The sequence below is a fragment of the Mercenaria mercenaria genome, chromosome 6, assembly GCF_021730395.1.
Source record: "Mercenaria mercenaria strain notata chromosome 6, MADL_Memer_1, whole genome shotgun sequence".
NCBI classification, from domain to species: Eukaryota; Metazoa; Mollusca; class Bivalvia; order Venerida; family Veneridae; genus Mercenaria; species Mercenaria mercenaria.
The window spans coordinates 60103291-60391648 of NC_069366.1; the positions used below are offsets into that span (position 1 = coordinate 60103291).

At 35.2% G+C, this 288358-nt stretch overlaps 9 protein-coding genes and 2 long non-coding RNA genes across 17 annotated transcripts; 3 read left to right on the top strand and 8 right to left on the bottom strand.

Annotated features, from left to right (window-relative positions):
• Positions 1-8130: 8130 nt before the first annotated feature.
• On the bottom strand, positions 8131-15230 carry LOC128557781 (uncharacterized). Its single transcript, XR_008371381.1, has 3 exons — positions 14628-15230; positions 10942-11040; positions 8131-9519 (listed from the first exon to the last, which is right to left on the bottom strand). It is a non-coding gene; the product is annotated as an uncharacterized LOC128557781 (long non-coding RNA).
• A 12350-nt stretch (positions 15231-27580) lies between these two features.
• On the bottom strand, positions 27581-196736 carry LOC123548760 (uncharacterized). Of its 3 annotated transcripts, XM_053546056.1 has the most exons (4): positions 196603-196736; positions 189739-189913; positions 35788-35985; positions 27581-29018 (listed from the first exon to the last, which is right to left on the bottom strand). In XM_053546056.1, the coding sequence occupies exons 3-4, from the start codon at positions 35815-35817 to the stop codon at positions 27984-27986; spliced, it is 1065 nt and encodes a 354-aa protein (XP_053402031.1). In that variant the 5' UTR covers positions 35818-35985; positions 189739-189913; positions 196603-196736; the 3' UTR covers positions 27581-27983. The 3 variants fall into 3 exon arrangements, with proteins under 3 accessions (XP_053402031.1, XP_045192229.2, XP_045192227.2); XM_045336294.2 differs by lacking the exons at positions 27581-29018; positions 35788-35985 and adding an exon at positions 176428-179609; XM_045336292.2 differs by lacking the exons at positions 27581-29018; positions 35788-35985; positions 196603-196736 and adding exons at positions 176428-179609; positions 196302-196596.
• On the bottom strand, positions 54173-83393 carry LOC128557548 (exosome complex exonuclease RRP44-like). Its single transcript, XM_053544915.1, has 5 exons — positions 83081-83393; positions 79363-79425; positions 75217-75311; positions 54661-54848; positions 54173-54189 (listed from the first exon to the last, which is right to left on the bottom strand). The coding sequence occupies exons 1-5, from the start codon at positions 83303-83305 to the stop codon at positions 54173-54175; spliced, it is 588 nt and encodes a 195-aa protein (XP_053400890.1). The 5' UTR covers positions 83306-83393.
• Positions 57263-62174, top strand: LOC123548766 (uncharacterized). Its single transcript, XM_045336302.2, has 2 exons — positions 57263-57371; positions 57669-62174. Exon 2 carries the CDS (start codon positions 57670-57672, stop codon positions 59806-59808), a length of 2139 nt encoding a protein of 712 aa, XP_045192237.2. The 5' UTR covers positions 57263-57371; position 57669; the 3' UTR covers positions 59809-62174.
• Positions 95763-109516, bottom strand: LOC128557780 (39S ribosomal protein L41, mitochondrial-like). The gene is made up of 3 exons (XM_053546059.1): positions 109137-109516; positions 103741-103838; positions 95763-95999 (listed from the first exon to the last, which is right to left on the bottom strand). Exons 1-3 carry the CDS (start codon positions 109420-109422, stop codon positions 95826-95828), a joined length of 558 nt encoding a protein of 185 aa, XP_053402034.1. The 5' UTR covers positions 109423-109516; the 3' UTR covers positions 95763-95825.
• On the bottom strand, positions 113981-119309 carry LOC128557782 (uncharacterized). The gene is made up of 3 exons (XR_008371382.1): positions 119215-119309; positions 116515-116608; positions 113981-116005 (listed from the first exon to the last, which is right to left on the bottom strand). It is a non-coding gene; the product is annotated as an uncharacterized LOC128557782 (long non-coding RNA).
• LOC128558056 (exosome complex exonuclease RRP44-like) lies at positions 119639-129784 on the top strand. Its single transcript, XM_053546842.1, has 8 exons — positions 119639-119739; positions 120440-120526; positions 121611-121767; positions 124425-124645; positions 126013-126181; positions 126995-127153; positions 128007-128129; positions 129707-129784. The coding sequence occupies exons 1-8, from the start codon at positions 119639-119641 to the stop codon at positions 129782-129784; spliced, it is 1095 nt and encodes a 364-aa protein (XP_053402817.1).
• LOC123548764 (uncharacterized) lies at positions 132488-137741 on the bottom strand. The gene is made up of 3 exons (XM_053546586.1): positions 137713-137741; positions 135436-136020; positions 132488-135313 (listed from the first exon to the last, which is right to left on the bottom strand). The coding sequence occupies exons 1-3, from the start codon at positions 137739-137741 to the stop codon at positions 133921-133923; spliced, it is 2007 nt and encodes a 668-aa protein (XP_053402561.1). The 3' UTR covers positions 132488-133920.
• On the bottom strand, positions 169902-172670 carry LOC128557924 (serine-aspartate repeat-containing protein F-like). The gene is made up of 3 exons (XM_053546587.1): positions 172527-172670; positions 170372-172189; positions 169902-170339 (listed from the first exon to the last, which is right to left on the bottom strand). The coding sequence occupies exons 1-3, from the start codon at positions 172668-172670 to the stop codon at positions 169902-169904; spliced, it is 2400 nt and encodes a 799-aa protein (XP_053402562.1).
• LOC123548761 (uncharacterized) lies at positions 173438-218979 on the bottom strand. Of its 4 annotated transcripts, XR_008371380.1 has the most exons (4): positions 213846-214026; positions 210562-210736; positions 206175-207870; positions 173438-175345 (listed from the first exon to the last, which is right to left on the bottom strand). XR_008371380.1 is itself a non-coding variant. In XM_053546057.1 (3 exons), the coding sequence occupies exons 2-3, from the start codon at positions 210706-210708 to the stop codon at positions 206836-206838; spliced, it is 1182 nt and encodes a 393-aa protein (XP_053402032.1). In that variant the 5' UTR covers positions 210709-210736; positions 218614-218979; the 3' UTR covers positions 204954-206835. The 4 variants fall into 4 exon arrangements, 3 of the variants coding, with proteins under 3 accessions (XP_053402032.1, XP_045192230.2, XP_053402033.1); XM_053546057.1 differs by lacking the exons at positions 173438-175345; positions 213846-214026 and adding an exon at positions 218614-218979 and having other exon boundaries at positions 204954-207870; XM_045336295.2 differs by lacking the exon at positions 173438-175345 and having other exon boundaries at positions 204954-207870.
• Positions 218980-238873: 19894 nt separating this feature from the next.
• On the top strand, positions 238874-272125 carry LOC123548759 (N-acetylgalactosamine-6-sulfatase-like). Of its 2 annotated transcripts, none has more exons than XM_053546060.1 (14): positions 238874-239005; positions 240188-240311; positions 241011-241085; positions 241647-241749; positions 243210-243353; positions 244685-244751; positions 248460-248587; positions 254068-254204; positions 254590-254693; positions 255796-255932; positions 257407-257509; positions 258029-258150; positions 264946-265063; positions 266995-272125. In XM_053546060.1, the coding sequence occupies exons 1-14, from the start codon at positions 238895-238897 to the stop codon at positions 267079-267081; spliced, it is 1560 nt and encodes a 519-aa protein (XP_053402035.1). In that variant the 5' UTR covers positions 238874-238894; the 3' UTR covers positions 267082-272125. The 2 variants fall into 2 exon arrangements, with proteins under 2 accessions (XP_053402035.1, XP_053402036.1); XM_053546061.1 differs by lacking the exon at positions 238874-239005 and adding an exon at positions 239491-239691.
• The last annotated feature ends 16233 nt before the right edge of the window (positions 272126-288358 follow it).

Here is a 288358-nt window from a genome sequence, read left to right on the forward strand (position 1 = left end):
GAGAGCTTAATCCGAGTATCTAGAACAAATTGTGGCCAAAATGGACTATAAAGATAACCAGAAATTCTGGACTGTGGTCAATTCTGTTAGAAATCAGTCCTGTAGAAGAGTAATCCAGCCCTTAATAAGAGGAGATAAGACTGTAGCTGTCACAGATGAAGAAATATTTTTTGAATTTAAGGAAAGGTATGGTAAGGAAACTTTGGATGTAGTAACCTATGACAGAGACTGGTACAGATGAAGGGACAGGAATGTTAGACTCAAGGGATGCAGTTAGAATTATGAAAGAAAAGGTTAAGCAAAAATGGAACAACAAGTATATACACTCTGATAAAGTTGACAAAATACAGAAAATATACACATCTGTAGGAACCAGGGATTTATTTGGGGAATTCAGTCGCAACACATTCAGTATATTCAACCAAATGATCAGTGAACACTGTAGATTAAACCATCATATGGCCAAGATTAATGTGGAACTGGTTCCGGAGTGTGACCACTGATGGGTTGCAGTGAAAGACACAACAGTATGAGGATTGAAATGATGGAAACTGAGGAGGAGTTGCTCCACAGAAACTATATTCAGTGTGGGACAGTTACTCTAAAAGTATTAGCTGGAGAGATTGAAGAGGCTCCTGTGTCAGTTAGAGAGGGTATAGCCGCTGCCCTTCAAAATTTCTTAGTGAAAACAAAGAGATTTAACTAAAAACAACGTCCCTCAAGCTATGTAAATTAAGTAACATGAGTAAAAGTACCAGGAGAATACAGTACCGAAAAGACAACAACAGCACACGTGTTCATTGGCGTCAGTCATCGCCATGACCTTCCGGTCAAAAACAGATCAACAACAACAGGTAGGTGCGCATGCGTGGTTTCCGGTTGTGTTTTTTTGAAAACAGAGAAGAAAATTTTAATATTGGAATATCATAGCATTTTTGAATGAGACACCATCAGAAAAACCTGGAATTCTTCATAAATAATTGTTCTCAAGAATTCTGAAACATTTTGTGTAATTTTAAACGCTTAAAAGGACGTTTTTCTCATATTTGAAATTTTGACAGTTGGTGAGACCCACCGCGACACGGTTGATTACCTCGCAGTGTAAACAAATTTTTGGCAGAGTTAAAGTATATACGGAAGTGACCACTTGGAAAACTCATTCCGAAAAGGCAGGAACACCCGTTTGCTCCTGGAAAAGTGTGCAAAAACAAGAGAAAACAACATCAAATCAGCGGTTACTAGGGAGTATAAACAACTACGATCAGCTGGTAACAACTTCCGGTAGACGACAACGACGATTTTTTTAACATTTTTTACAGCCCTGAAGTTTCACAACACCGATAACAACAAAAGAAAGTTCAAGGTCAGTCATTTATATTTCCTAAATTTCATGCAAGAAGCAAAAATATGAAATTGCAAGATGGTGAGGCGTAGTGCGCGAATCTCAACCAAGTTGAAAACGAACAGGGGTAAGTCATTTAAAGAATCAAAATTAAATGAGACTGAAGTAGATCTACAAAGCTTTGAAACAAAAAACAATATAAAACAAAAAAAGTGTAGAAAAAACCCTGAAAGTCTCTGATCAGTCAACAGATGGGACTCCAAAAAATTGCCAAAAGCAAAAAGCAGCAGTGAAAAAGTGTTGTGTGCTGGGTGTTTACAAGATACTCCACCAGTCATAAAATATTCTGAGGAGGCCTAGTTAAGTGTGATTTCTGTAATAAGTGGTGGCATCTAGATTGCGCAAAATTAGACCCTGGAAGTGCAAGAGTCCTCCAATTCATAAAATATCCTTGTGTTTTCTGCGTCCTTAAAGACTCGCCGTGGGTGAAAGATCGTATTGTCACAGAAGATCAGACTGCACAAATTATTGATAAGGAAGTTGATCCAAAAAAAGATCAAACAGAAGTTCAAGCAGATATTATTAAAATCCCGATTAAGGAAGTTGTGCATTCTAAACGCAAGGTTGTCATAGAACAAAAAGATAGTGAAAAAGTGGTCTAGTTGATCCTAAATTCAATTTAGAAGGACAAGATTCTGTCATCGTCATTGACAATATTGACGGACCAGGAAAATACAAATCCTCCAAAAGAATTGAAGAAAGAGTGAAAGAACAAGAGGGCCAAGATGGCCCTAGGTCGCTCACCTAAGAAACACACCATAACAGTGTAAAACATGTCTGACCTAGTGATTTCATGGAAACAAATATTCTGACCAATTTTCATTAAGATTGGACCAAAAAATTGGCCTCTTGGGATTAAACAAGCATTTTCTTAGATATGACCTAGTGGCCTAGTTTTTGATCCTAGATGACCCATGTTCAAATTTGACCTAAATCTTATCAAGGCAATCATTCTGACCAAAATTCATGAAGATCAATTGAAACATACAGCCTCTATCACATACAAAAGGTTTTTCTTTGATTTGACCAAATGACCTAGTTTCTGACCCAAAATGACCCATATTCAAAGTCGACCTAGATTCAATAAGGCAATCATCCTGACCAAATTTCATAAAAATCAATTGAAAACTAGAAAATGCTTTTGTAAAAAAGCGCATGTCTTCCCCAATGCAAAGTCCTATAGGCAAGAAGTCAATAGGGGTCAGGAGCGAAAGTCAAAGAGACACTGATGGTTGGCTGCAATAGGGATCATCTACTTGGCATGTCCAGTCATCCCGCTAAATTTCAACACTCTTGGCCTAGTGGTTCTCAAGTCACTGTTCAGGCTCCTGTGACCTTGACCTTTGATCAAGTGACCTCAAAATAAATAGGGATCATCTACTCTGCATGTCCAATCATCCTATTAAGTTTCAACATTGTAGGTCAAGTGGTTCTCAAGTTATTTCCAAAAAATGATTTTACATGAACAGGCCACTGTGACCGTGACCTTTAATAGACTGATCCCAAAATCAATAGGGGTCATCTACTCTGCATGTTCAATCATCCTATGAAGTTTCAACATTCTGGGTCAAGTGGTTCTCAAGTTATTGATCGGAACTGGTTATCAATGTTCAGGCCCCTGTGACCTTGACCTTTAACGGAGTGACCCTAAAAACAATAGGGGTCATTTACTCTGCATGAACAATCATCCTATGAAGTTTTAATATTCTGGGTCGAGAGGTTCTCAAGTTATTGATTGGAAATGGTTTTCCATGTTCAGGCCCCTGTGGCCTTGACCTTTAACAGAGTGACCCTTAAATCGTTAGGGGTCATCTACTCCGCATGACCAATCATCCTATGAAGATTCATCATTCTGGGTCAAGTGGTTCTCAAGTAACTGACCGGAAATGGTTTTCAATGTTCAGGCCCCTGTGACCTTGACCTTTCACAGAGTGACCCCAAAATCGTTAGGGGTCATCTACTGTGCATGACCAATCATCTTTTAAGTTTCAACATTCTGGGTCAAGTGGTTCTCAAGTTACTGACCGGAAATGGTTTTCAATGTTCAGGCCCCTGTGACCTTGACCTTTAATGGAGTGACCCCAAAATAGATACAGGTCATCTACTTTGCATGTACAATCATCCAATGAAGTTTCAACATTCTGGGTCAAGTGGTTCTCTAGTTTTTGATCAGAAATGGTTTTCCATGTTCAGGCCCCTGTGACCTTGACCTTTTATGGAGTGACTCCAAAATAAATAGGGGTCATCTACTCTTTATGACCAATCATCCAATGAAGTTTCAACATTCTGGGTCAAGTGGTTCTCTAGTTATTGATCGGAAATGGTTTTCAATGTTCAGGCCCCTGTGACCTTGACCTTTGATGGAGTGACCCCAAAATCGTTAGGGATCATCTACTCTTCATGACCAATCATCCTATGAAGTTTCAACATTCTGGGTCAAGTGGTTCTCTAGTTATTGATCGGAAATGGTTTTCAATGTTCAGGCCCCTGTGACATTGACCTTTGACGGAGTGACCCCAAAATCAATAGAGGTCATCTACTCTTCATGACCAATCATCCTATGAAGTTTCAACATTCTGGGTCAAGTGATTCTCTAGTTATTGATCGGAAATGGTTTTCAATGTTCAGGCCCCTATGACCTTGACCTTTGACGGAGTGACCCCAAAAACAATAGGGGTCATCTACTCCAGCAGCCCTACAACCCTATGAAGTTTGAAGGTTCTAGGTCAAATGGTTCTCCAGTTATTGCTCGGAAATGAAGTGTGACGTACGGACGGGCGGACGGACGGACGGACGTTCTAACGAAACGGTCTTTATGTGACTCCCCCATTGTTCTCTCTATTGTTCTAACAGTCACATAAAAAGAAAAATAGTCACATAAACAGAACGGAATGAATGACATCAAAGTGAAAGTACCGTTATGCAGTCACTTAACCATCATTTCGCGGGCACGGAAGGACGGACGGACAGGGCAAAAACAATATGTCTCCTGGGGGAGACATAAATACAGTCTCTATTGCATACTCAAGATTTTTCTTTACTTTGACCTAGTGACCTAGTTTTTTATCCTAGATGACCCATGTTCAAACTCGACCTAGATTTTATCAAGGCAATCATTCTGACCAAATTTAATGAAGATCAATTGAAAAATACAGCCTCTATCGCATACACAATGTTTTTCTTTAATTTGACCTAGTGACCTAGTTTTTGATCTCAGATAAACCTTATTCACACTCGACCTAGATTTCATCAAGGCAATCACTCTGAACAAATTTCATGAAGATCAATTGAAAAATACAGCCTCTATTGCATACACAATGTTTGTCTTCGATTTGACCTAGTGACCTAGTTTTTGACTCTAGATGACCCATTTTCAAACTCTGCCTAGATTTTATCAATGTAATCATTCTGACTAAATTTCATGAAGATCAGTTGAAAAATACAGCCTCTTTCGCATACACAAGGTTTCCTGAATTTACATCAAATACTGTTTGAGCTAGGTATATAATTAGGTGAAAAAGTGCATATTTTTACTATTTCAGGGGCCATAACTTTAAAAATAAGGGGTGGAGCCAGCCAAAAAATTAGAGGTGTGCAAGTTTATATCATGATAAAGACTTATGCGAGTTTTCAACCATTTATATTAAAAACTTTTTGAGCTAGGTGTGTCACAAGGTGAAAATGTACATTTTTGACTATTTCAGGGGCCATAACTCTAAACGTAGGGGGCGGACCCAAATGAAAATATAGAAGGTGCACAAGTTCATATCATGATTAAGACTCATGCAAGGTTTCATGAATCTATATCAAATACTTTTTGAGCTAGGCATGTCAGAAAGTGAAAATGTGCATTTTTGACTATTTCAGGGGCCATAACTCTGAAAATTGGGGGCAGACCCACATGAAAAATAGGAGGTGCGCAAGTTCATATCACGATTAAGACTCGTGCAAGGTTTCATGAATCTATATCAAATACTTTTTGAGCTAGGCGTGTCACAAGGTTAAAAAATGTGCATTTTTGACTACTTCAGGGGCCATAACTCTGAAAATTGGGGGCAGACCCAAATGAAAAATAGGAGGTGCGCAAGTTCATATCATGATTAAGACTCATGCAAGGTTTTATGAATCTATATCAAATACTTTTTGAGCTAGGCGTGTCACAAGGTGAAAATGTATATTTTTGACTATTTCAGGGGCCATAACTCTGAAAATAGGGGGTTGAGCCAGATGAAAAATAGGAGGTGCGCAAGTTCATATCATGAGTAAGACTCATGCAAGGTTTCATGAATCTATATAAAATACTTTTTGAGCTAGGCGTGTCACAAGGTCAAAAAGTGGATTTTTGACTATTTCAGGGGCCATAACTCTGAAAATAGGGGGTGGAGCCAGACGAAAAATAGGAGGTGCGTAAGTTCATATCATGATAAAGACTCATGCAAGGTTTCATCAATTTATATCAAATACTTTTCGAGCTAGGCGCGTCACGAACTTCGGACGGACGGACGAACGTTCCTACATATGGATACTTATGTGGCTACTCTTTTGTTCTCTCTATTGTTCTTTTAGCCACATAAGAGAAAAATAGCCACATAAAAGCCTTACGGAATGAATGACATCAAAGAAAAAGTACAGTTACCTATTGTTCCTATAGCCATCTAAGTATGCAAATGTGAGCTCGGACAGACGGACGGACGCACGGATGCACGGACAAGACCAAATCTATATGCCCCCACCACTCATGGGTGGGGGACACAAAAAAGCGTCAAATCAAAAAATTAAAGATCCTGAGTGATAGTCAGTCGGCAGTGGGAATACTGTCGCTTGGCTGGGAGAACAATGCATATCCCCGCCTTTGCTCCAAAATACGTCAACTATGGAGACAAGTGGAAGAAACTGGCTGCAAAATAGACCTCCAGTGGACACCAGGGCATGCTAACATACATGGGAATGACAAAGCTGACACCCTTGCTAAAGAAGCGGCCAAGGAGGCTGAAGACATGGAGGCAGAGGAGTTTGATCAGCCAACCAGTCAGACAGAAATACGTGCTGCAGCATCGCTGGCTACCTGTGACAAATGGCAACGCAGATTGGAAATTTCAGAAAGTGGGCGAACTCTCTTCCAGTATCAACAGAAAGTCAAACGTAACAAGGTAAACTTTGATGGCTTAACGCATCAAAGAAGCATATTGGCACTACAGAGTGGTTACTGCTTGAAAGACTACAATTATAAAGTTGGTTTGACTGACTGTCCATACTGCGAATGTGGAAGTCATGAGACAATAGAGCACTTCTTATATGAATGCCCTATATACAACAATGCAAGGGAAAACACGGTGAGGATGCGTACACCGGATATTGCCATTTAGTGATAAGGTATTTTCCGAAAACGTGTTTATTTTTCGCCAACAAGGTAAGTAAAACACATATTTACTATTGTATTATACTACTATGGAAGAAAAGAGCATTACTTTTAATAACTAGATGCTGTGTATATGCTCTCACAAGCGTAAAATGAGTCAATCTTATGAAGGAACGCTAAAATTTGTGATAAAATGGCAACTTTATCACCTGATAATTGCAGGTCGGGGACACATCTCTCCCGATATCGTCACTTATTGTCTTATGATAAAAATTCTGAATCGTATGATTTATTTAGTTACATACAAAGAAAACATATCCAAAATTTCAGCTTTGTAAATGTTCAAATGACAGAGAAATCGATGATAAATGAGCGTCGGTGGTGTACTGTGTATTGCAAATATATGTACTGTGTATTGACCTGTATCACATTTTACTGTACTGTGTATTGTTTACATTATCGCTGAGTTTTGAAGAATGAATCTTACAAAATGTACATTATCATTTCCTTTTCAAAGTACAAAACAGTATTTTCTTTAGTCCTGAAGATACGTGATGTTTTACATTGATATTTATAGCGTTTACTCTGTTGTAATTCATGTAATAAGCTCTAAACGTAACTCACAGTCACCATAGTGAAACAGTGGGCAATATTTTTGTTATGCTTACCAGTTTTAAATGTATAGATATATTCTGTTCTTCCATTGAGCATTGTTTAAGTTGATATTAAATGAATTATCTCAAAAACAGGTACATGTATCATTTAAAATTTTGTATTGGGACGCCACTTAGACTTACTCTCAATATCTTGCAGACAGCCCGGTCCTACTAAAAAATATTGTGATTTTATTTCGTTGCAGATTCAACTTGTGTATGTGTGTTTATGACTGGCTCGACGAACGAATTTAAGGCCATTGTATGTCACTTAGATGAACACCACCAACATGACGAGAATATTTTCATGTGCTAACGACCAAAACCGCAAAAAAGTAAATTACAGAATAGCATCAGACATATGCAGAGAAAAAAAAGCAGAAAAATTATGTCGATACATTTTTTAAAAAGGAACCCAATTACAAAAGGGACCAATTTGCAACAGAACAGAAAGAAACCTTTGATTTGGGCAAATGGTGAGGAGCCTGTTCACTGACGGTAGTGGAAATGTATGCTACCTACCACGCCATCTAGCTTAACATTTACACAATGCTACCAGTACAAAAATATAATCTAGAGACACATGCACGGCGGTTTACTTGGAACTTTCAATGTTACACAGAGTGCAATTCCATGGACAGACAAGGTTTTCGGAGAATATTGTTACACAGTCGATGAAAGAATGACAAAATAGATGAATGAATAAATAGCTTTAATTAGTTTGTTTGCCAAGAAACGTTTTCTTTAAGTGATTTTATAGTTGCCTATATTTTTTGACGTCGCAAAATGTTTTCATCGACAACTTGGTTAATATGAGGTATAGTGAAGACTGCAAGTTGTTTTGAAGAGCAGGCTTATAACTCTTCCAATGATTTTACAATTATACAACTGCTTGCATAACAGGGTCCGCATTTCTGACGCTAAATTAAGAGGAAAGAGAAAAGCAAACAGACAAATACTTATTGACATTATAAGAAGTAGCTAATTACTGCATAAATGTGATGAGTGTACATTAGAGTTCGCATAAGATGGGGCATTGCATTGATACTGAAATAGGTTCTGTTGTGACATATTTATTTTACCAAACATTATTTGACAAGCAATATTGTAAAAGCCATCTTTTACTTTGATAAAGAACAAATAGTCATGTACATTGTAATATTTATGAAACAAACTTGAAACTTAAACACAAATTCATAAAATAGCAAAGATCATGATAAGAAAGTAAAAGAACTCTATAAGATTTGTCTTTCTTTCTTATCCTTTCCATCAACTGTACTTGTAATGTTAGTATATAAATATAGTTAAGTATATTGTTGGGAATAAATATGTTAAAACCAAAAGTCATAAACATTTTACATTCAACAGTTTGAATACATGAAAAAATCGGAATGATCTTCAAGTCAGTTCCCGATCGTTTGTTATAGTTGGAAGTTGACCTTGACAACAAATATACTATTTTGGTTAACGGGGAAGTTGATCACATAATAATGATAACGAACTGTTTGCATAGAAATGACATATATCTTGCAAATGAAGTGTGCAAGATAACACATGGCACTGTTCTTCTAAAACAAATTGCTCAGTGCATATGGTGCCCATTTTGTTTTGTATGAAGAAAGTGGTGAGCTAATTACCTTTCAGAACAATGCATTTAGAACAATAAAAATAGCTTTGACAATATTATTTTAAGAAAATTTCAAGTGAAACTAGTTTGAGGGTTCTACGTCAAAATGAGTCTAAGGTTATTGAGGAGAAACCACTTTAAAAACTCAAAGCCCTTACGACCTTGACCTTTGAAGTATTGGCACCATAATCGATAAAGGTCGTTTATTGACCAAGGTTTATGTCTCTTTGTAGTATGAAGGTGAAAGGAGAACATATTTTCATGTTTGCTCTTCTTATACGAAGAGACCTTTTCCACTCTTATCATCATCATATCCTGTGTTACATTATTATATTACATCACGGCTGAACTCGTGGCTGTGCCTTTTATCTGCAATGGCTAGTCTTTAGACAGTTTCTCGGAGTGACTATTGGCATGCCGCTGTAATATCGGTGTTCAAACTGGTGCTTGTTATTTTCGCTGTGAAGTCTAATGCCTTCTGCAAACACAAAAAGAAATTCCATCATTTGGGTCAATGGAACTACATGCTTTGTCTATCTAATGACCTTAATGCTGAAAATATGCACGTTTTTCAATATCAATACTCAGTACACCAAACTGCAATACACAGTACAAATATTACTTTGAAAACTCAATACACAGTACACCACCGACGCTCATTTATCACCGATTTCTCCTGATTTGAACATGTACAAAGCTGAAATTTTGCACATTTTTTCTTTGTATGTAACTAAATAAATCGTTCGATTCAGATTTTCCCCACAATGCAAATAGGTTATGGTATCGGGACAAATGTGTTTACGGCATGCATTTATCAAATGATAAACTTTTTATCATTTTATCACAAATTTTATCATTTCTACTTAAGATTGACTCATTTTACGCTTGTAAGAGCATACACACAGTATCTAGTTATGAAAAGTAATGCTCTTTTCTTCTGTAGTAGTGTAATACAATAGTAAATCAGGGTTTTACTTACCTTGTTGACGAAAAATAATCACGTTTTCGGAAAATACCTTATCATTTAATGGCAATATCCGGTGTACGCATCCTCACCGTGGAAAAGGCAAAGAAAGAGATGTTTCTCTTGACAGGTATATCAGTCTTCCTAACCATTGAAGAAAATAACCCCTACGAAGAATGGCGACGGGCACTCAACAACGAACTGAATGATTTCATAGAAGCCACCAAGCGTTTTGGCTCCCGTGGTCCGAGAAATTTTCTCGCGTAACCACTTTAAAACATAGACATATATACATAATTCATAAACCTGAGTGTTTTACCTGAGAGATCCTACCGGAACTAGACGATACAGACGAAGCGTTCAATCGGCCAAGTTTTAGGCTGTGACTCAATTCAACTCAACATCAACAATGTGTATGTAATCAACAGAACGGAAGTGCAGATCAATAGCATAGTATTACTAAACATTCAGTTTCTATTGCTGTCTAATGTCAGAGTGATTTCATGGATCTACCCAATCAAATCTCTTGAAGATGCTGTTATAAGTTAAAAGTCCAAAACGAACATTAAAGAAACAAGATACACCGTAATGCGTTACAAGTGTACCCGTCGCACACTGCATTGAAATAATTTTTGGTTTATTATTTCATATGCCTGCAATGAAAATTCACCGATTACGAAGAAATAATTGTTGCTTGACAGTGCTGTACTTACGATTTGGTGCAAACGTGCTCAGAGGACGCTTTATACAAGATTTTACCATTTTGGATGGGAATTCTACAAAAACGGCAGTCCCTCGTCAAACTGTACAGAAATGTTTACATCAATGAAAAAGAATTGCACTGAGCAAGTGTTTGTGGCTGGAAGAGTACACATGTGGGCTCCTGTCTCACTGGTTGTTTTCAGTCAAACGTGAAAAACGTATTAGAAAACTTACCAATGACAGCATAAATGTAGTCAGCTGGCCATATTTCTCCACTGCTTCTGCGACGAATCCTCCAACGCCGCAGTGTTGGAACCACCGCTTCTGCGAAAGCTATGGCCAGTGTGTAAGAATGAAATATTTTTAAAAATACATATACATAACAGGAGCAAAATATCAGAAGTTTTCCATAAGTACTCTTTTTTTCTATACTCCAGATTTTTTTAAGTCAAAATTTGCAACTATATCGAATGAAGATATTTCCGAAACTGAAACTTCTGGTCTAGTCGCGTAATGGCTGCCAGGTATCTGAACACTAATTTTTCACTTGGCATGGTCAGCGAGGTCTAAATTAAAGCTGGTTTCCGTTTAAATTTCCATGTAGGTGTATTTGTGACATTTTGGTAGAAAATTTGGGAGAGGCTGTCGCATTTTGTGAAGTGAAACTGAATTTTAGTATGAGTAGTTCTTCCAGGTCACAGCAGTGTGATTTTAATGTGATTTTACAGTAATTTAATGTGACAAGAGAAATCTCTCTTAGAAGACACATGGCCCTTACTTTTCTCTATGTTTTACGTCAGTTTTTAGCTCACGTGAGCACAAAGTGCTCAAAGGTGAGCTTTTGTGATCGCCCTGTGTCCGTCGTCAACAATTTCACTGTTAACACTCAAAGGTCAAATCACAGGAAAAGCTTTTTAACACTCTAGAGGTCACAGTTTTAGTCCAATCTTAATGAAACTTGGTAGAATGTTACTCTCTATAAAATATTGGACGAGTTTGATATTGGGTCATATCGGGTCAAAAACTAGGTCACCAGGTCAAATCAAAGGAAAAGCTTGTTAACACTCTATATGTCACAATTTTGGCCCGATCTTAATGAAACTTGGTCAGAATATTACCCTCAATAAAATCTTGGACGAGTTCGCTATTGGATCATCTGGGGTCAAAAACTAGGTCACCAGGCAAATCGAAGGAAAAGCTTGTTAACACTCCAGAGGTCACAATTTTGGCCCAATCTTAATCACATTTGGTCAGAATGTTACCCTCAATAAAATCTTAGACGAGTTCGATATTGGTTCATCTGGGATCAAAAACTAGGTCACCGGATTAAATCAAAGGAAAATCTTGTTAAAACTGTATAGGCCACATTTCTGACTGTATCTTCATGAATCTTGGTCAGAATGTTAATCTTGATGGTCTCAAGTTCTAGTTTGAATCTGGGTTATGTTGAATTACAAATTAGGTCACCAGGTCAAATCAAAGGAAAAGCTAGTTAACACTGTAGAAGCCACATTTATGACCGTATCTAAATGAAACTTGGTCAGAATGTTGATCTTGATGATCTGTAGGTCAATTAAAATCTGGGTCAGGTGGGGTCAAAAACTAGGTCACAAGGTCAAATCAAAGGAAAAGCTTGTTAACACTCTAGAGGCCACATTTATGACTGTATCTTCATGAAACTTAGTCAGAATCTTAATCTTGATGATCTTTAGGTCAAGTTTGAATCTGGGTTATGTGGGGTCAAAAACTAGGTCACCGGGTCAAATCAAAGGAAAAGCTAGTTAACACTTTAGAGACCACATTTATGACCATATCTTAATGAAACTTGGTCAGAATGTTAATCTTGATGATATTTAGGTCAATAGGTCAGGTGAGCGATGCAGGGCCTTCATGGCCCTCTTGTATCATAATCTTTAAAATGCAGTAGTGATTTGTTCTCTAAAATTGGTCTAGCTATGTTTGGTAGCTCATTAAAAAAAGTCAGTTTTATATAGAATATATAGGGAAAACTATTTATAGTATTGTGACCTCAACAAAAATAGCGGGATAGTTCCTCTCAATATTGTCATAATTCAGGTAAAATGTTATAAAATTCTGTATTATCGGAAATGATACGTCTATATCATTTAGTATGGCGAAATGAGAACAAAATACTTACCCTAGTAATAAAATGTCAGTTTTGTTCCATAATCAAGAATAGACTCCGTCAAACTGAGTCTTCAATTGTTTTGCTTTCATTGGTTATATAATTTCAACATAAATCAAAGGCCTGAAGGGCCTGAGAGTCGGCTAATGATTGATGTACTGGTAGTATAGTCTACCAGTTTAGGTTTGTTTTTAGTTTTTTTCCCCCAACTAAACAGAGATTTTGTTACAATAAATGAAATGAACATTCAATCGATGCCTAGTAAAACTTAGATTGACATTATACAAGTATTTAAACCCAATATATTTCTCTAAAATTGAAGAGTGGTTCGCAGAAATAAAAATGTTGAAAGTACAAACTACAGTTTGACAGCTGACACTAAGATACTGCCCATGACTATATTTATTTTTCCAGTAAACATTTGCCTCCGGCATTGCCAAAAGAGGCAATTATCGGCTGGTATATATTCGCACATGATAAAATTTGAATATGACAATTTATATATTAAAATTTTACAGCGCGGATTGCCACATACAATTTTTAACGGATGGACGAAAGAACTGTTCAGATATTTTACAGATAACGGGCCTGGCAATAACCGTGTCATATATTAGGTATTGTTCAATCATATTATAAGTGATGTGAATTTAAAGTATACTTACTTTTGCGTTTAGAGATATGTAAATGTTGCTGAGTGTCAATATATAGTGTCACGAATGTTTACACTGACGGGAAAATTGCGCATTCGAAACTAAGGGAAGTTACTCAGACTAGCTACCAATTTCGGAAAAGATAACCGATATTAATAAATGCAGTTCTGTTTTAGTTAAAACCATCATTTATTCTATTTCAGACCTGTTAGCCCCTTCAAAACCATGATAATAATCCCCAAGTCCATGCACTTTCAATTATCCATTTTGAATTATGTAGACAGACAAGCCCAGACTGGGCTGAAAAATGTTTGAGCCATTTTTACGTGGTCGGTAGCAGGGTGGGTGTGGGGAGGGGTGTTCCTTCCCGCTTTGAATTGCAGTCAGATTTTGAAATGGGCATTGTGGCAGGTGGTAAAAGGGCAAATGTATCAAACTGTAAAGTGGCAATATTGGGGAGGGGGGAGAGGATACCCCCTCTTGCAAGTAGGGTTTGGGGTATCACCACAAGAAATTTTTGAATATGTAGACCCTTGATACGGCCTTTGTTGCGATTTCTAACTGAAATTTTTATGTTACAATTTCTAAATATTACCTAGATTCTTTTAAGTATTACAATATTTAAAGTATGAATGACTGTCACTTCATATTTTTACTTTCAGATCATGCCTCAGGACTAGAACATGAGTCTGATATAGATTCTATGTATGTGTTATAAAAATAAATTCTAGAATCATTTCTGTTACAATAATATCTATCATGTCTGTTACTTGAATGTTAAAATTTCACACAGCTCGATATTTACCCAAAATATTATATCCGGATACGATTACATTTTCCTAAATCTCCAGTTTCAACAATATGTTTTACAAATTGTGATGATACGAAGACAGTTTAGCAGCAATTGGCAGTATCTGACATTGAAGTTTACGGTAAAATTAGCTCTTATTTAAATCAGTTCATAAAAAAGTTGTTTCGTTTCGTCAAAGCAGTCAAACATAGACGATCTACTTTCGATTTCAAAAACTACAAGAAAATACAATTTAATGTTTCGCCGATTTGTTTATTTCTCGAAAAAAATAAGAAATAAAATCATTTTTAAAATCAATAGTAATTAAACAAACCAGTAAGAGCTTCTTCTCCAAATAATTTATCCGCTTACTGACTGCAAAATTCAACCCACGCAAAGTCGTAGAAGCGTTGTTATAAACAGGTCACGCGTGTTCGCCGACAAGTGTCCAGAATGTAATTAGGATTCATCCGCGAAGTCTCGCGGAAGAATTAACGTACTGCACATATCTTTTTCGGGTCATTTAAAATGAATTTCATCGATGTGGTAAACTCTTTGGTAAGAGACATTCCAATGCTTTCAGAAGTACCCGACAAAAGGGCATAAAATTAGTCACCATAATCATATGCGCAAATGTATTACCAAATCCCGCAGAATCGTTATGCGTGTTTATGCATAATGAGTTACCGCGGAAGAAAATGCATGGCTTTATTCGAGTATTGCACAATTACAAGTCATAAATTTGACAATTACATCGTATATTGGTCATAGCAAATGGGATTGACATAACTGAACTTCATCCGATCAATGAACTCTTTGAAATTAGAGACAATTTAATGGAACTTCATCACTTCGCTGTGTTGTGAGGCCATTGAATATGAATGAGAAATCGGGCGATAGCAAGGACTCGTCAAACGCTTTCAGCGTTTAGCCGACTCAAAAATACGTTCATATATTTCTTCAAAATAATTCATATCGCACAGTTTATAAGTAATCAGTGTCAGTCATTAATGAATAAGATTTTTTTTGTTACTTTAATATAGTACTGAAAGATTCTGAACTTCTATTTTATGTATCATATATCATTTGAGGACAGCATATACCTTAAAATCCACTAATGACTATACGTATTATAATACTATATTCTTGATCTTATCTAGTGGTGCGAAAGCGGACTCAAAACATTGATAGTCGAATCTAAAAGGGTGTATCGATACACAGTCGGAAAATAATTGAGAGGTTATTTAGGAAGAAAGACGTCCATTATTTCACTGGTTGTGTAGGTGCACATAGGAATTTCCGACCTCGAGGGTAACTGTAACGCATACCAGACGGGGAGTTCTGGTATTTTTAAGTGCTGGAAAAATCCATCTTGCCGGGGTGTAAGATGACTCTCGTGCTGTAAATGTCGTATTACGAACTACGACATGTATGTGGAAGATTTCTGTAGTAATTATATTTTATTTTGTAAAACGGAATAAAAATTCAATACATTGACAGTTCCTCTTTGTTCCTGATAGTATATTCCTCGATTAAGCAAACGTTATTTTATCAAAAGTTCATAACGTTACGCTGCAACTGATAAAACAAAATCGGCACTTGTCTTTAAAGCGTCATGACATCTTTCCTGTTTACGGTCGTTAGTTTCCCGCGCTTTGTTGAAATACGCTGCTATGAGAAATTGTTCTAAAATGAAACCGTTCAACTGATTTTATTTTTATTAATACTTATTGAATATGGTATGCAAGAAAAAGATTATATCACTGGCTGTATCTATATATGGGAATATCCGGCTCTCGGGTAAATGTTTACACGGAAACTTGGCAGAGCCTCGTTACCGCCTGACAGTTGCCATTGAGGCCGGAAATTCCCATCTACACCTACAACCAGTAAAAAAAACCTTATGAAATGATAAAGCCATCTTTCAAAGGCAAATGAAATATATGAGTACAACAAAAGGTAGCCCAATATTTTGGTCTATACAAGCATCTGCACATCTTGTAAAACTTCCTAGTTTTAAAGTATCCTTTTATTACATGGAAATGAAAGCAAGTGTATTGTTTATCATGCCAGGTCAGATAGGGGATGGTTAAAATAATAGATTTATTATCATAATGTTTTTAATATTTTTTGATACTCTTTGACCTATATTTATTCATTGTCATCTTTTAGACCATTTCAAAACGGAAACATTCAAGGCAAATGCGTGTTTCCTTATTTTAATCGGCAAAAAAATAGCCACCATAATATTCATCATCATGCGAGGGTCTTTGCAGGACCGCAAATTATCTGATACGCAGATTCAACACAAGGATCGACATTAAGAACGTGCAAATTTAGTATAATATGCACGTTTGATTTGCGTTTTTAAATTTGAATCGACCTAACGGAGCAATGCATATTTAATTGGATCCGTTCGTTTGCATATTCATAAGCATTATCAAGAATTCAGCTATTTCATAGAACATGTACTGGCTGCCCGAGATAGATTCCTCTCTAATACGTACATTCAAAACACAAACGATACGTAAAGCGAGCAGGTGATTGGAAACAACTCATGTTACAAAGGAGACATTCAATTTACGTCACAACATGAACTGTCAAACTAAAAACGTCGTGTACTTAATAACATGCAAAAAGTGCAACATACAGTATGTTTGACAAACTATGCAACCTGTTTCCAAACGTATGAACATCCACAAATTTGATATATGTAATTTCGTTGATATGCTCTGCATTCTCTTCCAATGTTGCTACACACTTCAATATAAATAATCATAGTATGAACGACTTCTCATTTATGCCGATTGATATTGTGAAGAATAATATTGACCATCACTGTAAAGAAAATTTCTGGATCCATCATCTAAAAACAAAAAGTCCAGAAGGATTAAATTCAAAACTGCTGTTTACAATAGATTAGATTTATAGGTTATTAACTTTGTATGTGGATATATGCACGAGTTCTGCAGCGGTAATATTGCGCGACTTTAGGAGCGCAATATTGTCCGCGAAAGAACGAGTGCATATATCCACATACAAAGTTGATAACCTTTTTATTACAAACCCATTATCAAATAATTAATTTATGTCTAATTTATCGTTCTGTAACGAAAGACAGGAAAAAGTACGAAAAGAATTTCTCCGAAAATGTAATAATCAAATCAAACTGACGCGCATTAATAATGTCCACGAAAATGACCTCAACATGTTGTCGCAACGTGCGCGTGGGAGCCATGGACGCCACGCGATTCTTAAAGAAAACATTTTACGTCCGATATGAAAGCATTCCACGTCAATATGGAAAATTAATACATATGTTACTATATATAGTAACAAAAATGAATGTGTTTTCAGTAGGTTATTGCTTTCACACACTCACAAACTCATAATCATAATCCGCCCGGTGAACAGGTGCGCGTGAAACCAGTAGCTACATAAAACGTCATCATGGACGTCATAATGGTCTGTCACTGGTCTACACGGTAAACCGTGGTTTATCGCAGAATTACAATTCTTGGCTTAAAATAAGTAATAAAACAGGACATGCACATATTTACTTTGGAGCCAGAGTTTAGAGTTTCAACAGTGTTCGAGTATGCGTTGTAAAACCGTATGATTCGCACCAATTTCGACGAAGTTGCGGGTTTCTTCTCAGTGATAAGGTCATGACTGCTTTTCATAAACATAGATCTAGATATCTAGCTATTGATAATCAAATTGCAGTTTTTTTTCATGAACTGGCTCAAATTATGTGTTGTCCCACATTTTAGAATGGCGAACCATTTGATGAGTTCAAATGATAGATACATTACGAATTTAGATCTAATTAGCTCCTTACCGACAAGAAATTCTGTAGATCTAGATCTAATTTGTCTAAATGTGCAAGAATAAACACAAATTTTGAGACAAAAGTACCCCAAACTATTTAGCCATTGAAGTCTAGCGACAGGAGTTGTAGTTCTACTCCCCTTGAGTAGTGCAACAAAACATATGTATTAAAGACATTAATACACGCTAGAGCCTGGCCGGGAGGTGATAATCGGCCCGGAATTCATAATGGCCCTCGGGCCATTATTCATTTTCCGGGCCGATTATCACCTCCCGGCCCGGCTCTGTCATGTATTAACCTCTAAATATTGCACGATCGCGGTCCATTGAAACTCCATGGAAAATACTTTTAGGTATATAATTATCGTGAATATTATGCATGTGCAGTTATGCATTTACACATATACTCTGGGTACTATTCCGCTTTTTTGTGCCCCCCCCCCCCCACCCCCATGAGTGGTGGGGACATACAGATTTGCTCGTGTCCGTCCGTCCGTCCTTCCGAGAATGTTGTGTCGCGCCTAGCTCCAAAAGTATTTGACGTAGAGTTACAAAACTTTACAGGAATGTTGGTCAGCATGTGTCGTTGTGCATCTGGGCTTTCTTGTCCGAATTCATTCAGTCGTGTAGGAGTTATGGCCCCTGACTTTGTAAAAAATGGTCATTTTAGTGTTGGGTCGCGCCTAGCTCCAAAAGTATTTGACGTAGAGTCACAAAACTTTACAGAAATGTTGATCAGCATGTGTAGTTGTGCACCTGGGGTTTCGCGTTCGGATTCATTTAGTCGTGTAGGAGTTATGGCCTCTGACTTAGTAAAAAATTGGTCATTTTAATGTTGTGTCGCGCATACCTCCAAAAGTATTTGACCTAGAGTCACCAAAGTTTACAGGACTGTTGGTCAGCATGTGTAGTTGTGCACCTGGGGTTTCGCGTCTGGATTCATTCAGTCGTGTAGGAGTTATGGCCCCTGTTTTGTTTTTTTTAGTTTTTTCATTACACAAGACCAGACTTCTTGTCCAGACTTACTAAAAAACGTTTCTGAAACATGTATGTTTAAATGTAATTGACCTAGACTCATAAAACATTAGAGGATTGTTTTATAGCCTTTAGGATTTTACTCAGCTAGGCCACAGATATGGCTAACTAAGTGAAAAATACACACAAGGTTCTTAAAAGTTTGTGTTGCAAACATCTTAAAAATTATTTAACCTGAGTCTTAAAACCATGTTACAGTGGCAGGAGTGGGGGCACCTGTGTCTAGTTATATATAATCTTACTATAGGAATTTTTTGGTATTTTTACATCCGGGATAGTACCTAACAGATATATATGTATTTGCATTTCTCGCCCTTTGACGTTACGTTATCAGTTTTACGTCACGTCCGTTGTTTATATTTGTACGTGAATTATCCTGACGAAGGCGTTAGCCGAAACGTTGATGAGATAAAAAAAAAAAAAACAAACAACTATTGACATTTACAACTCTGGCACAAAGGCTCCAGCATTTTCAATAGCAGCTTATTTTTTTACCAAAACAGACTGAATTGTTGTGAATTTGTAAAGAATTCTTTCATATGAGGAAGTCATCCGGCTGGCTTTCGGAACGGCTATGGACGTACCAACATAATATGAAATAATGCCAAGACGAACAAGAGCCTACCTCCACAATACTTGAAAGGCGACATATGACATAAAATTGTGTTTATGTAATGTAAAACCCATACATGTTCAATTTCTGTTGCAAGAACAATACTAGTATATATTTTACAAGTGCTTGTTCATGTTTGATATAACGTTTGTTTTTTAAAGAGAGCTTTTCAACCATTACAAGCTGGACTGCATTGCCCTATGGCATATATTTTGTTGTTATTTTGACTTAAAACCAAATAGAGATGCATATTACAGATACTCTGATAAACTTTTTGTCCACCGTCTGCTAGCTGTACACCGACTCACAAGACACTCTGTCTGTAATTAAGGTAGCAGGGTACACTTAGATGCGAAAATTTTGGGCACGGGTGGTCTTACATGTAGCGAGTCGCATTATTGCACTTACCTTATGAGCAGAATCAGGGTGGCCATTTTATAAATTGCGTGCATGTTTTGTGCTTTTAATTAATGGCAAGATCAGGATTCTCATACAAGAATAAAGGAAGTTATCAAAACGAAAGGTTTACACCATCCATGAAAAACAGTATGCCAAAATCATCATTTTGTACTTTTTGAACAGCCTGCAATGATACCGCTGCAAGAACCATGCCCAATTTTATTGCATTTCTCAATTAAGTAGTCCTTACTGAACGTCAGGATATAAACGGAATGGGGGCCCATCCAGCTCGTTTTTTCACAAAATAGCGAAAATGTTACTGAGTATCAATCAAAAAGCACAGAACCCTTCCGTGATTTGAATTTTTCCGCGAAAAGGTGTCTCATTGATCATACAAAGCTACCAGCAGTTAGTTTTCCAACTGACATCAGAATTTTACATGTATCGGCTGTATAAATTTTCTAAAGAATTAATAATCATTATCTCTCGCCTTAATTTACAGACATCCAAAATCACGAAGTTCTATTTATAACAAATATTGACGGGGGCCAAAATTCGAAGTGTACCCTGCTACCTAATCTCAACATTCTAAACGGCATATGACAAAATACGGAGTGGTGGCTGGGAGTGTGAAGTCTGGAGTGAGATCTTAGAGACTAATTTTAAAGTGAGATTTTGGAGCCAAAGTTAATACATATAGCTTTTCATTAAAAGTTGGAAGTGGCTATTCCTACGGTCCCGTACGAATAGCCTCACAGGCTATTCCTACGGCTCTCCCGTTAGAACAGTGAAATAGCCCACAGGTGGCTATTCCTACGGCTCTAAAGACAGTTTTGTATGTCCATCTTGTATTGCATTGTACTGAAATAATTCAACTGATATATTTTCGAACAAAATGTTTACTTTTCAGTATCACATTTAGAGGAAGTGAGTTCGAATATAGGAAAAGGCTAATTTATATGTCAAAGGGGCAATATTGTTGTCATCACATAGAGTGTATTAGTTACAGAAAGCACATTTTGTTATAGTTAAATAACAGCTTTCAACTCTATCCAGTTGAATAGCTGTATTAAACTACATCCAGGCCATACCTCGGGGATGCCTTATCACCGAGAAGGGAACATACAACGTGTAAAATGATATTCAAAACATGTTGTAAACTTAGAATAATGACATATTTATTACTCACACTATTATCATTACATGATTTGTTGCATATATCTTTACATATATATCATTTGATGACAACAATATTACACATAGACATAAGTTAGCCTTTTCCTATATTCTCAAGATGATAGTGTTGTTGATGATGATGATCTTGATGATGGTGGTGCTGCTAATGATGATAGTATTTGAAATGATGATAATTGTTGTTATGGTTGTGTTGATAGTAGTGATGCTGGTGATAGTAGTGGTGGTGATAAAAATAGAGATGATGATGATTCTTGTGGATATGCTGATAGTGGTGGTGGTGATGATGATGATGATGATTATTATTATTATTAAAATAATGTTTTTCAAGTCTTTGTGACACTTCAACATGTCAAAGCATAAAAAATTACATAATGAAAGGATTTTATAAGGTACACACTTAGAAACAAATTGCAGGTGTAACAACTGAAATAGATGTGAAATGACAAAACAATTGACCTTAAAACCTTCTAATGGTCCTTTTTCCATAGCAAGAGAAAAATAATATTTATCATTGCCTGTCATCTTTCAAGAACATTTCTGGTCAGAAGACATTGTAATTAGATCGGTGATAAAGGAGTACCTAAGCATGCACTAGTTGAATAATGCCGTAACTTGCATTGATAAGCCCAGTGTGTTCGATTTATAATATAAACAAGTTTAATGTTTATATTATATTTTCAAGTTCAATACTGGTAAAAATACCATTTTCTGATGTTGTTGTTAATGATGATAATGATTTTTTTAAAAACTAATATACAGTTATTACATTTAGTTGAAGCACCGCTTCAAAACAAATGTTTCAATTACACTTTCATCATCACAAACATCAATAATTTTCATCAATAACAACAATATAATTCATCATTATCATATACATGCCATTCTTATTTCCCTGACAACACTGTAATGAAAATATCTTCATCACTATCAACATCATCATCAAAAACACCCTGTCATAAAAAGCATCATCATTGTCATCATCGGCAGCAGCAGCAATAAAAAGATAAAAACAAAATCATCATACTGAAGCGGCATAACTACATGTCATTCTTTTCTCTCCCTTTCTCAATTAAAAAAAATATCATCATCGTCAGTGCGATTAACATCATCAGCTCCATTTTCATCATCAGCATTATAAAACACCGACAAAGTAATATCAGCATACTTCGCATGAACATCATCATCAAAAACACTACAAAAACTGTCATAGTCACCATCTTCATCAATCATCACCATCATCATCAGTAGCATCGCTATTTCCAACAACATTCTCGTCCCACCACTTTCCTCCTTTATGTAATCAATATATCTGATATGAAAAGAAAGACGAAACATATGATTTTGACTCCAAAATCTCACTCATATTTTTTTACTCCATTTCTTTTTACTCCATTTTATTTTACTCAAAAATCTCACTAATTTTTTTCACTCCAAAATCTCACGCCATGACTCCACTCCATGCTGTTCTTGATTTTTGGAAATCAAAGGAGGGAGGGGGGATGGGGGGCGGCTTTCGTACTATTGTTAATAACTTCGGTTTATAGAATATAATAATTAATGAGTATAATGTTGGTGGAAGGGCGTAATAAAAACGTTTTAGAGGAAAACAAAATACAATGTGTGTGATATGAAAGATAACAATAACATAAAAACTGTTGTTGTATTCATAATGATTGAGCACTGAACAATACCCGCAGATAAAGAAAAATCAATTGAAAGTTATGATTTGTTTCAAAAGTCATATCATAACTTGTAAAGATGAGCTTTTGAAACTGCCGGGTCTACCATATTATAGAAAAGATGACACTTACATTTTCAGCCGTTTCTCACCAATTCTTTCAAGCTACATGAATAAGTGATTGGGGAAAAAAATGAAGTGGAAAGATGTTAGAGGGTAGGTATTTACTATATATGGAATATTTTACCATGCTTGGCAACATTGTTTATGTATATAAAACAAAATACATAAAAGTTCGCTATTACTGAAGCTGATGTTTACAGGGTAAAATGTTTTACTGTCTTTTAATGTTTCTTGTTTATTTGATTAAAGGGAAATACCTAAACGCTTAAACAAAATCAGTTTAGAAGGAACACTTTAGAGAAACTACGACCATGTTATCAGAGCTGTGATATGCCTAACTTTAACAAGCCAACAGTTAAGAGATAGTCATATATCTAGAGTGTAAACATCTTGAATTTTTAATATTGTGTTTACTTTGTCTGTTTGTCATTCGCTTACGGGTAAATCCTGCGGTAACTTCAAAAGTACAAGAGATATATTCATGAAGCAGAGGGAAATATGGAGAATAAGTATGCCACCATTTATTCCGATTCTACAATAACTTCAAATGTTCAAGCTATTTTTTGTCATGAAACCTGGTATAAAAACAAAAGTGCAATATAGAACAAAAGCAGTGTTTATCACTTACTCTGAATATTAAATTGTAGTTCTTATGACCACATTTCATAGTTTAAAGAGGACATAACGCCATTAATTTTCCATATCAGGTATATTGATAGCATGATGAAGGTCATAAAGAGGAAAGTGGTGGAAAGAGAATGTTCGATATTGCGAAGCTAATGATGATGATGATGATGATAATAATAATAATGATGATGATGATAGTTTCTGTAGCATTATCTGATGATCATGTTTATGAGAAGTATGCTGATGTTAATTTGTCAATGGTTTTAATAATGCTGATGATGAAAATACAGCTGGTGATGTTAATATCATGATGATGATGATGTTATCATGTTTATGAACTGAGAAAGGGAGGCAAAAGAATGACATGAAGTTATGCCCTTTTTATGATGATTTTATTTTTATTTTTAATTGCTGCTGCTGTTGCTGGTGGTGGTGATGATGCTGATGGTGATTTCGGTGACAGCTAGGATGTTTTTGATGATGATTTTGATAGCGATGTTGATATTTTCATTATAATGTTGTCAGTGAAATAGGAATGTCATGTATATGATAATGATGATAAATTATATTGCTGTTATTGATGAAGGTTATTTATGTTTGTGATAATGGAAGTGCAATTAAAATATTTATTGTGAAGTGGAGCTTCAATTTATTGTTATAACTGTATATTAGGTTTTAATTTTTAAATCATCATCATCATCAGTAACATCATCATCAGTAACATCAATATTGTATTACCAATATTGAACTGGAAAGCTTATGATTAGAACTTTTTAATTTTTCAAATTATTTAAATATCAGATTTGAATTTCTCAACCCCCCCCCACCCACCAAAAAAAAAAAAACAAAAAAAAAAAAAACATGCCAGTTTGGATGCACGTGAACATGAAACTTGTTTTTTTTTTATATACATTGAACACAATGGGCTTATTAGTGCAAGTCATTGCATTTCTCCACTGCTGCATGCCTGGGTACTCCTTTAATACCAGTCTAATTACAATGTTTTCTGATCAGAAAAATTCTTGAAAGATAACATGCATTAATAAATACTATTTCCTCTTGCTGTGGAAAAAAGGACCATTAGAAGGTTTTAAAGTATATTGTTTTGTCATTTCTCACACGTTTTAGTTGTTACATCTGCAAACGGTTTCTTTTATTTAGTGGGTGCATTATAAAATCTATTCATTATCTAATCCTGACGTTGCTGTAGCAACCTATACTGCAATAGGAATTGTGATTGTTGGTACAAAAAAAATCAAATTTAATTTCACGTGAGACTGGTAGTTATACTTTTGATGATGGGGATCATGATGAATTGTTTTATTTAATCATGTTTACAACAAAAACTATTGGTTGCTGTTTGTGTCTTTAAGATGAAAATGTATATCACCAATTATGTTACCGTCATTATTATCGTCATCATTGATATCCTGAAAACCAATTTATCACCCTGACAGACAAAATCATTCAACACTCTAAAAGAAAAAAATTGTCTAAATTTCAATCATTACCCTTATCATTTACAAAAATACAAACACCTATAGTCATCATCAACACAATAATATCAACAAACCGTTCTCTTCCAACCATAACTGTTTTTCATTTTGTTCATCACCAATAACATCAGAAAAACTAACGACGATAATGGTGTAATGACAGATCATGATGATGATAATGATGATTATATTGGTAATGAAAGTGATGATTATATGGTGTTATTGTTGTTGGTGATGATGATGATGATGATGGTCGTTGTGGTGGTAGTGGTGATCAAGATGATAATGTTTATGATAATTGTGGTGATGATAATCTAAATGACGGTGGTGCTGCTGGTGATGATCGTATTTGTAATGATGATTGTCGTAATTTATGACATGCAGCTGCGCATTTTCAGTTTACTGGTTGGGAACCATTTTCCGGACACATTTTCATATTTCGGCTCCATTTTTCCCTAAAAAAATATTTTACATAAATGAAGCCCACGCTGCACAAACTTCAGCTCCTTCCACATCTGATGTTGTAATCAGCATCGCGTTGTGACGTAAAATATGGGTTCCATGGGGCCTCAAATGGGGTCACTAAAATAAGTCAATTTTCCCGTCAGGTAAACCAGTATCCGGACAAATATTTAGACGGTGTTTTGTTGTTAATTTGATATCAAAATTAAACTATTTCTACACATTTCTTGATCATTCATCTCTTCAAAATTGCACATGAAACATAACCCGTCGTTCAATAGCAGCTACGAAAGCAAACCGAGGTTGACTATAAAAAACTCGAATTGCGTCTTATACGAATTCTTGATAATTCCAATAGATATAGAATAAAATTAGTGCAGAAATCGACAGCCCTTTATCTTAACGTAACGTTTAGCGTGAAATTAAAAGTAGAACATGTTATATGCAGACAATCATTATGTAGTTTGATTATTTCTTCCCCATTTGATACCTCGGCATGTGTGAACTACTGCGCATGCGCAGTGCTATCTTCATGCCCCGTTAAGACAGAAAGTTGTTTTGTAAACGCAGGTGAGTTATCATCAAAAACCCAAACATTATACAGCCTTGTAAAATAGTCGTTTGTTGTAGACATGAACAACAAACATCTAAATGATCTAGATGAAACAATTACATGAATAACAAAGAAATAAAGCAGATTTTACATGTGTCCGGAAACTGGATCTGTCCGGAAAAAGGATCCCAACCAGTATACATTTAGCCAAGTTAAATATATTTGATAGGATTGTTCCAGTGACATTGATAAGATAATTAAGGAAAAGATAAGTAAACAGTAAAATACTAAGTTCCAAGCAGGCCGAAAACGACCGTACTCAACTCAATCAAGGTGAACATTCTGACCAATTTTCATAAGATCCATTCAAGGGTATGGCCTCTAGAGAGGTCACAAGGTTTTTTAAATATTTGTCCTACTGACCTAGTTTTTGAAGGCACATGACCCACTTTCGAACTTGACCTAGATATCATTAAGGTGAACATTCTGACCAATTTTCATGAAGATCTCATGAAAAATATGGACTCTAGAGAGGTCAAAAGGTTTTTCTATTTTTAGACCTACTGACCTAGTTTTTGACCGCATGTGTCTCAGTTTCGAACTTGACCTAGATATCATCAAGATGAACATTCAGACCAACTTTCATACAGTTCCCATGAAAAATATGGCCTTTAGAGAGGTCACAAGTTTTTTCTATTATTTAACCTACTGACCTAGTTTTTGATGGCACGTAAACCAGTTTCAACCTTGACCTAGATATCATCTAGTTGAACGTTCTGACCAATTTTCATGAAGATCTTATGAAATGTATGGCCTCTAGAGAGGTCACAAGGTTTTTCTATTTTTAGACCTACTGACCTAGTTTTTGACGGCACGTGACCCAATTTCAAACTTGACGTAGATATCATCAAAGTGAATATTCTGATTAATTTTCATGAAGATCTCATGAAATATATGGCTTCTAGAGAGGTCACAAGGTTTTTCTATTTTTAGACCTACTGACCTAGTTTTTAAAGGCACGTGACCCAGTTTCAAACTTGACCTAGATATCATCAAGATGAACATTCTTACCAACTTTCATAAAGATCCCAAGAAAAATGTGACCTCTAGAGTGGTCACAAGCAAAAGTTTACGGACGCATGCACGCACGGACGGACGACGGACGCTGCGTGATCACAAAAGCTCACCTTGTGACAGGTGAGCTAGAAATAACAGTACAACCATAACAATGGTATCAGCAACATAAAACATGGGATCGAAGTATTTAAGACTGTTTACGACCTCGTTACGTTTTCAGTTTAAAAATATACATAATTTTTTTGTATAAATTGACTGTTGTGGTAAAATGAATAAAATTCTATTCTTTTAAAATTATATTTAGGAATTTCAAAATATGTAGCATTTTTCAAGACTGACAAACAGGGTAATTTTTTGGATGCTATAACAAATATGGAAGAATTGTGTTTAGTGTATGTTATACACTTGAGGAACCTCCACAGTAGCTTTACTGATTCCTCGATTGACGAAAAAGAGCTTCATTATTATATAAAGCGAGTAGTCATATTTGTTGTCGTTCTCCGCTGGTAATTAATACATTAATAAAGTCCCCTGTAGGTGGGAGTCGCCTAATAGTTTTATCGCGTGATAGGTGAGGTTCGAACGCACATGCCCTATTATCAAACTGCGCATGATTTGTGAACTACTCTGGATTTAACAACAACATTACCATTTTCATAGACTGTATATCTCTCAACACATTCTATAACGCCAGCGTTATATTTTATACGTTTGTACATATTAACTAGTAAATTGTGATTGTAGTCTCTATTTTTATGGCCAAAACCTTCAAAATTGCCAGCTTTTGTCGTCTGGTGCACAGCAAGAAGAGTTTTTGTACTATCAATCACAGTATGTTTGGATTTTCTAGAATTATATACCAACCAGTTATCGTATGCTCTCCGCCCTATAATAACTTCCGCTATATCATTCCACGGAAATGAGCGCGGAGTTATAAAGTAGTCCTCCGCCCAACCGGTGAACAATTTACCCCGCTCCTTGGCTATTTTTGTTATATTACCCCAGGTAGATCCTTCGGATTCTGTCACATTATCGACATTGCTTCTCTGGCCAACCATCATTACAGGTCTATCTAAATCTAAAGTAGAATTTCTCAGACAAAGTAACGTATTTATGAGCGTATCAGTAAATAAAATATCCCCGTTACTATACGCGTAAAATGTAGAATTATAATTATCCATCACGTCTTTGTACATATATTTTAAAACAGGAATGCCGTCTGCTGCTGCCACACTGATGTGCCTTGCTTCCCAGCCATTTCTCGTGCATTCTTCTGCGACTGAACTCTCGTTTGTAAAAATCACCGGTATCACAAACGGGCGTAACGCCTTCCAGTTGTATAACGTTAAATTATGAACCAAATATTTTTCTGGGCTATCATTCCATGACGTAAAGAGTGTGAGTAAAGGTTCTGAATGATTTGATAGAATTTCAGACTTTAATTTCTCCAACAATGTAGTGTTTACATGAGCTGAGACGTCTTGCGTTTGTTTTGCTAAAGTGCTTGGCGGTCGAGTTGTGGCGGAAGTTGACTTTGAATAAAATGCAGAAACTTCTATTTTCAGACCCTTATCGGACTGTTCCATTAGTTTTAGATTGTATGAAATGGACCCAAACTTGTCTTTCCACACAGCCTATAAATGAAAAGCAAAATGCACTTTAGACTCTAAGTAAAACACTGCGAAAACACACTTCCTTCCTGAATTAAGGGGAAATGCCACAGTTGCCTATATGTGTATAGGGCAAAAATTTCCTACGGGCAGAATTTCTTTAAACTTTGTGTACTGACTGGGAAACATGTTTAAAACAGAAATATGTATCAAAAATCATACGTACCTAGGCTTGATCTTGAATTATCTGCCCTTGAAAATAGATTTTTTTTCAATATTCCAAAGATATTTAGCTTTCAGTAGGAAATTATGTAATTTATGTTGATTCGTATTGTTCTCATAAACAGTTTTGTGAAAAATCAAAGCTCTGTTCTATTCTGTTCTTTTCATTTTTTTTTTTTTTACTAATTAGACATACGTCAGTTGTTGGTACATGCAGTTCCGTAAATCAACACGGTTTAAGTTACTAGTACATCAGAACTTTAAGAAATCCACAAGTTTTTTATTTCTTGATACACTTTGAAGTAAAATGGAAGCAAGAAGCCATTACCCTATTATACTTACAATTATATTATTGTATTGTTTATAAAGTCAAGAATACCTACATATGTGATAATAAATTGTCATGCTTTGGAAAATATGATTTATTTGCCTCTAAAGTAAAAGAAATTGAAAAGTTTACTGTTTTTCACTATATGTTCAATATAAGCGACGGTGCAATCTGGCTAAAGTACTTGATCTTCTAAACGAAGATCTGAGAACGACCCATTCACATTCGTCTTCTGTATATTCTGTAGATTTCCATTATTGCTATTTTTATGTTATCCAATCAGACGACTTGTTCGATTGTCAAAGGATAAGAAAAATATGCGGTTATTCCAGGACTCGAACCCGGGACCCCTCGTTTACAATGCAAGTGGCCTACCGACTGAGCTAACCGGCTATCTGATACATTACGACATAAGAATGTCAATGCTACATGTAGATTTGCAAGATGTTGTAAGCTAGGCTCTGAATGGCTAGCGAAAGAGCCGTCAGAACGAGGCAATGAATAGGTCGTTTTCAGATCCTATGCGTAGCGTAATATAGGAGATGTACTTTAGTCAGATTGGCGACGGTGATACTTTTAAAACAATATTGGAAGCAAGAAGATGTTCAGTTAAAATGAATATTTTCACATGAAATTAAAGAGAAGAAGTTGAAGTTTACTGGGTTTTTTTACGTTCACCTTCAAATCTCTTTCATAGCCATTTTTTATCTTAAAAACAAGTTTTGAAAATTTCAAAATTCTTTAAAACTGCATAATATTACATTTCTTTATAATGTTTTTTCTCTGTTTCCCTACACTGATAACATGGCGTCTTTCTATATTTACATCAATACTTTTCTTGTTACATACTGCGTGTCATTACATTTATTCTATTTCCGGGTGTTGCATTTATACGTGTTGATACGTATGTAATAAAGAGGTTATTGTCTTCGCATCCGAAAATATGCATTCGTTCTTTAGCGGAAAAATATTGCCCTCCTAAAGTCGCGCAATATTTCCGCTGAAGAACTCGTACATAATTCTCGACACGAAGCTTATTGTCATTTAGGGTTTAACTAGTATAAACATCTAATCAGCAATTAGAGATTTATAATTTTACGACGAACGTGTTGATTTATTATGCAAGGTTGATTAGGCAGTACCTATTAACCCTTACCCTGCTAAATTTTAAAATGAACTTGTCCATCTTTCACTACTATTAACCAACATTGGCAACTTTTACTAACTAGGTTTTTAAGCTGTTATGATGAACAGATTGCTAGATTGATGGAACGTTACTACAATATTTCAAAGGCTAGATTAACCCTTATCCTATTAAATCTCTATTATGAACTTGCCCATCTTTCAATTTGGACAGTACCATTAACAGTTTAAAGGAGTGCTTACCAAAAAGATACTGACTAAATGGCACGTATGTGCAGGTTGATGATGATCTACATTGGTCGCAAAAACATATATTTTGAAAATAAGGGGATTATATACCTGTTAAACTTGGAATGAGTATTAATTCACTTACTGATCTTCTACTGAATTAATTTATTACTTTCACTTCGCTGCGCCCCGTTACGGCAAAACATAATTTCATTAGCTCAGTAAATCTATAATCTGTCACAGTCTGGATTCCTTAAGGTAGCAAGGTACACTTAGATGCGAACATTTTGGGCACGGACGGTCTTACATGTAGCGAGTCGCAATATTGCACTTCCCCTATGAGCAAAATTTGGGTGGCTATTTTATAAATTGCGTGCATGTTTTGTGCTTTTAATTAATGGCAAGATCAGGATTCTCATACAAGAATAAAGAAAGTTATCAAAGCGAAAGGTTTACATCATCCATGAAAAATAGCGTACCAGAATCATCAATTTTGCACCTTTTGAACAGTCTACAATGATCCCGCTGCAAGAACACTGTCCAATTTTATTGCATTTCTTAATTTAATAGTCCTTACTGAACGTCAGGACATAAACGGAATGGGGGCCCATCCAGCTCGTTTTTTCGGAAAATAACGAAAATGTTCCTGAGTATCAATCAACAAGCACAGAACCCTTCCGTGAATTGAATTTTTCCGCGAAATGGAGTCTCATTGATCATACAAAGCTACCAGCAGTTAGTTTTCCGACTGACATCAGAATTTTACATGTATCGGCTGTATAAATTTTCTAAAGAATTAATAATCATTATCTCTCACCTTAATTTACAGACATCCAAAATCACGATGTTCTCTTTATAACAAATATTGACGGGGGCCAAAATTCGAAAGTGTACCCTGCTACCTTAAAGATTATTCATCAAGGCGTTTGACCGAGTTTAACGTCTATTTTAGAAATCCCGAGATTAAAAAGCTCAAGGCGAATTATTGTAATCTCCCTTGTGCCTTTCGTCCGTCGGTGTCTCTCGTTGTCAAGTCCCAAGTGTCTGTGGTGGGATTCGAACCCAGGTCACAGGGGCGGGAGGGTCAGTGCTCTTACCACTTAGCCAAGGAGTCGACTCCCCGACGCAGTTGTCAGAGATTGGTTTTGGCTCATATGTAAAAAAGTATATTTACAGCATAGTCATGAATGTGAGAATCTCTCTGTTAACACACTTTTAAAAGTGCCTTTTCAAAACACTTTGAAAACGACAGAAAGGGCAGTTTAATCTAGAACAAGTTTAAATAACTTTTATGCTATATATTAGAAATGAATAAACCCATAATAGTCCCACAATAATATTTGTTACTTTTTTCTAATTAATGATATTTTGTTTTAAATTTAAATCTTTAGTAGTTTCCGCGCATGCTATATCTTTTAGTCTCATCTTCAGTATTTGTTGTGTTATGTTTAGAACTCGTAGTGTATACTCATATAAAGTGAACCCTTTGATTCATTGTCAGAAAACATGAAAATATAGGAAGGTCTATTTATTTCATTGTTACACTGAATGTGCCTAAGTGTTACTCTCATAAAAATTCTGAATCAATCTCTCTGCTATTTAATATATTTTCAGGTTTTAAAACATTGAATGGATAATGTTTCAGTGTAAAGATATTTACTTTATTTTCAAAATGCTATCAAGGTGTCCGGAAACCATGAGCTGGCAGATTTTAAGTTGGAAAATATGTGAAATACTGCTACTTATATATTTTTTGGTTGTAAAACATTGCAAAAGTATCAGTGTCAGGATATTTACTTTGTTTTCAAAATGCAAAGAGGACCTGTAATTTATGATGTTAAATATGTCATAAGCCTTTTGTGAGTTATTGTGTACTTCATTCCCTGTTAGTCTAGAGACATCGGCACCTTCATGCTGTAAATTATTATAACAACCGCAAAAAAGAATATATAAAAGCAAATCGTAGAAAAAAACAATACATTTTCACCAGCTCAAATCCTAAAGGTCTGTTCCGTTATGAACACGTACTGTACACCTGTATAAAGTACGGTGGCACAGAGGTGACACAGATGTTTTTTATTTTAATACGTACGCACGTACTAGTACAAAAAAGCATCAGCGCAATACTATACGTGCACACGTACTAGAATAAAAAAACTTCGTTCGCAGATGTTTTTTAAACTAGTACTTGCGCACGTATTAGCTATTACGTGCGCACGTAATCAGTTATACGTGTGTGTATGTTTTTTTGTTTTGTTTTTTAAAAACTAATACGTGCGCACGTAATAAGTTATACGTGCGCAGATGTTTTTTCTACTGATGTGTACGCTGATGTTTTTGATACCAATACGTCCGGTGAAGTTTTTTAAACTAATACGTGCACACGTATTAGCTATTACGTGCACATAGAGTAAGTTATACGTGTGTAGATGTTTTTCTACTTTATGTGCGCTGATGTTTTTTATACAATTACGTGCGCACGTATTAGTTATTACGTGCGCACGTACTAGTATAAAAAACACATATGTCACCTCTGTGCCACCGGAATAAAGTGACTAACCTTTCAGTTATTTATCAAAGCAGATCCATATTTAACCTAAACGAACGACTGTTTCTAAATTCTCTAGCAGTACTGACCTGGCCCGCAAGTAACTGCCAACTTTAGAAGTGGAGGATTATGACTTATTATCAAACACTCCTTGTTAAGCTACGCGGGCGGAGTTTCTATTCATGATAGTGGTTATTATGAGAACCTCATATCGTTATGCATAATTCATTTTCGATCGTAGTCTTCTTTCTAAAAACATACAATATTTTCCCTTACGAAACGAATCCCTTAAAAGTATATACCAAATTATTATTCTTTTTACAGTCAGTGTGAACGGTTTAAATTCAAATTATCATATTGATGCTTGAAATGCAATAAATAAATTTGAAGTGTCATTTTATGATCATATTATAAATCGGGCACACGCATACACGCACATGTCATCATTTATACGTTAGAAGTTCGTTTTCTAAAGTTCATTTTTGACCTTGGACTGGTCTGTGACCTTGAAATGACCTTGAAAGGACCCTTGGATATGACAGTACCAAAACTATTTCTGCAGTTGACCCCTACATAAAGATAAGCATATATGTTAAGCACTAATACAGTTGGCCATCGGAAGACACTATTTCTAGATAGTCAGACAATTAATGTGTAGGTTCCTATGTTTGTTTGTTTGGGGGGGGGGGGGGGGGGGGGGGGGGTTCAGAGTACAAAACTTAACATGTTGATTATAAATATTGATAAAAAATTAAAAATAAAAAAAAAATGGATGCATGATTGGGGTGATGAGCATGACTGGGTAGAGGAGTGAGGTGAGAGAATGGTACAACTTTGCATGTTAAATATCCATGGAAGGTTTGAAAAAGAAGAAATGAATAAAAAAATAGTGGGGGAGGGGGTTGGGAGAGAGAGGGGGTGTGACCAAGGCAAGGTGGCGACCAGGTGTGGGTACACAACTTCACATGTTTACAATAAATGTTCATGGAAAAGAATGAAAGAAGTTTAATGAAATTCTTCCAATTGGTTGGTTTGTTATGTACAAATCTGTGGATTTTTAAACAATTTAAGGGCAATAACTGTATGGAAAATTGACCAATAAAAAAAGAAAATGACGGGCATCATCAAAGTATGCTGGTTCATATTTATTTCAAGTTTCATGAAATTCTACAAACTTGTCACTGAGAAATGGCTGCGGACGGACATTTTTGTGCATTTTTCATTAAATCAAAGGCAATACTTCTAAGGGAAATTGACCAATCAAAACATACTTGAAGGGCATCATCGCAATATCTTGGTTCATGTCTGTTTCAAGTTTGATGAAATTCTACCTGCCAGTTACTGAGAAATGACTGCGGACGGACATTTTTCATTAAATCAAGGACAATAACTCCAAGGGAAATTGACCAATCAAAAAAAAAAACTGATGGGCATCATCGCAGTATGTTGGTTCATGTTTATTTCAAGTTTCATAAAATTCTACCAGGTAGTTACTGAGAAATGGCTGCGGACGGACGGACTGACGGACAACACCATTTCAATACCCACTCCCGATTTCATCGGCGGGAGATAATTACCATCATGGAAACAAAAAAAAATATAGTTATTTTGTGGTGCCTCTTTAAGGACCCGCTACGAACTAGTGACCTACTTTTTTCACCCACAAAATCTTCAAGGAAATCATTCTTAAAGATGTTTTTCACAACTATTTCTAGCGGACAGAATTTTCTATAACTTTGCATAGTTATAGAATGATGTATGAAAAGTTAAAATAAAAAATAAAATGATAGGTACCCGTGCTTCTTTTTTTTTAATATTCAAAATTTATTAAGAACACCAACTGGTATTTTTATCCGAAGAAACAATACATACATGTCAAAATAGAACTAGTGCGAACAATTATTTACTTAAAATTTCACTGATGTTACTGTTTTTGCATCACAATTAATGAAACCACTATAACTATGGATAAAATGTCAACATACAGATATATTAACTCAGAAAAAATACTCTTGACAGATGTCGAAAGTATCTGAAACTGAGAAAAACACAAAGTATTTCCCGATGATATGAAAAATCTAGTAGACAGAATTTTACCAAATTTTATATTATGTAATCTAGAACTAGGACAAAAAATCTAAATAAAAACAAAATAATATCAACCCGTGCTTGTATTCAGGAAAACAATTAAGAAATATTCACTCCACCCACACAAAAGTATTTTTTCATTACCCCACCCACCTAAAAATTATGAACATTTTTTTTTCTTACGCAACAAATTGCACAATGTTATAAACAGTTTCATAACTAATTTTCTTACTCACGTGCGGAATAATACTCCCGTAAGGTTTCATGCCTCTAGGTCAAATACTTTTTGAGATACGTGCTACACAAGCTTTCACATGTTTTTTACGTATATATTTGACTACGTCAACTTTGCATGCTGAATTTAATTCTTGTATGGTTTCATGACGTACATTTTGACTGTCAAGGGCCATAACTCTGGTCTTACTACGTGAAATCTGGAATGGGACACAAAAAGTATAACAATATTTTTAGCAAGTCACATTTGAACTTGAAGGAATAAATCTACGTTAAGATTTTCTGGAATTTTATGTGACTTGAAGTCGGCTGAATCATTACTGGACGAAATATTTTACTTGGATGACCACAATGAATTCGATTCGAGCACTTCCTACGACTACTCCTCCAATAAAACACCATCACTTTTAAAGGTAAAATATGCACGACCTATATTGTCATAATATAAGATATTTTTTTGCGCAAGTGCGCTGCATATCCGAAAATTATGCACTTTCGGCGGCGAATCCTGAACTTTGTTTGCAGTGGTTATCGCTTGCTGCGCGATTGAGCTGCGCCATACTATTGTGATGAACGCCTTTAAAAAAACCCGGTATAGTCCGTTCTATTTGACCTGGCGGGGCGGAGTTAATCTCTGACATATGCAAATAATGGTAATCTTAAAACACGAGCAAAATAGGTAGAGCAATATAATTGTTTCATTCCGTAATCTTCGGTAACCAACGACTAAAATTCAACGCTACATTGGTTACATGTACTACATACCCTCCACAAAAATGTTGTAGACCGTCGCGAAACCACGTCCCGCCAGGTCAAATAAAATGCATTATAAAATACAGCTATACTACAAGTTTTCAGGTAGACAATTAGGGCCTTTCCTGAATAAATGTGTTTTGACAACTTCATCTGCAAAGTTATTCAGTTAATCTCTTTTCAGCATAGTTTCAAAAATATAGATGCATAACTAACTTACACTGTAGAAACAAAATGTGATTGAAATTTAACTAAATACACTGATTTCTGTACACATTGCTACAGTAATTCAATGGAATGTAAGACATTACACACATTGTCTTGGCCTAATATACGTCACTGTCAATTTGTAACTAGATACTTTTTATTTCTCATTTTCTTCCTGCAAAGCATGTATAATTACCATCATGGAAATACAAAAGAACACAGTAATTTGGTAGCAGGGTACACTTCGAATTTTGCCCCTCCTCCCCACCCCTTCAATATTTATTATAATTAGAACCTCGTGATTTTGGATGTCTGTAAATTAAGATGAGAGATAATGATTGTTAAATAGAAAATTTATACAGCCGACACATGTATAATTCTGATGTCAGTTGTAAAACTAACTGCTGGTAGCATTGTAAGAATCAATGAGACACATTTTCGCGGAAAAATTCAAATCATGGAAGGGTTCTGTGCTTGTTGATTGATACTCGGGAACATTTTTGCTATTTTGTGGGGGGAAAAAACGAGCTGGATGGCCCCCATTCCGTTTATATCCTGAAGTTCAGTAAGGACTATTAAACTGAGAAATGCAATAAAATGGGGCATTGTTCTTGCAGCGGGATCATTGCAGGCTGTTCAAAAAGTGCAAAATTGATGATTTGGCATGCTATTTTTCATGGATGATGTAAAACTTTCGTTTTGATAACTTTCTTTAGTTTAAACAATATTTTTATTTTTTAAGCAACATACACATAACATGTACAACAAATTTTTACATGTCAAATACATGGATTGGAAAACAAGCTGATAGCTTATGTAAATTCCTTTCCAATAAACAGATTTACAACAAAAAATGTACAAGGTTACGATCAGTATGACATTTATGAACATTGTAACGAGGTAATTCAATTTATACTTGATTAATGTTTCAAGAGTTGGAGAGTTGTTTGGGGTAGAGCGTCTTGAGAAATTACCTAAGTAGACTCTTTAAAGCATGTGTATATGTCACGTTACTACAATCAAATAAAAATTTAATGTGAGAAATGAGTTAGAACGATTCTTTATTCTTGCATGAGAATCCTGATCTTGCCATTAATTAAAAGCACGAAACAGGCACGCATTTATAAAATGACCACCCTGATTCTGCTCATAAGAGAAGTGCAATATTGCGACTCGCTACATGTAAGACTGTCCGCGTGCCCAAAATTTTCGAATCTAAGTGTACCCCTTTCTTGGTTTCTCTTTAAATCGACTTTAAAACGGCCCACTGCATTATTGTGCAGGATAATATGTAGTATCCGGTAACCTGGTTTTTTATTCAGAGGCCATCTACTTTGCATTGTAACCAATACAGCGTCGAAAAAACGTACAATAAAGAATCATTAGATATGTTGACATTTCATACTTTTACACGTGCATGTACATGCAGAGAGCTACGTGCGTAATCATAACCGTCCGCTAAAGTTTGTCCGGAAAAAAGTTAAATTTGCACCTGCACTCTACATGATTTATAACTGCAAACAATACCTTCACAGCTTAATTGTGCGAACGTTGTTAAGCTCTGAATTTTGAAACATTAAATGCGGAAATAAGGTATAATATCCTGCACGTACGCGTATCCGAGCAAATATGAAATACATGACCCAGCTAAAATTTCATCCGATATTTCATGCACACAAACATTCTGACCAAGTTTCATGCACGTCCAATATTAATGAACAAGAGTGTTAACAAGCTTTTCCCTTCATTTGACCGAGTGACCTAGTTTTTGACCCCATATGACCCAGTGTCTAATTTGGCCTAGAAATCATCAAGAGAAACATTCTGACTAAGTTTCATGATGATAGGGTCATAAATGTAACCTCTAGGTTGTTAATAAGCTTTCCTTTGACACGACCCGATAACCTAGATTTTGACCCAATACGACCCAGTTTCGACCCAGGCCTATAAATCATCCAAGACAATCATTCTGTGCAAGTTTGTATCAGATCAAAGCATAAATGAAATCTCTATAAAACTAGAAAATTTTGTCTCTTTTAGGAACAGTAACTCCAAAATCCATGATGAAATCTAGCCGGTTTTCAAAAAGAACTGAGATATAATCGTGACTTAAGTTGTGTGTAAGTGTGGTTAAGATCAAATACAAGATATCACTTCTAACGTGTTCACAAGGTAAAATTAATACATTTTGGCTCTTTCAGGAGTCAATCAGGGGCAATAACTCCGGAACCTATGATTGGATCTGACAGATTCATCACGGAATCCAAGATTCACTGTTGTTTAATATATTTTGCAAGTTTGTATCAAATCAAACTATAAATGAAGTCTCCATATTGCGAATAAAAGTCAAAATAGCAAATTTTAGACGTTTAAGGGGCTATAACTCTTGAACCCATTACGGGATCTGGCTAGTTTTCGAAAGGAACTGAGAAATTATGCCAGTATAAGTTGTGTGTAAGTTTGATCAAATTTGATTGCAAAATGTGGTCTCTATCGTGTTCACAAGCCAAAAAAGGGAAATTCTGGCCCTTTAAGGGACTATAACTCTGGAACCCATTAGAGATCTAGCCAGTTTTCGAAAGAAACCGCGATAACCAATACAAGTTGTGTGCAAGTTTGATTAAAGTTGATTACAATATATGGTCTCTATTATGTTCATAAACCAAAAATAGCAAATTTTGACTCTTTAAGGGCCCATAACTCTTGAACCCATGATGGGATATGGCCAGATTTCGAAAGGATCCGAGATATTATGCCAATACAAGTTGTGTGCAAGTTTGATTAAAATTGATGGTGAAATGTGGTCTCTATCGTGTTCATGAGAAATTGTGAGCGGACAACGGATGGACAGACGGACGCTAGACGAAATGCGATCACAAAAGCTCACCCTGTCCCATTTTTATGTGGAATGTTTTAAAAAATATTTAGATAGAGGACCCTCATGTTATTCTCACATTTTTACTTCGTTTTACAGAATTCTACATTTTCGTGCTTTAAAGAAACTCGGTGAACTATCCCTCCGGCAATATTAACACATTAAAACAGGAGGGCCATGATGGCTCTATATCGCTCACCTGGGTACCATTGCTCTTAATGATAAGATCAAGTTTTGACATAGATCACATAGGCATACACATTAAATACCATCAAAATAAATATTTTCTTGTAACAATCCCTTTTGACCTATGAGTCATGTACTAGTCAGGACCAATCTCCATACCAAGTTTGAGGGTCCTAGGCTCAAATGCTGCATTTTAGTACTAGCATGACTATTTCTTACCCTGGAAGACTTCAATAACATTTAAAACCAATCTTATTACATGCTGCTGAGGTATATTTTTTTACATGAAATAAAGGGAGGTAATTTGTAATAAATTCATTCAAAAATTATCTACACTGATTGTCTGAGTCCATTTGATGGCATCAATGACATTTCAAATCAATATTTTCATTGGTTACTGAGATACTATCATTTTAATTTGAAGCGAAGGGATGTAATCTGACATTAATCAGTCCATAGTTATCTATTCTGATTGTCTCAGTCCAACTAATGACAATAACGAAATTTCAAATGTGTCCTATGAATACCTACTGAGATAAATTCATTTTAAAAAAATCAGGGGAGGTAATCAAACATTGATATGCATGTAGAAGATATAGAGTACAATCCTTTACAACAACAAATTAGTAAAGTAAGTAAAATTAGAAATTTCTTACCATCGAAGACATAAACAACGTTTCAAACTAATCTCATTAGAGGCTGCTAGGTATATTCATTTACATAAAAGATAAAGGGAGGTAATTTGTCATAAATTCAATCAATAAGTATCTTCACTGATGGTCCAAGTCCATGTGATGGCATAAATGAAATTTCAGATCTTCATTAGTTACGGAGATATATTCATTTTAATTTGAAATAAAGGGAGGTAATTTTAAATAAATCAGTCGTTGTTGTTGAGGATATTTGCAAGTTTGCATCAAATCAAACCATAAAGGAAGTTTCTTTATGGCTGCATAAGCCAAAACAGCAAATTTAAGGGGACATAACTGTGGAGCCCATTTTGGCCAAGTTGATTGCAAAATTTGGTTCTATTGTGTTCACAATTTTTGACCCTTTGAGGGTCCATAACTCTTGAACCCATGATGGGATCTAGCCAGTTTTCGAAAGGAACCAAGATATTATGCCAATACAAGTTGTGTGCAAGTATTATTAAAGTTGATTGCAAAATGTTGTCTTAATCGTGTTTACAAACCAAAAATAGCAAATTTAGACCCTTTAAGGGGCCCGAAATCGGGAGCCCATGAGGGATCTGGCCAGTTTTTGTAAGGAACCGAGATATTATGCCTATACAAGTTGAGTGCAAGTATGATTAAATTCAAATACAAAATATGGTCTCCATGGTGCTCACAAGGAAATTGTGGACAGACGGACGGACGGACACTACGTGACAGGTGAGCTAGTTAACAACAAAACAATACAATGTTATTGCATAGAAAGCGTCGTTTGAGGCCCTTTTCACACGCTCTGAAATCTACATTTTTGTTGTTTTATACGAAAACTAACTCTGGAAGGAAACTCATAACCCTCTCCCCCAACATTTTTAAAGGAGACTCTTTCTTCCCCCCCCCCCCCCACACCCCCCTCTCTCTCTCTCTCCCTCCCTTGTGCGTAATGTAAAAATGAGCACAGCCCCTGACGTAGAAAAACTGCAAACGTTCCATTCCATGATCCCTAACACATCATATGTACCCTCGCAACGCATTTTGTCACTACCAAAACTCGGCAGAATTTTGATAGTGAACACCAAAATGCATTGCTACCATTTTGAGGTGTAACAGAGCCCCATACAAAGTGCCGGTGTAATATAAAATATTGACCCCGTTGAAAAATGACCCCATTGATCAAAATTTAATGTTGAATTGTTGGCGGGGCAGGACTCTTCCGAGGGTCAAAAATGGTGGGGACACATGTCCCCTTGGTTTGAAAAATGTGGGGACATTTTCAAAATCTTTGAGAAAACAACTTTTGACCATATGTCAAAAACTTTTGACCATATATCAATGAAATAAGACAGTAACATTACTAAAACTGAAGTCTTTATTTCAGTCCAACCATTGATACTCTTTAAATCAACTTTCCTGAAATTTGGAGTCATTTTTCTTCTTGGCTTCATTTGAATTTTCTGCATCCATTGTGGTTTGAATTTGTGACATTTTCAATTTTGGAGGCAGTAAGTGTGAAATGGTTGACAGATTTTAAGCAGCCAACGGACACACTTTCAATTTCACCTGCCGAGACAGTGAGTGGAGAAAGATTAACAATCATATGCTTTATTTGTTGACTTTTCAAAGCTTTAGACTACATCAACGTGGCGGGAGAAAAATAATGATATCAATTGAACAAGTTAGATCTGAGAGGTAATGTTTAAACATTATGCAGCCTATATATCAATCAGCTAAATCAAGAGTAAATAGAGAGACGAATTTTCTTGTATGCTTATCTCCTTTCTTGTTTTCTCTTTGTATTAACGATCTTGAAGGTACCATCTATACACAGTGGGACACCTGATATAGACGTTTACATGTTCACATGTTTAAAGTATATTCATTGTTGTATCCAGTCTCACTTGGTGGCGGTTTCTACTTTTGGCGGTTTTTGCGTATTTTTATGGCATTATGAATAAATGCCCATTTTTTATTCAAAACCAATATGTGTTGTTTTCCCTCTTCCCAGAGGAGTTCGACCTAATTTTATCTTACACCCCAACCTTGTTCAATACATAAATTAAATTTTATGCACACATGAAATATTGTATGTCATTGGACAGTACTATTGTCGGGTATGAAACGGGTTTTTATCTGCCCACATAAATTATGGCGTTAACCAATGATCTTCAAGAGTTTCATCACGTGATGTCTCTGGAGCAATCGTGAGATGTACAGACCATTATTGTTGATTTAATTGGCGTGGGCAGTCCCCTCACCATTTTTACATTTTTAAAACACCGCCTCCAACTCCGCCTACCCAAAGCTTATAGTCCAAGGTCAGGGTCGTTTTAAAAACTTTGATGTATTATTCTAAGTCATTATCAATAGTCACAAAGTGTTTCTCGCTCTGTATATTTTGTTTTCAGTATTAAACCGAAAAGCCAGACCCTATTCTACAATCTTTTCTATTATTTTTTCATGTAGTTGTGTGGTGCAGTTTTTGCCCACAATTTTCCATTCTAATTTGTCAAGCGGGGAACCATTGTTTTAGGCCTTTTATGTACTCATAAACTGAAATTAATATCGAAACAAAGGAGACATTTTGGGTACATATTTCATGTCTATAAAGACCACCCCTTAGAAGAGCCAAAATGGGGTCTTTATTGGAAGTGGTCTTTAAATTCTAGGGCTGGGATGATTTCAAAATTTTGAAACCGGTTAATCGTTTGATGATTAATAAGTCATATTTTGGTATATTTTATTCTAAACATATCACGACAGGCAAGTCCGAGAATACTGACTATACTGAATGTGTTTTAGCAGAACTAATACTCAGGTCTATGTGCTTGTCAAAGAAATGTATAAAGATGAAGTACGATTCTTCATATTAATTGTTTGAGAACGATTAGCGGTTTTGTAGAATTGAAACCGGTTTCACCTAGTAATAGAATCGGATCCGATTAACTGAGTCATCGTTCAAGTCCTAATTTATTCATAAGTTAAAAATGCACTGTAAATGTTAAAATGGGAAACAAAATATGTGGTCTCTAGACTCTAGAGCCAGGTGGTCTCTATTCAGAGGTGGTTTTTAACACAGGTATGACTGTATATAATGTAGGATATGAGAAGTTTCAGTTTTAAAAATATCTTTATTTGATATAGTTGCAAATTTTGACTTAAGGTATTAGGCTCCTAATAGTAATGTTTAACAAGAGGGCCATGATGGCCCTGTATCGCTCACCTGAGTACCACTGCTTTAACCAACAAGAGCTGTCTGATGACAGCGCGCTCGACTATTCGAAGAATTGATTGAAGAATGGGGTCAAAATATTTCCACGGATATTCAGACAAAAGAAATAAATAGATTAGACAAACAATGTTCCTGTATTACTTTGATTTCGATAAGTCTTGCACTAAATGGCAATATATGAGCCAATTTCAAAGTCCAAAAAGGGCCATAATTCAGCCAAAATAGTTATGTACTCTTGCCTACAGATGGAAATCATAATGATAAACAAGTGTTCAAAGTTTAAAAGCCATATGTCAAATAGTTTTGACAAAACATGGACTTGTATGAAAACAGAACCAATTTCAAAGTCCAAAAAAGGGCCATAATTCAGCCAAAATAGATGACGGAGTTATGTTCTCTTTCCTACAGATAGAGACTATTATACTAAACAAGTGATAAAAGTTTAAAAGCCATAATTATGTCAAACACTTTACAAAAAATATGATCTGATACGAAAAACTTAAACCAAGATTTCTAAGTCAAAAGGGGCCATAATTCAGCCATAATCTTTGATGGAGTTATGTACTCTTGCCTATAACTGGATATGGTGATGGTAAACAGTGTTGAAAGTTTCAAAGCTTTATCTCAAAAGACTTTGTCAAATATGAACTGGTACGAAATATTAAACCCAGATTTCTAAGTCAAAAAGGGCCATAATTCAGCCAAAATCCTTGATGGAGTTATGTGCTCTTGCCTATAACTGGACATGGTGATGGTTAACAAGTGTTGAAAGTTCAAAGCTTTATCTCAAAAGACTTTGTCTAAATATGAACTGGTACGAAAAACTTAACCAAGATTTCTAAGTCGAAAGGGCCATAATTCAGCCAAAATTCCTGATGGAGTTACATACTCTTGCCTATAGCTGGCCAAGGTGATGGTAAACAAGTGTTGAAAGTTTCAAAGCTTTATCTTAAAAGACTTTGTCTAAATATGAACTGGTACGAAAAACGTAACCAAGATTTCTAAGTCGAAAGGGGCCATAATTCAGCCAAAATCCCTGATGGAGTTATGTACTCTTGCCTATAATTGGACATGGTGATGGTAAACAAGTGTTGAAAGTTTCAAAGCTTTATCTTAAAAGACTTTGTCAAAATATGAACTGGTACGAAAAACTTAACCATGATGTCTAAGTCAAAAGGGGCCATAATTCAGCCAAAATCCTTGATGGAGTTATGGTGCTCTTGCCTATAACTGGCCATGATGATGGTAAACAAGTGTTGAAAGTTTCAAAGCTTTATCTCAAAAGACTTTGTCAAAATGTGGACTGGTACGAAAAACTTAACCAAGGTGTGACGCCGACGCCGACACCGACGCCGACGCCGACGCCGACACCGACGCCGACGCCGTGGTGAGTAGGATAGCTCTACTTATTCTTCGAATAGTCGAGCTAAAAACAAAAAGAAAAAATTCTTACAAGGTAAAGATATGTCAAAATACACCTAAAAATTGGAGGTACCATCCATGTTGTACCACAGAAAAGCGGTCTCAGTTTTTCCCTAAGGCCAATAATAAAAAATATACTAAATAAGCTATTTATAGTAACATTATTATTATTATACCAGATTTATAATAACATAAAAGGGAAGTAATAAAAAAAAAATATTGTAAGCAAACAAAAGAAGGATCTGCCAAATAAAAGCAAGAGCACTGCAATGCAACGCAAATGCAGAGCAATATTCAATAAAACGAAGTCATATGACCTTTGACCCCTAAGTGTGATCTTGACATTGAATTTAGCCATCTGAAACATGCGCTCTGCACATCCTTTCAATGAGTGAACATTTGTGTCAGGTTTATCTGAAATCCATCAAGGGGTTCAAGAGTTACAGAGCGGAAGGGAAATTGCTAACCAACACACAGACAGACACCGAGGCGATAACATAATACGTCCCTGCGGGTGTATAAAAAAGAATCGAGATCTTATGGTGATACAAGTTGTGTGCAAGTTTGGTTAAAATCAAATCATAAATGAAGCTGCTACTGTGCAGACAAGGTCAAAATAGCCAATTTTGGCCCTTTCAGGGGCAATAACTCTGGAACCCATTATGGGATCTGGCCGTTTCAAGAATGGAACCAAGACCTTTTGGTGACACAAGTTTTGTGCAAGTTTGATTTTAATTCAAATCATAAATGAAGCTGCTATTGTGCAGACAAGGTCAAAATAGCTAATTCCGGCCCTATCAGGGGCCATAATTCTGGAACCCATTAAGGGATCTGGCCGGTTCAAGAAGGGAACCAAGATCTTATGGTGACACAAGTTTTTTTAGCAGGTTTGGTTAAAATCAAATCATAAATGAAGCTGCTATTGTGCAGACAAGGTCAAAATAGCCAATTTTGGCCTTTCAGGGGATATAACACTGGAACCCATTATGGGATCTAACCGTTTCAAGAATGGAACCAAGATCTTTTGGTGACACAAGTTTTGTGCAAGTTTGATTAAATTCAAATCATAAATGAAGCTGCTATTGTGCAGACAAGGTCAAAATAGCTAATTCCGGCCCTATAAGGGGCCGTAACTCTTGAACCCATTAAGGGATCTGGCCGGTTCAAGAATGGAACCAAGATCTTATGGTGACACAAGTTTTGTGCAAGTTTGATTAAATTCAAATCATAAATGAAGCTGCTATTGTGCAGACAAGGTCAAAATAGCCAATTTTGGCCCTTTCAGGGGACGTAACTCTAGAACCCATTAAGGGATCTGGCCGGTTCAAGAATGGAACCAAGATCTTTTGGTGACACAAGTTTTGTGCAAGTTTGATTAAATTCAAATCATAAATGAAGCTGCTATTGTGCAGACAAGGTCAAAATAGCTAATTCCGGCCCTATCAGGGGCCATAACTCTGGAACCCATTAAGGGATCTGGCCGGTTCAAGAAAGGATCCAAGATCTTATGGTGACACAAGTTTTGTGCAAGTTTGGTTAAAATCAAATCATAAATGAAGCTGCTATTGTGCAGACAAGAAATTGTTGACGGACGGACGCATGGACTGACGACGGACGAAGGGTGATCACAAAAGCTCACCTTGTCACTATGTGACAGGTGAGCTAAAAAAAAGATAAACCAAAATCATATTGCTGTTTTCGTGTTATATAATCCTGTCTTCATTACTGCACCAGTAAGCAGACATTACACACTCTATATTCTGCTGAAAATTTTAGAACAATAGACAAGAGGGCCATGATGGCACTATATCGCTCACCTGTTATCATTGCACTTGAGGACAAGAAGGTCCTCAGAAAAAATATCTAAGTCCAAAGGACAGGAACAACAACGGAAAGAAATTTAACCAAAAAGAAAAAAAAAATTCTTACAAGGTACAGATATGTCAAAATACACCTAAAAATTGGAGGTACCATCCATGTTGTACCACAGAAAAGTGGTCTCGGGTTTTTCCCTACAGCCAATAATAAAAAAGTTACTAAAAATAAGCTATTTATAGTAACGTAAAAGGGAAGTAATTAAAAAGAAAATTATTGTAAGTGAACAAAAGAAGGATCTGCCAAATAAATCTGTTGACATAAATGAAATTTCAGATCAGTATCTTCATTAGTTACAGAGATAAACCCATTCCAATTTGAAATAAAGGGAGGTAATTTGACATAAAATCAGTCCATAGTTATCTACCCTGATTGGCTCAGTCCAACTAATGACAATAATGAAATTTCAAATAAGTCCTGTAAGTACTTACTGATATAAATCCATTTTGATTACAATCAGGGGAGGTAATCAGATATAAAATAACTCTGGAACCTACGATTGGATCTGATTTGTCATGGAATCCAAGATTTATTGTTGTTGAAGACATTTTGGAAGTCTGTATCAAATAAAACCATAAATGAAGTCTCTATATGGCTGCAAAAGCCAAAATAGCCAATTTTGGACCTTTAAGGGGCCATAACTCTGGAACCCATGAAGGAATCTGGCCAGTTCAAGAACGAAACCAAGATCTTGTGGTGATACAAGTTGTGGCAAGTTTGGTTAAAATCAAATCATAAATGAAGCTGCTATTGTGCAGACAAGGTCAAAATAGCCAATTTTGGCCCTTTCAGGGGCCATAACTCTGGAACCCATTAACGGATCTGGCCGGTTCAATGAAGGAACTGAGATCTTATGGCTTCAATGAAGGAACTGAGATCTTATGGCAACACAAGTTTTGTGCAAGTTTGATTAAATTCAAATCATAAATGAAGTTGCTATTGTGCACACAAGGTCAAAATAGCTAATTCTGGCCCTTTCAGGGGCCGTAACTCTGGAACCCATAATGGAATCTAGCCAGTTCAAGAAAGGAACCAAGATCTTATAGTGATACAAGTTGTGTGCAAGTTTGGTTAAAATCAAATCATAAATGAAGCTGCTATTGTGCAGACAAGGTCAAAATAGCTAATTCTGGCCCTTTCAGGGGCCATAACTCTGGAACCCATTAACAGATCTGGCCGGTTCAAGAAAGGACCCAAGATCTTATGGTGACACAAGTTTTGTGCAAGTTTGGTTAAAATCAAATCATAAATGAAGCTGCTATTGTGCAGACAAGAAATTGTTGACGGACGGACGCATGGACTGACGACGGACGAAGGGTGATCACAAAAGCTCACCTTGTCACTATGTGACAGGTGAGCTAAAAAAAAGATAAACCAAAATCATATTGCTGTTTTCGTGTTATATAATCCTGTCTTCATTACTGCACCAGTAAGCAGACATTACACACTCTATATTCTGCTGAAAATTTTAGAACAATAGACAAGAGGGCCATGATGGCACTATATCGCTCACCTGTTATCATTGCACTTGAGGACAAGAAGGTCCTCAGAAAAAATATCTAAGTCCAAAGGACAGGAACAACAACGGAAAGAAATTTAACCAAAAAGAAAAAAAAATTCTTACAAGGTACAGATATGTCAAAATACACCTAAAAATTGGAGGTACCATCCATGTTGTACCACAGAAAAGTGGTCTCGGGTTTTTCCCTACAGCCAATAATAAAAAAGTTACTAAAAATAAGCTATTTATAGTAACGTAAAAGGGAAGTAATTAAAAAGAAAATTATTGTAAGTGAACAAAAGAAGGATTTTGCCAAATAAATCTGTTGACATAAATGAAATTTCAGATCAGTATCTTCATTAGTTACAGAGATAAACCCATTCTAATTTGAAATAAAGGGAGGTTATTTTACATAAAATCAGTCCATAGTTACTAAACCCCGATTGGCTCAGTCCAACTAATGACAATAATGAAATTTCAAATAAGTCCTGTAAGTACTTACTGATATAAATCCATTTTGATTACAATCAGGGAGTAATCAGATATAAAATAACTCTGGAACCTACGATTTGGATCTGATTTTCATGGAATCCAAGATTTTATTGTTGATGAAGACATTTTGGAAGTCTGTATCAAATAAAACCATAAATAAGTCTCTATATGGCTGCAAAAGCCAAAATAGCCATTTTGACCTTTAAGGGCCATAACTCTGGAACCCATGAAGGAATCTGGCCATTTTAAGAACGGAAACCCAAAATCTTGTGGTGAACAAGTTGTGTGCAAGTTTGGTTAAAATCAAATCATAAATGAAGCTGCTATTGTGCAGACAAGAATTGTTACGGACGCGCATGGACTTAACGACGGCGAAGGGTGATACAAAAGCTCACCCTTTTCACTATGTGACAGGTGAGCTAAAAAAAAGATAAACCAAAATCATATTGCTGGTTTTCGTGTTATATAATCCTGTCTTCATTACTGCACCAGTAAGCAGACATTTCACACTCTATATTCTGCTGAAAATTTTAGAACAATAACAAGAGGGCCATGATGGCACTATATCGCACACCTGTTATCATTGCACTTGAGGACAAGAAGGTCCTCAGAAAAAATATCTAAGTCCAAAGGACAGGAACAACAACGGAAAGAAATTTAACCAAAAAGAAAAAAAAAATTCTTACAAGGTACAGATATGTCAAAATACACCTAAAAATTGGAGGTACCATCCATGTTGTACCACAGAAAAGTGGTCTCGGGTTTTTCCCTACAGCCAATAATAAAAAAGTTACTAAAAATAAGCTATTTATAGTAACGTAAAAGGGAAGTAATTAAAAAGAAAATTATTGTAAGTGAACAAAAGAAGGATCTGCCAAATAAATCTGTTGACATAAATGAAATTTCAGATCAGTATCTTCATTAGTTACAGAGATAAACCCATTCTAATTTGAAATAAAGGGAGGTTATTTGACATAAAATCAGTCCATAGTTATCTACCCTGATTGGCTCAGTCCAACTAATGACAATAATGAAATTTCAAATAAGTCCTGTAAGTACTTACTGATATAAATCCATTTTGATTACAATCAGGGGAGGTAATCAGATATAAAATAACTCTGGAACCTACGATTGGATCTGATTTGTCATGGAATCCAAGATTTATTGTTGATGAAGACATTTTGGAAGTCTGTATCAAATAAAACCATAAATGAAGTCTCTATATGGCTGCAAAAGCCAAAATAGCCAATTTTGGACCTTTAAGGGGCCATAACTCTGGAACCCATGAAGGAATCTGGCCAGTTCAAGAACGAACCAAGATCTTGTGGTGATACAAGTTGTGTGCAAGTTTGGTTAAAATCAAATCATAAATGAAGCTGCTATTGTGCAGACAAGGTCAAAATAGCCAATTTTGGCCCTTTCAGGGGCCATAACTCTGGAACCCATTAACGGATCTGGCCGGTTCAATGAAGGAACTGAGATCTTATGGCTTCAATGAAGGAACTGAGATCTTATGGCAACACAAGTTTTGTGCAAGTTTGATTAAATTCAAATCATAAATGAAGCTGCTATTGTGCAGACAAGGTCAAAATAGCTAATTCTGGCCCTTTCAGGGGCCGTAACTCTGGAACCCATAATGGAATCTAGCCAGTTCAAGAAAGGAACCAAGATCTTATAGTGATACAAGTTGTGTGCAAGTTTGGTTAAAATCAAATCATAAATGAAGCTGCTATTGTGCAGACAAGGTCAAAATAGCTAATTCTGGCCCTTTCAGGGGCCATAACTCTGGAACCCATGATGGAATCTGGCCAGTTCAAGAAAGGAACCAAGATCTTATGGTGGTACAAGTTGTGTGCCAGTTTGGTAAAAATCAAATCATATATAAAGCTGCGTTTGTGCAGACAAGGTCAAAACAGCTGATTTTGGCCCTTTCAGGGGCCATAACTCTGGAACCCATAATGGGATCTGGCCAGTTCAAGAAAGGAACCGAGATCTTATGGTGATACAAGTTGTGTGCAAGTTTGGTTAAAACAAGCAAATTGGATGAATTGGTATCCCCCGCCGAAAGGGTTTGTGGTGAGGAATGGCAAAAAGATATATCCGGCAAAAAGTTAAGGATGTTAATAAGAAGCAAATAATTTCATTAGTCAAAATCAATTTAACAGAAAACAAACATTTAATTAAAGAGTACATAATAAATGTATGATACTTTGATCCTGACTAAAGAATTTATTTTGATTGGGATATGCTTACTGTAATAAGCTTAGCTTTTAAAATTAAATGCAGTTAATTGAAATATGAGCTTGAAGTTTAACTGGAATGAAATGTTGTCTTTGAGTGGTTTGGCACCAGGTGTTGCTGTTTTACATGTACATTTGAACTTAAAAGATCAGATGTCCTTAAGAGAACACAGGTAAGATATTTTGAACATGGCTGAGGGCAAGGTTTGTGCAGTCACAACTTAACATGTTGAAGGTTTGAACATTTAAAAAAAAAAAAAAGGGAATGGAAATATATATATCTATATATAGATATATGTATATATTTATTTTTTTAGGGGGTGGGGGTGCAGGGGAACGGGAGAGGAAACAAAATTTCACATGTTGATTATAAATATTGATTGAAAATTAAAAATGAAAAAAAAAAAAAGGTAAAAGGGTGAAGTTGGAAGGGGGAGTGGGGGGGGGGGAGACAGAGGATGCATGATCAGTGGTGGGCATGACTGGGTGGAGAAGTGAGGTGGGGGAATGGTACAACTTGGAAGGTTTGAAAAAAATCTAAAATAACAAATGAAAAAAAAAAAAAAAAAATTTTGGGATGGGGGGGGGGAGGGGGGTTGGGAGGGGGGGGGGGTTGTGACCAAGGCAAGTGGGTGACCAGGTGTGGGTGCGCAACTTCACATGTTTATAATAAATGTAAGAAAAGAATGAAAGAAATTTAATGAAATTCTGCCAAATGGTAAGTTTGTTATGTACAAATATGTGGATTTTTAGACAATTAAAGGGCAATAACTCTGAAGTTACAAAAAGAAATCCGTACAAAATTGTCTGTGCACAACCACATTATAGTGCTCTAAATTCTGTTAAAGTTTCATAGTTCTAGGTCAAATATATCAAAAGTTATGATGCAGAAATTGGCATATCTATAGATCTATAGTACCCTATATAGTTAACACTAGAAACTTCTAAGGGCCATAACTCTGGTGTTACTTGGGCAATCTGTCTGAAACTTGATGGGCCCCATAACCTCATAGTGGTGAACATGTATATGAAGTTTGTTTGGAAAAAATCTAAAATAAGGAATGAATTTTTCTTTTTTTTTTTTTTTTTTTGGGGGGGGGGGGGGGCGGGGATGGGGTGATCAAGCTAAGGGGGTGACCAGGTGTGGGTACACAACTTCACATGTTTACAATAAATGTTCATGGAACAGAATGAAAGAAATTTAATGAAATTCTACCAAATGGTAAGTTTGTTATGTACAAATATGTGGATTTTTATACAATTAAAGGGCAATAACTCTTAATTTACAAATAAATCCAAATGAAATTGTGTGTACACAACCACATTATGGTGATCTAAATTCTGTTTAAGTTTCATAGTTCTAGGTCAAATATATCAAAAGTTATGATGCAGAAATTGCCATATTTATAGTACCCTATATAGTTAACACTAGAAACTTCTAAGGGCCATAACTCTGGTGTTACTTGGGCAATCTGACTGAAACTTGACGGGCCGCAAGAACTCATTGAGGTGAACACGTATATGAAGTTTTAAATAAATATTCCCAACCATTTCCTAGATATGGCTCCGGACGGACGGACGGACGGAAAGACGGAAGGACGGAAGGACGGACGGACGGACGGACGGACGGAAAGACGGACGGACGGACGGACGGACGGACAACGCCAAAACTATATCCCTCCGACTTTCGTCGGGGGATAATAAAATCATAAATGAAACCACTATAGTGCAGACAAGAAATTGTTGACGCACGGATGCACGCACGCACGCACGCACGGACAAAGGGTGATCACAAAAGCTCACCTTGTCACTACGTGACAGGTGAGCTAAAAAATGGCATTTGCTTGGTATATTCTTACAGTTGACCGTGCTTTACATTGTGTTGCAAATTTTTAAAAACTTTTACCGTGCCGTTTTTTTATAAATTTTGTGTAATTTATGGTATATATAAAGCTGCGTTTGTGCAGACAAGGTCAAAACAGCTGATTTTGGCCCTTTCAGGGGCCATAACTCTGGAACCCATAATGGGATCTGGCCAGTTCAAGAAAGGAACCGAGATCTTATGGTGATACAAGTTGTGTGCAAGTTTGGTTAAAATAAAATCATAAATGAAACCACTATAGTGCAGACAAGAAATTGTTGACGCACGCACGCACGCACGCACGGACAAAGGGTGATCACAAAAGCTCACCTTGTCACTACGTGACAGGTGAGCTAAAAAATGGCATTTGCTTGGTATATTCTTACAGTTGACCGTGCTTTACATTGTGTTGCAAATTTTTAAAAACTTTTACCGTGCCGTTTTTTTATAAATTTTGTGTAATTTATGGTATACTTAAAATAAAACTGTCAATATCATTTTTCTTAACGTGCCTCAAGTAAACGGGTTTAATGCAACAGAGTTCTAACTCCAACATTGAAAAAATTAAGGTCGAATGCTGGGTCTGTTTAGAATTTTGCTCACTTCATTCAAAAATAACCTTGAGGCAGAAGTAAAACCTACCTACATTTCTTCCACAATATGTAGTCTAAAGTTTGAAGGCAAAACTTTTACCGTATGTAACTCAGTATTTTTATAGATGTCTAACTCTACCCCTTCTGTTTCAGAGGTAAATTCACTTTGAACAGCAAGAAACCACTTATCAACTGACTTTTTTCCATTTTTTATGCAATAAATCAATAACAAGTCTTGAAAGTAGTGAAAACTTACTAGAAAAAAAGGAGAAAAAAATGTTGGTGCCAGTGGGGTTTGAACCTACACCCCCCTGAAAATTGCAGCCAAAGTAGGTTTATAGTAGGAATTGAATAATCTTCAAAAAGAAGGTACTCTATTATGGGCCTAATACCTTAAAATAATTTTGGAGTACAGAAAAACAGTACTTAAGGAAAACATCTGATTTTTTGCTCCTGTGATGTATATGTATTTTGTAAATATTTCATTAAGATATGTCAAAATCTGAAATATACACAAGCATCATTTTAAATTTCACTAGTCTGCTAGATCAAGACAAACAAATTTTGATACAGACAAGTGATCTTTTCATTTCTTTGTATCATTCTGTTACAGTCAAAACTATAAAAAATTCAAAGAAAAGAATTTACAGAGGAAAATCATTTAATAGTTTGTTAAGTATCATCAATTTCAAACAGATACTGAACATTAAACATAATAATTTCACCTACCCTTGATAATTAAATACAAAACCATACTATTTGAACTTGCAACTTAATATTCCCTAGTAAACACACTTAGAATTCCAGCTTCCAAAGGGCATACAACAGTATTCCTAAGGATATTTATATAACTAAGCATTCTTAAGGAAAATCTAAACAAAAATTTTAGGTAAAACCAGAGTATACAAGCTCAATTAACTTATGACAGCTGTTTAAAGTATGACACACAACTCAAGTTTATTAAAGCAATTACCTGTGAAAGCTACCAGACCACTCTGTTTTGCTTTAGCTCGATTGTCAGCATCGTTAGTTATAAGAACTATTTTTACACTACAGTTCTGTTTACTGAGATGATCTCTATACCATATTGCTGCCTCACGTATTGCACGATCATTTCGATCATTTGACTTCTCACCGGGTTCCCTCTCTATGTAGGTTTCTCTGATTAATAGAAAATAAAGTATGCATTGAAAACACTTGTTGTCATACCAGTTGCGTACTGTCTAACCTGAGCTGATACATATATCAGTAAACTGATCATTTGACTTCTCACCGGGTTCCCTCTCTATGTAGGTTTCTCTGGTTAATAGAAAATAAAGTATGCATTGAAAACACTTGTTGTCATACCAGTTGCGTACTGTCTAACCTGAGCTAGTGGATACCTGTAAATAGCATGACCATGCATAAAATGGTCACCTGGTGTTACAGTTAGAATTCTCTATATGACCCTTTATATAGAGCACCGCTTTGTGGGTGCAGACACTCATCTGATATTTTTTTGTCTCTGTGTAATAGAAATATTGTCCTAGCTTTTAATGGGGATTAACTGCTGTAAGTTTTAAAGCAATAGCTTTCACAGTTAAGGAGAAAAGTTGACCTAAATGCAAAACTTAACCAAGAAATCTGATATTTTCTAAGTCAGAAAGGGGCTCAAATTCTTGCAAAATGCAGGATAGAGTTATGTTTCTTGCTATACGGTGTCAGCTTATGATGGTAAACAAATGTTGCAAGTTTCAAAGCAATAGCTTTGATAGTTTAGGAGAAAAGCTGACCTAAACACCAAACTTAACCAAGAAATCTGATTTTCTAAGTCCAAAAGGGGCCATAATTCTTGCAAAAAGCAGAAGGGAGTTATTTTTCTTCCTGTACAGAGTCAACTTATGATGGTGAACAAATGTTGCAAGTTTCAAAGCAATAGCTTTCAAAGTTTATTTGAAAAGCTGACCAAAATATAAAACTTAACCAGTCGATCAAGTGATGATATATAGGTTTAGCAGTATATCACAAAACAACAGATTTTTTTAGTAAATGAACAGCATCTTGACACATATCTTATCTGTCCAATATATGTTTTACAGTTCTGTCCCACAGAGTTGGATACTTAAAATAATCTTAATGAGTTGTCCCCCTTTAAATAAGAATGCCATTTGTAAAGAAATAAATGTAAACAATTGTCAAAAAACGATGTTTTACCTAGTTGTGTAAAGTTTAAACACTCGCAAGATGTTGCAAATGCATCAAAACCAAGACATGTAACATTTAAAAAAAAATGATGAGTTTTTAAAGCCGCTGAACTGTCTAGAAGTGTGGCCCCTTCATGCAGTCCCTTTCCAAATTCGATATATATATCAGTAAACTGACTATGGTTTTGTAGAATAATATAAATATTTTATACGCTGTTAAATTTTCATGTAAAACAATGCTTTCTTTCTATGATTTGATGACGTTCGAACTTTTTTCTCCGAAACATGGACCTATACCTTAACTCATCATTTTTTTTTCAAAAATCAGACGAGCTAACAAGAGGGTCATGATGACCCTGGATCACTCACTTGAGTAATAGGAGCTACATGTTTCAATGTCAAACTGATGATAAAATATTAAGGAAGTGAGTAGGTCACATTCATGGTCAATGAAATTCAGTTTTACGATTTGTGTGCAAAACTGTGCATCAAAATTTCAAGGCTGTATCTTAAAAAACAAGAAAGCAGGTCAGTAGGCCAAGGTCACAGTCAAGTGACATCATATTACTTGGGGTTATCAGGTAATTATAATTAAATAGTCTTGGAAATAGGATCAGAAGTTTTTTTAAGTATTTTTCCTATATAACTCACATAATAACTAAGTGACCCCAGGGCGGGGCCTCTTTTAAACACAGAGCCATAATTTGAACAATTTTGGTAGAGGAGTTCTAAACAATGCATCATACCAAATATCAAAAGCCTAGGTCGTATGGTTTCTGACAAGAAGATTTTTAAAGCTTTTTCCTATATAAGTCTATATAAAACTTGGGACCCCCAGGGCAGGGCCTCTTTTCACCCAAGGGTTACATTTTGAACAATTTTGGTAGAGCACCATAAGACAATGCTACAAACCAAATATCAAAGGTCTAAGTGTTGTGGTTTCAGACAAGAAGATTTTTAAACTTTTTTTCCTACCGTATTTTCCCGTATTAACGCCCCCGGGGGCGTTACATTTTCCAAAGAAGGGGCGTTTATTTGAGGTAAAAAATAAAAAATGAAAATTTTTACAAAACTTAAAAACATCGTTCAAACTAGCTTAACTTTAATTGGTTTGAAACGGTAGGAGTTGAGATAAACTGCTAAAAGGACATTACAATATGCCTAAAGGTGGCAGACAAATGACTGTTGACATCAAGCCTTTTATCAAATAATCATATGAAACTACAGGGCTTTTAGCAGAAGAGCTCTGTCGGTCCTCTTTACTTACACAATCATGGTGCAAGCTAAACTGTAAGGGGAATAATGAGCAGTTGCTCTTATCTTACTAAGTGAATGGATTACCTCCCTTCGTTCACCCAAACCAAAAGAGGAAGTAAATTTGATTAAATTTCCAAAAAAATTAAAACAGAAAACAGATTGGAAATAATTTTTATTTTATGTCATTTATAGCAGAGAATTAGACAATAAACACAATCACACTTCATAAGAAAAATCTTTCAAGGTGAGTTAAGGCAGGCACTTTATTTTTACATTTTTAAAGTAATCTATATCTTTATGGCAACTGTTTAAATGGAAAATTTTATTTTGTTAAAAAAAAAACAAAAAAAACTTCCTGCCCTATAACAGGTGTAATTCATAATACAGTATCACAAATACAAATATATAGAAAATAAATGGAAATATTTTATATCATTGGTTTCTTTCCTCTGCTATTTTAGTTTAAAATTCAGATCTAAATAATCAACTGGAATAGGATACAAATTCAGTTCATAAATATTTTGCTGTTTTACATTTCCAGAATGTCTCGAGATCCTGATTATTACCAGACTGTATCACTGAAACTGTCAGAGGTGCTCAATGATATTGGTGTCAATGAGAGAATGATTCTGAAGAGGAGGAGGATGTACTTGTTGTGGGAAACTATGGAGACTAGTACATACAGATTGCTGGGCACTAACATGTCCTTATATCGTTTTGGTAGCCAGTCTGAAGGGTCTACAACAATAGGACTCCGGTCAGACAATGATACACTCGTCTGCCAAAGTGAGAGTAATGTTATACAGGACTGGAGTCAGTGGCAACCTGGCAAGCTCAATGTACTGATGATACAGGATGAGACCACATCACCAGGTTACTGTCTACTACAATGGCTGAGGAATGATGAGCCTCTTCCTCTTCCAATTCATCATATACCAAACAGCAAGCTTACAGTTAGCAGAGGTAAAGTGCTGCTGAAGAACACATTATTGAGAGAAATTGCTGCTATAGAAGGACGTGTAATAAATGGTCCTGCTGCATCAAGGCAAGGAAGGCCAGGTATTGCTGATCAAGATCATGTTCTAGCATTCCACTGTAAATCATGGCCTGCAGAAGCCCAACCATGGCTAGAAAAACAAGGCATAGGAAGATGGCCTACAGAAGACATGAAGAGATATTGTGAGACTACAGGATGTTTTGTTGTACCAGTGAGCAGTAAAAATGGCCAGAATGAAGAACTTGAATGGAGAATATCTACTTCTCATGCTCAAAGATGTCTCATGTTCAGTCTAAACATCACAAAATTAAGATGTTATATCCTCATGAAGATGATTCTTAAAACATTCATAAATCCTCAGTGTGATGGTGTCCTTTCAAGCTTCATGTGCAAAACTGTTTTATTTCATTGCATACAAAATACAAATTCAAATAACTGGGTGCAATCTAACTTACTCCCATGTTTGATGTGCTGCCTTACAGTATTGCAGAACTTTGTAAGACAAGAAAACTGTCCACATTTTGTAATACCTGAAAACAACCTGATGGCTGGAAGAATTTCTCCTCATAACAAAGTCAGAGTTTTTGAAATCCTACAAAAGATCATACAAAGTAAGGGTCGTGCATTGCTGGAGATTCCCTTTGATGACCTTGGAACGAGACTTCAACTGAAGATAAATATGGGTGAAGCTTTTCAGTATCATGGAACTCCAGCCCAAATGTTTGCTGAAATTTCATCACTGCTGCTATATAATATTATCAGTGACATAAGTAGAAATCACAAGCTCCTTTTAGAATCAATGCATGATGGAAATGAAATGGTGTATAAGAGGTTATCAGACTTTACATTAACACTAACAAGAATGTACAGAGCAATGGGTTTTAACAGTTTGGAAAAATCTGCAGTAAGGCTTTTAACACCTCTGCTTCCATCTTCCTTAGGATCTGTGATAGCATCTCATGACATTTACACTACTGGCAGTATATCACCAGAAGCACTGGACTGGTTTTCAGTTGGTTTGAACTCAGATGTGTCATCTGGTGGGTTGAAATTAGCATCTGCATTATACTGTGTAGGAGATATGGAAAGAGCCGAGTTTGTTCTGAGGAATACAGAAGAAAAGTATGATCTGAATACTACTGAACCTGTATGTGCATGTTATGATCATCCCGTGAATTACCCAAGGCCAGGATTCATGCATAAATGTAACACTGGAAATGAAGAAGTGATAAAACATATAACAGCATTTTGTGTTAGATTTCTGCGGTGTGAAATCTGCTGTGTTCCTAAAGAGCTACAGTATGAAATGTTTAGATCTACACAAGAGGAAAGGCTTGAAAGGGATGAAATATCTGACTTTTGGATGGACTGGGCAGTGGTAGATTCTCTACCTTACCTGTACTTTCTACAGTACAAAACGTACGGAGCTCTTCATAGAATGGCAGACCAACAATGTGCACTTGCAAACCTTGTCACTTCCATTGAAACAGAACAAACCCTAACTCACAGGGAAACTGCACTGAACTTACTGGGACAGTGTATGGAACAGGAAAACCAACATATTGATGCTTTACGATGCTACATGATATCTCTAAATATCCGAGCAAGAAGCAATGCTGCAAATTTTCTTATATGTAGACTTATTTATGTGTTGTTTAACATGCAGGAACCTGCACCAAACTGAACAGGGTATTGAAGAAAATCGAGTACCTATATGAAGCTTCTGGGACCTACAATACACACTATTAGAGCTCCAGATAAGATAAGGTTTTGTGCAATTAGTAATGGTACTACCAGATTTTCTGTGAAATTCGTAACGGTACTACCCGATATTTTTTCTAATTAGTAACCTGGTACTACCTGGTATTTTGTGAAATTAGTAATGGTAGTTCCAGATAACAGACAAAAATAAGCATAAGTCATATCATCGGTGAACAGTATCTCACTCGAATAAAAACTGAAAGTAAAACTGTGTAAACTAAAATTACATATATTCAAATCAATTCATCGATGGAAGTCAGTTAGATTTAACATAATCTTTTACCATTTATGACAAAAAATGTGTACAATATTCCAATTAATCACACGGTTACAGGGGTGTAAAATTCCACTCGCCCGCTAGCATTGGCAAGTTAAAGTCTGTATAGGACGAGTGGACCTCACTGTATACTCGACCGACCGGGCGAGTGGTTTTTACGTCCAAACTTTACAAAAATCCAGAAATTACATCTCCAAAAACGTCAACAAACTTTGAGATGGTTCAGTCGCTACCTGGATTGACATTTACCCGCGAATCGTAAAGATATCAAAACGTCATGCCGGTATTTTTCCATTCCACAACAAGCACGTGCGACCTACCGTAATATCTAGTTTACATCAACACGTACACAAAAACCGTGCGTAGTGCATTCATTTTTTAGCGTTTTTGCTTCAATTTTTCAATACCCCTTGAGAAATTTGAATTCTATAACGATTTTAATAAGATATCGACAGAAATGTAGGCAAAATTCTATAAAAACGGTCGAATTTTCATTTAATCATTTGTAAAGTTTCAAACAGCACAATCTTAATTACTTATTTCTTTCTAAAAGTAAATAAATGATGAATACTCAGGACATAAAATTCAGACCTTTGACCAGAAAGTACAAAAAACAGAATGAAAAAATCTTAAATAATGAAAAAGCGTCAGCAATTACAATACATGGAGTAAAACGATTTTTGGCAAACAGATTTCTGTTAGTGCGGCAGAATAGGTTATGTGACCTCGTGAACGTAAACAGAAATGCGATTTTAAAATAAAGCAATATGATGTCGTTGCGGTTTTTAATAAGTTTTAAATGAATCTTTGTACATGTATTTTTTGACACGACAATTTAAAAAAATTTCTTGTCAAACAATAATGTAAATTCCTTGAGGGCAAATAGGTCACAGAGGTAGGATATCCACTATTATCGTTTGAGATTTTTTTTACCTTTTTATACGGGATATAGCACATTCGCTTTTAATAACAAATTAAAGAAGAAACTTTTTTATTGATTTCTATTTCTCAACAATTTTAAGAACCGAGGCGGTACGATCAGACAGTGACGTGTCACATGGCGCAAAAACATGACGTAATGCCATGACAATCTCGAGCAAAAATACCGCTTTGATATCCACTTCAGATGTCAAGATACCGACTCACTTCTTTTAGCTCTTTGAGGGGGTGTAAACTGATAATGAAAACAATGTCAATTACTTAGTTTATCAACTGAATAATTACCGATAATCGTTAACCTTTTTTTTCTCGCTTTCAACACGGGTAGATGGACGATGATTACTGTGTCCAATTTTTTTTGAGACACTTCAAAATAATTATTTTTCGGGAAATAATACTGTTGTACATATACTCCTTTCATAAAAGTGACAGTATTAAAAGTGTCAATTATAAGGGCGAGTGACTGTTCACTAAGGGCGAGTAGGTATTACTGGCTACTAGTCCTGCAGGGCGAGTGGTGTGAGAAAATTTTTTACACCCCTGGGTTATAAAACATTGTGTTTTTTTTGGTTTTTTTGCTCTCGTACATGCTGACAATTAATAAAAAGTGTCAAATACGTAACAGCAGCGCTAACTGGCTGAACACAATCGACTGTAGTGTATCGGATAATTTGATTCGCTTCACACTTCTCGGGAAAATCTCGCAAGTACCTGCAGTAGGCGGAGCTTACATTATGCTACTGGTGTGTGTTTCATGTATTTCCACACTCTCATTTGACACCGTGCAAATTGTCAATAGTCGGGATAGCGTTGATTAGCGCAACTTGGCGCAGACATGCAATTCGGCTCGAAATCTTCCTTTGAAATTTGTAATACTGTTAACATGTCGTACTGATATGACCACATTTTAAAATAAATTCGTATTGATACGGCCACATTTTAAAATAAATTTGTATCCGACCCCTAACAAATTCGTAATTACGAAAATACGGCCTTATCTGGAGCTCTGTATATATATATCATGTATTACATGGTAAATTTAGAGACATTAATGTTTATGTCAATGAATAAATCATGAAGTTTTTATGAACTGATATATGATTTACACTAAGTACTTATATCTGCCTTGAGTACAAACATTATGTCCCTATAGGAACATCAATAATATGTGCCTTAAGAACAACCATAATGTTCTCTAAGATGTTATATATGCTAGAAGTCAATGAAGCAATGTAAAATAGAAACATGTTCAGTAAACTCCTGTTTTAGCAAACTCCACAGGACCAGCAAAATCTAGAGAACCTTATAAATGTATAGATTAGTGAACAAATTTCTTAGATCATAATTTTTATATTCAACGAATTTATATAACAAACTGATTAATCATGCCTTAAATTTCGTCTAGAATGTCCAGTTCAAACTGCATTAAGAGACCACCCAAGTGAAGGGCAAAAAGTGGACTCTGAACACAAACTTGAACTAGAAGATGCTTTTGTAAAAAAGCGCATGTCTCCACCAATGCAAAGTCGTATAGGCAAGAAGTCAATAGGGTTCAGGAGCGAAAGTCAAAGAGACACTGATGGTTGGCTGCAAAAGGGATCACCTACTTGGCATGTCCAGTCATGCCACTTAAGTTTCAACACTCTTGGCCTAGTGGTTCTCAAGTCACTGTTCAGGCTTCTGTGACCTTGACCTTTGATCAAGTGAGCCCAAAATAAATAGGGTCATCTACTCTGCATGTCCAACCATCCTATTAAGTTTCAACGTTCTAGGTCAAGTGGTTCTCAAGTTATTTTCCGGAAATGATTTTATATGACCAGGCCCCTGTGACCTTGACCTTTAATAGACTGACCCAAAAATCAATAGGGGTCATCTACTTTGCGTGTTCAATCATGCTATGAAGTTTCAACATTCTTGGTCAAGTGGTTCTCAAGTTATTGATCGGAAATTGTTTTCCATGTTCAGGCTTCTGTGACCTTGACCTTTAACAGTGACCCCAAAATCGATAAGAGTCATCTACTCTGCATGTTCAATCATCCTATGAAGTTTCAACATTCTGGATCAAGAGGTTCTCAAGTTATTGATCGGAAATGGTTATCAATGCTCAGGCCTCTGTGACCTTGACCTTTAACGGAGTGACCCCAAAAACAATAGGGGTCATTTACTCTGCATGACCAATCATCCTATGAAGTTTCAACATTCTGTGTTGAGTGGTTCTCAAGTTACTGACCGGAAACGGCTTTCCATGCTCAAGCCCCTGTGACCTTGACCTTTAATAGAGTGAACCCAAAATTAATTGGAGTCATTTACTCTGCATGTCCAATTATCCTATGAAGTTTTAATATTCTGGGTCGAGAGGTTCTCAAGTTACTGATCGGAAACGGTTTTCCATGTTCAGGCCCCTGTGACCTTGACCTTTAACAGAGTGAACGCAAAATCGATAGGGGTCATCTACTCTGCATGACAAATCATCCTATTCAGCGTTCCACACTAACGGTGTCCCGGGATCCCGAGGACACCAAAAATCCGCAAGGGATCCTAAAGTTCACAATTTCGGTGTTCCGTCGGGACTCTTGATTTTCAGATAAAATATGATTCTAAAAAAATGAAATTCCCCAGTCTTGTTCGCTCAAACATCGGTCTTTTGGTTCGGTTGACCCGAGGTCCCGGGTTTTGACCCGCGAAAATCGAGAACAAGAGGACCATGATGGTCCTGAATCGCTCACCTCTTCCCACATGACCCAGTTTTGAGTACGATGTAGTTTTTTCTATTATTTGACATAGTGACCTAGTTTTTGAGCTCATGTGACCCAGTTTTAAACTTGACCTAGATATTATCAAAATAAAAATGCTGACCAATTTTCATGAAGATCCATTGAAAAATATGGTCTCTAGAGAGGTCACAAGGTTTTTCTATTATTTGACCTATTGACCTAGTTTTCGAAGGTACGTGACCCTGTTTTGAACTTTACCTAGATATCATCAAGATGAACATTCTCACTAATTTTCTTGAAGATCAGATGAAAAATATGGCCTCTAGAGAGGTCACAAGGTTTTTCTATTTTCATACCTACTGGCCTACTTTTTGACTGCACGTGACCCAGTTTCGAAACTGACCTAGATATCATCAAGGTCAACATTCAGATCAATTCTTATGAAGATCCATTGAAAAATATGGCCTCTAGAGAGGTCAAAAGATTTTTCTAATTTTAGACCTACTGACCTAGTTTTTGAACGCAGTTGACCCAATTTCAAACCTGACCTAGATATCATCAAGATGAACATTCTGACCAATTTTCATGAAGATCCATTCAAGGGTATGGCCTCTAGAGAGGTCACAAGGTTTTTCTATTTCAAGACCTACTGACCTAGTTTTTGATCGCAGTTGACCCAGTTTCAAACTTTACCTATATATCATCAAGATCAACATTCAGACTGACTTTCATACAGATCCCATGAAAAATATGGCCTCTAGAGAGGTCACAACGTTTTTTCATTATTTGACCTACTGACCTACATTTTGATGGCACGTGACCCACTTTTGAACTTGATCTAGATATCATCAAGATGAACATTCTGACCAATTTTTATGGAGATCCATTCAAAAGTATGGCCTCTGGAGAGGTCACAAGGTTTTTCTATTTTTAGACCTACTGACCTAGTTTTTGACCGCACATGACCCTGTTTCGAACTTGACCTAGACATCATCAAGATGAACATTCAGACCAACTTTCATACAGATCCCATGAAAAATATGGCCTTTAGAGAGGTCATAAGGTTTTTCTATTATTTGACCTACTGACCTAGTTTTTGAAGGCACGTGACCCACTTTCAAACTTGACCTAGATATCATCAAGATGAACATTCAGACCAACTTTTATACAGATCCCATGAAAAATATGGCCTCTAGAGAGGTCACAAGGTTTTTCTATTATTTGACCTACTGACCTAGTTTTTGATGGCACTTGACCCACTTTCAAATCTGACCTAGATATTATCAAGGTGAACATTCTGACCAATTTTCATGAAGATCTCATGAAATATATGGCCTCTAGAGAGGTCACAAGGTTTTTCTATTTTTAGACCTACTGACCTAGTTTTTGACCGCACGTGACCCACTTTCGAACTTGACCTAGATATCATCAAGATGAACATTCAGACCAACTTTCATACAGATCCCATGAAAAATATGGCCTCTAGAGAGGTCACAAGGTTTTTCTATTATTTGACCTACCGACCTAGTTTTTGAAGGCACGTGACCCAGTTTTGAACTTGACCTAGATATCATCAAGATAAACGTTCTGACCAATATTCATGAAGATCTTGTGATATATAAGGCCTCTAGAGAGATCACAACGTTTTTCTATTTTTAGACCTACTGACCTAGTTTCTGACAGCACGTGACCCAGTTTCGAACTGGATCTAGATATCATCAAGGTGAACATTCTGACCAAGTTTCATGAAGATCTTGTGAAATATATGGCCTCTAGAGAGGTCACAAGGTTTTTCTATTTTTAGACCTACTGACCTAGTTTTTGATGGCACGTGACCCAGTTTCGAACTTGACCTAGATATCATCAAGGTGAACATTCTGACCAAATTTCATAAAGATCCCACAAAAAATGTGACCTCTAGAGTGGTCACAAGCAAAAGTTTACGGACGCACGCACGGACGGACGGACGGACTGACGGACGGACGACGGACGACGGACAACGGACACCGCGCGATCACAAAAGCTCACCTTGTCACTTTGTGACAGGTGAGCTAAAAACTCGTATTTTACCCGCATAAATTACGGCACGCGCGTCGGCTTCACTCGCGGAAATTTACTTAGATGCGTTCCAAGTTCGATAGTTCTGCCCCCTGTCAATCAAAATCCCAGTGAATTTCAATATTGTTCGCCGGCACAAGCGGAAATATGGCAGTAGGCGGAGCGTCGTATGTTAATTAGCTACCGACAGATGTCAGTCACGCCACGCGCCAAATGACACGTGCTTATCTCGCGGTTTGTATTTAGTACAATATGCCTTGTCATTATCAAAGGTGTTGCCGAGGCTTTGTTTGGGCAAAACAAATTAAATAAGCAGAAATTATAGGTGGTATGATGAGAAAATAAAGTTAAAACAGTTATCTTTTCAAGAACTTTAACTGTTACTTTTGGTTTTCGTTACTCGTTTTCTAGACCGACATTTTCGAACATTTTTATCATTTCTTACAAGATTTTTCTAGTACAAACTAAAATAAAAAGCCAATAAAACGTCTGCATTTACGAAAAATATGATCACTGTTGCCAAAGCAGCTCTTATTTAGAAGAATTTGCTGATAATAAAAGCATGCAAACACTAAACCCCACCCACTTTTAGGCAATGTGCAAAATAAAACAACTAAAATATGAAATGTTTAAGAAAATCTGTTATGACCAATGTACTAGTTTTAGATAAAGTCTGTTGGAGTTGCATTAATAAGGCCTAAAAAATCTTTGTATCTGGTAACATGCTCAAAAAATTAGGGTAGGTAGGTCGGAACATTTTTTTTTTTTTTGAATTTTTTTTCATTTAAGGGAGACTTTTCGGAATTTTTTTTTTATGTCAAAAAAATGATTACAAATAAGGGGGTTATAAGGGGGAATGAACTAGGCGGCATACATTTAGACGAACTACAACAAATCGCAGAGGAGTGCGATGGTAGTGAAGATGAGGGGGAAGAGGACTTGGACAGAAATGACATTATTCTTTTACAGCAAAAGTCATACAAGCTATTGTTGTCATTGATGTAAAATGGAAATAAAGTGGAAATAAAATACATGTAGTACTGTAAACAGTTGTGTTTGTTAGATTTTAGTTTTTTCATGTTCTAACCACATTTTGTTATCAGGAACTCCTAATTTTCAGCAGGGATTCCTAAATTTCCCAGCAGGTATTCCTTCGGGATACCTGGCAAAAAAGTTAGTGTCGAACGCTGCTATTAAGTTTCAACATTCTGGGTCAAGTGGTTCTCAAGTTACTGACCGGAAATGGTTTTCAATGTTCAGGCCCCTGTGACCTTGACCTTTAACAGAGTGACCCCAAAATCAATAGGGATCATCTATTCTGGGTCAAGTGGTACTCAAGTTATTGATCGGAAATGGTTTTCAATGTTCAGGCCCCTGTGACCTTGACCTTTAACAGAGTGACCCCAAAATCAATAGGGATCATCTACTTTGCATGTACAATCATTTTATGAAGTTTCAACATTCTGGGTCAAGTGGTACTCAAGTTATTGATCGGAAATGGTTTTCAATATTCAGGCCCCTGTGACCTTGACCTTTAACCAAAAATAGTAAGGTCATCTACTCTACATGACCAATCATCCTACGAAGTTTCAACATTCTGGGACTCAAGTGGTTCTCTAGTTATTGATTGGAAATGGTTTTCAATGTTCAGGCCCCTGTGACCTTGACCTTTGATGGAGTGACCCCAAAAACAATAGGAGTCGTCTATTCCAGCAGCCCTACAACCCAATGAAGTTTGAAGGTTCTAGATCAAATTGTTCTCCAGTTATTGATCGGAAATGAAGTGTGACGTACGCCGTACGGACAGGGCAAAAACAGTATGTGTCTGTAGGACACAGAGTGTGCCCCCTACTGGTACATTTGTCACAAATAAGGGGAAACAATTCAAATGTTTGCAGTCTTAAAAACATTTTATGAAAAGGATTCATTATTCTAGGCCATATACTTTTTGAACTACGAGCAACACAAACAAAAAATCCACTATTTTGGCTATTTCATGGGCCATAACTTTGTAATAAATGCCAAGATTTTCAGGAAGAATGCCAAGTGTGCAAGGACACATCATGATAAAGACCCAAGCAAGGTTTCATCAATTTACATCAAATACTTTTTGAGCTAGGCACATAATTAAGTGAAAATGTGGCCCATAACTTTAAAAATACGGGGTGGAGCCAACCAAAAACTAGAAAATGCTTTTGTAAAAAAGCGCATGTCTCCCCAAATGCAAAGTCCTATAGGCAAGAAGTCAATAGGGGTCAGGAGCAAAGTCAAAGGGACACTGATGGTTGGCTGCAATAGGGATCATGTACTTGGCATGTCCAGTCATCCCGCTAAATTTCAACACTCTTGGCCTAGTGGTTCTCAAGTCACTGTTCAGGCTCCTGTGACCTTGACCTTTGATCAAGTGACCTCAAAATAAATAGGGGTCATCTACTCTGCATGTCCAATTATCCTATTAAGTTTCAACATTGTAGGTCAAGTGGTTCTCAAGTTATTTCCAAAAAATGATTTTACATGAACATGCCACTGTGACCTTGACCTTTAATAGACTGACCCCAAAATCAATAGGGGTCATCTACTTTGCATGTTCAATCATCCTATGAAGTTTCAACATTCTGGGTCAAGTGGTTCTCAAGTTATTGATCAGAACTGGTTATCAATGTTCAGGCCCCTGTGAACTTGACCTTTAACTGAGTGATCCCAAAACCAATAGGGGTCATTTACTCTGCATGAACAATCATCCTATGAAGTTTCAACATTCTGGGTCGAGAGGTTTTCAAGTTATTGATTGGAAATGGTTTTCCATGTTCAGGCCCCTGTGGCCTTGACCTTTAACATGACCCTAAAATCGTTAGGGGTCATCTACTCTGCATGATCAATCATCCTATGAAGTTTCATCATTCTGGGTCAAGTGGTTCTCAAGTTACTGACCGGAAATGGTTTTCAATGTTCAGGCCCCTGTGACCTTGACCTTTCACAGAGTGACCCCAAAATCGTTAGGGGTCATCTACTCTGCATGACCAATCATCCTATTAAGTTTCAACATTCTGGGTCAAGTGGTTCTCAAGTTACTGACCGGAAATGGTTTTCAACGTTCAGGCCCCTGTGACCTTGACCTTTGATGGAGTGACCCCAAAATCAATAGGGGTCATCTACTCTTCATGACCAATCATCCTATGAAGTTTCAACAATCGGGGTCAAGTGGTTCTCTAGTTATTGATCGGAAATGGTTTTCAATGTTCAGGCCCCTGTGACCTTGACCTTTGAAGGAGTGACCCCAAAATCAATAGGGGTCATCTACTCTTCATGACCAATCATCCTATGAAGTTTCAACATTCTGGGTCAAGTGGTTCTCTAGTTATTGATCGGAAATGGTTTTCAATGTTCAGGCCCCTGTGACCTTGACCTTTGACAGAGTGACCCCAAAATCAATAGGGGTCATCTACTCTTCATGACCAATCATCCTATGAAGTTTCAACATTCTGGGTCAAGTGGTTCTCTAATTATTGATTGGAAATGGTTTTCAATGTTCAGGCCCCTGTGACCTTGACCTTTGACGTAGTGACCCCCAAAACAATAGGGGTCGTCTACTCCAGCAGCCCTACAACCCTATGAAGTTTGAAGGTTCTAGGTCAAATGGTTCTCCAGTTATTGCTCGGAAATGAAGTGTGACGTACGGACGGACGGACGGAAGGACGGACGGACGGACAGGGCAAAAACAATATGTCTCCTGGGGGAGACATAATTAAGAGGTGTGCAAGTTTATATCATGATAAAGACTTATGCAAGTTTTCAATCATTTATATTAAATACTTTTTGAACTAGGTGCATCACAAGGTGAAAATATGCATTTTTGACTATTTCAGGGGCCATAACTCTGAAAACAGGGGACGGACCAAAATGAAAAATAGGAGGTGCGCAAGTTCATATTATGATTAAGACTCATGCAAGGTTTCATGAATCTATATCAAACGCTTTTTGAGCTAGGCGTGTCACAAGGTGAAAATGTGCATTTTTGACTATTTCAGGGGCCATAACTCTGAAAATAGGGGGCGGAGCCAGACGAAAATTAGGAGATGTTAAGTTCATATCATGATAAAGACTCGTGCAAGGTTTCATCAGATCTATATCAAATACTTTTTAAGCTAGGCGCGTCACAACGTGAAAATGTGCAATTTTGACTATTTCAGGGGCCATAACTCTGAAAATAGGGGGCGGAGCCAGACGAAAAATAGGAGGTACACCAGTTCATATCATTATAAAGATTCATGCAAGGTTTCATGAACCTATATCAAATACTTTTTGAGCTAGGCGCGTCAAAAGGTGAAAGTATTTCAGGGGCCATAACTCAGAAAATACGGGACGGAGCCACACGAAAAACAGAATGTGCGCAAGTTCATATCATGATAAAGACGCACATAAGGTTTCATCAATTTATATCAAATACTTTCTGAGCTAGGCGCGTCACGAACTTCTGACGGACGGACACACGGACAAGACCAAATCTATATGCCCCCACCACTAATGCGGTTGGGGGGAGGCACAAAAAAATACAACATAATCTGTTCTTTAACAACATGAAAGGAACTGATCAAGTTGTCTCTTAATGCAAGTGGTCCCTTTATAGACATTGTCACTTTAGCAAGTTGGACTGTAGTTTACTTGGCTGACCTACAATTTTTTGACTTTTAAAAACTTTATAAATTTAAAGTTTGCTGAGATGTTGTACAACAGATCAAATGTAACTTGCCTCGTATAACTGTGCTTTTTTCACATGGTATTAAATGTCATAAATTCTAATCGTAATTGTGTCATTATTACACTATTTGCTCCAAACAATATTGAACATTGCAAAAAACCAACAAGTAAATATATTTGTTTTGTCTTTGCTCGATTTTAAGTAACACTGACATGTTTCAGTTAACATAGTGACATTACAAGTGAAAGGATGGAGGACAATCTTTCAAGTGTCCCTCCAGCATGATAATTCGGCATGACAGGGCAACTTGGTAGAACAGTTGATCTTACTAAGTTTATATCAAAACTTTAGAACACTTTTATTTAACACACTAGTCACTTTTGAAAGAGGATTTATTTTTTTACAAGAACTTTGAACAGATGGTTGTTAAAACAGGTTAAGGCTAGCCAATCTCACTCACACCTTGGATAAAACATTGCCCCATCAAGTAAATAGTACAGACAGAATATCTAGTTTTATGGAATATAACATGCCTCTTAAATTCATAATTATCTGAAAAGTTTGGTATTCAATAAGTAATCCTGTCGCCATTACCTTCTTCATAGGGGGAACAATGTAGAAACATCAAGGGCCATTACTGCAATTTTAGTGAGGCAATCCCCAAATTTTTGAAGTTATCCAAGACCTTCTGAAAATAATCTGCAATTCTCAATGATTCTAGGACAATAAATATTACCCATTATAAAACCGCCAGATCTTGAGGTCATTTATATTACATGTTAAGTTTTACAGATTTTATTATGAAAAACATCCAAGAATGAAGTCTAAAATGTATTAAAAACAAGAGGGTCTTGATGGCCCTATATCGCTCACCTGAGTTTAATTGCTCGCTTGAACAAATTTCTTTGCTAAAGCTTCAAAAACAAAAACAATAGGGTCATAATGACATTGAATCACTCACATGAGTAATACGAGCCACATGTTTAAAATTTGAAATTTTAATTTTAATGGGTGGATGGATAGCTCAGTGGTTTGCACACTGGCCTTCCAATCCTGAAGCCTGCGGTTCGATCCCCGGCAGCTACTCGGGAATTTTCAGAAATGCTTTTCAGTGTTTCCCACCCAACTAGAGGTGTACTGGTCAGGAGTCCAGGCAATCCTTGCGTGTATCAGTGCTATACACTGGGCACGTTAAAGAACCAGGCTGTCTATTCGAAACGAGCTAGGCTAAGTTAGCCGGACAAGCCTGTATCTGATTTCTGATCTCTCTGTCCTGGGGGCTTTGTCTCACTCTGTTCCTCTGGTCAGATCGCTCTGTGTCTGTACTAGTACAGGATGAATTATGCGCCCTGTGTGGCTGCATTTGAACTATGTAAAGCGCCTTTGAACGTGAAATTGATCATGAAAAGGGCGCTATATAAATCTGGTATAAAAATAATAAAATGGCACACTGATGCTAAAATATTAGAAAGTAGGTCAGTAGGTCAAATTCATGGTCACTATAAGTCAGTTTTAAGATCAGTGTGCAAAACTGTACATGTCATCCAAATTTCAAGGCTGTATCTTAAAAAAACAAGAAAGTAGGTCAGTAGGTCAAGGTCACAGTCAAGTGACACCTTATCGATTGGGGTCATCAGGTAATTATAATAAACCAGTCTAGGAAATATGATATCTGATAATATTGAAATATATATTCCTATATAACTCATATAACATGTGAGCCCCGGGGCAGAGCCTCTTTCCACCCAAGGAGCAAAATTTAAACAATCTTGTTAGAGATCCACTAGGCAATTCTACATACCAGATATCAAAGGTCTAGGCCTTGAACTTAAAGACAAGAATATTTGTATTTTTCCCCTATATAAGTCTATGTTAAATTTGGGCCCCCCCCCCCCCCCCCCCACCCCAGGGCAGCGCCTCTATTCATCCCAGGAGCATAATTTGAATAATTTTGGTAGAGGACAACAAGGCAATGCAACATACCAAATATCAAAAGCAGGGCTCCAGATAATTTTTTTGGCATATGAGTATTTACTCATCATAATTCTTGCGAATGAGTAAAATGGTAAAATCTGAAATTGACCAGGAGTATTTTTATTCCTGAAAATTTTTAAATGAGAAAAAAAAAACAGAAATGAGTTTTATATATTTATTGGGTGTAACACCCATGAATTTGTTTGCAGTTCAGTTTCAATTCAGCATTCAAGTTTTTGCTTCTTTTTCTCCATTGGTTTGCTTTAGCTTCACACTCACTGCCAAATCCAATAGATTATTCAATATACCTTTAACAATGTTTTGGGAATCATTTTTTGTTGGTTTAAAGAATGCATAGCACGTTTGTTCACTTCATACATTCTTTGAAAGAGACATGTTGTTGTTTACTCCACACCGGAAGTTGATATTTTAAATCGACACCGCTGTAAAATACACTACCTTACCATCAATATAATTTAATTCCCAACAATTTGATTTATGCACAAATTTAGTGTATAATATAGTTTAACCTAGGTTTATAGAGTACCATTCAATGCCTGTGTACGTTCAATATGGCAGAATGAATGCCGATCGTGCTCTGTTATGTAAAGCATCCAGACGATTCGGATTTTGTTTACACTAGTAAAAAGTCATTGCATGTGTTTCTGTAATTTCATGTACGTTTTTATATGCTAAAAATTTAGCAGACATGCATATATGGATTATTTCAAAGCGTAATTTATGCTAATACGCATCTTATCTGGAGCCCTGCAAAAGCCTAGGCCTTCCAGTTTCAGACGCGAAGATTTTTAAAGTTTTTTCCTATATAAGTCTATGTAAAACTTGAGACCGCCCTCCACCGCTGGGGCAGGGCCTCTTTTCACCCCAGGGTTATAATTTGAACAATTTTGATAAAGGACCACAAGGTAATGCTACATACTAAATATCAAAGGTCTAGGTCTTGTGGTTTTAGACAAGAAGATTTTAAAGTGTTTTCCTATAATTTATAAATCTATGTAAAACTTGTGACCCCCATGGCGGGGCCTTTTTTCACCCCAGGGGCACAATTTGAATAATCTTCACAGAGGACCATTAGATCAACTTACATTCCAAATATCAAGGCTCTATGCTTTGGGGTTTTGGACAAGAAGATTTTTAAGTTTTTCCTTTTGGTTGCCATGGCAACCAGAGTTCTGCATGGAATTCAATTCTTTGAATAATTTTGGAAGGGGGTCACCCAAGGATCATTCCTGTGAAGTTTGGTGTAATTCTGCTCAGTGGTTTTCATGAAGAAGATTTTTTTAGAAATTGCTGACGGACGTATGCCGCACGCCGCACGACTGATGACGGACGATGGACACTGAGCGGTCACAAAAGCTCACCATGAGCCTTTGGCTCAGGTGAGCTAAAAAAAATAGGCGAGAAGGTCATGGTGAAGATTCTTCAAGATATGTACTGAAATCTGTTTAAAAAATATACAGGTGGTCCAAACCTCTTTGCTGTAGCTTCAAAAACAAGAAAGTAGGTCAGCAGGTCAGGGTTAATAATATTTAAGGTATTGGACCTGTATTAGAGTACCTCCTTTTTGAAGAGTATTCAATTCCTACTATAAACCTACTTCAACTGCAATTTTCGGGGGGTGGGGGTAGGTTCAAGCCCCACTGGGACCAATTTTTTTGGTTGGAGTTAGTATTTTGTCTCTGTTTACTTACTCTAGAATAAAATGATAGTTTTATTTTGTGTTTTATAATTGTTTGACAATAGTTTGATGTTTCTTTTATCAAAATTAATGCTGTAATGAATTATCTGCAAATTAATGTTTTAGATAGTGGCCATCACATTGAAATTTGTCTCTTACTTGAGCTTGAGGAAATACCATAAATTATACAAAATTTACAAACATTTTGAAAGGGGACCACCCAAGGATTATTCCTGTGAAGTCTGGTGTAATTCTGATCAGTGGTTTTCAAGAAGAAGATCTTTTTAGGAATTATTGACGGACACATGACGCACGCCGGACACTAAGCGGTCACAAAAGCTCACCCTGACCCTTTGGCTCAGGTGAGACGAGATATGAAAACGCAACAGACATATGCCTAAATATATATTTTTACTACAAGAAAACACTTGAAATGTTCAGCACATACACATCTCGGTACTTTACACCAATTATATTAATTTTACCCTCAGTTGTACTGATAAAACTGAGAGTATCGAGATGTGTATGTGCTGAACATTTCAAGGTGATGCTTTTTGTAGTAAAAAATATAATTCAGACATATGTTGTTGTGTTTTCATATCTCGTCAGTGTAGATCGACATACAAGACTTGATCCCGAATTAATGTATGAGCATTCATGGAGCTAATTCAGCATTGTACCATTATAAAAACTATATCAAGATGATATAAAGACATTCTTCAATAAGGTAAGGTGAGGTATAAAATGTGGCCAGTAGTATGAAAACAAGATTGTTCAAAAGTGACCAACTGACTTTGTTTATGAACAGGGGTATTTAACTTGTTAATTTTAAAACGAATTATATAATGACTCTTTACACAGATTAAACCAAAATTTTGACCTGTTAACAGTAAAGCTGTTGAGGATAATGGACAAAACTCACTTTAAAAGTGCTCAGGTGAGCTAAAATTCTACTACTAGTCAAAACTTACTTGTTGAATTCATTCGCAAATGAATAAAAATGTTTGCCTGGGTTGGCCAAGACTTCTTTCAATCTTTTATATGCTGGTGCACTACGATGTCTCACCTGAAATGTAAGTAAAATCTAAAATTTCATTCTATATAAACAATTGGCTTCTAAGTAAAGAACCATCTTGAATATTTTTTTTGTTGGGTTTAATGATGCACCTACACAATTGTAGGTCATATGGCGACTTTCCAGCTTTGATGGTGGAGGAAGACCCCAGGTGCCCCTCCGTGCATTATTTCGTCATGAGCGGGTTCCTGGGTAGAACCTTTGACCTTTTGTAAGCCAGCTGGATGGCTTCCTCACATGAAGAATTCAACGTCCCGAATGAGGCTTGAACCCACATCGATAAGGGGCAAGTGACTTGAAGTCAACGACCTTAACCACTCGACCAAGGAGGTCCCTCCATCTTGAATATCTAGTAGCAAATTCTTGCATAAGGTCAGAGACCACCAATTCAAAAAAGTACAGGGAACTTACTGGGAATGAGGTAAGTGTATACCTGGGAATAAGGTAACGTCTGTGCATTCTGATTGGTCAGTCATGTAAACAAACCCAGGAAGTGATTATTTTTTCAAAATTGATATATTTTCACTGCATTTACAGTATTTTATTATACATTTTGACAAAATCTGCTACATTTTATGTGTATTGAAAAAAAGTTTTATCAAACGAATTTCTCCCGCCATGTCAATGATGTAAACAGGGGGTCATCTCATTCACACGAAAATTACTTAAATAAAGTATCACTATTCATATGTTTTTCGTCCGATATTTTGGTAGAACTAAGGTAGTTCTTGAAAAACTTGTAATTAGATATACATGTTTCGATGTATGGAAGGCCGTACACGCCATAATGTTACAATGTAAGTCTATGGGAAAACAATTGGTGGTCTCTAACCTATAATAGAGCTAAAACGTGACTTTCGTCGGAAGGCATCACAGGTAATGTAAATGGCCACGAATCTGTTGTAAATGATGTAGAAAGCTGTTTTCGTGCCAAAATAAGCGTGCAATTTGAATTTTTGTTAAATTTTGGCCTCTTTTTTTAACAGGTGTGCCCATTTTTATCTGAGCTTTTGGGCCAAAAGGGATCATTTTTATCTCTGTAATGTTAGAGAATGATCAAAATTATTAGACCTTATTTCTATTTTCTACGGAATGAATCGTATTTCAGCTTCCAAGTCAAATCAAATGCAGATAACTGAATTTTTCACGAAAAATTGCAATCTGACGACGACAGGGACCGAGTCTGGGCATATAAATCGACAGGGGGTGGCCTCAGTAAACTGTCCATATCTTTCTTAAAACTGAACATTTCTTGATGAAACTTTGTAATACATTTGGTATTGTATCATGTTTCACAATATCACTGTAAAATTGGAAAATGTGATACGAAACATTCATCTATAGGTCAGAGACCACCAATTCAAAAAAGTACAGGGAACTTACTGGGAATGAGGTAAGTGTATACCTGGGAATAAGGTAACGTCTGTGCGTTCTGATTGGTCAGTCATGTAAACAAACCCAGGAAGTGATTATTTTTTCAAAATTGATATATTTTCACTGCATTTACAGTATTTTATTATACATTTTGACAAAATCTGCTACATTTTATGTGTATTGAAAAAAAGTTTTATCAAACGAATTTCTCCCGCCATGTCAATGATGTAAACAGGGCGTCATCTCATTCACACGAAAATTACTTAAATAAAGTATCACTATTCATACGTTTTTCGTCCGATATTTTGGTAGAACTAAGGTAGTTCTTGAAAAACTTGTAATTAGATATACATGTTTCGATGTATGGAAGGCCGTACACGCCATAATGTTACAATGTAAGTCTATGGGAAAACAATTGGTGGTCTCTAACCATAACAGTTTATGGCCCATACAGATTTACTTTCAGGACAAATGGAGACCATTATCAAATGGGTTTTTTTTCTTTACACAGCCGGTGACTTTTACAGGATTTTTTGTTGTTGTTTTTTTTTTAAAACAAAAGATCACAGAGTGATCTTGGCACCCACCTATGTGTTCCAAATTTCAAGACTTATTGACCAGCTCAAGGTCAAATTTCATTTCCGTACACAACACTGTGCATGTGGTCCAAATTTGAAAGCTGTAGCTTGAGAAATGTGAAAGTAGGTCACTAGATCAATTTCAAGGACAAAGTTCTTTGTATGCATGTGCATCAAGTTTGAAGGCTGTAGTTTGAGAAATTTGAAAGTAGGTCACTAGGTCAATCTTAAAGTCAAAGTTTATTTCGGTACACAAAACTATGCAAGTGGTCCAAATTTGAAGGCTGTAGCTTGAGAAATGTGAAAGTAGGTCACTAAGTCAAAATCAAGGTCAAATTACACTTCAGAACACAAATCTATGCATGTGGTCCAAATCTGAAGCCTGTACCTTCAAAAATGTGAAAGTAGGTCACTAGGTCAATGTCAAGGTCAAAGTTTGTTTCGGTACACAATACTATGCATGTGGTCTAAATTTGAAGCCTGTAGCTACAGAAATGTGAAAGTAGGTCACTAGGTCAATCTTAAGATCAAAGTTCATTTCGGTACACAAAACTATGCAAGTGGTCCAAATTTGAAGGCTGTAGCTCGAGAAATTTGAAAGTAGGTCACTAGGTCAAAATCAAGGTCAAATTTTATTTCAGAACACAGAACTATGCATGTGGTCCAAATTTGAAGCCTGTACCTTCAAAAATGTGAAAGTAGGTCACTAGGTCAATGTAAAGGTCAAAGTTTGTTTCGGTACACAAAACTATGCATGTGTCCAAATTTGAAGGCTGTAGCTTGAGAAATGTGAAAGTAGGTCACTAGGTCAAAATCAAGGTCAAATTTCATTTCGGAACACGAAACTATGCATGTGGTCCAAATTTGAAGCCTGTATCTTCAAAAATGTGAAAGTAGGTCACTAGGTCAATGTCAAGGTCAAAGTTTTTTTCAGTGCACAAAACTATGCATGTGGTCCAAATTTAAAGGCTGTAGCTACAGAAATGTAATAGTAGGTCACTAGGTCAAAATCAAGGTCAACTCATGTCAAGGTTCATCTTGCCACTCAAAACCATACATGTGGTCCAAATTTAAATGTTGTAGGTTATTGACAAGCCCTAGGCTTTGTGGTTTGGACAAGAAGATTTTCAAAGTTTTTCCCTATATAAGTCTATGTAAATTACAGAAATAAACAAAGGGCCATAACTCACTCTTTGACCCTAGGGGGATAAGTTGAACAATCTTAGTAGAAGACCACTAGATGATGTCACATACAAAATATCAAAGCCCTAGGCCCTGTGGTTTTGAACAGGAGGTTTTTAAAAGTTTTCCCCTATATATATAAGTCTATATAAACCATGTGACCCCCGGGGTGGGGCCATATTAGACCCCAGGAAAATAATTTGAATCATGTTGGTAGAGGACCACTAGATGATGCTTCATACCAAATATCAAAGCCCTAGGCTCTGTGGTTTTGGACAAGAAGATTTTCAAAGTTTTTCCCTATATAAATCTATGTAAATTACAGAAATAAACAAAGGGCCATAACTCACTAAAAAATTGTTGAACCAGTCTGATTTTCAGGGGGACACAACTAGGGTACCAATACATCATTCTGACAAAGTTTGGTCAAAATCCCCCGGAGAGTTTCTGAGGAGATGCGATAACGAGAAATGTTAACAGAAGGACGGACGGACGACAGACCACGGACGCAGAGTGATTTGAATAGCCCACCATCTGATGATGGTGGACTAAAAAGTATTTCAAATAATGCAGTTTTTCCCTGAAATAGACTTTAAATAAAAATTTTATACCCCTTAGCCCAAAATGCCAAACTAATTTTTCTCCAAATGACAGATGCAGACCCCTAAATCTCCTTGTAAAACAAACCCAGTGCTCAACAAGGCCTCAAGATTTTTTTCTCCTAAGAACAGTAAAAGCACCTTTTTTATAGTAATCTGCATGATCAGATCATTACACACCTGAAAATATATAAACCATTATCTTTAAACATACTTTCAGAGACTTCATCATTGAATTTCTATTTTTCACTTTCATATGATTTAAATTTTCACTCAGCTTACAACAGTAATGTTTATATTGTATATTACCTCTTCAACAACTGTCTGAAGAATGATGACATTCTGTAATGCTGTATCCTCAAGCACATCAATCTAAAATAAACACATTTTTAGTAATTGAAATCATTATCAATTTTTAGAAAGATTCAGTCGTTGGTTAAATCTATCACTAGCACATATCAACATTAACTTGCATGCAATACCACTAGTACTTAAAATTTTAATGATGGAAACTTTAAATTTTTAAGAAAATATTTCTTAAAGCAGAAGCTGAAAATTGGGCAATATAAACTTCCTCCAAGGATAGAATTAGATTCGTATAAAACTATTTAACTTTGTCTTTTAGCCCAAAATGGCCATTTCAATGGAATATGAAATTGTGGTTTTCATTTTATCAAGATAAAGTCTTATTCTTAGAATGGGAATAATTCTTGTTAACTTGGGATTTAAATTTTGTGGATTCACACAACAATGAAATATACATGTTACATGTATATATGATTTCACAGCATGACTTTATACTGGACTTTTTCAATATAATGTATGACAATTTTTTTTTACTTTTTATTACAGTGAGATACAGAAGACATGTCAGGATGAGATGTTACTCACATACTCAAACGAAATAAATATTTCATTTTAAGTAATTAATTACTGTACATAGCCTGTAAGAGCAATCATACTATCTGATTAGATCAGATACAGATATTAAATGTCATGACTACTAGGTACAATGGTGATGACATGACAGTATTATAACACTATGGTGCTCAAGCTAAGGCACAATGACAAAAACTTGGCATCAAGAAGGAAATAGATGACAAGGACAGAGATTAGTTGTAGTCTTCAATATTGTACCATTGTGCTGTACCTGCTTGACAATGATGTCAAGAGACCCCTAATGGCCCTATTGAGACATTGTGTCACAGCATTACACATGCTCCTGCTGTAAAGACTATGAATCAATTATGTCTACCGTTACTTATTTTAATTTTCCCATATATCAGACAATAAGGTGATAATTCTGACAGTCTAAAGATTATTGTGCCATGTAACAACAAGTCCATGCAATGTCATGGCAGTACAACAGCATGATGGTGATTTAGAAAAGATATGATAAAATACTGTTATAGCATAGCTATATATCACCATAAATAGACTGTCATGTTATCATTATCACTAAGCTTATACCTTAAATTTATTTCACCCATGCAAAATGCACAGGTACCCTGGGGCTGAACATATAGCCATCATGCCGACTACCCACCGTGATTTGAGGTTATTTCTCATATGTTTATGGTTACCAAATAACCCATAGCTTTTGATATAAATGCTTCTTTAAAATATTCAGATTTTGCAGATGATATCAAAAATAGTATGGTGGCTCTAGCTCACATCAATTTTTCAACCAACAGAAGTGGATCGAGCTTAGTCCAAATAATTGTACTCGAGAGTTGAATATCGTTAATATTTTTTGACTTGTCGATATCCGCCTCAGAGTACAAACCAGAAAAGGAAAAGAATGTGATAGCACTGTCCCCTTCTTTGCATAAATAACACCCAACGGAATCCGTTGGATGGGAATTGTGTTATAATAAAGCGACAGATCAAACAAAGTGGTTCAGATCGCCTGTTTCTACTATAACACTGCCTGGTAAAAAGTACTTAAACCTATTTTAGCACATATATAAATAAAAGTCAAACATCAGCTGTTTTTATCATTTTATTCAGTGACAAATATGAAGAAAGGCTTCAATCTGTATAATCACTAGTATAAGTAAAACAACAACAACAAGTATAAGTAAAACAAAGTTTTATTCAAAATACTAATTTTAGTATATCTGTATGACCCCCAAAATTTGGAAATGACCCCCAGATGTGAAACACTGGGGGTCACAATGACCCTCATTTTCAAAAGTCAAGGGAAAACACCGTTTGTTTACCGTAACTAAAACTGCACCTCCAATCACTTCCCTGACACATTACACAGATACTTCTAGCGTAATTTAATGAAATATCATGAACAATACAAAACTGAATAAATATATAGAATCAATTATACATGCTTAGACGAAAAATACGTTTTACCTATGGCACTAGTGAATAATCTGCGGCCATTATTAAACGCATGGGTACCGCCGAATACACGTGGACTAGCCTTTCAAACTGCTTTGATATGAACTAATAATTTATTGAAAGAACTTTTAATTAAATTAAAACCAATAAATGCTGATTACAGCCATTGAGTATAAACATATGCATACTACACAGACAATACGTTAGTAACCGGCCGCATTTTTTTTCAAAGCCGACCGTGAGACTATTTTTTCGTCTAAAATCATTCTTTATAATAAAGAAGATTTGACCGTTTGTGTTGTGCTGTGAAAGTGCATGGATGTAAATTTCACTTTGAGAGTGCGGACAGATCTTCAATATTTTCAGTAAGACAGTATGTTCAATTGGTGTGTAAAATAGGTTTCTTTGTCCGTTGTTGGTATTTCGTTATCGCTTCTCAGTCACTGCCGCCATGAACTTGTAAAACCTTCCGCAAGATATTTTGCGGAACACTCTAAAGGGAAATTTATAATTTCGATAAAACGTCGGACTATATGAAATGTCAAAATCGTAAAATGTTGAAGTCCGACGTTTATTTACTGGTATCGGACCAGTACCCGAACAGTAACAGTATCCGAATTCTCGTAATTTCTCCTTTCATGTTACCCTTCATAAAGGGAATACTATATGTTTTGGAAGGCTGTTTCACAAGCAAACATCAAGCGAAATTTCGTTCATCAATGACAAGTGTTTACAGTAAAATTCTACCTTCTTTATTAAGCAATCAACTTTCTGTTTTGTTTACATCTGAGGGATTCCACATGTCACACATGCACGGAAGACAAACCCATGTTTGTCCTATTCCAGGGAGGTAAATCCTGAGCTTATGATTTGCACTCCGTTGTAGAATTACTCTCCCTTTATAATTTAGATAAAATATTAAGGAAATTATAGTGCTATTGCATCACATGGGTATTTAGTAACAAGGTAGAGCGCTCGCTTCAGGTATAAGAGGACGTGGGTTCAAATCCCAGCCTCGGCTTAAACTTTTATCTTTTTTTTATTACTTTTTTAAAATCTATATAACACAGCTTAAGGACTTAAAATCAATATAAAACTCCCATATACCGGGGGTACAATGTATATAGTAATCAAATAAACTACTGTTTACAAAGCTAGACAAATACACGATGTGAAAGGTGCTTGTCTGAAGTGTTGCATAATATGATTGTACAGGTGCTGTACGGTACCGTACGTAACGAAACGGAAGATAGCCACACCCTGTACGATTTATGGGAAAAAGTAGTAAAGGTTAATTACATAATTTAAAATCAAAATTATAAAAGATTTTCAGTCAAAACAATTCTAAAGCTGCTTAAAAACCATTTATCGGAAACTGGTACTGTAGATAAACCAATTAACGTTAATTAGACTGCCCTTTCGGAGCCCCTGTTTTTGGACGCATGCGCAGATAAGGCCGGTATTGTTTACATCCTTGCAAAGAGTAAAGACTAGGGTTTAACGATTAGTAGATTACTTTTGTAAACAATTTGTATTTAAAAATAAATATAATGAAAACCCTCATTTTTTATCGGAAACTGGTCTGAAACCAGTATAGAACTAGACTAGATCGAGACTGGCTCGGCAGTAAACATGGTAAAACGGCCTGCGCTTGGAACAATAAAATTCTTACCTGATGGAGGACGACATTCGTGTCAGGAATAATGTAGTGTTCTTCACTAAACTGCTGACTTGGGTTCCCTGGGTTATCTTCCAAAACTGGACCCTTTTCGTCATGTACACAAATGTCACAACATGCTGACCCACAGGCAATGTCATCTCGTAAATAATGTTCCCTAACAATCTTCAAAATGCTTCCCTTCTTTGTCTTCTTCAGAAACACTTTATTCGTGAGCATTTTTTGTTAATTAACTGGCTAAATATTTTTGTTTTTGTCCACACGTGAAATTTTGATCTGGGTAGTGCAATGCTTGGAATTTAGGTCGTAAACAAGTTGTGGACGAACACCTTAGTAAATCGGTATCATCTTCGCACAAACGTACGAATATTATCTAAAATCGTCATAGTCTTGACTGAAACACATCAACATCATAGGGACGCGGTATTGAACGGGCAGACCGCATTTCAAAATGCATAACTGAAAGATATGCTGCAGATTCCATGTTTTTTTAAGATTATGTTGCTTACAGAACGAAACTTTGTCCAGTACTCCCGCTCCCCTTGGATATAGTGCCTACTTTTTAATTTGATCTTTTGGCAGTTTCTGTGAAATGCGGGCTCCATAATCACAGATACCCTTTCTAAATTCCAGTTTGTTTAGTTCTGCCCATTTTGGGCACATCCATGATTTTATATGGGTACTATATGCCACTTTTCATGGAAAAGCAATCTGTGCATCACTGAAGGTCTTTGTGCACCCCAATATGGAAACATCTGCCGATGTCTCTAAATTACTTTTTTTTGATGTAATGTCGTAGCGACACATGATAGGTTATATGGCGACTTTCCAGCTTTAATGGTGGAGGAAGACCCCAGGTGACCTCTGTGCATTATTTCATCACGAACGGGCACCCGGGTAGAACCACCGACCTTCTGTAAGCCAGCTGGATGGCTTCCTCACATGAAGAATTCAACGCCCCTAGTGAGGCTCGAACCCACATCGATAAGGGGCAAGTGATTTGAAGTCAACGACCTTAACCACTCGGCCACGGAGGCCCCTTACATTCTGGCAATTATAACATGTGTAAATGCGGAGTTCTGCTCAACCCAGGGCTTGCACTTCCACTACCGTCAACAAACAAGCACAATCAAACCGAACCTGCAACTTTTTTTGTTTATGTCGTGTTGGGTGACCTGTGGTTTTCCACTTTTTTATTTTATCCTATAGGTGACCAATTCTAAATGTGCATTTCCTCTGTAATAGATATGTCCTCAATGCTAATATTGTTTCAGAACGGCCTACGGCCTTCGTGATATATTGTATTGCATAAGAATGAAAAACTCGGGTAATATTCTATAAATCACACTTGGGAACTTATTATTTCAATTCTAACATGACATACTAGTTATCAAGTGTTAGAAACAAGAGCTGTCACAGGAGACAGCGCGCTCGACTATTTCGATGCTGGATAGTGAAACTGGGCACATCTGAGTAAACAAAAGCTGTCACTGGAGTGTTTAATGACTCCAATTGTGGATGAAGATATTGCACAATAGCCTGAGTCTATGTCAAAAATATCAACTTAAAGTAATAAGAGAGGCAAAGATAAAATGTATCAAAACACTATATAAGTATATGCTAAGCAAAAAGGGGCATAATTCATTAAATATTGGTGCCAGAGCTATACACCTTGTGTCATATGGTGTGGGTGATGATGTTGAACAACTATTTTAAGTTTGAATCAAATCCATTCAGTAATAACAGAGACAGAGTGAAAGTGCATCAAAACTTTAACCTAAAATTCTAAGTAAAAAGGGGTAATAATTCATGAAAAATTGGTCCCAGAGTTATGCACCTTGTGTCATATGATAAGGGTAATGATGTTGAACAATAATTGTTTAAGTTTGAATTAGATCCATTCAGTAATAACAGATAGAGTGAAAGTGCATAAAACTTCAACCTGAAATTCTAAGTAAAAAGGGGAATAATTCATGAAAAATTGTGCCAGAGTTATGCATCTTGTGTCATATGATGTGGGTGATGATGTTGAACAACTATTTTAAGTTTGAATCAAATCCATTCAGTAATAACAGAGGTAGAGTGAAAGTGCACCAAAACTTTAACCTGAAATTATAAGTAAAAAAGGGGAATAATTCATGAAAAAATGGCGCCAGAGTTACGCACCTTGTGTCATATGATGTGGGTGATGATGCTGAACAACTATTTTAAGTTTGAATCAAATCCATTCAGTAATAACAGAGATAGAGTGAAAGTGCATCAAAACTTCAACCTGAAAATCTAAGTGAAAAGGGGGGATAATTCATGAAATATTGGTGCCAGAGTTATGGCCCTTATGTCAGATGATGTGGATGATGATGAGGAAGAAGTATTTCAAGTTTGAATCAAATCCATCAAGTAATTACAGAGATAAGTTGAAAAAAGAGAAAGTGTAAAAAAAAACGTTAACCAAGGTGGGGACGCGGAAAGACGCCGACTTCGTATAGTCGAGCTAAAAATGGTAACTACTTTTTACAACTGTGCTATGCACTAGGATTGGATGACGTCATTGCACGCAAGTGGTTTATTGCAGAATAACCCGAGATAGATTTTGCTCTACATGTATGTAGGTTAGGCCTAAAAAAATTCTTTGTTTCTGGTAACATGCTCAAACAAGAGCTGTCACAGGAGACAGCGCGCTCTACTATTTTGATGCTGGATAGTGAAACAGGGCACAACTGAGGAAGCTGGAGCTGTCACTAGAGTGTTTAATGACTCCAATAAGAATGAAGATATTGGACAATAGCTTAAGTCTTTGTCAAAAGTATTAAGTAATAAGAGAGCTAAAGAACATTAAATAAGTATAATTCTAAGCAAAAAGGGGGATAATTCATGAAAAATTGGTGCAAAAGTAATTTTTGCACCTTGTGTCATATGATACGGGTGATGATGTGGAATAACAACTTCAAGTTTGAATCAAATCCATTTAGTAATAACTGAGATATAGTGAAAATGCATCAAAATTAACCTGAAAGTCTAACAAAAGGTGGGGAGCATAATTCATGAAATATTGGTTCCAGAGTTATGGACCTTATGTCATATGATGTGGATGATCAGGTGGAACACCTATTTTAAGTTTGAATCAAATCCATTCAGTAATATTTACTGAGATAGTGTGAAAGTGCATCAAAACTTAAGCCTGAAATTCTAAGTAAAAAGGGGGGGGGACAATTCATGAAATATTGGTGCAAGAGTTATGGCCCTTGTGTCATATGATGTGAGTGATGATGTTGAATAACTATTTTAAGTTTAAATCAAATCCTTTTGGTAATAACAGAGTGGAGTGATAGTGCATCAAAACTTTACCCTGAAATTCTAAGTAAAAAGGGGGAATAATTCATGAAAAATTTGTGCCAGAGTTATGCATCTTGTGTCATATGATGTGGGTGATGATGCTGAAGAATTATTTTAAGTTTTAATCAAATCCATTTGGTAATAATAGAGTTGGAGTGAAAGTGCATCAAAACTTTAACCTGAAATTCTAAGTAAAAAGGGGGAATAATTCATGAAAATTTGTGCCAGAGTTATGCACCTTGTGTCATATGATGCGGGTGATGATGATGAAGAATTAATTTAAGTTTGAATCAAATCCATTCCGTAATGATTAAGTGAAAGTGCATCAAAACTTTAACCTGAAAATTGAAGTGTAAAGGGGGGATAAATCAAAAAATATTGGTGCAATTGTTATGGCCCTTCAGATGATGTGGGCGATGATAAGGAATAACTATTTTAAGTTTGAATCAAATCCATCAAGTAAATACAGAGATATGATGAAAAAAGAGAAAGAACCAAGGTGGGGACATGGAAAGACGCCGACGCCGGGTCGAGTAGGATAGCTCTCCTTATACTTCGTATAGCCGAGCTAAAAAATTAGGGAAGGTATAGGTCGGAAAAATTTTTATTTTATTTTTTTTTGTATTAAGGGAGACTTCATTTTTTTTTTTGTGTCAAAAAATGAATACAAACAAGGGGGTTATGCCTTTAGAGCATTAGTAAGTTGATTTCTAACATCACTGAGCAGGATTGTTTAAAGCATAAAACGTGCAGTTTTGCACTTTTTTGTCAAAAAGTTGAAAACAATATTCTCCATGGCCATAAAAACATTTAGAGTCAAGTAAAAAATTTAGGGTAGGTCGGGATACCGGAAACGAACAATTTATTTTCTTAGGCCTTATTTGCTGGTTGTGTTAGAATCTTTCTCATTATAGAATTTAAGCATCCTTCAGCCACAACCAGAGAATGCCAGAACTGCAGGCACAGAAAATGCTGATTGGCATTATGGGATGATTACCTTAAGATATTAGACCCATAATAGAGTACCTCCTTTTTAAGAGTATTGGGCGGGGGTATGGGGGGGGGATTCAACCCCCACTAGGACCTAATTTTTTTCTCCTTATTTTCCTTTTATCTAGTAAGTTTTTACTTCTTTTTAGACTTGTTAATATTGATTTATTGTACAGAAGTGGAAAATTTTCATTTGATATTGTGACCAGTTCTAGATTTTAGATATATTTTTATTATGAAAAGCATTAAAATAACATTTGAGGCCCACATGGTAGATGAGGAAGCCCAATGTGTAGCCTCTGGAAATAAAGTTGTTACTTACTTACTTAATCAGAGTGGCTGTACTTTTCTACAGTTTATTACTTATCTAGAAATAATTATAGCTAAACATAATAAAATTATGTGCATTTGATTTGGTCTACTTCTTCAAAAGATATTCCAGACAGAACTTGATATGGTAATAATTTAATTAGTAAGTGTTAATTGGTATCAGAAAGTAATAAGCCACTGGAGTAGACAAGTACTGGTCAGGTTTTAATGTATGCATGTTTGATATGATTGGTTGAAATATGAAGTGGGCGTGAATGAAAATGTGGCAGAGTTTGGAGGGAAATTGAAAGGAAAAGTCAGTTAGAACTGGAGTTTTGTTTTAAGCACCAGACAGTCAAAATTAGTCAAAACTGATATTTTAAGATTTTAGGCAAGAAATACATTGGAAACTTTAGAAAATAATAGTATGTACTAAGAACTGATATGAATTGGATTATTGAAGAGATAAATTATAAAGAATGGAATAAAAGAATATTATAACTCTACCACTTGTTAGTTAGCTAATTTCCCGAGAAAAATAGAGCCCGCTTATATAAGTGATTTCTTGCTGTTCAAAGTGTATTTACCTCTAAAAAAAGGGGTAGAGTTGGATAACTTTAAAAATACTGAGTAAAAGTTCTCTATTTTGCCTTCACTCTTTAGATTACATATTGTGGAAGAAATGAAGGTAGGTTTTACTTCTGCCCAAAGGTTATTTTTAAATGAAGTGAGCAAAATTCAAAACAGACCCACAGGACTCGACCTTAATTTTTCAAAGTTGGAGTTAGAATTCTGTCTCATTAAATCCATTTACTTCAGATACCCTAGAAAAAAATTACATAAACAGTTTTACAATGTGTTTTATAATTGTTTACCATTAGTTTGATGTTTCTTTTATTGAAATTAATGGTAAAATGAGATCTCTGCAAACGTTTTGGATAGTGGCCATCACTTTGAAATTTGTCGCTACTTGAGCTTGAGGAAGTTTGAATCAAATCCATTTAGTAACAAGGCAGTCTGAAAGACAGCTAAATCCCCCGCCAATGTTATGGATAGTGAAAGGGTAAACCTTTGACCTTTAGCTGTGACCTTGACCTTGAACTGATATGGCTGACTCATAAATTCTGCACAACGTCTTAATGAGATGATCATTTGACCCAAGTTTCATGAAAATCCTTCATGGGGTTTAGCAGATACAGAGCTAAAACCTTTGACCTTGAGTTGTGATCTTGACCTTGACTTGACAGTCAGCTTTTGATGAGGTGATCATTTGACCCAAGTTTGATGAAAATGCTTAAAGGATTTAGGAGATACAGAGTGGACACAAAATGGAAGGCTCAAACCTTTGACCCTAAGCTGTGACCTTGACTTTGAGCCAGCATGGCTGACTCGTAAATTCTGCACATCGTTTTGATAAGGTGATCATTTGACCCAAGTTTTATAAAATTCTTTGAAGGGGTTTAGGAGATAGAGAGGGGACACGAAATGGAAGGCTGAAGCCTTTGACCTTGAGTTGTGACCTTGACCTTGAGCCATCATTTGACCCAAGTTTGATGAAAATCCTTCAAGGGGTTTAGGAGATATAGAGCGGACAAAAAATGAAAGGCTCAAACATTTGACCCTCATTGTGACCTTGACCTTGAGCCAGCATGGCTGACTCATGAGTTCTGCACATCGTCTTGATGAGTGATCATTTGACCCAAGTTTAATGGAAAATCCTTCAATGGGTTTAGGAGATACAGAGCGGACACAAAATGGAAGGCTCAAACCTTTGACCTTGAGTTGTGACCTTGACCTTGAGCTGGCATGGCTGGCTCATGGGTTCTGCACATCGTCATGATGTGGTGATCATTTGACCCAAGTTTTATAAAATTCCTTCAAGGGGTTTAGGAGATATAGAGCGGACACAAAATGGAAGGCTCAAACCTTTGACCTTGAGTTGTGACCTTGACCTTGAGCCAGCATGGCTGACTTATGAGTTCTGCACATCATCTTGATGAGGTGATCATTTGACCCAAGTTTCATGCAAATCCTTCAAGGGGTTTAGGAGATATGGAGCGGACACAAAAGTGTTACGGACAGACAGACAGACAGATGGAAGGACGGAATGCATACGGAGACCATTCCTAAAACCCCCCACCACTTGTGGTGGGGGATTAATAACTGAGATAGAGTGCAAGTGCATCAAGATTATGACCTGAAATTTTAAGTAAAAAGGGGGCATAATTCATGAAATATTGGTACCAGAGTTATGGACCTTGAGTCATATGTTGTGGCTGATTAGGTGGAACAACTGATTTAAGTTTGAATCAAATCCATTTAGTAATAACTGAGACAAAATTTTAACCTGAAATTCTAAGTAAAAACTGGGGCATAATTCATGAAATATTGGTACCAGAGTTATGGACCTTGTGTCAAATGATGTGGGTGATAAGGTGGAACAACTATTTTAAGACTTAATCAAATCCATTCAGTAATAACTGAGATAGAGTTAAAAGTGCATCAAAACTTTAATCTGAAATTCTAAGTTAAAAAGGGGGATAATTCATGAAATATTGATGTGACAGTTATGGCACTTGTGCCATATGATGTGCGACATGGTAAGGAATAACTATTTTAAGTTTGAAACAATTCCATCAAGTAATTACAGAGATAAAGAGATAGTGCATCAAAACTTTAACCAAAGTGCAGACATGGAAGGACGCCGACGCCGGGTCGAGTAGGACAGCTCTCCATACTTCGTATAGTCAAGCTAAAAAGTAACAAGTGTGCTAGAAAGTCATTCTTGAACTAGAAGATGCTTTTGTAGAAAAGCGCATGTCTCCCCGGGGCAATGCAGTCATATAGGCAGGAAGTCAATAGGGGACAGGAGCAAAAGTCTAAGCGACACTGATGGCTGGCTGCAATAGGAATCATCTATTTTGCATGTCCAATCATTCCACAAAGTTTCAACATTCTGGGCTAAGTGGTTCTCAAGTTATGAATTGGAAACTGTTTTCCATGTTCAAGCCACTGTGACCTTGACCTTTGAATGGGTGATCCAAAATCAGTAGGGGTCATCTACTCTGCATGTCCAATCATCCTATATAGTTTCAACATTCTGGGTCAAGTGGTTCTCAAGTTATTGATTGAAAAGAATTTTCTATGTTCAGCCCCCTGTGACCTTGAATTTTGATGGTGTGACCCCAAAAAAATAGGGGTCATCTACTCTGTAACTTCTATCACCCTATGAAATTTGAAGGTTCTAGGTCAACTGGTTCTCAAGTTATTGACTGGAAATGGATTTCCATGTTCTGTTTGTTGCAACCTTGACCTTTTATAAAGTGACCCAAAAAACGATATGGGTCATCTCCTCTGTAAGTCTTATCACCGTTTGAAGTTTCAACATTCTGTGTCAAATGGTTCTCAAGTAACTAAACGGAAATGGATTTTCATGTTCTGTTTGCTGCCACCTTGACCTTTAATAGAGTGACCCCAAATTCAATAGGGGTCATCTTACTCTGCATGTCCAATCATCCTATGAAGTTTCGAAATCCTGGGTCAAGCAGTTCTCAAGTTACTGACCGGAAATGTATTTCCATGTTCAGGCCCCTGTGACCTTGACCTTTAATAAAGTGATCCCAAAAACGATAGGGGTCATCTACTATGCATATCCAATCATCCTATGAAGTTTCAACACTCTGGGTCAAGTCGTTCTCAAGCTATTGATCGGAAATGCTTTTCCATGATCAGGCCCCTGTGACCTTGACCTTTAATGAAGTGACCCCAAAATCAATAAGGGTCATCTACTCTGCATGACCAATCAACGCATGAAGTTTCAATATTCTGGGTCAAGTGATTCTCAAGTTATTGATCGGAAATGGTTTTACATGTTCAAGCCCCTGTGATCTTGTCCTTTAATGGAGTGACCCCAGAATCTATATGGGTCATCTACTCTGCATGCACAATCAACATATGAAGTTTCAACATTCTGGGTCAAGTCATTCTCAGGTTATTGATCGGAAATGGCTTTTTATGTTTAGGCCCCTGTGACCTTGACCTTCAACGGAGTAACCCCAAAATCAATAGGGGTCATCTACTCTACATGACCAATCTTCCTATTAAGTTTCAACATTCTGCATCAAGTAGTTCTCAAGTTATTGATCAGAAAAGGTTTTCCATGTTCAGGCCCCTATGACCTTGACCTTTAACGGAGTGACCCCAAAATCAATAGGGGTCATCTATTCTGCATGACAATCATCCTATTAAGTTTCAACATTCTGGATCAAGTGATTCTCAAGTTATTGATCAGAAATGGTTTTCCATGTTCAGGCCCCTGTGACCTTGACCTTTGACGGATTGACCCCTGCCACCCTATGAAGTTTGAAGGTTCTAGGTCAAATGGTTCTCCAGTTATTGATCGGAAATGAAGTGTGACGGACAGGGCAAAAACAATATGTCTCCCCCAGATGGGAGGGGAGACATAATTTGAACTTTGACCACTAAGTGTCACCTTGACCTTATACCTAGAGACCTCGTTCTTGCACAGGACACTCCTTCTCATGATGGCAAACATATGTGCCAAGTTACATCAAAATCCCTATCCTCCGTACGAAGTTTGTGGATGATGACGTCCCACCCTTCCAACAGCCAGGGGTATACATCCCATCTTTCAGACGGGTGTATAAAAGAGATTGCTGCATGCATGTTAGAATTATTGTCCATACAAAATTAGCAAGATGCACTAACACACATACTTTAAAAAGTAAGTTAACAAGCTCATGCCAAATTGTGTCGTAAACAAGAGGCAGACACTTTTTGCTGTGGAAAGCAGGTTTTCCTGTCTTTTGGCACTTTTTATTTCATCAAAATTCATCAATAAGGGAACTGTAAGCAAAAATGTTTCCTGAATTGAACAATTTTCATCAAAAAGTCAAGCATGTTTGCCCATTTCTTTAAAAAAACAAAACAACATTACTGATTACTTTGAGGAGTTTCTTGCTGTAGTTTACCTTTACTTAGCCTGGGTTCCAGTCTGTCGATTTTTCATGTGTTTCTGTTCTGCAAATCGACAGCCTGGGGAAAGACAATTTTCGACCGCAGCGCCACCTAGCATTCACCCGAAAATTACGGGTGTAATTTAAAGAACGATAACTCGTGAATCTACAAACCAGTTTCTAAAAATAGAAAAAAAATGACCCGATAACGAACGGTTGGCCACGGAGCCTCGCTTTCAAAACGGCATCATTTCCGATTAAAAATTGACAACAGGATAATACATTTTCAATGTAAATAAAAATCGAAGTTTTGCATGATGAGTGTATTTGATGAACATGTTAGAATTATCAAAGACAGATTCGGTGTAAACGAAGTTAGAGAGCACCAGACTATGCAGTCTGGTCAGGATCCATGCTGTTTGCTGACAGTTTCTCCAATTCCAATAGGCTTTAAAAGCGAACAGCATGGACCCTGACCAGACTGCGCGGATGCGCAGGCTGGTCTGGATCCATGCCGGTCGCAAAGCCACTATGTTGGTTTTCTCATGGCACGGTTCATATATATATATATATATATATATATATATATATATATATATATATATATATATATATATATATATATATATACATATACAGGCACTTACCACTTCTACACTGGTGATATCCGTAATTTGATCATGTGTTTGGGTAGAAGCATGAACCTTAATGACAGATTTTTCCAAGCTGATTTTTGGTGAATCAGAGCTGTCGGCAGGACTAGAAGGATGCACATTAATAACAGGTTTTACCAAGCTGATTTTTGATGATATAGTGCCGATGTCAGCAGGACTGGTGAAAAGCGGTCTGTTGACTTTTGTCTTTTCTAGATTTGTAATGCATTTCAAAGGAGTACGTTTTGCACTTTGACCAGGGCTGTCATTGCACCTTTTCACACGTTGTGTCGAGTATTTAAATCTTTGAAATCCTGCTTTGATGCTATGCAATTTTGTATGCACAGTTTTTACACGGTCTAAACATGTCCTGCACACTAATGACCCGCATAACACATCCTCCTGTAACACATCGGAAATTAAAACAGAAACTTCAGTAGGAGATCCGTTTTTGAACAGTTTAGTGCGCCGTTTGCATTCAGTAATACGCTGAACACATAAAACACATATATCATCCTGTGAATACTTCTTTTTTGGTGTCACTGAAAGATCGACCAGACTCTCCATCCTTGAACATTTTCAACTGACACTGACAGCCAGTGACATTTCGTCTCGATGAATAAACAAACATCCAAAGCACCAAAATACAGCGGTTTATCGCGTCAGATTACTACTATTTTACATGAAATCATATCTTACTAGCACTGTTACATGTTTCGTGTCTATTTCATACATGTCCTAAATTTACTTCACTTGATTAACGCAAAAACATTTACTGATAACGCTGTTTAATGAGCCGTAAAAATGGCGTCAAATTTGCATCATCAGCATCTTCGCCTCCTTTTCGATTTAATCATGTAATTTGTTGATCACGTGCTAATTGGGCTATTAATAGGATTATCATTAATCGATAATTACATGGAAAACCCCGCATGTTTCCCCAGGCGTTGATACTATCAGAAACTAAACGAGCCAGTAACAGCAACTTGCTCATGTATATGAAATAGCGCGTATGTTATGACAAAGCAAAAAATATCAACGCCTGAATCCCAGGCTAACCTAAAGTGGCACATGCAGGAAGATTAAGGACACTATAAAAGAATGAATGGTCCATTATTTGGTTATTTACAGCAATATATTTTTACTGTGCAAAAGAAAAATCTTGGAAAATGTGTGGGTTTTTTTGTTGGTTTTTTTGTATAAGAACAAAGACTGATTATGACTGATCACTTCTTACTGCTATTTTGTAGCACCACCAAAAACTATTTCTTCAAAGGGAATTTGTAGTCAGACTGGTACTTTTAACAAATTCATTTTACTCATATTTGGTCATTTTTAGGCCAAATGGTTTTGTTAGACTCATACAGGACTAGATGGTACAAAACTACTCTACATGCATTTAAGGAGATTAATTTCCAAACATTTACAGATGTATATCAGAATTTTATAGTACCGGTATTCAAAACATATAACTGAAATATTTATGGGTATTCAAATACCCTAGTCAATATAACTATTTAAATTGATATTTAACAAGCTTGATAAAACGTAGAGCTAAATTATTGCTACATTACATCCAGTTTACCGTGTTAATTAAAGCTCTAGATTACTTTTCTTAACAGACGATTAGACTATTTTCATAAATGTTTTGAAATCAGTTTGTTTTTAGTTAAGCACCATATTTCAACCATTCTGTATAACATTTAACCTAATCAGTATTCCAGGATTCTGTACCAGTACTAACCAGTATTCCTGGATTCTGTACCAGTACAAACCAGTATTCCTGGATTCTGTACCAGTACAAACCGGTATTCCAGGATTCTGTACCAGTACTAACTGGTATTCCTGGATTCTGTACCAGTACTAACCAGTATTCCTGGATTCTGTACCAGTACTAACCGGTATTCCTGGATTCTGTATCAGTACAAACCGGTATTCCTGGATTCTGTATCAGTACTAACCGGTATTCCTTAGTTCTGTACCAGTACTAACCGGTATTCCTAGATTCTGTACCAGTACTAACCGGTATTCCTGGATTCTGTACCAGTACAAACCGGTATTCCTGGATTCTGTACCAGTACAAACCGGTATTCCTGGATTCTGTACCAGTACAAACCGGTATTCCTGGATTCTGTACCAGTACAAACCAGTATTCCTGGATTCTGTACCAGTACAAACCAGTATTCCTGGATTCTGTACCAGTACAAACCAGTATTCCTGGATTCTGTACCAGTACTAACCAGTATTCTTGGACTCTGTACCAGTACAAACCAGTATTCCTTGATTCTGTACCAGTACTAACCAGTTCTCTGCAAGCAACTAAATGAATTATAGGTGATAAACAAAATCACTTCAGACACTGTGTGTCGCATAGATAGTTAATTCTGAAATCATGAAACATCAAAACAAACAAAGCAGATATAAAAAATATTAATTCCATGAAATACATGTACAATAATATCTATTAAACTATCAATATTATGTCTTCTTAAATTTGTCCAATAATGTCTTTTTCTTTGGCTGTTTTTCCTCCTGTTTAGCAAAAAAGTCTTCTTTGATTTCATCAGCATAAAAAGCATCAAAAAGTTCTCTTGCTGTATGACGACCTTTTTTGACTTCAGGTACTCTATCATAGGGCACATATGGCTGCAACTGAAAGAAGGAAAGAAACAAGAGTTATATTTTAAATCAGTATAACTAAATATCAACAAGTATAAGCCTTATAGTGAACATCCATCCAACATATATACACTGAAACTCATCCTAACCCTTAACCTGCTTAATTTCTATAATGAACTTGTCCAGCTTTCAATTTGGACAGTACCATTAACTGTCAAAACGGGTGCTTACCAATAAGATACTAAATGAACAGTGCAGATATTGATCTGACTGGACAGAAGTGCAGGCTGATCATGATTTATAGTAATTTATACACCAAACTGTAGGGAGTTTTATCAGCTTTCTTTACATGTTTTTGATTTTGAGATGAATTACGAAATAACATTTGTACAGGGAAAATAGTACACTGGGTATTGAAAATTGGTAAAATTGCAGACTGATAAGCAATAGATGTGTGGCTTATCAGGGTGGCTATTTATACTGGTCCCAAAGGCATAATCAATTGTGTCCAGCATGATAATGGCTAACCAAGTCCCAATTCCATGAAAAAACTTATGTAATAACCAAGTTTAGTTTGTCATTTAAAAATGTCGCTATTGCTTTAAGTATTGTTATATAATGTTAACTTTTTGTAAAACAACATACTAGTATTTATAGCTAAATTATACTAGTATGTTTAGTAGTACTTGTCTGCAGTCACGCAAATATGATATTTCTATTTAAGCATGATGTAACAAACTGAAGTATTTGCTATATCAGTATATGTCTTATTTCTATACTTCATTTTCTGTAAAATTCAGAACTGTTGTGTTTTGATTTATGAAATAATCATTATACGGTTCTGATATAGATGAAAGAGTAAACACTGAAGACGTAATTATAAAGGGCAAAAACAAACATTTGAAATAACAGACTTTTTTTAAAGGTTCAATGACAATGAATCTGACACCTGAAGCCTTTCATCTTCTTATCATATGTGAGGTAGTTGTCAGGTACTTGTGGATATTAAACAAGTCTCGATTGGCTGCAATTGTTTGTGTATGCCAATTCTAATATACTTGTCTCTGTTAAAAGACACTAACGCTAGAATGACATCATATTAACGTGCTGTGACGTGAAAGTTTTCATTACTACCAAGAATGAGTGCTACTTTATTTTATCGACTGTTTAAGATTAAAGGCATATTAGCATTGAAATAATTTATAGCAAAACAGTGTTTTAACTCGAGCGGTAATATGTTGTACAAATAATTTCACTTGGGCTGCGCCCTCGAGAAATATTACACCCGACATATAACCGCCCAAATTAATTTTTCTTAATTATGCGAGATATGCATTTTACTGAACAATCTCATGAAAAGTGTGAGTTGTGAGGAGATACTTGAAAATTAAATACCTAAAATTTCCTGAAAATTTGAAACATTTAAAGCCTTCAATATTTTGTTTCAGTATTAACAAATAGTAACTTACTATTTAGTTGTGTCAAACTGTACTTGAGATTAGGGAATTTCATACCCTTAGGGTGTTTAAAAACTGAAAGCTTACAAACAGACTCAAAGTGGAGGCAATAACAGTTTTAAGGTATTAGGCCCATAATAGAGTACCTCCTTTTTGAAGAGTATTCAATTTCTACCATAAACCTACTTTGACTGCAATTTTCAGGGGGGCGTAGGTTCAAGCCCCACTGGGACCAATTTTTTCCCCCTTATTTTCCTTTTTTTCTTGCAAGTTTTTACTTCTTTCAATACTTGTTATTGATTTATTGTACAAAAGTAGAAAAAAATCATTTGATAAGCGATTTCTTGCTGTTCAAAGTGAATTTACCTCTGAAACAGAAGTGGTAGAGTTAGACATCTTTAAAAATACTGAGTTACATGCGGTAAAAGTTCTCTATTTTGCCTTCATTCTTTAGATTACATATTGTGGAAGAAATGTAGGTAGGTTTTACTTCTGCCCCAAGGTTATTTTTGAATGAAGTGAGCTAAATTCAAAACAGACCCACAGGATTCGACCTTATTTTTTCAATGTTGGAGTTAGAATTCTGTCTCATTAAATCCGTTTACTCGAGGCACCCTAGAAATAATGATACTGACAGTTTTTATTTTAAGTTTTATAATTGTTTACCAATAGTTTGATGTTTCTTCCATAAAAAGTAATGGTATAATGAATTCTCTGCAAACGTTTTGGATAAAGGCCACCACTTTGAAATTTGTCTCTACTTGAGCTTGAGGAAATACCATAAATTACACAAAATTTATAAAAAAAAAAACGGCACGGTAAAAGTTTTTAAAAATTTGCAATTAAGTGCAAAGCACGATCAACTGTAAGAATATACCCAGCAAATGCCATTTTTTAAACATTACTATAATATTACTATTAGGGGCCTAATACCTTAAACTATGATTTTTTCCAAAAGACAGAAGCATTCCTAACATGTAAAAGTCCATTTCAAAATTTTTCTAAATAGCAATTTGTCTCAAAATTTTCCACATACACCTATGACGATGCAGTAAAAGTTATGTGAAAATTCCTAAAGACATTTTCTTTGTACTTAACTGCAGATTCTTTAATCAAGTAGAAAATATGGGATAAACTTTAAATGTTTGCTATTTTTTGTTTCAAAGTCACATTTCAAAACGGGCAAAAACTGAACTGTGCTAGCCCAACGTAAGCTTAATGTACATGGAATTCTTACAGTCCTTTTTCAAACAAAGGCTTGAAAGCCCATCAGCCCTCTGAATGATGTTTTACATTCAATATATTATACTGTTTTAGAAAGCTTTACAAAACCGCATATATTATAAGCGGTTTTGTAAAGCTTTCTAAAACAACATTCAAAGTAAATTAAAACTACAGAGGGTTAATTTTAAAATTATACTGTCGATCAGAACCTGTAAAAAGGGGGTGTCATGAAATTTGATTTTAGTGTGTTAATACATGAAAACTTCTATATTTTGGAGTATTGTAAATGTTTTTTTTTTTGGGTTGGGTTTGGTTCAACGTCGCACCGACACAATTATAGTTGATATGGTGACTTTCCAGCTTTGATAGTGGAGGAGGACCCCAGGTGCGCCTATGTGAATTATTTCATCACGAGTGGGCACCTGGGTAGAACCACCGACCTTCCGCAAGCCAGCTGGATGGCTTCCTCACATGAAGAGTACAAAGCCCCGAGTGAGGCTCGGACCCACATCGATGAGGGGCAAGTGATTTGAAGTCAGCAACCTTAACCACCTGGCCACGGAGGCCCCTATTGTAAATGTAATAGATCTATTAACTGCATTGTTATGAAAAGGCTGCATTGTATTTAAAAGGAATCTGACCAGTGTGCTTTGAAAATGAAGTTTGAAAACTTGTAAATCAAAAGGTAACAAATTTAGTTTTCTGCAAATGAAATGTCTTTTAATTATAAACTAAGTAATTAAACAGTTGAATGTATTATTTGTATTATTGTGCTGAGCATTTCATCTGGAAATTGGAAAGAGGCCATGGCCTTTCAAATTGGGAAATTTATGCACGAAATTGTCCATTTTGGGAAAAATAATCAACCAGAAGTATACACCAAAAGACAAGTTAATTTATCTCTCCTGAAACACGGACTAATATCCAGGCCATTGAACATAACAGACTAAAATCCAGGCCATGGAACATAATGGATTAGACTTGTAATGTGTCACATGTGGTTCTGTGCACTGTTTGGCTATAGTGCAACAAAAATCAATACCAAACAAATGCTTCCTCTTGAAAAACTAAAATGTAAACAAAATCTTAATCATCCTGTTGGCATGATTTGGGGAAATCTTACATTTGGGAAATATCTCTGCCACAGTTGGGAAAAAAGAGTATATTTTTGGATTTGGAAGTGGCCTTATATGTAGGTCTCTGTTATAAGGATGAAAAGCCCTGTTGTGCTGTAGTATTCTAATTTAGCTAATAATTTTGCCATGCAATATCTAAACAAGATATGACTCTGAAGATAGTAACTGAACAAAATGCCTTCTAAAGCTGGATGCAGATATTTCATCTTCTAGGTAGAGCTATTGCACTTAGCACCATTCATTTATGCTACAAGAGATTTCAAACCCATGGCATCCTTACTCATTTAAAATGTTCTGTGTGCCCATTGGAGACATCTTCACTGCAAGATCTATACATTTTGCAGCATGCCTTGCAAAACTGATGCATGACTTTAACACTCGTTGAATGTGGTGGTTAACCTATGGTTAGCAAATTAATAATTGCCAGGCATTTAAAATCTAAAGGGGTGAAGTTTTATTCCCCTTTAAAAACCATTGATAACTAGAAAACGAAAATCTAAATGTTGTTAATGGGCAGAGCTACCTGGATGAGACAGTATGTCTTAGTATTCCAACTTGTAGTTAAATTTCATGATTAAGCGGCTAGCCATCATAACTTTAATCACATTGAATGTTGTTGCAGTGAGCATTAATTACAACTTTAACAAGAGCTCGTCGAACACGAAATGCCCCCCTTGATGCATTCAGTAATTGCACAAGGAACAGAAATTATATGCTCACTGTAAACAAAAGCTCTACCATTCTGGTTTAATCTGACCTTGACCTTTAACCTATTAACCTAACAAGAGATTACAGAGTGATCTTGGTGCCATCCACTGAGCCATTTTTTAATGTTCCAAATTTCAAGACTAGCTCAAGGTCAAAATCAAGGTCAAATTTCATTTTGGTACAAAACAATGTGTATGTGGTCAAATTTGAAAGCTGTTGCTTGAGAAATGTGAAAGCAGGTCACTAGATAAATTTCATGGTCAAAGTTCATTTCGGTAGACAGAACTATGCATGTGCTTCAAATTTGGAGGCTGTAGCTTGAGAAATGTGAAAGTAGGTAATAGGTAAAAATCTATGTCAAATTCCAATTCAGAACACAAAAATATGCATGCAGTCCAAATTTGAAGCCTGTAGCTTGAGAAATGTGAAAGTAGGTCACTAGGTCAATCTCAAGATCAAAGTTCATTTCGGTACACAAAAATATGCATGTGGTTCAAATTTGAAGGCTGTAGCTTGAGAAATGTGAAAGTAGGTCACTAGGTCAAAATCAAGGTCAAATTTTATTTCGGAACACAGAACTATGCAAGTGGTCCAAATCTGAAGCCTGTACCTTCAGAAATGTGAAAGTTGGTCACTAGGTCAATCTCAAGATCAAAGTTCATTTCAGTACACAAAACTATGCTTGTGGTTCAAATTTGAAGGCTGTAGCTTGAGAAATGTGAAAGTAGGTCACTAGGTCAAAATCAAGGTCAAATTTTATTTTTGAATAAAAAACTATGCATGTGGTCCAAATTTGAAGCCTGTACCTTCAAAAATGTGAAAGTAGGTCACTAGGTCAATAACAAGGTCAAAGTTTTTTTCGGTACACAAACCTATGCATGTGGTCCAAATTTGAAGGCTGTAGCTACAGAAATGTGAAAGTAGGTAACTAGATCAAGATCAAGGTCAACTCATGTCAAGGTTCATCTTGCCATTCAAAACTATACATGTGGTCCAAATTTTAATGATGTAAGTTATGGACATGAAGATTCTAAGTTTTTCCCTATAGATATAAGTCTATATGAACCATATGACCCCTGGGGCGGGGCCATATTTGACCCTAGAGGGATAATTTGAACAAACTTGGTAGAGAACCATTAAATGATGCTACATTACAAAATATCAAAGCCATAGTCTTTATGGTTTGGACAAGAAGATTTTCAAAGTTTTTCCCTATATAAGACTATGTAAACCATGTGACCCTGCAGGGCGGAGCCATATTTGACCCTTGGGGAATAATTTGAACAATCTTAGTAGAGGACCACTAGATGATGTCATATACAAAATATCAAAGCCCTAGGCCCTGTGGTTTTGGACAAGAGGTTTTTCAAAGTGTTTTCCAATATAAGTCTATATAAACCATGTGACCCCCAGGGTGGGGCCGTATTTGACCCCAGGGAAATAATTTGAACAATCTTAGTAGAGGACCACTAGATTTTGCTACATACCAAATATCAAAGCCCTAGGCCCTATGGTTTTGGACAAGAAGATCAGAAACCGTTTAACTGTTCCTGGCCAATGTGACCTTGACCTTTGACCTAATGACCTCAAAATCAATAGGGGTCATCTGCTGGTCATGTCCAACCTAACTATCAATTTTCCTGACATTAGACCCAAGCGTTCTTGAGTTATTGCCTGGAAACCATTTTACTGTTCCTGGTCACTGTGACCTTGACCTTTGACATACTGACCTCAAAATCAATAGGGGTCATCTGCTAGTCATGACCAACTTCCCTATCAACTTTCGTGACCCTAGGCCTAAGCGTTCTTGAGTTATCATCCGGAAACCATTTTACTGTTCAGGGTCACTGTGACCTTGACCTTTAACATACTGACCTCAAAATCAATAGGGGTCATCTGCTGGTCATTACCAACCTCCCTATCAACTTTCATGATCCTAGGCCCAAGTGTTCTTGAGTTATCATCCGGAAACCGTTTTACTATTCAGGGTCACTGTGACCTTGATCTTTGACATACAGACCTCAAAATCAATAGGGGTCATCTGCTGGTGATGACCAACCTCCCTATCAACTTTCATGATCCTAGGCCCAAGCGTTCTTGAGTTATCATCCGGAAACGGATTGGTCTACATTCCGACCGACCGACCGACCGACCGACATCTGCAAAACAATATACCCCTCCTTCTTCGAAGGGGGGCATACAAACCCATTATATTCACTAAACAAGAGCTGTCGGAGGACAGCAACGCTTAACTATTCAACAGCCTTGTCAATTGAATGAATACAAGTCGAAAAAGGGGCATAATTTTGTAAAGATGCAAAACAGGGTAATGGAACCTGCACAGTGCTTATCAGCTCATGACAATGGACAAGTGTGTGAAGTTTCAATCCATTCCCATTAGTGGGTACTGAGATACCAGCTTACATAAAAAACCTTAACCCAAAACTGCTAAGTCAAAAAAGGGGCATAATTTTGTAAAAATGCAAAGTAAAGTTATTGAACCTATGCAATGCATGTCATATTATGGCAGTGAACAAATGTGTTAAGTTTCAATCCATTCCCATAAGTGGACACTGAGATACCAGCTTACATACAAAAACTTAACCAAAATCTGCTAAGTCAAAAAGGGGGCATAATTTTGAAAAAAATGCAAGGTAGAATTATGGGACCTGCATATATAACCATAAACATAATGATAAACTGAACAAATATCTTTCGGTACTTTGGCAACATTTCTACTGCATCATCATACTCATAGGGGTGTGCAAAATATTTTGGGACAAGTACAATGTAGTTTAATTCTGCAATGGACCTGTATGCATGGTACAAAGTTACATTTACAAGAGCAAACCTCTTCTAGGATATACAAATGTACCTTAGCAATTCTGGCTACAAGACAGTTTGTTACAAATCACATTGTCTGCTTGAAACTTTTAAACATAAATGAGCCGTGCCATGAGAAAACCAACATAGTGGGTTTGCGACCAGCATGGATCCAGACCAGCCTGCGCATTCGCGCAGTCTGGTCAGGCTCCATGCTGTTCGCTTTTAAAGCCTATTGGAATTGGAGAAACTGTTAGCGAACAGCATGGATCCTGACCAGACTGCGCGGATGCGCAGGCTGGTCTGGATCCATGCTGGTCGCAAACCCACTATGTTGGTTTTCTCATGGCGCGGCTCAAATCTTGCTTATAAATTCAAGTTAGCACGTGAAGAATCTACAGCTTCACTGATATTTTGAATACTTACATGGAAGTTTGAGAGATCTGGAACCACAAATTCTGTCTGCAATTCTGGTATGTGTTTAAACTGTCCTCTTTTATTGAGAAATCCTACTGGTGGCACTCCTGTAAGTATACATTCAAATGCAAAACATTCAATGATAGAACATATACATACATAAATGTAATTTAGATTTATTTATACAAGAATTAATTCTAAAGATAATATTAATAAGCATTTTGTTTTAGTAAACAAGCTGGCCAATTGTGGACTCTAGATGGTTCACATGAGTTACAGAGCTTAAACAGGTAAAAGAGTGAAACTTTAAAGAAACAAGAGCTGTCTGAGGACAGCAATGCTCGACTATTCAACAGCCTTGTCAATTGAATGAATACAAGTCGAAAAGGGGCATAATTTTGTAAAACTGGGAAACAGGGTTATGGAACCAGTTACCTGCACAGTGTTTATCAGCTCATGACAGTGGACAAGTGTGTGAAGTTTCAATCCATTCCCATCATTGGGTACTGAGATACAAGCTTACATACAAAACTTTAACCAAAAATTTCTAAGTAGGGGCATAATTTTGTAAAAAAGCAAAATAGAGTTATGGAACCTGTGCAATGTAAGTCAGTTTATTAAAGTGAATAAATATGTGAAGTTTCAGTCCATTCCCACAAGCGGTTACTGAGATACCAGCTTACATACAAAAACTTAACCAAATCGGGATATGGACGCAGACGGGGATGCCAACGTATGGGCGAGTCCAATAGCGCTACTATTCTTTGAATAATCAAGCTAAAAACATTTTTTTTTTTGAAAAAATAATGATGAGATATTTCCATCACTTGATCAGCATCGGCTTCTGCTTCCGTGTTACCTGGTTAAGTTAAAATCAGGGGTTCCACTAGACCTGAAAACCCAAGAGACCCAGGACCTTTGAGTCCAAATTTTGAAGGGTCCTTCCCAAAATACAGGAGTCCTATCCCAACATGTCGATATTATGGACTAATTTTTCTAATATAGCTCTAGTAATATGCAGCTGGTAATACAATAATATTAACCAAAAGTTTTTGTTTTATTAATATTTATTTCATAATAAAAAATCATACGGCTTATTCTGTTGTAAGTAATAAACTATTACAAGAATGGTGGGTGGGGTTTGATGCCTTTGCATGTTATATTATCAAAATGCTTCAAAATATTAGCTGATTTAACAACAATTGTCATAATTTTCTTAAATGCAGACTTTTCAATGACTAATATCAAGATTGCACTAGAAAATCTCGTAAGGCGTAAAAAAAAAAAATTGTTTGTTTCCGGTATCCCGACCTGTAGACCCTAAATTTTTGGCCCGACCCACCCTAAATGTTTTTATGGCCTTGGAGAATATTTTTTTCAACTTTTTAACAAAAAGATGCAAAACTGCACTTTTTATGCTTTAAACATAGCCAGTGATGTTAGAAATCAACTTACTGATGCTCTAAAGGCATAACCCCCTTATTTTAATCATTTTTTGACAAAAATATAATTTCCAAAAAGTCCCCCTTAATAAAAAAAATTTCCAAAAAAAAATTCCTACCTAATTTTTTTCAGCATGTTACCGGAAACAAAGAATTTTTTTTTAGGCCTAAGAAAAGACAGATATGTCCGAAAATCACGTCGCAAAAACAGGTGACAAATATGGAAAACGTAAGTTAAGACTTAAATTCTTAATAATACACCTGTTTTTAATTTATTTTCTTTCATCATAGCTATTCAAAACTTACAATTTCTGCTTATGGGTGGTTTTCAAAATAATGAAGCAAAAGTGTGACATAGGGGTTAAAAATTCAAACTCATTTCTTATGGTGGTCACCTATTTTTTATGATAGCAAATACTTCAAATTTGAAGGAAATAACTTTAGGAAAGTGTTGAGAAATGCCAATCAGAAAATATTTCAGCCTTTAATTCGAAAGTTCAGTGAATTTCCAGTAAGATGGGTGATAAATGTTGCATGGTTTTATTACAAGGAAATATGTATAACAGTATTTTTTTCAACATAAATGATAAGTAATGGGTGTATGTGTATGGTTTGAAACTTATTTAATCATATGTTTGTGGACACTGGTTTTAAAAATCACCCTTTCTGCAAATATCTGACATGAAAATAAACTTTTACCTAGAAAAATTGTTGCAGAATGCAATATAACTAACATATAATTATAAAACCTATATTTTTCTCACATTTTGTATGTTTATAAACCACATGCCAAATTTCAAGAATGTCCAGTAATTCTAATTTCTAGAATTGTCAACTCAAAATTGAGTTATTTTACAGATGCACAGGGGACACATACTGAAAATCAGTGTAATATTCATCCATTATTAGTTTTCTATTCATAAAAAGACTAACGGTAATCAACTTTAGACAAATACTATTAAAAAAAATAGTTTATTCCACAAAATAACTAAAAAATTGAAAATTTTCACTACAAAAACATGAAAATTCAACAGAATGTAATGCTTTAAATGAAAAATAAATGACTTTAAACATAACTAACACACTGAAATCATTTAGTTTACATGAACTGCTTATTCAGAGTAGAAAAATGACAAAATGCCATGCATGATAAAACGGAATAGTAAAATTCATACATACTTTATAATTTTACTAAAAAGGGTGCACAGGGGACAAATTGTGTCAAAATATTTAGTCATAGAATATGTTCATGGTAAGTAAAATTCTTTTAACTACACAATATTTACTAGTGAACATTTACATATGTAGGTAAACTTAAGAGCTTAAGAAGCAATAAAATTGATGTTTCCACTTTTAAACTTGAAAATTGGCAACTTCAGAAAAAAATGCAAACAGTGAATTTTAAATTGTCCAGAGTTTCTTATATAATGCTAAATTATCAAGTAATGCTTAAATTTTACATTTACACTGCTAGTAATATAGAACTGCCACCATAAATTACAGTAATGCTATGATAATTGATATATGTAAAAAAAGGGTGCACAGGGGACGTCACTTTTGGCTTTGTGAATATTTAACAGTCTGTAATATGTGAAGTTGAATGCTGCTTTTGTATCTGTTGTAACTCCCTTTCAAGGAAAATAAAGTAAAATCCCATTTTATTTAAAGAATAAAAGAAATCTGACACTTAACAATTGAAAAGGTGCACAGGGGACATTTTTAGGTGTATAGAAATTCATCAAGTTTTTGAGAAAGTTGATTTATTAAAGAAAAAAATCATACTGTGTCTTTGCAGCTGAAAGGATAAAGATCTTAGAAAAACATCAAGACTTTAGAAAAGTAATAGGGCTATGAAATTGTAGTGTTCAACATTTTAAGTTAGTATTTTTTTCACTATTTTTTGTGAAGGGGTTTCCATCACAAGATGTGAAATATTGGTAACAATAAGATGTATATAATGAAAATGAAGTATTTTATTTAAATGTGCAGAGTTTAAGTTACATAAAAAAGTCAAAGCTGTAACAATAAAGCATGATTTTAAAAAGTAAACTACAGTTGAAAGCTATACTTCATGTAAAATGTCACACTTTTTTGGGTGCACAGGGGACAAAATTAGCTATATAATTTAATATAACTTTAAAACTGCTTGAGCCATCAAGATAAAATTGCACACATTTATTGATTACATTGATTTGGATATAATTTGCTCCAAAACACATTCTAAAACTAAACTGAATTAAAGTAAGGTGAGAGAGAAGAAAAAGCTTCATTATTTTGAAAACCACCCTTATTTAAAGCGTTTCCCCCCTAAACTAAGACTTGGCAGGGATCATCCTAGGTCAAAATTTTAGGGAGAAGTGACTCCGCAGAATTTAGGGAGAAATCAAGGAATTTAAGGAGAAGAATCAGCATATTATTCAGTTTCCAGCCTATAATTATATATTTCCACTTTCTGTGGGTCTTGCTATAACTTATAAAACAGTAATTATTTAAGGAAATTGATTATTGCATTATTATTTTCATGAATGTATACTGTAAATAAAGTATTAACTTAGCTATGAAAAAGTCGCCTTAAAATTTTTATCCGAAATTTACATGTCCGAAACTCGTAAGTTTATCAGGTGCGAGATCGAAACGCCTTGAAAATTTTCATTCATGTTTCGATTCTCGTGCTTTAATAATGCCCGATTCTTGCATCAAAATGTTCAGATTTATACATTTAATTGATGTATTTATTAATCTTTTCGAAAATAATACCAAACTCGTAGATATTGGCGATCTTTTTGCAATAATTTTGTACGGCAGTTCAGACGTCTGCGGAATCGTATTTTTTTTATCCACAGCACCCGGGTAATTAATTTATAGAAATTGGCCGTATTTGTAATATTTTTTGAAGGAAGTTTTTAATAAAATCAATAAATAATATACTGTTGATGCATAAGACCATGCACTCGCTAAGTTTATCGGCTTTTTACACAAAGAAATTTTTTCAAAATGGCGGCGGCTGACACATTATTGATTAACACTGTGGGATATTAATGATATGATTGGCTGAAGTTTGACAGGCGAGTAGGCGGGGTTGACTATGGATTTATCGGTAATTTAATCTAGAATATGCATCAAGTTTTACAACTTTAAGTAAACAGTTTACAACACTCAGAAAAACTCGGCGATTCGGATTTCGCCTGGAGGTGATAATTAGGCGAAGTGGCCGACTTTACAGCGACGATATCGCTCAAATCGCCTTGTAGGATGATCCCTGCTTGGTAGCAACAACAAAATTTCTATATCCGCTCATAAAATCGTATCAATCACACAAAATAATGATTATCAATCTTTTTTATTCAGTAATGTAATCATCACCAATTGACTGCCTAATCAAATAAAATTTTTGCAAATTTGCTTCCCTCCTTTCAATAACAGATGTTGTTCATTACACAGATTATCGATTTTTCACATCTTTTGATCATCAAATACCGTGTTGACAACTTACAAGCTGTTATTATACAAGTCCCACCTTGCGATCACCTGTCAACTGTAGTTTAACTCCGCCTTCAATACCTTACTGCTCATGTCACGCATATCATTATTACTGTATCCGTGCTTTCAGTGTCCGCGAGTGTTTATTTGGAATTCCTGAGTTAATTGCGGACACAGTTTTATTGGAGGAAATGAATGATAAGAGAAAGGATTATCAAAGGAAAATGCCCCTGGGTTCCGAGTGACACAAAAGCAAGTATCATGTCGGGTCTTTATAGTTTCTTTTAAAAATCTCCTGGGTCTGGACACAGGTCCCGTGTCAAATGGAACCCCTGAGTTTTATTTTTAGGTCAGGTTTTCTCTTATACTAACCAAGTTTATCATTATGATAACTAATAATTGCTTTTCCCCAGCAGTTACCAATACCATATACACCATTAATACCATAATAGTCTGTACCACACCTTAGCCATTTTTACTTACGGTGTACAGCTGCTAGTTGTTCAGCTTCAACTGAACCACCTTCAACTCCGAGACCTGTATTTTTCGCTGTCACTGGCAAGCGTTTATCATATGGGAACAGCTTTCGGCCTTTATTAAGAAGTCTTTGGACGTCGTTCCTTTCAGATCGTGGGTGTTCTTCGTAAATATTCGGGTATCGAATGTATGTGGATATTCTTCCATTTTTTGTTTTACCCTTTCTATAAAGTTCTTGCGTGAGAGAAAAATTTCGCTTTGGAATGAGAAACAGACCGTGCTTTCCTGCCATTATATCAAGGCGCCTTACTCTCACAAAACTTAACTTTATCTGATTTTTTCTTTTTACCAAATTTATTTTTCGTCTGGATCAAGCAGAGGCATTTAAGCTCTTTCAAGCTAACGGAGATAAAACTAACAGCAAGCCACAAAATCTAACAGCAATTTAACTACCAGCATGACAATTATAATCAGTTTATTGGGCAGTATACACTTTACTGTAGTGCAGATGTAGATTTTTAAACACGACAAGCTAAATTGTCAATAAGTTTGTCGGATCGAAACTTCAAACAAATGAAAGTTCATTATTTCTTGATCAAATTTGGCAAAACATACGACAACTAATACGCAAACAAGTTTTATGAATAATCAACAGCTCTGGCCTGAAAGCGGGAAAACGGTTTTCTTAAAAAAATCAAGTACGATAAGACGGCAAGTAACTGTCCCTTTTGACTGAAAAAACGGACACTACTGGAAGGTGTTCTGTATATTTCAGATTCACAGGGACGGTTGGGGTCTTCCTTGGAAATAATATGACTGAGTTAATGGAAAACTGTGCAAAATGCACAAGACGGCATGACGATTTAAAAATTACATTATTGTGCAATGAGTGGCACCTCTCAGCAAACAGCCATTCGATGTTCACCATATATAAAATTAACAGACGAGCAAAAAAATAAAAATTAAAAAATTAAAAAAATAACTATATAACTATCACAGTTGAATCGCATTACTTTTCGAAAAGAAGGGTATCCTTCGAAAGTATTCAGATGAAGCAAAAAATAAAAATGCATACTTGGCTTGACCGTGTCTGTTCATGAGAAATTAAGAAAACTGCATCGCTTTTAAAAACTAGGTGTTAAAGTCGATGATTTGTCAGACCTGAAAGTATAATACGTTTGCCCATGTTAAATCCGAGAGTAGTGTGTGTGTGTGTGGGGGGGGGGGGGATTTATCTGGATATCGTACAATAAAGTCTGGAAACGAAAATCATTTTCTGAGTTAATGGCAACCCGGCAATAATTTTATCAAAACGACATCGCTATGTCTTTATAGTGATAATACATGACATAAAATCTTTAGACATATTCGGTAATCCCAAATAATGTTTTAAAGTCGGCATGAAATATGCGCATCGCCATTTATTGTAAAATAACTCAAAACATGCACACGAACCTGTACATTTTATTTAAGAAACAATTTATAGCAAAAGAGTGCTTTAACACTATTTATACACGATGGGTGGTTACATGTCGGGCGTAATAATTTCACGAGGGCGCAGCCCGAGTTGAATTATTTGTACGACGTATTACCGCCCGAGTGTATAAATAGTGTTAAAACACGGTCTTGCTATAAATTATTTCAATTCTAATATGCCCTTAATCTAAAACACTAGATAAAATATAGTAGCGTTCTTTCTTGGTCGCAACAAAAACACTGACGTCACCGCACGTTAACGTGACGTCATTCTAGCGTAAGAGTGTTTTAACAGAGGAAAGCATATTAGAATTCACCATATTATAGAACATAACTATGTTTATTTACGATTTTTGGGACGTTTCATTAAAATCCACAACTACTGAAAAATTATTTGCGAAAAAAATATTTTCCGTAGAATTCTAGTAATGTCCGGTAACTCTTTAATTCTATCGGACAAATCTCGAATTGAACCTTTTAAAGTTTCCAAACATATTAATGGCAAAAGTCGTGATTACAGAGTGGATTAATAGACTGAAGAATACAAAAATATATATATATATAAAATTCAAACATGCCAACTATTCTTAGGATTCTTAAAATGGACGACATTTCTAAAATGGTCCATATTCTCATATTGAATATTAGATCTATATTTCTATAAATTTGTTACATCAAGATTCTATATAGTTTTTCTGCCTTGAAGTTTGAGCCCCTAAATCAATGAATGCCTTCTATGGATATTGATTCTATTGGCACAAACCAAGAAGAACGTATGCTTTTATTAATTTTAATTGTATTAAATATATTTGATAAGAAAGAATAAAAAGAAAGTTAAGGCATTTCGACGCAAAAATAAAATATAAAGGTGTTCAGAAAATTCGTTCCGATTTTTCTAGAAACAGGCACTTATAGTGGACTTTCAAAACAGTATGCTTTTTATAAACAGAATATAAAAAAATAATAGAAACTGGCTGAAGGTAAAAAACTTAGAAAAACATCCTGAAATAAAGACATTCGTTTGGGTAAGAAGACAAATGTTATGGGGTAACAGTTTCAAACACATAAATAATAAATGTTTATTTTTTCAAAGTTGGATTAACTCAAATATTTTATTCCTGAATGATATAATAAACACAAAAGGAGAAATTGATCAAAATATTATACTGAATAAGCTGACAGACAAAAGAAACTGTTCACTGACATTGATTACTAAAATTAAAAAGAAAACTTGTCTGGTTGCAGAGTAATATAAAAATAATTCACATTGTGGTAACGTTAATCATCTGCCGCTAAATGTCGCACCTTTAACGTTAAATGTCGCAAAAATTTGTCCACCGTTATATGTCGCAACACCAACGCTAAATGTCGCACTTCCTATTTGACACTATGACTATCAATTCTTTGTGTATATTTTCTTTTTGGGGGGGAAGAAAAATTAACAGGTTTTGTAATACAAATAATTATCTTAATGATAAGTGCTGTTACTTATAGCAACAAGCGGGCCTTGTTGGCCCTAGATCGCTCACCTGAGTTCCACACCTTGCTTAAACAATCACGCAAGAAAAATATTTATTATTTTGTAATAGGACCAGTGTTTTAGGACAGAAATATTCTGGTGTTTCTTCTAATTGAATATGATTTGGTAATGATGTTGTATGTTTGTGGGGGTTGGGTATGGGTGGGGAACGGGGTGAATAACGACACAGAAATCTAAGACACAAACACACAGCACCAAGACAATTAATAGAAAATATAAATATTTACATTTCTGAAGAGGGAGGGAGGGAGGGGGGGGGAGAGAGAGAGTGGGGGAGGGAGGGTGTTATGTGTGGGTAGGCGGAAAAGTAGGATAATTAGGGAAATGAGACTAAACCAAACAATTTTAAGAGACTAAAAGTAAAATAATATCAAAATTCCCGCTTTACCTGAAAAAATGTACAGAGGGCCATATAGGATCTTTCTCCGCCATTGAAGCTTGATAGTCACCTTATGACTTTAAATGTAAACCTCCAAACAAAGATATAGAATCCATATCTGATTAATAGAAAACCTTTGTTTTCTACAGCTGGTACAAAACAGTTACAGTCTTTGTGTCGTGTAGTTAAACATCCTGTTGTGTAACAGGCCCAGATCGCGACCAGAGCCGATCCCCCACCCCCAACCCCTCCCTTGTTGGCTTAGTAGTGACTTGTACTCATCTAAGTTGCACCCGATTATTTTGGAAATAATATTTTCTCAAAATGTAGACCCAAAACGCCCCAGAGGCGAACATTTTATACTTATATTTCAAAATTCCCCAGGGGGAAGAACCCTTGACCCCTTAAAATTCCAGTACCTTAAAATTAAGACAAAAAATGCACCAGCGGCAACCATTTTATACCTGTTTTTCAAACTTTCCCGGGGAGAGCCCCTGAGCCCTCGAAAATGGCAGGGATAACCCCTCCCATATACATCGAAATTTTGAACAAAAAATGCAATAAAGTCCAGCATTCCATATCTGTATTTCAAACTTGTCAAGGGGAAAAGACCCTAACCACCTAAAGTAAGGGGAGTGCCCCTCTAGTACGTATCTCAAAAAAATAGACAAAAATGCACCACAGGCCAGTATTTCATACCTGTACATAAAAAACTTTCCCACAAATACGGATAGAGGAACCCCGTACCTACCGCAGACGTCGCCTCTGACGCTTTTGTTTTAAACTGGTGCCACTCCCCCCCCCCCCCCCCCTCCCTCCTCCTCCATCAACAATTGCTGGCCCCTGGGCTGTTGTGTAACGAAATTCAGGTCGACTCAAGACATGCGATACAACGCATGACAATACGAAGCGCGAGCTTAATATCTCATGAGTTAAAGTGTTCACAAACTTTTACTTTGATTTGACAGGGTGACCTAGTTTTTAGACCCCACGTGAACCAGCCATCTTCAGACATAGCCTATTGAAATAAAACAATCTGTTTAGAAACCAGTCAGAAGTGTTAAATACATTGCAGTCGGCTGCCTGCAAACATTAAAGGATGTTCCACGTGAGCACTGTTGTGTCACATGCTAATTACGGACCGATTACCAAGGTGACAGTCAGACCGTTTGATAAGTTTATTGATTATCTGAGGGTGCAAGCAACAATTTCCTGCTTGGTAGGTGATCGTGTATTGAGATTTCAGATCGAAATTTATACTTTTCTCGATTTTTACGGCACCAATTTTTTTTTTTTTTTTTTTCACTTCACAAATCGGTCCAAAAAGTCAAAAATTGGTTCAAAACTGACAAACCAGCAAATTTCCGGAGCCCTGATGTAAAGCGTTGTAATATGTGACAGAGCATGAGATTTTGGGTCCAAATGCAATTTTGATCAAAAATGGGGTTTTGGGCTAATATGACAGACTGACCCGTTCTGAGTAAAAATCTTCAATTTGACAACAAAAATCAGTCGTTGTCATGGAGATATTACCTTTTTTCGGACACCATGTATTTGTCTAACTGTATCAAAATTGAGGCAGTATATCTTAATAATGACACCATATTTAAATAATATCAAGATAAAATACATGATAAAATAACAAAAGCAACATGCAATTAATGGAATGTATTTCTTTTTGTCTCTTTCTTTCATGTAGTATAAAAAATATTTATGTTCTAAAAATCGTTTCTATAGCAACACTGTTGTTTAACCTCTTTTTTAACAGTCTCTTGATGAATCTAGCAAAAAATTACATAGAATGTGAAATAAATACACAATTAACTTTTTCTAGTGTGCTAACCGTTTACAGACAACTGTTTTATGACATTCTTTTGAACAAGATATAGAATTTATTTGATATCAAATTAGACAACATCCCAAAAACTAGGACATTTATCTTATCATTATAGACATCTTATCTATTAAACAGTAAGAAAGAAAATCAGGCAAGAAGATATAATTATTACACTGTTATTATCAACTGTGAGTTTGCTAAAATTTCAAAAGACCTAGATATACTGATCAGTGAATCATTACCATGGCAACGATGTGGTATTTTCTTACAAAAATTCTAACATTACCATGGCAACAATGTGGTATTTTCTTACAAAAATACTAACATTTTTGGCAATTTCTTTGTAATAAATTGAATATTGGAAGTGTTTTTCCATATATTTACATCAAAAGCTGTCTGTTTTCTTATTTAAAAGTAAGAGAGTAGACATCATTCTGTGAAAATTAATGTAATATGGTTTGAGAAATACATAATTTTCAGATACACCTCTCTCAGTTACAACTATTGCCATTTTAAGGCAGGCTTGTGTAATAACATAGTGCTTTGTTTATGCAATTATTACATATGAAAATATATTCACTAACATAATACAGCTTAACATATATAACATATAAACAAGAAAGTTGCTGTTTACATATGATGATATCCAAAATAATTTAAAAATTAAATTAATGTTACCATGGCAACAATGCACTATTTTCTTAAAATAGTAGTTTTTTGTAAATTTTCCAGAAAGAATCAGAACATTCATTTAGCATCTGTTCAGTATACATTTGTTTTACACCACAAATGGTCAATTATGATCATTTATAAAAAACAAACATCATTTTATGTAATATAACTTGTCTTTCAGAACTACATATTTTCCTGATATGCCTACCTGCATTACAGCTCTGCCATTTTATGGCAGATTTGTGTTATGACATGTTTTGTTGATGGTTACACATAAAAGATATTTTCTTGCAGAACATAGTCTGATTAGCAGAATATAAACAAGACACATGATGTGTCATGTAAAAATATCTTTTAACACAATTATAACCATGGATTAACATGATTAATTCTTGAAATAAAATATATTATATTCAGCCAGTAACAAATATTTTCTTCTATATTGGTAGTTTTCTGTCATTTCTGGAAAAATCCTTCCTACACTCACACTGGCAAGGCAGTTTTGATTGTAAAAATGTTTCCTCCAAAGGTTGTGCTTTAATGTCACACATGTTGTAGTTTTGAAACAACTAGGATTCATTCAACAGACATGTCTTACTATTTCATGCATGCAGTTTTGGAAATTTTATAAGTTAAATTCTGTATTGTTAGAACAATTAGGATAGTGCTTCTCAAACAACTTCACAGCTGTCATGACATCAAAACACTACTTTTACCCAATATTTCTCACAGCTGACTAAGTTTTACTTTTTCTTAAAACACATCTGTAATTTGAACTAGAATTTGTAACTTTTCAGGTCATGAGGGCAAGAAACATGACATTATTTGTGCAATATGGAGTTATTTGCTCATATCAGTATTTGTGACATGCACTCTATTCTTCCACAGGCATGATTTCAGCTGGATGATCAGTAGAACATATTAATTCCTTCTGTTTCATTCCCATTTACATATTCATAGTTCTTTCATCACTGCAAAACAAAAATTCATCAACATTAGAACTTCATTTTAATAAGATTAGTGTAAGGTTACAGAATATAAGACTGTAAAGCATCTTTTCAAGCTTAAGAGAGTCTTTTTGTTAAAAGCTGACTGAAAGCAGATTTGATAAGTATAAACTCATCCAAGAATCTTACAGTATTCATGCAGAAAAAGTGGTTTTTCAAGAATACATAAACTAGCTAAGATTCCTACAGGCTAGACATACAGTTCATGCAATCAAACTTAATGTAAACACAAATACTGTAAAAATAATTTTGAAAATATGAAAAAATACATACATGATATATTCAATTATTGTATGTCATTACTTATTCACTTCTTAATATATTACACATATTTGTTGAATGGGTCTGTAATCAAAATCATTTTTCTAAAAATTCTTAAAATGTAATGAATATGTTTATGCTACTTTAATGTCTTTATCTTTCTTAGAATAGCAGTATAGTAACTGTAAAAATGTATGAAGAAATTTACAAACCCCCATAAAATCCAGCTTGTGTATAGACCTTCCTGGAAAATCATTTCACTGTTTAAGGTCATTGCATCAAGCCAAACAATCCTCAGTGGTTGATCTGTAAAATGAATAAATACTGAAAAAGGCTGAAATGTGAGATAAAAATGCCCTGGGCAGTTAGCTCAGTACATATTTAGCACAAAGACTTCTATAAAAAGAGTAATAGGTTTGAATTCCTGGCAAGGCTTTCAAAAAATGTATCTAAAGTTTATTTATTTTACTAAGTGGTTTTTAGTCACTTGCCAAGAACAGTACAGAATGGTGAGGAATCCAGAAATAATGGCCAAGTGAACAGTATGCAAATTTAACATGAAAAACTTTGGAAAAAACTCTCTTTCCAAGTAAAAACAATATTTATGCCTTGTAGAAGTTTTATGTATGGACTGATTTGACATTACATGTAAGAAATTAGTGGTTGAAGCTGACAATAGATGTGTTTCAACTATTCCTAATCAGTCACTTTCATGGCATGGCTATATTTATAAAATGATCAGGGCTTTAACTTTAATATGTAACTAAACATTATGACTGACTTTTGTAATTTTGTCTGGCACCAGAGTCACAAGGTCTTCATGTAATTGTCTTGCATACTGATTCTACTGAATACTTCTTGTAACGATATCACTGAAATTTCCGATAGCGCAGTACACATCTGTCACAATGTATAACTGATACACAAAAATCCAAAATATAAACTTACATATAAATTGAAAAGTTATATAAACTTTACAAATTGATGAAATGTATATTCTAACACGATCCGATTCATTTTCCTATTAAACAAAGAAGGCTGGAAACAGTGAATTATTAAACAACAATTCACTGTTCTGACGTCACAACTATTACGTCATAGCGTCAAGCGGCGTAAGGGCGCGCTGGAAAAGAACCCGACTGAAAACGGGCAAATATTTAATGCATGCCGACAAGGGTGTACTTTAAAGTTCTTGATAACGTGTTAGAATCGAAATAATATATCTCATTCAGTGATTTGCTCCTGAATAAATCACTGTTTGTCGTTCAGATGCGTAGCATTATATCACTCGGGCTACGCCCTCGTGAATAATTCCTTCGCATCTGAACTCCAAACAGTGATTTATTCAGCGACAAATCACCGATGAGATATATTATTTCTTAAATAATCTCACTCAATATCCATAAATCATCAGGAAGAATACATTTGTAAGTTCCAAATTCGATCGATAAACTTCCGCCTTTCAACATTTTATACCGTCACTGACGCGCTTGTCTTTCATAACTGGCATTTGGTCATAACATGTAAATCATCATTACACAAAAACTATATGCATGACACAACTGGTTTTACTATCAAATGAAAGCTTTTTGTGAGCAGATTAACGTCCACTAAAAATATTTCCTGAAAAATGATACATTAGTATTTTCTAAGCGCGAGTAGTTTGCCAATTTTCAACAAAAAATTCTTAAATTTAGATATATAATTAGGCAAAGTTATGATAAAATATACCCAATACAATCCTTTACAAACAATATGAAGTCATAAAATATTGATTTCATTGCAGCGCAATGTGGCGCAGCAGGATTGAAGTGACCGGGGGTGTGAAAGATTTCCTCGTCAAATTTCCGCCATTTTCCGCTGCTAAACCGGAAATGAACGAATGCTCACGAGGCATATGTCGTAAAATTTCGGTGATTTCCGTCAATAAGATTTACGTCCCCTTGAAGCTCTCCTGTAAAATGGCCGACAATGTTTTGACAGAAATGAAAATGCATTTCAAGCGAGGATATAATGTTTTAAAATTATTCTTTATTGAAAATAATGTTATAAATTGATTTATAAAGCAGCATGCTATTATTGAGTATAGCAATCAGCACATGACACTCATTATTTATATAGTTCCAACGTTTTTTATACACTCTAGTGTACCCCACCCACACATTTTTAGCTTGTTTATTCTTTGAGCACAAATTATTATTGGTGTTTATGATTATAACATGGAGAGTTATAGATTCTTATCTAAATAAATACATATTCAGGCAACTGTTTCTATTCCTTGAATAATTTTGTCTATTTAACCCATTTAGTGAGACATTATTTATTGTGATCACACTCTGTCTGTTGTTTTCAATGTAATAACTTAAATGTGTATTCATTTATTATAACTGAATGATTCTTCACTTGACTGCCATAATATATTCTACCGAAAACTAAGTTCTCCAGCCCCCAAAATGACCTATGAACGAAACTGAGGAGTTGACAGAATAAAAAAGATAAAATTTCATTTAATTTTTGAAAAAACCTTTTTTTTTGCCATTAGAGTCTATTTATATTACACTATTGCTTTTCCTTTGACAAAACCTTCATTTTTATGTATCATATGCTTATATTTTTTTAAAATTAAAAAATCCTTTGTTATCGCTACTTCTTGTAATTGTCTTGCATACAGATTCTACTGAATAAGAGTCAAAACCGATTTAAAAAAGTTGAATTCATGGCAGATCTAGTAAATAAAATATAGTCTACAATGTATTGACACTTGTAAATTAAATGTGAACTGCGCTAAATCTACCTCGAATCTGTCATTAGTGTCAAATCCGGGCTATTTTTGGAAAAGATATCGGACAAAACTGTCGATATGAACTCAAATAATATTTTTAACACTACATATCGCTTAAATACTTACTTACCTTGAGATTCGCTAACTGTCATTCTTTATACAATCGAAATAAATCATCAATTAATTGTTTTGGTAGTTTCATTTTCTCCGCGACCTTCGATGTTTACAAATGGCGTGTCGATTCAAACGGCGATAAATTATCAATCATTTAATTGTTTTAAAGAAACGGAATTGCAAAACACGGAAATGTTTATAAATGTCACTTCATTTTTTTCTTGTGGCAAGGTAGAGTATTATTGAAAACAAGAAATGCATCAATTGCCGCGAACACGTGGTAACGTCCACCATTTTTTTTGTGACGTAACTTTAATCGATGTTTTCTCAAATGACGTAACACCGAATTTGGACCCAAAATGTCATGGCGCGTCACATATACAAGTCACATTTTTGTATAATAATATTTTCAGGCATCACTGACATATGGCGAAGCACAGATGATAATAGATGATCCGAGCAGGAATGATGATATAGCAAAGAGTCTGAGGGGTCTTAATAAACTTGCTAAAATACTCAAACAAAACAGAATTGATAAAGGGTAAAAAAATTCTCTTGCAACTAAGTTTTCATTTTGAAAAATAATGCTCAAATTATTAGACTTTGCTTCCATTACATTATATAGTTCCAACACACATCCCATATCAAACCAGAAGAAATCAGAAGCAGCAGCCATTAATTGATTGATCCATAAATAGCAAAATAAATTTGTGACAGTGGTAAGCAACTTAGACTCACTGCGTTTGTAAGGAAATTAAGCATGAGTTTCTATAAATGGTCTGCTGACAGATGGACTGACAATGAGCAAAACAATAAACCCCTTCTTCTTCGAAGACAGGCATATTAACATCAGCACTAAACTACACTACTTCAACATTTAGCTCCTTTGTATATTGAGTCTAAATCTACCACTACAAATTGAATTAATGATACATATTTTATCATCCAAGGTTGAGAAACTATAAGTTGTAAGCAAAGGTTTGGAAGTGTAGAGTCAAAGACATTTGAATACCAGAAAAATATGTAACAGAGATGCTAAATAGTTTAAATTTAGCATATTGCAAACTTTCTGGGGTTTGTTTTCTGCAGTTTAAATGTTTGAAATTTAATGAATTGAAATTTCAGTAATTCTAAATCCCTATCAGATATAAAGGTTAAATATGTCCAGTTGGAATGCGATGATATCCTATTTTTCTCTTCTATTTGTTAGCATTTCATATTTGATTTTTTGGTCATTACAGTGCCCTTACCCTAGCCTCTCCAGAGATTCGCTTTAATATAGACAGTGAAACACATGATCCTATTGATGTACAAGCTAAGCAGTTACTGTAAGTATAATACTAAAATCCTTAAAAAATAATAATAAATTTACTTTGAATCACATAACCTCTAAAGAGCAAGTGGTGAATTTCAATGACTGAATAATTTGCACTCACTTGGCCATGTGATATAAATTCACAGATTTGGAATCGTTTGCACTCTATAGGCCATGTGAGTGAGTTCACAGATTTGGAATAATTTGCACTCTGTAGGCCATGTGACAGAAGTTCACAGATTTGGAATAATTTGCACTCTCTAGGCCATGTCATATAAGTTCACAGATTTGGAATCATTGCACTTTATAGGCCATGTGATTCAGTTTACGGATTTGGAATAATTTGCACTCTATAATCCATGTGAGTAAGTTCACAAATTTAGAATCATTTGTACACTGTAGGCCATGTGATTAATTTCACAGATTTGGAATAATTTGCACTCTGTAGGCTATGTAAATTCAAAGATTTGGAATTATTTGCAGTTTGTAGGCCAGTAAGTTCAAAGATTTGGAATAAATTGCAATCTGTAAGCTATGTAAGTTCACAGATTTGGAATTATTTGCTCTCTGTAGGCCATGTGAGTAAGTTCAAAGATTTGGAATAATTTGCCATCTGTAGGCCATGTAAGTTCACAGATTTGGAATAATTTGCACTCTATTGGCCAAGTTCACAGGCATTTCCATTTTCTTTTCATTTTCCCTCCACTGCTGTTGTTCAAAACTCTTCGGATGTAGAATTCAGTTATGTGAAGGAACCATCAAGCTAGCTTTTGGAAGGTCAGTGGTTCTACTAGGGTGCCTGTATGTGCCAGAAAAAAAAAACTGTTCGCCATTAACAGTCAAAAATACTAAAATCAACATGATCAAAATTTTGTTTTAAGACTACCATATCAGAAAGACAAATTTTCTTATTTCTTTCAGCCAAGCCTGTCACAGAAGTTACTCTCTAGGTGCAGACTGCATTTCATCCCAACATACAAGATACCATTATTATATTGTTTATTATACTGTTCAAACGGAAAAGAAATTTCCCCCACTTATTTCTGTTTAGCAGCTGAATATATATATATATTTATAACATATTGTTACATTCATAGAGATACAAATTCCATGGTAGAAGAGTTTATGTTATTGGCGAACATCTCAACAGCCCAGAAGATACATGAGGAGTTCCCAAACTGTGCTGTCCTGCGGAGACATCCGTCCCCACCTGCATCCAATTTTGATCCTCTAATTAAGGCAGCACAATCTAAGGTGAGATACTGTTGCTTATTGCAATATACAATCTTTTACTTCCTTCTTTGTTGAACTGAAATAGTCGAGCCCGCTCTCTTCTGTGACAGCTCTTGGTTTTTTAGCTCACCTGAGCCAAAGGCTCATGGTGAGCTATTGTGACCGCTCAATGTCTGTCATGCGTCGTCCGTCGTGTGTCCGTTTTCTAAAAAAATCTTCTTCTTGAAAACCACTGGGCAGAATAACACCAAACTTCACAGGAATGATCCTTGGGTGGCCCCCTTTCAAAATTGTTCAAAGAATTGAATTCCTTGCAGAACTCTGGTTGCCATGGCAACCGAAAGGAAAAACTTAAAAAATCTTCTTCTCAAAAACCAGAAGCTCTAGAGCTTAGATATTTGGTATGAAACATCACCTAGTGGACCTCTAGCAAGTTTGTTCAAATCATGACCCCCGGGGTCAAAATTGACTCCACCCCAGGGGTAACTTGGTTTTACATAGGAAAATCTTAAAAAATCTTCTTCTCAAAAACCAGAAACCCTAGAGCTTAGATATTTGACATGTAGCATTGCCTAGTGGACCTCTACTAAATTTGTTCAAATCATGACCCCGGGGTCAAAATTGACCCCGCCCCACGAGTCACTTGATTTTACATAAGAAAATTTTCTAAAAATAAACGAGAAGGCTTAGGGCTTAGATATTTCACATGTAGCATTGTCTAGTGGACCTCTACAAAATGTGTTCAAATCGTGACCCCAGGGGTCACTTGATTTTACATAGGAAAATCTTCAAAAAATTTCTTAAAATAAACCACAAGGCCTAGAGCTTAGATATTTGACATGTAGCATTGCCTAGTGGACCTCTACAAAATTTATTCAAATCATGACCCCTGGGGTCAAAATTGACCCCGCCCCAGGGGTCACTTGATTTTACATAGGAAAATCTTCAAAAATTTTCTAAAAATAAACCAGAAGGCCTAGGTCTTAGATATTTGAAATGTAGCATTGCCTAGTAGACTTCTACAAAATTTGTTCAAATCATGACCCCCCGGGGTCAAATTGACCACGCCTCATGGGGTTACTTGATTGTACATAGAAAAATCTTCAAAATTTTCTAAAAATAAACCAGAAGGCCTAGAGCTTAGATATTTGACATGTAGCATTGCCTAGTGAACCTCTACAAAATTTGTTCAAATCATCACCCCAGGGGTCAACATTGACCCCTCCACAGGGGTCACTTGATTTTGCATAGGAAAATCTTCAAAAATTTTCTAAAAATAAACCAGAAGGCCTAGAGCTTAGATATTTGACATTTAAAATTGCCTAGTGGACCTCTACAAAATTTGTTCAAATCATGACCCCGCCCCAGGGGTCACTTGATTTTACATAGGAAAATCTTCAAAAAATTTCTTAAAATAAACCAGAAGGCCTAGATCTTAGATATTTGACATGTAGCATTGCCTAAAAGACTTCTACAAAATCTGTTCAAATGATGACCCCCGGGGTCAAATTGACCTCACCCCATGGGTTACTTGATTGTACATAGAAAAATCTTCAAAATTTTCTAAAAATAAACCAGAAGGCCTAGAGCTTAGATATTTGACATGTAGCATTGCCTAAAAGACTTCTACAAAATCTGTTTAAATCATGACCCCCTGGTTCAAATTGACCTCACCCCATGGGTTACTTGATTGTACATAGAAAATTTTTCTAAAAATAAACCAGAAGGCCTAGATCTTAGATATTTGACATGTAGCATTGCCTAAAAGACTTCTACAAAATCTGTTCAAATGATGACCCCCGGGGTCAAATTGACCTCACCCCATGGGTTACTTGATTGTACATAGAAAAATCTTCAAAATTTTCTAAAAATAAACCAGAAGGCCTAGAGCTTAGATATTTGACATGTAGCATTGCCTAAAAGACTTCTACAAAATCTGTTTAAATCATGACCCCCTGGTTCAAATTGACCTCACCCCATGGGTTACTTGATTGTACATAGAAAATTTTTCTAAAAATAAACCAGAAGGCCTAGATCTTAGATATTTGAAATGTAGCATTGCCGAGTGGACCTCTACAAAATTTATTCAAATCTTGACACCCCCCCCCCCCCAAGGTGAAATTGACCCAGCCCCAGAGGTTACTTGATTGTACAAAGGGAAATCTTCATAAATTTGCTAAAAATAGACCAGAAGGCTTAGATCTTAGATATTTGATATGTAACATTTCCTAGTAGACTTCTACAAATTTTGTTCAAATCATGACCCCCGGAGTAAAATTGGTCCCGCCCCAGGGGTAACTTGATTGTACATCAGAAAATCTTTCATAAAGTTTCTAAAAATCATCAGTTTGACATTTGAGACATGTAGCTCATATTACTCAGGTGAGCGATCCAGGGTCATCATGACCCTCTTGTTTTTAAGGTTAACACAACATTGTCAGTTTTGAGATCAAAGATTTGATTTCCCTTCAAGGCAGTTTATTTTCAGTACAGTTTGACAATGTAAAAAATAAAAATACTTGAAAATATGTGTGTAGTTAATTTTTGTCTTTCTCTGATCTATTTTGGGGTTGACAGATATTTGCTTTAAAAACCTAGTTTCGATACAGAGTAATTTTGACTGTCACAGGAATATAACACTGCTGAAACCATTTTGCAGTATATTGTTTTATTTTTAGGGATTCAAAATGAATGTATCAAAAGGCAAAGATTTAGCTGACAGTCTAAATGCGGCTGTAATAGAAGACGACAAATATTTCAACACCATGTTACGGATAATGACAACAAGATGTATGATGCAGGCGGTGTATTTTTGTAGTGGAATGATACCAGAATCAGAATTTCTCCATTATGGTCTAGCCAGTGAGATCTATACCCACTTTACTTCTCCAATTAGAAGGTACGTTTTTGTCATCATTTTGCATTTGAAGTTTCTAATCCCAAAATAGACCACCTGCATAGCTGAATTGGGAGAGTGCAGATCTCTGGATCACTGGGTCATAATTTTAATCCCCTGTAGAGGCACACATTCACCATGACAGTTTGTTAAAAGACTTAGTCTGAAAATCATTTGTCTTTCTCCTTGGATTCATGTGAAAAGATGGCAGTGACTTGGCAGAAAACAGGTTAGTACAGGTATAGAAAACCAGAAACACTGGTACACTGCCTGCCATTATATTAATTAAAAGTGCAAAAAGTTTATGAATGGAATCAATATAGTTTAATGATTATAGTAGAATATGACCAAATGACCTAAAAGGGTCACAAGTCTTCCTCCACTATCAAAATCTTGAAAACCTCCATATTACTTAAAAAGTGCTGATGTGATGTAAAACCCAACAAAAAGGAAAAGGATGAAAGAACAATGAATTTAAATCAACCCTTCACAGAACTTTTGTACCAATGCTGTTTGTTCGAGAAGTACATTGGTAAATGTATGTAAATCTCAGATGCCATTTTCAGTGTTTATGTGAAATGTATACTCTGATTGCTACAGAACCTGAACATGTTGTATAAAATATCTAGATTGTTCTTAAAAATCTATCTCTTTAAATGTGTTATTCTGTGAATTAAATGTGTACACAATGTACATTTTATGAAGAGAGGAATTTGGTATTTAATATTCCACCTGATAATTGAAGTTGTATATATTTTACAAGATCAAGTTAAGGTCACAGACTTTGAATCTCTTGCCTCTCTCTCAACTGTGTTTGAAAATTTTACCTGGAAATTAGAATTCTTCCATGAGAGACTTTCAACCATTAAAAGCTGAAATAGTGCCTTATGGCCCATATTTTTATGTCTTGGTCCACACAGTGGTGTGGGAGACATTGATTTACTCCAGTCTGTGTGTCTGTCTGTCACAAAGTTTGTTCGCACTGTAAGTCAAACATTTCTCGCACAATCTTCGCCAAACTCGAACAAATTGTATCTGACCATAAGACCTTGGCCAAGATAATTAGCCAGATAAGCCCAGGCACTTGAATTACCAAAAAAAAACGCTCAGATTTCTTGTGCATTGTTAACCGAAAAAGGACAACTATACTACTGTCGAAAGTAATATAATGTTCTTTTTGACGTCAACAATCACATGCTATTTAGATGATAAGTAGTATAAGGGTCTTTTTGAGGTCAGCAATTTGCAGGCTATTTTGATGATTAGGCAGTTGTGGGAGACATGTGCTTTTCTCAAAAGCATCTCTAGTTTCAGTTTGATTTAAAACTAAACATATCTACTAAATTATTTTCCATGTTATGCATTTACAGATACTCGGATATACTCGTGCATCGTCTGCTAGCTGTATGTATAGGTGCTGACTCATCCTACCCAGAGCTTCTTGATAAACACAAGACACAGTCTATCTGTAACAATCTCAATTATAGACACAAGATGGCGCAATATGCTGGACGTTCATCTGTAAATCTACACACACATGTGAGTCTCACCTTGATGCAGATTTCCTATGAGTTTTTTTTAAAGAGATTTATAGATTGTGAAATGATAGCCAAGGCTTCATTCAAATTCATTCAAAACACTTGAAGTCTTCTACAAACAATACTTGAAAGCCACAAGGAATGTTTGTTATTATTGATAAAACTTGTAATTATTTAGTCAAGCATTGTTGTTGGCATTTTATTTGTGGTTGGCGACTTTATCAACTACCTACATTAAACAAGAAACTTTTCTTATGGAATAATGATGCTTTGAAATTGATTAATTTCCTGGACCAAAAAAATCATTTCAGCAAATATTGCTGTATTGTAGGAACATTTGTGTATGTTACAAAGATTAAAATGGAAATTATATTTTGTTGGGATTAAATTTCATTGATTTACTCAGAAACAAACAGTATTCACTAATATTAGTACCTCATTGGTATTTACATTATATTGGAATTTGTTTGTTTGGTTTGGATCAAATTTGATGGATTTACAACAATGGCTAGACCCTCATGAGAATTAAATGATTTGAGAATATAATACTTCATACCAATGAGTATTTAATTCTGTGAAATTATCAATTTTCACTGGAGGCTAATTTTAGTAGATTTTGTGATTTTGTCATTCCATGAAATTACACCCCAATGAACAAATAACATGGCTTCAGAAGTTGAAATCTATGAATTCATGTCAGCACAATATAGTCATAGTGGCTAAAACCACAAAATTGCTTGCCTAGGATATATCATGGTTTTACAGTATGTACTCAGTAGCTTGAATATTATAGACCTAACTGTTTTGTTTGCAGTTATTCTTCAAGAAAAGAGTCATTGATGAGGAGGGATACATACTGTTTGTTAGAAAGAATGCAGTACAAGTTCTTATTCCAAAATATGGTCTCGAGGCAACTTTATACCTTAATACAGATGGCCGCAAGAAAGGACCAACATTTGTGTTCAGTGAAGAAGTATGTTTTCATCTGGGTTGTAATACACCTAAAGAGACAATATTTATTAAAGCCATGATTTCAACAAAGGCAATATACAGGCACTTGCAGTTTTGGCTGACCCATTACAACACTTATTATTCTGATGTTTTTATGTATAATGAAGACCAACAACTTAAAACCATTAGAAGAATATGAGATAAATATCTTGCTTTTACTGGTCGTTTATCCGTCATTTTGTTTGCCAGACAGTAACAAGGGAATTCTGGGGCCTTCACTTTGGATGATGATCTGAAGCCTTTAGATTACAGTGAAACACCGCACGCTCGAGCATCGATGACTCGAGTACCAGGGCTCGCTCGAGCAATTCATATGGTCCCGGCCAATTTCCTTCTATTTTCTATGTGAAATTACTCTTTTTTTCATTTTGGAGTTCAAAGCTCAAGGTCACATTGACCTCAGACTAAAATGGTTTTGAACAACAGTGACTTGAACAACACTGACTGGAGAACGTTTGGGTCATCAAACTTCATAGAATGGTTTTGCCTGTTGTTTGTAGTTGACTCCTGTTGTTTTGAGGTTAAGTAGGATTAAGGTCAAGGTCACAGTGATTTAGAGACTGAAAATTGTTACAGTTACTGGAGAATGCTAGGGCCTTTCCAATTTCAAAACATGATTTTCTATGGTCAGTAGATGACCTCTATTGTTTAAGGCGTCATTAGGTCGAAGTCAAAGTATACTTGAACCTGACACTTTAACACCCAGTTAGCTCCAACAGGGCATCATTGGGGGCAGACTTGTTTTACAATCAGCTCTTGTTTTGATCCATTTTAAAAAGGCATGTCTTTCTAATAACACATTAATTTTATTGTAGGAGAATACTCAGTGTTGCGGTCCTGTGACTCTACATGTGTTTGACCGTGTTTTGATACAGATCAGTATAGACAGGTCAAATGTTCAACATTTAAAACTACAGATCAGACTTGTGGAGCCTGTGGTAAGTCTAGCAAGTTTATTTATACTTGATGTTTTGTTTTGAGTATATATTAATATTTCATTTGAACCAGTTAGAAAATCTTGAATCAACGGCCACTTGAATATACATCTAATTAAATTAAAATTAAATAGACTGAATGTTTTCATGTTAATAGTCAGAATCAATGAATCAGTCATGTTTTTGAATTTGTCATTTCTGTCTGTCTGTCCATACATGTGTCACAAAACTCTAGAAGGTACTTATTGGATTATGAGATATATAGTTTGAAAGTTTTGCTTACCTGATGGTCAAGATCACATATAGTAGACCTGTTATATTCAATGTATACAATATTTAGGCCACACCAAATTAAAAAGTTGTTCATCGGATTTGCCGCTCGTATATTTTCAGAAACACAAAAATTTTCGTTTGTTTTTGACTTGTGCTCGCCCCATTGAAAAAATTCAAGGCAAAATATTTTGGTGCGCTACTTTTTACGGACGTAACAGTGTACAATGCTTAAAATTCCAGTCCCAGATTGTTCTGAAATGTAATTTAATCACAACTCATACATTTCATCAAGGCACATATCTTGTTATTTCACCTTAATATGCAGTTACGCCATTTTCTTCCAGTGTTCTTTACCAAATTAATTTGCTACTAAAGGCGGACTTATTTCATTGAAAATTGGATGAAAGCACACACTAATTTATTTGATAACATCAATTTACATTATTTTGGTAAGGGTAAATACATGATGCATTTCTGTTTTCTGTTCTCCTGTCAAAATGATCAGTATTTTATACATATGTGGGTGGGGTAAGGAATTTACATTAGGAGTTGTGTTCTGACCAATTTAGAGCTTCAGCTTTTTCTCCAGTCTTCGAGTAGAATAATGTTAATGCTTGTTCACTACCATTTCTGACCTTTACTGAGACTATGTTTCAACAAATTTAATCTGTCAAGAATGTTTTAAATTAGAACAAGAGGGAGCTGCATGCTTGACTTTTCTCAGTGCTTGACTCTGCTTTGCCAGGTAAAGGGGCATAATAGTCAGTAGTTTTGAAAGTAACAGAGATATTAGACATTATATAAAACTTTAACAAACAAAATATAAGTTAAAAATTCTGTCAAAATTTAAATCAAGAGTTATGGGGATTGTTTTTTTCTGGTATAGACTTACGCATTGTTGTATAATACAGATTTTCTAACAGCATTTACAAACGCATACATTATTTGATTACACTGAACTGTATGCCAATGTTATTACCTTTCCACAAGTTAGCTTTATTGTGCGTCTGCAGGTCAAAATTTACCCAAACCAAAATGAACCCATGTTTTCTCAATCCTTGGTAAATGATTTCTAATGGAAAAGGGATATACATTCTATTTTAAGGTTTTTATTATTTAATCGAGAGTCGGAACAAGACAAATATTTTTCTTCGCTCTTCGCTTGCTCCTGATTTTCTTGAAAACAAAAACAAATATTTAAATTATTTTTGGCTCGCCGCCTCAATTTTTTCAGAAAAAAAAATCCGATGAACACTTGTTTTCATTTGGTGTGGCCTTAGGTTTTTTTTTCTTCTTCAATATTACAGATTCCAGAATTTAGTGTACCTCCAACAGTTGAAGAAAAACATTCTGAAGAGCCCCCAGCAAAGAAGATAAAAACGTGAACAGGAAATCATATTACATGAGATAGAAAAAAAAACTAGCAGAAAGTTAGGTTTGACACGTAAACCAGTAACCTCAAAAGAAAATAAGGACATAAACTGTGCTCGATATATTATTCCATGAAATAAAATACAATACAATAAATATTTCTGTACAAAATCCTGTTTTCCATAAAGAGGGTTAAACTAGACCTCATGCCTATAGCACTTGAAAAAAGGTATGACAAGAACGTGAAACTTCACGGAAGTTATGCTAGTTATAGTAAGAAATTAAACTGAACATGAGTCTAGACGTCAGTAAACTTGTTCAGCAGTGAATTAGTCTGTGCCAATGGGTTTATATAATTATTGGAAGAATAAAAACTGGTATATCATCTGTTTAGAGTTTTGCTTTTATATTATGTATTGTTCAGTTTTCAGTAATGTATGTAAAGATTGTAAACAGCTCAAGAGGAGCTCGCTTTTTATTGACTTGAGGGGCACAGTGATCAAAAGGCTGGCTTCATACTGTATGTCTGTTAAGATGCTGAGAACTTAAATGTCACCAGTGTAGCGATAATACACGTTTTTTTTTGTGTATTAACGTCTGCAGAAGCCGGCGGGATTGTTTGTGACAGAGACCGGAGGTCGAGGTCACAAACATATCCCAAGGGCTTTTGCAGACGTTAATACACAAAACAAACGTGTATTGTCGCTATTCTTGCATAAAAAATATATTTCACGACGATTTATGTATTGTTTTCATATGTGATGACTTGACGATTCCGGTACATTTATTATTTACCATTCCAGTTGTTCTTGGAAACGGTAAACATATTTTAAATATCCGTATCCAGGGCCCGGAAATAAACAACGCTGTCAAAAGCACATCCTGAAAGTTTTAAGCGATATTTTTATCTCTCATTATTACAAACATAAAGTTACCAATAATTGTTCATATCATTTCACAATTTGGTGGACTCGATCACAATTTCAAGAATAATAACTTTACATTCGAGTTACATTGAGTACGGACACGCAGTTGGAGTACGGATGAGTACGAACACAGTGTCAAGTTTCCAAGCTGTTTATATAAATTCTTCGAGAAATTAGATATAAACATACTGACTGATACTTACAAAAATCATAAATATGATACCTAAAAACAAAGAATCGCACAGGTAAACACGCGGTTCTTTGACATTCACGGTTGTCTACAAAATCTGAATTGACGCAGAGTTCTAAAAGGGGAGTAAACAAGGGAAGAAACGAGTACGAACAATGCTAGGGGCAGCGCATTTGGCGTTAGATACTGATACAGTAAAACATTCTATGGTTTAGATTGCATCTTTAATGCTTCAAGAAGAGGTTTTTATGAAAGAAAAAAGACGCAGATACCAGATGTCAATCTGTGCAGAATTACATATACGTCCCTGGGAAAGCATTTCAAAAATAAAAATCGGGCATTAACAGCACGTGAATCGCCTTGTTTGCACACGATTTTTCTCCTGTTAATACATAGGCGGATCCAGCGAAAAAAGTAGTTTTTATGCAAGAATGGTCTTCTTCTAATGACTTGCCTCTCACCATTCTTGGTACACCAACCCACTGTAAGTGTAGACTTTGTATCCCTGTATTGGAGCTATCCAGCTAGCTGCAATACAGATGCTTAATTATATAAAATATGTTCTTTGTTGTACTCTATATATTCTTTCACCTTCATAGCTGGAGAGTTATTAATGTCAACATAGCAATGCAAATAGAAACATTTGTTTATGATTCCAGTTCATGATTAAGTCCCTGAAGAAATTTAGAAGTACGGTTCCTTGGTTGGTTATGTTTCGAAAGAAAATGCAAATGTTGGTTAAGGAAATAAAATCAATAGTTTGTTCTGTTACACACACGTAGTACATCAACTTGGAACATATTTTTGAAAAAAAGATATTGTAGCTTTCGAAAATCAAGATGTTAGGCTTCTGAATCGGTGGTAAAATTTAAGAAAATTAAAAAACAATAAAGATTTTACGTAATATGGCCTTTATTCAGTATGTCTACGTTCATGAAATTGTCATGATGGCATACAGACACTAAATAGAAAAATTGCGCGAAAAAAATGGTAGTCGCATAATGGCGGACACAAATAGTCCTCAGTTTTTTGCTCTATAGAGCTATTTCCCTTATTTTCTTTGCATTTTTTTTGCTAAAATCACATGACAGATCTATGCTTGACATGTAGGTAGCATTTTCATAATGAAATAACAACATGACAAAATTTTTCATGGAAACTTAGATCATACACCACCAGTATAATTTAGAGTCTCATTTTTTAACTGATTTTGCAGTTTTTTGCAGAACCCATTTGTCAGCCATGTCGGCTCAAGGTCAAGGTCACAACTCAAGGTCAAAGGTTTGAGCCTACCATTTCGTGTCTGCTCTGTATCTTTTAAACCTTTTGAAGGATAATAATGAAACATGGATTAAATGATCACCTCATCAAGACGATATGCAGAATTGATGAGCCAGCCATGCCGGCTCAAGGTCAAGGTCACAACTCAAGGTCAAAGGTTTGAGCTCTGTATCTCCTACACCCCTTTTAGGATTTTCATGAAACTTTGGCCGAATGATCACCTCATCTAGATGTTGTGCAGAATTCATGTGTCAGCCTTGTCAGTTCAAGGTCAAGGTCGCAGCTCATGGTCAAAGGTTTACCATTTCACCTTACATACCAGTGGCGGGGGGTTTAGCTGTCTTTCAGACTGCCTTGTTATCCTTCACTTGGTTGGTCTCTTAATGCAATTTGAACTGTACATTCTAGACGAAATTTAATGCACAATCATTCAGTTTCTTACAGAACTGTTAAATATAAAAATCATGTTCTAAGAAATTTGTTCACTAAATTTTTATAAGATATTGTGGAGTTTGCAAAAACAGAAGTTTACTGAACATGTTACAATTTACATGATTTCATTGACTTATAGCATTATTTAATACATATGTTACTATATATAGTAACAAAAATGAATGTGTTTTCAGCAGGTTATTGCTTTCACGCACTGATTATCACTTATCGGCTCAGGCCGAAAACTCATAATCCGCCCGGTGAACACGTACGCATGAAACAAATAGCTACATAAAATGTCATCATAGACGTCATAATGGTTTGTCACTAGTCTTCACGTTAAACCATTGTTTATCACAAAATAATAATGCTTGGCTTAAAATTAGTAATAAAACAGGACATGCCCATTATTTACTTTGGAGCCAGAATTCCGAGTTTCAACAGTGTTCGAGTATGCTTTGTAAAACTGCATGATTCGCACCAATTTTGAGGAAGTTGCGGGTTTCTTCTGAGTGATAAAGTTATAACTGCTTTTCATAAACATAGATCTAAAATAAGATATCTAGATCTACTAGCTGTTGTTAATAAAAATGCATTTTTTTTGTTTTTTTCATGAACTTGCTCAAAGTATGTGTTGTTCCACATATTTAGCATGGCGATTTGATGAGTTTGTTGACACATTATGAATTTACTTTTAGCTCCTGACCGACAAGAAATTCTGTAGATCTAATTCAATAATTTGTGTAAATGTGCAAGAATAAGTTTACTGTAGTACACTCACTTATGACCCCAAATTGCTTCCAGCTATGAACAAACACAAACTTTGAGACAAGAGTACCCCAAACTATTTAGCCAATGAAATTTAGCGACAAGAGTTGTAATTCTATCTTCCCTGAGAAGTGCAACAAAACGTATGTATTAAAGACGTTAATACATGCAAGAGCCTGGCCGGGAGGTGATAATCGGCCCGGAAATTGAATAATGGCCCTCCCGGCCAGGCTCTTGCATGTATTAACCTATAAATAATACCTGGGAGAACATAAAGTCTGTTCTCAAGGTACATATATATTGCTGTGGCAATATAATGTTTGTACTAAAGGCAGATATAAATTACTTTGTGTAAATTATATGTCCATTAATTAAATCTTCATTGATTTATTCATTGACTTTAACATTAAGTTCTCTAAATTTACCATGTATTACAAGTTTTATATATAAAATTTAATAGCCACAGTGTAGCAGGGCACAGCAGCTTCATGTAGATACTCCATTTCCTGCAGTACCATGTTCAGTTCAGTGTATTTTCGTGCATGTTAACTATTTAATTAAGAAGTCTACAGATAAGAATGTTTGCAGCATTGTTTCTTGCTTGGATATTCAGAGAACTCATGTAGCAGTGTAAAGCATCAATAGGTCGGTTTTCCTGTTCCATACACTGTCCTAGTAAGTTCAGTGCTGTTTCCCTGTGACCTAGGTTTTTCACTGTATCAATGGTAGTGACAAGGTTTGCAAGTGCACATTGTTGGTCTGTCACTCTCTGAAGAGCTCCATATGTCTTGTACTGTAGAAAGTAGAGGTAAGGTAGAGAATCTACCACAGCCCAGTCCATCCAACAGTCAGATATTTCATTCCTTTCAAGCCTGTCCTCTTGTGTAGACCTAAACATTTCATACTGTAGCTCTTTAGGAACACAGCAAATTTCACATTGCAGAAATCTGACACAAAATGCTGTGATATGTTGTATCAGTTCTTCATTTCCAGTGGTACATTTATGCATGAATCCTTGCCTTAGGTAATTCGAGGGATGATCATTACATGCAGGTTCAACAGTATTCAGATCATACTTTTCTTCTATATTCCTCAGAACAAACTCTGCTCTTTCCATATCTCCTACACAGTATAATGCTGATGCTAATTTCAACCCACCAGATGACACATCTGAGTGCAAACCAGTTGAAAACCAGCCCAGTGCTTCTGGAGATATACTATGAGTAGTGTAAATGTTGTGAGATGCTATCACAGATCCTAGTGAAGAAGAAAGTAGAGGTGCTAAAAGCTTCAGTGATGATTTTTCCAAGCTGTTTAAACCCATTGCTCTGTACATTCTTGTTAGTGTTAATGTAATGTCTGATAACCTCTTATACATCATTTCATTTCCATCATGCATTGATTCTAAAAGGCACGTGTGATTTCTGCTTATGCTAATGGTAATATTATATAGCAGCAGTGTTGAAATTGTAGCATACATTTGGGCTGGAGTTACATGATACTGAAAAGCTTCACCCATCTTCACCTTTACTTTTAGTCTTTTACCAAGGTCATCCATGGGAATTTCGAGTAGTGATTGACCCTTGCTTTGTATGATCTTTTGTAGGATTTCAAAAACTCTGACTTTGTTATGAGGAGAAATTCTTCCGGCCATCAGGTTGTTTTTAGGTATTACAAAATGTGGACAGTTTTCTTTTCTAACAAAGTTCTGTAATACTGTAAGGCAGCACATTAAACATGGGAGTAAGTTAGATTTCACCCAGTTATTTGAACGTGTATTTTGGATACAATGAAATAAAACAGTTTTGCACATGAAACTTGAAAGGACACCATCACACTGAGGATTTATGAATGTTTTAAGAATCATCTTCATCAGAATATAACATCTTAATTGTGTGATGTTTAAACTGAACATTAGACACCTTTCAGCTTGAGAAGTAGATATTCTCCAAGTTTTTCATTCTGGCCATTTTTACTGCTCACTGGTACAACAAAACATCCTGTAGTCTCACAATATCTCTTCATGTCTTCTGTAGGCCATCTTCCTATGCCTTGTCTTAATAACCACGGCCGGGCTTCTGCAGGCCATGATTTACAGTGGTGTGCTGGAACTAAATCTTTATCAGCAAAACCACGCCTTCCTTGTGTTGAATGAGCTGGACCATTTATTACAGTTCCTGCTGTAGCAGGATTTTTAAATACTGTGTTCTTCGCCAGCACTTTACCTCTGCTGACTGTAAGGTCACCGACTAGTTCATGATCAGTAGGAAGAGGAACAGGAAGAGGCTCATCATCCCTCAGATATTGTAGTAGACAGTAACCTGGTGATGTGGTCTCATCCTGGATCATCAGTAGATTGAGCTTGCCAGGTTGCCACTCACTCCAGTCCTGTATAACATTAAACTCACTGGAGCAGTAGAGTGTATCAGTGTCTGAATGGAGTCCTAATGTTGTAGACCCTTCAGACTGGCTGCCAAAATGAAAGGTGGAAATGTTCTCACCCAGCAATATGTCTGTACAAATCTCCATAGTTTCCCTCAACAAGTAAATCCTCCTTCTCTTCAGAATCATTCTCTTATTGGCACCAATATCATTGAGCACCTCTGACAGTTTCAGTGATACAGTACGGTGATAATCAGGATCTTGAGACATTCTGGAAATGTAAAACAGCAAAATACTTATAAACTGAATTTGTATTCCAGTTGTTTATTTAGATCTGAATTTTAAACTAAAATAGCAGAGGAAAGAAAGCAATAATATGAAATATTTCCATTTATTTTCTATATACATGAAATGTATTTGTATTTGTGATACTGTATTATGAATTACACCTGTTATAGGGTAGGAAATTTTTTTGTTTTTTTTTTAACAAAATAAAATTTTCCATTAAAACAGTTGCCATAAAGATATAGATTACCTTAAAAATAAAGTGCCTGCCTTAACTCACCTTGAAAAAATTTTCTTATGCAGTGTGATTGTGTTTATTGTCTAATTCCCTGCCATAAATGACATTAAAAAAAACAATTTCCAATCTATTTTCTGTTTTAATTTTTTTGGAAATTTAATCAAATTTACTTCCTGAACAAAGGGAAGTAATCCATTCACTTAGTAAGATAAGAGCAACTGCTCATTATTCCCCTTACAGTTTAGCTTGCACCATGATTGATGTCTGCAGTCATTTGTCTGCCACCTTCAGGCATATTGTAATGTCCTTTTAGCAGGACATCTCAACTCCTACTGTTTAAACTAGTTAAAGTGAAACTTAGTATACATTATCAGTATAATGTTGGCAAGCGTTTGTTATTTAAGAATCATGGATTTGCCGATACTATTCTGTCGTTCATTTCGCATGAGCACCGAAAAAATAGTTTCATTTCTTATATTTACATTATATTTCCTTTCCATTTGTAAAATATATAATGGTATGAATTGCACATAATTTGTAGCATTTAACATTAAAATCAGCTTCCCGGCCATTCTGTCCACCAGAAAGAACAACTTCGACGTCATCTAGACTAAGGAACGTTCTCCCTGACTATACGCGAACGTCATCAAAACAGTGGTCGGTTATCACTTAGCAGCAATGATGTTACTTTTGCGCCTTTCCTTTTGCTGTTCATACAAAATAAACGTCAAAAGTTTCAATGGAAAAGAATAGGGTGAATGTAAATATTTCGACTTTCATGTTCTATAAATATGTTTTGAGCAATGGCACATTTTAGGACTTAACAATATTGCATCTACATTAGTACATTGTATACTCAACTCCAGAAATATTGCATCTACATTAGTACCTTGTGTACTCAACTCCAGAAATATTACATCTACATTAGTACATTGTGTACTCAACTCCAGAAATATTGCATCTACATTAGTACATTATGTACTCAACTCCAGAAATATTGCATCTACATTAGTACATTGTGTACTCAACTCCAGAAATATTGCATCTACATTAGTACATTGTGTACTCAACTCCAGAAATATTGAATCTGCATTAGTACATTGTGTACTCAACTCCAGAAATATTGAATCTACATTTAGTACATTGTGTACTCAACTCCAGAAATATTGCATCTACATTAGTACATTGTGTACTCAACTCCAGAAATATTGCATCTACATGAGTACATTGTGTAGTCAACTCCAGAAATATAATAGAATCTGCATTAGTACATTGTGTACTCAACTCCAGAACTATTGAATCTACATTTAGTACATTGTGTACTCAACTCCAGAAATATTGCATGTACAGTAGTACATTGTGTACTCAACTCCAGAAATATTGCATCTACTTTAGTACATGGTGTAGTCAACTCCAGAAATATTGCATCAACATTAGTACCTTGTGTACTCAACTCGTGCAGTTTCCATCCTTAGTATATAATATGGCATCTACATTAGGATATTGTATAGATCTACTCAACTCCTACAGGTTTGATCCAACTGAAATGAAACTACTTTGTATACAACATCAACAAAAATTGAAAATAGTGGCCATGACTTTTATGTCTAGTACTCTTATTCTGGAGTAAAGCCCAAATAGTTAGTGGACTTCATTTATTATTCTGTCAGGCATTTTCAGGCAACATTTATTTCAAACAATTTTGACATCATTGGTGTTTTCTGTATAAAATCAAAGGATGTATCTAAGAGGAAGTGTTTATTGTTAAGCTGTAAATAATTTTACAAATGGTCTGTTAATGCATGGTGTCTATGCCAGAATGGTAGAATTCATTATATTTGTCTGTAAAAGTCTTATACATTTATTACACCATGGCCCGTATTCATAAAGAATCTTAGATAAAAATATATCTTAGAAGTCAACATTTTCAAGTATTTCTCACTTTTGACTTAAAATCTGTCTTAGAAACATTTTTGCCTAAGAATTGTTCTAAGAACAAATTTTTGCTTAGAAAATATCTTAAGTAGGCGATTTTTCTCTTAAAATTTAAGACAGGTGGTTACTTATCTTAACTCTTAAGAATTATCTTAGAAAAGTCAAATAAAATGGACGCCAATGACCGCAATTAAAATTTAGCAGTAAGTATAGCTATATCTTTCGCTCAAATAGTATTTTCGGTAATTTTCGTTGTTTTTTCCACTTTCCGCAACCCTTTCCGTGATTGAAGGGAGGTAAAAGTGATAGAACTTCCATTTATTTTGTGAATACACAAGACCGATTTTTCATCGAAATAATACGTACTAAAACATCGTCAGGTTGAACTAGAGTGCCTGCATTATACAAAGAATATAGTCTTTTATCGACAAGGAATCTGCATGACTCAACTAGATGGACTCAACACTTCCTAATGCACTCGGAATCTTAGTTTGACTTTGAAATTGCATGTGAATCCGCCGGATAATCTTCAACGTATAGAAGGCGATCGTTGGATTCAGTGTGACTATTGCAAAGGTTGGTGGCATCTTGAATGTGCTTTCATTGACAGTAATAGTGCTAAGAAAATAGAGAGATATAAAATTGTATTTCCATGTTCTCTGTATGTGCTTGAAAATTCCTCATGAATTTTAAAAGACCTCAGTAAGATTGCAAGTGGTTATAATCAGAAGGCAGTACCAGATGATAACAAATCAGACTCTTTTAAGGAAAATGAGAACATAAGCCAAAACTCTTTAAATGTCCATAAAACAGACTCAGAGCAGACTACAGTAGCAACAGTCCCTACACCAAATTTTATTGATTTAAGCAGCTTTGTCCAAAATGATGTGAAGACTTGTCAGTTTGAATCAAAAGAAGCGTTATCAAATGAATCTGACAATTGCACTAGAACGGTGAAGGGCAAGTCGCAAGTCAAGAAAAAGAAGCCTGAGGCAGAATTAGACAGTCCAAGTAAGATAGAGAACTTTGTGATTATTGATGGTATTGAGGAACCAAATTTATTCAAGGACAGTAGAATAATCAAGAGAGAGATAAAGCAGAAGAAAAACATTAACGTTAAGCTGGCCTATACATTGTCAAGAGGTGGTATTGCTGAAAATAAGGAATACTGTGAAAAACTTCTGGAGGAGTGCCAGAAGGATCCTTTAACACTAAAGGGGGCAAACTTAAGTCCATTCCAATGCTAACACACCAAGGTGTACATTCAAAGATGTAAGCCCTTATGTAATTGAAACAATAATTCAAGACACAGTGTTTAGGCAGACAGGGATCACTATTAAATGCAGAAGACTACACTATAGAGATACAAATAAACCTTTGCCAAAAGTTGTTGTGACATGTGAGTCACATGAAAATATAAAGGATTTGTTTCAGTCAGAAATCGTTTTTAATCACAAAAAAGTGCCAGTGCATTCATACAGAACAAAGCGTAATACACCAACTAGATGCTTTAGATGTCAGCAGTTTGGTCATATTGCTTTAGTTTGTACTAAAGAGCTTAAGTGTGAAAAGTGCAGTAATAATCATACAGGTAAATGCTCTGATCAAATAAGGTGTGCTAATTGTGAGGGACATCACCCAGCAAGCTCAACACAGTGTGCTACATTCATCAGTCTCCGGGAAAAACTACAATAGATTAACAAAACAACATAGTGTATATAGTTTTTTGTGTTTTTTTTTCTTTTACCTTATGAAAGTTATTCAATTTCAATCTTTGATTCCATGAAATTATTTGTATGATTATAGTTGTTTTGAATGAAGAAATGAGAAAATCAATCAAAATGAAAACTGCACAAGCAAATGTGAGGTCATTAAATACCTCATTTCAGTTGCTAGAGAATGTTGTACTGAAAGACAATATAGACGTTATTGTATTATCTGAAATTTGGCATCCTGAAACAAAGATAAAAGACAATATTAAAAATAAGTGACATTGGATAGCTAATGAAAGAACCAGTAAAAGAGGTGGAGGAGTTGCTTTAGTGATGACAAAAATATGAAAGTGCTTCAAAGAAAATAAAATCTGGAAAGTAGATCCCTCGGAAGCACCGAGAACAATGCAAACACTGAAAATTGCAGACTCGGTTTGATTGAGTCTGTTCATGAGCAGTAATGGAAAATGCAACACTGCCCACGCCCCCTAGCACCGGCTTAAGCATTATTCAGTCTTCAAATCTAAATGAATTGAAATCAGTGATCCCGGTGGACCAGAAAATATAACAACACTGACTTGTATAGACAAGATATTGAAGCTGTATGGTGTAATGTTTACTCAAAAGAACATAGATATCTAGTAGGGTCAGTGTATATTCCACCAGGAGATGAGGATATGCTCAAGAGACTATTAGACAGAGCATTATTGGATAAAGACTTCCAGTGTTACTTCTTGGGGACTACAATGCACATCATCAATACTGGAATGATCAAAGTCATAACAAGCTTGGTTTGATACTACATGAATATCTAATAGAGAAAAATTTGTATGTACTAAATGATGCACAACCTACAAGGAAGGATAAAATCATAGATCTTACTATTTCAAACATAGACCTTTTAAGGAAGATTGACAATTGGAAAGTACAGCAAGAGAATTTCTTAAATACTGATCACAGCATGATAACATTTGAAATAGGAGTTGAGGAAGAATTAATAGTGAGAGAAAAATGGGACTTCGAAAAGACAGATTGGATGAGGTGGAAAGTAGAATGTTCTGCATGTGTTGAAGTTTAGAAGGAAAAAAAAAGAAATCATAATAGTCATGTAAATGAGGATTATGAAGAATTTATTGATGTAATCCTCACCACTGCTGAAAGAGTCATACCAAAAAAGAAAATTTGCAAATACAGTAAAGGTTACTGGTCAGAGAAGCTATCGCTGTTTGCAAAAATATTTAAGACCATGAGAAGACAGTTCCAGAAAAGAAGTGATGAGAACAACCTTCAGCAGTTAAACATTGCTAGGCAAGAATTTAAAGAAGAAGAAGAGAGAGCTTAGTCCGAGTATCTAGAACAAATTGTGGCCAAAATGGATTATAAAGATAACCAGAAATTCTGGACTGTGGTCAATTCTGTTAGAAATCAGTCCTGTAGAAGAGTAATCCAGCCCTTAATAAGAGAAGATAAGACTGTAGCTGTCACAGATGAAGAAATATTTTTTGAATTTAAGGAAAGGTATGGTAAGGAAACTTTGGATGTAGTAACCTATGACAGAGACTGGTACCAGGAAGTTGAGCAAGAAGTATCAAACATGGAGACAAATGAAAAGGCCAAAATATCAGAAAGAAATTACACATCCTACTGTGAATGTGAAATCAGTGACATCACTTTAGATGAGGTGATCAATGCTATCAGTATATCAGCATCCAATAGTGCCCCAAGTCCAGAAGAAAAGATATTTACAACAATGCTGAAGAAAGGAGGAGAAGCAATACATTAAGGCCTTTGGTACATATTTCAAAAGTCATGGGAAAAGGGAGTTCTACCAGAAGCTTTTAAGTTAGATCCAAAAGTAATGCTTCCAAAACCAGGCAAAACTGACAACAATGTCAGGTCTTATAGACCAATAACACTAGAAAGCGTAATAGGTAAAATGATGAAAAGAATTCTGTCGAACAGGTTAACTTGGAAACTGGAAGTTGAGGGGGGTTTGTCAGAGTCACAAAATGCTTATAGGAAAAATAGGTCATGTACACAGACTGTGATGCGAATTGTTAATGCAATAGAAATGGCACAGAAAGCCAAAGAGTATGCTGTTCTAACAATTATGGACTATGAATCGTGTTATGAACGGATCTGGCGAGAAGGACTATTGAAAAAGGCAGCAAGCTATGGTGTGAATGGCAGACTCTGGTTATATTTGAAAACTTTTTTGAACGATAGACAATACTATATTAAAGTAAATGATTATAAGTCTCCTACATTCAATTCCAAAGTTGGAATTCCACAGGGGTTGGTCATTTCACCAATTCTTTGCAACATGTACACCAGTGACGCCCTCATAAGCACCAGGGGAACACATACAGAGTTTGCTGATGATGCTAGTCTGCTTAACTGTCTCTGCTTAACTCAGACAGTAGTTTGCAAGAAGCAGTTAGGAAGACAAACAGTGATCTAGACAGCATAGCAACTTGGTGTAATAAGTGGAACATATCAATAGCACCTGAGAAAACAGAGGTACTTACCTTTGGAGACAATATCACTGATATGGACAGACAACATGCTGCTGTGAAAATGAACAGTATTTCACTCCCTATTGTTAAACACAAAAAAACTATTAGGAATCACTCTGGACGATGAACTTAACTTCAATAAACATATATCTGATAAAGTTGCAAGTGGGTTTAGTGTTCTGAACAGTTTAGATAATTTTGCCAACTCTCATGCTGGCTGCCCACAATCAACATTCATGAGACTGTACAGGGCGTTAGTACTACCAGTAGTTGATTATGGAGCTGCAGCTTTGGTTTCTGCCGGAGAAAAGTTCAGCCAAAATATGGAAAAGATCCAAAGAAGTGCAATGTTAAAAGCATCTGGTCTTCGTAGTACTAGCACACATACACTGGAGATACTAACAAACTGCACACCACTTGATCTTCACATCAAACTCAGACAGGCTCAAGAAGTGATCAGAATAGGAGCAAAACATAATACAGACCCTTTGAAATCTGACTTTGATAAATGGATGACAGACGCCAAACAGTTTAGAGGAAAACCAACATCATTTCAACTTCTCTTAGCAAGATTCAACGAAGTACGAGACAATATTGAGATAGAAAGTATAGAGAAAGAGTTTGGGTATAACAAGGAGTTATTTGGATTGTCAAGAGTTAAAGGTTAAGTAAATAAAGAGCAGTTTGGAGAAAGTAAAGAGGTACAGGTTGAAAATATTCGAGAAATATTAGAGGCATGCAACAAGCAAGGCATCTTAGTATTTACAGATGGGTCATTATTTGGAAACCCTGGTCCAACTGGTGGTGGAGCTGCTGTCTATCTGGAAGGGTACAGCAGTCAGTCATCCTTTTAAACAAAGGAGTAAGCAAAAATGGTAACAATTTCTCAGGAGAGGTAGTTGGTGTTGAAATTGCAATTGATTTTTTAGTAGAGGCAACTCACATAATGGATAAGAAAATACGCTTTTTTACCGATTGCCAATCAGCTATCATTTCGGTCTTCTGCAAAGAAACACCTGCATATAAAGTGGAGACAATACTGAAAATAAAAGGCAAAATTGGTTTACTGGAAGATCGCCGGAACACAGTCACAGTGCACTGGATACCTGGCCACAAAGGTCTGAAAGGCAATGAACTTGCAGATCAACAAGCAAAGTTAGCAGCAAAAAGCAAGATTGACAGTACAGATGAAGGGACAGGAATGTTAGACTCAAGGGATGCAGTTAGAATTATGAAAGAAAAGGTTAAGCAAAAATGGAACAACAAGTATATACACTCTGATAAAGTTGACAAAATACAGGAAATATACACATCTGTAGGAACCAGGGATTTATTTGGGGAATTCAGTCGCAACACATTCAGTATATTCAACCAAATGATCAGTGAACACTGTAGATTAAACCGTCATATGGCCAAGATTAATGTGGAACAGGTTCCGGAGTGTGACCACTGATGGGTTGCAGTGAAAGACACAACAGTATGAGGATTGAAATGATGGAAACTGTGGAGGAGTTGCTCCACAGAAACTATATTCAGTGTGGGACAGTTACTCTAAAAGTATTAGCTGGAGAGATTGAAGAGGCTCCTGTGTCAGTTAGAGAGGGTATAGCCGCTGCCCTTCAAAATTTCTTAGTGAAAACAAAGAGATTTAACTAAAAACAACGTCCCTCAAGCTATGTAAATTAAGTAACATGAGTAAAAGTACCAGGAGAATACAGTACCGAAAAGACGACAACAGCACACGTGTTCATTGGCGTCAGTCATCGCCATGACCTTCCGGTCAAAAACAGATCAACAACAACAGGTAGGTGCGCATGCGTGGTTTCTGGTTGTGTTTTTTTGAAAACAGAGAAGAAAATTTTAATATTGGAATTTCATAGCATTTTTGAATGAGACACCATCAGAAAAACCTGGAATTCTTCATAAATAATTGTTCTCAAAAATTCTGAAACATTTTGTGTAATTTTAAACGCTTAAAAGGACGTTTTTCTCATATTTGAAATTTTGACAGTTGGTGAGACCCACCGCGACACGGTTGATTACCTCGCAGTGTAAACAAATTTTTGGCAGAGTTAAAGTATATACGGAAGTGACCACTTGGAAAACTCATTCCGAAAAGGCAGGAACACCCGTTTGCTTCTGGAAAAGTGTGCAAAAACAAGAGAAAACAACATCAAATCAGCGGTTACTAGGGAGTGTAAACAACTACGATCAGCTGGTAACAACTTCCGGTAGACGACAACGACGATTTTTTTGACATTTTTTACAGCCCTGAAGTTTCACAACACCGATAACAACAAAAGAAAGTTCAAGGTCAGTCATTTATATTTCCTAAATTTCATGCAAGAAGCAAAAATATGAAATTGCAAGATGGTGAGGCGTAGTGCGCGAATCTCAACCAAGTCGAAAACGAACAGGGGTAAGTCATTTAAAGAATCTAAATTAAATGAGACTGAAGTAGATCTACAAAGCTTTGAAACAAAAAACAATATAAAACAAAAAAAGTGTAGAAAAAACCCTGAAAGTCTCTGATCAGTCAACAGATGAGACTCCAAAAAATTGCCAAAAGCAAAAAGCAGCAGTGAAAAAGTGTTGTGTGCTGGGTGTTTACAAGATACTCCACCAGTCATAAAATATTCTGAGGAGGCCTAGCTACACACTGGTTATTCGGGTACCTACTCGTGTGAGCGATACCGCCCTCATGTGATTAATGTACATGTTGGTGAACAGGAAATTCACACCTATAACAGGTAATTATTCCGTATTTTACTGACAATTTGAAAAGTTTTAGTATTAAATGTGAAAGATCATACTTTAGCTATCTCCATGTCAAATATCTATCTCATATGATCTGAATAACTGTGAAAAACATACGTTTTTTGTCACGAAAATGAAGATATTTTAAGGCGATGGTATATATTTTCACGATTAATGGTATTATTTCGGATTATATTATAAATTTTTTGTTAGGAAAATGAAAAGCAGTCATTATGTGTGTTAGTCATTGCTTTCATTTCACAAAAACTTGAAGCATGTAGTAAAATTAGATCGATTTTTTCGAAGACAATGTCTAGAAAATAAGATACCTCTGACGATGTACCATGGTACCATCCTCGTTGTTTCTGTCAATCAAGCGGATACCGTCCTCGTTATTGAAATGAACATTACATTGACGCAGATCCCTTTTCTAAAATTTAGCGATAATATGAAATGACCAACTAGGATGAAGATAAAACTTTGGTTTTTTATACCCTCCAGCTACTGGAAGCAGCCTATCCGAAGAAAAACTTCTCACATAATTTCTTCAAGTTCGCTTTCAAGATCCATCTACATAGACACATTCTTAAGTGTATTTTCAATTGCGACTTCCGTACGTTTTGTCTTGTTATTTAAGTTATGGGGTACAAAACATTTGCAACAAAAAACAAAATTAAAATTGTTCAGAATGATATGATTTTTGTCAAATTTTTATTGGGATCGACCCATGTTGAGCTTCATTTTGCGGAATACAGCCAGTAATTCGGTCGAAAATGTGCTTCGTTTGAATAGTTGAAAGAAGTCAGTAGTAAACAGATCCTTGTTTTACCATTTTTTGTGCGAAAATTCGTGTAGAACAAGTGCATTAATCACACCTTTTTACTGCTGGAATACATAATGCATGGAATGAGATATGTTTATACACGTCACATACAAGTTTTGCTGATCGAAACCTAAAGTAGGGGGTTAATTGTGCGGACAGGAGCATATACGCGCCATTAAGGGTAGCAGACCACAACTGACCGGCATTTTACTAGGAACTATTCAACTCCCACTTTATTTTTATCGTTACTTTAACTTAATAAGTACGATAGAACTTTCATGAAAAATAGGTGTTGGAAAAAGTGATGTTCTATTAGAAATAGAATATTGAACTACTGGTGTACAATTTATTAAATGGTAAAGAAGAAAAGATAAACTGTATACTTTACAGGTTCGTGTATATAGACACCATCAGCAAAATGTAAATTATCGTTCTTCGTGTATTCCGCAATATTCTTATTTTAGAATGTCCCTACTTTGATTTGGACAGAGTAAAATATTTACCAAATGACTTACAACTGTTAAATGTAATGCGATTTCAACGTTTATTTCAAAGTAATGATAGTACTCTTCTTTTTAAGTTTAATAGCATTGTTTGTACAGAAACTACTTCAAAGTTTTAGGTAGGGATAGGGTTTTGTCACTGGTAGTTATTTGCTGGTCAGTTAAAACAATGTTTTCAACCTGGTTAATTCTGAATGTACACCACCTTCTATTTTTTTAGCTTACAACATATTTGTATCAGATCTGTTATGACCGTAAAACTACTGTTTTATTTTATGTATTAGTGTTTGTGTTGTTAAACATTATAATAATTCTGATGCCGTGTGGGTCTAGTTATAAATAAAAACTTGAAAACTTGAATCTCACAGATTTTCTCCTAGACGTACATTCAGCGTTTACAACCGCTGTGAAGAGTGTGTGAACAAACACTAAAAAGAGATAGAATCTGATACCCAGACTTCCATCTTTAGTTAGTCACCTGTAAGACACTTAAATACAGTAGTGTATATTGTATGCACTTGTAAACAAGTCGCCTAATAAGCACTATCTTAACGGAGGGTGCGCCTATGAACAGAGGCAAATATTACAAGATGCGATAAAGGCAGATTTATGAAGCCGAAGAATCTCCCTAAACGAAACATGCCCAGAGAGAGGGTCCAATTTCCCTTTCAGTAAGAAAAAAGGTCTAAACATAAGCACTTTTGCTTGGTGTGCGACAAATTTGTTCGTTTTCATAATGAGACTGAAGGAGAAACAGAAGAACTTCAAGAAGGCAAGATGATAAAATGCGTAGAATAGAGGGTGGTTGTGGGGGAAGATTTAATATTGGTGAAATATTGCTAACACGATCCACTCCCATTCTTTACATCTTTAAAGTTAAAATTCTAATCAGATAGATCTACTAAAGGTCGGGCTTCACATTTCCAGTTCTTATTTCCAGATCCCCAAAGCAATTACCTTTATTTGCGTTTATTTAGTGTACCGTATGCGGAAGCAATCGCTGCGGGGAGTTTTATAAATGTTGATTGACATAACGAGGATGGTACCCATGTGCAAACGGGTAGGTATCTTTGTTTATTTTCATTCATCGTCAGAGGAACCATCAAAAACAGCAACAGGATGCATATAATTGAAATTTTATCAACAAAAGAACTTGTAGCTACATGATCCAAACGTTTTGTAGTTGAGTATGTATAGTTCCATCAAGGTGAGTGGCAAATTCAGTTATCTCAACTTTGAACAAAGAAAAATACGTCTCAAAACATCAAAAACGTGAATTTCGCTACATTTCTTCAAATTTTATAGTCATATCAATATTATTGAGGACTGATATTTTCACCAGTGCAAATAATTGTATTTCCTCGGACGATTCTGTCTTTAAAATGTTCAACATGCTTAAATATGAGTCATACGTTGGCATAGTTTTTATATATCCTATACAACCTACATGTATATAAATCACACGAGGGCGGTATCGCTCACTCGAGTAGATACCCGAATAACCAGTGTGGGCTAAAGTGTGATTTCTGTAAAAAGTGGTGGCATCTAGATTGCGCAAAATTAGACCCTGAAAGTGCAAGAGTCCTCCAATTCATAAAATATCCTTGTGTTTTCTGTGTCCTTAAAGACTCGCCGTGGGTGAAAGATCGTATTGTCACAGAAGATCAGACTGCACAAATTATTGATAAGGAAGTTGATCCAAAAAAAGATCAAACAGAAGTTCAAGCAGATATTATTAAAATCCCGATTAAAGAAGTTGTGCATTCTAAACGTAAGGTTGTCACAGAACAAATAGATAGTGAAAAAGTGGTCTAGTTGATCCTAAATTCAATTTAGAAGGACAAGATTCTATCATCGTCATTGACAATATTGACGGACCAGGAAAATACAAATCCTCCAAAAGAATTGAAGAAAGAGTGAAAGAACAAGAGGGCCAAGATGGCCCTAGGTCGCTCACCTAAGAAACACACCATAACAGTGTAAAACATGTCTGACCTAGTGATTTCATGGAAACAAATATTCTGACCAATTTTCATTAAGATTGGACCAAAAAATTGGCCTCTTGGGATTAAACAAGCATTTTCTTAGATATGACCTAGTGGCCTAGTTTTTGATCCTAGATGACCCATGTTCAAATTTGACCTAAATTTTATCAAGGCAATCATTCTGACCAAAATTCATGAAGATCAATTGAAAAATACAGCCTCTATCACATACAAAAGGTTTTTCTTTGATTTGACCAAATGACCTAGTTTCTGACCCAAAATGACCCATATTCAAAGTCGACCTAGATTCAATAAGGCAATCATCCTGACCAAATTTCATAAAAATCAATTGAAAACTAGAAAATGCTTTTGTAAAAAAGTGCATGTCTCCCCCAATGCAAAGTCCTATAGGCAAGAAGTCAATAGGGGTCAGGAGCGAAAGTCAAAGAGACACTGATGGTTGGCTGCAATAGGGATCATCTACTTGGCATGTCCAGTCATCCCGCTAAATTTCAACACTCTTGGCCTAGTGGTTCTCAAGTCACTGTTCAGGCTCCTGTGACCTTGACCTTTGATCAAGTGACCTCAAAATAAATAGGGATCATCTACTCTGCATGTCCAATCATCCTATTAAGTTTCAACATTGTAGGTCAAGTGGTTCTCAAGTTATTTCCAAAGAATGATTTTACATGAACAGGCCACTGTGACCTTGACCTTTAATAGACTGACCCCAAAATCAATAGGGGTCATCTACTCTGCATGTTCAATCATCCTATAAAGTTTCAACATTCTGGGTCAAGTGGTTCTCAAGTTATTGATCGGAACTGGTTATCAATGTTCAGGCCCCTGTGGCCTTGACCTTTAACAGAGTGACTCTAAAATCGTTAGGGGTCATCTACTCTGCATGACCAATCATCCTATGAAGATTCATCATTCTGGGTCAAGTGGTTCTCAAGTTACTGACCGGAAATGGTTTTCAATGTTCAGGCCCCTGTGACCTTGACCTTTCACAGAGTGACCCCAAAATCGTTAGGGGTCATCTACTGTGCATGACCAATCATCCTTTTAAGTTTCAACATTCTGGGTCAAGTGGTTCTCAAGTTACTGACCGGAAATTGTTTTCAATGTTCAGGCCCCTGTGACCTTGACCTTTAATGGAGTGACCCCAAAAGAGATACGGGTCATCTACTTTGCATGTACAATCATCCAATGAAGTTTCAACATTCTGGGTCAAGTGGTTCTCTAGTTATTGATCGGAAATGGTTTTCCATGTTCAGGCCCCTGTGACCTTGACCTTTGATGGAGTGACTCCAAAATAAATAGGGGTCATCTACTCTTTATGACCAATCATCCAATGAAGTTTCAACTTTCTGGGTCAAGTGGTTCTCTAGTTATTGATCGGAAATGGTTTTCAATGTTCAGGCCCCTGTTACATTGACCTTTGACGGAGTGACCCCAAAATCAATAGAGGTCATCTACTCTTCATGACCAATCATCCTATGAAGTTTCAACATTCTGGGTCAAGTGGTTCTCTAGTTATTGATCGGAAATGGTTTTCAATGTTCAGACCCCTGTGACATTGACCTTTGACGGAGTGACCCCAAAATCAATAGAGGTCATCTACTCTTCATGACCAATCATCCTATGAAGTTTCAACATTCTGGGTCAAGTGGTTCTCTAGTTATTGATCGGAAATGGTTTTCAATGTTCAGGCCCCTGTGACCTTGACCTTTGACGGAGTGACCCCAAAAACAATAGGGGTCATCTACTCCAGCAGCCCTACAACCCTATGAAGTTTGAAGGTTCTAGGTCAAATGGTTCTCCAGTTATTGCTCGGAAATGAAGTGTGACGTACGGACGGACGGACGGACGTTCTAACGAAACGGTCTTTATGTGACTCCCCCATTGTTCTCTCTATTGTTCTAACAGTCACATAAAAAGAAAAATAGTCACATAAACAGAACGGAATGAATGACATCAAAGAGAAAGTACCGTTATGCAGTCACTTAACCATCATTTCGCGGGCACGGAAGGACGGACGGACGGACGGACAGGGCAAAAACAATATGTCTCCTGGGGGAGACATAAATACAGTCTCTATTGCATACTCAATATTTTTCTTTACTTTGACCTAGTGACCTAGTTTTTTATCCTAGATGACCCATGTTCAAACTCGACCTAGATTTTATCAAGGCAATCATTCTGACCAAATTTAATGAAGATCAATTGAAAAATACAGCCTCTATCGCATACACAAGATTTTTCTTTAATTTGACCTAGTTTTTGATCTCAGATAAACCATATTCACACTCGACCTAGATTTCATCAAGGCAATCACTCTGAACAAATTTCATGAAGATCAGTTGAAAAATACAGCCTCTACTGCATACACAATGTTTTTCTTCGATTTGATCTAGTGACCTAGTTTTTGACTCTAGATGACCCATTTTCAAACTCTGCCTAGATTTTATCAATGTAATCATTCTGACTAAATTTCATGAAGATCAGTTGAAAAATACAGCCTCTTTCGCATACACAAGGTTTTTCTTTGATTTGACCTAGTGACCTAGTTTTTGACTCCAGATGACCCATTTTCAAACTCGGCCTAGATTCCATCAAGGTAATCATTCTGACCAAAATTCATGAAGATTAATTGAAAAATACAGCCTCTATCGCATACACAAGGTTTTTCCTTGATTTGACCTAGTGACCTAGTTTTTGACCCCAGATGACCCATTTTCGAATTCATCCTAGATTTCATCAAGTTAATCATTCTGACCATAATTCATGAAGATCAATTGAAAAATACAGCCTCTATCGCATACACAAGGTTTTTCCTTGATTTGACCTAGTGACCTAGTTTTTGATCCCAGATGACTTATTTTCAAACTCTGCCTAAATTTTATCAAGGTAATCATTCTGACCAAATTTCATGAAGATCAGTTGAAAAATACAGCCTCTATCGCATACACAAGCTAAATGTTGACGGACGACAGACAGACGACAGACGGACGACAGACAGACGACGGAAGCCGGACATCGAGCGATCAGGTGAGCTAACAAGGCATTGGCGGCGTTCAGTTTGCATACAGCTTACCAAGAGGGGGAGTGGTGTTACAATTTGATAGCAAAGAATCTAGGATTCAAGCAGAAAAACAATGGCCGAAAGCAGTTTTCGGAGAAAAAGAAACCATTTATCAGCCTTCACAAAAATCTACAAATAAAACAGGCTTCTTGAGGAATATTGTCCCAAGGTACTCTGAGAAGAGAATCCTTGCATTTCTTACAGCACACAATCTTCAAGTGAAGACAGTCGAGAGGTATTTTCACAGACATACAGGACAGTCTATGCCACTAGCAAAAGTTGAATTCACAAGTGAAAGTTGTCTACAAGAAGCCATAGGTATTGACTTAGGGTTAAAATTAAATAACAAGAAAACTTTCCTAGAAAAAGAGAGAAAAAACAAAATCATTCGTTGTTTCTGTTGCATGAAATTTGGACATATTGCAAGAGACTGCACATCTGCCAAAGTCTGTGAAAATTGCGGTAGCAAAGACCATATTTTGAAAGATTGTAATAACAAATCTTGTTGTGTAAATTGTCAAGGCAGCCACAAAGCTTCATCAGCAGTGTGTGAAATTTACCAGAGTAAACTACGTAAACTAAATCTTCAAAACATATGTTAAATGCTCAAGATGAAAACACTTTCATTAAATTGTCAGTCTTTTAATACAGCAAAAAAAGATATTTATAAACTCATTGAAAACTTTCATCTTGATCTTATCTGCTTAACTGAAACTTGGGAAAGTTCAAAAGAACCATTAAAATGTTTAAATTGGATGGCTTACACCAAACCAAAAAACAAAGACAATCATGGCGGTGTAGCAATACTTGTTAAGCCCTCAGAAAAAAATCTATATAAAAAGACAGTCACATCTTGAGAGTGAGGACCTAGAAGCTGTTTGTCTCACATTAAGAACAAGTCAGAAAGAAGAGTACCTGCTCATCACAGCATATATTCCGCCAGGCAACACTACCCAAATGAAAGAATTACTAACACTGATAAGCAAATGTAATCAAAATTTCAAAAATATCATAATCACTGGTGATTTTAACGCAAAGAGTAAACTGTGGGGAAACAATGTTGAAAATTGTTCTGGTGAGCTGCTGGAAGACTGCTTAATACGAGAGAACTTTATCTGTATAAATGATGGCCACCCAACAAGAAGAAATAGTGAAAGTGTGATTGACCTGTTCCTGATCAAGCCTCATATCAATCGATTGGTAAAGCAGTGTGTTACCCTCCATCATGAAAATGTCAGATCAGACCATGTAGCAGTATTAATGAACTTGGAGGATAATTTACAACCAAATGGGGCAGAGATAACAAAATACAATATTAGAAAGATTGATAGATCCTCTTGGAACACTGTGACAGAAAACAAATTTTCAGTCTGGAGGCAAGAAGCTAAAAAATATAACACTGTAGATGAACTATATACGACCTTCCTTGAAACATTTCACACCTGTATGGAAAAATGCATTCCAAAGAAAAGAATTAAAGTCAGTAAAAGAAGAACAGTTCAACCATGGATTGATGATGAAGTGAAAGCTGCCAAAAAAGATTTAATCAAATCAAAGAAAGTATTTAAAGAAAGAAGAACACCAGTAAACTTTCAGAGACTTAAAGAATGTGAAGAAACTTTTGACAAGACCATTGAAGTTGCAAAAGATAAATGGGTAACAAATCTCTGTGAAAAATTAAATAGCACATCTGACTCAAGAGAGAAATGGAACACCTTTAAGAAGCTAACTAGCTATCAGGTGGATGATACTAGCATAATTCATCCTCAAGAAACCGAACATGAAAACATCGTTTTTGAAACAACGGAAAAATCCAAAGTTCTGGAAGAGAATTTTTCAGTGGTCAGCATGTAGAAAAGACACATTTTGATGAAAGTTTCAGAATTGAAATAGAGTGTGAACTCCAAAACATTAGAAATAATGAAAAGATTGTTGCAGAAGAAGAAAGTGAAACATTCCTAAACAGAGACATAAAATATGAGGAAGTTGAGGCATCACTGCAGTTTCTGAAAACAAATAAAGCCCCTGGTCCAGATGAAATATACACTGACCTCCTTATCAATGCTAACGAAACATTACATATTTCAATCCATTACCTTTTTCTGAAATCTTGGAAAGATGGAATGTTACCAGAACAATGGAAGACAGCAGTCATCAAATTCCTAAAAATGCAGGGAAGAGAATCATACTTCCAACCCAGTTCATATAGGCCAATCAGCCTTAAAAGTGTGCTTGGGAAATGCATGAAAAGAATTATTCCTTCTCGGTTATATGCCTTTTCAGAGCACAACAATATCTTGGACACAGAACAAGAAAGTTTCCGAAAGTTTAGAAACACAACACATGCCTTGCTTAGACTGGTACAGTGCTATATTGATGGCTTCAACAATAAACAAATGACACTGGCAGATTTCTTAGACATGGAAAAAGCTTTTGACACTGTGTGGAAGGACGGTTTAAGAGTCAAATTACACAGACTAGGTATAAAAGGAAAGATGTGGTCATGGATAGACAATTTTCTGACCAATAGAAAAGGAAAATGTTTCATTGAGAACAGATTAGGAGAAGAATTCTCAACTAAGATTGGTCTCCCACAAGGTTCAGTGCTGTCTCCCCTACTATTCAACCTCTTCATGGTAGATGTCTTCCAGAATATATCAAGCAACAAGGTCAGATTTGCAGATGACGGCACATTATGGCAGACTGGAAGTGATTTACAGGATTTGACAGAAACAGTGAATGCTGATCTTGAGATTATTGCAAGGTGGACTTACAGATGGAGAATGAAACTGAATGTTGACAAGTCTGAGTACTGTATTTTTTCCAAATATAAAGACATTCTGCCAGACACAAAACTAGTAATAGATTCCAAAGTTATCAAAAGAACACAAACCCCAAAACTTTTAGGAGTCACTGTAGACAGTGAACTATGTTTTAAGAAACACATAGAAGATGTAGAAAAAGAGGATCAAGATCCTTATCTATTCTTCATACAATCTCCAGAACAGAAAAGATTACTGTAAAGAATATGCTGCAACTCTACAAATCCATAGTGCTGCCTCAACTTGAGTATGCGTCAACTGTTTGGCAAATAGGTAACTGTCAACCACTGGAAACAGTCCAAAGGAAAGTGTTTTCAATGTGTCTAGGCCTACCAAGTACTTTCAGCAGAGATGTTGCTGATGTTCTTTCAGGTACATTACCACTTGATTTGCGTAGAGAAGAGTTAAGTATCCGTGAAGCCGGAAAATAGCTAACAAAAAATAGAGACCATCTTACAGCCAACAGACTAAAGGAAATGAAGGACAACTTCACCCATGAAAAGTATACATCCCCTCTTGGTAGAATGGTAGTCCAGATAGATGACATGGGGTCTCTTACAGAAATAAATCTCTAATCAATTGAACCAGAATTCTCATACTTGGAGTACCTTCAACCAACAAGATCTAGACCAGAGTACTGGAACAACATGGGCTCCTCCAAGTCAAGAAGCAAACAACAGGAAGATGAGGCAAAGGCACTGATAACCGCCGTGATAGAAGATACTGATGACAAGTCAATTGTAGCATTTACAGATGGCTCATGTAGGGGCAACCCTGGACCCTGTGGCTCTGGGGCCTTTGTTTTCCTGCCATATGGAGAGACAGTAGCACTGAAACAGCCAGTTTCCAAACACTCTTAAATTCTGGTTGGTGAACTGGTTGCAATTAAGATTACGCTGGTCCTTGTCACAGAGGAAATAACTAGAATGTGTCTGTAGGACACAGGGTGTGCCCCCACTGGTACATGTGTCACAAATAAGTGGCAATAATTCAAATGTTTGCAGTCTTAATCGGGTATAGCCTCAACAAACATTTTATGAAAAGGATTCATTATTCTAGGCCATATACTTTTTGAGCTATGAGCATCACAAACAAAAAAATCCACTATTTTGGCTATTTCAAGGGCCATAACTCTGTAATAAGAGCTAAGATTCTCAAGAAGAATGCCAAGTGTGCAAGGTCACATCACGATAAAGACTCCAGCAAGGTTTCCTGAATTTACATCAAATACTGTTTGAGCTAGGTATATAATTAGGTGAAAAAGTGCATATTTTTACTATTTCAGGGGCCATAACTTTAAAAATAAGGGGTGGAGCCAGCCAAAAAATTAGAGGTGTGCAAGTTTATATCATGATAAAGACTTATGCGAGTTTTCAACCATTTATATTAAATACTTTTTGAGCTAGGTGTGTCACAAGGTGAAAATGTACATTTTTGACTATTTCAGGGGCCATAACTCTAAACGTAGGGGGCGGACCCAAATGAAAAAATAGGAGGTGCACAAGTTCATATCATGATTAAGACTCATGCAAGGTTTCATGAATCTATATCAAATACTTTTTGAGCTAGGCATGTCAGAAGGTGAAAATGTGCATTTTTGACTATTTCAGGGGCCATAACTCTGAAAATTGGGGGCAGACCCAAATGAAAAATAGGAGGTGCGCAAGTTCATATCACGATTAAGACTCGTGCAAGGTTTCATGAATCTATATCAAATACTTTTTGAGCTAGGCGTGTCACAAGGTTAAAAAATGTGCATTTTTGACTACTTCAGGGGCCATAACTCTGAAAATTGGGGGCAGACCCAAATGAAAAATAGGAGGTGCGCAAGTTCATATCATGATTAAGACTCATGCAAGGTTTTATGAATCTATATCAAATACTTTTTGAGCTAGGCGTGTCACAAGGTGAAAATGTATATTTTTGACTATTTCAGGGGCCATAACTCTGAAAATAGGGGGTTGAGCCAGATGAAAAATAGGAGGTGCGCAAGTTCATATCATGAGTAAGACTCATGCAAGGTTTCATGAATCTATATAAAATACTTTTTGAGCTAGGCGTGTCACAAGGTCAAAATGTGCATTTTTGACTATTTCAGGGGCCATAACTCTGAAAATAGGGGGTGGAGCCAGACGAAAAATAGGAGGTGCGTAAGTTCATATCATGATAAAGACTCATGCAAGGTTTCATCAATTTATATCAAATACTTTTCGAGCTAGGCGCGTCACGAACTTCGGACGGACGGACGGACGGACGGACGTTCCTACATATGGATACTTATGTGGCTACTCTTTTGTTCTCTCTATTGTTCTTTTAGCCACATAAGAGAAAAATAGCCACATAAAAGCCTTACGGAATGAATGACATCAAAGAAAAAGTACAGTTACCTATTGTTCCTATAGCCATCTAAGTATGCAAATGTGAGCTCGGACGGACGGACGCACGGATGCACGGACAAGACCAAATCTATATGCCCCCAGCACTCATGGGTGGGGGGCACAAAAAAGCGTCAAATCAAAAAAGTAAAGATCCTGAGTGATAGTCAGTCGGCAGTGGGAATACTGTCGCTTGGCTGGGAGAACAATGCATATCCCCGCCTTTGCTCCAAAATACGTCAACTATGGAGACAAGTGGAAGAAACTGGCTGCAAAATAGACCTCCAGTGGACACCAGGGCATGCTAACATACATGGGAATGACAAAGCTGACACCCTTGCTAAAGAAGCGGCCAAGGAGGCTGAAGACATTGAGGCAGAGGAGTTTGATCAGCCAACCAGTCAGACAGAAATACGTGCTGCAGCATCGCTGGCTACCTGTGACAAATGGCAACGCAGATGGGAAATTTCAGAAAGTGGGCGAACTCTCTTCCAGTATCAACAGAAAGTCAAACGTAACAAGGTAAACTTTGATGGCTTAACGCATCAAAGAAGCATATTGGCACTACAGAGTGGTTACTGCTTGAAAGACTACAATTATAAAGTTGGTTTGACTGACTGTCCATACTGCGAATGTGGAAGTCATGAGACAATAGAGCACTTTTTATGTGAATGCCCTATATACAACAATGCAAGGGAAAAGGCAAAGAAAGAGATGTTTCTCTTGACAGGTATATCAGTCTTCCTAACCATTGAAGAAAATAACCCCTACGAAGAATGGCGACGGGCACTCAACAACGAACTGAATGATTTCATAGAAGCCACCAAGCGTTTTGGCTCCCGTGGTCCGAGAAATTTTCTCGCGTAACCACTTTAAAACATAGACATATATACATAATTCATAAACCTGAGTGTTTTACCTGAGAGATCCTACCGGAACTAGACGATACAGACGAAGCGTTCAATCGGCCAAGTTTTAGGCTGTGACTCAATTCAACTCAACATCAACAATGTGTATGTAATCAACAGAACGGAAGTGCAGATCAATAGCATAGTATTACTAAACATTCAGTTTCTATTGCTGTCTAATGTCAGAGTGATTTCATGGATCTACCCAATCAAATCTCTTGAAGATGCTGTTATAAGTTAAAAGTCCAAAACGAACATTAAAGAAACAAGATACACCGTAATGCGTTACAAGTGTACCCGTCGCACACTGCATTGAAATAATTTTTGGTTTATTATTTCATATGCCTGCAATGAAAATTCACCGATTACGAAGAAATAATTGTTGCTTGACAGTGCTGTACTTACGATTTGGTGCAAACGTGCTCAGAGGACGCTTTGTACAAGATTTTACCATTTTGGATGGGAATTCTACAAAAACGGCAGTCCCTCGTCAAACTGTACAGAAATGTTTACATCAATGAAAAAGAATTGCACTGAGCAAGTGTTTGTGGCTGGAAAAGTACACATGTGGGCTCCTGTCTCACTGGTTGTTTTCAGTCAAACGTGAAAAACGTATTAGAAAACTTACCAATGACAGCATAAATGTAGTCAGCTGGCCATATTTCTCCACTGCTTCTGCGACGAATCCTCCAACGCCGCAGTGTTGGAACCACCGCTTTTGCGAAAGCTATGGCCAGTGTGTAAGAATGAAATATTTTAAAAAATACATATACATAACAGGAGCAAAATATCAGAAGTTTTCCATAAGTACTCTTTTTTCTATACTCCAGATTTTTTTAAGTCAAAATTTGCAACTATATCGAATGAAGATATTTCCGAAACTGAAACTTCTGGTCTAGTCGCGTCAGTTTTTAGCTCACGTGAGCACAAAGTGCTCAAAGGTGAGCTTTTGTGATCGCCCTGTGTCCGTCGTCAACAATTTCACTGTTAACACTCAAAGGTCAAATCACAGGAAAAGCTTTTTAACACTCTAGAGGTCATAGTTTTAGTCCAATCTTAATGAAACTTGGTAGAATGTTAATCTCTATAAAATATTGGACGAGTTTGATATTGGGTCATCTCGGGTCAAAAACTAGGTCACCAGGCAAATCGAAGGAAAAGCTTGTTAACACTCCAGAGGTCACAATTTTGGCCCAATCTTAATCACGTTTGGTCAGAATGTTACCCTCAATAAAATCTTAGACGAGTTCGATATTGGTTCATCTGGGATCAAAAACTAGGTCACCGGATTAAATCAAAGGAAAAGCTTGTTAAAACTGTACAGGCCACATTTATGATGTATCTTCATGAATCTTGGTCAGAATGTTAATCTTGATGGTCTCAAGTTCTAGTTTGAATCTGGATTATGTTGAATTACAAACTAGGTCACCAGGTCAAATCAAAGGAAAAGCTAGTTAACACTGTAGAAGCCACATTTATGACCGTATCTAAATGAAACTTGGTCAGAATGTTGATCTTGATGATCTGTAGGTCAATTAAAATCTGGGTCAGGTGGGGTCAAAAACTAGGTCACAAGGTCAAATCAAAGGAAAAGCTTGTTAACACTCTAGAGGCCACATTTAAGACTGTATCTTCATGAAACTTAGTCAGAATCTTAATCTTGATGATCTTTAGGTCAAGTTTGAATCTGGGTTATGTGGGGTCAAAAACTAGGTCACCGGGTCAAATCAAAGGAAAAGCTAGTTAACACTTTAGAGACCACATTTATGACCATATCTTAATTAAACTTGGTCAGAATGTTAATCTTGATGATCTTTAGGTCAATAGGTCAGGTGAGCGATACAGGGCCTTCATGGCCCTCTTGTATCATAACTCTTTAAAATGCAGAAGTGATTTGTTCTCTAAAATGGGTCTAGCTATGTTTGGTAGCTCATAAAAAAGTCAGTTTTATATAGAATATATAGGGAAAACTATTTATAGGGATATTTCCACTCAATATTGTCATAATTCAGGTAAAATGTTATAAAACTCTATTATCAGAAATGATACGTCTATCATTTAGTCTGGCGAAATGAGAACAAAATACTTACCGTAGTAATAAAATGTCAGTTTTGTTCCGTAATCTTTCATGAATAGACTCCGCCAAACTGAGTCTTCAATTGTTTAGCTTTCATTAGTTATATAATTTCAACATAAAAAATACGTTCATATATTTCTTCAAAATAATTCTTATCGCACAGTTTATAAGTAATCAGTGTCAGTCATTAATGAATAAGATTTCTTTTTGTTACTTTAATATAGTACTGAAGCATTCTGAACTTCTATTTTATGTATCATATATCATTTGAGGACAGCATATACCTTAAAATCCACTAATGATTATACGTATTATAATACTATATTCTTGATCTGATCTAGTGGTGCGAAAGCGGACTCCAAACATTGATAATCGAATCTAAAAGGGTGTATCGATACACAATCGGAAATTAATTCAGAGGTTATTTAGGAAGAAAGACGTCCATAGGAGCACATAGGAATTTCCGGCCTCGAGGGTAACTGTAACGCATACCGGACGGGGAGTTCTGGTATTTTAAAAAGTGCGGGGAAAATCCATCTTGCCGGGGTGTAAGATGACTCTCGTGCTGTAAATGTCGTATTATGAACTACGACATGTATGTGGAAGATTTGTGTAGTAATTATACTTTATTTTGTAAAACGGAATAAAAATTCAATACATTGACAGTTCCTCTTTGTTCCTGATAGTATATTTCTCGATTCAGCAAACGTTATTTTATCAAAAATTCATTACGTTACGCTGCAACTGATAAAACAAAACCGGCTCTTGTCTTTAAAGCGTCATGACATCATTCCTGTTTACGGTCGTTAGTTTCCCGCGCTTTGTTGAAATACGCTGCTATGAGGAATTGTTTTAAAAAGAAACCGTTCAATTGATTTTATTTTTATTAATATTTATTGAATATGGTAATGCAAGAAAAAGATTCTATCACTGGCTGTATCTATGAATGGGAATATCCGGCTCTCGGGTAAATGTTTACACGGAAACTTGGCAGAGCCTCGTTACCGCCTGACAGTTGCCATTGAGGCCGGAAATTCCCATCTACACCTACAACCAGTAAAAAAACCCTTATGAAATGATAAAGCAATCTTTCAAAGGCAAATGAAATATATGAGTATAACAAAAGGTAATATTTTGGTCTATACAAGCATCTGCACAGCTTGTAAAACTTCCTAGTTTTAATGTATCCTTTTATTACATGGAAATGAAAGCAAGTGTATTGTTTATCATGCCAGGTCAGATAGGGGATGGTTAAAATAATAGATTTATTATCATAATGTTTTTAATATTTTTTGATACTCTTTGACCTATATTTATTCATTTTCATCTTTTAGACCATTTCAAAACGGAAACATTCAAGGCAAATGCGTGTTTCCTTATTTTAATCGGCAAAAAAATAGCCACCATAATATTCATCATCATGCGAGGGTCTTTGCAGGACCGCAAATTATCTGATACGGAGATTCAACACAAGGATCGACATTAAGAACGTGCAAATTTAGTATAATATGCACGTTTGATTTGCGTTTTTAAATTTGAATCGACCTAACGGGGCAATGCATATTTAATTGGATCCGTTCGTTTGCATATTCATAAGCATTATCAAGAATTCAGCTATGTCATAGAACATGTACTGGCTGCCCGAGATAGATTCCTCTCTAATACGTACATTCAAAACACAAACGATACGTAAAGCAAGCAGGTGATCTTTGGAAACAACTCATGTTACAAAGGAGACATTCAATTTACGTCACAACATGAACTGTCAAACTAAAAACGTCGTGTACTTAATAACATGCAAAAAGTGCAACATACAGTATGTTTGACAAACTATGCAACCTGTTTCCAAACGTATGAACATCCACAAATTTGATATATGTAATTTCGTTGATATGCTCTGCATTCTTTTCCAATGTTGCTACACACTTCAATATAGATAATCATAGTATGAACGACTTCTCATTTATGCCGATTGATATTGTGAAGAATAAATAATAAATATTGACCATCACTGTAAAGAAAATTTCTGGATCCATCATCTAAAAACAAAAAGTCCAGAAGGATTAAATTCAAAACTGCTGTTTTTCAATACATTAGATTTATAGGTTATTAACTTTGTATGTGGATATATGCACGAGTTCTGCAGCGGTAATATTGCGCGACTTTAGGAGCGCAATATTGTCCGCGAAAGAACGAGTGCATATATCCACATACAAAGTTGATAACCTTTTTATTACAAACCCATTATCAAATAATTAATTTATGTCTAATTTATCGTTCTGTAACGAAAGACAGGAAAAAGTACGAAAAGAATTTCTCCGAAAATGTAATAATCAAATCAAACTGACGCGCATTAATATTGTCCACGAAAATGACATCAACATGTTGTCGCAACGTGCGCGTGGGAGCCATGGACGCCACGCGATTCTTAAAGAAAACATTTTACGTCCGATATGAAAGCATTCCACGTCAATATGGAAAAATATTGCACGATCGCGGTCCATTGAAACTCCATGCAGTTATGCATTTACACATATACTCTGGGTACTATTCCGCATTTTTTGTGCCCCCCTCCACTCCCATGAGTGGTGGGGACATATAGATTTGCTCGTGTCCGTCCGTCCGTCCTTCCTTCCGTGGATGTTGTGTCACGCCTAGCTCCAAAAGTATTTGACGTAGAGTTACAAAACTTTACAGGAATGTTGGTCAGCATGTGTAGTTGTGCACCTGGGGTTTCGAGTCCGAATTCACTCAGTCATGTAGGAGTTATGGCCCCTGACTTTGTAAAAAATGGTCATTTTAGTGTTGGGTCGCGCCTAGCTCCAAAAGTATTTGACGTAGAGTCACAAAACTTTACAGGAATGTTGATCAGCATGTGTAGTTGTGCACCTGGGGTTTCGCGTTCGGATTCGTTTAGTCATGTAGGAGTTATGGCCCCTGACTTAGTAAAAATTGGTCATTTTAATGTTGTGTCGCGCATACCTCCAAAAGTATTTGACCTAGAGTCACCAAAGTTTACAGGGCTGTTGGTCAGCATGTGCAGTTGTGCACCTGGGGTTTCGCGTCTGGATTCATTCAGTCGTGTAGGAGTTATGGCCCCTGACTTTTGTTTTGTTTTTTTAAGTTTTTTCATTACACAAGACCAGACTTCTTGTCCAGACTTACTAAAAAAATTTTTTTCTGAAACATGTATGTTTAAATGTAATTGACCTAGACTCATAAAACATTAGAGGATTGTTTTATAGCCTTTAGGATTTTACTCAGCTAGGCCACAGTTATGGCTAACTAAGTGAAAAATACACACAAGGTTCTTAAAAGTTTGTGTTGCAAACATCTTAAAAAATATTTAACCTGAGTCTTAAAACCATGTTACAGTGGCAGGAGTGGGGGCACCTGTGTCTAGTTATATATAATCTTACTATAGGATTTTTTTGGTATTTTTACATCCGGGATAGTACCTAATAGATATATATGTATTTGCATTTCTCGCCCTTTGACGTTACGTTATCAGTTTTACGTCACGTCCGTTGTTTATATTTGTATGTGAATTATCCTGACGAAGGCGTTAGCCGAAACGTTGATGAGATAAAAAAAAATATTGACATTTACAACTCTGGCACAAAGGCTCCAGCATTTTCAATAGCAGCTTATTTTTTTACCAAAACAGACTGAACTGTTAAGAATTTGTAAAGAATTCTTTCATATGAGGAAGTCATCCGGCTGGCTTTCGGAACGGCTATGGACGTACCAACATAATATGAAATAATGCCAAGACGGACAAGAGCCTACCTCCACAATACTTGAAAGGCGACATATGACATAAAATTGTGTTGATGTAATGTAAAACCCATACATGTTCAGTTTCTGTTGCAAGAACAATACTAGTATATATTTTACAAGTGCTTGTTCATGTTTGATATAACGTTTGTTTTTTAAAGAGAGCTTTTCAACCATTACAAGCTGGACTGCATTGCCCTATGGCATATATTTTGTTGTTATTTTGACTTAAAACCAAATAGAGATGCATATTACAGATACTCTGATAAACTTTTTGTCCACCGTCTGCTAGCTGTACACCGACTCACAAGACACTCTATCTGTAATTAAGGTAGCAGGGTACACTTAGATGCGAAAATTTTGGGCACGGATGGTCTTACATGTAGCGAGTCGCAATATTGCACTTACCTTATGAGCAGAATCAGGGTGGCCATTTTATAAATTGCGTGCATGTTTTGTGCTTTTAATTAATGGCAAGATCAGGATTTTCATACAAGAATAAAGGAAGTTATCAAAACGAAAGGTTTACACCATCCATGAAAAACAGCATGCCAAAATCATCAATTTTGCACGTTTTGAACAGCCTGCAATGATACCGCTGCAAGAACCATGCCCAATTTAATAGCATTTCTCAATTTAGTAGTCCTTACTGAACGTCAGGATATAAACGGAATGGGGGCCCATCCAGCTCGTTTTTTCACAAAATAGCGAAAATGTTACCGAGTATCAATCAAAAAGCACAGAACCCTTCCGTGATTTGAATTTTTCCGCGAAAAGGTGTCTCATTGATCATACAAAGCTACCAGCAGTTAGTTTTCCAACTGACATCAGAATCTTACATGTATCGGCTGTATAAATTTTCTAAAGAATTAATAATCATTATCTTTCGCCTTAATTTACAGACATCCAAAATCACGAAGTTCTATTTATAACAAATATTGACGGGGGCCAAAATTCGAAGTGTACCCTGCTACCTAATCTCAACATTCTAAACGGCATATGACATAATACGGAGTGGTGGCTGGGAGTGAAGTCTGGAATGAGATCTTAGAGACTAATTTTAAAGTGAGATTTTGGAGCCAAAGTTAATACATATAGCTTTTCATTAAAAGTTGGAAGTGACTATTCCTACGGTCCCGTACGAATAGCCTCACAGGCTATTCCTACGGCTCTCCCGTAAGAACAGTGAAATAGCCCACAGGTGGCTATTCCTACGGCTCTAAAGACAGTTTTGTATGTCCATCTTGTATTGCATTGTACTGAAATAATTCAACTGATATATTTTCGAACAAAATGTTTACTTTTCAGTATCACATTTAGAGGAAGTGAGTTCGAATATAGGAAAAGGCTAATTTATATGTCAAATGGGCAATATTGTTGTCATCACATAGAGTGTATTAGTTACAGAAAGCACATTTTGTTATAGTTAAATAACGGCTTTCAACTCTATCCAGTTGAATAGCTGTATTAAACTACATCCATGCCATACCTCGGGGATGCCTTATCACCGATAAGGGAACATACAACGTGTAACATGATATTCAAAACATGTTGTAAACTTAGAATAATGACATATTTATTACTCACACTATTATCATTACATGATTTGTTGCATATATCTTTACATATATATGATTTGATGACAACAATATTACACATAGACATAAATTAGCCTTTTCCTGTATTCGAAATCACTTCCTTTCTCTCGATGTGATACTGAAAAGTAAACAATTTGTTCGAAAATATACCATTTGAATTAATTCAGTACAATGCAATTCAAGATGGACATACAAAACTGTCTTTAGGGCCGTAGGAATAGCCTGTGAGGCTATTCTTACGGGACCGTAGTAATAGCCACTTCCTTAAAAGTTTGAAAAGTTATTAAGATTAAATGTAGTGATGTTATTGGTTTATTGGTGAAATTTCATAAGATGAAATACAATAATGATTAATGTATGTTGCTGTTGCTGTTGCCAATTATACATTTGTAATATGAATGGTGATTGTTCGTATGAAAAATCAAATTTGATATAACGAGAGACTGGTAGTTATACTTTTGATTATGGGAATGATGATGATGATTTGTTTTATATGATTGTTTACAACAAATACTATTGATTGTTGTTCGTGTCTTTAGGATGAAAACGTATATCATCAATTATGTAACCGTCCTTATCATCATCATTGATATTCTGAAAACCAATTTATTACATTTATTAATACAAACCATCATCAACAACAATAACAACAACAAACCATTATCTTCCCCTGAAATCTGTTTCTCATCTTGTTCAACAGCAAAAACATCAGTAGAACTAACGATGATGATGTAATGAGAGATGATGTTGATGATTGTGATGATGATAATTATAACAGTGGTAATGATGACAGTGGTGATTGTGATGATAATGTTAATGATGATTACAATAGTAATGATAACGATCATGTTATTGGTGATGATGATGGTGGTATATAATATCATGGTGGTGTGAAGGTGATAATGTTGTTGATGATGATGATCTTGATGATGGTGGTGCTGCTAATGATGATAGTATTTGAAATGATGATAATTGTTGTTATGGTTGTGTTGATAGTAGTGATGCTGGTGATAGTAGTGGTGGTGATAAAAATAGAGATGATGATGGTTCTTGTGGATATGATGATAGTGGTGGTGGTGATGATGATGATTATTATTATTAAAATAATGTTTTTCAAGTTTTTGTGACACTTCAACATGTCAAAGCATAAAAAAATACATAATGAAAGGATTTTATAAGGCACACACTTAGAAACAATTTGCAAGTGTAACAACTGAAATAGATGTGAAATGACAAAACAATTGACCTTAAAACCTTCTAATGGTCCTTTTTCCATAGCAAGAGAAAAATAATATTTATCATTGCCTGTCATCTTTCAAGAACATTTCTGGTCAGAAGACATTGTAATTAGATCGCTGATAAAGGAGTACCTAAGCATGTACCAGTTGAATAATGCCGTAACTTGCATTGATAAGCCCAGTGTGTTCGATGTATAATATAAACAAGTTTAATGTTTATATTATATTTTCAAGTTCAATATTGGTAAAAATACCATTTTCTGATGCTATTGTTAATGATGATGATGATTTAAAAAACAACCTAATATACAATTATTACATTTAGTTAAAGCATCGCTTCAAAACAAATGTTTCAATTACACTTTCATCATCACAAACATCAATACTAATTTTCATCAATAACAACAATATAATTCATCATTATTATCATATACATGCCATTCTTATTTCCCTGACAACATTGTAATGAAAATATCTTCATCGCTATCAACATCATCATCAAAAGCATCCTGTCATAAAAGTCATCATCATTGTCATCATCGGCAGCAGCAGCAGCAATAAAAAAATAAAAACAAAATCATCATATTGAAGCGGCATAACTACATGTCATTCTTTTCCCTCCCTTTCTCAATTAAAAAAACAACAACATCATCATCGTCAGTGCGATTAACATCATCAGCTCCATTTTCATCATCAGCATTATAAAACACTGACAAAGTAATATCAGCATACTTCGCATGAACATCATCATCAAAAACACTACAAAAACTGTCATAGTCGCCATCATCATCAATCATCACCATCATCATCAGCAGCTTCGCTGTTTCAAACAACATTCTCCTTCACCACTTTCCTCCTTTATGTAATCAATATATCTGATACGAAAAGAAAGACGAAACATATGATTTGTAATCCCCCGCCGTGGCGGAGGGATTATAGGAATGGTCTGCGTCCGTCCTTCCGTCCGTAACAAAATCGTGTCCGGTCCATATCTCCTAAACCCCTTGAAGGATTTTCATGAAACTTGGGTCAAATGATCACCTCATCAAGACGATGTGCTGAACCTATGAGTCAGCCTTGTCGGTTCAAGGTCAAGGTCAAAGGTTTGAGCCTGCCATTTTGTGTCCGCTCTATATCTCATAAACCCCTTGAAGGAATTTTATAAAACTTGGGTAAAATGATTACCTCATCAAAACGATGAGCAGAAATTATGAGTCAACCATGCCAGCTCAAGGTCAAGGTCACAACTAAGGGTCGAAGCTTTGAGCCTTCCATTTTGTGTCCACTCTGTATCTCCTAAACCCCTTGAAGGATTTTCATCAAACTTGGGTCAAATGATTACCTCATCAAGAACTCATGAGTCAGCCATGTCAACTCAAGGTCAAGGTAATAACTGAAGGTCAAAGGTTTCAGCTCTGTATCTCCTAAACCCCTTGAAGGATTTTCATGAAACTTGGGTCAGTCAAATGATCACCTCATCAAGACGTTGTGCAGAATTCATGAGTCAGCCATGTCAGTTCAAGGTCAAGGTCACAGCTAAAATCAAATGTTTACCCTTTCACTATCCATAGCAGTGGCGGGGGATTTAGCTGTCTTTTAGACTGCCTTGTCACTCCAAAATCTCACTCATTTTTCTACTCCAAAATCTCACTCATTTTTTTTTACTCCAAAATCTCACTCAATTTTTTTTTACTCCAAAATCTCACTCATTTTTTTACTCCAAAATCTCACTCATTTTTTCTACTCCAAAATCTCACTCATTTTTTTTTACTCCAAAATCTCACTCATTTTTTCACTCCAGAATCTCACGCCATGACTCCACTCCATGCTATTCTTGATTTTTGAAAATCAAAGGAGGGAGTGGGGGTGGGGCTTTCGTACTATTGTTATTAACTTCGGTTTATAGAATATAATAATTAATGAGAATAATGTTGGTGGAAGGGCGTAATAAAAACGTTTTAGAGGAAAACAAAATACAATGTGTGTGACATGAAAGATAACAATAACATAGAAGCTGTTGTTGTATTCATAATGATTGAGCACTGAACAATAACCGCAGAAAAAGAAAAATCAATTGAAAGTTATTATTTGTTTCAAAAATAATATCATAACTTGTAAAGATGCGCTTTTGAAACTGCCGGGTCTACCATATTATAGAAGAGGTGTCACGTACATTTTCAGCCGATTCTAACCAATTCTTTCAAGCTACATGAATAAGTGATTGGAAAAATAATGAAGTGGAAAGATGTTAGAGGGTAGGTATTTGCTATATGGAATATTTTACTATGCTTGGCAACATTGTACATAAAACTGAATACATAAAAGTTCGCTATTATTGAAGCTGATGTTTACAGGGTAAAATGTTTTACTGTCTTTTAATGTTTCTTGTTTATTTGATCAAAGGGAAATGTCTAAACGTTTTAACAAAATCATTTTAGAAGGAACACTTTAGAGAAACTACGACCATGTTATCTTGTAATCCTAGACATAGCTGTGATATGCCTAACTTTAACAAGCCAACAGTTGAGAGACAGTCGTATATCTAGAGTGTAAACATCTTGAATTTTTAATATTTTGTGACTTCAATCACAAAAGGAGTAAAACAAGACCATGGAAAAAGGCCACGTTCAATAGTATTACATGTAAGTTTATCAGGTTACTTTGTCCGTTTGTCAGCCGCTTACGGGTAAATCGCGGTAACTTCAAAAGTACAAGAGATATATTCATGAAGCAGAGGGAAATATGGAGAATAAGTATGCCACCATTTATTCCGATTCTACAATAACTTTAAATGTTCAAGATATTGTTTTCATGAAACCTGGTAAATCTATTAAAACAAAAGTGCAATTTAGAACAAAAGCAGTGTTATCACTTACTCTGAATATTAAACAGTAGTTCTTATGACCACATTTCATAGTTTAAAGATGACATAGGGCCATTATTTTTTCATATCAGGTATGTTGATAACATAATGAAGGTCATAAAGAGGAAAGTGATGGAAAGAGAATGTTCGACATTGCGCAGCTAATGATGATGATAATGATGATAATGATGATGATGATAGTTTCTGTAGCATTATCTGATGATCATGTTTATGAGAAGTATGCTGATGTTAATTTGTCAATGGTTTTAATAATGCTGATGATGAAAATACAGCTGGTGATGTTAATAGCATGATGATGATGATGTTATCATGTTTATGAACTGAGAAAGGGAAGCAAAAGAATGACATGAAGTTATGCCCCTTTTTATGATGATTATATTTTTATTTTTTATTGCTGCTGCTGGTGATGATGCTGATGGTGATTTCGGTGACAGGATGTTTTGGAGGATGATTTTGATAGCGATGTTGATATTTTCATTACAATGTTGTCAGTGAAATAAAATGTCATGTATATGATAATGATGATGAATTATATTGTTGTTATTGATGAAGATTATTTATGTTTGTGATAATGGAAGTGCAATTAAAATATGTATTGTGAAGTGGAGCTTCAATTAACTGTTATAACTGTATATTAGGTTTTAATTTTTAAATCATCATTATCATCAGTAACATCATCATCAGTAACATCACCATCAGTAACATCATCATCAGTAACATCACCATCAGTAACATCATCATCAGTAACATCATCATCAGTAACATCACCGTCAGTAACATCACCGTCAGTAACATCACCATCAGTAACATCATCATCAGTAACATCATCATCATCATCAGTAACATAACCATCAGTATCATCATCATCATCATCAGTAACATCACCATCAGTAACATCACCATCAGTATCATCAGTAACATCATCATCAGTAACATCATCATCATCATCAGTAACATCACCATCGGTATCATCAGTAACATCATCATCAGTAACATCACCGTCAGTAACATCATCATCAGAAACATCACCATCAGTAACATCATCATCAGTAGCATCATCATCAGTAACATCACCGTCAGTAACATCACCGTCAGTAACATCACCATCAGTAACATCATCATCAGTAACATCACCGTCAGTAACATCACCGTCAGTAACATCACCATCAGTAACATCATCATAAGTAACATCATCATCAGTAACAGAACATCATCATCAGTAACATCGTCATCAGTAACATCATCATCAGTAACTTCACCGTCAGTAACATCACCGTCAGTAACATCATCATCAGTAGCATCATCATCAGTAACATCACCGTCAGTAACATCATCATCAGTAACATCACCATCAGTAATATCGTCATCAGTAACATCACCGTCAGTAACATCATCATCAGTAACATCACCATCAGTAACATCATCATCAGTAACATCGTCATCAGTAACATCACCATCAGTAACATCATCATCAGTAACATCGTCATCAGTAACATCACCATCAGTAACATCACCGTCAGTAACATCATCATCTGTAACATCATCATCAGTAACATCGTCATCAGTAACATCATCATCAGTAACATCGTCATCAGTAACATCGTCATCAGTAACATCGTCATCAGTAACATCACCGTCAGTAACATCATCATCAGTAACATCATCATCAGTAACATCGTCATCAGTAACATCATCATCAGTAACATCACCGTCAGTAACATCACCATCAGTAACATCACCATCAGTAACATCGTCATCAGTAACATCACCGTCAGTAACATCATCATCAGTAACATCGTCATCAGTAACATCATCATCAGTAACATCACCGTCAGTAACATCACCGTCAGTAACATCATCATCAGTAACATCATCATCAGTAACATCATCATCAGTAACATCACCGTCAGTAACATCACCGTCAGTAACATCATCATCAGTAACATCATCATCAGTAACATCATCATCAGTAACATCACCGTCAGTAACATCACCGTCAGTAACATCACCATCAGTAACATCATCATCATCATCAGTAACATCACCGTCAGTAACATCATCATCAGTAACATCACCATCAGTAACATCGTCATCAGTAACATCACCATCAGTAACATCACCATCAGTAACATCACCGTCAGTAACATCACCGTCAGTAACATCGTCATCAGTAACATCACCATCAGTAACATCACCATCAGTAACATCACCGTCAGTAACATCATCATCAGTAACATCACCATCAGTAACATCGTCATCAGTAACATCACCATCAGTAACATCATCATCAGTAACATCATCATCAGTAACATCACCGTCAGTAACATCACCGTCAGTAACATCACCATCAGTAACATCATCATCAGTAACATCACCATCAGTAACATCACCGTCAGTAACATCACCGTCAGTAACATCACCGTCATTAACATCACCATCTGTAACATCATCATCAGTAACATCGTCATCAGTAACATCACCGTCAGTAACATCACCATCAGTAACATCATCATCAGTAACATCACCATCAGTAACATCACCGTCAGTAACATCACCATCAGTAACATCGTCATCAGTAACATCACCATCAGTAACATCACCGTCAGTAACATCACCATCAGTAACATCACCATCAGTAACATCATCATCAGTAACATCACCATCAGTAACATCACCGTCAGTAACATCACCATCAGTAACATCATCATCAGTAACATCATCATCAGTAACATCGTCATCAGTAACATCATCATCAGTAACATCATCATCAGTAACATCATCATCAGAAACATCACCATCAGTAACATCACCATCAGTAACATCACCGTCAGTAACATCATCATCAGTAACATCACCATCAGTAACATCGTCATCAGTAACATCACCGTCAGTAACATCACCATCAGTAACATCGTCATCAGTAACATCACCGTCAGTAACATCACCGTCAGTAACATCATCATCAGTAACATCACCATCAGTAACATCGTCATCAGTAACATCATCATCAGTAACATTAGCATCAATATTGTATTACCAATATTGAACTGGAAAGCTTGTGATTAGAATGTCATCATCATGATCATCACCATCATCACCACTATCATCACAACCACTACAACAGTTATCATCATCTTCATTTTTATCACCACCACGACTATCATTATCATCACCGCTATCATCACAACCAAACGACAATCATCATTACAAACACTATCATCACCAGCAGCACCACCATCGTTTAGATCATCATCACTACCTTTGTCATAAATATTATCATCTTTATCACCACCACCACCACCACCACCGTCATCGCCATCACCAACAACAATAACACCATGTAATCATTGCTATCATTACCAATATAATCATCATTAATATCATCATCACAATCACCAGTCATCATTAACACTTTCATCATCATTATTATCATCATTATGATCTGTCATTACATCATTTTTATCATTAGTTTTTCTGATGTTATTGCTGATGAACAAAATAAAAAACAGTTGTGGTTGGAAGAAAACGGTTTATTGATGTTATTGTTGTTGACGAGGACTATAGGTGTTTGTATTGTTGTTAATGATAATGGTGATGATTGAAATTTAGACAATTTCTTTCTTTTAGAGTGTTGAATGATTCTGTCTGTCAGGGTGATAAATTGGTTTTCAGGATATCAATGATGACGATAATGATGACGGTAACATAATTGGCAATATACATTTTCATCTTAAAGACACAAACAGCAATCAATAGTTTTTGTTGTAAACATGATTATATAAAATAAATCATCATGATCCCCATCATCAAAAGTATAACTACCAGTCTCACGTGAACTTAAATTTGATTTTTTTTCTACCAACAATCACCATTCCTATTATAGATTGCAGCAGCAACATCAAAATACCACAAACCTCCATCTTCTGAGTCCAAAACATAAATGCTCCCGATCATTGGTCAAAACCACTGTAAATGCACCTTTTCCTTCCCATTCCAAAACTTTGTAAACGCCCCTTCTCCTTCCCAGCCCAAAACATTGTGCACAAAACATAAAAGTTCCCGACACTATGCAAAAAAAACAAAAACAAGCAAAAAAATAAAAAAGCAGTAAATTCTTCTGTCCCAATGAACATCGCTGCAGATCATTTATAACAATACAAATACACAGTATACAATTAATAAAACTTTATTTGTCGTATTGAAAGACCTCCATTCTCTGTATTATATAGATCTAATATACAATAAAACATCAATCAATTTAACCACTCAAATATAAAATATTTCTGGTATAACAAGATTAAAGCTGCACGTCTGCAGATTTATGTCAATTATTTTAGAAATTTGAAAAACAAAATTAATGCTTTCATTAAATAGTAAATGCAATAAAAAGAAAAACAAAATAATGCTGTACATTTTAAACACTTTTTATCTATAAAAACACTGTTTTGATACAGATATGTAAAAATATCTCTCAAAACTGTCAGTAACGCTATTCAAATTTGATGCAAAGTCGAAGAAATATAGCTGTATTTTATATGATACACATTAATAATTCTGGGTTATCATTTTCGATATCTAATATCAACTGCTGTCTACTTTTGTAAAAAAAATGAAATTTTCATTTTCAACTGGAGGCCTGTCCATTTAAAAGCACATTTTACAAGACTTAGTTTGTATGCAGGAAGTATGGGCTCTCTATAAACAAAATAGTTTGGTCCCATGTATAATGTAAAAACATTTAAATTGATAACCTGTCTTTGACATTTTTGTACGCTTTCATCAGAGAAGACCAGCATCAGAAGCAACCAGTTTTAAAATTGATCTTCACACTTAGTTTATGACCTTGAACCCAGAACCCGTCTCCCTTGACAACACAATATTCAAATATATACTGTATTCAGTCAAACTTGATAAGGGAAAAAATAAACAGTGTTTCCGGTGTTTTCGTTTTTAAAATTCCTTTTTACCAAGTGCAAGCCTTAACAAACTTCAAAAATCACTAATTTTACCTGCATGCGAGCAATTAATATAAAATGGCACGCATAACACGTGCTAATCATAACACGTGCTAATGAAAAATAATCCACTGTATCTTTCAGATCTTCATTGTTTGAATTCGACTCCCTACTACACAGGTGTGCTACTTCTATCTATGTGTTGTAAATGATGGCCAGTAGCCTTTTATTCATTATTGCAATTTAATCCTTCTGTTGCAAATATATGTATATTCAAATAATTCCAACATGTTTTAACATAGTAAGCAAAATTTGTGACTAAAATGTTTTCACAACTTTGTCCATAAATTGCATGTTGGTCTTTTTTTAAAATAGAATTCCGTCGCCACAGTTACCTCAGCTAAAGGAATGGTCACCCACGGCTATGAAAACACTAGGGATTCCCGATGGTTTGCTAACGTCTTACAAAAAGCGAATTTCTGAAAATCTTGAATCTTTACAACCGGGTCGTGAATTTATTGTTTTAATAACTTGGTTTTAGATTTTAATTGAACACTGTATGAAAATGTATTGTCAGTAACAAATGGCTTTTATGACATGCAGCTGTGCATATTCAGTTTATTTAGCCAAGTTAAATATATTTGATAAGATTGTTCCAGTGACATTGATAAAATAATTTAGGTAAAGATAAGTAAACAGTAAAATACTAAGTTCCAAGCAGGCCGAAAACGACCGCACTCAACTCAGTCATTGAAAACGATAATCTATGATTTACAAATTCAATCGTCATAATGGCAAAAATTGTTTAATGGCTTGCCGGTCAACAGTTAAAAACTATTGCCTGATGTCCAAGTTTTTATTACATGAGAGACGTCTTACATGAATCACCCGTCCGTGAATTGTGCTTTAATGACGAATGTTTACTAGACTAAGAAATCAAAAAATGTAAAATAAAAAAAATGTACAAATGAAATTCTTATGTCATGTATTAATGATACGCACACTGAATGGTTTGCTGATCTGTAGTCTTAACTATTGACCGGCAAACCATTCAATAAATGTTTACTTTTAATTAACAAAAGTAGGAATCTTACATAATTGTGACTAAAAATGAACCAAAAACCTTATAAAATTACCATATTAAATAGTTTTAACAAGAAACATCCCTGCAATAAATCTGACTATATTGCTCAACAAAAAAAGTTTGCAGTAACAATAACTTGCTCCGCAAAACAAAAATTCTGAATATAAGTTTTTAAGTTTTAAGTTTATTTCAGAAAAAAACCATTGGACCATATGGTCCATGAGGCATTTACATATAAACATATAAAATGAACATGGCAAACATTCATAGCATATTCTCATTATAAACAAATTTTAATGGAGAATGTACATACAATTTTTATATTACCATGACTAGTTGATGAGTTTTTCTTCAGCATCGATTAAATTTTCATGTAAGCTTCTAGTACAGGGTACTAGTACTAGTCCAGACTGATCTTAACGAAATGAAATATAAGATCGGTCTGGACTTATAAACAATAAGCATAATTATTAAGTTTATAAGACCCGAATTATTTGCTATTTTATGTCAAAAGAGAGAGATTCGGGATATACATTGCCTGTAATATTGAAGTTACGCTTAACAATGTACGAAAATACAACACTACAGATAATACACAGTTAACTTAAACACAAATTAATATATAAACATGTACATGTGACATAAACTTTAATTATTAGCATATAAGCTGTTTTGTCTATTTTCGAAGGCATAATATACATATTTTGCCAATTTTTTCTGGATTTTAACATTTTCTGTATTTATAGTGATACAAACATTTGCATATTTGGGCGTAACCTATACATATTCGGTATCAACTGTATTCTTAGTTCATTATATATTTGACATTCTAATACAAAGTGGAACTCATCCTCTAAAGCATTGCATACAGTACATTTTCTATCACCTACAGGTGTGCTAATTGGTTTAATCCAACGTCCAGTTTCGATATGTAGCCTATGTGATGTCATTCTTAATTTGATTAAAGAGTTACGAAATTTACTTACTTCAACAGTATCCAAATAAGGTTGAAACTGAAATATTGCAACATTTCTATAAAATAGAGCCCTACTAGAGTTTTCTAATCTAGCGTGCCAGTTTTGAACAAATTGATCAGTAAGTCTTTGTTAAAACTTGTAGTAACAACACATCAATATCACCAACGGTCTGGAAATACCAGGCATCATAGAATCCTAAAGTACATAATAAATTCTTAACAAGTGAACACCAGTTAGGCTTGTTTGGATATATATCAATGTCAGATTTTAACATATTATACACTATTTTAACATATTTAATACTGTCAAGGTGTAGTATTTTTACCCAGTATTTTATAACACTATAAAAACGTTTTGTTTGACAAGATATTCTACCCAATTCGCCGTATACAAAATCGTTTTGAGTAGATTTCTTAACACATAAAACTCTTTTACAAAATGCCATATGTACTCTTTCTATTGCCATGCTATTAGTAAAACCCCACACTTCAGCACTATAATTCAGAATTGGCATTATCAGTTTATAAAACAAATCAAGTCTATGTTTCACAGATATATTAACAAACTTACAAAGATATTTATTCATTTTAAATATAGCTTTCATTGCCTGTCCCGACAAGGTGCGTTGTGCTTCATTAAACGAGCCACCTGTTGTAAAAACAACACCTAGATAAGTAAATTCAGTTACAATCTCAATAACATCATTTCTGTAAAAGAACTGTAAATCTCTAGGAAGTACACCACCTTTTCTAAATATCATGATTTTCGTTTTTGATGCATTCACTGTAAGCTTCCATTTATTACAATATTCAGAGAAAACATTTAGACCAGCTTGTAATTCTTGTTTAGAATAAGCAAAAATAACAATATCATCAGCATATAAAATTAAAAACAGCTTAAACATGTCAACATCGATGCCTTCTATATTACTATTTACGAAACTTTCTTCTAAATCATTTAAATACATGGAAAATAGAAAAGGAGACAAACTTTGCTCACTGCCCAAAATTTCAACAGTCCGCCATGTTCGATCGCTTATGTAGATCAGGATATATAAAACAAGAACTTCATATAAGCGCAAATTATATCAACTGAATACAGTCATGACGACATACAAAAACGTTATTACAAAATAATAGTACAACCATAACAATGGTATCAGCAACATAAAACATGGGATCGAAACATTTAAGACTGTTTACGACCTCGTTCCGTTTTCAGTTTAAAAATAAACATATTTTTTGTATAAATTGACTGTTGTGGTAAAATGAATAAAATTCTATTCTTCTAAAATTAAATTTAGGAATTTCAAAATATGTGACATTTTTCAAGACTGACAAACAGGTTAATTTTTAGGATGCTCTAACAATTATGTAAAAATTGCGTTAAGTATATGTTATACACTTGAGGAACCTCCACAGGAGCTTGACTGATTCCTCCATTGACAAAAAGAACTTCATTATTATATAAAGTGAGTAGTGACTATATATGATTTGAATTTTGATCTAGGGTTAAATGTCGGGACGACATTTCATTAAGTGGGGGGAGTATGTCGTAGAGTAAAAAGCTAAATAGAAATATAAAGTGAATTAAAATTGGTTATTGAATTTTTTGTTTAAAGCTATCCTTTTATAAAAGAGTGACAGCTTTAAGATAAATGATACTGAACAATGATCCTGTACGTCATACATCCAATAGTCCCGTTATCCTATTATGCTACCCCCTCCGCTAACATTTTAGACATGATATTACATATATATGCAATAAATTATCTTTGATAATTACACCTATTGTTTCAGGTTAGTACTGTTATGATGTTCATTCCTAGATCTTTGTGACATAAACTTTGAGCAGCTCGTCTAAATAGTATATTCTATAAATAATTAGTCATGAAGAAAGCTTCTGTAAATAATTATAAACTGTCAATGTATATGTTACTCTATACCATTTACTTGTTTGTATGAATACTGATTTGCTTCAATTGCACTTAGTCTTTATGCATCGATATATTTAGACATGATATTACATATATATGCAATAAATTATCTTTGATAATTACATCTATTGTTTCAGTAAGTTGCAGTTGAGCCATTCCCAAAGTGAACCCATCATCTACCAAACAAATATTTTGATGTAAGGGTATTAGCTAGCCCTTGGCAAAATAGCCCTTCGTCATAGTCATATTTATTGTTGTCGTTCTCCGCTGGTAATTAATCAAGTTACATGCAGGTGGGAATCGCCTAATAGTTTTATCGCGTGATAGGTGAGGTGCGAACGTACATGCCCTATTATCAAACTGCGCATGCTTTGTGAACTACTCTGGATTTAACAACAACAATACCGTTTTCGTAGGCTGTATATTTTTCAACACATTCTATAACGCCAGCGTTATATTTTATACGTTTGTACATCTTCACTAGTAAATTGTGATTATAGTCTCTATTTTTATGGCCATGACCTTCAAAACTGCCAGCTTTTGTCGTCTGGTGCACAGCAAGAAGAGTTTTTGTACTATCGATCACAGTATGTTTGGATTTTCTAGAATTATAAACCAACCAGTTATCGTATGCTCTCCGCCCTATTACAACTTCCGCTATATCATTCCATGGAAATGAGCGCGGAGTTATAAAGTAGTCCTCCGCCCAACTGGTGAACAGTTTACCCCGCTCCTTCGCTATTTTTGTGATATTACCCCAAGTAGATCCTTCGGATTCTGTCACATTATCGACATTGCTTCTCTGACCAACCATCATTACAGGTTTATCTAAATCTAAACTTGAATTTCTCAGATAAAGTAACGTATTTATGAGGGTATCAGTAAATAAAATATCACCGTTACTATACGCGTAAAATGTAGAATTATAATTATCCATCACATCTTTGTACATATATTTTAAAACAGGAATGCCGTCTGCTGCTGCCACACTGATATGCCTTGCTTCCCAGCCATTTCTCGTGCATTCTTCTGCGACTGAACTCTCGTTTGTAAAAATCACCGGTATCACAAATGGGCGTAACGCCTTCCAGTTGTAAAACGTTAAATTATGGACTAAATATTTTTCTGGGCTATCCTTCCATGACGTAAAGAGTGTGAGTAAAGGTTCTGAATTATTTGATAGAATTTCAGACTTTAATTTCTCTAATAATGTAGTGTTTACACGAGCCGAGTCGTCTTTCGTTTGTTTTGCTTCAGTGCTTGGCGGTCGAGATGTGGCGGAAGTTGACTTTGAATCAGATGCAGAAACTTCTATTTTCAGACTCTTATCGGACTGTTCCATTAGTTTTAGATAGTACGAAACGGACCCAAACTTGTCTTTCCACACAGCCTATAAAAGAAAAGCAAAATGCACTTAGGCTCTAAGTAAAAACACTGCGAAAACATACTTCCTTCCTGAATTAAGGGGAAATGTCACAGTTGCCTATATGTATATAGGGCAAAGAATTTCCTACGGGCAGAATTTCTTAAAACTTTGTGTACTGACTGGGAAACAAGTTTAAAACAGAAATATGTATTAAAAGTCATAGGTACTTAAGCTTGATCTTGAATAATCTGCCCTTGAAAGTAGATTTTTTCAGTATTTTCCGATTTTCAAAGGCAGATAATTCATGACCAAGACTGGGTTCCTATGGTTTGTTTTATTTCATATTTCTGTTTTTGATTTGATTCTCTGTCAGTAAAAAACAGTTTAAAGAAGAAAAACCTTCTGTAAGAAAATTTTTGCCCCATGTCAATATAGAGACTGTTGCAAATGTCCTTAACTATGAACATGACAAAATGATACCGCAAAGTCCTAGTCTTTCCCATGGACCGAATTTCTTTAAACTTTGTATACTGACTGCAAAGTCTGAAACAGAAATAAAATCTAAAATACACAGTTCATTTGCCTTGACCTTGAATTATCTACCCTTGAAAATTGGATTTTTAGTGTTTTCTGACTTTCAAGGGCAGATATTTCAAGATAAGCCTGGGTACCTATATTTTTAATACATATTTCCGTTTTAAACTTGATTCTCAGTCAGTACACAAAGTTTAAAGAAATTCTGCCCGTAGGAAAATTTTTGCCTGTGAACATATAGGCAACTGTCCCATTTCCCCTTAAACAAAAAAAAATGTATATAAAAAATATTCATATCTAACAGTTATTAACCATGTTTAAATGTTGATTTCACTGTACACTATGATTTACAATTTTTCATTTAACACATCTCTTCTGCTTATATTTGTTAACTAAATGCTTATATTTCGTTTCGATAAGCTTTTAAAACTTAACAAATTCGCAGATTTTACGAATCGTTTGATGCAATTATTATTCCTCACATATGTATACAGGTTTCTGTTACTACTATATGTAGATATAATATACATATATGTTAGCATCTCAATTATAATTGGAATTGATATTCAATATTCATCTTAATATGCAATTGTGATTTGTACATTGAACTTATATTGTACCTATTGTTTTGTAATTGTGCTTTGTAAATTGAAATGTTATATTAAAATATGTACTCTTCAATCTTTGGAGGCAATAAAGATATCTATCTATCTTCTAATGTGACACCATTATAGGTTATTCCAGAAGCGGAGTCGAGACTGATTCGAATAAGCGTGAAACTTTCACCACAACTGAGCTAAAGCCAGCTTATATAAATTATACTATCACTGTCATAGCTCACTTATACAACCAAAAGTCTTTCAAGCAGAGAAAACAAGTAGTTTTTTAAATCGTTCAAGATCCTACATTTTGGAATGAGTCATCACTTTATAAAATCGTACTGGTCTTTTTTTTCCATTTCTCAGATGATTGTTTTCAACAAAAAAAAGGAAGTTACTTCATTATAGTGCAAACTGTAGCTCCACGCTGTGGATAATACACATGCTTATGTAGAGCAAAGATCTATAACACTGTCACTATGCGTTTCTATAGGATTTCTTCAAACACAATTTTGGCGTTTTAGACTGTTTTATATTTCGGAGAAGGTATTTACATCGGTAAAGTAATGAAAACATGCTGTGTGGATTTTAGTGACCGTAATAGTGTGAGTTTATGGCTGACCACATTAGACAGGGTCACGCTATATAAAGTTTATTTGATAGGAAATTCCAGCAGATCTGGCCTAAAGCTGATCGTTCTTTGCAGGGCATCGCTGCATACAGGTGACTGCTAATGCAGGGTTAGACTATATGATAGTTTGCCCATTAACAGAGAAAAACAACAGGTCCTTTCTCCATTGAGTTTTGTTATATTGTTATGAATGTGTTTTATGCTTCAAAATATTATAAACATTACTAACCATTGTTTTGCTTTGGCCAGACTCTAGTTTCTGACCTGTATGACAATAGTATGCCCAATAAAGAAGCTGCTTTGTGTCATTATATATGTTCATGCAAGAAAAAAGCATGCCCAGTTGTGATTGACCACAGTCTGTACAATGTCAAAGATAGACCATAGAGATATGTCTAATTATTTTGCAATCAGGGCCAAATAATGCCCTATAATACGAACCAAACTATGTCTAGTTAAGCAAGCCGTAGTATTATGTTTACTACATTTTTAATTAGGGCCGAATTATGCTCAATACAATGGATGAAAAAGGTGTCAAATCTTACAGACTACTAAACTTTCTGTTACTTTTGCAAGAAGGACCAAAGAATGCGCCGTACCATGTACCAAACTCCACTTGAGCACACCTTACCGGTTGCGGGAGTATGGCTTTGAGGGGTGTTGCACATTTCATTACCTATCGTCAACAAACTCAAACCAAGTCGGCTACTATATTGATTGCTTGCAATCTATGCTTCCATAGATTTCATTACTACATGTATGCAAGGTCAAAGTATTCCAACTACCTTGAACTGAGCACACCCCCAAGTATATATATGATACTTTTGTAAGCAAGGCCAAAGTATGCCCAATACCATGAACCAAAGTATGGCACGGATGAGCAGGTTCATGATGATCTACATAAAATAGGGTTTAATCAATTTCTACATTGTAATTTTTTTTTCTTGGTCGAACGGGCATAACTACCTTAAATGTTCATAAAATGTACTGGAATGTCGGAGTTGTTACATCATGGTGAATTACTTTATCCGTTATATGTCCATAATACTTTTACCTTTGGCCACAAAACGCTCATATGTAAAAAAAAAAGAGTATATTTACAGCATATTCATGAATGTGAGAATCTGTCTGTGTATTCACACTTTTAGAGGTGTCTTTTCAAAACACTTTGAAAACGACAGAAAAGGCAGTTTAATCTAGAACAAGTTTGAATGACTTTTAAGCTATATATTAGAAATGAATAAACCCATAATAGTCCCACAATAATATTTGTTACTTTTTTCTAATTAATGATATTTTGTTTTAAATTTAAATCTTTAGTAGTTTCCGCGCATGCTATATCTTTTAGTCTCATCTTCAGGTTTGTTGTGTTATGTTTAGAACTCGTAGTGTATACTCGTATAAAGTGAACCCTTTGATTCATTGTCGGAAAACATGAAAGGTCTATTTATTTCATTATTACAAGGAATGTGCCTAAGTGTTACTCTCATAAAAATTCTGAATCAATCTCTGTGCTATTTAATATATTTTCTGGTTTTAAATATTGAATGGATAATGTTTCAGTGTAAAGATATTTACTTTATTTTCAAAATGCTATCAAGTGTCCGGAAACCATGACCTGGCAGATTTTAAGTTGGAAAATTTGTGAAATACTGCTACTTATATATTTTTGGTTGTAAAACATTGCAAAAGTATCAGTGTCAGGATATTTACTTTGTTTTCAAAATGCTATAAAGGACCTGTAATTTATGATGTTATGATGTTAAACATGTGTACCAAAAAACTATTTAAATCTGTCATTAGCCTTTTGTGAGTTATTGTGTACTTCATTCCCTGTTAGTCTAGAGACATCGGCACCTTCATGCTGTAAATTAACATAATAACCGCAAAAAAGAATATATAAAAGCAAATCGTAGAAAAAACAGTACATTTTCACCAGCTCAAATCCTAAAGATCTGTTCCGTTATGAACACGTACTGTACACATGTATAAAGTACGGTGGCACAGAGGTGACATAGATGTTTTTTATTTTAATGTTTTCTATACGAATACGTACGCAGATGTTTGTTAAACTAGTACGTGCGCACGTATTAGCTATTACGTGCGCACGTAATCAGTTATACGTGTGTGTATGTTTTTTTGGGGGTTCTTTTTTAAACTAATACGTGCGCACATTAATTACAAGCACGAAACTTGCACGCAATTTATAAAATGGCCACCCTGATTCTGCTCGTAATAGAAGAAGGGAAGTGCAATATTGCGACTCGCTACATGTAAGACTGTCCGTGCCCAAAATTTTCGAATCTAAGTGTACCCTGCTACCTTTCGTGGTTTCTCTTTAAATCGACTTTAAAACGGCCCACTGCATTATTGTGCAGGATATGTAATATCCGGTAACCTGATTTTTTATTCAGAGGCCATCTACTTTGCATTGTAACCAATATAGCGTCGAAAAAAACGTACAATAAAGAATCATTAGATATGTTGACATTTCATACTTTTACATGTGCATGTACATGCAGAGAGCTACGTGCGTTATCATAACCGTCCGCTAAACTTTGTCCGGAAAAAAAGTTAAATTGCTCCCTGCACGTATATCTACGTGATTTATAACTGCAAACAGTACCTTCACAGCTTAATTGTGCGAACGTTGTTAAGCTCTAAATTTTGAAACATTAAATGCGGAAATAAGGAATAATATCCTGCACGTTCGCGTATCCGAAAAAATATGAAATGGCAACATTTTATCGGCTCTTGCCGTATTGACTCCGAAGATTGATTTGCGCACGCCGGGAATTTTTCTGGTTGATTAGTTTGAACCTTGTTGCACTTCAAAATGGTAGCAACGTATTTTGGCAGTGACTACCACAATTCGGCCGAGTTTTGGTAGTCACTACCAAAATGCGTTACACCTGACGCAATTTGGTAGTTTACAAAAATGTAGTACCAAAATGCGTTGGATATGTACACATCCAACGCACAGCGGTATAAATAATAATCTAATGAATGATTAACAAGAGGGCCAAGATGGCCCTAAGTCGGTTACATGAGTAACACACAATAACAGTGTAAACATGTTTTACCTAGTGATCTCTTGGAGACAGATATTCTGACCAATTTTCATTACCTGGTCCAAAAATGTGGCCTCTTGAGTGTAAACAAGATTATTCTTTGATTTGACCTGGTGACTTAGTTTTTGACCCTACATGACCCAGGTAAAATTTCTTTCGATATTTCATGCACACAAACATTCTGACCAAGTTTCATGCACGTCCAATAAACAAGTGTTAACAAGCTTTTCCCTTCATTTGACCGAGTGACCTAGTTTTTGACCCCATATGACCCAGTTTCGAATTTGGCCTAGAAATCATCAAGAGAAATATTCTGACTAAGTTTCATGATGATAGGGTCATAAATGTGACCTCTAGGTTGTTAATAAGCTTTTCCTTTGATACGACCCGATAACCTAGATTTTGACCCAAAATGACCCAGTTTCGACCCAGGCCTAAAAATCATCAAGACAATCATTCTGTGCAAGTTTGTATCAAATCAAACCATAAATGAAGTCTCCATATGGCTAATAAAAGCCAAAATAGCAAATTTTGGACGTTTAAGGGGCTATAACTCTGAAACCATTAATGGGATCTGGCTAGTTTTCATATGGAACTGAGAAATTATGCCAGTACAAGTTGTGTGTAAGTTTGATTAAAGTTGATTGCAAAATGTGGTCTCTATTGTGTTCACAAGCCAAAAATAGGAAATTTTAGCCCTTTAAGGGACTATAACTCTGGAACCCATTAGGGATCTAGCCAGTTTTCGAAAGGAACCGCGATAACCAATACAAGTTGTGTGCAAGTTTGATTAAAATTGATTACAAAATGTGGTCTCTATTGTGTTCATAAACTAAAATTAGCAAATTTTGACTCTTTAAGGGCCCAAATAATAACTCTTGAACCCATGATGGGATATGGCCAGATTTCGAAAGGATCCGAGATATTATGCCAATACAAGTTGTGTGAAAGTTTGATTAAAATTGATGGTGAAATGTGGTCTCTATTCGTGTTCATGAAAATTGTGAGCGGACGACGGATGGACGGACGGACGCCAGACGAAATCCGATCACAAAAGCTCACCCTGTCCCATGTTTATGTGGAATGTTTTAAAAAATATTTAGGTGGAGGACCCTCGTGTCATTCTCACATTTTTACTTCGTTTTACAGAATTCAACATTTTCGTGCTTTAAAGAAACTCGATGAACTATCCCTCCGGTCAATTTAAAAATTAAAACAGGGGCCTTTGATGGCTCTATATCGCTCACCTGAATATCTTTACTCTTAATGATTAGATCAAGTTCTGACATAGATCACATAGGCATACAAAATTTAAATACCATCAAAATAATATTTTCTGGTAACAATCCCTTTTGACCTATGAGTCTGTACTAGTCAGGACCAGTCTCCATACCAGTTTGAGGGTCCTAGGCTCAAATGCTGCATTTTAGTTACAAACATGAACTATTTCTTCCCCTGGAATACTTCAATAACATTTAAAAACCAATCTTTATCACATTCGGAGGTATATTTATTAAACATAAATTAAGGGAGGTAAATTTGTCATAAATTATTTCAAAATTTATCTACACTGATTGGTCCGAGACCATCTGATGGCAAAATGACATTTCAAAATCATTTATCTTTCATTGATTACTGAGATACAATCATTTTAATTTGAAGCGAAGGGATGTAATCTGACATTATTCAGTCCATAGTTATCTATCCTGATTGTCTAGGTCCAACTAATGACAATAATGAAATTTCAAATGTGTCCTATAAATACCTACTGACATAAATCCATTTTAATAAAATCAGGGGAGGTAATCAAGCATTGATATGCATGTAGAAGATATAGAGTACAACCCTTTTAAACAACAACAAATTGAAAGTAAGTAAAATTAAAAATTTCTTACCATAGAAGACATAAACAACGTTTCAACCAATCTCATTAGAGGCTGCTAGGTATAATCATTTACATAAAAGATAAAGGGAGGTAATTTGTTATAAATTCAATCAATAAGTATTTTCACCGATGGTCCAAGTCTGTCCGATGGCATAAATGAAAGTTCAGATCAGTATCTTCATTAGTTACGGAGATATATCCATTTTAATTTTAAATGAAGGGAGGTAATTTTAAATACTTCAGTCCATAGTTATCTACCCTGATGGTCTGAGTCCAACTAATGACAATAATAAAATTTCAAATGAGTCCTATAAGTAATTACTAATATAAATTCATTTTGATTAAAATCAGGGAAGATAATCAGATATAAAATAACTCCAGAACCTATGATTGGATCTGACAGATTCATCATGGAATCCAAGATTTATTGTTGTTGAGGATATTTTGCAAGTTTGTATCAAATCAAACCATAACGGAAGTTTCTTTATGGCTGCATAAGCCAAAATAGCAAATTTAAGGGGACATAACTGGGATTAGGCCAGTTTCCGAAAGGAACCGATATTTAGCAATTTTGGCCCTTTAAGGGACCATTACTCTGAAACTCATGATGGGATCTGGCTAGTTTTCGAAAGGAACCGAGATATTATGCCAATACAGGTTGTGCGCAAGTTTGATTAAAGTTGATTGCAAAATTTGGTTCTATCGTGTTCACAAGCCAAAAATAACAAATTTTGGCCCCTTTAAGGGTCCATAACTCTTGAAACCATGATGGGATCTGGCCAGTTTTCGAAAGGAACCAAGATAGTATGCCAATACAAGTTGTATGCAAGTATTTATTAAAGTTGATTGCAAAATGATGTCTTTATCGTGTTTACAAACCAAAGAAAAATAGCAAATTTTGGCCCTTTAAGAGGCTCAAACTCGGGAGCCTATGATGGGATCTGGCCAGTTTTCGTAAGGAACCGAGATATTATGCCTATACAAGTTGAGTGCAAGTTTGATTAAATTCAAATACAAAATGTGGTCTCCATCGTGCTTACAAGGAAATTTTGGACGGACGGACGGACGAAGGGTGAACAAACTACGTGACAGGTGAGCTAACAACAAAACAATACAATGTTATTGCATAGAAAGCGTCGTTTGAGACCCTTTTCACACGCTCTGAAATCTACATTTTTGTTGTTTTATACGAAAACTAACTCTGAAAGGAAACTCATAACCCCCATCCCCCAACATTTTTAAGGAGACTCTCTCTCTCTCTCTCTCCCCCTTCCTTGGGCGTAATGGAAAAATGAGCACAGCCCCTGACGTAGAAAAAACTGCAAACGTTCCATTCCATGATCCCTAACACATCATATGTACCCTCGCAACGCATTTTGTCACTACCAAACTCGGCCGAATTTTTGTCATCTTTTTTTGCTCCCCTTTTGAGGTTAACAGAGCCCATACAAAGTGTCGGTGGTAATTAAAATATTGACCCCGTTGAAAATGACCCTTGATCAAAATTTAATGTTGAATTGTTGGCGGGGCAGGACTCTTCCGGGGTAAAAAATGGAGGGGACACATGTCCCCTTGGTATAAAATATGTGGGTACATTTTCAAAATCTTGGAGACAACAACTTTTGACCATATGTCAACAACTTTTGACCATATGTCAATGAAATAAGACAGTAACTCACAAAAAAAAAACTGAAGTCTTTATTTCAGTCCAACTATTGCTACTCTTTAAATCAACTTTTCCTGAAATTTGGAGTCATTTTTCTCTTGGCTTCATTTGAATTTTCTGCATCCATTGTGGTTTGAATTTTGTGACATTTTCAATTTTGGAGGCAGTAAGTTGAAATGGTTGACAGATTTTAAGCAGCCAATGGACACACTTTCATTTCACCTCCCCGGACAGTGAGTGGAGAAAGATTAACAATCATATGCTTTATTTGTTGACTTTTCAAAGCTTTAGACAAGATCAACGTGGCGGGAGAAAAATAATGATATCAATTGAACAAGTTAATCTGAGAGGTAATGTTTAAACATTATGCAGCCTATATATCAATCAGCTAAATCAAGAGTAATAGAGAGAGAATTTTTTCTTGTATGCTTATCCCCTTTTCTTGTTTTCTTTTGTATTAACGATCTTTAAAGGTACCATCTATACACAGTGGGAAACCCTTATATAGACGTTTACATGTTCACAATGTTTAAAGTATATTCATTGTGTATCCAGTCTCATTTGGGTTTGGCGGTTTCTACTTTTGGCGGTTTTTTTGCGTATTTTTATGGCATTATGAAAAAATTTGCCCATTTTTCATTCAAAACCATTTGTTTGTTTTCCCTCTTCCCAGAGGAGTTCGACCCTAATTTGATCTTACATCCCAAACCTTGTTCAATACATAAATAAATTTTATGCACACATGAAATATTTTATGTCATTGGACAGTACTATTGTCGGGTATGAAACGGGTTTTTATCTGCCCACATAATTATGGCTTTTAACCAATGATCTTAAAGAGTTTCATCACGTATGTTCGGAGCAATCGTGAGATGTTACAGACCATTATTGTTGATTTTAATTGGCGTAGGCAGTCCCCTCGCCATTTTTAAAATTTTAAACCACCTCCTCCAACCCCGCCAAACCAAAAGCTTATAGTCCAAGGCCCGGGTCGTTTTAAAAACTTTGATGTATTATTCTAAGTCATTATCAATAGTCACAAAGTGTTTCTCGCTCTGTATATTTTGTTTTCAGTATTAAACCGAAAGGCCAGACCCTATTCTACAATCTTTTCTATTATTTTTTATTACATGTAGTTGTGTGGGTGGCAGTTTTTTGCCCACACTGTTATGTTTATTCGGGTCATTTTTATTAAAGTGTTAGGTTATGTATATAATTGTTGTAGTGCGTATTTTTGGCATTTTGAATAAGTGCCCATTTTTCATTCAAAACCAATATGTGTTGTTTTCCCTCTTCTAATACAAGTTCGACCTTACTTGAGCTTACTCCCCAACCTTGGACAAAACATAAATTATTGTATGCAGATGCTATTGTAATTTTTGGTAAATCAGTCGAAGAATTGCAACAACATACACATTTATTAGCAGATACAGCGAAAACAAAACTAATAAGTATTAATCTTAAAAAGAGGTGCTGTAGTTCCTAGAAATCTTAATTTTTACTGTGGTGATCTAGAAGTAGAAACTGTTATTAGGTTTACCTATTTAGGGATTTTTTTGCCAGTGGTGGCTCTTTTAAACTTCTTTAACAATAGCACAGGGGTTCCGTGGCCGAGTGGTTAAAGTCACTGACTTCAAATCATTTAGTTTTGGCTATTGACTGGTCCCTAATTTTGAAAAGTTATTCCTGTCGGATGACGTCATGTAATAAAACACTAACGGCTTTCCGGTCATAAGCGGTTACGATTAACTTCTAAAACCATCTTACCTGCAAATCTCCTTCAGCAACCCGGAACACTGCAGAATTCTGCATTCCATCAAAGGCATTCGAGTACAGATATAAATAGACGGACAGGCATACTATAAATAGTAACACAACCCGCCATATAGGAACCTTGTCGTTGCACTCACTCATTCTATGGGCGTGGTCCAAAAGATTGAATCTGCAAGAAAACAAGTATAAAACAGCTACAAGAAATTATATATACAAAAAGTACATGAGCCACATGCTTCATACAATTATTTTGATCTTGCATCATTGCTCAAAAATTTTAATTGCCAAAAAGCCGCAATACTGGCTGAGAAATCAAACAAGATGGCCCTAGGTCGCTCACCTGAGAAACACACAATAACAGTGTATACATGTTTGACCTAGTGATTTCATGGAAACAAATATTCTGACCATTTTTCATTAAGATTGGATCAAATGGACCAAAAATGTGGTCTCTTAAGTGTAAACAAGTATTGTCTTCATTTTGACCTAGTGACCCAGTTTTTTGACCGAAGTTTACCTACATTAGAACTTGACCTGGATTTGATCAAGGCAATCATTCTGACTAAATTTCACCCACCTCAATTTAAAAAATACAGCCTCTATCGCATACAAAACGTTTTCCTTTGATTTGTCCTAGCGACATAGTTTTTGACCCCAGACAACCCATATTCAGACTTGACCTAAATTTCATCAAGCTATTATTCTGACCTAATTTTATTAAGATAAATTGAAAAATAAAGTCTCAATTGCATACACAACGTTTTTCTTTCATTTGACCTAGTGACCTAGTTTTTGGTCACAGATGAAACATATTGTAACTTGCTCTAGATTTCATCAAGGCAATCATTCTGACTAAATTCTATGAATATCCAGTGTAAAATGCAGTCAATATTGCGTACACAAGGTGACCTAGTTTTTTACCCTAGATGACCCATATTCAAAGTCAACCTAGATTATATACAGACAAACATTCTGATCAAATTTCATAAAGATCCTATTTAAAATGCTACCCCTATTGCACACACGGTTGTTCTTTGATTTGACCCAGGTTTTGATCCAAGATAACCCATATTCAAACTTGACCTAGATTTCATCAAGGCAATCATTCTGACCAAAGTTCATGAAGATCAATTAAAAAATGCAGCCTCTATCACAACGCAATGTTTTTCTTAGCGACCTAGTTTTTAATCCCAGATAACCCATTTTCGAACTTGACTTAGATTTTATCAAGTTAATCATTCTGACCAAAATTCATAAAGGCCAATTGAAAAATACAGCCTCTATCGCATACACAAGATTTTCCTTTGAATTGACCTAGTGACCTACTTTGTGACCCCAGATGACCCATTTTCGATCTTGGCCTAGACTTAATCAAAGTGAAATCATTCTGACAAAATTTTATGAAGATCAGTTGAAAAATCCAGCCTCGGTCGCATACACAAGCTAAATGTTGACAGACGACAGACAGACAGACAGACAGACAGGCGCCAGACATTGGCGAACTAAAAACATGACGGGCGGTTTCTAAAACCAGTAAATACGTTATTTATGGTTATCCAGAGGAAACAGTGACCTTTACAGGCAAGTTTTACAATTCTTCAGCCCCTTAATTCATCTTTCAGCACACGAAACAAAAGTAATAACAAGAGGGTCATGATGACCTTGGATCGCTCACCTGAGTTATATGAGCCACATGTTTCAAATGGCAAACAGATGCTTAAATATTAAGAAGGTAGATCAGTAGGTCACATTCATAGTAAATAAAAGACAGTTTTAATATCGGTGTGCAAAACTGTACATGTCATCCAAATTTCAAGGCTGTAACTTAAAAAACTTAAGGAAGTAGGTCAGTAGGTCAAGGTCACATTCAAGTGATCCCTAATCGCTTTGGGTCATCAGGTAAATATAATAATTAAATTACAGTCTAGGAAATATGATCTGATAATTTTTGAAGTATTTTTCCTATAAAACTCATAATTATAACAAGTGACCCCCACGGCGGGGCCCCTTTTCACCCCAGGGGCATAATTTGAACAAACTTAATTGTTAGAAATCCACCAAGCAATGCTACATACCAAATATCAAAGACCTAGGCCTTCAAGTTTTAGACAAGAAGATCTTTATTTCCTGATAAACTTGGTATCCCCAGGACAGGCCTTCTTTTCACCCTAAGGACATAATTTGAACAAATGTAGTACACTAACACTAGGAAAGGCAACATACTTAAAGGCAAAGAAAATCTCCTATATAAATATAAGTGACTCCTCTTAAAAGCCAGACACTTTAATCCCCAGTAAACAGGATCCAGTCTGGTCCAGTCTGATAAGGGTCCATAAAACCCTGTAGACTTGACATGTAGTCCATTTTGAGGAATCATAAATTTTATTGATTTTGTAAAGATAATTGGTTATTTCTGTGCTATAAAATTTCACTGATTGAAATGCGCTTTTTTTCAGATTATACACAAGTTATTTTAATTGATAATATACTAATTGTAATTGCTCATTCTTGTTGAGTAATGTCCTGACTAATTAAATGATAATTCTTGCATCAAGACAATTCTCACCATTTTAGAAAACTCTCACCTTTATTTAATGACAAATGAAATTACTTAAACCCCAATAAGAAAAATAACAAGCATTTTTTTCAATTATTAACTAATTATGGTAACAAAATAAAAACAGAAAAATTGAATATTGCTGGATTTTATTAGAAATTAAAGAAGCGCTGAGTTGCATTTTCAATAAATGAAAAAAAACTATGGACCTTCATGATAAAATCAAGCAATAAACAGATATCATTGTTCAAAATACACATGTTTATTTATACATGAATTATTCATTTTTTTAAAAAGTGCCTGAATGCATTTTCTTTTTTTTTATTATTTTTATAAAAATCAAGCAATAATGAGAAACAATTGTTTATAAAGGGTTGATTAATTGAAAAAATAAAATAGGGTGCTGTATTTATCACTTTGCTTAGTCCCAATTTAATCAGGTTTCTAAACCGTTAAAAGTAAGAATTGTTTGCTGTAAAGGTGAGAAATCACATGCAAACTTTGTACTTACACAGTAGCTAACAGTAGCTTTAATGATAAACAAAGCAAAACCTATCACGTCCAGTTTTTGTATATTGATCTTACTGCCAATACGCAGACCATAGGCCGCATACCTTGCAAACCAGAATCAGTCTTTAATAACAAAAGCCTAGGCCTTGCATTTTCAGACAAGAAGACTTTTAATATTTTTTTTCCTATACAAGTCTATGTAAAACTTGAGACACCCCGGGGCAGGACCTCTTTCCTCCCCAGGGGCATAATTTGAACAATTTTGGGAGAGGACCACAAGGCAATGCTACAATGGTGTTTGTGAACGTCAGGGGCAGGGCTTCTTTTCACCTCTGGGGCACAATTTGAAAAATCTGAATAGAGGACCGGCCATAAGATGATGTCACATGCCAAATATCAAAACTTTACGCCATGCGGTTTTGGAGAAGAAGATTTTCATTGATTTGTTTTCCTTTCGGTTGCCATGGCAACCAGAGTTCTGCATGGAATTCAATTCTTTAAATAATTTTGAAAGGGAACTGCCAAAAGATCATTCCTGTGAAGTTTAGTGTAATTCTGCTCAGTGGTTTTCAAGAAGAAGATGTTTTCAGAAAATGTTGACGGATGGACGATGGACAACACAGGACACACGACGGACATTGAGCGGTCACAAAAAAAACTCACCATGAGCCTTTGGCTCAGGTGAGCTAAAATTGTTGAACCGTTATCTCCTATTAGCACCAAAAATGTCCAATACTAAGTAATCATTTTGAATCTTTCTTTGCTATAGATATTCTTATTTTGTAGTGTTGAAAATAATCAGAATTTAACGAAGCATACATGTTTTCATGACATGAAGAACGATTTATGATAAAATGTTTGCGAAAACCCATCCCATATAAACTGCTTTTGTCTGGTGTTCATTAGCGCATTCGATTCGGAATAAAAGAAACTAGATGTATATATACGCTGTTATGGAAACAACGTAATACCATGTCTATACCCGGAACACAAATATGTTATGTGTGAAAGTTTATTTAACGAATACAGGAAGATCAGACTATGGAGCATGTACTCCAAAAGTGTAAAAGGCATGGCTAGGAGCGAGCTGCGACTTGGCCGATAGATACCTCAATCCGGAGGCACTGAGGATCTGTGGAAAACCCCAAGTTTCATTGAGGCTACTGGTCTGACAGTGTAGGACGAAGAAGAAAAAGAATTTAGGTATATAATTGAATACACATACAATTTTGTAATAAAATTCTCATGCTCACGCATGCAAATAAAACTGACACTTTTATGGCTCTCATGTGAAAAAAAATATTATATTTGCTAATGTATTGAAGTATTTTCAGCAAAAGAGATATACAAGAAAGAGAATAAAGATTGATCTGTGCAGCAACCCGTCTGCAATATTTTTCCATTACAGCTTCTTTTTGTTGTGGGCCTACTTTGCAAATGCGTGGCTCTGAGGTTATATTGTTTTGGTGTTCTGTGCTTCCGAGAAATCTACCCTTACCTATCATCTTTTGTATATAATGAATACTTTTCCTGTTATAAAGATCTTCTAACAAAAACAATCTTACCAACTTTACAAATCAGAAGATTGAGAGTAATGGCAATGGAAACATGTAGAATCTTCAATGAAATTTCTCCAGTTGTACTTTCAAATCTTGTTATAAAAAGGAATTCATCTTTCAACTTCATATGTTCAAATATTTTACCGGCTCCAATAGTAAACACAACAACCTATGGTAAAAATTCCCTTAGGTATGCTGCCCCCGTGCTTTGGAACTCTTTATCAGTTGATTACAGAACTGCTACAAGTTTTGAACAATCAGTTCAAACAGTTGATGTCCTCGTGGACGAGAACTGATAGTAATTTAAGTGTGTTGCATGTTCGTAAGGAGAGACACAGCACAGGGGTTGCTGCCAATATTCAGTGTAGATTTTTGTCGTTATGCCCTTCCTTATTTATTTGTGCACTTTTTTTCTTGTTATTGTTTTTTTTTTTTCTCATTTATTTGCGGATTTGTTTTTGTTTGCTTTGTGTTAATGCAGAGAGTCATTATTAATATGTTGATTAATGTTCTTTTCATTTATTGTTTTTTAATGGTGGCCCTTTCCAAATGTTCCCCTCATACCTTTCTTTTAATAACATGTTCTTAATGTTTTTCGTCATTTTTTTTACAGTCGGTTTCAAAAGCTCTTCAGAGCTTATGTTGTAATATTGCCGACTTTAAACAAAACTTATCTGATCTTATCTTTATCTTATCTAATCTTATGTGCTCAACTGAAAAAGAAGAAGAAGTGACCTAATTCTTATAATTCTCATCATACAAATAGAGAATGAACAAAATTAAAGAGCAAGCGAGATACGTAATTCAACCTAAAGAACATTTTCTCATTCTACTCACTAGTAACCTCGCAAATGTGCAGAGAGTTCATTTCGACTATTATTTGGTTTTATGATGAGTCAAGTTTTGAATTGTAACAATAGCGGAAGGATCGATATAATAGTATCGTTAAATCAACTGACTTCTGAGTTGCTCATATGCTTTGCACCTTAGAATGACCTAGTTTTCGTCTTCGACATCGTTTTGATAAAAAAAAACGCCTGACATATATTCTTCTTACGCTCATATAATATTTTAACAATAACGAAAATAATGTCTGACCTACAAAAAAATCGTAAAAATATATATACACGTTAGCAATTAAGAGTGACTTTCGTTCGACAGGTAGTAATGAAGACATTGTCATTGTCAATGTTTGGGTCCGGCGAGGCGATTCGGTACCTGTATGGATGACACATTTTCTTTATGTTTTACGAAAAATAATTAAAGTTATGATATTTATTACATATTCTAACATGGCTCGATTTGATTTCCAGTTAAACAGAGAAGGAAATCAAGCTTTCTATAATCTGCGATAAACAACAGTTGACCGGTAAGAAACATTATTACGACAATTATGACGTCAAATTGGCGCATGACGTCCGATAAATTACTCCTCGGGTAAATAAAGTCCAGCATGATATTTATTAAAATATGTCAATGTGCATGTCAGAATGAAAATAATCAATGCCTTCTTGTGATTTATCATCTAATTCACCACGGTTCATCGGATATATGTTTCAGTATTTAACCACTCGGGCTAACGCCCTCGTGGTTCAATCCCTACGCATCTGAACTCTGAACCGTTGTAAACTAGACGATAAACCACTCGAAGGTCTTGATTATTTGTTAATTTAATAATTCTGCTTATAAATAAATAAATAAATAAATAAATAAATAAATAAATAAATATCATTTTATTTCAATAAAATGCATTACATCAAGTATATAATATAAATAAATAAATAAATAAATAAATATCATTTTATTTCAATAAAATGCATTACACCAAGTATATAATTTCAACAGAAAAATTTAATGCTATTAGTGTAAAATGACAAATCTATTTCAAAATAACCGACAAAATCGCAAAACAAGAAAAAAATAACACTTACGCAAAAAAGCGACGTCGACGTGTGAAACCACAAAAATAAAGAGAACACATTTAGTATGAGGTATAGAAGTTGGATTAACTTTTTATATCTAGCTCGAGTTAACCAGATCAATTCAAGATATTTACAACGGTTCTCGGGTAATTTTAACTGTAGTCCAAAACCAAAGTACCTAAAACTGTCGAACAAAATGACTCTCCAGTAGCAAGAAGGTTAAGTACTAAGTATTCACTTTAAATCTTTATTTGCTATAGATGATCTTATTTTAAATTGTTGAAAATAATCAGAACTAAACAAAACATACATGTATTCCTGGCACGGATATGTAAACTCTTTTCAGAAATGAAATGAACACGAGATTTATTTCATAAAAAAGACAAACACGAAAATCCATCCCATATAAACTGATTTCGTCTCGCTGATGTTCAATAGCGTATTCTGTTCCCAGCTTTTATTATATTTGACTGGCTTATCGTAGTAGGTTGCTCCCCTTGAAACTCCGATAATCAATATTGGTTTCCCTGCTGATATTACATTGAGCAATAGATTATATAGGAAATTTATTTTCAATGATTAATTTCAAATATGTGTTTTGGTTTGTGAATATTTTATCAGATATGACAGTATACATCAGTTTCTTCTCTTTAAATTTGATGTAAAAGATATTTATTCTAACTTAAACATTTTTCTTGCTTCCCTGTGTTTAAAAAGTATCACCCTCACTTACATTGAACGATAGAGAAAATCACCCAAATTTTTTTTTAATTTTTTTTACTTTAGAGGCAAAATAAATTATATTTTCCAAAGCATGACAATTTATTATCACATATATAGGTATTCGTGACTTTATAAACAATACAATAGTATAATTATAAGTGTAATAGGGTAATGACTTCTTGTTTCCATTTAACTTCAAAGTGTACCAAGAAATAAAAAAAAACGTGTGGATTTCTTAAAGTTCTGATGTAACTTTAATCAAACTTGCACACAACTCATCAAACTTGCACACAAGTTGTATTTGCATGATATCACGTTTCCTTTAAAAAAACATTGCCATATCCAATCATGGGTTCCAGAGTAATGGCCCTTTAAATGGCCAAAAGTTGCTAATTTTAGCTTGTGAACACGACAGAGACCACATTTTGCAATCAATTTTCACAAAATTTGTACTGGTATAATATCTCATTTTCTTTCGAAAACTGGTCAGATCCCATCGTGGGTTCAAGAGTTACGGCCACTTAAAGGGCCAAAATTTCCTATTTAGCCTCTTGCACACATATAGAAACTTCATTTATGGTTTGATTTGATACAAACATGCAAAATATCTTCAACAACAATAAATCTTGGATTCCATGATGAATCTGTCAGATCCAATCATAGGCTACGGAGTTACGGTCCCTGATTGACCCCTGAAAGGGCCGAAATTTGTTAATTTTACCTTGTGGACATAATAAAAGTGAAATTTTATATCTAATTTTAACAACACTAACACACAACTTAAGTCACAATAAGATCTCGGTTCCTTTCGAAAACCGACTAGATTCCATCATGGGTTCTAGAGTTACTGCCCCTAAAACATGCAACTATTTCTATTATGGCCCTTTCAGCCATATAGAGGTTTCATTAATGCTTTGATTTGATACAAACTTGCAAAGAATGATTATCTTGATGACCTCTAGGCTTGCATCGAAACTGGGTCATGTCCGGTCAAAAACTAGGTCACCAGATCAAATCAAAGGAAAAGCTTGTTAACAGATTGGGGCCACATTTATTAACCTATCTTCGTGAAACTTGATCAGATTTTTTATCTTGATGATATCTAGGTCAAGTTTGAAACTGGATCATTTGGTGTCAAAAACTAGGTCACCCGGGCAAGTCAAAGGGAAAGCTTCTTAACACTCTTGAGGCCACATTTATAACCCTATCTTCAAGAAACTTGGTCAGAATGTTTATCTTGATGACTCCTAGGATAGTTGGAAACTGGGTCATATGGGGTCAAAAACTAGGTCACCCGGTCAAATCAAAGGAAAAGCTTGTTAACAGTCTTGTTCATTTGATAGGCATGAAACTTGGTCAGAATGTTGTTCTACATGAAATATCGGATGATTTTTTATCTGGGTCGTGTGGGGTCAAAAACTAGGTCACCATGTCAATCAAAAATAAGCTTGTTTACACTCGAGAGGCAACATTTGTTATTCTATCTTCATAAAACTTGGTCAGAATGTTTGTTATCATGATGTATTGGATGATTTTAAATCTTGGTCACGCGAGATCAAAAACTAGGTCACTAGCTCAAAACCAAGGAAAAGCTTGTATACTCTCTAGAGGCCATATTTTTGCTCCAGTATTCCCAAAACTTTGACAAAATGTCTGTTTGTCTTTTTGTTGAAATCTTGGACAAGTACGAACGTTGGTGATGATGGGTCAAAATAGGTCACTAGGTCAAATGAAAGAGATATTTTTACATATCTTGTGTATCAAAACAGTCAGTGTTTTATAGATAAAAAGTTTACACTCAAGAGGCCGCATTTTTGGTTCAATCTTAATGAAAATTAGTCAGAATATTTGTCTTCATGAAATCACTCGGTCAAACATGTTTAAACTGTTATGGTATGTTACTCAGGTGAGCGACTTAGGGCCATCTTAGCCCTTTTGTTATTTTATTATTATGACCCATTTGAAGAAAATAGGGCAAATGTTTTGCTATTATTGGTCAGTGTGTCGGTCATTTTGTTTCCAGACAGTAACAAGGAAGTTCTGGGGCCTACAATGGTTACACTTGGGATGATTGTCTGAAGCCTTTAGATTAATCATTTCATTTTTAAGGCCAAAGGTCAAGGTCATCATGACCTCAGATTTAAATGGTTTTAAACAACAATGACTGGAGAACGTTTGTTCTACAATCAGCTCTTGTTTTGATCCATTTTAAATGTTTAAATGTTTATATCTCTCTATAACAAATTAATTTTTATTGTAGGAGAATACCCAATGCTGTGAGTCAGTGACTCTATATGTGTTTGACCGTGTTATGATACAGATCAGGATAGACAGGTCAAATGTTCAACATTTAAAACTACAGATTAAACTTGTGGAGCCTGTGGTAAGTCCAACAAATTTATTTATATTTTATACTTTGTTTTGAGTATATACTAATAATCCATTGAAACTAATTGAAAAATCACGAATCAATGACCATTTGAATTTTCATTTAATTAAATAAACTTTTTTTTTTCGTGTTTAGAGTCAAAATCAGATGAATCAGTATTGTTTTTGACAATGTCATGTCTGTCCGTGCATGTGTCACACAACTGTGTGCATACTTCTCCAGAATTTACTTGTTGGATCATCAGATAGAAAGTTTGTTTGAATGTTTGGCTTTCCTGATGACCAAGATCTCATATAGCAGCGAGCTCGAGAATCGAGCTTTACGGTAACGCAAGTATACTTTCACACTTGGTGATGGATTTGAAAAGTTTCGTCGGAAGTTCTGAAAAAGCGCATCCTAGCGGACCGGTGCTCACAGGAGATACTTCTTTCCGCAGTGAATATAGAACTTCATTCAATTGCTAAAAAATATTCATCACTCAACAATAAAGCAAGAAAGATTTCCAGTTGTTTGAAAAAAAAAATATTACTTTCATTTAAAAGATCAAGCATCGGCCAGAAAATGGAAAAAATGTCATTAATAAGCAGAAGGCCACGGGATCGCGGTAATGACGTCACCGTGACACCGTCTTCCCATAAAATTTGCAACGTATGATATTCACTGTTACAGGTATGGTGACACTAAATGTAGACTTTTTTTCAAGTGAATAGTTTCTCGCGAAATCTTTTGAGTAGTGAATAGTTTCTTTGTGACAAATAAATGATGCATAATATTTTTAGCTAAATCCGATTTCTTTGAGCTCGCTTTGAGGCTTTGCCTTATTTCATATTAGACCTGTTATATTGAATGTATAAAATATTAAAGTTCTTTTGCTTCAATATTACAGATTCCAGAATTTAGTGTACTTCCGACAGTTGAAGAAAAATATCCTGAAGAACCCCAGCAAAAGAGATAAAAACGTGAACAGGAAGTCATTTTACATGATCTCCTGTAAAGAAGATAGAAAAAGCTAGCAGGAAGTCAAGTTTGACACGAACCCAGTAACCTCAAAGGAGCATAAGGACATAAACTGTGCTCTATATATTGTTCCATGAATAGATAAAATAAATATTCCTACATAAAGTCCTGAATTCAATAAAGAGGGTTAAACTAGATTTCTTCATACTATCGCACTTGAAAAAAGATACAAGGAAGTGAAAATTCATTCAGGTAGTTGCAATCCAGACTAGATGTAATACTTAGACAGACTTCACCGCTTTGCCAGTTATAGTAAGAACACGTGTCTGACGTCAGTAAACTAGGTCAAAAGACTATCTATCTTGTGTCTATGGGTTTATATCATTATTGGAAGAATAAAAACTGGTATACCATCTATATTTAGCGTTTTGTTTTTATATTATGTATTGTTCATGTAATGCATGTGTAGATTGTAAGCTAGCTTTGTGCAGACTTCAGTGGCACAGTGATTAAAAGGCTGGCTTCAATCTCAATAGAAAGAACTAGGGCTAATTGTAGAAATCAAAACAGCCGTCTTGCTTTATAAAATAAAGGTGGTTCTAGCAAGAGGTTCTGGCTTTACATTGAGCAATGTTCAAAGCAACACCTGGGCTCATCCGTATAACAATATTTTCAGTCACCATATGTTCTTAATTGTTCAGTTTAACTGACCTCTAAAGTCTTGAACTTTGAATGACTTGCCCCTCACCACTGTTGGTTCGAAAACTGGCATTAATTAAATGTAGATTGTTATGCTCACCGAAGCATATAGTTGCCGCTTTGTTCTTCTGTCCTACAATTTTGACTGGTTGGAATTTAGCGAAACTTGTTAGGAAACTTTACTGTCAAAAGGTGATGCGCATGCTGTCTTCATTTTCCGTTCTGAAGGTTTTTCATTGAGTTATTTCCCTTTGATTATTCAACAGTAGTATACTGAAGTACAATTTTTGTTTGCAACCACTTATACCATTTCTTGTCCTGAGTATTCCTAAGCAACCGCTGGCTAGAATACATTAAAAGTTAATAACTTCATAGAAAACTTCACTCATAAGAAGGGCTGTGCATATTGTCTTCATGTTTTGGTCAGGGAACCTGTGTGACCGAGTGGTTAAAGTCGATGACTTCAAATCACTTGCCCCTCATCAATGTGGGTTTGAGTCTCACTTGTATTCTTCGTGTGAGGAAGCCATTCAGCTGGCTTACGGAAGGTCGGTGGTTCTACCCAGGTGCCCGCGCATGATGAAATAATGCACGGAGGGGCACCTGGGATCTTCCTTCTCCATCAAAGCTGGAAAGTGACTTATAATTGTGTCGCTGTGACGTTAACCCAACAATAGATAAATAAATAAATGAATAAATAAATGTTCAGGTCAGGTAATTTTTCACTGAGTTATTGCCCTTTGATTTTTTAACATTGGTATACAGTAGTACCATATTTTATCCGGAGTATTCCTCAGCAACCACTGACTGCAGCCTTGGGAGTTGATCATCTATCTGAGAAATCACCATAAGTAAAATACTTATATGCCCCTTACCTATATTTTCCTATATTTCAGGTATTTACCTATAATACCCTATAAAATCCTATATTTGGCTAAAATACCTACAAATACCTATAATTTCGAATTTTGGGTAATCATAGAATACAAAATTTGTTAAAAATCTTTGAAAAGGGTGTTTTCTATAATATTCGAGATTATTAATAATATGTTTACTTTTAGGACTTTGGAATTTGTATTCCTTCCAGGTGTAGTGACCCTGCTCAGCCCATCTTTTGGAAAGCTTTAAATAGCTGGTTGAAGTCCTACTGTTTTGAAATTTGGAATATTCCATTTTTCCATTTCCTGAAGTTTTTATGTATAAATCTGACTTGTTTTCTTTATTTTAGGGAACCTATAATATTCTATATTTCTGGCCCCAGATACCTATATTTCTGGATCTTACCTATATTTTTGACTCATAATATCACTTGACGCCCTGGGTAAGACATTTTGCTGATAAATGTTTTGTTTTTTACTGATAACAGCACACAATGTGTTGAGGTGTCAATAGCAACCGATATGTGTGTAAAGCTCACTGTCACTTTATCTAAAATGTTACATCCTGTTACAGATCAGTACGAATGTTTATCTTAGGGTAATCTTTATTAAATTCCGTACATGTTATTGCGCAATTACTATTTGTGAAACACTTGAACTCTGCTGTGATATCAGATATGAATAATTGCTTTGCTTAAATCCTGCTGAAATGCAAGTCCCTAATTTACCAACACGCTCTGATAGTATTACACAACACAATCCTTAAAAATACTTCAAGTGGGGGATTATTATCTAGATTTTCCAACCTACTTCATGATATCAATAAATGTCCAATGAGTGTTTAAACAGATATAACCATAATTTTTATCGAGTTTGGTCTCTGTTTGTCGCAGTTTGTGAGCTATATGTTGCGGTGTCCGGTCATGTATTAATTTATAAAAAAAATCAATATCTGCACTGGGCGCACGATCAAAGATATACATTCAAAATTTTCATGTTGTGGGTCTGACCGTCCTAGGGGCGAAGAAGCGGCACATTTTAATGCTTCCTCACCACAGACATAGTATCTACAAGCAAACTTCGTACATTCTCTTCCGTTGCAACTCCAAACTTTGTAAATGCTCCTCTTTGTTCCCAGAACCAAACTTTATAAGGTCCCTCTTCCTTCCCATCCCTGATATTTGTAAACGCATCTCTTTCTTCCCAGTCCTAAACATCGTAAACGCTCCTCTTCCCTCCTATACCCAAACAAAGTGAACTTCTCCACACTCCAAACCCAAAACTTGCAAATGCTTTTTCTCCCTCCTAATCCCAAAGCCCTTCTTAACCCTACATATTCTCATTCCTAACCCAAAACTTCATAAAACACATTTCCTCTTCCAACCCGAAACTGCATATAAACACATCTTACCTTTCTAACCCCAAACTTGATAATCACTCCTGCATTCCTTTTCCTCAGCCCCAAATATTTTGCCCAAAACATTATACATTCAACCACCAAATCATTGTAAACGCCCCTCCTCAGCCACAAAAATTGTGCACAAAACGTAACAAAACACTGCAAACGCTCCTCTTCTGCCCAGTCCCAAATATTGTGCCTAAAACGTAACAAAACACTGTAAATTCTGCTTTCCCCTCCCAGCCATAAGGATTGTGTACAAAACGTAAACAAAACTTCGATATTTCCTTCCCAGTACCAAACACTGTAATCGCCCCTCCTTCCGAGCCTCAAACAGTTTGCACAATACGTTAAATTGGTCCTGAATATTGCACGTTAACACTGTAAATACTTCTCCTCCTTCCCAGTCCAAAACATTGCAGACGCCTCTCCTCCTTCCCAGCCTCAAAGACGGTGCCAAAAACGTAAACAAAACACTGTAAATGCACCTCCTCCTTCCCTGCTCTGAAACATTTTAAACATCTTCCGCCTTCTCAGTCCTAAACATAAACGCTCCCAAACATTGGTCCAAAACACTTAAAATGCTTCTCTGATTTCCCAATCCCAAAAATATAAACGCCCCTCCTTCCCCGCCCTAAATCTCCATCTTCTGAGTCCAAAACATAAATGCTTCCGAGCACGGGTCAAAACCACTGTAAATGCACTTTTTCCTTCCCATTCTAAAACTTTGTAAACGCCCCTCCTCTTTCCAAGCCCCAAACATTGTTCCCGACATTATGCCAAAAGAACAACAGTAAATTATTCTGTCCCTTCTCAATCAAATTCCGATTTTTCCTATGCTCCTGCTTCGATGAACATCGCTCCAGATCATTTATAACAATACAAATACACAGTATACAATTAATAAAACTTTATTTGTCGTATTGAAAGACCTCCATTCTCTGTATTATATAGATCTAATATACAATAAAACATCAATCAATTTAACCACTCAGATATAAAATATTTCTGGTATAACAAGATTAAAGCTGCAGATTTATGTAAATTTTTTTAGAAATTGGAAAACATTGCTTTCATTAAATAGTAAATGCAATAAAAAGAAAAACAAAATAATGCTGTACATTTTAAACACTTTTTATCTATAAAAACACTGTTTTGATACATAAGATATGTAAAACACATCTCTCAAAACTGTCAGTAACGCTATTCAAATTTGATGCAAAGTCGAATGAATATAGCTGTATTTTATATGATACACATTAACTTAATAATACTGAGTTATCATTTTCGATATCTAATATTAACTGCTGTCTACCTCTGTAAAAAAATGAAATTTTAGGCATATCCATTTAAAAGAATATTTGACAAGACTTAGTTTGTATACAGGAAGTATGGGCTCTCTATAAACAAAATATTTTGGTCCCATGTATAATGAAAAAACATTTAAATTGATAACCTGTCTTTGACATTTTTGTACACATTCATCAGAGAAGACCAGCATCAGAAGCAACCAGTTTTAAGATTGATCTTCACACTCAGTTTATGACCTTGAACCCAGACCCCGTCTCCATTGGCAACATAGTATTTAAATTTATACTGTACTCATTCAAAGTTGATAAAATTCCTTTTTACAAAGTGCAAGCTTTAACAAACTTCAAAAATCACTAATTTTATCCGCATGCGAGCAATTAATATAAAAATGACACGCATAACACGTGCTAATGAAAAATAACCCGCTGTATCTTTCGGATCTTCATGGTTGGAATTCGACTCCCTACTACACAGGTGTGCTACGACTCCCTACTGCACAGGTGTGCTACGACTCCCTACTGCACAGGTGTGCTACGACTCCCTACTGCACAGGTGTGCTACGACTCCCTACTGCACAGGTGTACTACGACTCCCTACTACACATGTATGCTACTTCTATCTATGTGTTGTAAATGATGGCCAATAGCCTTTTATTCATCATTGCAATTTAATCATTCTGTTGCAAATATATGTATATTCAAATAATTCCAACATGTTTAACATAGTAAGCAAAATTTGTGACCAAAATGTTCTCACAACTTTGTCCATAAATTGCATCTTGGCCTTTTTTAAAGATAGAATTACGTCGCCACAGTTACCTCGGCTAAAGAAATGGTCACCCACGGCTAAGAAAACACTAGGGATTCCCGATGGTTTGCGAACGTCTTACAAAAAGCGAATTCCTGAAAATCTTGAATCTTTACAACTGGGTCGTGAATTTATTGTTTTAATAAATGTGTTTCAGATTTTTAATTGAACACTGTATAAAAATGTATTGTCACTAACAAATGGCTTTTATGACATGCAGCTGTGCATATTCAGTTTATACATACTTAGCCAAGTTAAAAATATTTGATAAGATTGTTCCAGTGACATTGATAAAATAATTTAGGAAAAGATAAGTAAACAGTAAAATACTAAGTTTCAAGCAGGCCGAAAACGACCGCACTCAACTCATTGAAAACGATAATCTATGATTTACAAACTCATGGCAACAATTGTTTAATTGCTTGCCGGTCAACAGTTAAAAACTATTGCCTGATGTCCGAGTTTTTATTACATGAGAGACGCCTTACATGAATCACCCGTCCGTGAATTGTGCTTTAATGACGAATGTTTACTGGACTAAGAAGTCAAAAATGTAAAATATAAAAAAAATGTACAAATGAAATCCTTCTGTCATGTATTAATGATACGCCCACTGAATGGTTTAACTACTGACCGACAAACCATTCAATACATGTTTACTTTTGATTAACAAAAAAGGAATCTTACATAATTGTGACTAAAACTGAACAAAAAAAAACCTTATAAAATTACCATATTAAATAGTTTTAACAAGAAACATCCCTGCAATAAATCTGACTATATTGCTCAACAAAAATAAAGCTTGCAGTAACAATAACTTGCTCCGCAAAACACCATTTCTGAGTACATAAAACATGAACTTCATATTGGCGCAAATTATGTCAACTGAATACCTGACGACATACAATAACATTATTAAAAAATAACAGTACAACCATGACAATGGTATCAGCAACATAAAACATGGGATCGAAGTATTTAAGACTGTTTACGACCTCGTTCCGTTTTCAGTTTAAAAATATACATTTTTTTTATAAATTGACTGTTGTGGTAAAATGAATAAAATTCTATTCTTCTAAAACTATATTTAGGAATTTCAAAATATGTGACATTTTTCAAGACTGACAAACAGGGTAATTTTTAGGATGCTATAACAATTATGGAAAAATTGCGTTAAGTATATGTTATACACTTGAGGAACCTCCACAGGAGCTTGACTGATTCCTCCATTGACAAAAAGAACTTCATTATTATATAAAGCGAGTTGTCATATTTATTGTTGTCGCTCTCCGCTGGTAATTAATCAGGTTACCTGCAGGTGGGAGTCGCCTAATAGTTTTATCGCGTGATAGGTGAGGTGCGAACGTATATGCCCTATTATCAAACTGCGCATGATTTGTGAACTACTCTGGATTTAACAACAACAATACCGTTTTCGTAGGCTGTATATCTCTCAACACATTCTATAACGCCAGCGTTATATTTTATACGTTTGTACATCTTAACTAATAAATTGTGATTGTAGTCTCTATTTTTATGGCCATGACCTTCAAAATTGCCAGCTTTTGTCGTCTGGTGCACAGCAAGAAGAGTTTTTGTACTATCGATCACAGAATGTTTGGATTTTCTAGAATTATAAACCAACCAGTTATCGTATGCTCTCCGCCCTATTACAACTTCCGCTATATCATTCCACGGAAATGAGCGCGGAGTTATAAAGTAGTCCTCCGCCCAACCGGTGAACAGTTTACCCCGCTCCTTCGCTATTTTTGTGATATTACCCCAAGTAGATCCTTCGGATTCTGTCACATTATCGACATTGCTTCTCTGGCCAACCATCATTACAGGTTTATCTAAATCTAAACTTGAATTTCTCACATAAAATAACGTATTTATGAGCGTATCAGTAAATAAAATATCACCGTTACTATACGCGTAAAACGTAGAATTATAATTATCCATCACGTCTTTGTACATGTATTTTAAAACAGGAATACCGTCTGCTGCTGCCACACTGATATGTCTTGCTTCCCAACCATTTTTTGTGCATTCATCTGCGACTGAGCTCTCGTTTGTAAAAATCACCGGTATCACAAACGGGCGTAACGCCTTCCAGTTGTATAACGTTAAATTATGCACCAAATATTTTTCTGGACTATCATTCCATGACGTAAAGAGCGTGAGTAAAGGTTCCGAATTATTTGCTAAAATTTCAGACTTTAATTTCTCCAACAATGTAGTATTTACACGAGCCGAGTCGTCTTTCGTTTGTTTTGCTGCAGTGCTTGGCGGTCGTGTTGTGGCGGAAGTTGATTTTGAATCAGATGCAGAGACTTCTATTTTCAGACTCTTATCGGACTGTTCCATTAGTTTTAGATAGTATGAAACGGACCCAAACTTGTCTTTCCACACAGCCTATAAAAGAAAAGCAAAATGCACTTTAGGCTCTAAGTAAAAAAAAACCGCTTCATTCCTGAATTCAAATATGTTTATAATAAAACAAAAAACAAAACAAAACAAAAACAACAAAAAAAACACAAAAAAAAACGAAATAATCATTATTATTTTTGTAATTATTTGCCATCATCTACATCATCAACGACATCGTCATAAAAGGGGAACGGTTGTCTAGTGGCTAATGTGCCGGCCTTCGAGTCAACCAAGGGCTCGTTAATTTGAGCCCACTGTGGTCTCTACCACACCTTCTAATTTGAGACTATTATTGGTTATTCCGGGAAGCGGAGTCGAGAATGGTTCAAATAAACTTGAAATTTTCATCACAACTGAGCTAAAGCAAACTTACATAAACTATACTAACACTGCCCTAACCAACTTTATAATCATCATGACCGTATGTACAGAGAAAACAAGTAGTTTTTTTTATAATTGTTCAAGACCCTACATTTTGGCAAGAGTCACTGTTTTATAAAATCGTACAGGTCTTTTTTTTCTTTTCTCAGATGACTTTATTTTCACCAAAAAAAAAAGGAAGTTGCTTCATGATAGTGCAAACTGTAGCTCGACGCTGTGGATAATATAATCGAAAAATCTGTCGTATACGATGTGATGATTCACTTGAAGACGGTTGATAATGCACATGCTTATGTAGAGCAAAGATCTAGAACACTGTCACTGTGCGTTTCTATACATTTCTTCAAACACAGTTTCGATATTTTAGACTGCTTTATTTTTCGGATAATTTATTTATGTAGACCATGACTTCTCATATGACACCAGTACTGTTTTTTTCCAGGAAGCAGACTCGAGATTGGTTTCAATAAGCTTGAAGTTTTCATCGCCATTGAACTAAAACAAATTTGTATAAACTAAATAGTAGGTATTGCGATCCTATAGGATCCCGGTCTTCAATTGTATTTGTCATCGCATGCTTTAATTTTATATGTAACATGTAGATATGTTATTTCAAGTAGCTACGATTTGTCATTGAACTAAAACGACGTCATAAGACTAAGTGGTTGAAGGGTTTTTAAATGTTTTATAATTTCTCCTGAAGATCTGTGAAAGAATTTTCTAAATCGGCTAAGAAATGAGGAAGTTACGAACATTTCAACATTTGATTAAAAAGGAAAGCCATTTTCTTTCCATTGCAACATAAAACAAAAAAGAATGGATTCAATTTACTTTTAGATATATATTTGAACTGTATTCACTGAAATAACGACGGACATGAATATGTATCGTGTAATCTCATAGAAGAAGGCTTGACAGATTTCATTGTCACAGGACTCCTCAGTCCTTATATAATTTGCCGGTCTATAATTGTGCTGTTGACCGGTCTTATCTCAAATCTTGAAAAAATAAATAAAAATAAAACAAGAGCTGTCACTAATGGTGACAAATGCCACCGCAGCGCCTTGACCTTTGACCTGGTGACCTTGACCAAAGTCAATAGGGGTCGTATACTCAATAAGTACTATTAGCATGTGAAGTTTGAAGGTCCTGGATGCAGTGGTTCGCGAGAAAAGTGCCTTCATGCAAAAAGTTAACGTTGGCCCCTGTGACCTTGACCTTTGATCTGGTGACCCCAAAGTCAGTAGGGGTTGTGTACTCAATAAGTACTATCATCACGTGAAGTTTGAAGGTCCTGGGTGCAGTGGTTCGCGAGAAAAGTGCCTTCATGCAAAAAGTTAACGTTGGCCCCTGTGACCTTGACCTTTGATCTGGTGACCCTAAAGTCAGTAGGAGTTGTGTACTCAATAAGTACTATCAGCATGTGAAGTTTGAAGGTCCTGGGTGCAGTGGTTCGCGAGTAAAGTGCCTTCATGCAAAAAGTTAACGTTGGCCCCTGTGACCTTGACCTTTGATCTGGTGACCCTAAAGTCAGTAGGAGTTGTGTACTCAATAAGTACTATCAGCATGTGAAGTTTGAAGGTCCTGGGTGCAGTGGTTCGCGAGTAAAGTGCCTTCATGCAAAAAGTTAATGTTGTGACTAACGAACTAATGAACGGACGGACAGTTGAAAACTAATAATTATTATGCCTCCCCTCGGGCCTCCCCTCGGGGGCATAAAAATAATTATTACAAGTCTTTCCTGATGTCATGTAGTATAACACTTATTGAATGGTTTACTATGGCACGCCAAAGCTACCTTCCGCTTATACTTCTTAAACGGTGATGTAGTCATGTCTACTGCACGAAATGTAAAATGCACATTGCCAACTGACTTATCTACTGCACGAAATGTAAAATGCACATCACGAACTGACTTAACTACTGCACGAAATGTAAAATGCACATCACGAACTGACTTAACTACTGCACGAAATGTAAAATGCAGAAACGCACATAACGAACTGACTTATCTACTGCACGAAATGTGAAATGCACATCACGAACTGACTTACCTACTGCACGAAATGTGAAATGCACATCACGAACTGACTTATCTACTGCATGAAATGTGAAATGCACATCACGAACTAACGTATCTACTGCACGACATAGTAAATGCACATCACGAAATGTGAAACGCACATCACCAACTGACATGACTATCTTACCGTTTAAAACGTATAAACAGAAGGCAGCTGTGGCGTTCCATAGTTTTACGGTCGATAAGTATACGAACTTCTAAAACCATTTTACCTGCAAATCTCCTTCAACAACCCGGAACACTGAAGAATTCTGCATTCCATCGAAGGCATTCGTGTACAGATATAAATAGACGGCCAGGCATACTATAAATAGTAACACAACCCGCCATATAGGAACCTTGTCGTTGCACTCACTCATTCTATGGACGTGGTCCAAAAGATGGAATCTGCAAGGAAAACAAGTATAAAACAACTACAAGAAATTAAGTATACAAAAAGTATACGAGCCGCATGCTCCATACAGATCATGTTCTTCCACATTGTTCAAATTTGAATTTCATTTGCTAAAAACAACACTAAACAGCAAAACTGGTTGTACAGACAACCCTGCGAATGAAAAAAACACGACCCATGGTTTATAAAAACAGATAATTATATTATCTTTGGTTAAACGGAAAGAGATAATTGTGATCTTTATTTGCAGGTTTACAATTCTCCAACCGCAATTCGGGGGGTAATTTTAACTGTAGTCCAAAACCAAAGTACCTAAAACTGTCGAACAAAACGACTCTCCAGTAGCAAGAAGGTTAAGTACTAAGTATTCACTCCGAATCTTTCTTTGCTATAGATGATCTTATTTTAAATTGTTGAAAATAATCAGAAATTAACGAAACATACATGTATTCCTGGCACGGATATGTTATACACTCTTTTCAGATATGGAATGAATACGAGAATGATTTGCTATAAAATGTTTGCGAAACACCATCCCATATAAACTGATTTTCTCGCTGGTGTTCATTAGCGTATTCAGTTCGGTATAAAAGAACCTAGATGTTTATATGTGTTTGTAATGTAATGGCTATTTCGAGATTGTCAAATCTTCAGTAGTTTGGGGTCGTTAAACATCCGTGAATTATCTAAGTTTATTTACTAAGCTGACAGAAGTTGAAAAAGTGTCTATACAGTTTTCCTGTATTGACACCGCGTATTCACTGCCTGAATTTTGGGATATTTCTGCCTAGCTAACACGATAATTTGTAAACTTTCTAGGAAATGTGTGTGTGTTTTTTTTTTCATGAAAACATTTCAGCAATACTTACTATTTTCTAGATATTTTTTATTTATTTTCTGAAAATGTTTAAGCGCAGAATTTCGCGTTAATGCTTGAAACTGCCACGAGATGCTCGGTAACTAACACGATAATACTTTAATCTTTTCAGCAAAGTTGTGGGTTTTTCTGAAAGGCCTAGATTCACTACTATATAAGTGCCCCCCCCCCCCCCCCCCAAATCTTATATACAACTCCCATCTTATCTGCTGCTTATCAGCGATTATGTAACAGCAACTGATTAGAGGGCAATTAGCACAGCAGGGACCCCAACTAGACCATGAAGATGTGTGCAGTGGAGTAGAAAGAAATTAATTTTTCTTCGTGAATGTGGAATGATAATAATAAAAGTTATTATTTTGATATTATATGATATAGTAACTATTACTTTAATGTTATAATAATAGTAATAATAATAATAATTATTATTATTATTATTATTATATTACATATAGGATGATAAAATATACAGTAATAATATTGAAAATAATAATGATAAGAAAACACAAGTATAGTGAAAACTTCACGAGTTCTTTTATTTGTGCTGACAAACAATATTTTTCCAATTGGAAATTAATTTTCTTGCATTCATATAATCAACATTATTTGAATATAAAATTATTGTGTTCCATCTATACTCAATTTTCATTTTCAGTATGTTGCCAAAAGTGACTTTTTCATGCTTTGCTTTGTAACTTTGAAATGTACATTCTGTTCTCAGTTTTAGACAAATGTTATTTACAGTATTCTGCAACTTTAGATGAGTGCAAGTCACATTTTTCTGAAATATCACAATTCTCCAGACAGAAAAAAAAACAAAACAAAACAAACAACTCAGAAATCGGGCTGCGAATCAGAGATACTTGCGCAAATTCATAAAATGTGACTATAGTTAGCATGTTATTTTGGTTGATTTTGTCACAAATCCTGTCCTTTGTCAATAGCAAATAAAGTACCTCAGAACGACCAGAACGCACCAGACGGATCCTTTGTTTTCAAATCCGGGGGAGCATTCCCCCGAACCCCACTTCTTACTCCACACAAAAAAAATATTTTACGCCCCCTCTAACACCAAATCCTGTATCCGCCCCTGTTTAAGGATGGTTTTTGGTTCATCATGTGAGATGATTAATCATGTATTTTTATAAGAACGGATATGTTGTTAGACACGGAACACGTTATCTATCATCGTCGTCTTTACATTTTATGTTTTCACATATTTGGAAAAATGATTTCACATGTGTGGCTATTTTTACACTTGGGATCCTTCAACGCTCCTTTTTCTTACAATATTTATGTTTTACCTATATCGATGTAAAATAGAAAAGGATATTAAATTGTTAAAATATGCATGTCCTGTTTTATTAATAAATAATGCACAACCTAGAAACGCAAGGTTTGATATTAAATTTCACACTTTGCACTTCATGAATGGTATGCCGGACAACAGTCAGATCTATTCCCCGTTGTACAAAGGAACTAGGCTCAGTAGTACGTAACGGCTGAACGGAAATAAGTCTTTTATTACATGATACAAAAAATGTTCATATTTTTCTGCAACTTTTGTCTTTAGCCAAACAAAATGCTGTAAAATCATAATTAATCATGGCAACTTTTGACTTTACCCTAACAAAATACTGTAAAATCACAATCATTCTTGGGGGCTAATATTCGTGGTTGCGTCAATCCATGAAATCTAATGCCAACGAAAAAAAACAAAACATTTTTATGTTATCTTTACAGTTTCGAAATCCATGTCCCAACGAAAAAGTTGTTTTTTGCTTAAACCACGAAATTAAATGATTTCTCAGTATGGTGTTAAGCTTCAGACCGTTCAAACTATGTAGTGTCGATTTATAGAAAGAGCCGTGCAATGATAGGGCTTTTTTTCCAAAAGCATTCGCTTTCTATAAGAAAAAACTGTTTAGTGCAAGTATCACGCTTCTTAGTATCAAGTACTAGAGGACATCGGTTTGAAATCTTGGAATTCACAGCCATATGGAATTGTAGCAGCACGGACTTCAAAAACCTAATTGACAATTTTATAGGTGACAAAAATACACGGTATAACCGGGGAAAAATACCTAGATATCTGGCAAGTAGTTGAGTTAAACCCCAACAACAAAATTAATGTAAGATATGAAGGCGTTTCAAGACAACAGAAGAAATAAACAAAAATGTAAAATTTCAATCATCCTATAAATAATTAAGAATAACAACGTTACCTGGATAAGTATGTCCTGTGTTTTTAAGTGTATTGTCACTAATTTAGTATTACATATTACTCAAATAAATCAGTATTACGAACTCCCAAGCAAAAACAAAATTTCAGAATTGAACAACATTTTACACTATACTACCCATGAGGATAGTTTTAACGAACACCATATAGGCCAACACAACACTAATACCATTCGTGGTCTACTGTTAGAGTCACATTTACGGTTACAGACTTTTCCGTGATTTAGTTAAACAGACAGAAGTGTCTTTTTAATGTTTAGGGGGAAAACGATTTCTAGCTAATTATGTATTTCTAACTTTTAAACAAAACTCTTTTTTTTATTTTTAATTCTCGTAGAAATTCGGTAAAAATTATTCTATCCAACTTTGTTTTAACACTGGTAGAATCTTTGTTCCTTAAAAGCCTGTGTTAATGTTTTAACAAAAAATGGTGTTAAAAAGCAAACTTTTTCGAAACTTCGAAGTTTTCAGGACAAAATTTTATGTGCATAGTATCTGATATTCGTAATAAATGAGAAACCTTGTCACTTCATATGTGAACCAAACTTTAGGTCTGATAAGGCATTTTAGGTTATCTAGGCCGCTAGGTGGGGCTTCAAGTACATAAGATAACGGGGCGTAATTTTATCAGTGACTCCATTTATTTAATATCACGTATTTGCAAATACAATCAAGACAAATGGTCGAACGTATTGCAAATCAATTTAGGTCTTGCACCTCATTATAGATCAATGCAATTAGAGCGCTTTTATCAGACGTAGGACATTTTAACAAATACTTTCGAGATCAAGCAGCCTTATGAGGCTGTACAATTTGACAGAACTTTCGATGATTTTAATCTGTTACAACATGTCTTTAAACTGAAGATTTTTGTGTGTGGTGGTGGTGGGGGGGGGGGGGGGGGGGGGGGGGGGGGGGGAAAGAGAGAGTGAGAGAGACACACAGAGAGAGTGAGAAGCGCGGTGTTCAGTTAATAATTCAATGACGAAACTTGTAAGCGCCAGTCGGACAAGACTCTACTCGAATGATAACAATTTTCAATTAAAAATGTTACAATTTGAATGAGGTCTCTACGGAAGAGCATTAGTGACAGTTGTATGTTATTTATCTACGATCAGAAACTGCAAAAGAAATGCAATTTAACCCATAAAGATGTCATTTTTCTGTGTCTCTTATATCATTAAAATTCGAGAGAGCACAGTACCACAGAAAGTCTGAGAGCCATGCTAACTTCAATATGCAAAATGCCAAAAACCTTATACTTTATGCTAAATGTTAGTTACTTGGTTACTTACTTACTAATTGTTACTTAATGGCGGATATTTAATGCAGGTTGACATATATTGACACCTAATTTGAGTTCAAGAAGTTATGGTGTCTCGTTACGGCTATCGTGCTATCGTCACGGCACAAGGCTATGGCAGTAAGATGTTATTTCTATGTGATATCTTATGCGTAGTGTATTAAACTTCAGCAGAAAAAAAAGTTTAAGTGACATTCCCCCATGCCATTTTTCATACTTGTGGATACATGGTGGGGCGAAAAATAAATCCAACAAATATAACTTTTTGATTTTTGGACCAACTTACAGACCAAACTTCAATAACTGATTGCAACAATTTGTTTTTAAGCTGTATCTATATAGTTGACAATAAGTTTTCAGAGGGATACTGTGTTCCGATAGGGCCATCCATCTGTCGCACTGTCGACCCCTTCAGCGTTAAGGGCAAAATTACGACAACATAATGCGAAGCACGACAACTCGATGCTACAACACGATAGCATGATGTGACAGCACAAAATCAATCTCGCGATATAGCATCGTATATTCTTACTATCTCATAGTGTTATCGTACTATCGTCCTTACCTAAACAGTGCGACAGTACGCGGATGACCCTATCGGAACGCTCCTCGAGTCTCTGATATAAATACGGTAATTTATACATGTAGACAAAATAACCATTTTGAAAGAATCAGTTACAAAATGCATTAAAGTTCGGTAATATTAAGTCAGTCAGTACAATGGCCCTGTCGGAACACCGTAGATCTGAGCTCTAAGGTTGGGTAAGCTGCTATAAAATAACATCAATACTGTATTTTTGGTCCTGGCAGCAGTAAAACTGCTTTTAGCCTTTCCCATTCTGTATAAACATATTAAGGTTGGAACCATTAAATATACTGAAAGGTATGGAAAGCAACAGCCCTACCCCAGCGCTCCTATCCGAGAGAAAAAAATATCGTAAAGTACATAAAACTATCTTAAATATAAAACGTATTTCAGGGTTATGATGAGATTATAACAGTTGATACTTAGTTCACTCTCGATTACATAAATATGTATGTTTGCACCTGTGTTTATTTTTCAATTTGTTATTTTGAGAAAACGTTGTTTGATGTAATATCTGGTTGGAATAAGAATAACTGTTGTCAACCCATGTGTTGAATAATTAGTCGTATCACTGCGGTGTATGGTATACCGATTAGGTTAAAAGCCTGCGTGCACATTTCAAAAGTATGTGCACACGCGTAAATATATAAATGCACGTATACATTTTTGTACGTGCTCGCGTAAGTCTGTAGGGGCACGCATATACAGATGCGCGGCCGAATATATTATACGTGTACTTATATTCAAATTACGTGTGCACGTGAGAATGATGACAAAAATACTACTGGAGTGGGTGCATCAGCGGTATACTATGTGCTTGCGACATTATCCGTACCACTGTCTTTTACTGAAGAATGATTTTTATCGAGGTAAAGAATTCACCCATATTTATCAAAGTTTAATTTTAATTTTAGAAAAAAAAACCACAAAACTTTACTTTACATGTAGTGTAATGCCAATACAAGCATCTAAGTACACGTACAATTATGACAAAACAACAGTTATGGGCTAGAAATATTACATTAAGCATTTAATTCCTAATAATGAATATCACAGGGGGAAAACATACAATGCAATATTGGTGGTACAGATTTGTTAGCATGAACAAACAGTTTATTTTTTCATTTCATTGAATTAATACACATGTTAGTGTGGTATAAGCATACGACTGTCTGCGAATTGTCAGACCAAATTTATAGACAATACCGGATATGTTAAAATCCGGCATTTTTATTTCATTTTTCTTTCGCTGTATGACTTGTAGTGGTAAGAATGTTACTGAAATTTCCCACTTTCACATTAAATAATTATTATCATTTTCAGACAGCAACGTGATTGTTGTCTTTAGTTTTGACCCTAGCCCAGCAAACCTATGTTGAAATAAAGTACAGTAAACAGCGCAAACTATGGACCGGTGATTTACATAAGGAGTCATGTAATAACAATATTGACTTAAATTTCATCAAATAGTTATTTGTCTGCATGACATCCTCCTTTGAAGCCATTTGGTCTATAAGCCTGATTTATATTTTGCAGTTAGAATTAAAATCAGAAGGAAGATTTCAAAGTAACACTAACCTCACTGGTTATCATCTTTCACAGTAAAATATGTATTAATGTCCGATCCCTTCAAATCTGACTACATTAAATGTTTCACTCCATCAACAGAGATATTTTAGCATAAATATAATCTGCCGCGTTATATACACTGTCAATAACAAGAACATCTTCATTGGCACAAGCTGACGACCACTTCTGGGTTTGGTCAATATAGGACCATTTTGTATGCAGCGATGGTCTTTCCGAGACACCGTAGTTAAACATTAAATATATATTGCAATGTTAAATTGTAAAAGATTATTTAATATATATATATATATCCATGGCAAGATTACTATTTCAATAAGCTTTTTTTTTTCGAAGATACGCTGCAAAAACATAAACATTTGCCAGATATGAAGCGATAGTTTATGTTTGGAAATGTCAGTAGTTTTAAACGTTAATAATTATAATAACAGCACAACAATTCAGAACAACAATTACAACACCAAGCGAATACTTTAATCATTATAAAATGCACAATGAATTAGGAATTAACTGGATAATTTACAGACCTTAAATGTGACTGGTAGTACAAGTTAACATATGGTATTTTAAAAGAATAACTTCTTTTTCATTATTTTTTTTGTAGCATATGTGTGTAAAAAAAAAGACTTTTATCAGTTATTTCAGTTATTTCATGAACTTAGATCCAATCCGATCTTTTTTAACACAAACTTGTAAATCCATCACTACACCTGACGGGCAACTAGGTTCAGACTTGACAGTAGAAGAAATTTTAAATTCTTTTATTTTATCATAGGGGTGTTATTTTTCACATTTCATTGACACACAGTCTTAGACAATTTTCATCATTTTGCAAATCTGTTCTAAATAAATAAAATGACAGCAAGGCTTACAACGTTAGATCTTCACTAAAGGTATTTTGAAATCTAAATTTTCTATCTTGGTTGCCCAACATAAGCACAATTTTACTACATTACGACAAATAAACATGTTTTAATAGCAGATATTCATACAAAATACTATTATTATTTCCCTTTTCCTGATCTCGGTGATGAAGGTAATAAAGTATATCCATTTGTTTTCTTATCCATAAATAAATCTCTGTCAGAATATATGAAAAGTGCAACATGGTTATATCATATAACTTAAATGAGATTGGTTGTTAAAACAGTTTTAACACTTAAAATATTTCTTATAGAACAAGCGGTATGTGTCTGTAGGCATGCTCATAGTGTCTGTAGGCATGCTCACAGTGTCTGTAGGCATGCTCATACTATCCGCATTAAAGAGAACTCACCTTAATCAGTTCCATATGTAGCGTTCAGACTGAATAATCTTCATGGTCGTGTAAGTTCCAGTTCTCAAGCTATCCTGGTAAATAATTCTGTTATAACATCACTGAGTTCTGTCATATTCCATAAACATAACATGCTTGATTTCAGCTCTATGTATCAGCTTCTACTCTTTGATTTTACAAAAGGGAACGTGTAGAAAACGTACCAAAATATTCCAGACGGCGTATTTAGAATTATTCGACGCGAGTAAACTAATATAATTTTCTCCGCTGTATATATCGCCTTAAACAGCCAGGCCAAGTATGATCAGTTGCTATAGTAACCGTTTCCAATACACGACGAGTGCTAATATGCTGAATAAGGAAAATAAGACATTGGCTGTATCTCAATCGATGGAATAATGACAAATGGAGCGTCCCGGATGACAATGTTTTCTACCAGATTGTTTTCATGATGCTTGTTCATTGGAATGAACGACAATAACCACCTCGTTAATGAGCATGCGATAATTTCCGTATTTTATTCACAGTGATATAAAATCCATTTTGCTTCTGTGAAAATGTGTTTTGTCATTGACGTAGAAGCTTTCCAGGGTTTGGAGTGAGTGAGTAGACAATTTAACGATAGGAGCAGGGTTTTTTTTGTGTTTTGTTTTTCCAGTTATTTTTTTTTTTGTCGCTAAACCAGGAAAATGTCAGAAAATAGCAAAGAAAAAATAATAAAAACATTCTGTTATAATACACATTTTCTGTGCATACAGTAAAGGAATTAAAAAGACTTTTTATTTATGTTTCAAAACTGTTTTTGAGTGTATACGCCAGGGAGGGTTGGGGCACAAAATATATCACGCACATTGCAGATGCATTTCCATGTCAGTACAGATGCATCGTGTAACTGTGTAAATATTGGCATAGAATGTTTTTAAGCAGTCACTTGCCGTAAACAGCCAGTCAGCAAACTTTTATTACTAACTTTTCTTGTTTTCAAATTTAACTTGTTTTTAGCATCCACTTGCCTTATGCAGTGCTGTCTTAATTTGTTTCCTTATACAGGTTTAATTTGTCTAAATATTGGCTTAATTCCTTCCTGCTATTAACTAATATTTGACGCCTTACAACATTCGCCGTTAAGTTCAAACGTTATATGCAACAGAAAATGAAAAACTTACATTCCATATACGACCGCCTCGGTAGCCTAGTGGTAGAGTGTCCGCTTCGAGTGCGGGAGGTCGTGGGTTCGAGGCCGCGTCATACCAAAGACGTAAAGAAATGGTACTAGCAGCTTCCTCGCTTGGCGCTCAGCATTAAGGGGATAGTGCTAGGAATGGTCAGTCCGGTGTCAGTATAATGTGACTGGGTGGGGTATCATGCCACGTGTCTACGGCGTGATATTCCAGTGAGGCAGCACTATAAAGTTGGGCATTGTGCTCACTGCTACAAGTAGACACCGTCGTTTATATGACTGAAAAAATGTTGAAAAAAATGGTAAACCCGAACACGAACACATACACATACATTCCATATACAGCAACTTGACTGACCAGTTAATGAACATATTTGAAAGCATATGATATTGTATAGCACTAGTGATATGAGTACCTCGGTCGTGCATAAGAACTGATACCTATCGTGAACGGACCTTCCAAGACAGGCAAATTGCATATTACGTGCTGTTGTGCACAATTGTACAAAAAACATACTCTGCAAATTAATTTATATAATCATACGATGCTTTGAATAACACCGAAGGAGAACCTGCAGTTTGGTCCATTGTGAAACAAAACAAAACAAAACAAAACAAAAATATTCATTAATATTCCTTAAGTTCTTTGTTTGTAGTCGTTTTTCAGTATATTTCATAAAGTGTATTGCTGTCCTAAGTTTAATGGCATAGTGGCAGGTGTTTCCTTCAGGATTTAGATTATGTCTGCAAAGGAGACACAGTTCAGTACTGGATCAATTAAATCAATGTGAAAGAGTAATCCAAACTGGAAAATTTGATTCAATATTACTAGATACAAATTTTTATGTGGGCATGAAATACATAGTTGTGTTGTAAGTGGCCTACAATTTCTTTTGTCTTTTTATGATTAATTATACATTGTTAGACGGATAAAGGATTTTATAGTTCTGATAACAGATAGATTCCTGAATGAAAACACAAATATAAGGAGCTAAACTAAAAGGCAGAGAATACCAGTATACCGCAACGTTTATGTTAATCATCCAGTTTTAAGTTTAAGTTAAGTTTTATAATGTCATAGACCACATCATATAAACATGACAACAATGAACATTTAATCATAAAAAATGAACAGATGATCACAATACAGGTATAACACGAATGTAACTATATCGTTATTCATAAAATGGCTGGTTGTCCTTTCATTTCAGTGTACTAATGTTATGCATATTATTCATATTTTCCAAAGCCTATTGTACATAATAATTTCTATTGCTCTCAAACAATTCATGTGTTACAATATGGAATATTGATGAGAATCAAAGCAATGCAGTCGGTACATGCTTTAAAATTTGCCAAGGATGAGATGCTATTTAAAGGAATCTATAATAGATTGTTTGCATAAAATTATCTTAAAACAAAAACAGATCAATTTCTACTTAAAACGCTACACCACTGATATACTACCAAAAGATATCAATTGACTAAAGCAATCTTTGTTGTAAGATTTTTGGTAAGTCTGTGAATAATAAAAATGTTTTTAGAGGGCTGTTGTCCAATTTAGGCTTCGCGGACTGACTGGAAAAGAGTTCTTTTATTGAAAGTATGTGGATGTTTTAGCTGTTTTTTTTATTTAGATTTTGTGATTTTGGGTCATGGCAATTTTCCAATTGTATTTAGTAAAGTCATTAAACGTTTTATGAAAAGAGGTTATGACGCAACTGTTTTGAGACACACCGCATGTTTGGTGTTCAGCCCTTTTACAGTTGGACGCTACGCTTTCCTCTTTGATTGTGTCTGACAAGATACAAGATACAAGAAACTTTATTTAACGTCGGATATGAATTTAACAATTAACATTAGCTTAAAGCTATTTTCCGACAAACAAATGATATAGTAATAACAAAAATAAAATGAAAAAAAAACACAGGTGTCATAAAAGAGCAAGGGAAATAACTCTGTAACAGTACATATACACTACTGACTTTGTTACTCCCCTTCAAAGCAAAAAATTCAGTTTAATAAACATACATGTTGAAAAGAGGGATATAAAATAAATAAGCAAAGTAAAAATTCAGTTAATTACAAACTATAAGATGCAACTAAGAAATTAAAAATGAGGCATGAAAAATATAATACAGAAAATAAAAGTAAAACCTGTGGGAAAGCTGCTGATCTTGACATAGGCCTAAAATCTGCCATAAAAAAGTAACTATATAAAAAACTGATTTAGCAAAACTAACACAGAAGTGTGAAAAATAAGATGAAATTAAGAACATATATCTCCTCAAATCAGATTTGTGAAGAACTGATCAGCAACTTTCTCACAGAGAGTCATGTTTACATAATATGTGATAACAGCAGCACTTTTAAAACAAGCAGAGAAAAAAATGAAACACAGTTTGAAAAAAGGATATGAACTAAAAAGCACAAAACAAAGTTATTATTTTTTTTTTTATAATTTATTTTTAATATAATCATCACATGATACATATTAATACATATCTAGCTAAATGCTACAGAAGAAATAATAACAAATTACTTTTATTAAGTTCTCAAACATATCATTTTCTATATGTGATGAAATTTTTATAGTTTGCAACAGAATAACAAATGAGAGATAATTTTCTGTAATAAACAAAACAAAATATGCACTTAAGGCAAAGCATGATAGAGAGAGAGAGAAAAAAGCAAGCAAAAAACAAAGCAAGCAAAACAAAGCAAGGCAAGCAGGACAAAGCACATACAACAAACAGACATACAGCAAACACTCACTGACACATGGCACATTTACATTTGGGGCCAGTCCAGGTGCGGACCAGTCTGACAAAGTCTTTGTACCTATCTATGGTTCTCATGTCATTTGGCAGACTGTTCCACACCCTGACGGCCTCAAACCTAAATGAGTTTCTTCCATACCTTGTTGTCCTTACTTGTGGCACTTCTATAACATTTTCATACCTGAAATCATAATTAGAAGATTTTAATTTTACAATATTTTGCAGATATTCAGGCGAAATATGATGTATACATTTAAATGTTTCGATGGCAATGGTTCGTAGTCTGTTTAGATGTAATGTTGTTAGCTTTACTTTGTTTAAGAGAGTTTCATATGAAGAGGTTAAGTCACTATAGACAATCTTAAGGGCTCTGAATTGATTTTTTTCAAGTTTCTCAGTGTTAGTTTTAGAACAAAAGTGCCAAATGAGAGGACAGTAGTTAAAATATGATCTAATAAAAGATTTAAAAATAATTAATCTTGTATTTTCATTGAGAAATTTGCTCAGTCTCTGTAAGACGTTAAGTTGTTTGGCGGCCGTTTTGCAGAGATTGGTAACCTGGGAGTCAAAATTTAGCTGGAAATCAAGATCGACTCCTAGTAGCTTAACCTCGTCTTCACATATTATTTCATTTTGTCCTATGTTGAAGGATTTGACTGCTTTATTAGTTTTATTTCCTATACAGATGGACTGGAATTTTTCTGGATTAGCTTGCATTTGATCTATACCGAACCAATCAATAAGGAGTTGACTTTCAGATTCTAGAGTTTCTTTGAATACATCTAGATCCTTGTGTTGGAAAGAAAGGGTATTGTCATCTGCATAATTGTAAAGAGTTGACCTATGTACGAAATAGAAGATATCATTTAAGAATATATTAAAGACCAGGGCCCGAGGATTGAACCTTGAGGGACACCTTTAAGTATTTCTTGCCATTCACTAGTAATTTTATCGAGTTTAACCCTTTGAGACCTATGTGAAAGGTAGTTTAGCATGAGTTTGCAGGCTTTCTCTGATAAACCATATGCCTCAAGTTTGAGGACTATAAGATTATGTGGTAAGCTGTCAAAAGCTTTGGATAAATCCATTAGTATGGCACCTATAAATTGATTTTCATCAATGGATTTTTTCCAGTCTTCAACTAACATTAACAGTGTTGTTTGGCAGCCATAGGATGACCTAAAAGCGGATAGATATGGATGGAAGATATTTTCAAAAAAGTCAGTTAACTGATCACTCATGATTCTTTCATTATATTTTAGACATTGTGGGTAAGATGCTTACTGGCCTGTTTTCTTTTTCAATGAAGGGATCATCTTTTTTATATATGGGTGTAACCTGGGCTTGTTTAAGTTTGGATGGGAATTGACCTTTCTAATATAGCGTTTGCTATTTCCTTAATTGGGTTTACAAGGCTGCTTTGACCTGCTTTGATGATTTTAGGTGGTATGGTATCCACACCGGTGGCCTTCTTACAGTCGAGTTTCTTGTTGCAATGTCTCACTTTATTTTCTGTTATATGATTAAAATTAAAGTGCTCATTCTGACAGTTGTTTGAGATGGCCTTGATACTAGGGTGCTCTTTATCTACCGGGGTTTTGTTATTTATCCCTATGTTTTGTGCAATATTTATATAAAAATAATTTAATTTTTCTGATACTATATTTTGATCTGATATTAAAGTGTTATTTTCCTCATTTTTAGGCGTAAAAAAAAATTATTTGTTTCCGGTATCCCGACCTACCCTAAATTTTTGGCCCGACCCTAAATGTTTTTATGGCCTTGGAGAATTTTTTTTTTCAACTTTTTAACAAAAAGATGCAAAACTGCACTTTTTATGCTTTAAGGTGGAATGCGCCTAATTTGAAGTTGTTAGGTTCCGTTTCGAAATTTTGTTTAATATAAAATTCAGCATATTCCTCATAGAATGCGTATTTTACTTTTTTGATATTTCTGTTACTTTTTTCTCTACAAACCTTCAAACACGACTATTGACGTCCATTTTTGATGAACCATAATTTCACGTCCGTCAGACTGTTTTCTTAAATCGTTCTGTTCAGTCAACAAGTATCGATTTGCTTGTTTCTCATCATAATTTCATTTAAAAATGTCTTTGAAATGGTGTATAATCTGTGGAGATCATTTTAACGTTGAAATCGATATTTACGTTTAAGTGACGTCAGAGCGACAAATATGACGTTTAGTTTTGAATAAAAAGTTTGCGTTAATCTTGTCTCATGTAAAACCCAAACGATAGAATTTGACAAAAAACTAACATGATCATGAAAACTTTATTTTCTGTCGATTGAAGGAATAAAATTTTGGGGTCACCGAATTCATTTTCGCGTAATATTACGTTACGCTACCCCTACCCCCCAAATCACAAGATAGCGCAATTGAGTATTTTTTCATGTATCTCCTTCCTTTAAAGATAAACTCTACTATATTATTTTTACTGGTAAAATTAAATCAAAATAGCCTTTAAAACTCTGTTACATTAGCGATATATTTTCTGTGTAGAACTCAGGTTTTAATGTTTATATTATATTTGATATATGAGAATGCGACAAAATCAACACCCCGTTACCCTGTGCACTGAATTACATTATCCCAGATATAAAATGCGTAATTAAATGGATTTTCTGATTCTCGTGATCAAGACAAACTCATCTTTAACCTATTTAAGCAGAATTTAATCAAAAGAGGCCTTTACAACTATTAATGATTTCATTCAACGTTACAAGTGAAATGATTTATCTCGCAAGTTAATGATAATACATGAAAACTCATGTATCGATGCACATTAAATTGTTAACATTTACAAAAATAAATTAAAAAAAACAAAAAACAACAGAATATAGTGAAAATCCTTTATTTGAATTATCTCAACCTTTTAATGTTAACAAGTACCAGTATAGAATTCCCTCACATGCCGCAATTTCCGTGACGTATTATCTTTGCGTAAAAGATTGTTACATAAAGAATTCTATGCATCTAATAGAACTGAGGCAAACAAATATAGGCCTACATTATAAATATATTATGCCATAAATATCTTATTAGTTAATATAGGTGTATTCTTAATGAAGCAGATTCGAACAACAACCAGTCTTCAGAAAATAATACTGGGGTAAACAGAATCTGACCAACCTCGACACAGTACGAAAAAAGTGAAACGTAGGTGAAAATGAGAAATATTCATCATGCTTAACATAACACATAACTCGGAAAAAAGTGCTAATACAACTTTTTAAAATTTAGAAAGCCTTTATGTAATTATAACACCATGTTCGAGGAAACATTATTTTATCCGAGAGTAGTCGGACACACCGATTTCGAATAAAGTGAATCCTCCTCATAACCGCGGGAAAACAGCATATTTGTTGTAAGGAGGCTTTTGCTCTGAAAAGGGTTTTAGCTCTCCGGAGATGCGTGTACAAATGTTATCCTCGTATTCATAGACACATAATAGAAACATATTCCGTACATAATACTGTTTCCTAATATTAGAAACATAAGAAATACGAGTAAAGAAAACATTCAATGACATAAAAAGAAAGAAGTTTTTAAGCTCTGTTTTTCTACGTTACTGTGGGCAGTTAACCTTACCAGTGTTCCTGGATTCTGTATTCCCAACAAATAACTTCTATCTTCACCACATAAATCAGAGGTGGAGAACGAATGATTTCGGACACGTGCCTTCTGTCAAATCGTCATGCCCTACCCGGGGACCGAACTCTCGATCCATAGATCTGCGCTCCTACTGAGCTAAGCGGATGGGGTAAAAGAAAGAAAGAAAGTAGCGGTTGTGGCTGACACTCGCTGTAACCTCTCTTATATCATGAATACTGAACTTGTAGAAGTTATGATTTATTTCCAATAGCGTCTGTGGTATAAAATTTCAAAATAATGAAAAATTAACTTTGACCCGTAAAAACCAAATTCTGCCATCAAATTATACGAACATATGCGTGGAGCGGGTAATTAACCAGGCAAGCCCATGGCAACTTATCTTATGGTCAGACGTTACTATGGTGGTGAAGTAAGAAACGAAATAGTAAAAAATGTAAGACCTCGGAATGTGCGTGCGTGCGTGTGTGCGTACTTAGGGAGGGTTAGGGATAATATTAAGAAAAACAAGATAAAACAACATTTACTCCCTTGGAGGGGCGGTTGAGTCAAGGGTCATACATCTGAAATCACAACCTTTAGAATATAGCCAGGGAGCCAAAAGTGCGAAAAGTGCCTAGAAACAGGATTTACCTGTCCGGTCATGCTATAGTCAGTTTCTATATATATTATGAAAGTGCAAAGTCTCACGGATCAGAAAAATCGGGCCTGCAAAACAAAAGCTCTTGCGAAGTTTGAGAATATTAAGGGGAGATAACTCTGCATATTTGCAGTTTTTTAAGATTCAAAACGCTTTTTTGCTAACAAAACATGGCATCATGTTTCTAAAATCAGTTCAAATATACATATTTCAACATTGCTTTTACGCATAAGGCTTATGGTTGAAAAATACGCAAAATGTACTCATTTTATATACATTTTATTATAAGATTTGGCACCTAAAATACCAGAGAATAAAATAAAAATATTTAACCTAAAGTTTACAGTATGAAGAAGTAACCTTTAAAATGGTCTTATTTCTCAAAGTCATTAATTAATACCGCTGCGAAACAGTCTGTTAGAATAGAAAATCATCTAGATACTCTAGTTCAGGTTTGGCTAAGAAATACGCAAATCCGGGGTATTTTATTTACCCCACCCACTTTATATAATGCAAAAAAATGTATAATAAAAATATTCGACCAACAACCAAGAAGATATATTCTTTTTATCACGTATACAATATAATCTATATTTTTGACCATATAAAGCTGGATGAGGGGTATTTAAAAGATTTTAAACAGAAAAAGGGGGTAGGAAAAGCTATGTATTTTACAACCGATAATTAGAATAAACAACCCGTTATTAAATAAGAGCAACACTAATGGAAGTCGAAAAAACCTTGACTTGCAAACTATTCATTTGGAAAGTAATTTATTTAGATACACTATAATGCCATCTAGTTCAGGTTTGGCTAGAAAATACGCAAATCCTGGGTATTTTTTGTACCCCACCCACTATATATAATGCAAAAAATATATAATAGAAATATTTGACAAAAAATCAATGAGATATATTCTTTTTATCACGTATACAATATAATCTATGTTTTTGACCATATAAAGCTGGATGATGAGTATTTAAAAGATTTTAAGTAGAAAAAGGGGGTACCCCACCCACTTTATATAATTGTATAATGCAAAAAATTCATAATAAAAATATTCGACCAAAATAAAGGAGATAGATACTTTTTATCACGCATACAATGAAATGCATATTCTTGACAATTTAAAGATGGATGAGGGGTATTTAAAAGATTTTAATAGAAAACAGGGATATGAAAATGATGTCTTTTACAACCGATAATTAGTTAACAACCTGTTATTTACCATTTGATAAATACGAGCAAGACAAATGAAAGGGATGAAACCTTTACCTGCAAACTATTCATCTGAAAAGAAATTCATTTTAATACTCTTTCGTGCAATCTAGTTTAGGGTTGGCGACAAAAAGCGCAAATCCGTGGTATTTTATGTACCCCACCCACTTTATATAATACAAAAAAAAAATGTATAATAAAAATATTCGACCATCGATCAAGGAGGGATATTGTTTTAGTCACGTATACAATATAATCTATATTTTGACAACTTAAAGATAGATTCGGATTATTTAAGAGATTTTAGATTAAAAACAGTAACCAATAATTAGAATTAACCTGTTCATTGTGATGTGATAAAATGCAAGCGACACTACCGAAAAGTACTGAAACCTTTACATTCAAACTTTAATTTTTTACTATCTCATTTGAATTATTAGTAACTTTTATTTGCAAGTTTGTCAAATCCAAAAAAAAAAACAGAAGTAATTTATTCACCAACCCACCTTGAATAAGGCAAATGATTATACCATAGGGGCAAAAATAGCGAAAATGCACGGAAAACGATATTGCTAGTCCGTTGTTCTCCTCAAATGATTATAGTTAAATGCTGATTTATTTGGAAAATTCGTGACTGCAAAACTTATCCAACTGATAAATGAAAAGTCAAGGGCAGTTACTCTTCACTAATTTTAAAACATATCTTAGAATTATTATTAAGGTGATTTGCACTACATATGAGCCACGCCATGAGAAAACCAACATAGTGCATTTGAGACCAGCATCGATCCAGACCAGACTGCGCATCCGCACAGTCTGGTCAGGACCCATGCTATTCGCTAACGGTTTCTCTAATTGCAATAGGCTTTGAAAGCGAACAGCATGGGTCCATCCGCGCAGTCTGGTCTGGATCGATGTTGGTCGCAAATGCACTATGTTTGTTTTCTGGATCTATACTGGTCACAAATACACTACGTTTGTTTTCTCATGGTGCGGCTCATATAACTTATCTGAAGTTATATAAAATATGATATAAAGAAGGGGTGTTTGTAAAAAACATATGCCCCCATGATGGTTTGTTGAAGGCAAAGGGGAGTGTAAGTTCTAAGTTTATAACATTGACCTTATTAACATCAGGTGTCTTCTACAGACTACAAACATTACATTTTAAGGGGATCGACAGACAAAACGTTCCTTATTTACTGCGTGGTAATCATATTAGACTTGAACTAGGTAATTGTGACCTTTTTCCTCGATCAATTGTCGCAAAACAATATTGCTCATTTACTGACCGCAGAAAATAATTCTTTTAAATTCAATGATAGCTGATTTTTAACGTCATTGAGCGGAAACCAGACTTTATTCTGTAAAGGCACGAATGGAAAATGCTTAAGATATTGTATCTGCGCCAAATCTAATATAAAATACACTGTATCCTGCTGGTGTAATGCAATGCCTCTAAAGTGTCGCAGAATAAAACACAGTCTATTTGACACAGAATTAAATGAATTTGATTAATACTAGTGTATAAGTTGCGAAAAAGACATACTGAACTGTTGCAGTCTAAAATCACATATTTAAAGTTAAAACAATATAACGCATTACCATTTACACTGCCAGTGCAAGTTATAGTACGAGATAAAATCATTTTTGTGGTGTAGCTGATACAAGTATTTCTATATACAGATCGGAAAAATAGTTACGCATGATATTATGAAGTATTGTGTTAATGTCTACTTAAATTGCACGTACAGGTGTAACTATTTGTCGATAGTACTGCAGGAATGTGTAACTAAAATTGTGCTCCAGATGGACCGCATATAAATAAAATTCTAATTACTATTATAGCCTTAAGTGCCAAACCAGTAAATGTTATCTAAAATGATATGACTGTATAAATACTTGGTTCATGGCACTTTGTTGTTCAATTCGTGAAAAAATACAACAAATGTTTAATTCTAATATCATGTATAAAAACACTAATGGAAGGGCTTGCCTATCAATAGTCAAAACTATTTGTTGTTTGTCATCCAGACATAGAGCAATATACAAGGTAATTTATAAGTAATGACAAACAAGCCATTCAATAAGTTTATAATTTAGATTATCTAAGATTTATACTAGCATTTTCTGAGAAAAAAAGGGTCATGTATATCGTTCACCTGTTACATTTGGCCTAGGGATCATCAAGATAAATATTTTGACCAAGTTTTATGAAGATAGGGTAATTAATACGACCGCAAGAATGTTAACAGACTTTTCGTTTGATTTTAGCGGGTGACCTAGTTTTTAATCACATATGACCCAGTTTCTAACATGGCATAGGAATCATCAAGACAATCATTCTGACCAAAGTTCATGAAGATAGCGTCATTAATGTGGCCTCTACGGTGCTATCAAGCTTTTCCTTTTATTTGACCTGGTAACCTAGTTTTTGACCCCACGTAATCCAGTTTCAAACTTGGTCTAAATATTACCAAGTTTCCAAGTTTGTGTCAGATCAAAGCATAAATGAAACCTCTTTATGGCTAAAAGGTCACTCAAATCAGTTTTCGAACTGAACCGAGATCGTATCGTGACTTAAGTCGTAAGTGTGGTTAAAGTCAAACGTAAAATGTCATTTCTAGCGTGTTCATAATGTAACAATTAACAAATTTTGGGACTTTCGGGGTTGAAATAGGGGTCGTTATTCTGGAACCTATGATTTGATCTGATGAAGTCATCATGGAATGCAAGATTTATTGCTGTTAAAGATATTTCGCAAGTTTGTTTCAAATCAAACTATAAGTGAAGTGCCTGTATGGCTACAAAAGCCAACATGGCAAATTTTGGCCCTTTATTGGGCCACCACTCTAGAACACATTATGGGATCTAGCCAGTTTTTGACAGGAACCGAGATATTATGCCAATAGAAAATATGTGCAAGTTTGATTAAAATCAATTGCAAAATGTGGTCTCTACCCTGTTCACAAGCCAAAACAGAAACCAGTTTTGGCTCTTTAAGGGACCCTAACTCTGGAACCCATTATGAGATTTGGCCAGTTTTTAAAGCGAGATTTTATACCAGTACAATTTGCTATGTTGTTTCTCATCAGTGTTAGGATTCCTCCCTTGCTCCTACCCAACCTGTCACAACGGAAGCACTGGTGGCCTCTTAACATTGAAGGATTTATCCTCGCTAAGGTGAATCTCTTCGATGCAGCAGACCTGAATGTCCTTATCAAACAATATGTTCCCTAATTCATTTTCTTATTGAGGAGTCCTTCTGCATTCCAATGCATAACCTTGAAAGGTTGCATTGACTTCTTTTTTTTTTTTTTTGTTCCTGGTGGCCAGTAGATTTCCTCCCTCGTCTCCTAGCTCTTATACAAGTTGCGCGCAAGTTTGATTAAAATCAATAGTAAAATGTGGTTTCTACCGTGTTCACAAACGTATGGACGGACGAAGGCGATCACAAAAGCTTCCCTTGTGTCACTACGTGACAGGTGAGCTAAAACTCTGACAGAATCTATTTGAATTATATATGTTTGGGGATATAATTACGACTTTTTTGTACGATTTGTAAAATTTCTTTCATTACATTAATTAGTTTTAAAATCTTCTGAATAGTAAAGATTATTCAAAATGTCTCATTTTATAAACATTAAAGTTACACATTATGTCAAATTTCTACTCTACATTACATTCAACATATCAGAACTACATTCCATCAATCTGTTTATCATGAGAAAGGTAAAAACAGATGTGTACAACCCCGAAGCAAGCATGTATACTTTGTTAATTTGTAAAAACTGTATTGATCGATCAATCACATTTTATACATAGTTTTAGATGGGTGGGGTAATGTTCATACCCCTACAATTTCACAATTTTGACAAAATTGCACAAAAGAGTATTTAAATTATTTACTTTCAAACGAACAGTTAGCAAGTAAAGATTTCGTCGCCTTTTATTATTGATGTTTGTATTTATTAAATGGTAAATAACGGGTTGTTTGTTCTAATTATCGGTTGTAAAATACATAGGTTTTCCTACACCCTACCCCCTTTTTCTATTCAAAATCTTTTAAATACCCCTCATCCATCTTTAAATTGTCATAAATATAAATTATATTGTATACGTGATAAAAAAAAATATATCTTCTTAATTGTTGGTCGAATATTTTTTATTATACATTTTTCGCATTATATAAAGTGGGCGGGGTACATAAAATACCCCGTATTAGCGTATTTCTTAGCCAAAACCGAACTAGATTGCACGAAAGAGTATTTAAATAAATTACTTTCTAAATGAATAGTTTGCAAGAAAAGGTTTCATCGCCTTTCATTTGTGTTGCTCTTATTTAATAACGGGTTGTTTATTCTAATTATCGGTTGTAAAATACATAGCTTTTCCTACCCCCTTTTCTGTTTAAAATCTTTTAAATACCCCTCATCCAGCTTTATATGGTCAAAAATATAGATTATATTGTATACGTGATAAAAAGAATATATCTTCTTGGTTGTTTGGTCGAATATTTTTTTATAATACATTTTTTGCCTTATATAAAGTGGGTGGGGTACATAAAATACCCCGGATTTGTGTATTTCTTAGCCAAACCTGAACTAGAGTATCTAGATGATTTTCTGTTCTAACAGACTGTTTCGCAGCGGTATTAATAAATGACTTTGAGAAATAAGACCATTTTAAAGGTTACTTCTTCTTACTGTAAATTTTAGGTTAAATATTTTTATTTTATTCTCTGGTATTTTAGGTGCCAAATCTTATAATAAAATGTATATAAAATGAGTACATTTTGCGTATTTTTCAAGCATAAGCCTTATGCGTAAAAGCAATGTTAAAAGATATATATTTGAACTGATTTTAGAAACATGGTGCCATGTTTTGTTAGTAAAAACACGATTTGAATCTTAAAAAACTGCAAATAAACAGAGTTATCTCCCCTTGACATTCTCAAATTTTGCAAGAGCTTTTGTTTTGCAGGCCCGATTTTTCTGATCCGCGAGACTTTGTACTTTCATAATATGTATAGAAACTGACTATAGCATGACCGGACAGGTAAATCCATTTTTTCATGCCTTGGCTCCCCGGCTAATATTTGAATCTGTTGTATGATATTGGTCAGTGATATTGTACAATAATGATGCTTTCAGTTTGTGTTTCAAGTGTGAAAACTCCGAACAATAAACACAATTGCATATGCAAAAATTCTTCATGTAAGCAGTGTTTTACAACGGAAAAAACTTTGAATAAGAAATATTTGAAAAAAAAAAAAGCTTCATCATGTAGAAAGTATATTTAAAGCGACTTTCAAAATTAACATGATCAGTATTTTAACTCAATGAAGTCGCCAATTTTACAGTTATAAGGACCTCTTTTGAAAGGAAAACTCTCTTTCTCACGTTCCATGATTCGTTTCACGCCTGTAGTGAACAACTGATGAATGAGAATGTACAACTGTTACAGCCACAGACTCTAATAGAGGCAACTCAACGGCACATAGCCAAGAGGCCAGCACTAATCCTGGAAATTCTGGTGCAAATGCGAGACAAACTCCCCAAGATAGTGAGCACGGATAGGACATTAGGGGGCAACTTCCCTCAGATAATTTGACTGGTTTAAATTCACAAACAAAGGATTTATTACAAAAGGAACAATTAAAATTCACTATAGGATCGCTAAATGTGTGTGGTCTAAAAAATAAGGTTAATTTTCCAGAAGTAGAACAGCTAGTTAAAAAGTATGACATTTTTTGTGTGACTGAAACTAAATTAGACAACACTGATATAATATCAATCTCTGAGTACGAATTTATATCAAAACCTAGAGAACAGCCGCATATAAGGAAATCTGGCGGCATAGGTGTTTTTGTGCGTAACACTTTGTACGATAAAGTTGAGATTTTAAAAAATGATTGCGAATACATTTTATGGCTTAAAATTGATAACTTAGAGTTCTCGTTTGGTAATGTTCTATTGTTGGGTATAATTTATGTGCCACCAGAACAATCTAATTTTTATAAAGACGACATTTTTGCAGAAATGGAACTCGAAATCACGCGTTTTTGTAGCAACTATTCATGTATATTGTTGACAGGTGATATAAATGCACATACGGCAAGATTGCCAGATTTTTTAGAAACAGATCAATTTTTAGCTGATCATTTTGATTTTGATAATGATTTGTTAACATTTTTTGAAGCACATCGAAAATTAAAACTGTATGATTTGCCGCTAGCCAGAAACTCAATGGATCTCAAATCCGACAGAATAGGCCATAAATTATTAGATATTTGTAAATACAATAACCTGTTTATTTGCAACGGCCGAATAGGTAAAGACCGTAACACAGGTAAAATGACCTTTCGTGACTGTTCCGTTATAGATTACAGCATAGCGAGTATTGATCTTTTGTCACACATAACCGACTTTGAAATAACAGAGCTCGATAGCTTATTTTCGGACGGTCACTGTTTGTTAAGTATTGATTTAAATATAAAATATTCTGAGCAAAACTGCATACAAGAAACGTATGTTAGTAATAGTAAAATTAAATGGAAAGAAAATAAAAAAGAAGAATTTTTGATAAATATAAATGAGAATGATATCATGGAAATAAAAGCTTCACTCGAATCGTGTAATCAGGAAAATGCATCTACTATTTTAAATTTAGCAGCAACTAGAATCGCCGAAATTTTTAACTGTTCGGCTAATAAAACATTCATGTCAAGACCGCAAAATTTTAACGAAAATAATTCGCCAAAGCAAAATAAATCTAAAAACAAACCTTTTTTTGGTACACAGTGTAGGAATGCGCAAGTAAAATACCACCGAGCGCGTAAACAATATAATCTTGTTAAAAACGAAACTAATAAAACTCATCTACGCGAAGCAAGTAAATTCTATAAATCAACAGTTAAACGACTTCAGCAAAATACAAAACAAATGAATGAGAAAAAACTAAGACATTTAAATTCAAAACAACCGAAAGATTACTGGAAAATTTTGAACAGCATTAAACCAAAATCGAAAGGTAAATTCCCCCCAATGCAGGAATTACATGACTTTTTCGAAAATATAAACTCTACAAATACAGAGGAAGAAGATTTTCGTGTGAACTTTAATCTAAATGACCAAGATGAAATTTTAAACTCAGAGATAACTCCGGAAGAAATCTCCAAAGCAATATTAAACACAAACAATGGTAAATGTCCGGCAGAGGATAAAATTATTAATGAATATCTTAAAAGTTCAAAATCTCTGTTGATGCCAGTGTACGTACTACTATTCAATAAAATAATGGTTACCGGTACTTTACCAGAATCTTGGTTGGAGGGCATAATAAAACCTATTTATAAAAACAAGGGCAGTCAAAGTGATCCAAAAAACTACCGTCCAGTTACTATTTTAAGCTGCCTTGGCAAAATCTTTAGTGCAGTATTAAACAACAGGTTAACGAAATATGTAGAAGTTCAAGAAATGCTTAATGAAAACCAAGCAGGTTTTAGATCCAAATACTCAACAACTGACCATATGTTCGTATTACACTACCTTATAGAGTTATTAAAACTTAAAAAGCAAAAATTATATATTACGTATGTGGATTTTTCGCGGGCTTTTGATTCCCTTTGGAGAATAGGTCTTTGGAAAAAGCTCTTAAATATTGGAATACAAGGAAACTTTTTAAGAGTAATTTATAATATGTATAAGCATATAAAATCATGTGTTTCTATTGGTAATGAGAAATCATCATTTTTCAAATGCGAATTAGGGGTAAGACAGGGGGACCATTTATCCCCCCTGCTCTTCAGTATTTATCTGAATGATCTGGAACATTTTATGGTTTCACACGATAATCCTGGAATTGAAATCAGCAATGCGAACGTAGGTTTTTATCTTAAAATCCTAGTACTTCTCTACGCTGACGATACTGTATTATTTGCAGACGATAAAAAATCCCTTCAAAAATGTCTAAAAGATTTTGAAAATTACTGTAAATTCTGGAAATTAGAGGCGAATCCTGATAAAACAAAAGTAATGGTTATCGGTGCAAGAAATTTAAAAAATATGAAATTCTATCTCGCAGATAAAGAACTAGAAATTGTAAAATCATATAAATACTTAGGACTTTATTTTTCCAATACAGGTAGTTTTGCAAAAGCAAGAGAACATATAGCGAATCAGGCTAAAAAAGCAATGCATCTACTACTAATGAGAATAAATAATATAGACATACCGATAGATCTTCAATTAAAATTATTCGATAGTACAATTTTACCTATACTAACATATGGTTGTGAAATATTTGGTTTCGAAAATCTCTCCGCTTTGGAACAAGTACACAATAGCTTTCTAAGAAAAATAACGAAAACTCGTACAAGTACGCCGATGTACATGCTTTACGCCGAGTTAGGACGATATCCGATAGAGATTACGATTAAAACAAAAATGATAAGTTTCTGGAATAAAATTATTACACAGAAAAATACTAAACTCTCTTCTTTATGTTATGAAGCCATGTTATATTCTGCAGACTCTAATAAATTTAAATGGATGAATCATATATGTGATATCCTTAACAATACAGGATTTTCCTATGTGTGGCTACAACAGAGATCAATTACAAGTAAAAATATAGCAATTAATATTAAACAAACGCTTATTAACCAGTTCTTTCAAAAATGGTCATCAGATCTAACAAACTCATCCAAAGGTAGAAATTATAGTCTTTTTAAGAAAGATATTAATTTTGAAACTTATTTGAAAATTCTCCCTCGAAATCAAGGCCTCAAAATCTTAAAATTTAGAACGGCGAATCATAAACTTCCTATAGAAACTGGTCGCTGGAAAAATAAACATAAAGAATATAACAATAGAAAATGCGTAAACTGCTTCCAGGACCTCGGTGACGAATTCCATACTTTGCTATTTTGTAAACGTTTTAAAAACATCCGAGAAAAACTGATAGATCCGTATTTTTATACTAGACCTAATGTTATAAAATTTAACCATTTATTAAATACAAATGATGAAAAGGCACTTAAAAACCTTTTTAAATTGATCCATTATGTCATGAAAATAACAAATAAACAATATAACTAAACTTACCAAAACATGCAGCACATTAAAATCTAAAACAATCCCATGTCCCTTTGATCAATAAATCCTATTCACTAATATCAAACGAATATTTCACTTTCAGTTATTGTGACCTTAAACTACGTTAAATGAAATTTTCATGCATTTCAATTCGACACAGTTTATATCATATATAATTATGTCAGTTCTTTCAAAACAAGAGCTTTAAATTAGCATGAGTTCCACGGGTTTTCTTTACCTTTATCATTACAGGTAAAAGTAACTGTTACAGGTGTACACTGCCATAGTAGTGTCTCGTTTGTGTTTTTACAAGTACTGTGAAACAACCTAAATCAACATAAACATTATTGTTTCGGTTTTTTGTTTCATACTATTTTTATTCAACCAAAGTGTGAAATTACCTTTTTGGTAATCATGACGATACTTTATAAAGAACTGGATTTCTTTTTCTTTTCATTAAAAAGGAAAAAAGAAACGATATTTAAATACGAAATACTATTTTTGAGTTACCCCCGTAGATAACAAAAATATTATTTATGTTGATGTAATTATTCATGCTAGATCTACTATACATCTTCAGAAAAAAGTCAATATTTATATATAATATTGTATTTTCAAACCACCCAGTTTGTATATATTATACAATGTATTTGTTATCATGTTGTTATACCATGTAATTTTCATGTGTGTAACCTGATTATAGAAAATAAAGGTATCTGTCTGTCTGTCTGTCTGTAAAATACTAAGATTTGAAAGGAGATATATCGGAAAGACAGCCAAACTAAGCTATGTTGTTATTTGGGGGTAGGGGTAGCGTAACGTAATTTTACGCGAAAATGAATTCGGTGACCCCACATTTTTTCCCTTTAATCGACAGAAAATAAAGACTTTATGGTCATGTTAGTTTTTTGTCAAAGTCTATCGTTTGGGTTTTACATGAGACAAGATTAATGCAAACTTTTTATTCAAAACTAAACGTCATATTTGTCGCTCTGACGTCACTTTAACGTAAATATCGGCTTCAGCGTTAAAATGATCTCCACAAATTATACACCATTTCAAAGACATTTTTAAATGAAAATATGATGAGAAACAAGTAAATCGATACTTATTGACTGAACAGAACGATTTAAGAAACAGTCTGACGGACGTGAAATTATGGTTCATCAAAAATGGACGTCAAATGGTCGTGTTTGAAGGTTTGTAGAGAAAAAAGTTACAGAAATATCAAAAAAGTAAAATACGCATTCTATGAGGAATATGCTGAATTTTATATTAAACAAAATTTCGAAACGGAACCTAACAACTTCAAATTAGGCGCATTTCACCTTAAACATGGTCAGATATGTTAGAAATCAACTTACTGATGCTCTTAAGGCATAACCCCCTTATTTGTAATCATTTTTTGACAAAAAAATAATTTCCGAAAAGTCTCCCTTAATAAAAAAAAAATCCAAAAAAAAAAAAAATTCCGACCTACCCACCCTAATTTTTTTGAGCATGTTACCGGAAACAAAGAATTTTTTTTTAGGTCTTAAGAATAATTGGATTATAAGTGTATAACACCGATACACGTAAGGATTGCCAGGGATTCTGACCAGTACACCTCTGGTTTGGTAGGAAACACTGAAAAATCCTAAGGCATCTGTAGGGAATCGAACCCCGGACCTCTGGATTGGAAATCCGCGAATCAATTATCACGTGACTTTTTAGATCATGTGACAAGGCAGACAAAATGGTGGCCAAAGTGTCGACGCTATATTTGCAGGGTCTCCTTTATTTGATATATTTCACAGATCTTAGCGTGTCATCTCGTCCTAATTTCATAATTATGCTGATGGATGATGTAAGTTACAGTTTGCAATTTTGCAGCTAACAATAATTTATATAAAATACAAGCGTCACCGAACGATCGATACTGTCATATGACAATAATAACAAAGAACTTCGTCTTGGCTTAGGTTTGCAATTTAAGATTTTTTTTTCTGAAGTGTTTTCAAAATCATTGGTTGGACCCACTCTCAGAGAGATTAATTGTATTGAAAATGTGACTGCATAGATCTCCATCTTTTATTTTGTTAGCAATTTGAATGAGATAATGGCTATTTTGTATTTGGTTTTGGCATATTTTTACGAAGTGTGTTTTTAAATTAAATCATTGACATACTAATACTAATTGTTATTACAAATTATCCCATATAAAACTATTGACTAACAAAAGTAAATTGTCTGAGCCAGTTCTGAAATGGTGAATAACAAATGACCTTTTCTTATATTTATATATATTTTATATGGTGTTCACTTCTATTTTTTATGCTGAAAACGGTTTCACTCGATAACTGGAGAACACTTTGTCCTTCAATCAACAAACTTCATAGGATGCCCATGGACAGCAGAAGATCTCTATTGTTTTTGGAACCAGTAGATTAATGGTCAAGGTCACAGTGACCTCAAGACTGAAAATGATAACTTTAGATGCTTTGGCACAGAGACCTCCAACTTGATTGGCAGATGATCCCTATTGATTTTGAGGTTGGTTGTTCAGAGGTCATGGGCAAGGTCATGGTGACCTTGATCATGACCTGCAAAATCTGTTTCCATCTATAGTTTAGATAAAGAATGCTAGCCTCTCAGTCTGTCTGTAGACTATGGGCTTCCTAAATGAAGAACACTGTGTCCTACATATGCGTGACCATCAAATGATTGCCTGAGGTCAGTAGATAACCGCTATTGTTTTTGCGGTCATTTTGTCAATGGAAAAATGTTGTAATGATCTTGGGAAGCCATCTTAGGGGGTATGCTTGTTTTACAAACACCTCTTGTTTTTCTCAATGTCAGATGTATACTTTAAATCAAAGTCAGTGTTTAATTATTTTGTCCCATAGGTGTTCAAGTAGCTTTTAAGATTTGACATTCTGAGGGTTGAATGGAAAACTGTTGTAACTCATATTAATTGAAGAAGAAGTTAGGACAGTTTTCTGTTCTTCTCTTAGTATACATCATGCTTTCATTTCTTCAAATATTTCAGATGGGCTGGGGAGATCTGGGTGTGTTTGGTGAACCAAATAAAGAAACCCCAAACCTTGACAAGATGGCTGCAGAAGGAATGGTCTTCCCGGATTTTTATTCTGCTAATCCTCTATGTTCACCTTGTAAGTATTAAAATGATCTTGAGTTATTATTACACTGTACTCCTGCAGCTGATATTGAGCCAGTGTCTTTTATTGCCAGTTTCTGACAAAAGTTCTCAATCCAGACCAGAGCAAATAAGAAAGAAAATTATTTTCAAATTTAACAAGAAACTTTAACTCCATTGTCAGTGACTTAAATTCACATATATTTATAAGCTGACTTCTTTTGATGTTTTTAATAAAATCAATAATTTATAAATATAAACAAAAATGAAAATAGTAAATCAGATATTGTTCTCAATTAGAGGTATCAATAGTCTTCTGTATTGTTTTAAATTATGCTTAAGGAAGACAAAGTCAGTTATAACATTTATTTGTTAAAAGCATATTTTATTCATAACTTGGGGAAGGGCTGACGCTAATGTTGGGAAAACTTGTGGCCCAACCCTTTTGCTTCTGATTTCAATGTATATGTTACTTAACATGCTTTTCTAATTCTCATTAATTTATGTTAAAATAACGCATGTGTTTAATTGTATTACAAGCATGTATTGATTCGTTTGCAATAAAATTTGTTTAAACTATTCATAACTTGCTTCATTCGAAAATTTGTGAGTTGTCATTGAACAGAAATCTCATGTATTACATGTTGTATGTCTGATCTTCTGTCAAGCCTAAAAGAGGGAGATGCAGATTTACTGTTATATTTTTCCTCCACAGCAAGGGCAGCCCTGATGTCTGGTAGATTACCAATAAGGAATGGATTTTATAGTGACAATGCTCATGCAAGAAATGGTAAGATACTGTACATAGGGCAATCATTTGAATGGTTTCGTTTTATAGAACATGCTTAAAAATCAACCATTATTACATTAAAATATAAATGTGGTGACAATTGGCAAATTCTGAATAACGTAAAAAAAAACTGGGCACTGTTAGATCAAGGAATAAAGATGGCAAGAAAAATAGCCAGTCTGCAGTAATTCATTCAGTAAACAAAAAGAAGGAATATTGACCATCTAAGGTCTTACCACAAAGTTTTCTCACTTAGTCTTGCTTATGCGGAAGGTTTAAATCCTTTAATGCAGGATGTTTTTATTTTCTTTTATTAATAACTGATACTGTGATAACAGTTTTCATTTATTTGGCATAAACTTGTAGTTTTTGGCAAAATGGCTATTTGATGGGGATATGGACTTCAGATTATTGATATCAAAATTAATTTTAATATTGTTTGTTAGTTTGAACTCTAGTTAGAAAGATGGATTGACAAAACAAGAAAATCCTTTTACAAATGTAAATAAGACCCTGCTAATCATATTGAAAATACAGTAGTTTCTTACATCTATCTTACAGCATATACTCCCCAGGACATCGTTGGTGGAATTCCAGATGATGAAATTCTCCTGCCAGAGATCTTGAAGAAAGCAGGTTACAGAAATAAAATCATTGGAAAATGGTCAGTTTAACTTCTATTTAAATCTGGCCTTGTCTATTTCATACTAAGTTCTTGTACTTGTGTTTCAATTACACAAGTCACTCCAAGTCCTTGGAAAAATTGTTTTGTAAGAGAGTTTTGCTTTGTTGGGTTCAGCATCAAACTGACACAAAGGTGTGCTATAGGTCATTTGGAGTCTTTCCAGTTTTTTCGATGACGGAGGAAAACCCTATGTTCCCCTCTGTGCAAATAGTTCAGGTATGAGTGGGTATTTTGATAGAACTGCCACCCTTCAATAAGGATTTTTCATTACCTGACAGAAACCTGCACTACAAGTGAGGTTTTGAACCCACAGCAGTGTAGGGCAAGTGATTCAACGTCAGTGACCATAACCACTCTGTCATGGAGGCCCCTATTATGTAAATGAAATAGTTTATAGTGAAAGTAAGTTTCTATGAAGTGTATGAAGTGAGCATGCAAGAGAGGAAACCTTGTTAACCTTATTAGCTCACCTGAGCACAGAGTACTCAAAGGTGAGCTTTTGTGATCGCCCTGTGTCCGTTGTCCGTCGTTGTCTGTCCGTTCAGCCGTCATCTGTCGTCAACAGTTTGACTGTTAACACTCTAGAGGTCACAGTTTTGGCCCAATCTTAATGAAACTTGGTCAGCATGTTGCTTTTAATAAAATCTTGGACGAGTTCAATATTGGGTCATCTGGGGTTAAAAACTAGGTCACTGGGTAAAATCAAAAGAAAAGCTTGTTAGCACTGTAGAGGTCACATTGATGATTGTATCTTCATGAATCTTGGTCAGAATGTTAATCTTGATGGTCTCAAGGTCCAGTTTGAATCTGGGTCATGTAGGCTCAAAAACTAGGTCACCAGGTCAAATCAAAAGAAAAGCTAGTTAACACTGTAGAGGCCACATTTATGACCGTATTTAAATGAAACTTGGTCAGAATGTTTATCTTGATGATCTGTAGGTCAAGTTCAAATCTGGGTCAGGTGGGGTAAAAAAACTAAGCCACTAGGTCAAATCAAAAGCAAAGCTTGTTAACACTTTAGAGGCCACATTTATGACTGTATCTTCATGAAACTTAGTCAGAATGTTAATCTTGATGATTTTTAGGTCATTTGGTCAGTTGAGCGATACAGGGCCTTCATGGCCCTCTTGTTTTTATGTTTGCATTAGATGCACTATAACCAAAAACAGTGTATGTAAAATATTGCATGACTGTTATTGATTGTAGTTAAATTTATTTGTATTTTCATGTCAGAAGTACAATTTTGCATTCCATATTTTGGGAAGAATGTTATATTCAGAACTATTTAAATGATATTTGGAGATCTTCTCTCTCTTGTACAGTAGCTTAAATACACAGAAAAAAGGACTTTTGTCGCTGTGAGGAAAAATGGCATATGGCTCTTTTCAGTGTCGCACACTTTGTAGAGATATAGTGGGCTGATACCTTTGTTATTTCAGGCATTTAGGGCAGCAACCACAATATCATCCATTGAAGCATGGTTTTGATGAATGGTTTGGCGCTCCAAATTGTCATTTTGGTCCATACAATAACAAAAATACCCCAAACATACCAGTGTACAAGGATAAGGAAATGGTTGGCAGGTATACATGTTATACAGTTAAAGACTTGCATCAGTTTGTATTGCATGTTTTTTCGTGTAATAACATCTGCAGAATCCTGAGGGATTGGTTGGTGCCGGAGCCCGGTAGGGCGAGGGTTCCAACGATTCCTGAGGGATTCTGAAGATGTTATATCATGAAATGAACATGAGCTAACGCTATTCTAGTATAAAAGGCGTAAATAGTAATAAACAAATGTATTATCCCTCAATGTCATTAAATTTCCATGAAATTCACTGGAATGCCTGCTTTGTTTTTATAAGCCCGTCTCTGAAAGAGTGCAGTGTATTATGCGAATACCCTTGGTGGTGGGCGGCGGGCGGGCAGGCGGTCTGTGTCCAAAAGCATGTCTACTCTCTAAGTCAAACAGCTTTAATTCGATCTTCACCACACTTGCTGACTATGTTTGTTGGCATAGTATCTCGCCAAGTTCGATAACCAGCCAAATCGCCCCATGCACTCCTGGATTATGGCCCTTGAATTACTTGAAAAACTGCAAATTAAGCCTTGTCCGCTCTCTAGGTCGAACAATTTTCATCCAATCTTCACCAAACTTGCTGACAATGTTTGTGGGCATAATAACTCCACCAAGTTTGATAACCAATGAAATCGCCCCTGGCACTCTTGGATTATGACCCTTGAATTACTCGAAATCTGCGAGTTTAGCCTTGTCCATTCAAACAGTTTTGATCCAATTTTCAATTTCATCCTACATGGAACCTCACAAATACCTTGACTCCTTCTTACTCATTTTTTGGTTAACAAGGCATACAACATCAATATTATTACCTTTATGATACGTAACTGAATATTAAAACAGGCGTATTATGTGACAGTCTGGCACTCTTGTTTCATGTTGATGTCTTTTCTCTTTGAAATATCTGTAATTGGGCCGAAGTGCATTTACTCTTTGACAGGGAATGCTCGTGTATAAAAAGGTGTTTTAACAGCATGTGGGCGTGAGAATCTCTCTGTTTACACACATTTTTCTCCCGTTAAAACACCCCCGAAAAGTGACAAGAACAGCAGTTTTATACTAGAATAATTATTAAACCCCTATGTAATGGATTATTACTTTTGCCAAATTGTGTCCATTAGCCACTGAAATGTGTCAAAATTTTGATAATGCGGTAACAACAAAAAAAATTGTGGAGTTTGGAAAAGTTATTTAGTATATGCAGTGAAAAAGTACATCTCATGTAAGATGCTGCAAGTAAGTCAAAACTGTAGAAAGTGCAAGTAAGACCTAAGTGGAATATTTGTGAAAAATGTCTTATGTTGTAATTTAACATCTGCTTTTCTTGACGTTTCAGATATTACCAAGATTTTTTGATTGACAGAGCTACAGGAGAGTCCAACTTGACACAGTTATACATTCAGGTAGTCTATTATCTTCTTTCTTAGCAACTCATTCACACATGTCAGAAATTTATCATATATCTAGTTTTTAGCTCACCTGAGCACAAAGTGCTCAAAGGTGAGCTTTTGTGATCGCCCTGTGTCTGTCGTCATCCCTCCGTAGGCGTCGGCATCGTCGTCGTCAACAATTTGACTGTCACAATTTTGGCCCAATCTTAATGAAACTTGTTCAGAATGTTACTCTTAATAAAATCTTGGATGAGTTCGATATTAAGTCATCTGGGGTCAAGAACTAGGTCACCAGGTCAAATCAAAGGAATAGCTTGTTAACACTCTAGAGGTCACAATTTTGGCCCAATCTTAATGAAACTTTGTCAGAATGTTACCCTCAATAAAATCTTGAATGAGTTCGATATTGGGTCATCTGGGGTCAGAAACTAGGTCACTAGGTCAAATCAAAGGAAAAGCTCCTTACACTGTAGAGGCCACGCTTTTGACTGTATCTTCAATGAAGCCCCATGTGGTTCTGGGACGGTCTGTGTATGAAAAGAATTGGAACCACTGCCTTACCCTTGCATGATCGTAAGAGGCGACTAATAGGGTCTTAACACTTGGTTTTGCAGTAACTCTGTGATTCCAGCAGGTATGCAAATTTTGATTCCATACCTCATGTTTTTATTTCGATGTAAATGAGATGTGGAACCAAAATTTGTAGTTCTGTTTGGCGCTATATAACCTATACTGTGTTGGTGCGCCGTAAAACCCAAATAAATAAAGTATCTTCAATGAAACTTGGTTGGAATGTTAATCTTGATGATCTCAAGGTCCATTTCGAATCTGTGTCATGTAGGATCAAAAACTAGGTCATCAGGTCAAATCAAAGGAAAAGCTAGTTAACACTGTAGAGGCAACATTTATGATAATATCTTAAAGGAACTCGGTCAAAATGTTAATCTTGAAGATCTTTAGGTCAAGATAAAATCTGAGTCAGGTGGGGTCAAAAACTAGGTCACCAAGTCGATTCCTAAGGAAAAGCTTGTTAACACCACAGAGGCCACATTTATGACTGTATCTTCATGAAAGATAGTTAGAATGTTAATGTTGATCATCTTTAGGTCGAGTTCGAATCTGGGTCATGTGGGGTCAAAAACTAGGTCACCAGGTAAAATCAAACGAAAAACTTGTTAACACTCTAGAGGCCACAATTATGATCATATCTTAATGAAACTTGGTCAGAATGTTAATCTTGAGGATCTATAGGTCAAGATTAAATCTGGGTCAGGTGGGGTCAAAAACTAGGTCACCAAGTCAAATCAAAGGAAAAGCTTGTTAACACCATAGAGGCCACATTTAAGACTGTATCTTCATGAAACTTAGTCAGAACGTTGATCATCTTTAGGTCAAGTTCTTGTCTGAGTGAATTGGGATGAAAAGCTAGTAAACACTGTAGAGGCCACAATTATGATCATATCTAAATGAAACTTGGTCAGAATGTTAAACTAGGTCACATTCAAATCTGGGTCAAAAACTAGGTCAATAGGTGAAATCAAAGGAAAAGCTTGTTAACACTCTAGAGGCCACATTTATGACTATATCTTCATGAAACTTGGTCAGAATGTTTATCTTGTTGATCTTTAGGTCAAGTTTGAAACTGGGTCATGTTGGGTCAAAAACTAGGTCACCAGGTCAATTCAAAGGAAAAGCTTCTTAACACTGCAGAGGCCACATTTTTTACTATATCTCAATGATCATAAGGTCTAGTTTGAATCTTGGTCATGTAGGGTCAAAAACCAGGTCACCAGGTCAAATCAAAGGAAAAGCTAGTTAACACTGTAGAGGCCACATTTATGATCATATCTCAGTGAAACTTGGTCAGAATGTTAATTTTGAGGATCTTAAGGTCAAGCATAAATCTGGGGGGTCAAAAACTAGGTCACCAAGTAAAATCAAAAGAGAAACTGGTTTACACCAATAGAGGTCACATTTATTACTGTATCTTAATGAAACTTAGTCAGAATGTGAACGTTGATCATCATCTATAGGTCAAGATTAAATCTGGGTCATGTGGGGTCAAAAACTAGGTCACCAGGTCAAATCAAAGGAAAAGCTAGTAAACACTGTAGAGGCCACATTTATGATCATATCTTAATGAAACTTGGTCAGAATATTAAACTTGATGATCTATATGTCACATTCAAATCCGGGTCAGGTGAAGTCAAAAACTAGGTCACTAGGTGAAATCAAAGGAAAAGCTTGTTAACACTCTAGAGGCCACATTTATGACTATATCTTCATGAAACTTAGTCAGAATGTTAGTCTTGTTAATCTTTAGGTCAAGTTCGAATCTGGGTCATGGGGGGTCAAAACTAGGTCACTAGGTGAAATCAAAAGAAAAGCTTGTTAACACTCTAGAGGCCACATTTATGACTACATCTTAATGAAACTTGGTCAGAATGTTAATCTTGATGATCTTTAGATCAGTCGGTCTGGTGAGCGATACAGGGCCTTCATGGCCCTCTTGTTGAAATTTTTCACAAATGTTTGATGTCATTTTATGATGGTATCAAATTTTGCAACTCCTATTTTATGTCAGAATAATGATACCATCTAATTTTGAAAACTCATCCGTATTATGTTTGGTGTCAGAATAATGATACTATCTAATTTTGAAAACTCATCCATATTATGTTTGGTGTCAGAATAATGATACTATCTAATTTTGAAAACTCATCCATATTATGTTTGGTGTCAGAATAATGATACTATCTAATTTTGAAAACTCATCCGTATTATGTTTGGTGTCAGAATAATGATACTGTCTAATTTTGAAAACTCATCCATATTATGTTTGGTGTCGGAATAATGATACAGTCTAATTTTGAAAACTCATCCAGATTATGTTTGGTGTCAGAATAATGATACTGTCTAATTTTGAAAACTAATCCATATATGCTTGATGTCAGAATACTTATACTTTCTAAATTTGAAAACTCATCAATATTATGTTTGGTGTCAGAATAATGATACTATCTAATTTTGAAAACTCATCCATATATGCTTGGTGTCAGAATAATTGTACTTTCTAATTTTGAAAACTCATCCATATATGCTTGGTGTCAGAATAATGATACAGTACAGCCTCTCCAGAGTGGCCCTCTCTTAAGCAAAAACCTGTCTATAACAACATGATCAAAATTTCCCAAAGCTGAAATATACTATCAAATTTACCTCTCCAGAACAACAACCTCTACATAACAGTCAATATTTGTATCTCCCAAAGGGTGTTGCTCTACAGAGGTTGCAGTGTACTTTCTAATTTTGAAAACTCATCCATATATGTTTATGGTGTCTGAATATGATCCTGTCCAGTTTTGAAAATTAATTCACACATGTTTGATGTCAGAATGTGATCTTATCTGACTTTTCCATAGACACATGACATAAAAACTTGCTAAAGAGTTGATTTTTTAAAATTAGTAAAGGGAAATATTAAAAACATGACCACATCTTTTAATTGGCTGAAATTTATTAGTTTAATGTAAATTCTTTGTAAAGTCTTGGTTAAATCAGATTGAACATTGCCAGTTCTACTTGATCTTAATGTGCAGAAATGCCTTAATTAGTTAAGCTATGCTTCTGTAGGGATTAGGAATTGTTTTTCCAGATGTAAATTGATAGAAATTGGTATAGAAGGAAAACATTTTGGTTTATAGAAAAATATAATTACAGGAAGCACTGACTTTCATAGAGTCACAAGCCTCGAACCAGGAACCATTCTTCCTGTACTGGGCAGTGGATGCTACACATGAACCTTTGTATGCTTCCAAACAGTTCCTGGGAACCAGCAGGAGAGGATTGTAAGTATAATTGATAAACAACCACATTTTTAACAGTCATGTACATTGACTTTTCCTGTATGAAATAGTTTCACACTATATTTGTACCAGTTTAGTCAGTTTGTTTCATCTGGTATATCAATCTGAGTTCCAGATACACTGCTTAATAATTAATACTTGTATGACTAAGGTCTCTCTCATCCCATTTTTGACCTCAACTTTGGCCTTATCTGAAGAAATGGAATTGGTACAGAGGACATAAAACAAGTTTTTGCGAATCATAAAAGGTCCCCCTCGGGAATTTAAGGGATTTTTGCAGCAATCATTTAGACTTACAGTGCGGCTGAATTTTATTTTCTCTACAGCAACTTGCTGTTATTTATTTATGGTGGCCATTGACAAAGATTCTCTCTTTTGGAGATTAAAAGGAAAGTTCATGTGTTATGCTTGGAAAATACATGCTCAGTCCTCGGGGATGTTTCACACTTATTTTTTCTTTCAAATAGCTTTTTTCCTTCCATAAAAACAGGCTTTGAGGTAATACACAGGAAATACATATAAAAAGGAGAAAATGCTAAAATAAAAATGAAACAGATAGTCATATTTTCATTTTGTCAGTAGATCTACCATGTCTACTGAATCTACAAAATGTTTTAACATACCGTCGTGAGTGATATTTAAATCACTCTGCTTTGATATTTCACCAAAGGGCCACATAGAAGACACAAGGATGGAAAAACTAAAACAGATTTTATGTGTTTTTAGAATAAAAAGAATAATGGCATTGAACAAGTTGGTAAAAAGTACCCCCATTTATAGGCAGTTTTGTTTAATGTTGTTAGCAGCATGCTTTTGTGGTTCATCCTGTTAGCATGACAAATTGTGTCTCTTAAATATATTGAGACCTTACAGTGTCAGTACTTTATTGCATTCAACCTTAGAGGCCAAGTTCAAACGGTTACTATAAATACAGCATGCACAGACACAACAGAAAGCAGTCAGTACACACTTGATATGAAAAAAAAAGTTTCATCCTAAAAACCAAAGTGTTAACATCCAAACTGGGATAGTTTTGATGATTACAACAGTAACCCACATTAATGAAAATGAATAAAATGGAATGCGTGTACATCTACTGAGACCGCAGTCCCAACCCTAATAATCTATGGCTGAAACAATGACATACACTTGAATTCCATTTAATTTACATCGTTTCTAACTACAAACACATTTTCAGCAAAAAGTTAAAAAGTAAAACAGAAAGAATTACTTCATTAGTGGGGAAATGTTTATATAGGGCCCACCATGCAAGTAAATCATAAAAGATTTGCATGAAGTTTGTTTGATTCTTTCATGTCCTTTATTAGATTGGGGTAGATGTCGGTCGGGCGGGCGGGCGGCGGCGGCGGCGGCATCAAACTGGTGTTTCCGGTCAATAACTTTTGTTTCGGTAAAGATATTTGAATAAAACTTGGTATGTATGTAGCTTATATCAAGACAAAGGCTGGGATTGATTTTGGGGTTTCTGGGGTCAAGGTCAAGGTCACTGTTACTTTAAATAGAAAAAGGGTTTCCGGTCAATAACTTTTGTTTCGGTAAAGATATTTGAACAAAACTTGGTATGTATGTAGCTTATATCAAGACAAAGGTTGGGATTGATTTTGGGGTTTCTGGGGTCAAGGTCAAGGTCACTGTTACTTAAAATAGAAAAAGGGTTTCCGGTCAATAACTTAACTTAGGAATGAGCTATCGTGATGAAACTTGGTGTATAGAAAACTTATATAAAGTTGTAGCTTGGGATTGATTTTGGGGTTTCTGGGATCAAGGTCAAGGTCATTGTTACTAAAAATAGAGTTAGGGTTAGGGTTAGCATATCTTCTACATGCATGGAGGAATTTTGAAGAATGTTGGCACAATTGTTCACCATCATGAGATTGAGTGTCATGCGCAAGAACCAGGTCCCTAGGTCTAAGATCAAGGTCACACTTAGAGGTCAAAGGATACAAGAATGAAAACTTTGTCCGGAGCATATCTTCTTCATGCATAGAGGGATTTTGATGTAACTTGGCACAATTATACACCATCATGAGACGAAGTGTCTTGCGCAGTTCCCTTCTTTAGAATTACTTCCCTTTGTTGTTACTATAAATAGCTTATATTGTAACTTTTTCATTACTAGACGTAGGGAAAAATCAAGACCAGTTTTCTGTAGTACAACATGCATGTTATATCCAATTTAGAGGTGTATTTTGACCAATCTCTACCTGGTAAGGATTTCTGTGTGGACTTAAAAAAAAAAATTTTGTATTTTTTTTTTTTTTTTTTTTTTAAGATTAACTTCCCTTAGTTGTTACTATAAATAACTTATATTGTAACTTTTTTTATAATTGACCGTAGGGAAAAACCAAGACCACTTTTCTGTGGTACAACATAGTTGTTACTTTCTAATTTTAGGTGTATTTTAAGGTATCTCTACCTGGTAAGGAGTTTTTTTGTGGACTTAGAAAAACAAAAGAATTACAGTGATTACTAAACAACCACAAAATTAAAATTACATCTGCAAATACAGGTGCTAGAGTAAAGAAATTTGCTGTGACGGGCGTATATTGTGACATTCTGGCACTCTTGTTTATTCTTATGAAAAGTGTTGAAAACCTGGTTTCGTGGCATTGCCGCATTTCTTGTTCAATAATAATAAAACAGACCTCACCAACTGTGAACCAACCCCCAGATTACATTGGAATAGATGTCACATCATTTTACAACATATGTCTATTGAGGAAATCACAAAATCTTGATTCTTCATTTTATTTTTAGCTCACCTGAGCAATGCTCATGTGAGTTTTTGTGATTGCTTGATGTCCGGCATCTGTCTGTCTGTCAACATTTTGGTTGTGTATGCGATAGAGGCTGTATTTTTCAACTGATCTTCAAAAAATTATGTCAGAATAATTACCTTGGTGAAATCTAGGCCAGGTTTGAAAATGGGTCATCTGGGGTCAAAAACTAGGTCACTAGGTCAAATCAAAGAAAAACCTTGTGTATGCGATAGAGGCTGTATTCTTCAGTTGATCTTCATGACTATTGGTCAGAATGATAACCTTGATGAAATCTAGGCCAAGGTCAAAAATAGGTCGCCTGGGATCAAAAACTAGGTCACTAGGTCAAATCAAAGAAAAACTTTTTGTAAGTGATAGAGGCTGTATTTTTCAACTGATCTTCATGAAATTTGGTCAGAATGATTACCTTGATTAAGTCTAGTTTGTATTTGAATATGGGTCATCTGGGATCAGAAAGTAGGTCACTAGGTCAGATCAAAGTAAAACCTTGTGTATGCAATAGAGGCTGTATTTTTCAATTGATTTTCATGAAAGTTGGTCGGAATAATTGCCTTGATCAAGTCTAGGTTGAGTTTGAATATGGGTTATCTGGGGTCAAAAACTAGTCACTAGGCCAAATCAAAGAAAAACCTTGTGTATGTGATAGGGGCTGTATTTGTCAATTGATCTTCATGAAATTTGGTCAGAATGATTGCCTTGATAAAATCTAGGTCAAGTTCAAATATGGTCATCTGGGGTCAAAAACTAGGTCATTAGGTCAAATCAAAGAAAAACCTTGTGTATGCGATAGAAGCTGTATTTTTCAATTGATCTTCATGAAATTTGGTCAGAATGATTGCCTTGATAAAATCTAGGTCAAGTTCAAATATGGGTCATTTGAGGTTAGTAGGTCAAATTAAAGAAAAACCTTGTGTATGCAATAGAGGCTGTATTTTTTAATTGATCTTCATAGAATTATGTCAGAATGATTGCCTTGATGAAATCTAGGTTGAGAGTTTGAATATGGGTCATCTGAGGTCAAAAAGTAGGTCACTAGGTCAAATCAAACAAAAACATTGTGTATGCGATAGAGACTTACTTTTCAATTGATCTTCATGAAATTTGTTCCAAATGATTGCTTTGGTGAATTCTAGGTTGAGTTTGAATATGAGTCATCTGGGGTCAAAAACTAGGTCACTAGGTCAAGTCAAAGAAAAACCTTGTGTATGCAATAGAGACTGTATTTTTCAATTGATCTTCATGAAATTTGGTCAGAGTGATTGCCTTGATAAAATCTAGGTAAGTTTTAATATGGGTCATCCGGGGGTCAAAAACTAGTTCACTAGGTCATATCGAAGAAAATACTTGTTTAAACGCAAGGGACCACAATTTTGGTCCAGTCTTAATGAAAATTGGCCAGAATGTTTGTTTCCATGAAATCACTAGGTCAAACATGTTTACACAATTATGGTATGTTTCTCAGTTGAGCGACCTAGGGCCATCTTGGCCCTCTTGTTTTTTTATCTTTAAGAATAAAACATGCCTAGAGATATAAACCTTCTGGCATAAACGATGCTATTTTTGACAATTTTACATGTAGTATAAATGAATTATCGCAGATCTAAAATTAGTTGAGACAGACTTTAATTTCTATGGAGTTTTTTGTTGTATTTATGTAAATTCCCATTTTGATAATAACTCGCAATGAAATTCCCATTATTATGCATAATTTTTGTTTTTTTCTGGTTGTCATTGATTGCTTTGGCAAGGTTATGGAAAAGAAAAATCACTTTTCATTATGTTCAAGATTGATCGGATCTCAACATTGTCATATTTCTGATTAAATATATGTACTTGCACTAAAAGATATATGTGGTTTAATACTGTCTTACTTCTTTTGGTACCAAAAAGCTGGTTGTCTAGTTGTTACACGCTTGACTGTCAATCCTGGTCCAGGCACTGGAAATTTCTGAGATGCTCTTGAGTGTCTCCCACTCTATACCTCTGGTCAGATTGCTCTGTGTCTGTAATAGTAGAGGCTGAATTTCGCACCCTGTGTGGCTGCGTTTGCTATATGTAAAGCGCCTTTGGACATGTTTATCATGAAAAGGGAGCTGTATAAATCTGATATAATAATAATATAATAATAATAGTAATAAAAAGCCATTTAGTTATAAAAAAGCACTAGTTCTACATGGAAACAAAGGTGTTTTTACCTTTAGATAAGAAATATGTGTTGATAAAGAATTGTTTTAATCACCCTCTGGTGGTAATAATTGTCAGTGCAGTGTACATTCAAACCTGTACTAAACAACCAGCTGAGGGATCAACACAATGTGACTGCTTAAGACAGGTGATTACATAAGCCAGGTTGAAATTGAAATATTTTGGAAGTTAACTGACTATAATGAGCTTGTCCATTTTTCAGTTTGGACAGAACCATTAACTGTTAAAAGGGGTGCATACTAAAAAGATACTGACTGAATGGCGAACAGTGCAGATCATGATCAGACTGCACAGATGTGCAGGCTGATCATGATCTACACTGGTTGCAAAGGCAGAATCATTTGTGTCCAGCATTATAAGGGTTAAACTGTATACATTATGACAAACTGTTCTCAATCTTTAAGTGAATACAAAGTGGTAAGACTGTTCTAAATTTTGACTTTTTTTGGGCTGCAGGTATGGAGATGTGGTGAGGGAACTGGACTATGGTGTTGGGAAGATATTAAACAAGTTAACACAGCTAGAAATTCATGAAAACACCTTTGTTTTCTTCTCATCAGACAATGGTGCTGCCACATATGCGAAAATACATGGTAACTATTTGTTACATTGTATTCATGAAATTAATTCAGCCTGCTATGTTTGTTTTGGCTTTTAGGCCCATTTTTCAACAATATTTAAGTCCTGTAATTGGCAGACAGTTATCTAAACCAGAGCCCTTGGATTATGTACAAGTACTAACCCATTCTCCACAAGCAAATGATAGTGTCTTCACATATATCAAAGGTAGAGGACAAATGGTTAGAGATACAGTCTTCTATCAAAATGTCAAGGAGAACTTATTTCTTACCTGGGCATCAAACATAACTCCATCTATCCATAGATCTGTGTTCTTCCTATTGAGCGAAGCTATCTGACTGATAAGGAATGTTAAACTCATACTTTCTGTATTATAAACTAGATTTTATATACATATAGGAGGAAGTAATGGACCATTTCTTTGTGGGAAGGAGACAACATTTGAAGGTGGTATGAGAGAGCCCTCTATAGCCTGGTGGCCTACAAGGATAAACTCTGGACAGGTATCTATGCTTGAACAGACGAACAAATCATTTATGAAATAATGTATAGAAAAATCATGTTTTAGCGTTATTAATACACAAAAAAGAGGTTATACATGGCATAACCCATTTTGAGTGTATTAATCTAAGTATAACATGATTTTGCTACACATTATTTTGATTCTAATATGCCCATTATCTAAAACAGAAGATAAAATATACTGGCGCTATTCCTTGATTGCAACAAAAACATTGATATCATCGCCTGTTAATGTGGCACCTTTTTAGCGTAAGTGTGTTTTAACAGAAACAAGTATATTAGAATTTTGAAAGGAAACTGTTTTACCAGTATAATACAATTCTGCCTTTGCATATGTGATTAACTTATATCTGTATTTTTTTCTGGAAAACATTTAAAACGCTTGTAAAAAATGTTGATAAATTAAAACAGAAGTGGTGCAGTGTGTTTGAGGCAGTATTTATATTTTAAAAAAGCGCTTTTATAGTCTGAAAAACATGTAGAAGTGTTCTCAGTAAAGCAGTTATAATGCTAAATTTAAGAAATTTAGTGCTATGTTATAATATAATTGTAGAATGTCAGCTTAAATGATAATTATTTATACATGTAGACCCCTTACATTTCTTGTACAAACTACTTTTATGAAGACAACAGCAGCAATTCCAAATTATTTCAGTTAAAGCTTCTTGACATATGATATCCGAGGGTGACGTTTACTTGCGTGTCCAATATATCTGCCAGAGGACAAATAATAAGGCCAAAATGAAATCACTTTACCAATGATTACCTGTATCAGCCTCCTTAGTTAAGCCAGCCTGCCACTAAGCTCAGTAGGGAGTGCACAGATCTAAGAATCGCAAGGTCGTAAGTTGGATCCCCAGATGGGGCATATTTTCTCCATGTCAGCTTGATACATCATCAACCTCTGATTAATATGGTAATTTCTATAACATACAGCTCTGGAGAACAAGTTCCTTCCTGAAAAGGCAGATGTTTTCTCCCCTGCAGTCTTTGTAGACAAACAACAAACAAATATCAGTATTCCCAGCAGTGTTGCTGTACACAGGCTGCATTGTGATAAGGTGTTTTGTTTTTCCTATTCAGGTATCACATCAGCTGGGATCATTAATGGATCTGTATACAACACTTGCCAGCCTGGCAGGTCAGGATATACCTACAGACAGAGTGGTAGATGGGCTTGATCTAACCAAAGTCCTCTTTGGAAATTATGAGATTAATAGGTAATTAATACGTATTACTCTATATCTATTTTATCTATGCAATCGTGAACGGTCATTTGCAACAAGTGACTGTACAATATAATGTGAAACAGCCCTCACATCCAATAGCACTAGCTTTAGCAGAACCCTATTATACAGAAGCATTTGACAGACTCCATGATCCTACAGGACTAAATAAAATAACAATACAGTGTCCAAGTATGAGCAGACTGGGCCTGAATAAATTTCTAACCATTGAAAAAAAATTCCAGCTTAAAATTTATAAATACAGTTAAAGCTGTACTAAAGACCACCTCAGAATACAGGCCACTAATATAAAACCTGTTTATAAAGGCCAATAGTTTCTCTTCCCATTTCTCCATAAATAGTGTAAATACCTGTATATACCGTAGTGTCCACCTGTCAACAGTGGCCAGTTTTATTTCCAAACGATGGTCAAATTTGACTATATAAATTTTGGTTTGATTTAAATTAGTGGAACATGTTAGACAGTAGATTACAATATACTATAAATAATATTAGGTTATTTAACATTGTTCTTTACAATACAGAGCTATATTTGGACGAGTACCCAGCTGCGAAAACCGTATTGGACAAGCCGCCAAGCGAGTCCAATATGGTTTTTCCAGCTGGGTATGAGTCCAAATATATCACGTATTGTACAGTTCAGTGTTAAATAACCTTTTTATTTTATATCTATTTTATTTTAGTTTAAATAAAAAATGAGTCACTGAATATTGTATTTCTGCCTTCCTGATTTCAAGATGCACAATCAAACTCTGTACATAGAGCACCTACTTTCACCCGATTTACTTTCGGAACATTTTCACGTGTTTTGGGCTTTATAGTATGTTTAACATGGGATGTTTTGAACTGTCCAAATACAGAAAAAATAAAGGTATTTTGTACGCAAGTGCGTCCAATAAGGTAATTTATTTTATACCTCTGTAAATTCTATAAAAATATGCCTTGTATTCCATATAAAGTAAATATTAACAGTTCAGAAATCAATTTCTTTATTTTACACTAAATGTTGTATTGTGCATTTTGCCAGAATACTTTCATTTATCAGTATTTGTGACCTGACACAGTTCTATAAATATTTCACACAAAAGAACACAGACACTGGCAGAAGACCAAAGAGAAAATGCCACTGTACATGTTATACCCTACCCCTAGGTATACTGTAAGAACCATGGTCATGAATGGGAAAATGTACTAACCCATTTCAATTTATTTCTCATCTAAAACGTGCAGTTCACGAAAATGGATACTATGCGTACTGAACAAGTGGTAATTTATCTTCCATCATGCACGAGTCACATTGTCTTAATATTTCATATATAAAGACATTCTGCATATTTTAATGCTTTCATCAACATTACAGAAAACTTGGAATCCCTTTGCATAAAATAAATGTCATAGCTTGTATTTAGCCATAATTGTAATTATCTTGTCTACCATTTTATTGCAGACCCCTGTTCTATTACCGTGGCAATGAACTGATGGCAGTGAGGGTAGGACAATACAAGGCTCATCTGTGGACATGGACAAATTCTGTGAAGGAATTCAACAGGGTAAGAGCTGTGTACTCAAGATTCTAAGCCTGTTGTAACTGCAAAAATGCATGTATAATCTACCGGTGTTCCTGGGTTAGACACAAGTAACTGCCAACTGCTACATGATTTAGAGGTGGGTGCGGGATGATTTCACTAACAGTGTCATCTGTTAAATCATTATGGAGAATATTTGACTTGGCCCGAGATCAAATTCTCAATCCTACAGTCAATAAATCTACACTTTAACAAAACTAAAAATGAAAGATAACATTATTACCTCACCTATGTTGTTGGTTATATGTAAGCTATTATGACCGAGCTGTGTCTGTCATCTGTCTGTACTCTGTAAATTGTTTTCTTTTACTTCAATTTCTTGTTTTTAAACTGCTGCACCAATTTTCACCAAATTTGCTTTGAAGCATACACGAAGCTTTATGAATTTTGATAAGATCATACGGTCATTTTTGTCTAACCTTAGGAGTTTCTCAGTTTTTATTTAAGATGTGATGTATGAATTAGAACATTTTATTATTGCAGGGTGTCAATTTTTGTCCAGGTCAGTCAATAGAAAATGTAACAACACATGAACAGGTGAACAACACAGCTCAACCATTGTTGTTCCATATAGGGCGAGATCCTGGTGAAAAATACATCATAAAGTAAGTATGGCTTGCCTAAAATAGATTGAAACAGTAACTGTTAGGAATGGAGTTTTTATGCCTCCGCCATGAAATCGGGTTGGGGGGAATATAGTGCTACCGTTGTCCGTGTGTATGTTTGTTTGTCAGTGTGTTCGGGAAAGGGTGATGTTCATGTCCGGTCCATAACTTTGACATGCATGGTCCGATTTCAAAATAATTTGACACAAGTAATATGCATGGATAGACAATGTGTCGTGCGCAAAAGCCAGGTCCCTAGCTCAAAGGTCAAGGTCACAGTCCTTGGTTGAACTTAGCCAATTTTCACTACATATATACTGATAATGTGGTCTTCGTGTCTGGTCCATAACTTTGTCATGCATGGTCCTATTTCAAAATAATTTGACACAAATAATAATAATGGATAGACGATTATGTCATGCGCAAAATCCAGGTCCCCAGGTCTAAGGTGAAGGTCACACTTCGAGGCCAAAGGTCACATACAAGATTGACTTTGTCTTGAGTAATTCTTCTTCATGCATGGAGGGATTTTTATGTAAGTTGCCTCATTTCTATTCCCTCATGAGACAGAATGTCATGCGCAAGAACCAGGTTCCTAGTTTAGAATTACTTTCCTTTGTTGTTACTATAAATAGCTTATTTTGTAACTTGGGGCCTCCGTCGCTGAGTGGTTAAGGTCGCTGACTTCAAACCACTTGCCCCTCACTGATGTGGGCTTGAGCCTCACTCGGGGCGTTGAATTCTTCATGCAAGGAAGCCATCCAACTGGCTTACGAAAGGTTGGTGGTTCTACTCAGGTTTCCACTTGTGATGAAATAATGCACGGAGGGGCACCTGGGGTCTTCCTTCACCATCAAAGCTGGAAAGTTGCCATATGACCTAATATGTGTCGGTGCGACGTTAAACCCAACCAAAAAAAAAAAAATATTGTAACTTTCTTATTACTGGTCATAGGGAAAAAACAAGACCATTTTTCAGTAGTACAACATGCATGTTGCATCCAGTTTTAAGAAGTATTTTAACTTTTTATCTCTTCCTGGTAAGGATTTTTATGTGGACTTAGAATTTTTTTATTTTTTTTAAATTAACTTCCCTTAGTTGTTACTATAAATTACTTATGCCTGTGACCTTTCTCATGTTGCGGGGGCATCCGTGTCTGTGACACATTTCTAGTTTCTATCAGAAATCTAACACATTTTCCCAATCTTTCATCTAATGTTATTGCGCATTATTAATTGCTTGCTCATTTTAACTCTGGTGTGCTACAGTTGAATCTTTGACCTCAATATTTCCTCCTTGATATCATTTGTGATATCATTTCAGTGTATGTCTTCACATTAAGTAGTTTATTAATGGCAGAATTTTCAGTTTTAGTCAGGCTATTAAAGGAGCAAATTTATCTAACTGTTGAGAAGTGAAGATACATTTTGTAATGAAAATGTTATTTCCTTTTCTTCAAGAATTATGTACTCTTTCTTTCATGGAATACTGTAAAATCATTTTGTGGGCATGAAATTTTGTGTTTTTTGTCAAAACAGAAATTTCATGGGGATATGAATTTGTGGATTTAAACTTTTGAACATAAAATGAATGGGAATTTTACTTGTTCGTTGGGATTAAATTTCGTGGATTGACTCAACCACGAAATTGACAAAAATTAGTCCCCCATGAATATTAATGATTTCACAGTAATATAAAACTTAAAAACCTAGGATTTCATGGTCGCATCAGTCCACAAATCAATTCCCAGGTTACAAATACAATTCTCATTTATTTAATCTTTAAAATATGAAAATCTCAAACTTACAGCCTCAAGGAACAGCTGTTTTTTGGCCAAACCCTTACAGAAGAAAAAGGCCTGCTGCGTACTCTTGCTGTGTACATACAGCGTATATGATGCATACATGATGTGTACTGAAATCAAGGGCTTTAAATAGTATGCAGGATATACACCGCACATACACCGATAGTACGTTTGTAGTACACTTTTGACATGCAAATGAGCTCTGCCGCGTACTACTTGCTGCGTACATGCTGCGGACTACATAGTACACAGGATGTACGCTGGAGGAATTTAGTATGCGGGAAATAGTACGCAGCATGTACGCGGCACATACACTTTCCACATGCAAATGAGCCTGCGGTGTACTACCCCTGCGGCGTACATGCTGTGTACTCCTGCGGCGTACATGCTGTGTACTCCTGGCCCGAGTCCTGCGGCGTACATGCTGTGTACTCCTGTTGCATACATGCTGTGTACTCTTGTGGCAAAACTGCTGTGATAATGTAAATTCCTTACCCCACCAACTTTCGTATGCAAATGCTGATCATTTGGACAGAAAAAAACAGAAAAAAGATAAGTGACATGCATCAATAAGTATTTACCCTTACCAAAATAATGTAGATTGATGTTATCAAATAAATTAGTATGCTTTTATTTTATGCTTATTGGTGAAATACTGGAAAATAGCAATGAGATATAAATCGATATCACTCACTGTGCCGAACTTCTTTTTTTTCCAGATAAATTATCTCGCTTGAAATATATTCTTTAATTACCTCCCTTTGCTGCCTTTAAAATTACTGGATTATACTAATACTCAAGCCATACACGAGTCATGAACTGCTGGACAATCCTATATAGAACAGACTAGCTATATAATTAAATTTGCAAAAGAAATAATGTTACCTTTGTCAGCTTGGTTGCTAGGCATTGCCATTCATGTAGCTACAGATATATGTGTGTTTCCTCTACTTTTTTCCATTGGTTCACTATCGTGTGGTAGATTTTACTGGCGACAGCACATTTAGTTGGTTGTTGTCTCAGTTAATTATCACAAGACATCAACTCAACCTTACGTAATATGCCAGCATTTTCGTCGAAGTACTTTCCCACTCCAACTCCAGCCAGTTGTGTTCCAACTTCCATCCATTTTGTTATGCTATGCAGCTCCTAGATCAATATTTCCTAGCTATTTCTATTGAATTCATTATGATATTTAATTCTGCAGCTTGACTTTCCAAGGACTTACGCATATTCCTCAGTTGTTTAGATTTTTCGTGTTGTTTTTTAATCTGACCTTCTGCGTGTGTTTTGGCATACAGACACTAAATAGAAAAATGGCGCAAAAAAAAATGGTAGTCGCATAATGGCGGACACAAATAGTCCTCAGTTTTTTTGCTCTGTAGAGCTATTTTCCTTATTTTCTTTGCAATTTTTTGGCTAAAATCACATGACAGATCTATGCTTGCTTGACATGTAGATAGCATTTTCATAATGAAATAACAACATGACAAATTTTTTCATGGAAACTTAGATCATACACCACCAGTATAATTTGGGGTCTCATTTTTTAGCTGATTTTGCAGTTTGTGTGTTTGACTGAAATTATTTTTCTTGCATCAAACATGACCCCCACTTTTCTTTTGATTTTTAGTTAACACTGACAATATTCTTCAAGAAAATGTAAGTTACAGAAATTTAAAATGGGTCCTGATGTGTGCTGCGGTCATTGGAATTAGGTCAGTTTTATATAGAATAAAGAACAACAACTATTTAGTGTGTTATAACCTATAAGATGACATTGGTAAAAAGTGAAATCTAGCCAGATGATGGCGGGAATGGGCTAGTTTGATTAGAATTTGATAGAAAATGACAAATTAATTGCAATTTTGTTGAAAATGAGGATAAAACCCAAAAATATCACATTTTCACTGTTTTGAGCGTATTTTTTTCAAAAACTGCATACTTATAGGCTACTGATTGCTATTTTCTGGCCATCTGAGGTAAAAGTGAACATATATAACAGTTTAAATGTGTAATTTGCATGCAGATCAGGGTAGAAAATGTCAAAACAGGGCAAAACAAGGCTGAATTTAGGGTAACTGCTTCAAAATTATGTCGCGACAGCTATTTTTGACAAAATCTGACGCTTTGTCTTATGGTACTGAAAATGCCGTAAAAACTTAGAAACTGTTGATATCAAGCTAAAACCTTGTATTTCTTCATGCATTTGGGTTTCTTGTACATTTCAAATGAAACTGGCACACTGTCAGAGAAAAAGGTTTTTCTTATAGGCATACAGACACTAAATAGAAAAATGGCGCAAAAAAAAATGGTAGTCGCATAATGGCGGACACAAATAGTCCTCAGTTTTTTTTGCGCTGTAGAGCTATTTTCCTTATTTTCTTTGCAATTTTTTGGCTAAAATCACATGACAGATCTATGCTTGACATGTAGGTAGCATTTTCATAATGAAATAACAACATGACAAATTTTTTCATGGAAACTTAGATCATACACCACCAGTATAATTTGGGGTCTCATTTTTTAGCTGATTTTGCAGTTTGTGTGTTTGACTGAAATTATTTTTCTTGCATCAAACATGACCCCCACTTTTCTTTTGATTTTTAGTTCACACTGACAATATTCTTCAAGAAAATGTAAGTTACAGAAATTTAAAATGGGTCCTGATGTGTGTTGCGGTCATTGGAATTAGGTCAGTTTTATATAGAATAAAGAACAACAACTATTTAGTGTGTTATAACCTTTTGGTAAACAAAGCAAGCTTCCGGTTATTCAACGAACTGACGGATTGACCCGAAAAGTTTTAAATATGCTTCTACTTAACTACCGGCATTTGTCAATGTCTCTGTTAGCTGCGGACTGTGTATTTTTACACAAAATATTTAAATGCAGTTTTTGTTTTTAAAAACAAAATGGCGTCGTGTTGATTTAATGAACCTAATCACCAATATTCGATATTAATGTACCTAAGTGTCCATGGTAATTTAGCGGATGTATCATATGTAACACGGTAGCTTAAATAAATCCGAATTTCGTCATGAAATATTGGATTTATATGAACATTTATGCACATAATAAACAGAAAATTCGTTGATCTTCACAAACTAGCATAAAATCCGCCTTCGTGAAAATATTCAATTGTCTCCCTTATTGGTGATGATATATTTCGATATCTCACTGCAAACAAACAAATATCCTCTATTTCTTCATCCACTTTTCAATGAAATAAATCAATTTTTGTAGCATGTAATTTGGTAAACATTTGAAGAAAATGGCGTAACTGCATCAAGGGGAAACAACTTTAATGCAACTAAATATAAGTGTTATGATTTATTATATAACTAGACGATGTGTGCGTAGTATGTATTTATTTTGATTAAAATCCATCTGAGAACAATCTAGGACTGGAATTATATAAGCATTTATACACTTTTACGTCCGAAAAAGTAGCGCACCAAAAATTTTTTGATTTTTCCAATGGGGCGAGCGCAATTAGCCAAAAACGTTCTGAAAATATACGAGCGGCAAATCCGATGAACAACTTTTTAATTTGGTGAGGCCTTAATGAGTTAACATAATGAGCATTAAAGCCTTTATAAAACATGATAGAATGGTGTTTTGCTTAAGAGTATTCAAATAACAGTGAGAGCTATTAATTCTTCTCATTCGGGCGCTGTTGAGGCATTATCTTGGTAATTATTTCATGTATTACAAAATGTAATGCAACGAAGTTCAAATAAGGCTTTTCAATTATCCAAGTTAGAAAGCTCCAGGATTAATTCAAAATGAAAAAGAATATATTTTTACACTGCATGCAAGGTGCAGCTCAGAAATCACTAAAATGTAAGCTTCACAAATGAACATTGCAAATAGTTTGGCAAATTTTCATTGTTCAGAATACCGGTAATCTGAACTGTTCTATGCTATTAAGATAAAAGTTACTCGGAAATCAAGTTCTTGCTTCCAAAAAAAAAAAAAATGTACAAATCCTTCCTGCATGAAGTGTACTTCAGACTTTTACCTAAAAAAATTCAAGGTATAAACACCAAAAGAAAATTAACAAGTCCCTCCCGCGTATATGAAGTTTACTTCAGACTTTAACTTATAAAAAAAAAACTAAGTATAAATGCCAAAAGAAATTGTACAAGTCTTTCCCGCGTATATGAAGTGTACTGCACAAATTTCAAAGTATCTGCGGTGTACATGCAGTGTACTATTTTCTTGTACAGGTCCCTCCTGCATACATGCAGTGTACTCCTTAAATTTTCAGAGTCTGTGCTGCGTACTTGAAGTGTACTAGTGACCTCCTGCGTACATGCTGTGTACTTGTCGAAATAGTACGCGGCATGTACGCGGCATGCGGTGTATGTAAAATGTACTCCTCTGGCGTACTACTGTGTTCGCGGCATATACACAGCAAATACGCAGCATGTATGCCACAGAGGCTTGCTTCTGTAAGGGAAGTGACAAAAATTCATGCTCATGAAATTAATTTCACAGTATGTAAAATTTGCCTTGTTCTTGTTTTTTTTTTTTATGCAAATGAAAATCAAGTATGTTCAGGACTCCTCTACACCAGTGTGCAAACGCCAACACATCAGGTTTAGTACTGGTAACAGTGGTTTTGCTATGGGCATCATTGAAGCCCATCTGCTTAGTTCAGTAGGGAGAGTGCAGATCTACGGATCACAGGGTTGTTGGTTGGATCTCTGGGCAAGGCCTATGTTTTCTGTATTGATTTGATTGATGACATTGTGTCTGAAGTCATTTCCTTCTCCACCTATGATTACTGTGGAGAAGTTGGCATTTACTTGTGGAGAACAGGCTAGAACTGGTACAGAATCCTTAACACTGGTTAGGTTAACTGTCACGTGTTACATAACTGAAATACTGTTGAAAAATGGTGCTAAAACAGACAAACAAAAAATAGCGTAATTTGCGTAATATTTTAATTTAGAACACGTACAGATGTTTGTGTTTATTTATAGATCCAATACACCAGAGTACAAAGCAAACATAGAAGCTATAAATCAGGCAGTGAAACAGCACAAGGAGAAGCTAGTCCCTGGTAAACCTCAACTGGACTGGTGTGATAACGCAGTAATGGTAAGTCTGTTTGTTTTTTGGCTTATTAGGTAATTCTGGTAAACCAGAAGGCATGATGTAAAGTCGTTTATCAGGATAACACAGAATTACGCATAGATCAGACAATTTGAAATGTAAAACAAGCCAGGAATTAATAGCAATCAGCCTGTTAACTGATTAAAGTTGCAAGAACTACCTGATGTTTGCAACTTGAAGAACTACCTGATATTTGAATTGGGGATCTCCATGGCTAAATGGTTACGGTCGCTGACTTCAAATCACTTGCCCCTCATCGATGTGGGTTTGAGCTGCACTACGGGCATTTAATTTTCATGTGAGGAAGTAAGGCTTATGGAAGGTCAGTGGTTCTACCCAACTGCCCGCCCATGATGAAATAATGCACAGCGGGGCACCTTGTGTCTTTCTCAATCATCAGAAATGGAAATTTAAGTCGCCACATTAACTAAATTGTGTTGCTGCGACATTAACCCAACAAAACAGTCTGACATTTGAGATAGTACGTTTGGGGCCTCTGTGGCCGAGTGGTTAAGGTCGCTGACTTCAAATCACTTGCCCCTCATCGATGTGGGTTCGAGCCTCACTCGGGGCGTTGAATTCTTCATGCGAGGAAGCCATCCAGCTTGCTTACGGAAGGTCGGTGGTTCTACCCAGGTACCAGCTCGTGATGAAATAATGCACACTGGGGCACCTGGGGTCTTCCTCCACCATCAAAGCTGGGAGGTCGCCATTTGACCTATATTTGTGTTGGTGTGATGTTAAACCCAACAAAACCAAAACAAAAAAGAAGGTATGTTGATTTTCCAGTTTTTATGATGGAGGCTGACCCCTTGTGTCATGCTTTGCATTATTTCTGGCAAGACATGCAACTTTGTAAAAGCACCAAGGTATTTGGATAGCTTCCTTACATGCAGAATTCTATCCATGGATCTGGGTAACAACTGTTTGTTTGTTTGTTTTGGGTTTTAAATCCGTTTTTCAACAGTATTTCAGTCATGTAACGGCGGGCAGTTAACCTAACCAGTGTTCCTGGATTCTGTACCAGTACAAACCTGTTCTCCGCAAGTAACTGCCAACTTCCCCACATGAATCAGAGGTGGGGGACTAATGATTTCAGACACAATGTCGTTTATCAAATAGTCATGGAGAACATACACCCCACCCGAGGATGGGTAACAACTGACATTTCCATCAGTGAAGGACTAGCGATTCTGAAGTGGCAGTCTTGAGTAAATGAAACTTGCAAACTCTTTTGAACGTATTATGTATGTGGTTACCTTTTATCAGTGGAAATATTTGCAATTTTCTCGATTTGGAAATTCAGCAAAATGAAAATGATACAAATGTTAAAGCCAAATGCATTGGACCTGTCACTAGTGTTTATGCTCCTTTAAATTTAGTGATTTGTTTTTATGAACGTATAAAGAACTTTTGTCATTTCCGCTTATTTAGAATCAGTTTAACACTTCATCTGTGGAATCATTAATCAATAAAACCTTTAGTTTGAGGTAGTTTGTCACACCTTAACAAATCAGGTAGAAATTTTATCACTAAGTGTTGACAGATTGGGAGCGTTTCTGAAGACATGAAATAATTACCTGATAATATGCAATTGTTACGTTTACGGGAAAAAAAATAACATTTATAATTTAGTGCTTCTTGTTTTTCAAAATAATGCTTTTTGCCAACATTTCTACTTGTTGACTGTTTTCTATCAGAGGTTCACAAAATTTTTGTGACGTAAACATATTCACTTACATAGTATGAAAGAAAGCTGTAGTAATAGTAAGTTTTAATTTTAATTTGAAAGGTAAGATGCTTTCTCACAGATTTCAGTGTGACAGGTAAAACAGGTAATTCACTAAACTTAATCATATTCTTACTTGCCATTGTTTCACTTCTTTGGTATGATTTGGGATGTACTTTTATTTCAGAACTGGTCTCCACCAGGCTGTGAGAAACTGGGACAGTGTTACAAGGGACCACCATCGAACCCAAAGAAATGTGTTTGGCCTCATTAACATACCTGTGCAACTGCACTAAAGAAAAAAAAAACCTTTCTCCAAAAAAATGGTCTTGTTTAATTTCTGTGAAAGTCTTTCTTTAACTGATACCCTCCGATAGAGATATTTCCAAACTTATTTTTAGAATTGAAAATTTACATGTTTATATGAGTACTCAGTCTTTATTAAGACTCATTTTTGTAATAATGAAAAGATGAAGTCAGAAATACAGTAATTCAAAAATTATAGTTCTGGGTTTGAGAGAAAACCATTTGTCAAGTCATTTTTAGCTCGACTATTCGAAGAATAGTCTAGCTATTCTACTCACCTTGGCGTCGGCGTCGGCGTCACACCTTGGTTAAGTTTTTGCATGCAAGTACATACAGCCATCAATTAAAGGCATATAGCTTTGAAACTTATTTTTTCTTTTTCTAGGTCAATTACCAACCTCTCTGGGTCAAGTCCCATAACTCTGACATGTATTTTGAGCAAATTATGCCCCCTTTTGGACTTAGAAAATTTTGGTTAAAGTTTTACATGCAAGTTACTATCTCCAAAACTAATGCAGATATTGATTTGAAACTTCACATGTGTCTTCGGGGTTATAAAACTAGTTGATAGCAGCAAGTCCCATGACTCTGACCTTCATTTTGACCAAATTATGCCCCCTTTTGGACTTAGAAAATTCTGGTTAAAGTTTTGCGTGCAAGTACATACAGCAATTACTAAAAGGCATATAGATTTGAAACTTATTTTTTCTTTTTCTAGATCAATTACCAACCTCACTGGGTCAAGTCCCATAACTCTGGCATGTATTTTGGGCAAATTATGCCCCCTTTTGAACTTTGAAAATTCTGGTTTAAGACTTTTACATGCGAGTTTCTATCTCAAAAACTAATGCAGATATTGAATTGAAACTTCACATGTGCCTTCGGGGTTATAAAACTAGTTGATAGCAGCAAGTCCCATAACTGATACGCATTTTGGTCAAATAATGTCCCCTTTTGCACTTAAAACTCTTTTGATATTTAACCTTTTTTGGGTAATATTTTCCTGCTTCTGGGACAATATTTCGAATAGTCGAGCTTGGCTGTCTTACGGACAGAGCTCTTGTTATATCATTGCAATAAACTTTCAAATTGCTTTAGTTTCCAAAACATCATCCTATATTTTTATAAGAATGCTAGTTTCAAATCTTTCATTACATTTTCTTTCAATGATGATAGACTGTTTTAGTGTTTTCTCAAATTCTACATGATTGTAAGAGTCACTGTTAAATGCACATCCAGAGTGATGAATCTCAGTGAATAATGTGTTATCATTTAAATTCTTGGGCACAAAATTTTGTGGTTTTAGGCAAAACAGCTATTTCACGGTGGTATGCATTCACAGATTTCAACTTCTGAACACACAATAAATCGGAATTTAACTTATTTGTTTGGTTCAAATTTCATGGATTGAATCAACATGAAATCAAGGATATTAAGTCTCCAGTGAATATTATATAATGATTTCACAGTAGAACAGTCATAGAACATTCCTGATAACATTTTGAAATTAACCACTAGTTGCTTAGCAGTCTATTGAGTGACCTTGTGACCAGGTTTCACCAAATTTCATGAATTCATAATATGTTTATAGATTTAAATGCAATCTCTTCAACTGGTTATTTGGACAATCTGTATATTAATGCTATATGTGTATGTTTGTCACTTGTTATTATTGGCACTGTCATTTATTGTAGAATTATGTTTTGGCTACCATGTTTTTATTCTTAACATTTTCATGTTATTTGCAGCAAATGATGTAGGTTATCATTTCATATTTTTGGCATTATCATGTTGTAGTGTTATAGTTGGTCTCTAATCATTTAATATCAACATTGTCATGTTATTGCAGTAATATAGTGGTGGTTGCCAAATTTTGTTATTGCATTATAATATAATATCGGCATAATGGTGTCTGTTATCACAATCTATCACTGACATCATGTTATTACATTGTTGTGGTGTTACCATTGACATTGTCATGTTATTACAGTATAATGTTAGCTATCACATTTTATTACAGAGAGTGTCATGTTATTTCAGTGTAATGGTGTTGGTTGTCACATGTTATAAGTGACATTTATTTTTATATATTTTTTTTTGAACCAAATATTTATCTAAACATTCCAGTCACGATTCAACCAGACTCTTTTTGGTAAGCACCCATTTTAACAGTTACTGGTACTGTCCAAATTGAAAGATGGGTAAGTTCAGTATAGAAGTTTAGAAGGGTTAATCTAGTCAGAAAGATTTACTAACTTTTCATCAAACTCTTCTTCGTGACAGCTGAAAAACCTTGTTAGTAAAAGTTGCCAATGCTGGTTTGACTGTAAATTCTTTTGGAGCCAATTAATCAAGGTTTTGAAAATTTGTTTAAAAGGACATGCCTCAGTTGTACAACACAATTTATCAAAATTTTAAAACACTTGTTTATTAATTACAGAAAATCATAATTAGTGTTGATATTCAGTGAATAAAGATTCTAACACGACCTAGCCAAGTTCGATAACCAGCCAAATTGCCCCTGGCACTCTTGGATTATGACCTTTGAATTACTCGAAATCTGCGAATTTAGCCTTGTCCACTCTCTAAGTCAAACAGTTTTCATCCGATCTTCACAAAACTTGCTGATAATGTTTGTGGGCAAAAGATCTTGGCCAAGCTCGATAATCAGCCAAATCGCCCCAGGCAGTCTTGGATTATGGCCCTTGAATTAGGCCAAATTCGATGATGGGCGTATTTTGGGAAGTCTGCCACTCTTACTGTTTTATAGTTTTATTTACAGTTGCAAAACAAATGAAAGTACCATATAGATTGGGAAATATTTTTCATACACAGTGAGGCATGCCCCTTTAAAGTAGTTCTATACATTCAGATAAAAAGTTCTCTAATATGTAGATTTTTATTAAATCATGACTTTTCAAAACTTTAGAATGTACTAGAAAAAGATAGGGTCCTGTGTTCGAAAGATGTTTGCCAATGATTAAAGAGATCTTTGCATTTCGAGCAGATTTAAAGAAATATTTTGGAATTATTTAACGTGTCAGATGTTTTAAAATCATATTTCAACTTTAGAAAGGTAGTAACATTGCCATTGTAATAATTTACTCACTTGTTGCCATTAACCGATAAAGTGATTTTCATTACCTTACTTTACCGATTTCTGGACAGATGATATTATGCCATCACATCCAGTTTATCAAACATGCAGAGTTTTAGATTATATGATAAAAAGCATTCGTGTTACTCATTTTGCCGTAGAGATTGAAATTAATTTTTATTTTGTGCAATATTGTTATGACTGATAGGGGGCTTGAGAAATGTTGCTGATTTTATTTCTTCTCATGAGCAGGCATTAAACCAAGTGTGCTATTATTATGTCTCCCACCACACATTGGTGTGGGATACATATTGATTTACTCCAGTCTGTCTGTCTGTCTGTCTGTCACAAAGCTTGTCCGCACTGTAAGACGAACATTTCTCATCTGATCTTCACCAAACTTGAACAAAATGTGTTTGACCATAAGACCTCGGCCAAGTTTGATAACTAGACAAATCCGCTCTGGCACTTTTGAATTATGGTCCTTGAATTACTGATTGGGTCCATTCATCACAGCCATCGAGAGAAACTAGACATTTTCAAAGTTGCAGTTGTGGGAGACATGCGCTTTTCTCAGAAGCATCTCTAGTTTTGCTTGGTTTTATTTTGTGTTTCCAAGTGATCTTCTTAAAATTTGCATTTGTCACCTTTTGGTTGAAAACTAGTTTCGGGGACTAAAGGATTACACTTTTCCACTTGTCGATCATTTTGTCCTTCTGTCCATATTTTTAGTGTCCTGTCCATAAGCCTGTCCTACATCAAAGGATTTTAGGATTTTAAGATAGTTAGGCACAAGTGCTCTGCATATGAGACAATGACCCTGATCCCAAGCCCAAATGTCAATGTCCCTGTAAGAGGTCAACAGTGCTTTTTTCCTGCCTGGTTTGTAACTTTATGATCTGTCAAGGGATTTCGGTATGTAACTTGTCTCAGATGTTCCTAATAGTAAGAAGATATGTCATGGACAACTTTCAGACCTCTAGATTGAAGATCAAGGTCACATTTGGAGTTCAAAGGTCAATATGGTGTTAACAATGTTTGTTTTGTATTCGGTCCAGAACACAATTATTCCTCCTTATGAAACAATGTGTCTTGTGCAACACCTAGACCCCTAGGTCAAGGTTTATACTCAGAGATGTAAGTATGGTTTTATTCCTGTCCATGGCATAACTCTGTCATCTATTGGAGGATTTTAAGCTTACTTAGTGCAAATCTTTCCCATAAGGAGACGCTTTGTCTTGCACAACACCAATATCTTAAGCTGTAAGGTCAAGGTCAAAATTGGAGCCAATTTCAACAACTCTCATTTTTTACATTTGCAAATTTTGAGAAAAACATTATGCGTTATAACATATTTTATATATACATGTAGCTAATTGACAGATATTATGTCATTAGGTTTCACTGCGGTTGAGTTAATTAGTCGCTGTTCAGGAGGGGACTTTGTATTGCATGACACTACTTTGTTCACTTGCTCCCTTTTGGATTTCCATTGTCATAGGAGAAATGGGAAAGCAACAGGTTAAATGTTCTGAAAAATTTTGGACAACAAAAAGGAAAACTTTCTTCACATTAAAAATAGACATCGCATTAGTTCCTTTTCAGTCAGTGTTTTCTCAGGTAGCATTTTTCCCCTTTATCTACTTTTATTTCTGAGAAAAATCAATTTTTGAGTCAAACTTTGAGGGGATGGGGTTAGTTTGGGGCAAAGCATATGCTGATCTCGCCACTCTCACAGTTGGAGGGTGTTCCCCCTTCTATGCCTGTGATTTCTGTAACTGTTTTGTATTTATTTTACCATTTTTTTGCATTTCTCATGTATACTATGCAATCTCTTTTTCTCAAATATATTTATATACTTGTGCTTGTAAAGAAATGAAAGCTTATTTAGATCTATAAATAAAATCTTATGCAAAAGGTGTTTATTGTCCATTACCTAGGTTAAGACATAAAATATTTGTATACATTATTCATGTACTTAATGGGCATATTACAATCGTTGGTTGTAAAATATATTTGCAGTTGTAACGTTGGATCTGCTGCATAAAGTTATTTGTTGTTTGTTATGTTAGTTAGGATTTGTGGCGTATGGACATAATTTAGGTCAAACAGAAACTGTCAATCTTTATTGTTGCAAGAAGCATTATTGGAGGAAGACAGACAGGTGAGGTAGACACATTGGTGAAAGAACACACATTGATGGAGGAAGACATACTGGTGATAAAAGACACATTAAAGCTACTCACCTACAGTTTGGGTGAAATTTTCAACATGTTCATTTCCGCCAAGTTTGGCATACAATGTATATATGGCAATGAAAAGTGATTAGTGGGTGAAAATAAAAGTTAGATATTGGTATACATGCAAGAAAAATGTAGATTTTCTGCATTATTTCAAAAGAGTTGCGACGGTTTACTACCTTCTGCACAATATTTTTGGTTTTTTTTATGCTCCTCGAAGGGCGAGCATATAGTTGCTGCTTTGTCCGTCCTTCTGACCGTCCGTCCATCCTTCCGTCACACTTTTGTCCGGAGTATAACTTGAAAAGTATTAATGGCATTTGATTGAAACTTCAAACAATCATAGAGTCCATTGAGACAAAGTGCAATGTCAAAGAATCATATCTCTACCTTACCTAATTTTTTAATTATCTCCCTTTATTATACAAAACAAGGCTCGTCCAGAGCATTACTTGAAAAGTACTAATTGCATTTCATTGAAACTTCACAAAATGATAAAGGTTATTGACAGGAAGAGCAGTGTCAAAGAAACATAACTACATTACCTAGTTTTTGAATTATCTCCCTTTATTATACAAAATAAGGTTTGTTCGGAGCATGACTTGGAAATGATTAATGGTATTTCATTGAAATGTCACAAAATGATATAGTTCATTGACGGGAAGTGCAGTGTCAAAGAACAATAACTCTACCTAACCTTATTTTTGAATTATCTCCCTTTGTTAAACAAAATAAGACTTGTCCGGAGCATTACTTGAAAAGTATTAATGGCATTTCATTGAAACTTCACAAAATGATAGATGGCATTGACGGGAAGTGCAGTGTCAAAGAATCATAACTCTACTTTACCTAGTTTTTGAATTATCTCCCTTTATTATACAAAACAAGGCTTGATCGGAGCATTATTTTAAAAGTATTAATGACATTTCATTGAAACTTCACAAAATGATAGAGGCCATTTTTATGCCCCCGGCATCTACTTATGCAGCAGGCATATAGTGATTGGCCTGTTCGTTCGTTTGTCCGTCCGTCTGTACGAGGTTAACTAAATGGGACCGTTCCGTCTAGCATCAATACCCCTAACTAGAATGACTTGATACTAATGCAGATGTAACCTGTGACCATTCCTCATCTTCAGACATCACCTGACCTCAGTTTGACCTTGACCTTGACCTTGAACTTGACCTCGTTTTGGACTTAGGTTGTTTTGTATCGACAAGGATGCCACCGGGGGCATCAAGCGTTTATTGAACGCAGCTCCTTGTTTTGGTCTCTAATACATTATTCCCCATTTTAGGACAATCACATGCATCGGGGAGCATCATTCGGTCTTACCAATTCTTTGTTTATCAGAATGAAGAAAGAAAGAAGACATATTGATGGAAGAAGACATAATGGTTGAAGAAGACACATTAATTGAGTGAGACACATTGGTGAAAGAAGACACATGAATGGAGTGATCTCGAAACAATGCATATACTTTTGGACGCTACGCTTTCATTTTGTATTGCGTCTGGTGGAAAAGGTAGAACACAGAGCTCCTTTGACACATTGGTCGAGAGGCCTAAGATGCTTTCATACGGAGGTGAAGGCGCCTGGTTCGAATCCTGGCTACTCCCATTGCAGTGTATCCTTGGGCAAGGCACTTTATCACGATTGCCTCAGTCGACCCAGCTGTAAATGGGTACCAGCAAATTGCTGGGGGTTCGGTACAATTGTTTTTAACTTTTCTTAAAATAGAGTCTCTCAAAAGCTCTACAGAGCTTATGTTAATTGTTTCACAAAGCGATTGAAAATAAATTTTACCTTTACCTTAACCTTTGACATCAGTGGCATGTATCGTCGTGCCCTTAATTTTGTTTCTGTTAATGCGCTGTCTTCTGCAAAGGCTTCTTATATATGCATTAATGGTTCTTCAGACAGACTGCGATATGGAAATAATGATCACGCCATTATTTGTTTCAACGTTTTCTTAATACTAGCGTGATCACCACAGCATTGAGGAAGGCCATCATTTGCCCGATCCTTATGGACTCCAACTCCGACGCCAGAGGTATAAGTCTCCTTTCGTGTATTAGTAAGCTATACACCACTTTGATAAAACACAGAATCACGGGATATTTAGAAGAAAATGATATACTGGCTGACGAACAAAATGGGTTCAGGAAAAATCGCTCATGTGAAGACCATATACATGTATATACACTTGACAGCATTGTACATAACAATAATCATGTATTTACATCGTTTATTGACCTGCGAAAATGCTTTGATTTCATAAACCGGGATTACTAGTGCTAAATAAAATAGACGGACAAGTATATAACTCAATAATATTTACTGCCATACAGAATCTTGTGTAACAGGACTGACCAACATACCAACTTGATCAAGATTTCACTGGACGGACAGACGGACGAAAAGTGGACCCAACTCCTGATTTAAATTAATCCAGGTTCATTATTGTATTAAATTGAAATCTATCTTGTTTTGTCACTAAAAGAAAAACCAGTTCAGAGTACACAAATACTTTATTTTATCAGTGATAATTCTAAAATACTGAATTATAAAAGTGAGAGAAAAGAAGGACAAGTAGGCTTCTTTTTAAAAAGAAACCTAGGAGAGGTCCAGTGTTGCTCCTTTTAAAGTTATATCAGGTCTCTGGTTATATGATAGGTTGTCCAGTTTTCCTGATGCGTATCACTGTTACTTATTAGGGGTCATCATTCTGTTGGTGATGACCAACCTTCGTACCAAGTTTAGAGATCCTAGGCCCAAGCTTTCTTGGGTTATAGACTGAAAACTGTTTTCCTGGTCCAGATCACTGTAACCACGATCTAACGATCTCAAAATCAATAAATCATCTTCAGGATATGATCAATATCCGCCAATTCGAGGACTGTAGACACAAGCATTTCCTTGTTACTGAATTTCATTTAAAAAGGTTAAAAAGCTACCACTGCAATAATGGCACACTGAAGTCTTTGCCTCAAAGTGCTAACTTGGCCCTGGAGAAAGTTGCCAAATTGGCATCTCACCATTTTTGCGAGAACGTCGCCTGACAAGTTTGTTTGTCGACTGCGCAGTAAGTAAAATATATTTCACTCGTGAAAATATTGCATTATAGTGTTCACTCGATGAAATATATTTCGATCTTACACTGAAACAAACAAATTTTCTATTTATTTTATGAATTTTTAATGTTTTTAGCCAAATTATATTCAGTTTGTCCGCGCAACGTCACGTGCATCGCATCATAACGTCACAATGTCGTGACGTCAGGATATCTTTGTAGAAAAAACTATAAATAATTCTATTACGTTTCCTGATTTCTTTTACATTTCACCATGATAAAATGTAAATATTTATGATCCTTTTATTGTTTCTATACATCTTTACCCTTACTGAAAAATATTTTGCAAGGAAATTCTTATCATTTATAGATCTAATTCATATCATTGCGAATTCAAATGTAGTTCCGTACAAGTGAAAAATAAAAATGATATTTTCACTGTTTGAAACAGTGAAAATATCAATTTTATTTCACTGATAAATTTCAGTATTTCACAGAAGAGCATAAAATAAATTTATTTAATTGAACGAAATATATTTTAACGTGGTTCAATGCATATGCTTATCTTTGGATAGATATCTACTGCGAACAAAGAACAGTATATATATATTGCTATTAATAACTGAACAGTTTCCAACATTTGTAACAATAGTATTACACTAGATCTATATTTCTTTATTTTAAACGAACACTTATTTTCGTCTAAGAGGATTTCAAAACTAACTTGGGCCATTTTAGACTGGCTCATCGTAATTTGCGCTAGAAAGTTAAATCTAACGCCGTAAACTACATCGAGCGTCTGTAGATCTCGCAAAAGTAAATGGAGAAAATTCAGTTTATAAGTAAAATGCTCCCACCAAAAATAGAAAAAAAAAATCATAATTTGCATATGTACAACATACTGATAAAAATATCTGAAAAAGGGAAGATACAAAAATTTGTCTGCTGTATAAAAATGACATAAGTTTCAAAAATGCCAAAGAAAAAAATAGCTGTATGAGAGATTTTTTGATAAATGGTAACAGTTAGACTAGTTAGTAATTGTTTCTGAAAATAAGCACATCTGTTACACTTGTATACGTATTAATGGTAGACTAACGGACTGCAGTTTAAAAATTCGCCACAAAATAACTGTTTTCTTTTGTATTTTCATGTCAGATGGTAATTATACATGGTTTGCTTGAAAAGATTTAGGAAAAATAACAAGTTTCTCGTTACAAATTGACAGCGACATATAATGTCTGAATAATATTTAATGTCTGAATATGTTATTAAATTAAGTAGTTTGGACATTTCTGGAAAGATTAAGGCGTTTTTAGACCATATTTTGTTTCTAAAGTATAAGAAAGTTATTATTCTATTTTTTAACAAGAGCACCGCCTTGCGGGTGCTGACGCTCATCTGATTTTTTTTGTATAATAGAAATATTGTCCTACCCATGATTTTCTAAGTCTAAAAAGGGCCATCATTCTTGCAAAAAGCAGGAGAGAGTTATGTTTCTTGATGTACAGTGTCCACTTATGATTGTGAAAAACTGTTGCAAGTTTTAAAGCAATAGCTTTGATAGTTTAGGAGAAAAGTTGCCTTAAACATAATACTCAACCAAGAAAATGATTTTCTAAGTCCAAAAGGGGCAATAATTATTACAAAAAGCAGGATGGAGTTATGTTGCTTGCTGTACAGGGTCAGCTTATGATGGTGAACAAGTGTTGCAAGTTTCAAAGCAATAGCTTTGATAGTTTAAGAGAAAAAGTTGACCTAAACATGAAACTTAACCAAGAAATCTGATATTTTCTAAGTCCAAAAGGGGCCATAAATCTTGCAAAAAGCAGGATGGAGTTATGTTTCTTGATATACAGGGTCTGCTTATGATGGTGAACAAGTATTCCAAGTTTCAAAGCAATAGCTTTGATAGTTTAGGAGAAAGTTGACCTAAACATAAAACTTAACCAAGAAATCTGATATTTTCTAAGTACAAAAGGGGCCATAAATCTTGCAAAAAGCAAGATGGAGTTATGTTTCTTGCTATACAGGGTCAGCTTATGATGGTGAACAAGTCTTCCAAGTTTCAAAGCAATAGCTTTGATAGTTTAGGAGAAAAGCTGACCTAAACATAAAACTTAACCAGGCAACGCCGACGCAGACGCCGACGCCGACGCCGACAACCGCTCAAGTGATGACAATAACTCATCATTTTTTTCAAAAAATCAGATGAGCTAAAAACTATATTGAAAAGAAAATGAGTGAAATAATTTTCAGATAATGAGTAGATGAAGTTGCAATTCAATTTTCAATTCGTTTATTTACAGATTGACATGAGTCCTACAATGCGTGGGCAGCATCAGCAATACATACATACATACATATATAACATATACTACATAAGTATACATGCAGAAAACAGTTTAAATACAGTAATAAATGGGAAAACGACTACCTTCAGTATCTGTGAAAAAGGGGGAATATAAAATTAAAAAGAGAAAAATATTTTACTGGTAACGTGATAGTAAAAGAGAATTGTATTTTCTAAATTATATATAATGAACAGTACTTGGATTAACGAAGTATGTCACATGAAAGGCCGTACCGGCGACAGTAACCATCAGAACAAATCAACACCCTTTACAATATTTACAAATTTATTTACAAAAGATGATTATTAACAATGAATAGATATGAAAAGAAAAAAAAAACTGATTATAAGAAAGAAAAAAAAAAAAAGTTCAGTATCTCTAGATACAAAAGTTCTTATACTTCCATTCTAATCTGACGTGACACAGGTCTTTAATGTAATTGTGAACTTTAAGTAGCACAAACAAAACATAGCTTCTAAATTCAGTCCCTTTAAACCGTGAATACGTTGATTCCGTGTTGGCTCCCTATGGTGGTAGGTGATTGCATCCCTGAGCTGACTTCAGAGGATAACAAAAATCATCGTCTTTGCGGTTTACGGCACAACCATGGGACGAAAGCTCTGCGCTGGGAATATCACATCCAGGCGAGTGAAGACAAGTGAACCTCGGGCATTGTACTTCCGGGTTATGACATCACCAGGTAAAATCGTCTGGCGGAAGAAGCTAAAATATATAACATATGGTAAGCACCATAGCAAAACAAAAAGTCAGGGCATAAAACTGCTCCTTTGGGTACACCATACCTCCGTAGGCTCCCATAAATAATACGTGCTACTTATACAAAATATATGTGCTACTAAGTTCAAACGTCACATGATTAAAATACGTCACTTATTACTTCCATTATTACCAAAATTAATTACTTACTTAAAAGACTAAAGTTAAAGTATGAAAAAGATATGAAAAGTATATGATGAAACATTATAGATACGGACATGATAAACTGCAGCTATTATTTACAACTACAAATTAACAAAATTCAATATAAATCAAACGTTATATGATACTTGGCATCCATATAATATCAAATGCCATACACTAAAACGGACATTGTATGTGTATGCAATAGACTGGCACACAATTTCATATTACAATAATATATTACAAACATGGCACTAGACTTGCCATATAGATTTACACATAACCATACAATGCAGTAATGGCGTTCCATAATAACGAAATGTTTGACATAAGTTTTTGAAACAAAGTACTTTATAAATATCATGTTACAAATTTCAGTATAAATCTAACATCTTATATAAACGAAACGTTTAGACTCCTCTTTCGAAATAATTTACAAAAGTCTGAAAAATTTAATAAATTATCCTGACATACCGAAACTAGCCAAAATCATGTGCAAAAAGTAAATGTTACGAATTCTGTAGAATGAACAAAATTTACCAAATAAAAATCGTAATGCAAAAATCATACAAAAATCTAACAAATAAATTTCTTACCTCGATCGAGCATAAATTTCTAGCAAGAAAATAATTCAGACATAGATTCGTCTATAAAGTCGTAAGGTGGTGTGCGCAAGGCATATCTAGTCCAGTCTATTTAAAGGATAATGTCCCGCCAAATACTAAATTTCATGGGATTCACGGCTAAGCCGTGGACTCCGACTATTGTCATTTTCACGGGATTCACGATATAGCCGGGGAATCTAACTACATTGGCGCGAATTTAAATTGACAATTTGAGGCCCATTATAGTGGTTTTGGGGATAAAAACACGAATTACTGAAGTTTATAAAATATCAACTTTCTTATTACTGAACAGAATTTAATGAAATTTACATGGAAATTTAAGTTATGAAATACAGAAAAACATGAGAGGTATTTCATGCGTGAAATCTGACATTTACCTCAATAACTCAAAAATTTACAAAAAGATGATGCAATACCTGCATTTACAATACATATAAAATAAGGCCCGTATGTCAATTTGTGACATTCGGAATCAAAAAAATAAATGTGATTTCTTATAGGTTGATATTACATTTCTAGGCAGGACAGAATGTAGAAACTCAAAGTTTTTAACTTCGTAAGACTAATACTCAATTGATATTCATCTTCAAAGATAGCAATTAATTATACTGTTTTCGAACGTGTGTTTATAGTAGTCAATATTAATATTTTGTAGGTCAATAAAATACAGTAATTAGAATATACAGGTTGTACAAAGGTACTTTACATTTCCCGGGCGATATAAGGATAAAATATACATGGGAGATTAAACGTCTGTCATATATTGATCATATTTGTACCTGCATTAGCATGCCTAATAACGAAATCGAAAATTGATTAGACATGGTACAGGCCATACTGAAGTAATTACATGAGATTTGGAAAGAGTATTACAAAACGACCGAATATCAACAGTCTTATAATTTTACAACACACACATAAAAAGTATTCAGTGAATGACTATTTTATGATGCCAGTTATGATCTAAAATGGTTCATAATCCTTTTACAAAATATACTTAAATTTTTCAGTACTTTAAAATTGCTAGATGTGATTAAGTTAATAAACTTGAATATACTTGGTCTTATTCTTGTATATCTATCTATATATCGAATTCTATCGTCATTAAATAATGGACAACATAAGATATAATGGTATTCGTCTCCTATATTATTACAAATAGTGCAAATTCTTTCACTATGAGGGATATTTCTCCATCTTCCAGTTTCAATTGGTAAGTGATGGTTCCTAGTAATAAAACATAAAAGATTTTTGCAAAACTGAGATGGTAATTTGTTTATAAATTCACTTCGTGAAAAAGTTGTTTTATAGAATTTATATATATTACTAGATGATGTGTTGTTTATCTCTGAGTGCCACTCTTGAATGAATATGTCCTTAAGTTTTTGACGCGATGATTCTATAATCCATTTACTACTAGATAAGCTCAGTCTGTACCAGATTCCAGAATAACCTAGGTTACACAAATTTTGTTTTACATTATCTAACCATTGAGATTTTATTTTATTTTGTGAATACAATTCGTAAACCAAAGTATAAATTTTTGATGAAAGTTTTGTAATATTGTTGCATTCAATATTTTCAATAAGTCGTGACCAATAAGCTATTAATCGATTTTTTATTGTAACCAAAACAGAAGTAATTCCCAGTTCTCTGTATATCATATACGATGGCGTTGAATTTTTAAAATTAAATATGTACTTATAAAATTTTAATTGAATTCTTTCTAAGACCTCTATGTTACCGTAGCCCCAAATTTCACTGCCGTATAGTAAGATCGGTTTAACCATTTTTTCAAACAGATCTATCTGAATGTCAAAAGGTAGAAAAAAGGGTTTTTTTTTTTAATAAAAAAAACATTGTTTTTAGTTGATCGCGATATTTGTTTAGTTTTGTAAAAAAACTGCCACTTTTAAAAAATAACGATCCAAGTATTTTATTTTTTTAAAATTTTAAAAGTTTTGTCTCCAATCTTGAATTTTGGTTTTATAATTTTGTTTTTTTCTAAATATCATATTTTTTGTTTACTTACTTTGTTTTTTAATCTCCATTATCACGTATTTTTAAAAAGTTTTTTAAGGTATTCTGGGCGCTTCTTGCACTAAATTCCAGTATCATCTGCATTAATAGAATTAGTTTTTAAAAAAAATTTTAAACCCCTTTTAAATATAATCTTTGAAAAAACTATCGTATTTCTATAACTTAGAAATTTTTAAAGGCATTAGGAAAATAGAAAATAAGAAAGGAGAAAGATTTTACTTGTCTTCCCCTCAGTGCATTTTAAATGGTTTGCCCCTTTGTGTTACAATTTGATTTTATTTTTTCAAAAAGATTGTGATTATTTTAAAAAAATTTACCATTTATTTTTCATTTTGATGTTTTTACAAAGGAAAAAGCGCCAGCGGAGTAAAAAGCCTGTTAAAAATCGAAAAAAAACAGTATAATGTTTTTATCTGCTTGTACAACGTTATCAAACTTTTGAGTATAAATTTATTACCCCCTTTGGGTTTTTTTTTACGGAAACCACCCTGTTTTTATGTATCAAGTTAGCTTTATGGGCATTTTATTCGTCGATTATTTTAATACTGTAAAAATTTTTTCCCAAAGGCAACGGCGTGATATTGGTCTATTTTATTTGGTTGTTTAGGATCCCCTTTATTTTTATAGTGGGTTTTGTTTATCCAATAGCCCAGTTTTGGGAATTAACCCTGTACAAAAATTATGTTAAAAGTTTACGAAATCGGTATATGTACGCAGTGAATTTTTAATTTGTATTTATGATATGTCTTTTCCTGGGTTTGTTTTTTTTAAGATTTGGACAGCAACTCTTTTTTCGTTCAGTTATAAAACCATTTATTTCCTCGTTGTTGTTATTATTTGTTTTTTTTATTTTAATTATTAATTTATTTTTTTCCCGTTTTCTTCTGTGTTATCATTTATATTTTGGAAAAAGTCATAAAAATCTTCCAGTGACGCATTTGATTCATTTTGTTTGTTTTAGTATTTTTTTACATTCAATTTTTTTTGGATCACTGGTTTTTATTTCCTTAGATTTGTTTTGGAGTTTTAAAATTTGTTATTTGAAACCTTTAAAGGGGATTTAATTGTTTACTTATTTTTTTTAACGCAGTTTATAGTATTGTGATTTATGTTTATTATACAACCTTTTTGTTTTATGATAGATATTTCTACTTTGTTTACAGTTATTATCAAACCATGGCTTTTTATATGTTGTAGTTTCAGATTGTTTTGGCTTTTTCTTAGTTTTGAGTGAGCATTTTTAAAAAGGTCGGCGATATGAATAAAAAATCATTTTTAGGTTTGAAAAAAATTTGTGTATCTTTTTAAGTCCAGTTAGTTTAATTTGATAATTTGAGTAAATCAGTTGTTAAGAACTGGTCTGCTTTTTTGAACCCCATTTTTGTTATACTCAAAATTTAAATATTTGTTTAATTTTAATTTAGGTTCAGATTTTTTGGGTTTTAACGTATATCTGAATATAAATAAAAAATTATACACCAAATTCCCACTATGTTCTAAATATGTAAGATGAATCAAAAAATGGTCAATGTATAAAATCCTAAAGAATTTTGGGGATTTTTATGGTCTTTTCCCACTCTGCCGTTTATTGAAAAATTTTGTTTTTACATAAATAATCAATGTCTCCCGTAATAATTTCCCCTTTTTGTCAATGCAGTTTTTTTTTAATGGAATTTTATTTTCTAAAAAATTAAAAAAATTTTTGTTTCTTCATTTTCATTTCATGTGATATAATTCAGAGAAAAACAAATAAATTTTTGTAAAAACAAAAATTTGCCCATCTTCCGGTTATGTCCAAACAACAAGTTTTAAAGAACCTAAACAATCCCTAATTTTTCTTGTTTTTTTGGCCCGGGTCTCTATGCGAGAAATTTTGTCCCTTTAGGCGGACAATACAACATGCACAAAGATTTTCTTTGCTGTTGCAATTTTTTCTTCATTGTTTTTTTAGCCCCTTAAAAAATTATAAGTTCACTTTTGAACTTATCAAACCTAATAATTTGGTAAAAATAATCTTTAAATGGATTGCATTACCCCCTGAGCGTATCGAGAGAGTTTTGCCTTTTAAAACATGGGATTTTAAAAAGGGGAATATAAATTTCGCTGTGTCGTCATTTTTTTTAATTTTTTAAAAGGGCCCAAATTATATCAAACGGTTATTATGTAACAAATTTCGGAAAAGTTTAGGAAAACCCCCACAGCAAAAAGAGTGTATTTTAAATTGAATCGCTTCATTTCTACGGGTTTTTTGTTAAGGTTATTTTTGGTTTTTCTATTTTAAAATGTGCTTGAACAAGTTTCGTCAGGTAAGGATAAAAAACAATCTATTTTTGTGTGTTACAATATCCCTACGGTTTTTGAAACAATGGAAACATCTTTTTTGCATTGAAAAACATTATTAAAAAATTTTTATATTTTTAAATTCGTGGCTTTCACACAAAAAATTTTTTCCCAGTAGTAAATAAAAAACTTTTCTTTTGAGTAACGTTACAATTTTTTGTACCAAAAGAAAGGTCTTTAGCTTTATTTTGTAGACCAAAGTGTTTTTAAAATGAATTCCGTATCGGCCTTTTAAAGTCGTTTTCGTAACCGTTAGGCACAAGGTCCCCCGACCTTTCCCCAAAATTGGGACGTATTTTTAAATTGTGTGGTGTAGGCGTGGGTATTTGGTGAGGAAAAACTGAAATTGTCCCCTATTGTTGGCGGTTGGGTTGTATAAAGGGGGTGGGGGGGTTGGTTTTTGTTCAAAATTTTCTCCTTTGGAATTGTATTGTTTCTCGGAACCCATTTTTTGTCTGATGATGTGAAAAAAGTGTGTTTTTTTAAGTGTTTTTCACACAAAAGAGGGGAAGGGGCCTTTTTTTTCCCTGGGGTTTTAAACACGTTTTTCTATTGGTGTGTTTGTTAAAAGATAGCATATCTTTTTTCTGTAGCTTTTTCCTCGTTGATCCCCTGATTGTTGTGTTTTTGGTCGCGTGGGAAAACCTGCCCCTTTGGAGGGGATTTTTTTTGCCCTTGTCAGCATTGTTATTTTTTTTGTTGGGCGTTTTGTTATAGGACGCCCTTTTTGTCGTTTGGTACATTTGAAATCTTTTTCCGCGCAGTTCGGGTTTTCTATTTGCGGGAGTGCTCCCGTATTGTATGTGTATTTCGTCTTTGTTTTAGTTTTATGTCAATCTGTTGTAGTCTTTTTTGTTGGTCGTATTTTCGTTAAAACAATTAATTTGTCTGTAAAATTTTAACTTTTTTTTGTTTGTCTCTCTTTTTCCTTTTGAATTTCATAAAAGGTTCGTCTCTCTCAATTGAGGTAAAAAAAGTTGTTTACCCGTAACCTTTCCCTCTTGGGTTTAAGTGCACTATTTCTGCGGTTTCTTCTTTGTAAAACGTGAATTTGCGAAAAGGTCTTGGATATGTCGGGTTTCGGTTTAAAACGCCCAATCTGTGCACTCTGTCAAAAAAAGATTTCGCCCTGAAATAATCTCTTTTTTTAAAAAATCTTGAACAATTTTCGAAATCTTCTCCGGCTGCTTTAAATTTTTTGGATTTGGTTTTCCCACCAAATTTAAAATTTTTTCCCGCATATTTCGCCACTGCCTCGGAAATTTTGTTTTCATTTTTTTGTATTTTTCGCCTTTTTTGGGTGTTTGTATTCTATTTTTTGTAGTTATGCTCATGTTTTTTATTTTCATGTAACATTATTTTATTTGCTATACGTCATCAATGTGCTTTGTAGGTTCTTTTATTCGTTTTTTTTCTTTTGGGGGATTGAAGGTTTTCCCCTTAGATAAATCTGACTTTAGTAGGGGGCGAGCTTGTTTTTTTCCGGTTTTTCTTTTAAACTTGTTCCTTTTTAATAAGTTTTTCTTTTTGATGCAATGGGGTTTTTCAAATTGATGCCATTTTTGGGGGGGACATCAAGAAAAATTTGTTTTTCCATTACTGACGAAAATCTACCCCCAAGGAAATGTTTACATTTGAGACCGTGACCGGTCGCCCGTTATACTGTGCATTTTGGAAACTATTAGTCACTTTACCCCAATTGTTGGCCTTTGATTCATGCCGTCATACCACATTTTATGTGCGAGTTTGTCCTTTGTTTTTGAACAGGGGGTTTTTTTTGTTTTTTTTTGTAACGTTTGAAATTTTGCTGTTTAAAACCCTTTTTGATTTATACATTTTGAGGGGTTCTCACAATAGTGCATCAGCTTGATACTAAACCCTTTTTTTTTTTTTTTTAACGTTTTGACCATATAAAATTTCAGAGATTCCCCAATTGTTCAGGGGTTTTATGTAGACGATGCCATTTTGTGAAAAATGTGCTTGGTGTTGGGTTTTTAAGTTTTTTCGAGTCTTCTTCTTTTTATGTTTTCCCCTAACACTTTTAATCATCTAAATTTGGAGTGTTTTAAAGAAAGTGAAACATCCTTAGCCTTATACTTTTTTTACCCAAATCTTTTTTTTTATTAAATTTAATTTTAAAAAAATTGCGGCTTTATCATTCTCCCATCGAAAGGGTTTTCGAGGGAAAGGCCTGAGAAACAAAAACAAACAACACCAAATCATAGAAGAAAGAGTTTTTGAATGAAAATGAACAGCATGAAAAAAATGTTATTACTTTACGAAAAAAGGGCAGTATACTGATATAAACATTAAATTCCGGAAAAGGGCTGCCTAAAGGGGCTCCACTTCAGGCAGTTAAACCCTTTTAAAACCACCTTTTTCAAAAAATGTTACACTGTTTGTTTTGAGCATTTGAATAGCATGCGAGTGGGAAACAGAAACAAGGTGGAACATAGTTTTCGCAATTTTTCTTTTTTTTTTCAAATGGCATTCATTTCAAAGGGGGGAAAATTTTTCTAAGATTTCTTAAAAAATCGGGAAAAAATTGTTTCCCTTTTAAAAAGATGCCCTTTTTTCTTTAAAATTAGGAACAGTGTCTCCCTTTGAAAAGAAAGCCCTTTGTAAAAAAATAAAGAAAACAATTGCTGAAAAAAGGTTCCCTTGTTATGCGAAATTTCACCCCCTCGCACGCTTTTGCAAAATCTCAAAAAGAAATGTTAAAAAAATTCTTTTAAAAAAGGTGAGTTTTTTAAAAGGGGTTTAAATGCCCCGGGGTGGAGCCCCTTTTTGGCAGCCCTTTCCGGGTTCTGTTTATATCAGTTACTGAACTTGTTTTTAAAGTAAAATTTAATGTTTACATGTGTTCAATTTTCATATCAAACAACTCCCTTTTTTTTATGATTTTTGGGGTTTTTGATTTTTGTTTTTCAATGCCTCCATCGAAACCTTAAAATTCCGTAAAAAGATAAATCCGTTTTTTCCAGGCCATAAATTTGGACGAACCGCTTTAATCATGTGGGCGTGATCGATGCGAAACACTTTATTAAAAAAGGGCTTTAATTGTACTTTTTATTTGTAGAATTGCTTTAATGTAAAATGTAAAATGTAAAATATATCAGAATGAATGCCGAAGTTCGGTTTTGGGGGGAAAAAGTAGGGCAAGGTTTGGTGGGTCTTTAATCTAACCATTGAAACAGCACAGTTTAAATTATAACGATTAAAAGTAAGTAAAACGAAATTTTTGTGGTTTCCATTAGATGTTTTTTGCATTTATGGAAGTTTTATACTCATCAAGAAGACTTCAAAATTGGTTACTTCTGGGACCTTGTAAATTGGTTAAGTGATTTTTTTTTTAAATGTTTTTTTTTTTTACCCTTAGGGGTTCCTTTGGGGAATTTATGAATTTTATGGGTCGGAAGTTTGCTTTGAGAAGTGTATGCGGTTTGATTTTTTTTTTGTTTTTAAAAAAATACATCGGCCATATTATTCAATTTGAACTGGAATGTTTTTGTGCAATTATTTAAACTTTATTTTTCCCTTTTTTCTCCTCAGCCTGCGTGGGAAGAAGTAGTTCCGTTTGAAGTGGAGGTGTTACACAATTTTGAGTAAAAATTGAAATGATTGTAGGTATCACGTGATTTTTCGATTCTGCTGCAAATCAAACAACTTTTAAATTTAATTTAGGGTTATTAAATTTATTAAAGTTCGGCGAAATGGCGTAAACGCTTCGGTTTTCAGCCTTTGAGTCGTTTGGGATAAATACAAAGTGAAAAATAATTTTAATTGTGGATCCCCCAGAGCACGCACTTACCTTGTACCCGACTTAAATGTGGACGCGATTCTTTTGCGTCTCCCGAAGTTATTTGAATTAATTTTAGGGCAAGTAAAAAGATATATAAAAAGCTATGAGGAAATGTGTGGCTGTAAAGTTTTGTGATGTTTTGTCTGAGAGCGATTGCGGTTTTGGGTTTTAAAAAAGCTTTCCCTTTAAACGAAAACGGATCCCCTTTCTGCTTTGGAGATTTTTTTTCTTCGGAAAATTTTTGCGTTTTGGGGATGCAAGCTGAAATTTGGTGGGTCCTTGGCTCCTTTTTAAAAAGGCCGTTAGAATTGAAACCTTTTAATATGGCGGTTTTTTAAGTGGCCAAATAGGTAGGATTTTGCTTGAAAGCTAAGAGTTTTTGTTTTGTAATTAGGGGGGAAAAGATATTTTTAGATGTTTTGAGGTTGGGAAAGGATTTTTGGGGGAACATAAGGGGGGTGGTTAAAATCCAATGTGGGGGGTTTTTAAGATGGGCCTTTTAGGAAAGAAAAATCATTTGCCCTTTGGGGGTTTAGTTTAATTTAAATTTTCTTTTAATGTTTTAGGAATAATTTATTTAGAGTGTGAAGAAAAGGGGTTTTTATTGGGACTTTAGGAAAATAAGGGGAAAAAAGTGCTTTTTGGGGGTGGGGGTTTCAAGGGGAGGGGGCTCAAGTAAGTTTATTTTAAGTTTTTCTCCCAAATTGGGGGTTATTGGGGTGAAATTAAAAAATGCTTTTGTGGATTGGGCG

Excerpts from the sequence above, each read along its gene's own strand:
- LOC123548766 (XM_045336302.2), top strand. The coding sequence starts at position 57,670 with ATGTCTCGAGATCCTGATTATTACCAGACTGTATCACTGAAACTGTCA.
- LOC128557548 (XM_053544915.1), bottom strand. The coding sequence starts at position 83,305 with ATGCTCACGAATAAAGTGTTTCTGAAGAAGACAAAGAAGGGAAGCATT. Across the intron at positions 75,312-79,362 it reads TTCAGACAGTTGTTGAAGAG|GTGAGACATCGTAGTGCACC; the intron begins GTAATATACAAT and ends CTTACATTTCAG. Across the intron at positions 54,849-75,216 it reads TTTGCGAATGAATTCAACAA|AGAAACCTACATAGAGAGGG; the intron begins GTAAGTTTTGAC and ends TCTATTAATCAG.
- LOC128557780 (XM_053546059.1), bottom strand. The coding sequence starts at position 109,422 with ATGGCAGGAAAGCACGGTCTGTTTCTCATTCCAAAGCGAAATTTTTCT. Across the intron at positions 103,839-109,136 it reads ACAACTAGCAGCTGTACACC|GAGTGCCACCAGTAGGATTT; the intron begins GTAAGTAAAAAT and ends GTATACTTACAG. Across the intron at positions 96,000-103,740 it reads CAGATCTCTCAAACTTCCAT|TTGCAGCCATATGTGCCCTA; the intron begins GTAAGTATTCAA and ends TCCTTCTTTCAG.
- LOC128558056 (XM_053546842.1), top strand. The coding sequence starts at position 119,639 with ATGATAATAGATGATCCGAGCAGGAATGATGATATAGCAAAGAGTCTG. Across the intron at positions 119,740-120,439 it reads CAAAACAGAATTGATAAAGG|TGCCCTTACCCTAGCCTCTC; the intron begins GTAAAAAAATTC and ends TGGTCATTACAG. Across the intron at positions 128,130-129,706 it reads TCAGACTTGTGGAGCCTGTG|ATTCCAGAATTTAGTGTACC; the intron begins GTAAGTCTAGCA and ends TCAATATTACAG.
- LOC123548764 (XM_053546586.1), bottom strand. The coding sequence starts at position 137,741 with ATGGAAACTGCACGAGTTGAGTACACAAG. Across the intron at positions 136,021-137,712 it reads GCACGAGTTGAGTACACAAG|AATGTCTCAAGATCCTGATT; the intron begins GTACTAATGTTG and ends TTACATTTCCAG. Across the intron at positions 135,314-135,435 it reads TGGCCTGCAGAAGCCCGGCC|AATATCTACTTCTCAAGCTG; the intron begins GTGGTTATTAAG and ends AAAAACTTGGAG.
- LOC128557924 (XM_053546587.1), bottom strand. The coding sequence starts at position 172,670 with ATGACTGGTGATTGTGATGATGATATTAATGATGATTATATTGGTAAT. Across the intron at positions 172,190-172,526 it reads TGATAATATTTATGACAAAG|ACTGATGACGATGTTACTGA; the intron begins GTAGTGATGATG and ends GACGGTGATGTT. Across the intron at positions 170,340-170,371 it reads TGATGATGATGTTACTGATG|GATGTTACTGATGATGATGC; the intron begins GTGATGTTACTG and ends GTTACTGACGGT.
- LOC123548760 (XM_045336292.2), bottom strand. The coding sequence starts at position 196,351 with ATGTGTTCTCTTTATTTTTGTGGTTTCACACGTCGACGTCGCTTTTTT. Across the intron at positions 189,914-196,301 it reads CGTCGACGTCGCTTTTTTGC|ATTCAATCTTTTGGACCACG; the intron begins GTAAGTGTTATT and ends GTTTTCTTGCAG. Across the intron at positions 179,610-189,738 it reads TTGCTGAAGGAGATTTGCAG|GCTGTGTGGAAAGACAAGTT; the intron begins GTAAGATGGTTT and ends TTTCTTTTATAG.
- LOC123548761 (XM_053546057.1), bottom strand. The coding sequence starts at position 210,708 with ATGAGTGAGTGCAACGACAAGGTTCCTATATGGCGGGTTGTGTTACTA. Across the intron at positions 207,871-210,561 it reads TTGTTGAAGGAGATTTGCAG|GCTGTGTGGAAAGACAAGTT; the intron begins GTAAAATGGTTT and ends TTTCTTTTATAG.
- LOC123548759 (XM_053546060.1), top strand. The coding sequence starts at position 238,895 with ATGGTGGCCAAAGTGTCGACGCTATATTTGCAGGGTCTCCTTTATTTG. Across the intron at positions 241,750-243,209 it reads AATAAAATCATTGGAAAATG|GCATTTAGGGCAGCAACCAC; the intron begins GTCAGTTTAACT and ends TTGTTATTTCAG. Across the intron at positions 255,933-257,406 it reads GGAAATTATGAGATTAATAG|ACCCCTGTTCTATTACCGTG; the intron begins GTAATTAATACG and ends ATTTTATTGCAG.